Below are 250,360 nucleotides of genomic sequence, written 5' to 3' on the forward strand. Positions count from 1 at the left end.
CCCCCACTTGTCCTTTCTCAGCCTCCTCTAGACACTTGTCCCCTCCTTTAGCTGTCACCGGCAAGCTGAATAAGACTGGATATTTTGGAAGGGGAGCTGCAGCTGGCTGGGGGAGGAGGGTGGCACTGAGAGAAGCAGAAGAAGAGGGAGCTGCGGGCAGCCATGGAACGAGAGGGAGAGAGAGGTTCCCAACATCCTTCCTCCCCGACTTTGCCGGCTTGGGAGCTGGCAGGATCTTACACTGATCCCTCTCTGTACCGCATTTTCCTCTCTCTCAGTAATAACACAATACCTTGCTTTACAATTTACCACGTTCTCTTACAGACCTCCAGGTATCTGCATGGTGCACTCCCTCTCCTCCGAGTCTGCTCAGATGCCTCCTCCTCGATGAGTCCTACCCTGACCACCATTGAAAAGGGCAGCCCCTCTCCCAGCATGCTCTCTCTTCCCCATACTGCTGTTTTTTCCCCAACGCACTTGTCACCCTCTAATGTACAACACAATTTATTTATACGTATTACTTACATGTCCTCTCCTCACTGAACTGTAAACACCACAAGAGTAGAGATTTGTTTTGTTCAGATACATCCACCATGCCTAGCACAGTACCTGGCACACAGCAGAACTCAACAAATATTTGTGTGTTGAATGAATGAATGAATGAATGATCTTATTGGATCCTCACACACTCCTGTAGAGTTGGTCAGTATTATTATTCCCTTTTTCTTTATTGCGGTAAAATATACATAACTTACAATGTACCATCTTAACTGTTTTAGGTGTACAGTTGAGTGGCATTTAAGTACCTTCACAGTGTTGTGCAGCCGTCACCACCATCCATCTCCAGAGCTTTTTTATCTTCCCAAACTGAAACTCTGTGCCCATTAAACAATAACTTCTTATTCCCCCCTCCCTCCAGCCCCTGGCAACCACCATCCTACTTTCTGTTTCTATGAATTTGACTACTCTAGGTAGCTCACACAAGTGGAATCATACAATACTTGTCCTTTTATGTCTGGATTATTTTATTTAACATTATATCTTCAAGGTTGATCCATGGAATGTATCAATAGTATTATTCCCATTTTACAGATATGATTATTCCCACTTTACAGAGGCTGTGGTTCGGGGAACTAAGTGAGAGCACCCAAAAAGCAGACTTGGCATGGGGTTGACAGGATTGGCTGGCTTTTATAATTCCCAGGAGAAATCAGTACTAATCCATGTGCCTAGGCCTATAAGGCAATTGAAGAGTAATTTCCTCTGTGTTGTTATTTCCTTTGGGAATATTTTTACTCTTATTTCCATTTCCCACTCTTCCCCTCTCAGCGATTCCTTCGAACATTTCCACACCACCCAGGCCCAGTTTTTTTCTCTCCAGAGCACTTTAACTCCTGTTCTTTTGGGTCAAACTGGCCCTGTCTAGAAATGCTCCTGCTTGGGTTTCATCTGAGTGCACTCAGCCTTGCTTGAATCTCTGTTTACACCTCTCACCCCTCCACCCACCCTGGGGCAGTTATGAGCCTGTTTCCTTCCAAAGCAATTAGTGCAAGGAGGCCAGCCGACTGGGTGTTAATGCCATTTCATTAAGTGGGAGCAATCCTAATGATAATAAAATGGCACATTTAACATTCAAACATTGAACAGGGTTTCTAAGCGAGTGTGTCTCTCTCTTCCTTTCTAGTAGAACAGCTCCATCTTCATAAAGACCTGACAATACACCTTAATGAGAGACTGGGGAGCTGAGCATCTTTATAGAGCCAGAGAGAGGATGAGAACCAAACAAAGAATCCAGAGAAAGAGGGTGCGGTGCATTGAGGGGATAAAGACCCCACGGAGTCCTGGGGTAATGGATTCTGTGGTGCTAATTTAGACAGTTAAAGTCTATAAGAAATAAGGTCACATGGAAAATAAAGCCCACCACAGGCTTTCATGCAGTGCAGTCATTTACTTATCTGTTTGTTCAACACATTTTTTGCAACAAACATTTACTGTGCACTCAAGATGAGCCAAATTTTACAGGAGTTTGTGATAGAGGGTGGCTCTAGTTTTATGAACAGGAATGCCAAGGGCCTTAGTGGTCTACAGGAATGCCAAGGGCCCCAGGCAGCTTTGGTCAAATCTATCCCAAATTCATCAAATGCCCCCCGTGAAGAGAATTTTAACAACTGCTTTGGTCTCCTGAGCCAGTCCTTATGCCCCCTCCTTATTGAGACATCCAGCTTCAAGGTCCTTGCTACTCTGTGATTATAGAATATCTGATTGAACTTCTGAAGCAAAAGAAGTGTGGGATTGGGGAGCTGGCTAGGGAAAGAAGATAAATTCAATCAGCTGGTGTTTATGGGGAACTGAAGAGGGGCAAGAAAAAAGGATAACATCTCACAGACACTTCCTTCCTCTGAGAAGTCTTTCCCAGAAGAGGGCTTTCTTCCCAGCTCCTGTGCACAGAAGGGAAGCAGCTGGCCAGTCAGATGCGGGCTTTGCCCAGGCAGGGGAAGCGGCTGATTCGAAAAGGTGTCAAGTCATAGGATGGCATTAATTTCATGCTTAATTCATACAGGATCTTCCCCACAACAGGGGACAGCTTAAACCCATGCCCTAGGGGAAGGAGAACAGGTGGTCAGGCATCCTCAGAGACAGGTACTGGACTCCCTGGACGTCCCCTACACAGTCCCCAGATAGAGCTAACCTCCCCATTGGTCGCATCCCAAAGCTGGAAGTTGCCTCCCACCATGAGAACCCTTTCTTCTCTGATAGCCCCTCTCAACCCCCTTATACACTCAAGGTCTATGCTTTGGCCCTTCTCTGTTCAACTAAAAGCATGAAAAACACCATTTTGCCTGGCACTGAGGTAGGTCATCTTTTTTTTTTTTTTTTTGCGGTACGCAGGCCTCTCACTGTTGTGGTCTCTCCCGTTGCGGAGCACAGGCTCCGGACGCGCAGGCTCAGTGGCCATGGCTCACGGGCCCAGCTGCTCCGCAGCATGTGGCATCTTCCCGGACCGGGGCACAAACCCGTGTCCCCTGCATCGGCAGGCGGACTCTCAACCACTGCGCCACCAGGGAAGCCCTAGGTAGGTCATCTTTAAGGCACCCCGTCTTCCCTCGCTCAGGCTCACCAGAGAATCCAGCACCAATGACAATGTTGTCGTACTTTGGGTGTCGATCAAGAATGAAGTGCTCATCAGGGGTGTTCTAGAAAGAAACAATCACACCTGTGTCCTTTGAGGATAGAGGGAGGAAGAAGAACTGCAGGCTCAGAAGGGAGGAGACTCAGCTGGATTTCTTTCCAGAAAGAATAGGAATGGGGCACAGGAATGCTTTCTGCATGCCAATCCCCTAGGGTACGCCAGTCTTTCTCATTTGTCCGTCTGTCTCTTCTCGTGTAGGGCTATGAACACAGCAGGTGCTCAGTTAACGCGTGTAAACTAACTTTAGCGAAGATGCCTCAGGCCCTGGTGACATCTGTCTCTTCTCTTTGTCCCTAAGGCCTGCTCAACTAGAACATCTTGCCAAAAACTCTTTTAGAGCTCTTCTGGGAAACATAGTGAAGGACTGCCAGACGTATGCCTGGTTTCCTAATGAAAAAGAATACGAATAACCTCTAGTGGGCCCTCTCTGGTGGAGGGGAACTGACCCGCAGAAATGAGCTCATTTGTTTCAAGTCACATACTGTGTCAGGGGTCAGGTAGAGTCCAGCCTGAGCAGCACAAGGCCAGTCTGTCTCATTCCCCTGTTCTCCAGGGCTGCGAGAGAGCCTGGCCCAGTTGCCCACACCCTTACCGTGTACATGCAGTGCTCCATAATAGCAGGCTCAGGCTCTAAGTTAGGTAAGTGATCTCTGACAAAGCAGCTCAGGATGTGGACGTCTTGGATGTCTGAGAAAGCTGCAGGGCAGTCCCGCTCCTCAGGATCTGCATTGTTGCCGTGGTGATAGCAGACCTGGCTCCCAATCAGAGCAGTGTGAGCTGGGATGGCCGGCCTCCTGCACACCACCCCCAACCCAGGGGGCAGGTTGTACACAGAATGCACCCCATCCATCATCCCAGCCTTCCCCAGTCCTGACAGATGCTGTTTGTTGCCACATGAGTTTGCCTAGCTGTCCATTCCCCCGCCAACCCTATGTTTGCAAAGGAAGGGCTCCAGGACAGCCAGGGGTCTTGTGTTGCGCATAGTGAATAGTGAAATCCGTTCCTGCTCCTGCCCACTGGGATCCGAGGGAGTCTGGTGAGAGGAAAGTTAGAATAGCTGCCCCAAATCTGCCTGGGCCCCTACTAGCCTTCTCTTGGCCTCTCCGCTCACCTTCATCATCCCTGGGTACTCTCCGGAGGGCAATCCATAGATGTGGTAAGGAGCCAGGCTGAAGCCCAGGAAGCATGGAAAGGCCTGGGACACACCATAGCTTCCGGGAACCTTCTCTCGCCAGTAACACACGTTGATCCGCAGGGTCTTGGAGCAGGAAGAAGAAGTGGGAAATGAAGGGGGAAAGCATTTCTGGGGTCCCGCAGCCCTTTAATGTAAGCCCAGATGCCCTGATTAACTCACCCATCTTTGTTTCACTCAATTCTCATGTCATTTACATGTTACATTATGTTATGAAGCATAAAAATTGCTGAATCTGTCTCTTCCCCTATTCTTAATCTTCTCCCAAAACTGCATCCAGCCTACTTCTCTCTCTCTCCAGGAGTTAATAATACCTCATGTTTATTGAGTGCTTACTATAGGCCAGGCCATCTCCTAAGGTTATATATATATATATATATATTTTTTTTTTTTTTTTTTTTAATTCTCCAACAGCCCTAGTCCCCATTTTACAGGTTATAAAATTGAGGCTAAGTGAGGTGAAGGTGAATGAATTTGCCCACAGTCATCCACTAGCAAGTGGCAGATGGAAGACTCAAGTCCATCTGGGTCCAAGGCTTCTTTTCTTAAGCACCAACTCTCAGGCTTCCAGCTCCCCTTACCTGGAGAGGCAGCTCAATGCCCAGGGGACGGAAGAGCCGGTTGGTCCAAGGACCTGCTGTGATGATCAAGCTCTTGGCTTGGTAGCTCCTGGAAGTGGTTTTCACTACGACCAGTAGCCCTGGTTTTATCTCTATCACCTTCTCTCCATCATGCACTATGCCTCCTAGCTGTCGAATTGCATCCTGAAAGGGCAGGAGCAGGAAAGGGCGAATCAGTTATGTATGTGGTTCACCCTGGTGGACAAAGAATCCTTCATGGAGTGCAGAAAAGAGAGGGCAGAATCTAGACCTCCTCTCCCATATTGTCGAGGCCTAGCAGGGTATATAAAACTGCCCAGTCCAAAAAGTCAAGACTAAAGCTGGCAGGGCAAAGGCTGTCATCCAACTGGGGGTCAGGGGATGGCTGATGGGGACCCAGGATGCCCAGAGCAGGAGCTGCAGTGCCCCTAATGCTGCACAATATCACCTGAAGGGCTCTGAGCGCCTTGTCAGCATAGAGAACTCCTCCAGACTTGTCCAAGAGCCCCACTTCTCCCCTGGCCAACCGAATATTGGGGAAACGTTGCTTCAGTTCCTCAGATGGAAGACACTGGTGTTCCACTCCCTGCCTAGACAGAGTAGCCTGGATTATCTTTAATTCTGCATTCTCCTTCATTCCCAGCAGCAGTAGTCCAGTCTGCCTATAAAAAAAAAAAAAAAAAAAAAAAAAAAAGACACCTGAGTGAGAGTCTGCGTCCGGGCCCTGGGCCTTCTCTGTCATTTTTCAGCAAGGGGCCCAGATCAGGCATCAAGGGGAGTCCTGGCCTCACATTCAAAAAACAGGCAAAGACATCTCCATTCTGTTGTAACAGTCCAGTATTGTTGCGCTGGTTGCTAGCCCATCCCCAAGTCTGCCCTTAGCTCTCACTATTGGTTTGCTTATCCCTCCATCTTCCCTCATCAGGATCCATCCTGCCCTTGAGGTCAGAGATCCTAAGTCCTCTTTTATCTCCACACCTAGAAAGTGGTAAATGTTCAATGAACTTGATAAGGTTTATTCCCTTTCCTCCAGTCCCCTGACCCCACTCACTGTTTTGAACTCAATTCTTTATCCCCTTTCCCCTCCCCAACACCCTGCTGTTTCTTTCCCCTGTTCCCTTTTCTTGTCATATAATGTTTTGTCTCTTCTTGTGCATCTATCTCTCAGTTCCTTCTCAGAGGCTGCCTGTTTTGTGGAAAGGGTCCTAAGTTGGGAGCTCTGGCCCTGGTTCCAGTCCCGGCATCCCCTCTGTGACCTTGGTCTGATTGCTCCCTGATCCAACCCCAGATTCCTCCTCTGTAACGCATGACTGTTGGACTATTGGTGGTTCCACACCAGGGGAGTTGTGGAAATGGCATGGATCATTTTTTTGCTTGTCACAATGCCTGGGGGTTGCCACTCACATTTGGTGGGCAGGGACCAGGGATGCTAAACCTGCAATGCTCAGGAAGATCCCACCCAAATGCCAGTAGTGCCCTCATGCAGAAACCCCAGTAGGTGAGATGGCCTCTTAGGACTCCAGCAATTAATTCAGTGATTCAGTGATCTTGTTTCTCCCTATACTTCCCTCTGTGTTTCTTCCTCCATAAGAGAATGAGAGCTGTTTCTCTTTAACGCTTTCCATCTCTCTGTCACAAGAGATCAGAGCTCCCTTTTTGGGGGAACTGATCAAAACAATAGAAGGGTCACTTTGGCCCTTGGGACCATTCCTGTAGTCCCTCTCGGTTTCAGCAGCCACAGTGACAAGCATCAGCCTGACACATCCCCCAGGTACTGTATATAAAGCTCGTAATAGCCTGTAATGGAGTCTCATGGATATTACATGCTTCCAAATCCCACATTATCTGGTTGGGGGGATTAAAGAGGAGATTGGGAGGGGGTAGGGACACAGCGGGCCCTGGGGCCAGTGTCGGTACACAGAGCCACGCAGCATGCCCAATCCATTTGCCGTGGCCCCCGCCTACCCAGCATTCACCACTGGTGAGAAAACAGTGAGCTCAGCAGAGGAAAGATGCTGTAGAAATCCCCACCAGCCAGCAGACCGTCTTTTTCCTGTGGCCCCAAAAGAACTTCAGATTGGTTCTCAGTTAATGAAAACTTGCCTAGTAAACTCCTTGGTCAACAGGATAATTAAGTCACCCAAGCTTACGTTCTTGAGCCCTTTGTACCTGATGAGGTTGTAGCTGTGTAGAATTCTGGGAAAGACCTCACCTTAGCAGTCACAATGTCAGATCCCTGGCCCGGAAATTCCAGAGCAGCATATTCTAACCTCTGCCTGCAATATACTAGCCTTGGTCTCTCACGTACTCTGAGATTTAGTTACTTTCCCTTCCTTCCCTTCCTTTCTCCCTTCCTCCCTTCCGTCCTTCCTTCTTTCCTTGAAATAAGAACTCCTCTTTCAGGAATGTACTATATGGAGGAAATGAACTCACGCCAAAGCAACGGGCAAATCTGTTGAATTATGAAATGCTGAGTGATGTTCTAATTCCCAAGCCGTCCTGCAGTGGATGAAGCGGGAGCTCCCTATCCCTAGGAGTAATCAGCAAGCTGATTCTGCTGGTGAATGTAATTGTGCCAATTGTAATCATTTTGCTCCAGCTCTCTGCCCCTGTGGCATTTATTTCTCAGCCCAGATATTGATCTAACAGTGGGAAATTTTCCATCTGAATTTGTGATGCTGGGCCCTCCCCTAGTCCAGAGGTGTGTTTGGGAAATACTCATTTTCCGTGGATCACAGCTGAGCTATTTGGCCTGAGGGAAGCCATGCACTGCCAGAGAAATGCCTTGGATTGGAGAGAGACTTTTGACCATTATGAGCAAATCGGAAATAAATGTAAAACACTGCCTGGAAATGCAAAGGCCTGTCATTATGGGAAATAGGTGAGAGGCTCCTGTGAGAGATGCTTAGAGAATTGGAAAGCAGTCAATCAAAACCGGGATGGGAGAACGGGCCTTTTTCCCCCCAGTATGAAGATAGATGACTTCCATGCACAGATTGAAAATCATTTAAGTACTTATTTTCTTAATGGCTTTTCCTAGATCCCAATAAACAGTCTGCTCATTCTGCATCAATTTCTCACCCCTATGCTCTGGGCTTCCCTTTCCTCTTTTTCTGCTCAGATCCAGGCTACGAAGTTTGGGGAGGAGGAGGGTGAGAAGGGACAAGGGCATTGCAGGAAAAAAAAAAAATGACCAGGAAATGAGCGGTCAGGGCTGGTCTAGAAAGACGGCACCGTGTAGTGAAGCTGGGATGCTGGGGATCCCTGGAAAGAATGCAGCTCCCAAATCCCAGAACACCATCAGAGCATTTGGTACTAACTGTGCCTTCCTCCCAACCCTAGCTGGATCCAGCCCTAGGAAGAGATAATCGAAGATTCCTCCCAAGGGCCTTGTTGACTTCTCTATGGCCCAACTAAAGCCTCAGGCATGATGTAGGGAGTTGGTGATGAGGGATTTCCACCAGTTACTATAGCAGGACAGGAGGCAGGATGGAGTGGGGAGGAGTTGGGAGGGGCAGACAGCTCTCCCTGCATCTGCCATCTCCCATCCCAAGCTCCAGCTTTCCCCGCTCTGGGTTAAAAGTGCCAGGAAAGCCAGCTCTGAGAGTCACCTTGGGGAAGGGACTCCAACAGGGACTTGGTAATGGCTGCTGTCTTTGTTGGTTTTGGAGGAGCTCTTGGCATCTCACCTTCTGCTCAGTGGGCCGAGGTGGAATTGGTTAACAAAGACTGCTCCAGGGAGGGGATGTGGCTGACAAGCCAGACACTTCGCAGACACAGGAAGCAGCAGCTGCGCAGGGGGCCACCAGGTTCTGGCAGCAGCTGTACTGCCTACGGCTGTGATCTTGTCTGATATTGTCAGCTAAGCAGGAGCAGCCCGGGTCAGGAGCTAGATAGTAGGACTCAAAGGGAGAAGGTGGGGCAGGAAAGAGATGGGCCACCGAGCTGGGATTTGCTCTTGGTATCAGCATCCTGGCTGTACACATCACAAAAGATTCAGACCTTGTGATCTGACACATGTGTCATCGTCTGTTCCCAGAATATATGCAAATATCCTGAGCCACCCATATTTAGTATGCCACTGTCACAGGAAGCAGCAGAACAGAATGAAGAGAATTGGACAACCACCTTATCAACTCTTGAAGGTTTTTTTTTTAAATCATCATCAAATATCATTAAGTAAATATGTTCATATCTATCAGTTCAATTATGATATTGTGCTGGTTCTTCCAGAAGAACCTAGGAGAATAAGAATCACACAGCTGATGAATCATTTAGAAAATCAGAATTAGGAACAAAAGCTAAAGGAACTGGAATAGGAAGTATCTGTTCTGTGTCTCTACTAAGTAAAAGAACCAAATAAATTAGTGTGCCTGAGTAAATTAGGTTGGCAATAAGAAAGGACTTGCTAATAACAACAACAACAACAATAATAATGCCTAGCACTATATAGAACTTCAAAGATTTTTCAAAGAACATTCACTTTATTCTTCATTTTCCATAATTGGGGCTGTGAAGCACAGGGAGTCTTTTAAGAGGAGCTATGATATGTCCCAGTCTTTAAATGCATGTTAGCAGCCTTCTGACCTGGGATGATTTAGGCATGGACTTGTTTGGAGACAGGGGATGGACAAGGTAACCAGTTTGTGGTATTTCCTAAATCAGGAGCCAGCAAGCGATGACCCAGGGGCCAAATCACCTGTTTTTGTCTGTCCCACAAGCCAAGATGTTTTTTACACTTTTAAATGGTTGATAAAAAGCAAAAGAAGAATATTTCTTTTTTTAAATATTTATTTGTTTATTTGTTTGTTTATTTTTGGCTGCATCAGGACTTAGTTGTGGCACGTGGGATCTTTCATTGTGGCGCACGGGCTTCTCTCTAGTTGTGGCATGCAGGCTCCAGAGCACGTGGGCTCTGTAGTTGCGGCAAACGGGCTCTCTAGTTGTGGCATGCGGGCTTAGTTGCCCCGCAGCAAGTGGGATCTTAGTTCCCTGACCAGGGATCGAACCCACGTCCCCTGCATTGGAAGGCAGATTCTTAACCACTGGACCACCAGGGAAGTCCCAAAGAATATTTCATGACATGAAATTTATCTGAAATTTGTGTCCATAAATAAAGTTTTATTGGAACCCAGCCATGCCCATTTGTTTACATATTATCTGTGGGGGCTTTCACAATGGCACAGTTGAGTTGCTGGCAGAGTTGAATCGTAGCAATAGAGACCATATGGCCTGCAAAGCCTGTAAAACTATGTGGCCATTCACAGAAAAAGTTTGCCAAACCCTGTTCTAGACTGAAAGTTGAGTAATTCTGTGACTTGCACTACAGGTTAAGACCCTGACTACTCAGTAGCAACCCTCTCATGAGTTTGTGGGGAGAATTAAATGAGTTAACATGGATCAAGTACTTTTAGAACAGCCTTAGTTTCTCATTCTAAGCACTAAAACACGCAGTGATAATGATAATGATGATGATGATTTGTCAGGTACTATTGCAAGCCCTTTACAAACTTTATCCTCACAACAGACACAGGAAATAGATATTATTACCCCCACTTTACAGATGAGAAAACTGAGTCTCACAGAGGTTAGACAGCTTGCTCCAAACCACACAGCTAAATATGTCAGAGCAAGATGATATCTAGAGCCAGGCCTGCCTGGTTCCAAAGCCCTTCCAAATTCCTGTCCTCCTGCCAAAGAGAAGGATTGTGAGATTATGAGATTCTCCTATCCAAGGGTCCCTTTCCCTCTCTCCAGCAGCCCTTCCCCTCGATGTCCATGGTTGCTGCATCCCATCTGTCTCCTTCTGCCTTTCTTCCCCCCTTGCTCAATGGAGATAGGATACAGCTGACCCAGAATAAGTGGAAGGAACTGCCGTTTATTCAAAAGTGCTAGACATAGTGCCAAGTATTTCGCAAGAGTCTCGTTTAATCCTCACAAAGCCCTGTGAGAAAAATGAGGCGCAGAGAGGTACAGAAACTTTTCCAAGGTCACACAGCTGGTAAGTCAAATTCAAGCCTGTCTGACTCCCGAATTGTCTCCCCTCTGCAAGATTCCAGACACTTTCCAAACATCTTTTGGTTGCCTGCTTGTCTGCTGGGATGAACTGTGCCCTCTAAGGCCTCAGCAGTTCTTTTAACACAAGATACTTAGCAGTATTCACAGATGGCTGACAGAGAGAGGTCCCTTTGCCAGGCCACGCCTCAGCAAGACGTGCTCCTTTATTTGGGTGCTGGGTGTATTAGCTGCCTCTGGAATAAATCTGTAATTAGCTGCCCTAGCTGTATTTGCATAATGGATTTCACTTTGTTCTTAAGTTAATGGTGTTTTTGCAACAGAACAGTAACCTCTTGGTTCCTGGCCATTAAAATAACTGCCACCCTGTAGGGTAGAGCAGTGGTTTTGTAGGAAGTTCAGTTAAGAGCCACAGAGAAGGCGGGAGGGGTGGTAGCATGGTTGGTAAAAGTTCTCTTTGCCTCCTGGGTTGTCTGCCTTCTTCCTCATGAATATTTGAAAGGCCAGTGAGGGGGGGTCTTAAGGGTCAGAGAAGGCCATGCAGCCAACAGAGAAATAGCTGCAGGCTCACTCCCTGGTCAGCAATGCAGCCTGAGGAGCATCCCCATTTGCTCCTATGGGAGGAGGTATTCAGAGAATGAAATGGATTTATAAGGGTTGTTCTGGGGGAGAGGACCCAGCGTGAAAGTTTGTGATACTAGTAGGAATACAAAGAATCAAGCAGAAGCCTTCTCCTCTATTTCAATCCCTGCCCTGAGAGGGTCTCTGACGGTTCCACGGAGATGTAGATAGAAACTCCAGCTCTGAGCATCTGCCCAGTGTCTTTCCAGCAGTTTTCCCCAAACAACCTCTGCAAGCCTTGGACACATGGTCTAACCCCAGCCCTGGAACTCAGAGACTGGCAAGAGCCAGCTGGACCTGTCGGGTGACCATGATGACAGCAAGCAGAATGCTTCCACGTGTCTGGCACTTCCGGAGACCCCGTGTCTCTCCGTTGCATGCCAAGTATTCCTGGCACCGCCCTCTTGCATAGTAAAAGCACCCCCAGGTGCTGAGCCCCACGATTCAAGGAATTCTCCCCCACCAACCCAACCTGTATAATTGGGTTCCCGCCTCATGCTCCAGCTGGGCCCATATCTGGTAACACTCAGCCATCATCTGGGTGTAGAAGTCTTCAGGGTACGCCCTTCGGATTATCCGGCTCTGCCCATGGGAACTTCCTCGGGAGTGCGGGAGGAAGAACTGGAGAAGGAGGACAAGAGACAACTGCAGCTGTCAACCCTCCCCTTTCGGAGCCCACTCATCATGTGCTGTCAACAAGGAACATTTATTCTTCAAATATTTCCATACAGTCTCCCTTTGTGGCCAAGTTACTGACTTGGCTTCAGGATAGAATTTCTTCCGTAGCTCTAACTCAGGCATCCTTTTTGCTAACATCATTCACATCCCGAAGTCCCTCTGTGAGTTAGTCTTCAGTCATCCTGCTGCAACCTTGCCCCACTTAGACTCATGGAGAAGTAGAAAGAACCTTTGAGATCATTCTAGTCTAGGCTCCTCATTTTTATGCACAAGAAAACTGATGCTGACTCTTTCTCTGTAGCTTCAGGTTGCTCAGGACAAGAGAACCATGTTGAGATTTAGCAAAAGATGGAGTGTTTCCTGAAAGTTTGGACCAGGAATCCCTCAGGCTTTGAGAAAACTGATAGAGAAATGAAAAAGGTTTCTAACCAATCCAGCTCATTACCAAGAAGAATAAACCAAAACCAGCCTGGATAGATTTAGGCAGAATGGGGGGGTAGAAACCTTTGGAAGGTGGGCTGGGTGCACCTGCCCCGGGAAGGCTGTGGATATACAGGGCCCAGCCATATGTACAGTGGCCAGTAGACTGCACTTCATGGGGTCACTTTTCTATAAGGAAAAAAAAATACCTAAGTCTTATTTCTTGTGTATCAAACAAGGAGGCTGCTATTATCCAGAGGTGGCAGAAAAAACAGAAGCCTCTGCTGGGTTCCAGGGTGAGAGGCCAGAAATATGCAGGGAAGAATCTTACCTCCTAGACTGACAAATCAGCCTTTGCCTCTAGGCAAGTTATCTCTATTTAAGGTTACCCAAAGCAGAACTGATTACTTTCCTGGGCCAGGGCAACCATTTTGACACAGAAGAGACTGGGTGGGAAGAAAGAAGAAAATGGGGTCTGGGGCGCTTCTTGGTCAAGAGCAGGATCTGGGAGGCAGCAAAAGGAGGAAATGTGCCTAGAAACCCTAAGTGGGTCTTAGGGAGGGTGGAACTTTCTTTGCATTGTCATGAAACACACCAGGCAGCTAAGCTACAAATTGCATAGAATTTGTGAAGATCAGGCCCTTTGGCCTTCACCCCACAGAAAACCCTCTTGGGGGAGGAGAAAGGGACAGTCCCTGAGGTCAGGAGTGCAGAGGGGACACGATACCTGCTCCAGCAGGAGGACCCTCTTCCTGTGTTTGGCCAGGTGATACGCAGTGAAGCAGCCCTGGATGCCTGCCCCGATCACAATGGCGTCATAGAGATCTTTCTGAGCAGCCATCCTGCCCACTGAGTTAGCCCTACAGCTTCAGAGACCACATACAAAGGAGAAGGCAAGCGGAGACGGGCTCCAGCCTGAAGGAGGAGGAGTAAAGCAAAGTCCAACCTGGCCAGCATTCCCACAATTCCCTGGGCCCTGTCCTTCTCCCTACTCCTCCCAACCCCCCAAACCTGGCACAGGGCTGAGCCCCCGCCTCCCCTGCAGAGCAGAGCTGGGTAGTCTGATTTGTGAGGTTTAGCCCGGCTCAGCTGCCAGCCTCACCCTTGCATCCCTCTAGCTTTCTATTCTTGGCTCAATTATTGTCATGCAAATGGGTCCTTCCTATGCCACCTTCCTGTCTCATTATGATCTTTGTCTCAGGCCTTCGGCCCTGGAATTTCAATGCCTCCTAGACCAAGCTGGGCACCCGGAATGCTGCCTCCCCCTGCTGGCCTCCCTCTCTCCAGCCTCATTGCCTTTGGAGATTCTAGAGGGTCCAGCTCAAAACTTGGCACAATGACCCGGGTAAGGCCCACCTCCCTGGTGGGTGGTGAGGTCAGGGTGGGAGGGGTACATGCAGGGGCCAATTAGGAGGGCAGGTTTGTGATTATGAAATTATTCTCAGTATGTCTTACGTTTGTCTTTTAAAAAGGAGAAGGAGGGGGGCTTCCCTGGTGGCGCAGTGGTTGAGAGTCCGCCTGCCGATGCAGAGGACACGGGTTCGTGCCCCGGTCCGGGAAGATCCCACATGCCGCGGAGCGGCTGGGCCCGTGAGCCGTGGCCGCTGAGCCTGCGCGTCCGGAGCCTGTGCTCCGCAACGGGAGAGGCCACAACAGTGAGAGGCCCGCGTACCGCAAAAAAAAAAAATAATAATAATAATAATAATGGAGAAGGAGAAATGATCCTGAACAAATAGAAAGGACAGAGTGAGAGGAGGAGCCTTCTCCTGAGGCACAGAAGGGGCCCAGGCATCTGCCTAGGGTGTGCGGGCCCCTGGAGCGAGGGCTCCCTCTGTGCAGGGCAGCGTGCTAAATGAGTACTCTTGCATGCATGTGGGACAGAGCTGGGATTTGTAAGGCCTAATTTTTTTTTAAATTAATTTATTTTTACTTTTATTTATTTTTGGCTGCGTCAGGTCTTTGTTGCTGCGCGCGGACCTTCTCTAGTTGCGGCAAGCGGGGGCTACTCTTCGTTGCAGTGCACTGGCTTCTCATTGCCGTGGCTTCTCTTGTTGCAGAGCATGGGCTCTTGGCGTGCGGGCTTCAGTAGTTGTGGCATACGGGCTCAGTAGGTGTGGCTCGCAGGCTCTAGAGCACAGGCTCAGTAGTTGTGGCGCAGGCGCTTAGTTGCTCTGCGGCATGTGGGATCTTCCCGGACCAGGGCTCAAACCCGTGTCTCCTGCATTGGCAGGCGGATTCTTAACCTCTGTGCCACCAGGGAAGCCCAGGCCTAATTCCTATACAATTTGTGGGGGGGCCTCTGTAAGGAAGGGAAAAGAGGGACTTCCCTGGTGGTGCAGTGGATAAGACTTTGTGCTCCCAATGCAGGGGGCCCAGGTTCGATCCCTGGTCAGGGAACTAGATCTCACAAGCTGCAACTAAGGAGTCCATGTGCTGCAACTAAGGAGCCGGTGAACTGCAACTAAAGAGCCCTGGAGCTGCAAGTGAGGAGCCTTCGGCCGCAACTAAGACCTCGTGGAACGAAAGAAAGAAAGAAAGAAAGAAAGAAAGAAAGAAAGAAAAAAAGGAAAAGAAAAATTGTGAACACAAAATTAGGTGCTAGGATTTGGAAGAGATTGTGCAATTAAGGAGCCCTGTGGTTGAAGTTTCATTAGCTTCCCGATAAATCAACCTCTGCATGCATTATCTAGTTTCATCCTCACAGTTCTAGGTGTAAATATTTTTATCCCCACTTTTGGCACATTAAAGATGGCTCCCAATTCTTCGTCACTCTTCCCATCACAGGCTCTGTGACTGCTTGACCTATAGAATATGGTGGAAGTGACACTGGGACACTTTCTGGCCCAAGCCTTAAAAGCAGCTTCCTCTTCTTGTCTTGGAACACCCACCCTTGGACCCCTGAGCCTCCATGTTAGTCCAACCACCTGTTGGAGAGACCACGTGGGGAGGCCCTGAGACTACATGGAGAGCCAGACATAAGAGTGAAGCAATCTTGGACCCTCCAGCCCAGCCCAGCCACCAGCTAAATACCACTGAGTGACCCAATTGATGCCACGTGGAGCAGGAGACTCATCCAGCCAAGACCCATCTGAACTCCTGACCTACAAAATCATGAGATAGAATAAAACAGTTGTTGTTTTTAGCCGCTAAGATTTGAAGTAGTTTTTTATGCAGCCATGACTGAAACACCACTTTACAGCCAAAGACATGAAGGCTTACGGAGGTTATAACTTGCCGAAAGCCACGCACCTGGTAAACATAGGCACTGAGGTGTGAACCTCGGTTTGCCTATTCCAAAACCTGTTCCCTTAACCACCGTGCTATACCAAGGAGTAGTCAGACTTGTAATGATGATTCTGATTTGAGTATTTTGCTGTTTCTCTCATGGCCATACTGTGAGTGGGAGAAAATAATAGATCAGGACATCCATGTGACCATAGGAAGATGCTTAGCCCTAGCAAAGAATCCTCCAGAATGGCCTTGGCAACTAGCTGTTCTTTCAGCCCAGGCTTCCTTTTCTAGGAAGATAGGGGCCCAGAGAGGGGGTACAATACGATTGGCATTTCTTTTTCTTCTGAAAAAAATTTCTCTAGGATCCAGAAGTCACCTCAACTCTCCCCAATCCCTGACCCACATGGGACAAGATAGCATCCACCTCACGATGGGACAGCTTCCTTACGGTAAAAAGTGGCAGACATAACTGAGAAAAATGGACTATTTAAGTATGTAACGGCTTGATATAAATATATAAGGTCAGCCTTCGGATTTCTCTTGATAAGATGTCAGAGGAGATGAACAGTTTACACAAAGGAGAAGCAGGCAATAAATCCTCACGTGGAAATGTACCCAGTCTCACTAGCAACGAAAGAAATGGGAATTAAATAACTTCAAGGTACAGTTACGTGCCTATGAAATGAGCAAAAATAAATAAAAATGATAAAATCTGTCAGTACAGTGGGGACGGAGAGAGAGTAAGGTGGCAACTCAGATTGTCTGGGCTTTCTGGAGAGCTCCGGGGCGGTAAAATGGTTCAAACCTTCTGACCTAGAAATTCGACTTGGGGAACTATATCCCAAGGAAATATCCAAGTGAAGAAAAAGGCATTTGTATGAAGACATTCCTAGTTGCACTTTTATAATATAAAAAAATGGGAAACAACCCAGCCACAGGGGAGAGCTGAACAAACTCTGGCCCGTCGACACAATGGAATGAATACTAGGTAGGATTCAAAATGACAGGTGTGAGGACAGAGGACTCCGCAGACCTGTGTATATGAAATCATACTGAGGAAGAGAAGCAGAACACAAATAGACACACACGGATCACAACCACGAGTTACGTGTGTGTGTATCAAAGATCAAAAGAGAATTTGGCAAGGTGATTGAGCTTAATGCTCATTAATTCCCGTATTCTATAAAAATTGCACTTCCATTCATAATTTGTAAAAGGATAAGGAGAAATCCCCTGAGGAAGCAGATGCTTCATATCTTCCCGGTCACCGGTTCCGGGGCCTGGGGAAGTTCTCTTTTTGTTCTAATCTCAGTTTTCCCCGGCTGTCCCCCCACCCCACCCCACCCCATCCCCCGACATTTCTTATTGTTCGTCCTCCAGGGAAGCTACAAAGCAGTTCTGTATCCCACATCTCCTTTGTTTAATTTAATATAACTTCAGAAATAAAATAACAATTCCATTTCCCCATCCCTACTTCACAAGCCTGCCCTGGATTCCTGGACTCAAGCATTCTGCTTCTTGTTAAGAATTTCAAACGACTCCTCTGAAAGCAGACACTGGCCATAGTCCAACCTTCAAGTGAAAAGCAAACTGGCTTCTGAAGGCTGCCCCTCTCTCTCAGCGTTGCCCATCCTTGTGGCCATCCTGATAGGGGCAGGTAGAGAGAAACGATCCCCTCAAATTCCCTGTTAACACCCATTCTGGATCGGAAGACCATTAAAGGGAGAGCCAGCAGCCCTACACCGCTGCCATGTGTCAGCAATTGCCGCTGTGTCCTGGGGCAGAGCTGCGGAGGATGTAAGGCTGAGCTGCTCATCTGATGGTTTGATTGACACTTTGCAGACAGGGGTGGGAGAGCCGAGCCAGGGAAGCAGCAAGCTGTACAGCTCAGAAATAATGAGAGGACCCGAATCGTGAGAGAGAGAGAGAGAGAGAGAGAGAGAGAGAGGAGAGCACGGAATAAATAAGAGAGACCTGGGAGTTGAATGACTAGGGAGAGGCTTCTGTTCTCTTTCCTCTGCACCTCTTTGCCAAGGAGCTGGAGCCTGGGGCAAGGAGACAGGCAGGCCGACCAGGAAGTGGCCCCTCCAGACCCATCCTGCCAGCTGCTGAGGGTGTTTGGGGCAGAATGTGCAGAGGATGCCAGCATGAGAAAACCAAGAGGAGCAAAGCTGGATCTGTACGTGGTCTCCGTACACATTTCGGACCTATTGCATGTCTCAGCTTTCATCCCTCTCCTCCATCCCCACTCCCTTTGCCCCAGGTTGTCCATCTGCCTTCCTTCACCTAGATTCTTGCATTAACCTCATAAGCAGTCTCTCCACCCCGTCCTTGCCCCTCTTAATCTATCCTTCCGTGTTACTGCCAGAATCCTCTCTCTAAACAGCAAATCTGAACAGGTCACTCCCCTGCTGAAAATTCTTTAATAGTTGCCTATTTCCCATTAGGATAAAATCGCAACTTCTTAGCTCGGCACACAAGGCAGTAAGCGTTCTGGCCTCTGTCTGCTCCTGCGGTTCTACCGCGGGTCCCTTCTCACTGTGCACTTTAGGCCCTGGCAAGGCTGAGCTGAGAGAGGTTCCAGCGTTCCCTGTGATGATCTCAAATCCCTCACACACCCGCAGGCTGACTTGGATGACCTCTCTCCTATAGCCCCTTCCTACCCTGTCTTCATCTCCATGAGAACAACGAGCAGAGAATACTGTATTGATACGTGTCTGCATGTCTGCCTTCACCCTAAGCTCCTTAAGGAGAAGGGCCTTCTTTTGATTGTCATTTTTATAGGTAATACAGACATAAGGAACAGCAATGAAAAGGTTCAAAAGAAAACACTACAAAAAGGAATTCCCCTTCCCACCCTATCCTCAGCCATTTCCTTCTCCTCACCCCATGCAATACTGTCACTGTTTTCTTTTGTGCTTCCAGAGATGTTCTATGGGTATACAAACATACTTATATGGTATACTCCTTTTTTTTTTTAATCTCAGAAGTAACATACTATACAGCACCTTGCTATTTCCATTTCCTATATCTTGGCTTCCACCTGAGTCATCCGGGGCTGGCACATTCTTCCTGATGGCTGCATCGTATTCCCTGGTGTGGAGGAGGCATATGGGACAGACAATCACCCACACGTGTTTGCTGAAGAGACAATGGGTTTCTCTGGCTGTCACGGACACCTTAGACATGTGGCTCTCTAGCCTGCTGGTATTAGGTGTTCAGGGAGGTGAGAGGTCTGTTCTGGACTCGCCCAGCAAGTCTATCAAAGGCTGGCAGGGTCTTCTGTGAGTTGCTGAGGACAGTACCCTCCTTCAAGCCAGGAGGTAGGGGGTGGAATCCCCAGAGACCCTGACTTCTGCTTCCTGCCGTGCCTTTGTTTTGTGTTTGTTAAATGGCAAATATTAGGGTCAACTCTGCCCCCTCAAGATACAAGAGTTCGACTACTAAGCAGTCTCCAGGGGAGGGAGGAAATAAGAAAAGTCCTGGAAATTGGGCTGAAACCTCTGAGAAAATATTAAATCATCATTTAGCCTGAGCACTGGGATCTACCTATGAAAGGATGCTCTCAGACCTCCCTGGGATGAGAGGAAATTCAATAAAAATGAGGGAGAAGAGGTTTTCATTGTCTTAAGGGAAAATATCCCTGAAGATGAACAATGGAATCTTCTTAATCTTGTCTTGAGGGCTTTCTACCCCAGCTCTATACAAATATGTGTGCATATTTGCACACTCATCTGACTGTGGTGCTCTAAGATATACCCAGGTGTTCATTAAGTAGCTGTATTTACATGTATGTGTATCTGAGTGGGTATATTTCCACCACTAGGCTTTTGTTTGTTTTTTATAAAATATTTATTTATTTGGCTGCATCGGGTCTTTGTTGCGCCATGCAGGACCTAGTTCCCTGACCAGGGATCAAACCCGGGCCCCCTGCATTGGGATCGTGGAGTCTTAGCCACTGAACCACCAGGGAAGTCCCCTCCACCACTGGGCTTTTGGAGAAAGTCCCATTAAAGCTCAGCAGGCATTGAGGGAAATGGCAAATCAAAGAATGTTGAGAATTGGTGTCCCAGTTCTGCTCCTAGGAGGTGAGGGTGTGTCTGGAATGGAGACTGCATATGAATCCTCTGTCAGGAATCTCCCCTTCCTCTCTCTTCCACATCTTTCTTATGCTTCATAGCCTGGATATCAGGAAACTCTGGGGTGGGGAGTTGCAGGGAGGAGTGAGAATTGGGGGCAGGAAAAGAAAAGTAGCTTTTGCATGAATTGGGCTGCCTTGACAGGTGACAAATAGCAACTAAAATTCGGTAGTGTGCAGAAAGATTAACTCCAGGGGTTCAGCTCTCTGGTATTCTCCAGTTTTCAGGAAGATATTGTCTTCCCCGCTCCCACCTCTGCACATGTTGCTGTTTGTTAGGGAAGGCAGATGGATATGGGAGTTCAGGTCCTCCCCACAATATACTGCCAGACGCAGGGTCATAGCGGCAGAGAATCAGAGGGAAGCCTGAGGGAAAGGAGGGAAGGGAAGGGAAGCAGAATTCTAGACAGCAACTTCTAAGTCGTCTCCAATTCCCATTTTCTGCCTGTGACCTCCAGGCTGCCCTCCAAGCCAGTCTAGCCCATCTCCTGAGCATTAATGCCTGCAACATTCATCTCGTACTCTGCTTTCTCACTGGTTCTTATTCTTCTGTTCTTATTTGTTTCTGCCTTGGGCCCCCTTTCTTCCCTTGAGATCAAGAGAGAAGGAGAGGGCTTCCCTGGTGGCGCAGTGGTTGAGAGTCCGCCTGCCGACGCAGGGGATACGGGTTCGTGCCCCGGTCTGGGAGGATCCCGCGTGCCGCGGAGCGGCTGGGCCCGTGAGCCATGGCCGATGGGCCTGCCCGTCCGGAGCCTGTGCTCTGCAACGGGAGAGGCCGCGGCGGTGAGAGGCCCGCGTACTGCAAAAAAAAAAAAAAAAAAAAGAGAAGGAGAGGTTTGAGGGAAGGCCTTTGTGGATGGATGGTATGATACCAGGGCCTGGTTGGAGGCAGTGGAAGAGGGAGAAAGGCCTAAAGGAGCCAGGGAATCTTAGGTATCAAAGCCACAGGGCTCTGCTTCTTGGTGGGAGGCTTTATGGAGGTTTAGCCTGCTTGGGCTGGGAAGGAAACTCAGCTGTACCACTCCCTCCTTTCTCATCTGGCTGCTGATTTAAACAGGACTTTCATGCTTGGGATTTACTGGCCTCTTAAATCTGTGGACTAGTGTCTTTTATCAGTTCTGGAAACTGCTCAGCCATGATCTCTTCTCAAATATTTGCCTCTGCCCTATTGGTTCTTTCCTCTCTTTCTGGGATGGTAATTAAACACGTATCAGCCCTCTACCCACTGTGTCTCTTATCTTCCCTATTCCCTCCTCCCTTTTTTTCTCTCTGTGCTGCATTCTGGGCAACTTCTCACTATTACCTTTTACTTTGCTACTTCTCTGTTCCACTGCATTTAAGATGCTTTTAAATTATTGAGTTGTGGGACTTCCCTGGTGGTCCAGTTGTTAAGACTCCACACTCCCAATGCAGGGGGCCCAGGTTCGATCCCTGGCTAGCAAACTTGATCCCCCTTGCTGCAACTAAGAGTTCACATGCTGCAGCTGAAGATCCCGCAGCTAAGACCCAGCACAGCCAAATAAATAAATAAATATTTTCTTTTAAAAATTAAAAAAATAAATTAATGGGTTGCGTTTCAATTGCAGTTCCTATGGGTTTTTTCTTTTTTAGAATTTCTATTTTTTTAAAATTCGTTTTGTCACCTTACACAATTTCTTATTCCCTGTAAATATTTTCAGGCTTGTCTTTTATTTCTTTGACCACAGGAAGCATTATTTATAGTCTACATTTTTTGTTGTTGTTGTTGTTGTTTGGCCATGCTGCGTGTCTTGCAGGATCTTAGTTCCCTGACCAGGGACTGAACCCAGTCCCCCCGCAGTGAAACCTCGGCTCCTAACCACTAGACTGCCAGGGAATTCGCTCTAGTCTACATCTGATCATTCTAATTGTGAAGTCTCTGCTGTTTGGGTTTTTTTTTTTTAACATTTATTTATTTGACTCCACTGGGTCTTAGTTGTGGCACGTGGGATCTTCACTGTGGCATGCAAACTCTTAGTTGCAGCATGTGGGATCCAGTTCCCTGACCAGGGATGGAACCCGGGCCCCCTGCAGAGCCTTAGCCACTGGACCACCAGGGAAGTCCCCCTCAGCTGTTTCTCATTTGTCTCTTGTTTCTATGATTCTCACTCATGGAGCCTTATTTTCTTGTAGGCTCCACTCTCTTCAACCAAGTTCTGGTGACTGCACTTGAACAAATTATTATTTATTATATATTGTTCCAAATAAATAGGAATAATTTGAGTATGAAGGAGCCTTTCTCTAGAGAAGAGTGTGCTTACTTTTGCCAGGCATCAGGGGCACCACCAGTCCTGAGCTATCTAAACAAGTTGTGGATCTTAGGTTCCCTGGATCACCCAGGCAGTGTGAACCTGGGCTGGAGTACTTCAGTCCACCCTTACCCTGATAATGTAGCCATTTGGGGTCTCCGTGTATTGAAAAAAGCATCTTCTATTACTCTCCACCATGTGAAGGCACTGAGCTTGGAATTCTAACCCCCTCCCTCTTCCAGGTGATTAAAATGAATGTTCAGATTTGCTAGGACAGCTGGGCTCTTTCCGGGAAAAGTGGTTTCTATGCTCTGGTTTTCTCTTCCATATTGGCCCATTAATTCCTTACTATTTTATCAACTCTTTGGGGCTTTTAAGGTGTTTTTGATATTTTATCTAGCACTTTTAGTTGCTTTTACTGGTATAGTTGTTCCAAATAACTCAGCCTGCCATAACCAGGCTTCCAACCTCAGCTGCAGTCAGATTACTAGTACCCAAAATACATCATCCCTTCAGCATGTCCTCCATTGACACTCCCCTGTCCCCTTCCTCCTCAGATAACGAGTGAAAAAAAAAAAAAAGGCAATTGTCAACAAAAATGACCACCTTCCTCAGAGGACAACAGAGTGGGAATCTCATGATAGCCACCATGAGAGTCAGATTTAGGGGTGGACCAGCCAGCCTTGGCTGAAGGGCCAGTATACATGGGACACTAAAGCATTATCATGATTGGAATAAGAAGGGAATTTTGCTGACCAGATGCCTTTTAGAAAATCACTCTATTTGTATACAAGGAAAACTATTTTGATAAGATGCAAGTGTAGACCCCACCCCATCACCCAGGTTAACTGCCTTCACCTGAGAGTGGGTCCTACTCACTTCACAGTTTTTGTTTTAAATAATGGGGCATGTAACTGCCCACCAGAGCTGCCTTGTTCAGAACAATGAAGAAACACAGTCCTCTGTTCAACCTTCCTCTTTGCAGCACCTAATCCCTTTACATAAAGTGCTGAACAAATATTTAAAGAAAATCAGTTTTCTCTCTATAAGGATAGCAAGAAACTTGCAACACTAGTTGCCTCTGGGGAATGAAGCTGAGTGGAATCTTGTTATATAGGAAAAGGCTTAGAAGAAAACACTGTACAGATAATTGCTGTCCTGAGGGGGCTCAGGGACAGATGGACATAGCATCCTGCCTGCACCTAAGCTCCCAACCACAGGCAGGGTTTGGCTTTGGTAGGATCAAAATCCACAGAAGGGCCAGAAAGCAGGTGAAAGATGGTGTGCAACACCTGGAAATGCAGGAAATATAAAGGGAGTGGGACTTGGGGACCCACTCTGGGTCTCATCTCACTGAGCAGGGTCTCGTACAGAACCTTGAAATGATCCATGATGAGTTCCCAGTGACATGGAGAGTATTAAGCAACTGTTCCTGCTTCCTGCCTCCCTGCCTCATCCTTGGAGCCTCATCTCTCAGTCTCTCTGTCTCTCTCCCTCTGTCTCCCTCCCTCCACCTATCATATTTGTCCACCTTTATTTTCTTGATATTTGGAGGGGCAGAAGAAGGAAAGGCTTAGAAAATACATTGGGAAGAGTCCAGCTGGGTTTGGAACAGACTATCAGCCCCTTGCCCAGAATTCTTAAAGGAAAAGAGAAAGCCGAGGTTCATGGAATAGGCTGAGAGAGGTCTGCCTGGAAACCATCCAGAAAGCTCTCTGGACACCCTGGGGGGTCTGGACAACCCTGGTTCTTATCATTGCTCCTTAATAACCCTTCGCTACGTTGCATCAGGGCCCTCACTTTATAGACATCTCACTGAATCTTCACAACAGCCCTGGGAGGTGGGCAGGGCAGGCATTTTTACCCCTGTTTTGCAGATGAGGAAACTGATAGCTGGTAAGTGACAGAGCCAACATTCCAACCCCCAGCCAGGATTTCAAGCCCCAAGCCTTTCTCTACATCCAGAGACAGGCCCAATGGTCTTGCTCCAGAGCATCCTGGGTGCTGGGCTCAGCGCTTATATGGAGAATGGGCAAGAATGTGGTTCATTCAATGTTGCAAACCATAACATTCCCCACCCCATCCTCTGCAAAGAAAGAGAAGGAGCATGACCCCCAATGGGAAGAAATTCTATTTTTATTTTATTTTTTTTTTTTTGCTTTATCACAAATTTAATCAGTTATATGTATACATATGTTCCCATATCCCCTCCCTTTTGCGTCTCCCTCCCACCCTCCCTATCCCACCCCTCCAGGCGGTCACAAAGCACCGAGCTGATCTCCCTGTGCTATGCGGCTGGGAAGAAATTCTAAAGCAGCCCCCGGGGACCTATGGAGAAGCTGTTTGATTTATTCTAGTCCCTACTGGTTTTCTGTGCCACATTTATAAACGTCAACACTGGAAATGAAGTTCCCACTGCCTCGGGAGCTGCTGGTTGTTGCTGTTGCTCACCAAGGGTTCAGATGAAGTGCTTCCCCCTCCTCTTAATTGATAGAGAGCTGAGAATAAAAGAAAAATAAAAGCCCCCTGGAGCACTGATGGGAGGAGGCAGCTTCTCAGAAAGATAAAGAGTGGTCTTGAAAAGGCTGATATTGGTGGAGCAGAGAGGGTGTGTGTGTGTGTCTGTGTGTTTGTGTGTGTAAGGAAAAGATCCAGCTTTGTTTTGTTTTGTTTTGTTTTTTGCGGTACGTGGGCCTCTCACTGTTGTGGCCTCTCCTGTTGCGGAGCACAGGCTCCGGACGCACAGGTTCAGCGGCCATGTATCACGGGCCCAGCCGCTCCGCGGCATGTGGGATCTTCCCGGACCGGGGCACGAACCCGCGTCCCCTGCTTCGGCAGGCGGACTCCCAACCACTGCGCCACCAGAGAAGCCCAAAGATCCAGTTTTTAAGGCCACGTGGAAAACAAATACGTTCTATTTATGTAGAGAGAAGGAAAATAGCGGTTCATTTCAGGAGCTCTGACGCAAGATGAGGGAAGGAAAAGATATCCGTGAGGCTGTCTTTGTAACCTCTGGGCTTCTACTCTCCCTAAGCAGAATCTGCTATCTTCTGGGGTTGGGAAAGGGACAGAGAGGCTAGCAGAGACTTAGAGCAAGGGGGTCCTGGAGGAAAGTGGAAAGAAATGAAAGGTAAATGTTCCCAAAGGACCACACAGATACAAGGCATTGACATTATTAACACAACCAGTGGCTGAGATTGGAGATGCCCTGCTGGAACTAACATGGACACTATACAATAATACCTTCCCTTGCTGGTCTCCTAAATCTGTGATGCCCTCTGATCTTTGAGATATGCTGGTTGGGACCAATGCCAACAGCCCTGACCAAGCGCCTGAGAAATGAAGCTGCTAACCAGGGATGGCCTCAGTGGTTCCCAAATCAACAAGCCATTTCAAAGTTGCTTTTAATTTGATTTTTTTGTACATGTATTTTTTAAAGTACTAAACCAAATATTTCCAAATGACCATTGTTCTCTTCAAAGTCTCCCCCTTGAGAGCTTGCGTTGTTAATCCAGTGGCACTCTGTGTGCGGCCCAAATCATCTTGGAGGGCGATGTGTGAAATACTTTCAGGGCCAGTTTATAACCTGGGGCAATAAAATGTCATGTTACTTTATAGGGGGTTCCTTCTTTTCCCTTAACTTGATTTATCAGATCTGTTTCCTGGTAACTTTTGCCCCTTTCCAAGTACCAAATCCTCTGCCAAGCTGCTTTCTCAGAGTGGTCTGGAATGGTCCTTGGAGGACAAGATTGTTCTGTTATTAGCAAAAGAGAGAAACAGACAAAAAGAAGAAGAATTGTTATGTTAATGTGATGGGACTCTGGGTGGGTTTCCTCTTTTCACTTTCCTCATGTGGATAGAAATGTTTGTTTGTTTGTTTTTAGCGTGGAATAAACAAAATGTGGTATATTCATGCAATGGAACAGTATTCAGCCTTAAAAAGGAATGAAATTCTAACACATGCTGCAACATGGATGAACCTTAAAGACATTAAGCTAAGTGAAATAAGCCAGTCACAAAAGGACAAATACTGTATGATACCACTTACATGAGGTACCCAGAGCAGTCAAGTTCATAGAGACAGAAAGTAGAATGGTGGGTGCCAGCAGTTGAGGGAGGAGGGAATGGAACTTACTGTTTAATGTGTACAGAGTTCCCCATGGGATTATGAAAATGTTCTGGACGGTGGTGATGGTTGCACAACTATGTAAATGTACTTAATGCCACTGAACTGTATACTTGAAATGGTTAAAATGGTAAATTTAAAAATAAAAATAGGGGGCTTCCCTGGTGGCGCAGTGGTTGAGAGTCTGTCTGCCGATGCAGGGGACACGGGTTCGTGCCCCGGTCCAGGAAGATCCCACATGCCGCGGAGCGGCTAGGCCCGTGAGCCATGGCCACTGAGCCTGCACGTCTGGAGCCTGTGCTCCGCAACGGGAGAGGCCACAACAGTGAGAGGCCCGTGTACCTCAAAAAAAAAAAAAAAAAAAAAAAAAAGAGAGAAAAATAAAAATAGGGAATTCCCTGGCGGTCCAGTGGTTAGGACTTGGCGCTTTCACTGCCACAGGCCCAGGTTTGATCCCTGGTCCGGGAACTAAGATCCCACAAGCTGCATGATGTGGCCAAAAAATAAAATAAATAAAATGGTAAATTTTATGTTATGTGAATTTTAACACACAAAGAAGTGTGGATAACAAAATCAAATCTACTCTCAAAAGATGAAGACTTGACATCAATAGTATTCAGAAGAATTTGCTACAGGGTGAGCCAAGGTCCAAAGAGAAAGGCCCCAAATATTCTTTGCTCTGGAGCAAAACTGGAGCGCTGGGGTCAGGCTGGTGCTGGGCTCAGGCTTCTGCCTCTGGGACAGCTCTGGGAAGGGGCCACCTCCTCCAGGTGTTCTCTCATGTCCCATAACATCATCCACCTCCCACGGTTGCTGTAACACCTCTCCCAGTCCTGGAACATTCCACAGCCTGGGCCTCCCTGACCTGGCCTGCTGGGGTTGGTCTGCTCCCCTGGCAGTGTGAACATGGCTACAGCAAGTCCTGGCTCTGCTGGCCAGGAGGCTGCTGAGGTGGCTTTTTAATCCTCCAGCCGTGCCGTCCTCGTGGTTGCTTTTATTAGGAAATGTAATGAAAAAGACTATATGAAGGCCCTGCCAGAGGAAAAAAAAAAAGCTGGTAAGATTCTGCGCCAAGTGTGGCGAGAAAAGAAAAGGGGGAAAAAGCACATTAGGAGTCAGATAATGAGATAAATGAAAGACCGCAGGGAAGATCATTTTTGCAGACTTGCAGGATGGTTGTAAAATTTTTAATTTGCTGAATTCTCCTTTTTCGTTGTCTCTGACTCTCCCCATCTCTGCCTTTCACTGTTTCTAAGCTCTGAATCTTGTCTCTGTCTTTCTCTCTTTGCCTCTCCCTTTCTCTCTTGGTTTTCCTCCCTCTGTTTCAGCTCTTGCTTTTCAGGTGTGTGTGTGTGTGTGTGTGTGTGTGTCTGTGTGTGTGGTGTGTGTGTGTGTGTGTGTGTGTGTGTGTCCTTTCACTGTGGCCAGACCCTGCCTCTCAGAACTTGGGTCAGATGATGGTACCTTGGGCAGCGAGGCCCCGCCCAGTCAGAAGTAGCAAGAGGACAAAAAATCCCCCCCAACCCCGCTCCCCCACACACACACCTGCCTTCCAGGGAGCTGCTGTGATCCTGCTGAAGGGAAAGAAAGAGGGAGGCATCAAGGGAAGAAGGAGGGAGGAAATGGGACTGTGAGGAAGGACAGGAGATCACAGACCAGGGAAGCAGGGAGGAAGAAAAAGCCCCCGCTGCTCCCGCAAATCAATTCTCAGCAATGCCCGCCCTTCCGTCTGTGCTCTGAGCTGCTGAGCAGAATGCCACCTCCGTGGGATGCCAGGCCTGAACAGAAGGGTTCTGGGACACTGGGCAGGCACACTGGGCAGGCACACAGGCCAGGCTGCTAGGGACCACTGGGCCTGCCTGGCCCTGATGGGAGAGGCTCCGCTTTACCAGAATCACCCTCTCACCCCCTGTAAGGCTGTAAGGATGTCCTCTCCAAAATCTAGTTTCGGTACTGGCTCTGGCGGACTTCTTCCTCCTGTTCCACACTTCTACAACGGGAGGGGTTGAGGGTGGACACAATGAATAGCTTCCGCACAGGGAGGGGGGTGCCTGTGCAAGTACAGGAATGAATGGTTCAGAATGGAAGACACATTGTTAGTTATTAGGAAAATCCCTCTCCATCCTCCGTGCCTTGTTCCTTCCCCGGTGGAGACTACCTGCTCTGTTTCCCTCCCAGGGAAGCCATCTCTCTCTGTGCTCCACCTCCTGCCAAAGTGTGCTGCTGGTTACCTAGGGGATGGGCATTTCCCGTACCAGCTACAGCAGAGGTGAAAGAGCCATGAACATCAGCAAGGTCCATGGGTATGAGAGGACCTGTTAGAAATCTGGCAAAAGACCTGCTGAAATCTAATTCGTGTCTACAGAACTCTGGAATCACAGGGAGCCCTCCAAGAACCTGGGGAGTGTGACAGTGGGGCCCCAAGCCAGGCTGGGCACAGGAAGGGGGCTGGGAAATAAGGTAAATTGGGACAGAGACAGGCAGTCCCAAGAGGGAAGATGGAATAAGTTCCAGATCAGTTGGGAGAGTTGCAATTTGACTGTGGAGTAAAATAAGCTGGGAATAAGGGCAAATACACCTAGTTAGTGCTTCCTACACTCCAGGCTCTGAGAACCTGGGAATATTTACTTCTTTAATCCTCACCACAATCCTATGAGGGTGGTACTGTTGTTAACATCTCCATTTTACACATGAAGAAACTGAGGCACAGTGAGAGGTGAAGAGGAGGAAAAAGGATTCCAATCTCCAGAGTCTGTGCTTTCTTTTTTTTTTTTTTTTTTTTGTTTTCCAGAGTCGGTGCTCTTAACCACTTCTCTCTGCTCCTCCAGAACAGGAGACAGGTTTGGCAAAGTATCAGAGACTAGTTGAGAGGGAGAATAGCACTGTGGTAATGAACGTGAACTTCTGGGCCAGATAGCCTGACACTGACTAGCAGTATGACCTTGGATAAAATCCTTAGAATTTAAGGTCACCCCTCAGAGTGAACTGAGAAGTGCCTGAAGGCTTATAGGTTTAAACACTGGCACAGCACCTGGCCCCGGAGCTCAGTCAGTGGCAGTTTTTAACATCGTTAGTCTGCTCCTCCCATGAGAGGAAGGGAGCATCTTCCGTGCTCGGCAGCTGGCAAGCCTCAACTTCTCACCCCTGGGAAACATTTCCAGAAATGAAAACGGGCCCTTCCAAGGATCAACTTCATAGGGGCACACAGTGCTGCAAACAGGCCCAACACCCAGAGCACAGCCCCTGTCCTCAGACGCCCCCTGCCCCTGCTCTGACCAAGTGACCCCAGCAGTTCCCAGGCCACGGGAGCACCCCCCAGTCTCGTGGCTCATTGAATTGTTTCAGGGAGTGGCTGTCACCGCCACCGCCATCATCCTCTTTCCCCGTCTCCTTCCCTCCCCCAGCCCCTGCTGCTCGCTTGATGGAGAAAGCACAAATTAGGCAGAAAGGAAAATGTTGACAGTTCCCAGCCCTCCCTTGCTGGGGATAAAGAGAAATACGTTAACGGTTGAAGCTTTAGGCGGATCAAACACAGTTCGTGAGATGCTTCAAATGTATTATTCATCTCACCAATGAGATGCAGTCTTGGGCTTTCTCTTTTCGCCCCATCACGAGGAAACCTCAGCTACCGTGGAGATACTGGGCTCCAGAGAGGAGGGGCGCTTTCAGAATGCCATCTTTTCAATATTAATTCAACAAGTCCATCTCGTGTCCCTCTGGTTCTTCCCAAAGACTTCCAAATGGGATGGGTCAACTTGCCAGAGAATCTAAGGGAACAAAGGCTATAGGTGAGACCCACAAGAATTGGGCAGCAACAGGCACGTAGAATCAAAGAGAAGACTGACTGTGACATTTAGAGTAGGCAGGAGTTGGAAGGTCCTGCACGTGCCGCATGAACTTGAGGGTTGTAACTCTCAAGGGCTCAAGAGCTCTAAGAGGAGTCATCTCAGCTGTGCCTTTAGCTCTGAGACCCTCCCAGATAGTGGGGCTACACTCAGCCTATGGTTGGACGCCTGGAGGGAGGATCTGGATCCAGACTCAGGTGCTTGATGCACAACCGTTAGGCCTTGTGACTAGGACTAGCTGAGGCCCCTGCCCTCCTGGCCTGAGGGTTTGGCACTCATTCCTTGCTCCTTCCCCTTTTCACTTTGGCCACTGAGGTCCCCTCGGGGCTCCTGCCAGCATCCCAGGGGTCTGAGGCACCAGCGCAGGCTTCTCAAACCACACACTGCCCCCTTCTTGAACGTCACCCAGAGAAGAACCTGTGCCTGCCTCCCCTGGCTTTGCCCCACTATCTCACAAACCTTACACTTGTGCTGTGCCGAACAAATCGGAAGTGTGGGTGGGGAGCGGGCACTGCTGGTGGAATGGGAGATTGAAACACCCTATAAGGAAATTTGACATGATGGATCAAAAAGCCCTTAAAGTGTACATTCCCTTTAGCAATTCCATTTCTAAGAAACTGCCCCAAGGAAACATTGGATGAGTGTGCAAAGATGTACAAAATGTCCACCCCAGCTTTGTTGATAATGGCAAAACCAGCAAACATCTTCAAACCACAATAAGAGAGGATTGGTTATGGGACTTCCCTGGTGGCGCAGTGGTTAGGAATCCACCTGCCAATGCAGGGCACAAGGGTTTGATCCCTGGTCTGGGAGGATCCCACATGCCGCGGAGCAACTAGGCCTGTGTGCCATGGCTACTGAGCCTGAGCTCTGGAGCCCACGAGCCACAACTACTGAGCCCATGTGCCACAACTACTGAAGCTCACGAGCCTAGAGCCCATGCTCCACAGCAAGAGAAGCCCGTGCACTGTAACAAAGGGTAGCCCCCGCTTGCTGCAACTAGAGAAAGCCCACGTGCAGCAACGAAGACCCAACACAGCCAAAAATAAATAAATAAGCAAATAAAAAAAAAGAAAGAAAGGATTGGTTGAATAGTTGCCTTCGGATGCAGTCATTTAAAATCAGATTCTGGAATATTGGGGGGAAGTAATGTACAAATATATTTGCATTCTAAATTTCATATAATAAATACACAGCAAAGTTCCCCCTTTACCCTAACCCGGTCCAGTTCCTCTCCTCAAGATACCAATTATCAATTTAGCACATATCCTCTCAGACCTTTATTTATTTATTTACTTTTTTGCGGTACACGGGCCTCTCACTGTTGTGGCCTCCAGACGCGCAGGCTCAGCGGCCATGGCTCCCGGGCCCAGCCACTCCGCGGCATGTGGGATCTCCCCCGACTGGGGCACGATCCTGTGTCCCCTGCATCGGCAGGTGGACTCTCAACCACTGCGCCACCAGAGAAGCCCCAGACCTTTATTTTTGAAGAATCAATATTTAATGTAAACAAGTAATAAACTCAGATTATGCACGTTTGTTAACTAGAGATGTGTGTCAGTGCAAAGAGAAAAGACTCACTGATTATACACCAAAACGTTAACAGTATTCAGCTCTGAATAGTGGGATTGTATATGATTTTTATTTCCTTCTGCAGGAATAATTGTATTTTCTACATGAACAGAAAAGGGAAACAATGGCATTTTTCAATATAGTAAAACACAAGGAATGGATAACGTTGGCTGCCTCTGAGGAATGAGAGAGACAGTTCACCACATACCGTTTTATGCCTTTTGAATTTTGCACCTTGGGCACGAATTACCTATTTGAAAAATGAATAAAATTCTTTAAAATTTAATATGGCAATAAAATAAAATGAGGGGCAGGTGGAGAAGACCTCTGAAGGGTGGCACGCCCTGGTATTCTGGGAATCTGCAAAATTCCTCAAGCTGTAGTTATACAACAGTTTCTGAATCTGTTCAGGATTCACCCGAGTTGTGCTCGACTCTTTCTGTCTCACCAGGCAAGGAATTAGGGCCTGTAACCTAAGAAATGAGGTAGGGTCTACAATAAACCAGGCTGCCAGCCAGAAATAACTCTGCAATAATTTACAGTACAGCAACAATAACGGCTTCCTTGAGCCCGTTTTCATACTTTTTCAAAGTACTTTTCATCTCCCTTTGGTTCTCCAAATTTTCCTTGAGGGGACTTGCTGCTGGCAGGTTCCTGGGCAGGAAAGGGTGGAGCTGAAGGCCTTGTCTAAAGGGCCATTGTTTGCAGTCTGCCCCAAAGATGCACAATTCCCAGGACTGGGTGTTGGGTCTCAGACAACTGTGCTCTCTCCTTTCCAGATCATCTCATTCATTAGCACCCAGCCTGTCACCTGTATATGAGCCTCAGGTTCCTAACTTGTAATATGAGTGTAATCAGCCTCACCCCTCAGACTGAGATGTGGGTGATGGTTGATAGACTGTGGGGCAGAGTGCTGCCCAGTCAGAACAGAGGGTCCCCAAAGCTGAAGCGGCTTCCAGGAAGCCCCCTGGGTTGGGGGGCAGGGAGGATCTAGACAGCCCCTCACGTCCTGCCCCTCAACGTGCCCGCCCTGCCCAGAGACCTAGGCCCAAGGGTGAACCCCCGCCTTCATGCTGCTCAGCACAGGGGTGCCCACCGGTGATCCCGTCTCACCTAATAAATTCCTGTCAGAGAAGCAGTCAGGGCCTGGGAAATACATAATTATATTTAACATTTTGTAATAACAACAATTAACCAGTAAATAATGTCCTTTAAACTGCAAACGCTGGAGTAAATTAATTCTTCTAATGAGCTGTCAGGCACGGAAGAAAAAAAGTCCCCATTTCCTTTGGAGCCACGAGGCTGCCGTGTGAGCAGCTAGGGAAGCTCACCTCGGCTCCGGGAGCTCATTACCGGGAAGCAGGCGGCGCGGATTTCCCGGGGAAGCAGCCGGCCTCGCCTGCTCCCAAGTGGGCGCTCCCCCGCCCCTTGCGCACCCAGCGCACCAGGCCGGCCGCATCCGCACCGCGCACCGCCAGGTGCCGGCTGCAAAGGAGCAGCGCGGAGAGCATTTCCATGAAAGAACCGCACCCCCTTTCCCCTGTCTGGGCAGCCTCAGCCTCGAGGTGGCCCGGGCCAGGAGCCGAGGACTGAGCTGGGGAGAGAAATCAGGGCGCATCCTTAGTCCTTGCTGCGTGACCTTGGAGAGCTTTCCTGCCCTCTCTGGGCGGGGAAGTCATAAATGGAAATGTGAAGCTAATCAAACCAGATGTGATTACTTCTGAGCTCCCGAGAAGCCTGTGACCATAAAAAGGCACCTAAGAGTAAGGCAGCTCTTTATGTACTGAATCAGAGTAATCTCCAAGATATATTGTCAGGTGACAAAAGCAAGGCACAGAACAGTGTGCGGGGCTATGCTACATCTCGTGTATTAAAAATGGGAATAAAGAAAGAGAATATGTGTCCCTATGTGCTTGTATATGTGTGGATAGGAAATGCAGAACACTGCCTGCCCCTGGGGAGGGGAACAGGGAGATTGGGGTGGGACGGAGGATTTTCAATGAACCAGCTTATTTTTTGTACCTTTATTTTTTGAACCATGTGCAGGTATTGCATGTTCAAAATACAGAGTCACACACATCAGAGGTCACCTTGTCTCTCAGTAGCTTTCAGGAGGTGGGAGCCACGTGGGGCAGCTGAATTGAGACCCCGGCTGAAACCCCTCCAGAGACAGTGCTGCCTCTCTGATAACCTCTCCTGGAGACAAGCTCATGAGTCCGGAAGTGCTTCCAGGATCTATTCCCATTCCCTCCTGCTTTCTTTGGAGTTTCTCTCTTCATGCGCAGTATTTGGTGGGCGAAAGGCCTGATAGATGCAAAATGGGGACGGGGTGGGGGAGGAGCAGCCACAGTACAGAGAAGAGGGAGTGCAGGCAATCCCAGCCCTCTGGAGCATATAGGCCTGTGTTTGAATCCGCATCTGTCACTCCCTAGCTGTGTGGTATTGTATGTCACTCTCCATTGCTAGGCTTCAGAGTCCAGGCATCCCTGCCTCCCTCATGGAAGACTAAGATGCTGGGCCTGATGAACAGGCATCCACCCCCCCACAAGATTCAGCTCACGCCCTTTGCTCCCCAGGACAGACAGAAGACCCCCTTCACAATCCAGGGCCATCTGGCCCCCAGACCCAAGCCTCCCCAGCTGCAATGCCCAATCCCAACCCCCAAAGGAGGTAGATATATGGCCTCCCTATGGTTGGTGTAGCTTTGCCCACTTAGCACCTAAATTGTTCTAAATCCAAACAGGCTCAAGGTAGCTGGTGGCTTAGAGATAGTGTTGGAGGCAGAAAATCAGCCAGGCTCAGGGCTCAGTCACAGCCCCTGGGGGACTACTATGGGGCTGGGGGTGAGGGAAGAGGTGGAGCAGCAACGCTCCCAGCCCCCATCGCTATCTGACCAACTCCCTTTTTATCTGTTTGTATCCTTACCTTCCCCATTACCTGTCTCCTGATTTTATTTTATTTTATTTTTAAATTTAGTTATTTTTTATTTTATTTCTCTTTGGCTGCGTTGGGTCTTTGTTGCTGTGCACAGGTTTTTTTCTCTAGTTACGGAGAGCAGGGGCTACTCTTCGTTGCGGTGCGCGGGCTTCTCATTGTGGTGGCTTCTCTTGTCGCGGAGCAAGGGCTCTCGGCGCTCAGGCTTCAGTAGTCGTGGCTTGCGGGCCCTAGAGCACAGGCTCAGTAGTTGCACGGGCTTAGTTGCTCTGCAGCATGTGGGATCTTCCCGGAGCAGGGCTCAAACCAGTGTCCCCTGCATTGGCAGGCCGATTCTTAACCACTGCGCCACCAGGGAAGCCCCTATCTCCTGATTTTAAAGAGTTTCTTAGCTAAAATATATTTTAAAGGCCCTGACCTTGGCCATTCAGAACTGGGCACCCAAGGCATGGAGTTCCAGAAAGAGGAGGCACAAGAGAAGGGGAAAGGGACCCAATACATGTTGAGCACCTGCTGCATGCTGGGCACTCCTAGGTATTCCACCCGCAGTGTTTCATGTTAATCCTCGCAACCTGTGATTTGGGTAATAGTATCTCCACCGTAGAGACTGGATAAGAGAAGTTCCAAGAGGTTAAGAGACTTGCCCAGGGTATTGGACTATAGTGATTGGGCTAGAATTTGAACCCAGATCAGCTGACTCCAAAGTCACATCTCCCAACACCCTGCTGCCTGTCCCAGGCCCCATGCCTCACCACCTAGATAGACTAACACGGTTGGGGAGAGGAGGGGAGTAAAAGCTGAGGTGCAGGAAGCTGGCCAGCTGGCCTCCTGACTCATCTCCTCAACACCTTCAGCTCAGTACCTGCAGCATCAGGTGAAAGTTCAGGGAATAATTGCTGATCGTGAGAATTCTGGCGAGGCTCCCTTCCCTGGCAGGCTGGGGGAAGAGGAATGGCTTCATTTAACCAGACGGGATTCAGGCAGGGGGCGAATGAGGGGATCTCTGATGGTATGTTTAGGACAGAGTGCTGGCTAAGGCTTAGGGAAGGGGGTCTAATTTTAGACCTGGGTTCAAATCCAGGCTCCATCGCTTACAAGCTCTCTGACCCAGAGCAAGTTACTTAACCTCTTTGAGTTTTGTTTTTTTCTTCTACAAAATGTGGAAATTGTTTCCTCTCTTTGGGCTATTGTGCAGGTTAAGAAGATGAGGGGTGTAAAGTTCTAAGCTTACTCCCTAGGCATAAAGTAAGCACCCAATAAATGGCTGTGTCTGTACGGGTGAGCTTTTTGGCTGCCCCGCTAGACAAACTCCATCTCCAAGACCAAGAAGGGCAGTTATCCTAGTGCCTGAAATAGGCAGACAACCTCTGTGATTCCCAATTTGGGAGGCAGCCCAGAAAGGCCTCCAGGCTTGGTTTTTGCAAGGGGCAGCGGAAAATCGGAGCTGAAGCCAGCAAAATGAGGTTCCCCGCCGCAGGTCTGAGTCAGCTCCTCCTGGGTCTCGGGGTTCAAGAGCCTTCCACAAGGTCACACAGCCTCCCAGTCACCCTGTCCTCCATACGACTGCCCCCTTGGCCTGAGCTCTCCAAGGACCCTGGACACCTGTGTGCATGAAACACCAGCTGGGAAAGAGGAGTGCTTCGGTGAGCAGAGGAAGCTGGTCTCGGCCACAGGGAAATTAAAACCAGCTTGCCCAGCGCTGAGTTACCATGTCGCCTGAAATCAGATCGATTTCTTGGGCTTGTTGTGACGACAGTGTTGCAATTGATTCGTCTAGATGGCAAGGAGTTTATCTATTTGGAGCTGTCTGTCATTGATCTGCATAAGCTTCTAAAATAGCCCAAATACCTGGTGAGGGCGAGGTCGCCACCAACTCTGGTTCAATATTAATTATAATAATGAACAGGCATGAGGAGGGTTGGTTCATTGCTTGCCCTGCAGGGCTGGCCTCTGTGAAGTTTGGTGTTTAATATTCATTGTGGGTCAACCTGTACAAAGAGCTGGTGGACACTCCTAAACTGAGGGAAGTTTGCATGGGTGTTGATGCTGTTCTCTGCTTCCATGGGACAGAGAAGGCACTGGTGCTGCTGAAACAGGCAAGATTTAGGTTAGATCTCAAGAAGGACTTACTAATGACCGAAAGTGGATGGATAGAGCATTTCATTCACTTATTAGCCTGGACAAGTTATTTCTGAGTCTCTTTCCTCCTCTGTAAATTGGGGATTATAATACTTAACTTCTCAGAGCTGCTGCTACTGCTATTCTTGGCCAAAAAAATAAGACAAAACAAAACTCAAGGCCTCTTCTGGGCTGTCTGCTGGTTCAGGGAGAAGCAAACGGTCCTACTTTGGGTAACAAAGCACCTGCCCTTCTCAGCCTTGACTGAGTGAACATTTGGTCAGTAGAGTTATTATTATAATAATTATTAATTCTGTGATATTTACTGAGCACCTGCTACACGCCTGGCCCTGAGGAAGAACTAGGAAGGAAGCCATGATTGCTTTGAGGAGACCTGGGTTACTATGGGAAGCAGGACATCCCACTTGCTGGAGGCTCTCAGGGGTTAGGGAGAGCCCGCTCTCTGGGAGACAGCTTGGAAGGCAGGCAGATGGACATAAGGACCTCATGGAGTGGGCGCAGGTCCCAGGCAGGGTTACCCAGCAGAAGACAACTCTGCTAAAAATCAGTCCACAAGAGCCCCTCCAGAATAACATTCTTCCAGGAAGAAGAGGATCCTGCCCTCAAAGGAACTAGCAGAAATGTGATTAGACTTCGTGGTTCTGGTCTGCAAGAAGCAAAGAATAAACAGCTGACTCCCACTGCCCCTGAAGACACCAGCTGAAACTGCAGCAAGAAACATGGAGGTCAAATCAACATAAGTACTTCCTGGCTGAGGTTTGGAAACCGGTGAAGGAGACCCTGGATGGAGAGACTCCCGTGTCTGTCTGGGAGCCTGGCCCACTGCCTTCCTTGTGACATTCCTGCCTCTGTTCCTACAAAGCTCTCCTCTTTCCTCCAGCTCGGTAGCTGGTGGAGACCCCCATGGCCAGCCTTAAGAGAAACATCAGAAGAAAGTTAATAGCGAAACGCTCTGGCGGATCTAATTGATTTTTTTCCTATTGGTTCCCTAATATAGGCAACACTGTTCCTGCCGCTTTTTTGGGCTGGAGATTATGTCATGAATAAAGAGATTTGCTCCCTGTATCCATGTGCTTATCTTTAATAAGTTAAGAACTCGACATGCTTTAGGAGGACTTGAAATAAGCAAAGGATCTGGTGGTGACGGCTTCAGCTGTGGCAGTGGCAACCGCAGCTTTATTTCAGCAGAGGGGGAGGGAGATGGCTGAGGCGGGTGGTGGGAGAATTTGCATTCTTTGGGCTGCACTGGGCCCAGGCTCAGCCGGAAGAAGAGAAGGATGGGAGGGAGAGCTGGGGGAGGAAATTCGTGGTGGCAGATGTGGCAAAATGGCTGGACAGGGCCCATGAGACTGGGGGTAACATGGGAGTTAAGAGTTCAGGTTCTAGAGCCAGGTAGCCTGGGTTTAAATCCCAGCCCCATCGTTGCTTACTAGCTGTGTGACCTTGAGCATGTTACTTAGCCTTTCTGTTTCCTCATTTTACAAATGGTTAATAGCATCTACCTTAAAAGTTGCTGTGAGGATCAATGACATGCAGAATGTTTAGAGCAGAGCCTGGCAAGGGGTATGTGCAGACTGCATGTTAGCCAGAACATGATAGACATCATCTAACTCAGTTCACCTGAACTGCTGCTGAGCCTCTGCCATGCGCCAGGCCTTGGCGTGGGCTTCACAGATGAGTGAGACACAGCCCAGCCCTCATTTCATGGAGCCCAGCTGGGGACCCAGCCCCTGTGACTGGCATGAACTGGGCAGCAGTCCTGAGTGTCCACACCAAGGGAATCCAAACAGGAAGTGGTGACCCCTTCCTGGGGAGGCTGCCATCCTATGTCTCTGTCTTGAGGCTCACTCGCTCTCTAGTTCCAGACATCCCACAGATTTACTAGCATTCCCTTCAAGCTGACACTGAACAGAAACTGCAGCATGTTCAGAAACAGCTCTACTCAAGACTGAGTACAATCACCACCAGCCACTGTGCACTTAATGAGTGCCAGGCTTTCTCTCTCCTTGTCTCATTTAGTCCCAAGCACCCCTATGAGGACAATACTATCACTAGTTCCCATTTTATAGTTAAGGAAACTGAGGCACAAAAAGGTAAGGTGATTTGCTTGAAAGCATACAGCTGGTAAGGACTGGGATTTGAACCCAGATCCACTGACTTCCCTTGCTCTAAACACTGCCCTCTATTCCTCACGCTTCACTTATAGTCACAAGCATTAATGAAGCACATATAATATGCAAAACCCTAGGCTAAGGGCTGAGGGGATAGAAAAATATGAGCGTTTATTGAGCACCTACTATGTGCCAAGCACTCCTACAGGTTATCTCACTGAATATTTCTCTGAAAGGCAAGTAGCATCATCTTCCTTCATTTTTTTAAAAAAATATTTATTTATTTGGCTGTTCCGGGTCTTAGTTGCGGCATATGGGATCTTCATTGTAGCACGTGGGATCTTTAGTTGCGGCATGTGGGGTCTTCAGTTGCAGCATGTGAACTCTTAGTTGCGGCATGTGGGATCTAGTTCCCCGACCAGGGATCAAACCCGGGCTCCCTGCATTGGGAGCATGGAGTCTTAGCCACTGGACCACCAGGGAAGTCCCTTATCTTCCTTATGTAAAGAAGTAGAAACCCAGAGAGGCTCAGAGACTTGCCCAAGGCAAGCAAAAGGCTGGGATGATTTGAACCCAGACCTGACTTTGAAGCCTGGGCACCGTTCAGGATGCCCCCCAGCCTCTTGATGAGCCGTCTTCCTTTCCAGAAGGCCTTGTTCTTGCAAACCACTAACATGATCTCGGAGCAGCCAGCAGGCCTACCCAGCCCTACCCAAGAATTACCAGCAACTTCCTTTCCCCCACTCACTCAGAAGATGGAGGGCAGGCCCAACAGTGTTAAGCGAATCAGTTGCTTATCCTGTAAGTGAGGAAACAGAGCTCCTTAGCACCTTCACATCCTCACTCCTTCCCTGATAAGGGAATCAAGGCTCCAACACGGGCCAGGTCTTGGCCAGCCCCTCTGGGCCAGTGGGGCTGAGACCAGAATCACGCCTACCTCCACTTCCCAGTGGTACATGGGGCCACCTCAGTGATCCCAGGATGCTAGTCACCGTGTCCCATCAATTTCTACAGCTCATCTGAGTGGGATTAGGTGAAGTTCTCCCTTCGCAGGCAATTTCAGAGGGGCTGATTGTCAGTGTAGAAGTTTTCAGTGAGGGGCAAAGTCAAGAAGCTGTTTTTACCCCCCTACAGATGGGCTAGAAGTGGAATCCTCCTCCCTCCCATAGGTCTTGGGTGGCCTTGTGCTTTCCCAGTGGGAGCTGGTTTCCCTCTCAAGCCCGCATTTTGCCCGCTCCCTCTCTCTTCCAGGCCACTGTCTGGCCCTGCAGATTCTGTTGCTTTAAAGATTGGTGACCTCACAATTGGTTGCCATAGAGACCATTGTGATGTCACAAGCAGAGAACAAGTAGTTCAACGAGGAGTGAAGGGTGGGAGTGCATGGCTGGAATTAAGGGGTATTTGGGATTTCTGTCCTATTTTCATGCCCAGAAATGGTAGTGTCTGGAACTGGATTCTGATATCTGAGGGAGACCTGACCAATTTTCCCTGTGTTCGCCTGGGACTGAGATGCCTAAGAACCCAAAAGAAGGGCCAGTGAAAAGGGACATCAGAAACACTCCCCACCTTGGGGCACTCAAAGGAATGAGATAGATGCCAGGAGGAACTGTGTGACTGGATCTCCCTGGAGAGGATGATGTTGCTTTGCCTTAGGAAGCTTGAACCATGGGAGACACTTAGCCTCTAGGGCTTTCATTGCCCTGTTGAAGCACCTTGTACAAAAGGACATGCTGTGTTTCACTGTATTGAGACTCTATCTCCCCTCCCTGGACTGGGAGCTCTGCCTTTCCAACAGGCCACTAAGGTTCTGCCACAATAAATGTTCCCTCATGCAGTAAACAACCGAGTGAGAGGGTGATGAATGAACTGGATAGGAGGTTGGTGGAAGGCAGAATGAATGCATGGACAGATGAATGCCTGGACAGATGGGCAGATGGGGAGCCTAGAGGTCATGTGCAGCCCCCTGAGCTTTGGAGATCTACACCTGCCTGCCTCTCTAGCTGCATCCCACCCCACACTTCTTTTTCTCTATGATCCAGCCACACTAACCGTCTCTTAGTCCTACCTACCACAGGACTTTGCACATGCTGTTCCCTCTGCATGGAACATACTTCCCATCCCTATTAAATCGAATAACTCATACTTGTCCTTTGAATTTGTTTTCAGTCACTACCTCCTCACGGAAGCCTTCGCTGACTAGGTGAGGTCCCCAGTGTGGGCCTCCACAGCCCTGTGAACCTCTCCTGAGCATCTGCTACATTGTAGCTTTGCATTTAATCAGGTGGTTCTGTGCAAGATATCCCATTCTAGACAGTGAGCTCTGAGCAGGCTGGGGCAGTGTCTGTTTTCACTCACCTTTTTATCCCCATCACTTAGCACAGTGGATACTTAATATTTGTCTAAAGAATAAGTTGATAAGTAACCAGCCCTGCCCTGCCTGTTCCAAGTGGCCCACCATCCAGGGACTGCACCAGAGGAGAACATCTGGGCATAGACCTCCTGGAGGTGAGACCAGGGCAGCGGTCAGAGGTCCACTGAACCTGAGATCCCTCCCACACCTGCTCCTGCAAAGGCCCACTGGCATCTATAGCTTTCTGCTCTGCCTTGGTATTCTGTATATCTTGGCTGGACCTACTAACTAGCTACAAATCACTTAGCCTCCCAGAGCCTCAGTTTTCTCATCTGTACAGTGGGGACAATAATAGTACCTACTTCATAGGGTTGCTGTGAGGATATAAATTCCCCAGCTCAAAGCCCAGTAATAGTAAATAATAAATGGTGCTGTTATTTTTAGAGGTGAAGTACAGCCCACTGGATTCAGGGCTAACTTCTAAAAAAATGGGGAATATACCAAATTTTCATAAATCTGCTTTAAATGCATGTGGCAATCTTTTTGAAGAGGGAATACTTAAAGCCCTTCTGTAAAATATGAACCAGCTATGAGCCCGTCCTTTATGTAATTCCAAAGCTTCATGCCTGGGTTTGCTTAAAGGGGAAAACTCAATTATCCTCTCACATTATTCAAAGCAATCCCCTAATCTTACCTCAGGCATTAAAAAAAAAGGGCGGGAGGTATTCTTCTACCCCCAGCCATGGCATGACCCAGGGTAAGTACTGTCAGCGGCACGGGCATGAGGTCAAGAAAATGGTTCATGCCTCCCCAATCCTGTCCTAGTCCCCGGAGGTAGGTGGAGCTGGCCTTGGGATTCTGTTGTGTAGAAGGGCTCTCCCTGAAAAAAGGAGACCAGCTTTTGGTCAGTTGGTACCTCCTCCTTGCTTGTCCTATGCATAAATACTCTCTGTCTACTACTGACTGGGATTCCAGGTCAGGCCAACCCAGGTAAGAAGCAGGTGGGGCACTCTAGCTGGCTCCACATAGGAAAGAACTAAGATGGCTTTGAGGGGCATCCCAGGCAGCCTGGAAACTTTGTTCCTTCCTCCCCCACCCCCAGCTCACAGTAGCCCCCTGAGGCCCACCGGACAGGAGCAGCCCACACAGTGCATCTGGGGCCTCCTCCCCCTTTCTGGGGAGCTCACCGCCCCCACCCCACCTGTGACCAACTCCCTCATCACATGGTCGTCATCCTGGTACCAGGTCTCCAGCCTGAGCCACACCACTGTAAACCCAATGCCTCTGGTCAGATGTATTTAATGTAAGTTCAAGCACTAGAAATACGGAGTTCAGAGCGTTTTATTTCTAGAGCCCTCTATATTTCTCTGGGATTATCACCTGTCTTTGTTCCCTTCCTTTCTGGGTTATTATCTTTGGACCCTTTCCAAGCCAAGCCACCTTGATTGCTTGGGGAGAAGAAGGCTGCCAGCATACTCCCAAGGTTTCTCTGGGTCTGGTGAGGGCAACCTTGGGGGACCCTTTCTTCTTCCTTCTGCATAACTCTGCAGGTGGCCGCACTGCCCAGGCAGCCTTGGCTTTTAGGAGTTGACTTCACCAAGAGACTCTCCAAGTGCCAGGGAACATTGAGGGGTGGTGGAAGTGGAGGCCTCATCCCCCAAGTTAGGGAGGGCTCTGCTCTGGGTGAGCCTCAGGGTACAGAGGGGAGGGAGAAAGCCAGCTGTTCTCTTTTCTACATGGTGCCAACCTAGCCTGACACCAAATTAATAGCATTCAAATGAGATGCAAAGCATTATGCAAATCTAGAAGAGAAGGCCGCTCTCACCGAGGGCCTTTCGGCTGTTGGAAGACCAGCACCTTGAGCCCTTTCCCAGAGGACCCCACAGGCTCCCTTCAATTTCAACCCTCAGCACTTCAGCACCAGCTGGTGTGAAGAATCCGACGAGACTAGAGTGACCATGTCAAGGTCCTCTGATCCAAGGGCCCACTCTGGTCTCACCTCCCAGGCACTTGGGTCCTCTTCCTTCTGAAATGATGCAAAGGCAGCCACAGAAGGTGATATAACCTCCCTCTGGATGCCAGAATTCAGGTTCCCCACTCATTAACAGTGTATACAAAGTAGATAGGGGGAGGGTTTGCATCTATTTAACTGTCCATTAAAATGGTCTCACACCCATCACCTCTGCACAGGCCCAGGCTTCCAAATCGCCAACCCCTGCTGCCTGCAAGCACCATGTGGTCCCTGTGCCTGGTAATTGCTGTGGTGTTTGTTGAGCTGTATTTGCATTTGATTGTCATTTAACTGTCCATCTTTCTCCTTCTATCAAACCGGGGATTAGGCTTCTGCAATTGATTATTCATTTTATTTTCAACCCTTTGGTGGGTTTTTAGAGTTTCCTTTATTGGTGCCACAAACTTGAATCCTGGGACTTCAATCATATGGAGGGGGAAGGCCTCCTCCCACCATCCCAGGGCTCCTACGTGAAAATAATGTAGCCAACATCATGGGTCTTAAGTCCTTTCCCCAGTCTCTCTGTTTCAGCACCTGCCTCATTTCTGCCCAACCAGTGGCATTAAACATTTATGGAGCTGTGGAGGATCAAAGGCTTTGGCTGGGGGTGGTGGGCTGGCTGGAGGCCTCGATCTGGAGATGGAAAGCAGCTCACATCAAACCCCCTTCTGCTGCTGTCTCTACCCATCCTGGGCTCTTGCAGAAGCTGATCTGGTCCTGCTCCTTGAGTGGGAGCAAATACTCAGGAGTTAGGACCCCATTTATGAGGGCAGAGCCCTCCTTCTGCCCCTAAATTCAAAAGGTTGACTTTGGGTACTCCAGGAAGCCTGGCTGGAGCTGTGGCATCCCAGACTGCTCCAGTTGCTGCAGGGTCTCCGAGCCCCCTCTGGGGAGTGGTTTGAGGTGAACAGGCAGCAGTGTGCCCCTGGGAGTCTCTGGAGTGAGGTGGTAGCCCCTTCTCCTGCTTCCCTGAAACCCCAAAAACCCCTTGGCTCCATGGAAGATGTAGCTCTGGTTTGAAAGCTGTCTTGGAGGAGACTAATTTTCTTCTCCTTTCACTCAGAAAGCAAGTGTCATCCAGGCAGAGACTTCAAAATAAGTCACCAATGTGCCTGTGATCCTGCAAATTGATGGGCTGTTTGGAAGTGGGGACGTGAGGCTGGTTTCTCCAGGGGTGTGTGTGGATGTCTGGCACTCTCTGGGCAGAAGCTATGAGGGTCCCTGAGGTTGGAAAGCCCCTTCCTCCCTCTCTCTGGCTCTCAGTCCTAATGCAGCCATTGTAACTCAGATCCCTTCCCCTACCTTCTGAGTCAGCAGTGAACCCCTCAGTTCCTATCACTAGCCATGGTGCTTGAAAACCCACCTTAATAATTCTGGACTCCCTCGTTTGGGTGCAGATATCTTTGTGATGGGGTAACCCCTTCCACGTAGTCACTAAGGATGTCCTGTGGCTCAGACGAACACAAAGCCTGGCCCCAGCCTGCTCCAACCCTTCCTCCTACATCCCTGCAGAGACTCCCTGCTCCACCAGAACCAGTCTTCTCCCTGACCCCACACCATCTTGCAATTTCCACACTTTGCATTTGCACAAGTCACTCCCTCCACTTTGGATGCCCTCCTTCTTCCTCCCCACTGACTGAAACCTAAAGCATAATTAAGACTGATTTCAGGGAATTCCCTGGTTGTCCAGTGGTTAGGACTTAGCGCTTCCACTAAGTAGGCACGGTTTCAATCCCTTCCTGGTCGGGGGAACTAAGTTCCCACAAGCTGCATGGTGTGGCCAAAAAACAAACAAAAAAAGACTGATTTCAGTCAACCCATCTGCTGTGTGAAACTTTCAATGACCTCCCCTCCTCCTCAAAAGCAATCGTCCCCTCTCCATTATCTCACGGCACTAATTTGGCACCAATGACCTGCCTTGGGCATGCCGTTATTTATTCACAAATATTTATTAAGCATCTACTATGTGTGGGGCACTGGGCTAGGTTGAGATTTGAAGACACAGACATGTTCTGAACCTTCACAGAGTTGACAGCTAGTAGAGAAGACAAGCAAGCAATTACATAGACAAGGAAGCCCAAGATCCTCTGACGGTAAAGAGCCAGGTGGAGGACACAGAATGAAGAGGAGAAATGAGACCAGTAAAGGGAGCCTTGCAAGTCTCCCCAGGCTGCCACTTTCAAATGTGTATATGACTTGAGTGCACTATAAACCTGTAGCATAGAGCTGAATGTTCCCTAAGGCATCTTATTGTCCTTAATTTGTGGGTGATGCTGAGATCTGGGGAGAACGGGCCCCTTGAAGGGCATGAGACAAGGTGTTGACAGAAACTCTACTACTTCCCAATTTGGTCCAGGGTCTGCCTCAACCTAACTGGGAACCCATAGCACAGAGGCCACGTTGACTGTCTTCAGGAGGGAGGCACAGCCCAGGTACATATTCTTCCCATGATGCAGTACAAACCCTTCCTCTGAGCTCAGGGCAGAGTGATGCATTCTGGGGTTTGTAGTCTTTATTGGACCCCCTCCTGAATGCCCAGGTTAGTTCAGGCGGTAGAAACCATGATGTGACATGTTCCTGAGCTTCTCCTTCTTGTGAGTAGTGCCCACCTCATCAAGAAGCCCAGCTGCCACCAGCCTCCAAATCCCCATGAATCATCCTGGCACACAAGGTTCATCCCCGGGTCATGATTCACCCTCCTCTGCCCAAGCCGCTTAGTTCAGAGGAGCCCAGGAATCAAGGAGGAGCTCAGGAATACCTTCAAGGAGGAAAGGAAGAATCTCAGGCCATTTGCCAGTATTTCCTCAAACTCCCCTCATCCACAAAACCTTCTACCTCCCTCCTCTGTTGGCAACCCTCTCCCTCCATCCCTTCTGCATCTTCTTTCCTGGCTTCCTCTCCCTACCTCTGATTCTTTTGTCAAGTCCCTTCCCTTCTGCCGTCCTTCTGCTACTGCCCTCTTTTTTCTCAGCTTCTTGAAACAACGGTCTAGAACTCCTCTCCCAGTGACTCCCTCAGGTAATTCTACATGCCACCTGCCTGCTGCCTGGGATTCTTTACAGCAGCGATCAAGGTAGCTCCCCAGAGCCCACAGTAAGAGGATCTAGAGAGAATCTGATAAGCAGAGCTGGAGGATTGTGGAGGTGGTAAGGACAAAAAGACTCTGAGGAATGAGCAGAAGTCTTGCCACTTGCTTCTAGAATGAGATCAGGAAGAGCAGTGGACAATGACTGGGGTCTGGAAGCTTTGGAGAGGAGCCAAGTTCATGTGAAAAGAACTAAACAGAAAGCTATCCTTCTCCCTGGGGGCCACAGGAAGTTCAGCCCTCCTCTTCCTCTACAGGGAGTAATAACATCAGTCACAGGGTCATGTCCCATTTGTCCATTGAGGCTCTTCAAGTGAGCTCATCCTTGGAGCCAGAAAAATCTCTGGATCTAAACATCTGCCTCAGGGATGTGACTGCCCTCTTTGCTGCCCCATGACTCACTGGGGCTCCTCAGCCCAAGCAGAGTCCTAGAAGCTTGTTCTTCTATGTCCTTGAATGGTACAGCCTCCCTGGCTACTCCCCTGGGCCTCCTTCAAGTCTCTATCTAAAATAGCCCTGGGGAAATGCCGTCTCACACACACCCCATGCCTGTCCCATTTTCTCCACCAGTTCCAGGAACCTGGGCAGGGATAGGTGTGAAGGGTCTGCTCTCACTGGCTAGCGTTGTGGCTTCTCTGGTCCTGTAGGGGGGCCAAGGCAGGGTACTGGAGATCCAGGGCTGCATGGGGACTCAGGATATTACCTTCAGCTTCCCACAGTTTGACCAGGTTGGCTCCTGCCAAGTGTAGAATGTCTTCCCAGGACACGAGTGCCACTGGCTTTTAACTATAATATCAGAATAATTAAGTTTTTCTGTGAGCACAGTTTGCTGCTGCTGCTGCAGCTGCCTGGAGCCCTGGCATTTATTGAACACAAAGTAATAAATTATTGTCCTTTGTACGCTCAAAAGCCATCTTCATTATAGGCCCAGGACGAAGCTGCCACAAGGGCACGCGGGCCTCGCCAGCGGCCTCACTCGCGGACGTCTTCCCAGGTCACCCTTGGCGCCTTCAGGTGCCAGGATGGGGTGGGGAGAGATGGTGAGAGGGTTGCTCTCTCACGGAGAATCGGGTTAGAACCCCACGTCCTCAGCAGGCTGCTAATGGGGGAGAGGGCAGCAGGCTTGGCTGGGCGTGGGCAGCGCGGAAGGGCGGGGGCCGTGTGCCCACATTAGCAGGGAAGTCCTTCCCTTGAGCTGGCGGCGGCGCGGGAGCCTGTGCTCCCGCCGCCGGGTCTCTGCGCCTTTGCTTGAGACTTTACGGTAAGCCGCTCCTCCCGCGCCCCCGCCCCCAGCCCCGCGCGGCGATCCCCGGCGCCGACGCCAGGCGCTGGCCGTGGTGCTGATTCTGTCAGGCGCCGGCGGCGGCTGCGGCCACGCTCCCTCTCCCCGGCAGGACCCGCACCCAAGCCCCGCCGAGCTCCCAGCCCTCCCATCGCGGCCCCGACCTGGGGCGCGGCCGCTACCGGCACCATGCGCCCGGCAGACCTGCTGCTCCTGCCCTCGCTGCTGGCGCTCCTGGCTCACGGTAAGGGACCCCGGCGTCCGGCGGCAGGACTGGACAGGGGCAGGGTCCCGGGGGTGGGAAGAGAGGACCATCCCCGCGCTAAACTCCGCGCATCTGGCTGCCCAGCCCAGGCACCGCGCTCCGCCGGCTGCGCTGACCCCCGCGCCGGCCGAGCCGGGCGGGGCACGGGCTCCGCGGGCGGGAAGCTGCCGCTGCTCCCGCCATTCGCACCCGGCCGAGACCTCGCCTTTAATCATCTCTCTGGATCTAATGGGATTTTTCAGCTGCAATTCATCACGCCACCCACTCCCCGCATACACTCTCGCGTTCACCCGCTCGCTACCTCTCCACACTCCAGGCGCCTGGGAGCGCTGGGGCGCGTGCCGGGGGGGCAGAGCACAGGGCGCTGAGTCGGGACGGTCCCGTTGGCGGCCCAGGGTCCCGCCTCCGTTGTCGCCCGCCAAACTTCGTTCGACTTTGCCACCCGTTCCGAGGCCTCTCACTGCGGAGGGACGGGGCCGGATGGCAGCCGGACCCGGATTTGGGACTTCGCTCACGTCTCTCCGCCTTGGCGCTGCCACGCCGGAGTCGGGATTCAGAGTACAATTCCAGGGAGAAACTCGGGGGTTCCGGGCACCCCTATCCGGCTCCTCACTCTGCCCTGGGCTGCAACAGCTGAGGACCTGAGATAGAGACTCTGTCCTCCCCGGAGTCCTTTCCTTGCACCCTCCATTCTTGCACACGCCCGGAGCTCTTCCTACCTCCCTGCCTGCCGTCCTGCTCGGCCCCTCCCCACCCCATGGCTGCAGACTCTTCGCAGGAGGACTGGTACCTCACCCTGCGGTCCGCGGTCCCCCGCTTGCAGTCAGATATCCAACTTCATCGGTCCCGGGTCGAGAGAAGCTTGGCCATGGAGTGTGCAGAGAGGGAATGTTAGGGAGAGGATGGGGGTTCTGTGCCTCGGGGAAGGAAGGTTTCCAACTCTCGGCGGGACCTGCCCTGGCTCAAACAAACGCTCTCAAAACTATGGACACCCACGTCTTTCTTCCACTGCAGCCAGTGGCTGGTGTGATCACCGAAACCTTGCTTGGCATTGGGACCCGCCATCCCTAGGAGTATGGTTCGTAGGGCATGATGTGGAGGGGGGAGAAGGTGGGAGTTTCTAACCTCTTCGCTCCATCTTTCCAGGCCTCGTTGGAGCTCAGGGCGGTGGGGCCGGGGCCAGGTTGGGCCCCTGGGCCACGGTTTTCTTCACTCTGCGTCCCCAGAGACGTGGAAGCCCCTCTCTGAGCCTCTGGCTCCAGTCACATGCAGCCAGGTGTGCTCACTCTGCTCCCTGGCTGCCCAGGCCGGGTTCTTTTGTGGCTCCAGGAACTCAGTGCCATGTGTTCCCGCTGCGGAAGAGGGAAAGAGTCCTGAACGCCCTACGGGGCCAGGGCAGGGAGAGGGAGGAGAAGAAGCTCGCATCCTGGCCCAGCTGTCCGAAAATGTCCCTGGGAGTTCGGGACATTTCTTGTGATTGAGCCATGTCCTTGTGCTGGACAGCTTCCCTTGGGGTGCAGGGCCTGTGTGTGCCTCCTGGCCTGTGGTCTGAAACCTCCTGTGTGGGTGTGGGGGTCTGTGTGTGAATGTAATCAGGGCCCAGAGTGTCCAGAGTAGTGGGTCCAAGTGTGTCTGGGCTTCAGAAGGTCTGGATGTTGCATGAGGGCTCAGCAGTGAGTGGTGTGAGGAGTGTGTAAGGCCGCTAGTGTGCGGTGCAGCCTCTGCCAGAAAGCTCCCTGCAGGGCTGGAGTGAGACTGCGGGTCTCCAGGAGGATGGCTGGTGTGGCTGGGAGTCCGGGGAGCCTCGCTAGACTTGTGGGTGTGAGCGCTGAGAAGAATCTGTTCACTCTGTGGCAGAGAGTCTGTGTGTGTGCAGCCAGTGCCCCTCCCTGACCATCCGGACCTCCCCAATGCCCACGAGACCTCTCCCCCAAGGGGTATGTGGGATAGGGGTCTGCCTGCTTGGAAAGATCTTTATTTTCACTCCCCAAGGGAGAAGAGGAAGGAGCCTGGCAATGCCAGGCCTGAGGAAAGAAGGCCTGGCCTGGCCAGCCCTGGCACACCCCTTCCTCCCAGCGGGGCTGCAAGGTCCTAGTCGTTTGGGTACTGAGTGGTCTCACTGTCAGGCAATGCATTTGGCCATCTCAGGGCTCCTGGGGGCTTCAGCAATGAGAAGGCAGGCCCGGAGCAGTAAAGACCTCGGCCTGTGAGCCTTTGTGGCTGGGTGGTGCATCCCTCCACCTCGTGGCCTCGAGAGGGGAGCCTCAGCTTTCCTCACATTTAGGCAGAGAGACACAGGCTTGGATGCAGCCGGAAGCGGCCCAGAAGTGGCAGGAGGCGGGATAGGTGGAGACCTCAGGGGCAGGGCGAGATCGTGCTGGGCCAGGCTCAACCCCATGGGTTCAGTCCCCTATTCCCTCTGCAGCTGCGGGGGAACGATCGGCCTGAGGCTTGAGGGGCACCATGAGCCACCGGTGGTCCTCTCAACCCACAGTTGGTACCCAGCGATCCTGCCACAAGGGGAGAGGAAAGCGGTTTGGGAGGGGCGGTGTATGCTTGAGCCTGCTGTGTCAGTCTAATGATTTTTAATGAGCAATTACCTTTAGTCATTCTCCTAATTTCTGAATATCAATAAAGTTAATTAAACTCTGCATGTGTGAATGTGGCCTGGGGAGATTGTGAAGGTGGAAGCAGCAGAAACTGGGGTGGGGTTTGGGTCTCCAGAGGTAGAGGCTGCCTCCACTGGCTGTGTGACCTTGGACCTGATGCTCCCCCTCTCTGAACTCTGATGGAGTATGTGGTGGGAAGAGTGAGGGAGGGGACAGCAAGTAGGGGTTGCTCTCTGTGCCAAGAACTGGGGGACGGTGTCTGGGAGGCAAGAAGAGGAGGAAGGCTTGGCCTCCAGGAGCCCTAGTGCTGAAAGAGTTAACAAACCAGGGCTGCCTTAACATAAAATGGTAATTGCCGTTTCCTGCAGACTCTGTGGTAGGTGCTGGAGTCTGACAGAATATTCCTGAGTCTGGGGGCTACAGCCAAAACTAGCACCAAGCCCTTCTCCCTGTTGCCCAGCCTGGCACTTTGGGGAGTGCTGGGGACAAGCCTCAGTGGGAGACAGTCTAGATTGCACTCAGAGCCCCAGAGGTTGACATGGCGGGCAGGAGGCTCCCCTGGCTTTCTGAGGAGGCTGGAGGACCCAGAAACTGCCACGGACTGGAGGGGAAGTCTGGTTGGCTTTTTGCCCCTCACGGGCCTAAGCTCATCAGGCTAGGCAGGCCCTGGCAGCGGTCCCAGCCTCCTCAGCAGGGTGGCAGCTTAAAATGCCTTGGAGACACCATGGGGCGCTAATGGGGATTGAGGAGACACAGGGGCTGGGTTTAATTAGAAACTGGGCTTAATTAGAGCTTCTGTGCCCCTCCCACCATGGCTGCCTGAATGGTGGGGGGCATGTCAACAAACCTCCTTCCTTAGCCCCTCCCTCCACCCAGCCCTAGGTGCCCAAGCGTGCCAGCCTCCTCCCACCCTCCTTGTCCCCACCTCTCCAAGCCTCTTCAGGCCCCGTTTGCCAGGCTGGGCTCAGTTCAGGGATGCTGCGCCCCGACCTGGGCAGAGCTGTCAGAGCTGGGTACCCCAACCCCCAAATAAGAAAGAGGGTGTGGAAAAGGGCGTATAGGTAAGGATTACTGTAGTGAAGCAACCTCTCACTTCAGATGGTTAAGAGCCTCAGGCTACCTGTCTGTCCTCAGGCATGTCTCTGTCCTCTGTGGGTCTCCACCTCCTGGAGCGTTCAATTTAAGGGTGCACCAACCTGGTGGTTGCCAAGCCTGGAAGCACATTAGGGCCACCAAAGGCTGTCAAGTCATGCAGATTTCTGGGTCCCCAGCTTACTGGCCTCCTCTCAAGGAGGAAGAGCCACGCTGTGTATGTTAGAGGCTTGGGGGCGGGGGGTTGGTGTTGAGGAGACAATGCTACTAGCCCTAGTCAGCAGCTGGGCGGTGGGGAGCAGGCGCTAGGAAGTCTCCAAGGCCCCTTTCACACTAATTCGGGCGGGAAGCCAATTTACCCAGCCAGGCCAATCAGTTCCCCAAACTATCCATGTTTTCAACAGCTTCTGGTCTCTTGCTGTTCCTCCTGCCTGAAATTCTTTTCCCCTCCTGGGCCAACCTGGCTCACTCCATCTCATGCTTCAGGTCCCAGCTTAGTTGGCCCTTCATGCACTTCTTCTGCACATATTTATAGGGCATCTACTATATGGTTTCTCAGGGGAAGCCTCACCTGACCTCCAGCCTGGTTCAGGGGATTCTTCCGTGCTCCCACCATCCCCTGGCTTTCCCCCATCAGGTTACCCATCTTGTTGGGTCGCGAGCACCTGATTGCCTGATGCTTCTTTCCAAGAGCAAGACGGAACTCAAAAACAAGGGTACCAAATCTGTTTTGCTCAGCCCCTCCATTTCAGGGCAGTTCTAGAATTCCTCTCTGGAAGAAGTTTAGGGTCAGCTGCCTGTTTAGAAAGGAGAGCTGGGTGCATGGCAGCTGGGACTGTGTCTTGAAGCTGAGTTTGCGTAGCAAGCACACTATTTTTACATAGATTGTATGTTAGGATTTTTTCCCTTTCCTAACGGTTGGCCAATTATCCCAACGGTAAATTATAGCCTTTACTTAGTTTTTCCCTTCCACAAATTAAGCTGTCACGCTGTCAGCCTGAGGTGGCTTGGGGGTGGGGTGCTGATGGCCATTCTGAGAGGGCTAAAGCCTCTCTCCTGCTGCCCTAGTGCCACCACTGCTCGGGTCCCCAGTGGCACAGAGCCTAGCACATGGCATGCATTAAATACACGTTGAATAAATTCATGAGCTGTGCAGGTAGGCAGCGGCAGAGTTAAGCCCAGAGCCTAGGCTTCTTGACTCACTCCCACAGCATGTACCCACCACTTCTGCTGGCTGGGAGGAGGTGCCCTGCATGAACTTAAGGACTGAGACAAGGGAGGGGTAGCCCCAGGTCTTCTGTCTTTATCACCTCCTCATCCATCTCAGCTTCAGACACCCTCACAGAGCTTGGAAGGACCAATATGAAACCTTGGGAGCAGCTCTGAGCCTGTCTTGCCCGCGAATGAAAAGGTGGGGGTAGAGGAGTCATCCAGGACCCCCACAGTTCATGTCCAGGAACCTTCCACAGCTCCGAAAAAGTGGCCCCTGCGGTGTATCCACCCCCTGGGGTACATTCATTCATCATTTCACAAACATGTTATTGAGGTATGAGGCCTGGCTCAGAACCCTCAGGGGCCAAGTCTTTCATTTTTAAGCCTTTTCTATTTTAATACAAGAGACTAGTTATCCCCACTTTAGAGATAGGAACACTGAGCTTCAGAGAGATTAAGTCACTTACCCTGGGTTTAAAGCCAATAAGTAATAAGACTACTCCAAAGTGCCTTCCCATTTTGCAAAACCTGGCTGCAGCCAGCACTGTGTCTACTCCCCCACCCTAAGGCAAAGCTTCAGTACAAGCAGATGGGAACCCAGAAGAGTATCAATATCCTAATAATAATAATAATAATAGCAGCAACAATAATAGCAAACATTTATCAGATACCAGCTATGTGCCAGGCACTGTACTGCTTTATATACAGTAGCTCATTTAGTCCTCATATCATCTCTATGAGATAGAAGCTATTATCTGCATTTTATAGAATGCCAAGTTCAAGCCCATGTTGTCAGACAGACCCAAGACATAAATGGCTCCTAACTTTCTTCTAGCATGTGTCTAATGATGACAGTGGTTTATCTTCCTGATGTCTACCCTCAGTCCTTACTGATGTAGATTAGGGACATTTTATCTTGCTCAGTCCTTAGGGGCAGAGGAATAAAACATCTTTTCTGACACTTGGAGGCCAGTAGCACGGGGCTGGGAGTCAAGTGAACCCTGGAGTCTTGGCCCAGAGGCCAGTGACCTTGGGTAACTCTTATTCTCCCATCTTTTAGGAGCCTTGGTGAATAAGAATACGAGTCACTCCTCTCCTGCATCTGGGCTGCCCCACCTACCCCCACCCCTACCCCCACCCCCACTGAGGCCCAGCCCCCAGGGGGGAAGGCTCAAGCTTGCCTGAAGCTCAGATCTTGGACAGGACCGGGAACCAAGCCTGCCTCCACCTGCCTACCTGCCACCCAGCTGCCCGCACTGGGAGGGGAGGATCGATGCCGCAGCACAGGCAGTGCTGTTGGCCATTGATTGTTGAGATTTCTCAGGCGGGCTCTGGAGTAAACAAACCTGCTGCTTCTCCAACAACAATCCAGGGTCTCAGGCTGCACAGTCTGCAGCCTTGCTGGCAGACAGGCTGGTGGAAAGGGGCGGGGGTGAGGGGTGCTGGCTGGGCTCAGCAGGGACAAGGGGCTCTGCCAGGAGATGAGAAGGAACTGAGTGTGTGGGAAGGTGGGCAACGGAGAGACTGGGCGAGGGTGCTAGGGTGAACCCTAGACCCTGTGCATGCCTTGTTCAGTCCAACCTCTACATTTTTGCTCAGCCATTTTTCCATACCTGGAATGCTATCCCTGGGTCCTTCTGTTTATTTCGGTTCGACTACCCCCTCTTTTCCTGATCATCCAGCCCAGAGGGCTCTCTCTCTTCTCTCAACGCTACCACCCATCAGGAACTTAGCCCATCCATCCATCCTTCATCCACCCATCCCTTTTCCATTCAACAACCCTCTATTCAGCACCTATCAGGTGCTTTAATAGGCAGAAATGCAACATAATCCCTGCCCTTAGGGAGCTCATTTTGGAGGGGGAGCTGCCTTCTTAATAAACTCAGCTGTGACTGCCTCCCCAGCTAGACCACAGACCCTCTGATTTTAATTAAATGCGATACAAACAAGATGCTAAACAGCATCCAACCACTCACCTTCAAAAGGACAAGATATTCCTGGCCGGGGACTGCTCTGAGCCTCAGTTTCTCATCTGTAGCAAGAGAGTTCATCTCTGGGGTCTTTGAGGGCCCAGTGAGCCTCTGGGATCCCTAGGCCAGGCCTTGCTTGGTGCCCCCCATCACAACTCTCTCCATCTTTGCTGGGTCTGAGTGTCTCTCTAACCCCCCAAGAAGGCAGAGCAGGTGCAGGTCCCCTCCTGCCACCAAACCACATGTGCTGGAGAATCCAAGCTGTGGGTCTCTCCCCTCCCCCAGTGCAGTCCCCAGGGGCCCAGCCGGAATCCTGCACCCATCAACCTCAGCATCTCCCTCGGTCCCCCACTCCTCCCCTCCCCATGGGCTCCTCTCTCTACCCTCAGGACTCTCCTTCCAGCTGGTCATGTGCTGTGGGCAGAACTGCAGGGCCCCTGTGAAAAGTGCCTGAACCACAGAGCAACCCCCAACAGATGCTCATTTGCATGCCGTTTTACCCCCTTTGCATTCTCGCTCCTTATAAAAGGCACAGAAGCAGACCCTGCCCCTCCCACTCTCAGCCCCTATCCCTCCCCCATTCCCACCCCCATAGCTTCTCCCTCTCTCCCTCCCAGCCCAGCAGCTGAGCACCAGCTCCTTTGTGCCCCAGGCAGCCACCTGCTGAGTGTCTGGCCTGGGTCCCACCAGCCAGCAGGTGCCTAGGGAGCCCCAAAGCCTGTGAGGGGGGGATATCATGCAGTCTGGAGAGCCAAGTTGTGCCTCCGGGAGGAGGGGGCAGCCCCAAAGGAAGAACATGATTGGAAGAATGCTGGTCAGGGCACCAGGACTCCCAGGGTTTAAACCTGATACTGGCTCTTACTGGCTGGGTGACCTTGGGCAAATCATGTCACCTTCCTGTGCCTCAGTTTCCTTGGGAATTCATGGCATCTGTCCCACCTCTTTCAAAAAACAGCATCCAAATCAAAGAAAATCAGAAGGGGTGGTGACAGGGAAGAAACTGGAAGCCCTGCTTAAGAGGAGGGTCCTTGTGTGGCCAGAGCTGCCCAGCACCAGGAGGGGCTGGTTTTCAGGTCACCACTGGAAGGGCTGGATCAGAAGCCGGAGGAGCCCAGGGCTGGACTCCCAAGGCAGGGGCGGGCAGTGAGGGCCAGCTGGCCCAGGTCTGACTAGGAAGCTGAGACTAGCAGTGCAGAGGGATGAAGGCTGGGATTAGAGTGCTTCTAAGGGCTTTCACCCTGCCTTGCTGCTCTGATGGACATTCTTAGATATCATTTATATCCAGCAAGGGGATGTGCTAGTGATTGGAAACATCTGGTCTGGCAGCTGGCAGCCTCCCTCTTGTTGTGAGGTCCTATTTTCTGGCTGGTTAGAGGAAATGGGGGAGAGGGAGTCACCTTCTTCTGAGGACAGAAGAGCCCCTGGCGTCTCCAGGCAAAGGTGTAAAGGTGGGACCAAACAAGGCATACCTGAGAGAGGTCATTGGTGCATTTGCTTATCCAGCCTCCCCTGGTCCACCTTCCTTCACCTCCCACTCCATTCCTTCCACCTCCTGACAGAGCCCTAGCCTTGCTCTTCTGGGTCCGGCCGTCTCCCTCTCATCCCCCCACCCTGCCTGCCAGCCCAGGCTAGGAAGAAGCCTGCTGCTCAGGCTGGGGTGGTGCCCTCAGCCTAGTCTCTGTTGCACCTGTATCCCTGATGCTACCTCTGGCGCTCCCTGGTCCTTCCCTGCCCTGGGCCTCGAGCAGGGGAGACTGGCAGGGACACAGAGGGAGGTCTTAGCCTTCTCTACGCAAGGTGTACACACACCCCGTCTGGCAGGGTCCTTGGAAGTCAGAGCAAGGTTGAGTCAAGAGAGAAGACTGAGGGATTGGGGGCTGCACAGCTGGGTCCATCTGGTGTTCCCGGGGGGTCTGGGGGAGAAGAAGCCCCAGATCTGCAGGTAGCCATGTCTGGATACATTTCTGCCTGGCTTGTCCATCTACCCCTGGGTGTGTGCGTCCATACGTCCCTGCATTTCTGTACCCTCTGTCCCTATACCCTGGGACTGTGGCCCTGGGTGTAGGCACAGCAGGTCCCAGCTCAGTCTGGTCTCTCCCCTCCCCAGTCTTGGGCTCCACCGACCCCTCAAGGAGACTCGAGCTGCTGCTGCTATTTTTAGCTGCTCTGCACCCCTCCCCTCCCCCACTCAGGCTTGCCGGGGAAGTGGGGAGAACAAGCTGAGCCTCGGAAGCCTCACAGGCTCGGGTGCTGGGCTGGTAAGGCCCTTTCCCCTCAGTGCCACAGGCCATAGAAACAAGGGGAGTCTGGGATTGTCCACAGGTGCAGGGCCCATGCCCTGGGGCAGCTTAGGCCCCATGCCACCTGCCTGGGGCTAGGAGAAGGCCCCAGGCTCCCCTCCCCCTGCGCCCTCCAAACCTCTAAAGGCAGATCCCAGGCCTCCAGTGATTCTTCCGCAGGCCATTTGGAAGTAAGGCAGGACCTCCTGCATCTCCCCCATAGAAGCTGGAGAGACAGAATGGAGTTCAAAGTGTGAGGAAGACAGGGGAGGGAGTATACCTGGATGAGGCTACCCACACACACACAGGGACTTCAGGTACTGGAGATGAGGTGTATGGGGTCCAGTGACATTCAGAAGGAAAGTGGCAAGTCAACAGAGCACAGTCCCCTGCCCTGCCAGGCCCCCTCCACTTTCACCACTGCCCACTGTGAGGCTCCATCAACCCCTGCAGTTGGGCACTGATAGTAGAGGGGCTGTGACTCTCCACCCCACCCGCCCAAAGAACCTAAAAAGCCAGGAACTAAGTACTATATGAAAAACCAGACAGGCCCAGAGAGGACAAGAGAAGCCCAAGGTCACACAGCCTGTCCATGGCACAGCTACCTCCATGCTGGAGACAGGGCTCTGACAAGGCCTCACCAGTCTCCTCAGCTTTCACAGCTAAGGACAGACACTCTAGTGACCTCCAGGGGAGAGAGAGCCCACCTCAGCATTAAGGATCAGGGCAGCTGGGGGTCTAGGCGCAGCCAAATCCCTCAATCCATCTCTTCCCAGATGTAGCTGACACAAGTAGCCACAGGGCAAAGGTCACAAGGTCACTTTGGCCCTGGTATGTAGAGTGAGCCTCTTCCTCTGACCAAAGGCCACAGAATCTTGGGGCTACCGGGCCGGCCATTCAGCTCAGAGGTGAACACGGCACTGGGAGTAATGCCAGCTTTTGAACTGCAGGGGGGATTGGGTGGGGGGAGCAACAGCCCAAAGATGCTGGTCTAGGGCCCAGGTTGGTACGCGTTCTTGGACCCTGGTACCTCGCTGGGCTCAGTGGCTAGGAGGGACTCTCCTCAGCAGGTACCTGGAATTGGGCAGGGGGCAGAGGATGGAGGGGATGGCCATTCCTCCCTAGATCAACCCCTGTCCCCCAGCTTCACCACTGGGCTGGGCTGAGCCGGCCCTGGTACCAGCTCCAGGGAGAAGGCCTTCACAGCCTTCCTCAGCCCAGCTGACATTTCCAAGGTTTTCCATTCAGAGAAATATGATCCCTGCTGCTGCTGAGGTGGCGGTGCTGGGGGAGGGCTGACCTGAGCACCCAGCTCAGGGCCACGTCCCTCCTCTGCCCTGGCCACACTCCTGCCAGCTGGCCTTATCACGAGGAGTTAGCAGAATGGTTAGTTACCAGCTGGTGAGGGAGGTAAGGCCAAAGAGGGCCCAGGTTGTTCCTCTCCTTCCAGCCTGCCCCAGGGGTGGGCGTCAGTCCTGCTGCCCCCACGTCCAAGGCCAGCCCCTTTCTCTCTCCCAACGCCCCACTCCAGGCCCCCAGCTCCTGTGCCACCTGTCCAGCACCAGGAACTGCGGGCAGGCAGGGCTAGGGGTCCCAGGGCCAGCAGGCAGGCAGGTGCAGGGAACTCAGGGCCGCAGGGGAAGGTGGAGAACACAGCAGGCGACGCTGTAGCAGAGCCTCATTAATCACCTCTCCAGCCCCAGCTCTGAAGTGGCGAGACCATATTAGATTTTAAATTGGAAAGCAGAGAACGTGGCAGTTAGCTGGGCGCTCCCTCTACCCTGGGCCCCTGGCCACAGCCTCACAGGAGGGAAGGGGCCGTGGGGAGAAGAGGGCAGCGGCCCAGAGCCCTGTCCCCTCTCTCCCCACACACCCAGAGCGTGAGGGGCTGTCCAGGCCACATGGCCCTGGGAAGGGTCAGGTCAGGGTCCAAGAAGGGCGCAGGGTGAGAAGGAGGCAGCACAGCAGCCGCCTTGGGGAGAAGTGCATCCCTTCTGGGAGGTTGGGCCTTTCCAGGCTTGAGGACCGTGAATCCAGGTTCCAGGGTGTGGCGTCCATGGTCGAGAACAAAGGGTAATGACTTCTGGCCCTTGTGTGTTTGGAACTACACACATACACACACACACACACACACACACGCAGGCGCATGCACACGCTCATGTATACACACGGGCCCACGTATTCACAGGCCCACGCATGCTCACACGAAGCAGCAACTCTGCAGTAGAAACTTGAGCCCAGGCTGTGGAACAGGCGAACCCAGTTCAAACCCCTTATCTGCCACTTTCCTCCTGTATGAACTAGGATGATTCACTTGGCCTCTCGGCCTCAGTTCCTTCACATACAAAGTGTAAAATATTGATTCCAGGCATAAAAGGTGCTGCTCTGGGTGGACGACAGCTCCCTAGGAAGTCCTGCCTGACCCATGGAGGGTGCTCAGTAAATATGAGGCCCTCCCCTGATCCCAAGACCAGGCAGCTACTCTGGGGCTGCCCAGGAGCCCTGGGGTGGTGGCCAAGCCAGGCTTCCTGCCCTTGTGGGCCTGACGGGGCAGAGAGGCAGGGGCAGGTGAGCCAAGCACAGCAGGCATCGTCGTGGAGCCTTCACACACCCTGGCCCCATCCTGGGCCAAATCGCCAGAGGCCAAGCATTCCTGGCTGCCCTCCATCCATAACGTCCTCCTATACTGGCTCTGCCTGAGCTCCCCACATTGCCCACTGAACACCCCACCCCTCCGAACATCAGTGCTCAGCCCAGGTTGGGAAGAAAACATCGTGGGTGGGTGGCACCAATCCTCCCTGAGGAGTGAGTGGCTGACAGGCCCAGCTCTCCTGAGGCCTTTATGAAAAACCTAAAGAAGTCCCAGGGCTCCTTGTCACCTCTCCCTGCCCAACCCCAGGCCCCAGTTTTCCCGGGCCCAAAGGAAGGGAGTAGACACTGTCAGCCCATCTTTTTTTTTTTTTTTTTTTAAATAAATTTATTTATTTATTTACTTACTTATTTTTGGCTGTGTTGGGTCTTCGCTGCTGCACTCGGGCTTTCTCTAGTTGTGGCAAGCGGAAGCTATGCTTTGTTGCAGTGCGCAGCTTCTCATTGCAGTGGTTCCTCTTTGTTGCGGAGCCTGGGCCCTAGAGCGTGCGGGCTTCAGTACTTGTGGCACATGGGCTCAGTAGTTGTGGCACATGGGCTCAGTAGTTGTGGCTCATGGGCTTAGTTGCTCCGCGGCATGTGGGATCTTCCCATACCAGGGCTCGAACCCGTGTCCCCTGCATTGGCAGGCGGATTCTTTTTTTTTTTTTTTTTTTTTTTTCCTGCTGTACGCAGGCCTCTCAGTGCCGCGGCCCCTCCCGCTGCAGAGCACAGGCTCCGGACGCGCATGCTCAGCGGCCATGGCTCACGGGCCCAGCCGCTCCGCGGCATGTGAGATCTTCCCAGACCGGGGCACAAACCCGTGTCCCCTGCATCGGCAGGTGGACTCTCAACCACTGCGCCACCAGGGAAGCCCCGGCAGGCGGATTCTTAACCACTGCGCCACCAGGAAAGTACCCTGTCAGCCCATCTTAATCTTCTCCAGGACCCGCTCCCACTCTAGGCTCTTCCCTTCTGAGCGCTGAGTACTTCTGGGTCTAGAGGGCAGGTTTTGGAGCTGCGCTTTCCATCATGGTAGCCACCAACTACATGTGGCGATTTAAATGTAAATTCATGAACATGAAATCAAATTTACAATTCGGTGTCTTGGTCTCACCAGCCACATTTCAAGGGCTTACTAGCCACGTGTGGCTACCGACTACCATGACAGACATGCAGACATAAAACATTTCCATCATCACGAAACGTTCTGTGAGACAGCACTGCACTAGGGCTGCACGGCCTCTGCGTTTGAATCTGACGCATCCAAACTGGTAACTTGGGATCTGCCCTTCCCTGGGCCCCAGTTTCTTCACCTACGAAAGTTCATATCTCAGCGTTATTGTGGGGAGATAAATGAGTTAATTCTGGTAAAAGCACCTTAGAATGGTGCTAGGTGTATGGTAAATTCTCAGTTAACAGTGGCGTTCAGTATATTTTTCACAGAGCCCTTTGTGGCTCACCAGATCCTGGAATGTGATACTTTTTCCATTTTACTGATGGGGAACTGAAAGTTCGGGATGGGGAAGTGATTTGTGCAGAGGGACCTATTAGCCTGTTAGGGGCGGGACCAGGACAGGTGGGCTGACTCCTGGGTGTTGCCTGCTCTACCCCCATACTCCCTCCATTGGCAAGAAGACCCCAACGCTGGAGATGCCGAAGCCCAGGGTTACCCACCCACCCCCAGCCTAGTACAATGGCGGGGGGGGGGGGGGTAGCTGTTCCTGGCAGCCCAGGAAGCAGCATGCTCTCTGTCGCTGGAGGCATGCCCACAGATGGCAGACAGCCCCAAAAGTATTGGAGGGTTCACTCTTCAGAACAGTTGGGCCACATGCTCTTTGAGCCCCAAAATCTTGAGTTCTAGCCCTGCCCCAAGTTTACTGTGTGACCTGGGAAACCTCTCTGGATTCTGTTTCTTCCTGTGTAAGTGAGGGAGGGATGAGATGCGCACAGAGGTTACAAGGGCTCAGATTCTGGGGACCAGCCACTTCCTTGCCTGGGTCCCAGCCAAGAGGAGGTGCCCCCATTCGCCTTTGTACTCCAGATTTGACCGAACTGCCAGGAGTTGGCCAAGAGAGGGTAGTAAGAGGGTGAGATGGGGGGCGGTCAGTGTCAGGGGAAGAGAGGGTAGTCTGGGGTCGCAGGGCCCACCAGCTTGTGCCGACAGACACTCTTCATCAGTTGCCAGCTGGGGCTGTGCTGGGGCACTGCCAAGGGTTGGCTGCCCATCTTCTCCCTGCAGGACACACCTCTGCCAGCCCCTGCCCTCCCCTGCCCACTCCTCCTGGCCAAGGGCCAAGCACTTTGGGGAGCAGGGAGCCTTCCAGGTGTGCAGACAGGCAGAATCCTGGCTTGGAGACTGTGTCCCCTGAGCCCACCTTCAATGTACCTGGCACCAGGGGTCAGCATTTGTGGGCAGAGATGCAGGAAGAGAGATGCCTTGTGCTAGATCCTTGGCCATGGACAAAGCTGTACGTGTGCTGAGGGCCTACCAAAAAGTGCCCCCAGGAGATCAGAGGAGAGAGCTATTGTCACCCACTGGGCCAGGCAGGGATGGCTCCCTCAATCCCAGGTGGGGATTGGAGCTGGATCTGGCAGGATGAGGAAAGTTTAAAGAGACAAAGTAGTGAGCAGTAGGGAAGAAGGGGGAAGGCACCTGTTCTGGCAGAGAAGTTCCCTTTGAGTGTATCTGCCGCACTCAAACCACTGCCCACCCTAACCACTGGCCCTCCAAGACAGCACCAGGAGTCCTTCCCCATCACCCCAAGCTGCAGGGCTCCCAGCAAGAGTGCTCTAGGATAGTGACGGCCAGGCTGGTGGGGAGATAGTCAAGAGGTACAGCTGAGGGCCAGTGGGAGCAGTAGACTGAGCTGAGCTATGGAGCTGCTGAGCTCTGGGTTCTAGTCCCAGGCTTGCCACGCATTGGCTGTGCAACCTTGTACAACTTACTTAACCATTCTGGGCCTCAGTGTCTCTGTCTCTTGGGAGGATAACTGATTACATGTGAAACTGCTGAGTGCATGCTTAGCACATGAGCACTGAGTAATGGTAGCTGCCCGGCTGCAAACCACAGGAGGCAGAAAGTGTCCATTCTGCCTCTGCCATACCTTTTGGGTGATCGTGAAGAAGCCACACCCCCACTCTAGGCTTCAGTTTCCCCATCTGTCGTATAGGGCTTATATTGCCTTTTCTGTTAATACAAGTAGTCGACAGCATCAAACCTACCTCAGACACAGGGATACTGTGGGGTAATTATTTCAGTAGTAGAACATGGAATCAGGCCTCAGGGGCCCTATGTGGCCCTGCCAGCCTCCAGCTGGGGACCCTCACTTCAGGAGGTAGGCCTGGGCCCAGTGGAACCGTCGCTGTGGAGACCAGGCTCTGGCTCTGGGGGGCCCAGGTGCTCTTATTCCAGGGGCCTCTCTTCCCTCCCTCGGGGTCTGGGATAAAGGGGGTCCACAGGGGCCAGGCCCTCACTAATTCCCTATTAAAACTTGAAAGGGGCCAGAGAGCCTCCAGAATAAACTCATTAGCTTTTATGGGATAATAAATGGATCCCATTAAATACTCATTCTCCCTATGCTGGGCCAGCTTAACCTCCAGAACCCTGAGGGGTAGCTCCCTGCCCACTGTATCCCCCAGGTTCCCCCTGTACCCACCTGCAGTCATGCTCCCCTCAGCTGAAAGCTGGTGCTGCCACAAGTTGGGGATCAAGCCTGACCTTTCTGAGAACTGTGGGGTCCCCTTCCTGTGCCAGCCGCTAAGGCCAGCAGGTCCCCCTGCCCTTGCAGAGGACGGGGTGGGGCTGGCCGTTGGGAGAGTGGGCCTGTCTCTAGATGGCCCTCACCAAACCCAGGAGGTCCCCACTCCACAGATGGAGAAGCAAAGGCTCGAGTGGGCAGCCCCCTGCCCAATCACACCGCTAGTGAGACATAGATTGGGGATTGGAACCTGAGGTTTTTCTTTCTGTGTGGAGCAGAAAGATCTGCAGACACAATAGCACTAAACAGACAACCTGGTGCAGCATTTGCCCCAGGCAGGGACCACCACCCTCCGCCATTGTCTCCCCACAGACCAATTCCGACTCCTCAGCCCACAGGGGCGGTGACCCTTGGCAACGTCCTGGGCCTCACTGAGCCTCAGTTTCCCCATCTATCAGACAGGGACAGAACACCTACCCAGCTGGATGCTATGAAGAAGAGTCCCCAGTCGTTATGGCTTTCCCTAAACAGGAGCTAGCACCGTGCCCCATCTAGATCCCAGTCTGTGCAGGTGGAGCACGCGGCCCCCTGTCTCCACCCTCAACCAGCTGGGCCCAGGGGAGGAGCGGGCAGGGCAGGCGGCTTTCCCTGGGAGGCCCCGGCGGGGGCTAAGGGGAGGGGGCTTCCAATCCCAAGAGGGGCCACAGGGGGGCAGCGCGGGCCGGGAGGCGGAGCGGGAGAGAATCCACCGGGGAGGCATCCTGAATGGCTCATTAGTGCCGATGAAAGCCTTTTTTCATTTCGTCTAAATACTTTAAACAGGGCTCCCTCCGATGTCTATTTGCATAGCTTGAGAGTTAATGCGGGGGGAGGGCCCAGGAGGCGGCGGCGGGGCCCACCAGGGCTGGGGGCTGCCGGGAAGCTCCGTGGCGGGAACGGCGACGGGGTGGTGTGGGAGCCGAGGGGTGTTTCCCAGTCCCAGCCCACCTGGAGGACGCAGCCCCCGGCCCCGCGGGAAGAGAGGAGGGAGCAGCAGCCCAGGGTGTGCATTCCTGCGTTCCGGAACCGGCACCGGCACCGGGCAGGTGGGGATCATGGGGGGCTGTTTTGCTGTGGGCCACTATCCCCCACATACATACCAGCCTCGGAGGCGGCTGCCCTTTGCGCGGCGCGATGCAGTATTATCCTCGTGGTACAGCTGAGAACGCTGACATGCTCGAGGTCACACACACCTGCCACACAACAGGGGACATGGTCGTCCAGAAAGGAGAGGCCTCACCCGGGCCAGCTTCTCCCAACCCTAAAGGCCTGCTCAGTGCTGCCCTGGCAGGGGGCTGCCCCCCTCGGAGTGTGGCCTCTCCCTCTGTAGTCCCCGCCACCAAAAAAACCCAAAACAACAAACAAACAAAAAACCCCTGCTATTTAGAACAAAAAGATTCTCACAGAACCTCTCCAAGATGCCCGTTTTACAGCTGAGGACACAAAGGACACAGATTTGACTTGCCCGGGCTCACTTGACTTTTACGTGGCAGAGCTGACATTTACACCCCAGTGTATGTGTGACTTGGCATGCCCGCCCTGCGGAGCAGTGTCCTCGGCTTCTGGTTTGAGTCCCAGACTCAGGTGTGCTTTGGACACAGAATGGGGGCTCCCTGGGTCCCAACCAGAAGGCTTCCTGAGGGCCCAGCTCAGCTCAGCCTCAGCTCAGGTCCCAGAGGCCAGAAACTCTGGCCTCAGCTCCACTTCTAACCTGCAAAAGACCTTGGACAAGTCCATTCCTCTCTCTGGGCCTTAGTTTCCTCAACTGGCTAGAGGACTCTCTGCTGGGTAGCCCCAGTCCCCTCCTCCTGTGAGGCAAGCTAGTGTCCTGGAAAGACTAGGGCTTTGTGAACCAGATCACCATAGGTTCAAGTCCCAGCTCCACCTTTGTGTGACTGGACAAGTCCTCACCTTCCCTCGCTAGGCTTCAGGTTCTTTTTCTATAATGTGGGAATAAGATACCCACCTCACAGACTCGTAGTGTCAGTTAAATAATCCAAGATCCGGGAACGGCCCAACTCAGTGTCTGGCACACATTAAGGTGCCTGATGAGACTGGGCATTTGGGTCCCTGACACCTCCTGCTGCTTCCCCTGCATCACACTCCCCCTTTGTCAGTCTCTACACCTTTGGACTCAGTCAGCCCAGGCAGAGAGAACCCCAGGAACCTGGGGAGGGGGCTCACAGGGCCTCAGGATTCCATCGGAATCATCCAGGGTGTCTGGAGATGCCCTTTCCCTGGAAATGGCTTGTCTCCCAGAGATTATCTTACCCTCTCTGATAGTGGGTAGCACCCTCCGGGACCACGTGGCAGCTGATTGCAGAGTCAATTTGCTCGTTTGATATGCTATCTCGATCCCACTTAACCAAGTGCTCAGTCCCCCCCGACAACACAATCGGTGCCATCGACGGTGACGGGAGGTGCCCGTTAGCTCTGCTCCATTGCCCAGCACCCACCTGGCAGCCAGCGGGAGGAGCTGTGCCCGCTACGGTCCCTTCCTGAGACAGAGGCGCTCCCTCTCCCACTGAAGACTTCCGCAGGTGCCTACCCTGGGAGCCTCGGCTACATCTCTTCTTGGGCAACCCTGGAAGGCGACACTGGAACCCTAAGGCTCCAGTCTATGTGATGAGAAAGGCTCTTCTTCCTTGTCATATGCTATGATCACTCTCAGGTAACCTGGCAAAGACCGTGTGATATCTGGGAGCTGGGCAAAGAGAATAGCCCCATCCTGGCATGTCAGAGGCACTCCCTGGACTGACTTAGATGAAACACACGGGACACTGCCAGACCACCTGCTCCAGGGGGTATGGGTCTGGCTGGGCATCTAGTTTGGACACCGTGTTGTCAGTGTCTGGTACAGAATGCCAAGGCACAGATGGACTCCTTTAGTGAACATCTCAGGAGATAGGGGTTGGGCCTCGTTCCTTAGGGCTTTGGGGCCCCAAGGCCCCTCTGACCCAGAGCAGTGGAGAGCCCTCTGACCTGCACCCACCTCCCTCACCCCAATTTCCTCCCTCCTCCCAATTGTCTGACACATCAGAGCCACCACGGTCTCCTGAACAGAATGTAGACCATCTGCCGCTTCCTCACGCCTGCCAATCCATGGAGTGGGTGTGAGCCTGTGGAATGACAGCCCCACCATCGGACGTGCAGAGGAACCAACCTCCTCCTTGCAAACTCTGTTATCTCACCCTGGCTGTGTTTCCCTTCAAATCTTCATGCAGCCATTTTGAGAGCTGTTAAAATCAGAATATCTTCCCAGCCTTCTCCAAACTGGCAAAATTCTATGTGAAGTGAATCTGGAGCCAGCATCCATTGACCTTTTTCTGGCAGTCAAGGATCTGGGGAGCCTAGTGGGCCACAGGCAGAATATGCATCATCTCTTCAGCTATGTGGTTAAATAAGTCAATACAATCAATAGCATAGCAACCTCAGACCAGTAACAGCAAATAAGTTTCTTCTTCCATAGCCTATCTAATCAATTGGTAGTGGCTGCCTGGATAACTGTGTTAAGAAGGATTCTGAAGCACCATATGGCCTCAGCAAGAAATAACCAAAATTGGTTAATAATGTCTACCATGGATTGGGGGGGGAGGGGCTTGTAGCATGCAGATGACCCTACTTTAGATCCTGCCCTAGATGGCCCCTGGCTTGTGTCAAAAGAAAGATAAAGAGCATTCAGAGAGGCACAGCAAATGGGAAAGGGAAGTAATATTATCTCAGTTAATCCTATAAAAGAAACCCCATTTTACAGATGAGAAAAATAAGGTTCGGAGAGTTTAAGTTATTTGCCCAAGGTCACACAGTCCCATGGTGGTGGATTTGAAGCTACATCTGCCTTACTCCAGAGTTTAGCTTTTGTAGAAGGACAAAAAAGAGAGAGAGAGAGACAAAAGAAATGATTTTCTGAAAATTGAGAGAAATAGGGCATAATGGGACCCCAACAAAAATGTCGTCATGTGTCTGTGAGGGAATCTAAAATAAAATCCCAAATATATGAAGCATTTCCTGAGACTAATGACCAGGTTCATTGAGAACAGAAAGTGAACTTGAATGCAATGTCCTGTAACCTCAGGCAGAAAAGTCACACTGGTGGGGGATGGCACTCTTGCTAAGGGTGTCATCTGCGGTCTTCAATTGACTGGTCGTTGACTTTGAGCAAGTCATTTCCTTTCTTTGACCTTGTTTCGTCATTGGTAAAATAAGGCCTTTGAGCTACGTTAGGGATGAGAAATATTTGTTCGTCATGTTGGTCTGAGGCATCGGGCATGGCTGCCTAGAGTGCTGTGTTGAGAAGGATTCTGAGGCCGAATCTGAGAACAGCCAGGAAATAGTGCAATGATAGATTAGTAATGTCCACCTCTGGTGTTGGAGGAGAAGGGCTATCTCATGTGCCATCCTTAAAGTATGTGATATCACCTCACTTCCAGCTCTAATATTCTATAGCTCCATGATTTTCAACCACGAGGACACTCCCCAAGGCTCTATGTCAAAAGAGAGGTGGATCTCCTACTGCCTGGACTAGGTGTGATGCTGCTCACTGTGGGGCAGGAGGAGAACCTCTGATCATCTGTTACTATTTCAGGACTTTCCTCGGAGGCCCCTACAGTGGGGGAAGAGCAGGCCCCAGGCATGGAGGAGACGGATGGGGAGCTGACAGTGAACCCCACACCTGAGCAGCCAGAACGAGGCATCCACTTCGTCACAACGGCCCCTACCCTGAAGCTGCTTAACCACCACCCCCTGCTCGAGGAATTCCTACAAGAGGGGTTGGAGGAGGGGGAGGCAGAGCTGAGGCCAGCACAGCCCTTCCGGCCTGACCCCCCTACACCATACACCCCGAGTCCCCTTCCCCGTCTGTCCAAGCAGGACAGCCGCCCCGTCTTCACCAGCCCCACTCCAGCCATGGTGGCAGCACCTACTCAGCCCCAGTCCAGGGAAGGACCCTGGAGCCTGGAGTCAGAGCCCCCTGCACTTCACATCACAGCTCCCCTACCTCCAGGGCCCAGTATGGCAATGCCCACCCCAGGCCCAGCAGAGAGGCCCAATACTGCACCCCCTAGCAGGGCATGGACTCCGACCCGAGAAGGTCCTGGAGACATAGGCAGGCCCTGGGCTCCAGAGGCCATGTCGCAGACCACAGGGCTTGGGATTGAGGGGACCATCACCACCTCTACGGCTTCAGGGGATGAGGAGGAGACCACCACCACCAGCACCATCATCACCACCACTGTCACCACAGTCCAGCCACCAGGTCAGCTACCTGATGGCTTGCAGATCTAGAGATGGGAATGGGGGAGCTGAGGGGCCCCTGAATTCCTCCCTCTCTGTCACTGTGCTGGCCTGCCTTGCCCTTGGGAACCAGACAGACCCAGGTTCAAATCCTGATCGGAAGCAACTACAGCAGACCTTAGAAATTTTATCTCACCTCCCTGAGCCTCATCTGTAAAACGGCAATAAGAAGACCTACCTTACTGAGCCACTGCCAAGAACTGAGATAAGATTGCACACAGTAGGTGGTCAAGAGAAAGTGGCCCCCTGCTTTTAACAGGGTAATAGACCTCCCAAGTTGTGAGCTTCACCACACACACACACACACACACACACACACACACACACACACGCACACACAAACACACACAGGTCAGCCGTAGTTGGATCCACTTTGCCAGAGCTGGGTTTAGCCTTATGTCTCCTCCTGCCTCCCAGGCCCTTGTAGCTGGAATTTCTCAGGCCCAGAGGGCTCTCTGGACTCCCCCACAGCCCCCAGCTCACCCCTTGATGTCGGCCTGGACTGTTTCTACTACATCTCCGTCTATCCTGGCTACGGTGTGGAAATCAAGGTGAGTGACCTGGATTCGGCAGGGACAGGACTGGGGCTAGTGTGTTATCTTTCCGGAAAGGTGCTGGCCCTGGGGGCGGAGGGGGTTGGGTAGAGATGTGCAGGGTCAGCAGTTGGACAGGGACCTAGGGCCAGGGCTGGGCAGTGGGCCTAAAACATGGTTGGATTCTGCCCTGCGCCTCAGGGAGTGAAGAGGTTCCTGCTCCCGCGCAGCGATGCCTAGGCTGAGAGGGGCTGCTGGAGAAGCACGTGTGCCTATCCTCTTCCCCCAAGGGTTTAATCAGGAGCTCAGGAGAGCCTGAGGAGGGGCTCTAGCCTCGATGGACACGGGATTGGGTGAGCGTCTGAATCCATGCATCTGAGTCGAAAGAACTCAGGGTGGCCTTGTTGGACCTGTGAGAGCCGTGGAGCCTCACTCACTCATATATTCACTCGCTCGTGTATTCACTTCCTCTTTCCCTTCAGCAAATACTCCCTGAGTAGCTCCTCTGGGCCAGGCCCTGTGCTGGCTCCTGGGATGCAGAGGTGGGAAGACGGACATGGCCGCAGCATCAAAGGTGACCAGCTGCTGGGAGAGCCAGACCTAGTGCCCAGCCCCCTACCCCCTACCTTCCTGGGCCATCTCATCCCTCCCTTGGCATTAAGGCTCCCTCTTAATCCCCAAACCTGAGCCTGCAGGTCCTCATGGCTGTTCCACAGGCTCCACCACCTCCACAGGCCCCAAACCCAGCTCTTCCTTTTTGTTCCCCCAAACCTGCTTGCCACCCGACTCCTGTCCTCAGAGACTGAGCCCAACCAGTCAGAAACCTAGAGCAGGGCCACCACGGTGCATTGTAGATGGAATCCCTGGAGCTGTGTGACCAGAGGCACCTTGGCCCTTCCCTCTCCCTGTTCCACCAGCTCCCTGATGCCCAAGTTGTCACCATGACACTCCCCCAGACTCAGATCTACCTGCTGCTCCCCCTCTATCCCAGCCCCCACATGGTCCAGCCTCTGTCATCCCTCCCCTGATGCTGTAGTGGATGCCTCACTGGTCACTCCACTCACGCTTGCCCCCATTACCATCCTCCACCCACACTGCCATCATTTTTCTCAAATGAAATCGATCCTACCTGCCACGTCTCCCCCAAGGGCCTCTAAATCAAGGCCGGCCCCTCTGGGCCCATCTCTAGCCACTTCTTCCCTTGTTCTCTACTCCTGCTTTGCACTAAACAGCTTGCAGCTAAGGGAATGGGTCAAGCGCGCTTTCCCCACAAGCCCCAGTTTCACCTACTGGTCCCTTTGCATGGAAGAGTCATCCTCCTATCCCCTCCCCTAGGACTCAACCCTGGCATCACTTTTTCTGGGAATTCTCTCCTGATCCCCAAAGCCTGGGGCATCCCCCATCCTCGCTCATCACGCTGTCTCCTATGGGTCTGTTTATAGCTGTCATCTCCCCAGCTAGACTGTAAGCTCCTTGAGGGGTGCCTTGGTGTACACGGCCCAGACTGGGTTCTCCATGAGCTGACTGAATGCATGGACGAATGAATGGAGGTGGGGAGGAGAGGCATTCGGCCCAGTTGAGGGAATCAGGGAGGGGGCGGAGGAGGAGTCCAGGGAAGAGGACAGCTCTGCCTATCCCCCCTTCCCGGCCTGCTCCCCACGCATCCCAAAGCCCCTGGATCTGGGCCTAAAGCCAGCTCATCTGTCCTGGGGCAGCACCCTCAGCCCTGCCCCCTGGGGATGTCAGGTCCAGGTCTCTGAGCCGGGCCCTGCCGAGGGGGACGTTCTCCCAGCACTGGTGGGCCCCTCCCCTTCTTTCTGTAACTGTTTGCTCCTGTGCTGTCAAGCCCTGTGCCCCTCGCTCCGGTCTGACTGGGAGGGTAATTAGGAACAGCCACCCCCCCTCAAGCCATTAGCGCTCAGTGCCGCTTAATTAAGGTAATTAATGTAAAATCATCACCTAATGAGTGGTGGCACTGGCTGTGGCTCACCAGGTGGAAGGCGCCAGCTGCAGGTGTGGGGAAGGGGGTGGGAGGGGGCCGATGCCAGGCTGGCTGCCCCTGTGCAGGCCTGGGCTGGTTCTACCCCCAAGCCTACCATCCCCACGGACGCCCACTAGGCCAGGCCGGGCGGGCCCCGTCCTGGTTCTCTCCACAATGAGGCAAGATGCTGCCTCTGCCTGCCCTGGCCCTGGCCCAGGCACAAGCCCCACCCTGGATACCCACCCTCTCACGGAAGCCCCCGGAAGCTCCGGAAGCCCCGTGTCTGTTGTCTGGTTCTGCCACATTTTTTTCATCAAATGCAAAAGCCGTTACCAGGCAACCTTGAGAGGAAGACCTGCCACGGCCCTGGATTGCTGTCAGGAAACGGAGCAGGCAGATGCTGGCCCCGCCCTCTACCGTACGGCCACTGGGCAGAGTCCTTGGGGACCCTGTTGGCCCTGATGGCCTGAGAGCACCTGAGGCCATGGCAGGGAGGGCTGGGTGGGGAGGGACGGAATCATCAGGGCTGAAGCAGGATTTAAGGTTCTTCCACGGCCAGTTCCAGCAACCTCTGCTCCTATCTAAGCCTCCTGGCCACACCACACAGGCCACTTGGGGACCTGAAGAATTAATGACACTGCAGACCAATACCCAATGGGTAGTTGAAAACCTGAGGCCATGAAGGAAAGGGAATTGCCCAAGGTCACTCCATTAATCATTAACTAATGTTTTGTTTTTTAAATTTATTTATTTTTTTATTTATGTTTGGCCGCATTGGGTCTTCGTAGCTGCGCGCAGGCTTTCTCTAGTTGCGGCGAGCAGAGACTACTCTTTGTTGCAGTGCACGAGCTTCTCATTGTGGTGGCTTCTCTTATTGTGAAGCATAGGCTCTAGGTGCACAGGCTTCAGTAATTGTGGCTCACGGGCTCCAGAGCACAGGCTCAGTAGTTGTGGCACACGGGCTTAGTTGCTCCGCGGCATGTGGGATCCGCCCAGACCAGGGCTCGAACCTGTGTACCCTGCATTGGCAAGCAGATTCTTAACCACTGCGCCACCAAGGAAGGCCTAACTAATGTTTTTTGATGAGTGAATTTGTTCCACAAGTACAGATTGAGCAATTCCTATGTGCCAGGCTCTGTACTGGGTGCTGGAGACATGGATCTTCACAGTTAGTGAGGGAGACAGAAATCATAAATGATGACCAAAAAAAAAAAAAAAAATGATGACCACAGAATGCGCAGTGCTGTTGGGGATAGGAGTGGGAAGCACAGAGGACCGTAGGAATTCCAGGATAGGGCACACTCCACCATGGGGGGGCCAGGGGGAGTCAGAGAAGGCTCCCCGGAGGTGATGATACCTGCTCTGAAGCCTGAAGGATGAGAGGCCAGCAGCCAAGCCTTGGCTGGAAAGCAGCAGGTAAGGCACACTGGCCCTTGAAGCCTGCCCAGGCAGTTTTGAACAGGTGACTTTATTGCCTAGGAGCAGGAGGTGGGCTTAATGGCTTCTGGATTGCACTCCTGCCAGAGGCTAGGCCTGAGTGCAGTGCCCTCCCGCCCAGGGCTGGCAGTTGGGCCAGGCCACGCTGTGCACTGGGGGTAAGACAGATGAGACAGCTGGAATGCCCAGGAGGCTGCCCACTGCTCCTTCAGGCTTGGGGAAGGCTTGTGGCTTCTTCCCATCATGGGTAAGCCCCTGCCTACCCTTCCATGAATTCACAGGGATGGCTCAGGGTTGGTGGAAGGGATGGAATCCAGGCAAGGGGGACTGGAGGAACCATGGGAGGAGAGGAACTTTTTTTGTTTTTTGTTTTGGCCGTACCACGCGGCATGTGGGATCCTAGTTCCCCAACCAGGGATCGAACCTGAGTCCCCTGCATTGGAAGTGCAGAGTCTTAACCAATGGACCACCACAGAAGTCCGGAACATCTTAAAGACCCACAAATCACACTCCTATGCAGGTCAGCCTGACACCATGCTGAGCCCCTGCCATGTGACCACAGCTCTGGCTAAAGGCTGGGCCCTTGGGCAAGACCCTCTCAATTCCCTCTTTGTGAGGAACAGCCTCAGGGGTTCCAGAATCCCTAAGAGCCCATCTCTTCATGGCTTAGACCACAGCCCCTCCTAACCTGCTTCATCCCTGGCCTCCACCTCCCTTCAGGATGCTGCAGCTATCTGTGCCTTCTGGGGCTGAGGGTCTGGGCTGCCTGTAGGAAGAAGGCCAGGGCCAGCCCTCTATGATGGGAAGAGGCTTGCCTATTTCAGCTGGGGATTGGGCACTGGGCTAGGCTCTTTTTAGAGAGATCCAGAGAAGACCCTTCAGGATGGGTGGGCACGAGCCCCATGGCCCATGAGGGTCCCATTTCCTCTCCAGGCAGCCAGCTCCCCTGAGAGCTCCAGGCCTTTCTGGGCCTGGCTCATGTCTCTCACTGTGCTTGGCATTCTAAGAGCCTTCCCGCTGCCATCCCCATCTTGGTTTGGCCGCTCTCTGTACCATCTGGAGCCTGGACACAGCCGCCCACAGTCCCTGCCCTAGTGCCCCAGATGGCCCCATTGGAACACTGCTCTCCCATGCCAGGCCAGCTGCCAGTTTGATAACCGGAACACCCTACCCTTCTAGGCCAGGTCAGGGCCAGGCCTGATATGGACGCAGGAGTAGGGTGGTGGGTCAGGGGGGGTGAGATTTCTCAGCAACCTCCTCTTTCTTGGCTCCTAGAAGGCTTATCTGAAGCGGGGGTCACAAGGGAGCAAACAGGTCTAGCCCCATGGATTTAGGCCCCTCTTCCCCTCCCTAAAGCAGACCTTACCCCATAAGTGTTTGTAGACAAGCATCAGAACTAAGACAAGAGCATAGAAGCTGTCACATAGAGCACAGAAACTGAAAGTGGGGTTCCAGTCCTGGTTCTGCAGCCCATCTCTCAGTCACTGGGCTAAGCCCCTGGCCTTCTCTGGGCCTGTTTCCCTTTCTCTTAAAAGAGGTTGAACCAGATGATGCAAAAGGCTCCTCCCAGCCAGTCCCTCTGAGTATGGCTCCTTTTCTGGGTGGGAAGCTCCATCATAGCTCAGAATGGCAGTGGCATCTCAGGCCCTGGACCCTGTTTCCTGCTTCCTAGCAGCTCAGAATCTGCGCTAGGGAGAGGGTGGCTCCCAGGTACAGTGCCTCCCAGGCAGAGCCCTGGCAGACCTGAGGTGAGGTGGGTCCACAGCCTGGGTGGGGCCCAGGTCTCTCCAAAAAAGGGAAAGAGGACTGTTCATGCTGCGCCCACTCTGTGCTGAGCCCCGTACAGGCGGGATCTAACTTAACCGTTATAACCCCATGAGGTGGGTGTGATTATCCCATTTCACAGATGACACTGGCGTTCAGAGATGTCATGTGACTTGCCCAAGGACCTATCAACTAGTCGATGATGGAGCTGGGAGTTGATCCCAGGACTCAAGAGTCCCTGTTCTTCCCCTGGCCCAGAAGATTGGCCTGTTCCAGAAAGAGAGTTCAGTTGGGAACAGTTGGAGAACTCCATCCCCAACCCCTTTTCTCAGCCCAGCCCTGCCTGCTCCTCTAGGAACCCCATCTGGAATTCTCCCAGTTTCAGGGGAGAGGCCTGGGATGCTTGCATGAAGACAAAGCACTGGACCAGGAATCAGGAGTCCTGGCCTGGAGTCCTGGCTTTGCCTTGGATTTCCAGTGTGACCCAAAGAGGAGCTCTCAACTTCCCTGATTACGAGGTTCCCTTCTCTATAGACTGGAGGTAAACACATCCTGCCCTGCCTCCCTTATTGAGGTTTTGCGAGATCTGTGAGGATAATGGGTGTGAAAGAGCTTTGAAAACTGTAAAGGATCTCATGGGAAGAATTGTGATTCTACTACTGTTGGAGTAAGGGAGCACATGTATGTGTGGGCATGTGTGCCAGGTCATGTGTTTGAGGGAGTTGTGCGCATGCAGTGGGTTTATGTCAGAGTACACACACAGGTGTTGGTGATCAGGAGAGTGCAGTGGAACAGGGGCCTTGGTCAGCTTCTGGGAGTGGGACTCAGGTACTGGGGGAGGGGCTTACACACAAGTCATCCCTGAGCTCGTGGCCTGTGCAGGGTTGTACTAAGATGATTGTGTGCAAGGACTTGTGGCACCATCCTGTCTATGAGTCGCACCATTAGAGCATGTCCTAGAGACCGACTGGCAGCTTCCATGGGGACAGACAGGCCAGTCAAGGCTGATGGTCTGGGGTTGGCAGAGGGCAACCTGAATCCTCCCCACCTCCCATCCAGGAAGGAGTCAGCCCCCTCAAAGCAGCCATATTTCCTTCCTTGAACTGACCCCTGGTCTGCTGGAAGCTGGGCAGCGTTAGACAGCCCAGAGTCCTGTGGGAATTGTCCTCGGCTCCCTCTGCTTCTGTCTTCCCCGGCCTGATCCCCAGCTCCCCTCTTGTCACTGGCTAGGCGTGTGGGAAGACAGCCCTCGTGAGCAGAGCTGACATTTCAATCTGTCTCCTGAGCCCTTCAGATGCCTGCAAATTACATCAAGACTTCATCACCCCCCTTGTCTAACACCCAGCCCTGTCTGGCCCCTGTCAGGCCTGGCCCTCAAACAAGTGACAAATTACATCTGGCCACTGTGGCAGGCCTGCAAGTGGGTGCTTGAAACCCAAGGGACCAGCGCTGCATAGGCAGCCATTGTGAGAATAGAGTACCTTCTGGACAAGAGCCCCAAGTAATCAGGCCCACTCCATTGCATGCTCTCATGGCAACCCCTGCCACCAGACCAGCTTTGAGGGGCCCATGCCTTCCCCAGATCAGAGGGGGACGGAGGTCTCAGCTCCCAGTTTTCTCAGCTTTACGGGCTTCTGGGGGAAAGATGGCTCAACATCTTGAAAAAAGCCCAGTGTGGCCAAAAACCACCTCCCTGCTAAACCTGGCGGACCTGGGACCCAGGAATAAAAATGTCTAGAAATCTGTCTGCAGGTCTCACCCCCATGAGGTTAGGAGGGAGGGAGCTGCCTTTGCCTCCAGCAAGGCCAGGCTCTGCTACTTAACACCTGTGTGACCTTAGCCTCTCCCAGCCTCTGTATACTTAAGGGGATTTTACCACCCACTTTACAGAATTCTGGTGAGGATGAAATACCTGTAAATAGTACAAGGCTTGACACATTGTAGGTGCTCTGTGAATGGTAATTGTTGTTATTGCTGTCCACTGTTGCTGGCTAAAAAGCAGGGTCAGGAGCTGGAAGATAGGGGTTAAAGGGTGTTTATGGGAACTAGGAAAAATGCTAACCTCATGTCTACTTCTCTGCCCTCACTTCATTAGTAATTTCCCTGCAGTGATGTCCTCCCTTCCTCCTCCTCCTCCCAGGCTGGCCCTGCCCCCTTAAGGCGCTCTCAGCCCCACCTGCTCCACGTGCTCTCCCTGAGCCTGCAACCCCTCCACTCCCCCCTAGAGGATTCCTGCTGCATGCATTCAGTCCCACTTAAGGCAGAATTACATGCTGCCTGGCATCTCTCGATAATTACAGATTCCACGTGTGTGAGTCTTGTTTGCCCAACTCTAGAATCACAGAATCTCCAAGTTTGAGGGGACCTCATCCAGCCTCCGCCTGCTGCAGGAATTCCCTGAGGAATGTCTCTGGCAGATGGTCCGGCAGCCTCCACCCAAATGTGCCCTGGAGGGGAGCTCCTCATGGAGAGGCTGCACATCTGCCCCAGCACCTTGCCTTGAGCTTTCTCTTCAGCCCCAAAGATTCCCTAGGCCTTTTCTCCCAGGCAGGGGAGTCTGCAGGGCACATATGCTCTCAGCACCCACAGTCTGAGGGGCCCAGAGGCTAGCGCAGCTGTGTCCTTGGACCTGGCTGGGCTCAGCATCCTCTGTGCTTCTCAGTTTACAGAAATCTGCAAGGAATGTACCTCTAGCGACCCGCACATTCACCCTTTCCACACATCTTTATTGCAACTGGCCAGTGAAGAGGGCATTGTGACCCAAAATGCTACCTTTAGGCTTTATAAGAGAGACAGACGGTAGAGGGGCCTGAAGTAAAGGAACTGACTGGCCTGGCTTGGGAGGCAGAGGATGGTGGCCCTGAGACCTGAAAGAATGAGCAGCTTCAGCAGGAGAGGAAAAACGGAAGGCGTTCCCTGGGCTGGATCCTGCATATGCAAATGCCCGGAGGAGGGGAGTGAGGCATGGCCTGTGGCTGCAGTGAAAATAAGAGGCTGGCATAGCTGCTGAGGCCCACTGTGAGCTGGGAAGTTTGGACCTCTTCCTGTGGACAATCTGAAGTCACCAACAGGCTTTGGGTAGGAGAGAGACATGGTCCAATCTGAGACAGCCGGGGCCAGGGAGATGAGTTGGGGATGGGAGGGGTGAAGGCCAGGTGAGGAACAATGGGTAGGGGGGAGGGTGGTAGGTAATCAGAGCCAAGATAGAGACAAAGGGATGGAGAGGAGGAGTCAACTGAAATATTTGGGAGATAAGATTAGGAAGGATTTGGTGGCTCACTGGATGCCACTTAACTAGCCCAGGAGGATAATCTGTGAAGGTCCTGCCTCAGAGCAACATAGTAAGGACCTTGGAAACCATGTAGATCAATGCTTCGGAATCACCTTGTTAAAATGCAAAGGATGAGGACTTCCCTGGTGGCGCAGTGGTTTAGAACCCGCCTACCGATGCAGGGGACACGGGTTCGAGCCCTGGCTGGGAAGATCCCACATGCCTTGAAGCAACTAAGCCCGTGTGCCATAGCTACTGAGCCTGCACTCTAGAGCCCGTGCTCCGCGCAACAAGAGAAGCCCCCGCTCGCCGCAACTAGAGAAAGTCTGCGAGCAGCACCGAAGACCCGACACAGCCAAAAATTATTTAATTAATTTTAAAAAGAGAGAAAGAAAGAAAATCAGAGATATAAAAAAAAAAAATGCAAAGGATGATTTAGTAGATCTTAGGTGGGGTCTGAGCTTCTGCATTTCTAACAAGCTCCCCGGTGGTGCTGATGCTGCTGGCCCAGGGACCACATTCTGAGTAGCAAAGATTCACACTAGGCATTTTATATGATGGAGAAAATGAAGCTCAAATAGTCGGCATACTTGTCCAAGATCACATGGTTAGGATTAGGTCCCAGACCTCTGGGCTCCCAATCCAGTGCTCCTTTACCAGGCCACACTAACACTTCCCCTCTGGGCAGAGTCTGTTGCTGTCCAATCCTTGTTTGACTGAATGAAGGCATGGAGCCCAGAGGATGCTCCAGGGATTGAAGGTCTAAGGGCGTTGGGGTGGTGGCAGAGGGACCTGTGACAGCCAGAGGAAAGGACTGGAAAAAGAGGCCCAGAGAAGAGAGAACTGAAGGGTGGCTGGCACGTGGAGGGGCGTGGCATAAGGCCAGGCTGAGCAGTCAGCAGAGGCCAAGTTGGGCAGGGCCTCGAGGGCCACAGCAAGGAGTCTGGACTAGATACTGTGGCCTTTGTGGGCTCACTGGAGAGCCACGGATGATTTAAATAAGGAAGCACCATGAGCAGCAACATATCAGGGCTATCCACTGGCTGCAGTTCAGAGAATATCGAGGTGGAGGGAGAAGTGGGTTAAGCCCTGCAGGCAGGGAGGCTGGCAGGAGGCTGCTGCGAGGGTCTAGGTGAGCAATAACAGCGAGGACGGGGGAAGTAGCAGCGGGGATGAAGAGCAGTGAACAGAGTTGGGGGCCAGTTGACAGGAGGGAATGACGGATTTGATGTGGGTTATAAGGGAGGAGGAGAGATGCCAGTTTCTAACTTGGGCCTGCAGATGGATGGTAAGGTCATTCCCTGAGCTGGGGAGCCAGGGGAGCTGCCAGCTGGGAGAAGGGGATGCTCAGTTTGAGGCAAGCTGGGTGTGAGAGGACAACAGAGGCTGTTCAGGGGAAGCTGATGTTTCAGAGCCCACCTTGCTGGCCAGGCCCTCGGCGGACACCATCTAGTTCAACACACCAACTGCACCCCCACCTTACCGATGAGAAAGCTGAGCCTAGAGCTATGAAGGGACAGGAACCATTTGGTGTAGCTGGAAAGCTTTGGAAACAGACATGTTTACAAATCCCACTTGTGCTAATCTCTACGTGACCCTGGATAATTTACTTGATATCTCTGAACTTCAGGTCCCATTTCACAGGGTTACTAGCAAGGTAAAATGAGCTCTTCCTGCACTGAAGTGCCTAGCTCAGGGCCGGGGGCTCCAGTGCCTAAGGGGCACTGAGGATTGGCCATGCCCCTGGCCTGCGGAAGCCTGAGGGCAGCAGGGCTCAATCAGCAAAAGGAAGCCTGACTCTTCTGCTTTGCTCTGTTTATTCTATGGACAGGTCCAGAACATCAGCCTCCGAGAAGGGGAGACAGTAACTGTGGAGGGCCTCGGGGGGCCTGACCCCTTGCCCCTGGCCAACCAGTCTTTCCTGATGAGGGGCCACGTCATCCGCAGCCCCACCCACCAAGCGGCCCTGAGGTTCCAGAGCCTCCCACCACCCGCTGGGCCTGGCACCTTCCACTTCTACTACCAAGGTAGGCCTGGGTAGCTGAGGAAAATACCAGCCTAGACTGGCTGCCCTCCTGGGGATCTCTGGTGCTGTTACAGCCTGGGGAAAACATGGAGAGACTGGTAACATACAACTCAGTTGCCCAGGGAAGCTCTGTACAACTGGAGGTGAGTATTGCCCATCTGATACCTCCAGGACCTTCCCTCCTCCACCTACCACCCTGCAGAGAACTGGTCTCAAAGGGGGACTGAATCAGGCAGCCCCAGGTGTGTCCATTGCCACTCATTCATTCATTCATTCAGTAAACTTTTCCTAGGCATCTGCTCCTTGCGAGGCCTGTGCTAGAGACTGGCACTATTAAGATCCAGCCAAGTCCTTGCCCTCAAGGAGTTCAGAATCTCCTCAGGAGGCAGACACCTAACAGGCAGTAACAACAGAAGGCCTCTCCCCAAATGCAAGGGGGTCGAGGTCAAAGGGGCTTGATAGTGACCATCTAAAGGTCCTTAGCCACCAACCTGGCCTTCCTGAACTGCCTCACCCACCCTGGACCTGGCCATGTCCCAGTCAGCTCAGAACACCGCTGGAAATAGGAGAGTGGCATGACGTAATAGGAAAATCACAGACTCAGGATATGGGCAGATCTGTGTCTGAATCTCCTTCCCACTGGCTATTGACCTTGGACAAGTCATTTGACCTCTCTAACCCTCCTTTTCCTCTGTTGTAAAATGAGTCCAAAACACCTACTCCACAAAGTCTTGGTAGGGATGAAACAAAATGGTGCATGTCAAGGGCTTAGCACACATCCAGGAAGAAACCGGAACTATGTTAAAGAGCTAGTAGGATGGGAAAGGGAGGAAAAGGGGTTTGGGACCCTATTCCTCTCCCATCAGTATCCCTCCTGGCCCCTTCTTCCCCAAAGTCTTCTTGATCCCTTGCACAGCTGTGACAAGGTAACCAGTTCAGACTAATGGGGAAATAATTGACATGAACAATTGGCTTGCATTGACAGGGACCACTTCCGTGGTCCTGCCGGGAGCCACAGTCACTCCTCTGGGGATGGGGATGCTTGGACCTCTCCCCTAAGGAGTACTCACCCCTTCCTGGCCTCTCCACCTAAACTGGGGGAGCAATCTGGTGTGGCAACAGGGAGCCTGGTGGCCATCAGGGGCTGGCCAGGGGCTTGTCAGAGGCAAGGGGCCAGCTGAGGCAAGGGTGAGCGTCTAGGCAGCCCGACCAGCCTCCCTAACGGCTCATCAATCCTCCCTAGCAGTGGGCATAATTTCACACCACGGTAACCTCTCTTGCTGCAAATTCCTTTGCACAAACCCCCAGACCTTCTCTCTGTTGCGCCAGACAAAGGCGGCTGAAAAGCAGCGAGGTGGAGGCCTGGCGAGGGGTGCAGACCCCAAGGAGGGGCTGGGAAAGCTGGCCCAGTCCTGCCTCTTTCTCAGTTCCCAGAAGCCCTCCCTCCTCGCCCAGTTTTTGTCAATGATCAGCTCTTTCCTTAATGAGTGTAATTCCCCTAATTATAGGCTGTAATTAGCCCTGATCCCAGAGATGGGAACAGGAGCGTGTGCTCATACGCGCGTCTCCCTGGGCTGGAGAAAGAGGGTGCCAGAAGAGGGGGTGAGGGGCCCTGTACCCACACCCCTGTCAGAGCTATCCAAGATAATGTTGGAGATCATAAGGTTGGGCCCTCATCTGCAGAACCAAGTTCCAACTCCCCTCCCACAACCTCAGGCAGGGTGAGGAAGTAGAAGGCCCTGCCAGGCATCCCCCTCCACCCTCCTGAATATTCCTGGCACTGGACTTGGCCCCAGAAACAGATGCCAGGGAGAAAATAGCTCAACAGATTTCAGTGATGCAGGCTCCCCGGGAACAGTTGTCATGGCAACAGGAGGAAGCTCATCTTGGGAAGCGGCACTTTACCCACCATGGAGTCTGGGGGCTTCATTGTCCGCCCCCAGCCTCCTGCTCTCACCTCATCCCAGCCCAATTTCCTAATCTGTGAAATGGGGGACCTCCCTTCCCAGAACTGTGATAAGAACTCATGGGGAAGATGGAAGTACAAGTGCTGAGCATGACATCTGGCTCATGACCTAGACTGCCCTCAGTGTCACTCCCCCCTCCATTCTGGGTAGAGTGTCCCATCCCATCCCATCCCAGCCTGGGGTTTCTCCCCAGATCATTGTGAGTGGCCGCCCTGAACAACCACCCAGGACAGCCTTCGTTATTACTCTCAGGTTTCTCTGACTCCTGAGCCCAGGTTTCTACTTCATGTGGGAAAGCAGGTGGGAAAGAGGAGATATAAAGCAGTGGGCTCTAAAGCCAGGAGTTTCAAGCACCCACTCTACCACTTAGTGGCTGTGTGGTCAGGGCAAGTCCCTCAGTCTCTCCGAACCTTAGTTTTCCTCACCTGAAGGTGAGTTAATAACCCCTAACTTCCTCCTAAGCATGTGGTAGACATCAAGTAAGAAGAGTGTGAAGGCACTTTAGAAGCTGGAAGGTGCATGCAGATGTGAGGTGCTTTTATGAATCAAAATTACAAGCAATAACAGGAAGCTGGTGTGTGCAGTATTTGTTCTGTGCCAGACACTGCACATATATCCTCTCACTTAACCTCTCATGCAACAACATTGGACGCAGACTCCAAATGGGTGGGTAAACAAGGAAACTGAGGCACAGAGAAATTACGTAACTTGCCCAAAGTGGCACAGCAAGTAGGGGAGCCTGTATTCAAACCCAGGCAGTCTGACCTCAGAGCCCACCTCCTAAGCACTGCCCCATACTGACTACCAATCACAAGCAATCACTCACTGGCCATTCTTTTAAGAACTCTGTGAGAGAGGGATGAGTAGGAATCATCTCCCCCTTTCACAGACCTAGTAACTAAGAGCAGGACAGGTGAAAATCACAAAACTTGTGTGTGGACCCTCGTCTGCCCAGAGGCAGCCCTTTCTTATACTCATACAAAGGCACACGGAGGCTTGTAGAGTCCCTGCCTGGACCTTTCTTCCTATCCACCTAGTACCATCAGTAAGGGTGGGCCTCCTCCACTCCAAGACCCAGGAGTGGTCATCAGTCTAGACGGTCCTCATCTCTCCCACCACCTCCGAGGGTTTGCAGACTATAGCTCAGACTCTTCACTCAGCCTCTCTCCTTGACCACCTCTCAGACCCAAGCCCTGACCCCTATTTTTAGCTAAGGCCCCAGCTTGGCTCTGGATTGGGATTGGCCGGGTTTTTTTAATAGGATTTGCTGCCACCATTCGGTCATACTTGGTATGACAGTTCTAAAAGTTACCAAGTTTCCCAGGGCAACTTGTCCCTCCCACAACTTCCTTGAAGGCGTGTCCTGCCTTGCCACCCTCGACCCATCCTGTTTTTAAAAAGTCCACAGGCCTTGCCATCAAGCCTTTTAGCATTTCTCAGTGAATACTGGGAAAGCTTTTACTGTCTCTGACTTAAGTGTTTCCTGCTGTAATTCATATTTGTCCCCTATAGGAAACATAATATCAGTACTTTACATCAGTATAGGCTTTTCTCTATTTCAAGTTCTTTCACATCTACAAGTCATTCAATAAACATTTCTTGGTTCCAGGGATACCAAGCTGAACAAAATACTACCTCATTTATTCTCACAATATCCTCGTAAGTGGGCTGGCATTTTGAACCTCATTTAACAAATGAGGAAACTAGGACACAGAAAGGCGAAGTAACTTGTCTACGGTGTCAGAAAGCTTGGACCAGAACCCAAGGCTCCAACTTCCACCTCTGTGCTTGCTCCAGTAACCAGCCCAGGCTGCTGGAAATAATCACTGGCACCTTCTGGGGAGGGGATCAGAGTCTCTTCTGGAATTCCTGATGCTTCCTCTGACACCTCAAGGCAGGCTGGGGCAGGCCCTTTTGCCCTGGCTATGACTCAGCCCACTCAACACACACACACCCTCACATCACCCATTCTCTCTCTGCAGCCTATCTCCTGAGCTGCCACTTTCCCCGACGTCCAGCTTATGGAGCTGTGACTGTCACCAGCCTCCACCCAGGAGGTAGTGCCCGCTTCCACTGTGCCACTGGCTACCAGCTGAAGGGTGCCAGGCTCCTTACCTGTCTCAACGCCACCCAGCCCTTATGGGATTCTCAGGAGCCTGTCTGCATTGGTGAGTAGCCCCAGGGGACTCAGTGCTGAACAGGGGAGTGAGGTGGGGGGCTCATTCCTGCTCTCTGTTGCTGTCTGGCACCTTCATTTGCTCTCCATAAGGAAGCCAGAAAATGGCCACACACATCAGTAGCATTCACCCAAGCTGCACTTATTGAGCACTTACTGTATGGAGACACCACAGGTATACAGAGCAGAATTAAACAGGGACTGTGCCTTCAAGGAGCCCACAGTTCCAGGAAATGGGAGTGAAAGAAAGTACATGGGTCACCAACTTCCAGAGCAGGAAGTTAAAAGTACTAACGAAGAGGGAATACCCTGGCGGTCCAGTGGTTAGGACTCAGTGCTTTCACTGCTGTGGGCCCACGTTCGATCCCTGGTGTCAGGGAACTAAGATCCAGCAAGCTGCACAGTCAAAAAAAAAAAAACAAAAAAGTACCAGTGAAGTGACAGAGTGACCTGGGATAGGGGGAAGCAGTCATTCTTAGCTGGGCACTTAGGAGGCTTCCTAGGTGAAGTAAGCATTGAAGGTTTGACATTTCTTTTTTTTTTTTTTTTTAATGAGTGTTGAGTTGTATTAACTATTCATACAGCTGTTATTTAGATGATCATATGATTTTTCCTTTGATCTGTTGATGTGGTAAATTATAGTAACTGATTTTTAAATTTTATTTATTTATTTATTTTTGGCTGCGTTGGGTCTTCGTTGATGCATGTGGGCTTTCTCTAGTTGCGGCGAGCGGGGGCTACTCTTTGTTGCGGTGCGCGGGCTTCTCATTGCTGTGGCTTCTTGTTGCAGAGCACGGGCTCTAGGCATGCGGGCTTCGGTAGTTGTGGCACGTGGGCTCAGTAGTTGTGGCGCACGGGCTTAGTTGCTCCGCGGCATGTGGGATCTTCCCAGACCAGGGCTTGAACCCGTGACCCCTGCATTGGCATGCGGATTCTTAACCACTGCGCCACCAGGGAAGTCCCTGGACATTTCAGTGGAGGGGACAATGTGGGCAGTGACACAGAGGTGAGAAGGTGAGGGAGCATTTAGGGACACACAAAACAGCCAGGTTTGGCTGAGGCCTGAGACATGTGGAGGGGGCAGTGGGAGGGCCTTGAATGTCAGGCCAAGACACTGGGTGGGGAGCTGTTGAAGTTTTGTGAGATGAGGAGGGAGGGGCTCAGAACTATTCCTCAGGAGAGACAGCCGGGTGGTGTCTGGAGGCTAGGCAGCCAGCCGGGCAAGAGGGTTTGAACTTAGACAATGACTTTGGGAATGAAGAGGAGGGAAGTGTTTCCAGAGTCACTGATGAGGGAATGGGGGGAAGGAGGAGACTCCCAGGTTCTGGCCCTGGGTGATCAGGGAGTCTGAGATTGCTGCCAGTGGAGTGGGGCTTGTTGGCAGAAGGGAGATGGAATGTTTAGTTTGCAGCGTGAAAGGCAGCTTGGGTTTTTGATACGTATTTCATTCTATAAACTCTTTCTAGGTGCCAGGCATAAGCAGAGGTGAATAAGCCAGACACGGGCTCTGCCCTCAAGGAGCTCTCTGTCTGGTGGGAAGACTGGAAAGCAGCTCAGGAAGTTCAGTGCAGATGGAGCTGTGATGGGGGGAACTCAGGGCACAGTGGGGAGATCCAAGGGAGGGAGAGTGTCTCCAAAATGAGGAAGGAGACAAGGAAAGCTTCCCAAGGAGAAGGCAGGGAAGGATGACAAGCATGTTAGGACTCAGGGAAGTGGAGTGGATTCCTGGAACAGCACCTGCAAAGATGCGGAGGCATGAAGCAGCACACTGTCGTCAGGACATGGTGAGGTGCACCTGAAGAAGAGGGTGTACGGGGAAGGGCTGAAGCTGAATCAAGAGAGAGTGGTTTATAAAGGGCTTGCACACCCTCTTGAGCCTGGACTTTATCCTGAGGGTAATAGGGAGCCACTGAGGAATTTAAGTGAAGGATGGGGCGTGATCCGACTTGAAGGGCAGGTCCATTCTGAGCCCAAGCAGAAAGGCGGGTCTGCCCCCTCTGCAAAGAAGCAGAGAAGAAACTCACCACAACTCCTTCCCCGGGAGCTTTATTAGGTTAAAATATTCTGCCGTCTTGAACACTTGGAGGCAAAGGCACTTGGTCTTGGCCATGGCAGCCTGGTCTCTGACAGCTGGCAGGGTCCAGAGCTGCATGTCCAGGAGAGGAAAGCACTGCCTGAAACCAGCCACACTCCTGTTGCCTGAGACCCCTCCTCTGGCCCCATTTAACTGCCAGGAGCCTGTGGCCAAGTAACTCAGCAGCCTTCAATGATGGGGATGGGAGAGCTGCTAAGCCTCTGCTTAGGAAGAGAGGACAGTCTCAGGCCAGAGGGACCAGTGCTGGAAAGGCCCTAAGGGGTCAGCCCAGAAATGACAGTGGTAGTGATGCTGTTTCAGACAGCGTTCAAGACCATCACCTGGCTAGCAATGCCTGCTAAGGGCACAAGATTTGGAGGTGGATGGCATGCATACCAGGTGTTTGTCATCCCTGATCTAGTCCTACTCTTTTTTTTTTTTTTTTTTTTGAGGTACGCGGGCCTCTCACTGTCGTGGCCTCTCCCATTGCGGAGCACAGGCTCCGGACGCGCAGGCTCAGCGGCCATGGGTCACGGGCCTAGACGCTCCGCGGCATGTGGGATCTTCCCGGACCGGGGCACAAACCCGTGTCCCCTGCATCGGCAGGTGGACTCTCAACCACTGCGCCACCAGGGAAGCCCCCTACTCTCCTTTTTAATATCCATTCACTCATTTTATTCAACAAACATTGAATACCAACTCTGTGCCTGGCCTGAAAAGACTTGGCCCCTGCCCAGGGGGGCCTAGGTAAGGGACATATCCAATAATAACTGGTTTAAGAAAGTGGCATGAAGTAGAGACAGCAGATATACCCAAGAAGGTTGGATATACCCTGCAGCAGACATACCCTGGTAAGAGGTATTAATAAAGTTCACCTGGGCAGGGGAAATCAGGGACGGCCTCCCAGAGGAGTCAGCAGAGAGGGTAAGTGACTTACCCAGGGCCACATGGCTAGGCAATGGAAGATCTACCTTAGTCAAGGGAGTTGCACATGAAGAATAACAAGTGTGAAAGGTTAGGAGGTCGGCTGCCTGGAGCTGCAGGGTCACAGGGGCAAAGGATTGACCTTCAGGGCCATGAAAGCAAGCTCCCTGCTGCCCCGTGCAGAAGGTACAGAGCTGGGATGGGCAGAGAGGCTTGTTAGGCTGTCTAGGATCCCACAGGCCAGCCCAGCCCACCGTCCCACCCCTGTCTCCCAGCTTCCTGCGGTGGAGTGATCCGCAATGCCACCACGGGCCGTATCGTCTCTCCCGGCTTCCCGGGCAACTACAGCATCAACCTCACCTGCCACTGGCTGCTTGAGGCTCCTGAGGGCCAACGGCTGCACCTGCACTTTGAGAAGGTTTCCCTGGCAGAGGATGACGACAGGTGAGGGGGTATCCTGGTGGGATAGCAGTGCCTGGCCTGGTAATACCCTGCTGGAGGGATGGTACCCAAGCCTGGGGCCTCACCCAACTCAACTCAGCGACCAGCCACGCAGCTGCCGCTCTCCTGGCCCAGGCTCATCATCCGCAATGGGGACAATGTGGAGGCCCCGCCCGTGTATGATTCCTACGAGGTGGAGTACCTGCCCATTGAGGGCCTGCTCAGCTCCGGCCGACACTTCTTTGTGGAGCTCAGTACTGACAGCAGTGGTGCGGCTGCAGGCATGGCCCTGCGCTATGAGGGTGAGCCTGCTGGGACCTAACTGGGGGTGGGGGTCTTGAGCCTGGGGTCTCTTCTCGCACGCTCCCCCTCTGCCTCCATTCCATCGTCGCGCCTTCCAACTCAGCCCTTGCTCACCTGCCACCCAGGTCCCCTCCCCCTACCCCTCTCCTGAAGTCCAGGATTCTACTCCATCTTTTCAGGAGACCTCTGCCTGGACCCAGGACCTCTGGTCCAAGGGAATGAATTCTCTAGAGTTTGAAGAACAAAAATGGCCCCAACCCTTAGGGAAGGAGAATTGCTACAAGAGACATTCTAGCACCACTCATGCATGCATGTGTTCGTTATTCAAAAAACATTTATTGAGCACCCTCTGTGTACTAAGCACAAACTAGGCACTGGGAATACAATGGTAATCAAGATGGCCTCCTGAGCACAATTGGGACGGATGCTCTGGGCTGTCCCTGCCCTCTGCTCCAAACCTCAGACATACATCTGCAGTCAGGAGGAGAAAGGCCTTGGGGAGGGAAGTAGGCGGATAACTGCCCCCTGTGTTTGCTCCAGTCGAGGCTGAGCTGGGCTGGGCCCTGTGGTTTGCAGCCTTCCAGCAAGGCCATTGCTATGAGCCCTTTGTCAAATACGGCAACTTCAGCAGCAGTGCACCCTCCTACCCTGTGGGTACCACCGTGGAGTTCAGCTGCGACCCTGGCTACACCCTGGAGCAGGGCTCCATCATCATTGAGTGCGTTGACCCTCATGACCCCCAGTGGAATGAGACAGAGCCCGCCTGCCGAGGTCAGTAGGCGCCAGGAGATGGGCCTGCCAGAGCAGGGAGCAGGGTGGGCACCAGGGGGCCAGCCACAGGGCCTGGGACCACAGGGGCCCTCTGACACGTGTGATTCAAGCTTCCCCCTGAGGAGGAGGTGGGGGGCTCCGAGCAGTGGGTAGGCACTCCTGTGGGCCGGTGGCAGCTCCAGGACGTGGCACTGGGGGGAACGCGGAGGGGATGCGCCGCCTCTGCCTTCCAGCTGTGTGCAGTGGGGAGATCACAGACTCGGCCGGCGTGGTGCTCTCCCCCAACTGGCCAGAGCCCTACGGCCGTGGGCAGGACTGCATCTGGGGCGTGCACGTGGAGGAAGACAAGCGCATCATGCTGGACGTCCGAGTGTGAGTGCCCACTGGGCTCGGCCAAACTACCTCCTGAGCTCTGGGGACATCTCTCACCCAGCCCGTCCTGGGGTCCCCGGGCCCACCCTCCCTGACAGTCCTCCTCCACAGGCTGCGCATAGGCCCTGGTGACGTGCTTACCTTCTACGATGGGGATGACCTGACAGCCCGGGTCCTGGGCCAGTACTCTGGGCCCCATGGCCACTTCAAGCTCTTTACCTCCATGGCCGACGTCACCATACAGTTCCAGTCGGACCCCGGGGCCTCAGTGCTGGGCTACCAGCAGGGCTTTGTCATCCACTTCTTTGGTGAGCTTGCCCCTGCCCACCCTGCTGCCTGGGGGAAAAGGGATGCCAGGATGCAGACCCCGACCCATGGCAAGTCAGAGAGTCCAGGGCAATGAGGAGCCTGAGCGCTCTTATCTGATGAGGGAAAGCTGGGAATCTCCAGGTATCACCTTCAGGAAGCTAATCTTGTGCTCCATCTTCCCTGAGGGCCCGGTGAGAGGAAGCAATTCTCCGTTGCCGCAAGAGGGATTGGGGTAGACAGCAGGAAGAACTTCATAACAGAAATAGGGAACTGAGGAAAGGTGTTCGTTTCTACCTTTCTAACAATCTTTGACAGAAATGACAATTTTCCCCACCCTACCCAATCCCTGAGGAATTGGCCAACATGCTTCTGGAAGTAAGGCCAAAGCTTAGGTGACAACCCTGGAATCTAGCAGACAGAATAATGCCAGGGACAGGCAAGGAGGGGCCCTTGAGCAGGAAGGCATGAATCGCTGAGCCTGCCTAGGCCAGGCTAGGCCCAGGACAAACTGGCAGGAGCCGGAGTGCCCTCAGGGTCAGGGAGGCTAGCACAGTCCCTTTGGTGCTGCTGACGGCCTGCATCTTGCTGCCCCCAGAGGTGCCCCGTAATGACACGTGTCCGGAGCTGCCTGAGATCCCCAATGGCTGGAAGAGCCCGTCGCAGCCTGAGCTGGTACACGGCACTGTCGTCACTTACCAGTGCTATCCTGGCTACCAGGTGGTGGGATCCAGTGTCCTCATGTGCCAGTGGGACCTAACCTGGAGTGAGGACCTGCCCTCCTGCCAGAGGGGTGAGTGTACCTGTTCCCCATATTCTCCCCAGCACAACCTACAAGCTTCTCTCCTGGATTCTGACCCAGACTCAAGCCATTATTAGCTGGTATTCATAGCCTCAATTTCCTAATCTGTGAAATGGGATAATACTTTCTCATAGGGTCATCCGCCAAGTACTCCAAGTATTTTGTTCCTGGTATATGGCCAATCAGTATTTGTTGACTCTGATGGATGGGAAGGGGCAAATGAGGAGATACACCAGCAAAATGGTAGGGCAAATAAATAGGGGTGGAGCCATATGCCATGAAGATGTTGGCTGACTTGGAACAAAGCCAGCATGGACTGGCTTTTGCTGAGTTCTACTTGGGCTACTTCCCCCCATCACCCCGCACCCATAGTGACTTCCTGCCATGACCCTGGGGATGTGGAGCACAGCCGACGCCTCATATCTAGCCCCAAGTTTCCCGTGGGGGCCACCGTGCAGTACATCTGTGACCAGGGTTTTGTGCTGACGGGTAGTGCCATCCTCACTTGCCATGACCGCCAAGCCAGCAGCCCCAAGTGGAGCGACCGGGCCCCCAAATGTCTCCGTAAGTCTCAAATGAGGAGGAGGGGACGATGCTGCCTCTGGAGGCTAGGGGCCTGGCACCCTCACTGGGCTCTGCCTGCTTTGCAGTGGAACATCTCAAGCCGTGCCATGGCCTCGGCGCCCCCGAGAATGGTGCCCGCAGTCCTGAGAAGCAGCTGCACCCAGCGGGGGCTACTATCCACTTCTCATGTGCCCCTGGCTACGTGCTGAAGGGCCAGGCCAGCATTAAGTGTGTGCCCGGACACCCCTCACATTGGAGTGACCCCCCACCCATCTGTAGGGCTGGTGAGTGCCCTGCCACCCCCAGAACCTCTGCCTGGCCCGTAGGGCTGCTCTGGCAAAGATGTCAAGTGCTGAGAACCAGAACCCCCTGCCCATGCCCCCTTCATGTTATTCTTGGTCTCCCCAGTCTCTGCCAGATCCTTCTGACCTGGTGACACCAAGACAAATTCTGGGATGGGCTCTCCTCGGACAAATCCTTCCCATGATCAGCCCACTCCCTACCTTAGTGGTTTGGTTCTTTGGGCTCATCCACTGCCCTTGGCCCTCCCCTCTTGTTCCAGCCTCTCTGGATGGCTTCTACAGCGGCCGCAGCCTGGATGGTGAGCCCCCAACCTTGAGGGCCAGGGAAATAATCTCCCTGCCCCTAGTTCTCACAGCTTCCAGGCCATGGGTTCTCTGAGGAGGGAGGGCAGAGAAAGAGAGAGGTCTGGGACTAGCAGGGCAAAAAGCTCCTTCCCTGCCCCCAGCCAGCTAGAGGGAGCTGGTGGCTGGATGCCCCTGGGCAGAGGTGAGGGGATGTGGGACCCAGGCCTCTGCCCCAATCCCATCCTCTGTGCTTTCAGTTGCCAAGGCGCCTGCTGCCTCCAGCACCCTGGATGCTGCTCACATTGCAGCTGCCATCTTCTTGCCGCTGGTGGCAATGGCGCTCTTGGTGGGAGGTGTGTACCTCTACTTCTCCAGGTGAGTCTGGCTTCCCTTCCTGCCCTGCACCCTTGACTCACTCCTGCCCAGCACTCCCGACTCACAGGCTTCTCTGCCACACAGGCTCCAGGGGAAAAGCCCCCTGCAGCTGCCCCGAACACGACCGCGCCCTTATGACCGCATCACCGTGGAGTCAGCATTTGACAATCCGACTTACGAGACTGGAGTAAGTACCCAGGCCAGGCTTAACACCCTAATCAGGACCCAATCCTATGCTCCCTTGGGCAGGTACCCCTGAGGGTCCTGCCAAGCCCTCTCTCTCTTTCCCTTTCCCTTTCCCTTGGGAAGGTGGATTATGGACTGGCCAACCTTTTACAAGTTTCCAACTCCCAGCAGTCTCTTTCCTTTGCAGGAGACGAGAGAATATGAAGTCTCCATCTAGGTGGGGCAGCCTGGGGAAGCCGGCTCAGCCCTGCGTCACAGCCCAGCAGCAGAGCTCCCAGCTTCCTGCTGTCCCTCCACCTCCTGTACATACCACCTGGGAAGAGATGCCACCAATCCCTCGAGAAGTTGTGCTCTTCCCGCCTGCAATGCCTGCCAGGGCCTATTTTCTTGGTACCACTGCCCACTTAGGGCCCTTCTTTGGGTCCAAGTCAGGGGCATCTGCCTCTAGGCAGAACACAGCTGGGGCACAGGCATCAAGAACCAGCATTCTCCTGACTCTCTTTCGTGCCCTGGACCTCCAGCCTGGAATTCACAGGCAGAGCGGGAGCACCTCTCTCCACGTGACCACCATCCAGCCCTGGCATGTAGCACCCTGCAGCAGGGTTAACTTGACAGTGGCGGAAACTGTGCCAGGGTGCTCCTCACAGGGCCATCACCAGTGGCCAAAACTGCTCTCAACAGTGACCTCTGGGTAGTCCTGACATGCTGACATCAGCCCCCTCTGGGGGGGGGGGGTCTCTAGTCTTTCTCTAAGGCCCTGGGAATGGTCAGTTCTGCCTTCCGTCCCTTGCTGGGGGAGGCAATAATTCTAAGAGATCCTAAGGGGTTTAGGGACTCTACCCCAAGCTCAGGTTGGGCTTCCCTAGGCCACACCACTCATGCTCCACACCAAAGCAGGACACCCCACTGCTCCCCTGGCAGCCCTGCACCCTGAAGAGAGGGAGACCTTCCCCTGATGTCAGTCTGGCTGTTAAAAACATCCTCTTTCCCACTAGCCCCTCCTCCAACCCCAGCCCCCTGTCAGGCTTCCCTCCTGGCCACTGCGTTTTGGGATAAGGGGAGTGGGCAGGCATATTCTGGAGAGCAGCAGAGGTCCAAGGGTCCAGGAATCTGGCCTAGAACAGGGGGTCAGAGCGTCCCAGGGAGAGGCCCAGAAGCTAGCTGCAGGCCACTTTGTACATGTAATGTATTATACGGCGTCTGGGCTCCAGCCAGAGAACAATCTTCTATTTCTGTTGTTTCCTTATTAAAAAAATGGTGTTTTTGAAAAAAACCAAGCAATGGCCTGGTGGATGGTACTTTCTTGGAGGGAAGGAAGGTGGGAGATAAATGGGATGTGGACTTTAGGACCAGAAGGCATGCTGGACCTACCAACTGATCATCTCCAGATTTTATCAAAAACCAGTCATGGGAATTCCCTGATGGTCCAGTGGTTGGGACACAGCACTTTCAATGTGGTGGCCTGGGTTCAATCCCTGGTCAGGGAACTAAGATCCCGCAAGCTGTGCGGCGCAGCCAAAAAAAATACAACAACAACAACAGAAAAAACACAGTCACGTGCCAGTGCTTCAGGGACTACTGTCCCAACAAGGTCAGTGCAACAGATGGCATGTGAAATGAGAGGTCCCAATTGCTGGTGCCACAGGGGTATGGGAGCCCAGGAACTCAAATGCTCATCAATCCCAATGCTTCATTTCCTCCTCTTTGCTAGGTCCAGAACTGCAGGCTGGCACATTCCCAAGCCTGTCCTCTAAGCCACTGTATTGCTGAAAAAGCCCAGGAAGCCTGACGCCTCTCTTCTTTCGCTTCCTTCCAGCTAGCAAGGCTTAGGAAATTGGAATAGGAATCAGAGGCTGAACCCCTGAACATGAGGCTCTAGTCTGCCTTGTCCTCAGAGAACATCCAGACTGTCAGGCGCAGAGGCAATGCAGCGTAGGGGCCTGGCTCCTATTTTGACAGAAGCTGTATCCATGGACTCCACAAAGAGGTGACTGAAGCGGATGTGCTTAAGTTTGCCATGTTTGGTCCCTCCCAGCCTCTATGCCCCTTCCCCATGGCCCCCAGCACCTCCTGAGATGTGCTTAGCCAGCCTTGGTCCCCATCATACATCCATGCTTAGAGGTATGCTCTGCATGGCTGCTCTCCAGAGTAAGAGCAAGAGGGAGGCAACAGGGAGTTAAGGGCACTCAGAAGCCAGATGACACAAAATCTCTGATGGAAATAGTAGCAGCAACCAGAACTTCTACAGTCATCCAGCGGGGAGGTCTTGACCACTCATGGCTGCCCACGTCCTGGTTCTACCACAAGTCACCTTGAAGGATGGAGAGGCTCCAGTCTATGCAGAATGCAGTGCCTAAATCAGCCACAAGAGGTCACTTCCGAAGGCATCTGTAACCCACCTGCTCTCCCTCAATCCCCCTGGAACAGCCAGGGCTGGAGCTCTCCAAGGTGGCACCAACTACTGGCCCCACTGCGCTGACCTCATCCTCCAAGTTCTGAGAGGAAGGTTTGTGGAGTGATTAGTTCCCCTGGCACTTGTCAACAGAGCCAAGTATTATTTCCCTCTTTAGCCCGTTAATGCCTATGTCTGTTCTCAACAGCAATGATGGTGTTGATCAAAGCAAAGCCTGGCTCTTTGGCCATGTGCCAATGGCTTACTTTTCTGCCCCATAATACCTTCAGGCTGACACAGCAACACAGCTGGGCCCTGAGCAGTAGGAAGGACGCCAGTGGGAGAGGGCACGTGATGTATCCATTTCTGAGGGTCTGTGGCATGAAATACAGCCTAAGAAGAGGTGAGGTCCGGCCACTTCCATACTTCTAGCTCAGCCCTCCTCTCTCTGAGGGCCACATCTCTGGCCCGTAGCCACTAAGATTTCTTGTTTGCTGAGGCTGGTAGCGGGCAGAGAGGGCCGATCTACATGATATACTCCCCTGCTTGATCAATAAGGCCCAGGACTTTATTGTTCTTCCCAGGCAACAACAGGATCATTAGGAAAGTCAGAAAAACGGAAACCTAAGACCACACACCGACATCCCCACCCTATCCAATCATCCTCCTTACTATCCCCAAAAAAGCAGCAACTCCTCACAGGCAGTGAGACAGTATCCTAGCCTGGGAATCAAGAAAGCTGTTTCATTCCTAGGTCTGCCATAAATTCACTATGTGAACGAGGCAAATCACTGCTCTCCTTTGTGCATCTGGAAGTGAGGAGATTAACAGAGATGGTTTTTAAGCCCTTTCCAGTTTTAGGCTTCTGAGAATGCTAAGTACACCTTAACATCAAAAGTGAGCCAGGACACAGCTACCTGGTAACAACGCCAACTAAACGCCTGGTGTCAGGCACAATGATGCCACTCCCTTCTCCACCGCTTCATCTACAGTCAGGCAGAGATAACTGGCAGTCTCTGAAGATGGTACCAAGGGCAGGGGCGGGCGCCGTGGAGACCGTGAAGCCCCGCCCAGAATTCGAGGTGAGGCCTTTCAGACTACAAATCCCAGCATGCAGCACGGCAGCTCTGAAAAGTATCTCTTTCCGGCAGGCAAATCACTCTTGCCCGAGTCCGTGCTACCGTCCACTGCATCGCATGCACACGGAACTACGGCCCCCATAACCCACCAGCGCCATCGCGAGTCTTGCTCCCAGGATGCAATGCGCTCCCGTTCGCCCTTTGGACCCTTTGCGCATTGCAAACTGGGAGTTGAAGTCCACTGTAGGCAGGTAGCTGGGCGTTGTCAGCATTACAAACTCTTCGCTTTTGGCTTCCTCTTGGAAAGCAATTCTCAGGGACAGTGATCAAGAGAGGGTAGTAACGGGCAGGTTGACCTCTCCTTTCATCACCATGAAAGGCAGGAATGCTCAGGCTCAAATTTACTGCTGGGAGCGGGAGGGAAGAGGGAACAGGAGCCATCCAACCCGACACCAAAAGCATCGTTTTCCGTCGCGATGGCTTTTCTTTTCTCTTTACCAATATGGCGCCTGGTCCAGCCACACCTGACGCTGGAACCAAAGAGTCCAGTACAACACCCCTAGGAGTATTTGCTGTCACCGACAGCCTACCAGCTTTAGCCAGCACCACGCTTTGCTCCTTTCTGTTCATGCCCGAGGGCTCCAAGGACATGGTGGTTTATATCCCACTACCAAAATGGCGAAAGGAGAAGCATTCTTGTTAGGGCCTGCAGGGGACAATACGCCTGCGCGGAGCCGGCTGTGTTGCTGTGGGGCGGGAGGGGAGCATCCTCAACACGCCTGCGCGGGAACAGAGTAGTCTTGGTCTATACTCAAACACCAATGGATGAAGAATCCCCATGTTCCTGCGGCTGCGCTATGACCCTTAGGAGCTCTCCCAGGCGTCTGCGCGAGACCTCAAGTCCCGCCCTTTTCTCTCAGTACGCTGGCGCAGGGCAGAAAGGCGGGGCTTCGGCGCTCCAGATGAATGCCAGCGCGGCTGCGCGCTGGGGGGTACCCCCTCACTGCGGCTGCGCGGGAGCCCGGCCGCCGGCTGTCACTGCGGTTGCGCGCGGCGAGCGGCGATCCCGGGGCGCCTGCGCGGGTGGCTTTGCGGGCGCTCGCGGTAAGTTTGCGCCAAGTGCGCGGCAGCCGGGACGCAGACGGCGGCGGCGGCGAGAGGCGGAGCCCGGGGACCACCCCCCATCACCCTCCCCGCAGTCACCTCACGTACCACAACCTCACCTAACCTCTCACCCCCACTCCGATCCCCCCAACCCCGGGATGGCAGCGCCCGCCAGCTTTCCCGGCCGGACCAGCGGTCGCCAGCACCGGCTTTAGCCTGTGGGACTAGGCCCCGCCGAGGCCTGACTCCCGGAGCCGGGACCCACCGTGCAGCCAGACGCCGGGCCGGGGCTGAGGGGCCGCTCCCCCCTCACGGCCCGTGGGGAGGACGCTGCCGTCCCGGGGACTGGGGGCCGGGGGGTGGGGGGGTGCCAGGGCGAGGAAGTCGGGACCCGTGTTTGGAAAAAAGAAGGGGGGCCGGGGTCAGGAGCACCCCCTCCCCCCGTTTCCCCCCTCCCCCCGGGGTTGGGGGGGCCGGAGCCGAGAGCGCCCAGCCCGGGAGGTGGATGAATGTGGGAGAAAATGGAGACCAAGACGATCGTGTACGACTTGGACACGTCGGGGGGGCTGATGGAGGTAAGAGTGGCCCTCCTCATCCCCTTCCCCCAGCGCCGGGAGGGAACCTCCGCCCTCCGCCCCACAAAGCCGGCCCTGAGCTCGCAGCGCAAGAGGGCCGGGGGAGGGGGGGGCTCTTCCTCACCCAGACTCTCCCTCCCATCTTTGCAACTCGGGGGGCTACGCTCAACCGCCGAGGACGTTTGCAGCAGTTTCACCTACCCGCCGCCCTCGATTCGCTCTCCCGAGGCGCCAACCCACTCCATCTCGTTGCACCGGCGGGCCTCCCCACCCCCTTCTTGTCGGCCCCTTTGTGCTTCCCCCAGCACGTCCGGGTACTGGGCTTCAGGCCTCTCCCGAGCCTGGCTTTGGAGTCCCCCACTGTCCATACAAGGAAGTGGCGAGAAGGGAACCGCGCACCCTCTCCCCATCCCCCTACTCTGATCCTCCCCATTTGGAAGAAGCCGTTCTCGTTGTTGTGCTGCAGGAACGCGGTTAGGTTGGGCTCCCCCTGGTTCCGGGGGCTGAGAGGTTCTGGGAGCAGGCTGGATGGGAGGAAGAAGGACAAAAGGGGGGAGAGGGGTGGGTGACGGAGAAGCCGCGCCGGGGGGGCGACGGACCGCCCGGGACCTCCGAGTGTGCACACACGCCATTTGTATGTGTGTGCAGCAAATCCAAGCTCTGCTGGCTCCCCCCAAGACGGACGAGGCAGAAAAGCGGAGTCGGAAGCCTGAGAAGGAGCCCCGGCGAAGCGGCAGGGCCACCAACCACGACAGCTGCGATAGCTGCAAAGAAGGTGGGGATCTCCTGTGCTGTGACCACTGCCCGGCCGCCTTCCATCTCCAGTGCTGGTAAGGTCTGGGGACCCCTCCGGAGCCCCTTGGCGGACCCTTCTCGGAACATTCCTTCACCCGGCCTACCCGTGGCTGCCGAAATAACGGGCGCTTGCAGCCGCTAGCTTTCTGCAGCCGCTGGGGCCAGCGCCTCCCCGCCCCCAGGTGCTGCCCGGATCCGGCCGTTTTGGGGTGGAGGAGCAGCTGTGGGTCCGGACCCCGAGGTGGGGGTTGGGAGGGGTGAGGAGAGCCCCATCTGGGATTGGAAGTCGCTGAGGAGCCGGGACGGAGCCGGTGGGGCACGGCCGACGGTGGCGGGGAGGAAGGGGAGGAGCTCCGGGCCCTGCGCCGCTCGCCTCCCCGCGCGTCTGCCGCCCTCGGGCTGCTGCCTGGCTGGGCTGTCCTCGCAGTGGGTGCGCGGAGCCCTCGGCGGCCGGAGCTGCCCTGGTCCAGACCCGCGGGACCCGGCGCCCGGGCGCTCCCGGCTGTGGAAGAAATCATGGAGGGTGTCTCTCGAGTCCGCCTCTTCTCTCTGCCTCTCTGTTTACAATATGGCGACCTGCCTTTAAATTATATTTTTATTCTCAGCGCCATTTTGGCTGCATATATGATTTGCAAACGTCTCCCGGGGAACGGTGGGGGTTGCCTCGGGGTCCCTTCTGCGGAAGCTCCTCGGGGGCCGGGGCTGGGATCTTGCCGCTTTAGTCCCCTTTCTCTGCCGCCGCTTGCCCCCTGTTGCCTGTCGGAGCTGCCTCCCTCTTCCCTCCCCTCCCCGCGCTGCCGCCTCTTGGGAAATCGGGCCGGGTTAGACAATTAAAATTGCCATTGGGCGCCGATTTCACTTCTCCGCTCGGGATCGGCGAACCCTTCGCTGCAGAATTCTTTGCTGCCGGGGTTAGGATTGTGTGTGGTGGCTCCGCGAGGGCATTTTTAAGGACCTGAGCAAAAAAGCTGTGCGCTTCCCCCCACCCCGCCCCAACCCCGCGACGCTTACTGAACGCGAGGGGAGGGGAGAGACCGAAGAGGGAGGGAGGGAGCAGGGTTGGTCGCCCGCTGCTTGATCCTCCTCTGCAGCTCAGCCCAGAACAATCCGGCCAAGAAGAGTTTAAACTCCAGGTTCTGCCTGGAGAAATCACCTCTGCCCTCCACAAAAATACCACATCTGCGCCGGGACCCCGATTGCATCTTGTTCTGATGGGTCTTGTTCTGTTCAGCAACAGTTGACTGAGGCAGACGTTTATGAGAGGAGATGGCTGGAGAGAGCGGGAAGGAGAGGGGCTGTTCTGTTTGTTCCCACCCGTTTTTGATGTTGCCTTTTTTAGCCCTCTGTTTTAAAAAAAAAAAAAAAAAAAAAAAAAAGTGAGGTTTTCCTTAAGCTCTCTACACAGTTCCATTCACATTCCGTTTCTCGGTTGGTGGAATAGTGCCCACTGTATATTTGTACTAATTGCAGGTTTTAGAACACTTATTAGACAGATGACTGATACTGGGCAAATTAAGTCTGTGGTCAGAAGTTTTGTAGGAAGCTCCCATTATCATTCCCAAGATTCCTTTGCCCAGGAGAGCACCCCATCTTGGTTTGTAATGTTGCAGGGACAAAAATGATTATCCTGGAGGAAGCTTTACCAATGGCTTTAAAATTTTTATTGTGAAGTGACTAATACCAGCAGTAAGGTTCTGTGGTTTTTAACCTTTGCTTCCTGTTGGTATAAGGTGTAATCCACCTGGAAAAAAAAATCTCCTGTCAAGTTTCCTGTGCTGTTCTTGAGCACAGAAGAGATTTGTACCTGGATGTGTTGTGTTGCTTACCAGTTATTCCGTCTTGCTTATGCTTTTTTTATTGTGCTTGTTTGATACATACTGACTGAATTGTAGACTTCTTGATTTAAAATGTGGGTTAATGTTTTACCTGTAGAATGAAGTTACCGTTAACCAAGAATGGTGATTCCCATACTGAGTGAGAATTTTGTAAGCTCTTTATTATTGTTTGTTTAATAAAGCTGAAATTGTTTATTAGAAACTTCAGGCATAGAAAAAGTGTGCTGTTTTGCCTGAGATTGGGCTTTCAAACTATAAAACCTAACCCCTGAATCTTTGAATTTGATGAGTTCAAGTCTTGTCAAATTGTAACAATTAACAGTTCTACTTTAGCTGGTAGGAGAGAGGGAGGGGTTTCTAGCTGTTAGTGAGATTCAGACCGCATTTCATTGACTACTTTTTTTTTTAAGACCGTGAATGGGAACTGGTAATCAGAGCTTTGCGAATCCTAGTAAATGAGGCAGAGCTTGTTTCACATCTCCAGTTCCCCCTTTGAAGATGCCAGTACTGAATGTACCATTGACTTATCTGAGTAGTTATATAAATCACAAAACGTTGCAGATATTGGTACAAAGGCAGGAACCCTTCTTTCAAGTGAGGCTCACCCCACTTTCCTGCCTCCTACCCCACACTCTTTCTACCCCAAGTGAAGTATTTCATTAACCATCTCAACCCGAGTAGTTAGGTCAAGCACTTAATGGTGTCAGAAAATTTTGATTCCTGGGTGTACTCATGGTAATTTGTCCCGTTATTGTTTATTTGTGTCATGTGGGAGTGAGGTTAGGAGGTGTGACTATATTTTCTCTTGCTTCCCTTTTTAACTGACTAAGACTGGATTATTTAGGTAAGCATAGTGATGATAATTTTCCTTATGTACAGAATGTTCAAAAGTGAAGATGGCGTTTTGCAAACCTGTAGGTCATAATTGCAGTGCTGCTGTGGGTCTCCATTCAAAATTCTGTGAGACAAGTCCTCTTTCAGCCTCTGGTGACCTTGCCAGCTTGCCTCCCAGTGAAGAGCATCTAGTAAAATAAAATGCTCCCGAAGTGATTCTAGGCAAGCTTTACCTCCCGGGCTTAGTGACATGGCCAGAACCACAGGGGATTTTTCCTAAGATAATCTACTGGAGGAAATGACTGGTCACATAAGCTGTATTAATTGTCTTGTCTTATCTCAGGGACCAGGGCTCTGTATGAGGAACAGTCCTTTCTTCCCAGTTAGACTGGGAGCCCTATTTCTGGTTTTTCTCTGATGATCCTCTGGATGAGGGAATGAATTGTCCTGTGCTCAGTACCATGAACTCACTGAAGAACTAAACTTGAGGAGCTGATGTCTTCATATTTGTTTAAGTGATAGTATAATCATTTTATCCAAGTTTAACTGGTTTATCAATTATTCAGAGTGGAGTTAGGGGTTACTAAACCTGCTCCTAGAGAATTAGGAAGAGATGTTTTTAAGTGTTCCCTGGGGAACCTGACCTTTATCATAATTGTCGTGCCATAAGTTGAGCTTTCCGAAAATAACTGATCTCCATGGACTGGTCTCTAAAAATTGGCCTTAAAAAAAAAAAAAATTAGACTAACTGGTGGAGCTCTGGTTGCCAGCGACCCATCTTTCCGTTTGAGATGGATAGGATTGTTCTCACTGATAAAGTGAATACCACAGGCATCGGTAATGAGGCTGACTGGAACCTGGATGGTTTCCTCTGATTGCATTTTGCTCCAAACAGTCTGAGGGACCAGAACGGTCTGGTTGAGAAGTGCATCTACCTCAGCAGACCTCAGCATGGTCGCTTCCCGTCAGACAGATCTCTGTAGCATTTGCCTCCGCATGTTATATTTGGAATTGTTGGCCGGCTTTCCTCTCTCTGGTGTTGGCAGCATGATCCAAAATGAGGTTTTCGAAGAATGAGAGTAAAAAGGTCTCTGTGCACAGGCAAAACTAAGCTCAGCTTGGAGTTTTGCATATTTAATTTTCAGTGAGTCATAACAAGAAAGGTTTCACACACACAGTAGAAAACTGCCTTGCAGAAAATCTATACTGTTTGAACTTTTAAGGAGGTGATTTTTCTGATTTTGCTCTGTTTATTAGCTCGTCATTAGAATAGTATCAGGCAAGTGGTGAATTAAAATATATTTGTTTTAACATTATCTCATACATCTTTTGTTTCTGACATTCCAAGTGCTTGGAAGCCTGGCACTGAAGAACTGGAGGTGACAGCATCTGGACTCCCTCCCTTCTCTCTGCCCCTCAATAGTAAAATAACTCAACAATAAACAAACCGAATTTGGTTTTGTGTGTATTTTATTTATTTTTGCATTTGCTGTGTTGTGTTGGAATCTGGGTGTGTAGTATTGTTTTTAAATGGTCCACTCAAACAGGAAGGGTCTAGTAACATTTAACTTTAACTCAATTTCACATGCATGCTTCATCAAATTAATGTGGGGTTCCGGGGCCAGTTTTTATGAAATGAGTGCTTTAGTTCAAAGATAAGGGATAATCGCTGTTTAAAAATATAAGACTAATACTTGGTATGAGTTGTTTACTCACAAAATGTTTGTGACCCAGATGGCTTTGGTTGAGAAAGGAAGCGTCAGAAATATTAAAACCAGAAAGAGAGGTAATACTTCGCAGAGGTAACAGTTTTTGTGTAATTTAAGGCAAGTACTTAGTGGTACTGTTGTAGGAAATTTTTCATTTTGGGCTTGTCCCAAAATTAATTACCATACTCAGTGAAAGGTAGGATGCAGTTATAGTCTCATCAATCTCCTGCTGTTCCTTAAGGCTCTCAAAGTACTTTACAGATGGGCTCCACTAGTACATTAGGGCTGTTTGGGGCCTTGGTAAATGAGTTGTGTGTTTTTTTACATGTTTAAATGTGCAAAAGCCATATTTAGGTACAGCCTTCATTTTAATCTGGAGATGAGATTCATGTTGGTCTTTTTAAAATTCTTAATCAAGTGTGTTTCCAAGAGAATTTTTTTAAAGCCAAATCATAAAGACAAATAAATTACCTGATTTGAACTGAAAAGGAATTCAAATTGTCTCTACTGTGTGTTGAATGAAACACTGTTTTTTATTAAGCTCTGAGTGAAAGTACAAGTGTTACTCAAAAGGGCTCAGTGAGTTTTCCAGGTGCATCCTTCTAGGATTTGTTGGTGCTTCATTCCTTTTTATGGCTGAATACTATTCTGTGTATGGCTATACCATATTTTTGTAGTCCATTCATCAGTTGATGGGTATTTGGGTTGTTTCTTCTTTCTGCTGTTGTGAATAATCATGCTGTGAATACTTGTGTGCAAGTTTTTGTGTGGATATCTGCTTTCATTTCTCTTAGGTATATACCCAGGAGTGAAATCACTGGGTCATATGGTAACTCTTACATTTAACCTATGAAGAACTGCCAGACTATTTTCCAAAGTGGCTGCATCATTTTACATTCCCACCAGCAGTGTATGAGCATTCCAGTTTCCCCACATCCTTTCCAATACTTGCTATTACCTGTCCTCTTGGTTAAAGCCATCCTATGGCTATGAAGTGCTATCTCATTGTAGTTTTGATTTGCACTTGCCTGGTGGCTAACGATACTGAACATCTTTTCATGTGCTTCTTGGCCATTTGTGTATTTTCTTGGAGAAATGTCTATTCAGATCCTTTGTCCAATTTTTATCAGCTTATTTGGTTTTTTATTTTTTATTTTTCGGTACGCGGGCCTCTCACTGTTGTGGCCTCTCCCGTTGTGGAGCACAGGCTCCGGACGCGCAGGCTCAGCGGCCATGGCTCACGGACCCAGCCACTCCGCGGCACGTGGGATCCCCCCGGACCAGGGCACGAACCCGTGTCCCCTGCATCGGCAGGCGGACTCTCAACCACTGCGCCACCAGGGAAGCCCTGGTTTTTTATTATTGAGTTGTAAAAGTTCTTTATATATTCTAGATGCAAGTCCCTTGTCAGATAGATGATTTGCAAGTCTTTTCTCCCATTCTGTGGGTTGTCTTTTCACTTCCCCTATCTTTTTATTTTTTAATTTTTAGTCTTACCTAGAAAAAGATGGTTGATTTAAGCACACTCGAATGTCTATGCCTATATTGTCTATGTAATGACAGTAAGTAAAGGATTTCTTCTGTGAACTCAGTCAAGATGATGTGTCTCAGTGGAGGGAACCGAATTTGGTGTGTTGATGATTTGGTATGTTGCTATTTCAGCTTTTCTGGGTGACCCCTCTTAGCAAAGAAGTTACCCTAGAGGAAGTATAAAAAAATCCACCACCTGCCCTAAGGCAGGATGCCCACCTGGCTCCCACCAGCCACAACAGAAAATTTCTGTGTATATGCACTTCTCATACTTAGAGGCCCCTGGTTCCTGGTTTAAGGAGGAAGATTTTAATCACCTCAGTTTGATTGGTAACTGCTTGGGGTGGAAATAACTACGGATCAGTTAATGAGCTTTTGATCCTGGTGAACAAGAACAAAAAGTTGTTCGAACAGTGCAGTGAACTCACCTATTTATACGTGTCTTTATGTAAGCCCAGATAGCAGTAAATAGGGAGGTGGCATGCAGAGAATATTTGCTTGAAGGTTTTATATAGCTTATAATAAGAAACCGTGTGCTTTGGTGCTCCCTAGAAATGCAGGTGTCCTGCTTCTTAACAGAAATGGGTATATTTTTTCTTCTACAAGTGATATGACGATAGAAAATAGATGAAGCTGAATGTTGTTTGCTTTGAGTTATGAGTAGAGTACTGAAATCCATCTCTGAACTTTCTTGTCCCACCCCCAGCGCATACACAACAGTTCCTTGGGTGTGTAGTTAAGCAGACCAATCTGGTGGAAAATTCTGGTTGAGGTTATGATGGCATTTACTATGATAATGCAGCACAGGCTCCTGGAAATGCATTCTTGTTTTCTGGGGTTTTTTTGTTTGTTTGTTTTTGTTTTTTATCTTTGGCTGCGCTGGGTGTTCGTTGCGGCGCGCAGGCTCTTCGTTGTGGGCTCAGTAGTTGCAGCCTGAGGGCTTAGTTGCACGTGGCATGTGGGATCCCAGTTCCCTGACCAGGGATTGAACCCATGTCCCCTGCACTGGAAGACGGATTCTTAACCACTGAACCACCAAGGAAGTCCCTGGATTTTTGTTTTAAGGTGCCAGAGTCTTAAGTCACCAGAGCAGGAAAAAAAAGTTTGTTTTCCCACCTCCACTGTGCTCTTCCTTTGACTTAAAGTCCCCAGGGAGTACAACATGGCCAGCTGCATTGCCATTCAATGAGTGACACTTATAAGAGCACCTCTGCATAATGCTAGCCTCCCAAGAGACAGGACAGGAGTACAGCTGTCCCCCTGCCAGTTTCCTGAAAGAGGAGGACATTGTATTCAGTGCAAGTCCTAGACCAAATTTCAGAAAGGCACTTTGGTGTTGCAGATTTGTCACCATGCCCAGGACGCATGCACAGGTCGCTAGCTGACTGCTTTTCCCATGACTCAACAACAGTTGAGAAGAATAAGAAGGTGACTCTTTTTTCTGCCTGCCACTTACAGATATCAAAATCCTCATCCTTTAAGCCTTTAATTATTTCTAAATCTAGTCTCAGCAAATAAGAATAAAGAAGAAGTTTTGTGTGGGAGGCAAAAGACACTGAGGGGTATAATGGGCACTGACAAAAGAAGAAACCATTGATTGGACCCATCAGTAAAAAGGAACTTGGCTGTTACATACAGCTGTTGCTGAATTCACAATAAGCAAATTCCAAGTACACCTTGCAGATTGATGAAATTTTCTAAGTAAAGAAAAACTTGACTCGCTCATTCAAAGAACTACTCCTTTCTCTTTTGCAATCCTGTACTAAATGCTCATTAAACTACTTGAAAGCCAGAGATTGACCCATTTCCTCTGCTCATTGTTGCATAATTTTTAGTGGTATTACAAATGAGAGACGTGCAAAGATAAACACCGGTTGGGGAACAGAAATGATGTCTGGGTTCTTCGAAGTGGATGGTACCTTTGTTAACACAAACACACGGTGACTATTCCTTTCTCCCTAATTACATTTGCTTTTCTGTATGTTAGTAGCTTTGGTGTTTAATCTTTGCCCTTCTCCTGTTTTCTGACAAATTGTACAGGGTATCTCCCAGGAAATGTTTCCCGGTCTTGAAAGGACAAAAGACTTAGTAATAGCAGGGCGGGGGAGGCAGGTGGCGGGGACTCAGTGCCTGAACCTAGCGTTAGTCTTTCCCACTGATTTGGGCTCTGCATGAGGCTCTTTTTGAAATAAGCTCAAGTGAGCAGGAGAGGACTCTCTGTGGGGTTTGAGTTTAACTGTAGCCCAAAGACATCACTTTACCTCCAGGCCAGGCAGGGGTGGGGGTACCTCTCAGAATTACTAGCAAGGTTGAATTCTAGGGTGGAAACCTGTTTGTGGCAGCACAAGCACATTTATAGTCTTTTATCCAGCTGTGATCCTCAGAGGGTTGTTGGATATTGTTTCTTCCTGTCTGCATTTGTACAAAGAACAGAGCAGAGAAGCTAATGAAGTGCACGAAACTTCGAGTGAGTTTAGAAAAGTCTCTGCATTACAAAACTGGGCAATGTGGAGCTACTCCTGTTCTTTCCACCAGCCATGGGCTCCTGTGATGAGCTGTGAGCTTTTTAATTCCCATGTTCACTGAACCCTCAGGTAGAGTTCTACTGATTCTTTTTTTTTTTTTTTGGCTGCTTTGGGTCTTCCTTGCTGTGCACGGGCTTTCTCTAGTTGCGACGAGCAGGGGCTACTCTTCGTTGTGGTGCGCAGGCTTCTCATTGCAGTGGCTTCTCTTGCTGCAGACCACGGGATCTAGGTGCACGGGCTTCAGTAGTTGCAACACGTGGGCTCAGTAGTTGTGGCTCATGGGCACACGGGCTTAGTTGCTCTGCGGCATGTGGGATCTTCCCGGATCAGGGCTCGAACCCGTGTCCCCTGCATTGGCAGGCGGATTCTTAACCGCTGCGCCACCAGGGAAGCCCCTCTACTGCTTCTTGGTTTTAACAAAGCTCTGGAAACATTAGAGGGAAACTCTGTGGTGAACTTTTTCCATTAACAATCATCAATTATTGGTCAAAATACATTGAAAATTATACTACATAAATCTCATTAAATGTGTCTAAACCTGTAACTTTTCATAGTTCTATACACGGGTTGGCTATATTTAACTTTCCTTGATCTTGCTTGCCATTTTTTTGAAAGAGCATCTTAAATGTAGGGAGAACTATGTCACTAATTTTGACCTTTATTGAGAAACATGGTTTTGCTTTATCCCTCCTTGGTAGTCCTCTTGGTTTTGCCTGGTGTAGATGACACTTAGCCATTCTAACTCAAAGCAATTCCGACGCCTGATTCCACGATATCAGACATCTTTGACTTCAGGCTGCAGTTTGTGGTGTTGTAGGAAGCTGTATAGTAAGAAAAGTGTCTGCAGGTTATTTAAGTTACAGGAAAGAGCTCATGTGCAAGGCTTGTATGCTTGCTGTATACAAGCTTTCCACAAATCTTACCATTTGTGTGCACCCATTCAGGCCCTTAGGGTGATTGTTCTTTGGTTAGGGACCATCTGAGAGAAAAGTGGGCCGAAGGGAAAAATCATGGCACTCTGTCTCTGACAAGTATGTTCAACTCCTAAATAGGTCACCAGGGGTATAACTGGAAGGCTTCAGAAGCCCAAGTCTGCACTTAGCTGTGGCATCAAACCACGACAGCACAGTTTGACAGTGTGCCCAGGAGATTACTTCAGTCATGCAGGGTGGGGAGCTTTGAGGTTTCTGAGTAAAATTGGGGGAGGGGCAAGGGTAAGGGTAAAAGAAGAGGGGAATAAGTCCTGTGCTGTTTTGGCCCAAATAGTAACATTATTCTTTATTTTTTTTAAATTTTTGTTTGCGTTGGGTCTTCATTGCTGCACATGGGCTTTCTCTAGTTGCAGCGAGCGGGGGCTGCTCTTCCTTGCGGTGTGCGGGCTTCTCATTGCGGTGGCTTCTCTTGTTGCGGAGCACGGGCTCTAGGCGCGCGGGCTTCAGTAGTTGTGGCACACGGGCTTAGTTGCTCCGCGGCATGTGGGATCTTCCTGGGCCAGGAACCCGTGCCCCCTGCACTGGCAGGCGGATTCTTTTTTTCTTTTTTCTTTTTTTTAAATTTAATTTATTTATTTTTGGCTGCGTTGGGTCTTCGTTGCTGTACACAGGCTTTCTCTAGTTTCAGCAAGGGGGGCTACTCTTGGTTGCAGTGCACAGGCTTCTCATTGCGGTGGCTTCTCTTGTTGCAGAGCATGGGCTCCAGGCGCTCAGGCTTCAGTAGTTGTGGCACGCGGGCTCAGTAGCTGTGGCGCACGGGCTTAGTTGCTCTGCGACATGTAGGATCCTCCCGGACCAGGGCTTGAACCCGTGTCCCATGCATTGGCAGGCAGATTCTCAACCACTGTGTGGCAGGAGGATTCTTAACCACTGCGCCACCAGGGAAGTCCCAGTAACATTATTCTTCCTCCTTCATTTTATTTTAGAAGACCCTGTCAGAGGAGAGTAAATGAAGCAGAAATCCTCCTTAGGGAAAAGCCGCTGAGCCTTGGGTAGAAACCTGCTCTCTGCATTTAGTTGGATTTCAAATAGATATTCTCCCTAAGATGTTATTGTTTTTAGTTTTCCCAGCCTTTATAGAATTTTAGGTCCAATATCTGTAAGATGTGAACTGGTCCAGATTCCCTGAGCTGTGCCTACAAGAAGAGTGTAGCCTATTTCCTTATTCTTGATAGTCCCACTAAAATTTGACCACGGAACAGTACCCAGTTTTCCATACCTTTGAGACTCTTATGGAATACACAATTAAAATTGTTTGTTCTTTCCAATGGAATATTATTAGAAAGTGGAGTATTAGAAAGTGACTGTTGGGGACGTATGTATACGTATAGCTGATTCACTTTGTTATACAGCAGAAACTAACACAACGTTGTAGAGCAATTATACTCCAATAAAGATGTTAAAAAAAATTTTTTTTTAAATAAATAAATAAATAAAATCCTTTGTTGCCAAAAAAAAAAAAAAAGAAAGTGACTGTTGAGGCCAGAATATTGACTCTTTTCTAAAATAGGTGGTCTCCAGCATCCATCATAAGGTGAATGAATGAAGCCCATTTTTTAAATGTTTGCAGCCAGCTCATTTTCCATTGTAGAGAAGCCAGGATTGCAAGAATAGGCAAACCAGTGGTAGATCAGGTCCTGTGGCACCGGGCTTGGCTTGTAGAGAAGTTAGCAGAGGCAAACACCTGTTATAACTGTTGGTGTTCTCCCCTCCCTCCTTCTTTCCCTGCACTTCTTATAACCCTCTTCTCCAGGTGTCCTTCACTGGGAGGATGCCCCAAGCCAGCTCTACATAGGAGGCAATAAAATTTGGGGGCCCAGTCAGCTAGTTTGAAAGGATTATATGCCTGTGGAAGTGACGCAACTAGCTAAGTTTCTCAATAGGGCATTTGTAATGGCCTGGCACTTCATTGGCCTCCTTGTTAACACAGCTACTAAGGCTCTGCATGAAAGAACCAGCAGCCCTTGTACTTTTTATGTACATTAGCATTAGCTGTATTTGAGTCAGTAGCTGGGATAAAGGAGAGTAAGAAATTAAGGTTCAGGGACCCCCATGAACTTTCTCTCTGCTTTCATCTCTCCAGTATCCTTCAATATGACCCTCTTCTCTTCCTTTGAAAGGTAGGCCATCCGTGAAGGGAAAAGCTGATGCCCACACAAGTGTCCAGAGAAAGCTTACTATTTCTGCTGACATTTAAATTTCATTAAATTTTGTTCCCTCAAAACACAGACCATTAAATTTGGGAATTATTAATATAGCTTTTAATTTAAGTTTTAAAAGATATTGTTAAATTAAACTTTACCCATCACCTCTTAGCTTTTCCAGGACAGACGCTGATTTCAATTTATAAAAGGCTTGTTTTCTGTGCTGATAGATGCCTTTATAGATCAAGATGGCTGCTAGGAGGCTGGGACATGGTTGTGGTCCTGTCAGCGATCACCCTCGCTCCCCTTTTGACTGGTACCAACACATTTCCTGAGCGGGCCGAGAGCAGCATGGCCAGTCTGAGAGAGAGGAGGCTTGTTCTGAGCATGTATTGTCTTCTGCAGTTGATCTTACACGATGCCGTGAAATATAGATGCAGGATTTTTATGTGGTAGTGGACCTCACATGGATGGATGAGACCCATGAACTGTGAAATTAAAAATCAAAACTGCTCAGTGCCGTTGTTTGCTTGCTGAATACCCCACCACCACCAAAAAGAGGGGGCGGGGAGGGACATACAGATGATGCGGGGTGGCGGGCAGCAGGATCTTTCTTAGTCTGATATTTTATTTCAACTGAAATGACTGTTTATGTAGCTAGAGAGCTTCTGATTCTTGGAGAATGACGGGTTCTGACAGGAGGGACCCTAACCAGGGTCATTTGACTGACCTCTTTTAGAAGAGAACCTGAGTGGAAGGCTGTTGTTGGTATACTGTGTGCAGACATGCTGTTTGCACAGTGTTCCTGTTAAGTGTTTGTGTTAAATAGAATATTTTTGTCAGTCCAGGAAGAGAAAATGGAGTGTGTTCTTTCTTAAGTATTTTTCATCCACTTGCTTCCTCTTGTCCTAAGACGTACACCAAAGCTTATGATTTGGTTAAGTGATATTTTCATGTCTCTCCGGCTGCCTTTGGCTCAAGTTTTAAAATGTCAATGTTGCTTGGCTGGATGAACAGTTGCAAGCCATACATCAGTAACAACATATTAAAAAAAAAAAGTCCAGAGCCCAACACCATTTTTATCTGCATGTTGTAATGTAAAAAATAGGTCTCTGAAATAAAAGGCGGTCTTTTCTGCTTCTGTCTCCCTTCACCTCTCCCCTCCTCCCTTTGTTCTTTTGTTCCCCTCCCCCTCTCTCTTCCAGTTCCATATTGAAAAACTGCTTGTGCTGGGTGGATAATTAACACAGAGCTATGGAGCAACAGGTCCCACTGGTGGCGACTAAATCTGAAGTGAATGTTAATGTCGTGCAGGTTCACATATATTAATAGGCGAGGGAGATGAGTGAGGTTAGACTCCGATCAACCACACTGGTATATGACTTGAAATAGATCCTCTTAATTAGAGAGCCAAGAACCATGACAACTACCAATATCTTCCACCTGCAGTGGTGAGCTGCAGCCTCATTAGTGAATGAAAGAGGCATTCTAAATTAAGACTAGGCTCTGTCCTTGGGCTGTGAGTTGGGATCATCTGGCTCTGGGCTTTGAATCTTTGACACGGAGAGGTCTGTCAGTGCAGGCATTACAGTTAGCTGAGGGGTGTATGTTTGTGGTTTTCTCTTCGATGACTCCAGAAATAGACCAATCTAGACACCCTCTTCAGCAACAGAAATGCATCATTTGGATTTGTTTATGGAAGTTCAGATGCTAGAGTCCCGCTGCAGAGGTTGGCTTTAGTAGTTTTAGTTGGAAAAAATTCATGTCTTTGTCCAGCTTTTTAATTGGTTTGTGTGCAGATATTACTGTTAACAGTTTATAGGCCCTCTCAGCCCTCACAGAGAGCCACACCAAACTCTGAGACGCATATTCTTCAGTTGTACAATCTCTGAAGATTTAGAGCTCTGTTGTTATGAGTTATTTTATAGCTAACAGTGTCTTCAAGATCAGGTAGCGGTTAAAATAAATAACAAGTTGGAGAGCAGTGAACAGTCACTTTCTGGCCAGGAATTGCAGGCCAGGGCTTTGTAACAAACGATCTGGAAGGAAACATCCATAGCCGTGAAGATGGGAAGATATTCTGCATGAGCGCCGTGCTCACAGGGCACTCTCTTCTCTGCCGTGGAGAAGGGTGCCTGTCTCGCAGCACCGCAGGCCATATTCTTTTGAAATCAGAAAATAAAATAAAGGCCCTTGGCCTGTTGGCTAAAGAGCTACCAGTTTTCCAAGACAAGCCAGCTCACATACAGAAAATGACTCTTCCAGGGCTCACCTTCCTTCCCAGGACGTAGACAGTTCTCAGAAGGAATCTAAAGGTTCAGATAATATTGTGTGCTAGGTGGACTTTAGTCTCTGTTCCCAGGGAAATGTCTCCACTCCCAGAACCCTCCTTTCATCAGGTAGGTTTTCAAAATACAGAAATATACCTTCTTCTAAAACTATAGTCTCCTCGTGAACACCTCAAGATCCTTAACTTCACCATCTTTAAAGGATCACTGGCTTAATTACCATTTGCTGAATAGCAGTTGAGATGTGGAAAGAGTAGGGGAAAGGCCACCGTCACCTTCAGGTACCAAAAGACCAAAGTTCTGAGGCTCTGTGTTGAGTCTGGCATCCATGAGCTGTTGAGTTTCATATAGGTCTGTATGGCAAGAATCAGAATCAGTTTGTAGTGGATTATATGTAGTCTCATTACCAACTGTCCTTTTCACATTATGATCCCTGAGAGCAAGGACCATTTCTGAAATATCACCACTTAGCACATTGCCTAGCATAACATAGTGTCCAGTAAATGCTTGAGTGGGTGAATGACTCTGGTCCTCTCTCCCTAAAGGCCATGTTTCTTGATGGGTTAGATCATAACTTGTTTGCTTTGTGTCCTTCCTCTAGCATGGTACCTCCAGTGTGGCATTGGTTAGTAAGCAGTGGGAACTCAATAAATATTGACTAAAGGAGAGGGGAATGCTCAACCCTGTGGTTGAGGAAGATACTGTTGTGGATATTCCACCGTGTTCCCTAGAAATAAGAGAACTACCTAGAAATCAGATTGGGCTCAAGATTTGGAAGAACCAGGAAGCTGATTTTGGTTCTAATTCTGCTTTCTGACTCCATGGCTTTCGATAAGTCCGTTTAGAGATACCTGTATGATGGGAGCAAGAATTAATTTTCACAGTATGATGGTGAAGATCAAGTAAGAGCATCTGTGAATACACTTTGTGAACTGTAATAGACTAGTTGTAAAATGAGTTATCACTCTGCTATTTCTAAGCTTTAGCGATTAGGAAGCATACTGATGCCTTTACAAGCAGCACTGGCTCATTACAGTGTTTTCATGGTTTTTACTGCTGAGCAGCAGAAACTGATCATTTCAGCACTACCTGACTTTTAACTTTTAATGATTTCCTTTTGTAGAGGATGGCTCTCAGTACCCTGTCTTCATTGATATATGGGGATGAGAGGGAGCTGGAACAGAGCCATGTTTTTCTTGACAGGCATATCATGATTTAAAGATTCTGGCATGCATATAATTGTTTTGAAGTTCATACTTAACTTATGAGAACATGGCGGGGAAGGAGCTTTAAGATGGGTGGGTGAGGTGGGGAAGTCCTCACGATGTGTATGTGAGTACCCCGAGGCTGCACAATCTCCTTTCTCCCTGGAATCCTTTCTCTGTTGACAGTATTTCTCATATGGAACAAAATTAGTCTGTTTGCAGAACAACATCTTCCAGAACTAGTTCCTGAGCTTATTACCCCAATGGCAGCCTGTCTTTCCTTGAGTCATTTCATGAATCCTTTTCCTCTAGATGTTTGAGTTGAAAAACTGCCTTCTAATTTTTGGCTGTGTTGGGCCTTCGTTGCTGTGTGGGTTTTCTCTAGTTGTGGCAGGCGGGGGGCTCCTCTTCCTTGCGGTGCGCAGGCTTCTCATTGCAGGCTTCTTGTTGCAGAGCATGGGCTCTAGGTGCGCGGGCTTCAGTAGTTGTGACACGCGGGCTCAGTAGTTGTGGCGCACGGGCTTAGTTGCTCCGTGGCCTGTGGGATCTTCCCGGACCAGGGCTCGAACCCACGTCCCCGGCATTGGCAGGTGGATTCTTAGCCACTGTGCCACCAGGGAACTCTCCCCATATTTTCACATTTATTTCAAGATGCATGTTCTGTCTCTAAGAAAGCAGCAAAATCCCAACAAGGCCTCACTCTTTTAAATGTTCTGTGTCCTGTGTTCATCCTGGAGACAACACTCTGACTTTCCTGCACAGCTCCCTAAACTCACAGCCTGAACTTTAGGGCAGACAAGAGGAGCCTGTGGCCATAATCTACAATTCTGAGAAATGTTTGTTCTTCAACGTGGTATCTCTGAAAGTGATCCTTTAGAAACCAACCAGGAGCTACTTTTGAGAGCCTCTTAATACAGATTTTGAGCATTTTACCCCTGTGTTAAGAAAGAGAAATGATGAGGACACGGGGAGGGGGAAGGCTAAGCTGGGACAAAGTGAGAGAGTGGCATGGACATATATATACACTACCAAACGTAAAATAGATAGCTAGTGGGAAGCAGCCTCATAGCACAGGGAGATCAGCTCAGTGCTTTGTGACCACCTAGGGGGGTGGGATAGGGAGGGTGGGAGGGAGGGAGATGCAAGAGGGAAGAGATATGGGGATATATGTATATGTATAGCTGATTCACTTTGTTATAAAGCAGAAACTAACACACCATTGTAAAGCAATTATACTCCAATAAAGTGTTAAAAAAAAAAAAGAAAGAGAAATGAGAAATCAAATTGTTTAAAGAGGGTTTAAGTAGGTTACGGTATGAAGTTCAAGCTTGCAAGTATGGACTTTGATGTCTTCTTATTGAAAACATAAGTAATTTCATGTGTGATTTAACCACCAAAACAAGTGTCTGCACATCCACATTGCCTTGCCTCATGACTTGGGCAGAGGGGGTTACATTCACTTCTTAGAAGCCCATTCTTTTAGTGTTCCCCAGTTCTTTAAAGCTTTATTGAGTACCTACTGTGTGCCAGGCATAATGCAGAGTGTAGAGATACAGAGGTAAATGAGGCAGAGAAGGAGATTCGGGTACATAAATATTTCACTGTAGTACGGCACAGAAGTGCTATAGGGAATCAGGGGCTGTCAGAGGAGTCTTCCCGGAGATAGTGCCTGACTTGAGCTCCAAAAGATAAGGCGTTCACCAGGTGAAGGAGTGGGGGGAGGCTCAGCTTTTGTGGTTGTGGGTAGCAGAGAATGAGAATGAGCAGAGAAAGGGTTGAGAAACAGTGTGGACTGTGTAGGGAGCCACCAGACTGATGGAGCTGGGGAAGGGACAGGGTTCTGGCCTGCAGTACTGAGGAGCTTGAACTTTGTCCTGATGGGGTAAGGGCAATATTGAAGGGCTTTTTAATAAGGAGACTGATGTGATCAGAATTGTGGCAGAATTATTCTGCCAGCAGGGTTGGAAATAGATTGAGGAAGGCAGGAAGGGTGGCCAGGGGGCCATTCACATCTTGGTAAAAGATCTAAGCCACTGCCACCTTGCCTCACCCTTCTGTGCTTTACATGTTTGGTGTAGGGTATCTTGGTACAAAACACAAAGTCAGTAGGCAGATGAAATGATGAAAAACAGAATGAGAAATGGCAGCCTTTTCAGGATTAGTTTTAATATGACGGCTGCTGAAGCATAGCAGAGTCTGCAGGCCTTTGCAAATTACATGCATGCATTTCATTTGTTTGGATATGGCCTATGCAGAAATATATTGGAGAGACCTAGGGAAGACTTTACAGGTGACATTCACTTGTGGTCCTCCAGGGCTTGAAGACCTGTCCCAGTAGGCCAATGTGCCTCCAGTTTTATGCTTCCTGGTAAGGATCCTCCTGAGATTCCACCAAGGAAACAGAGGATAGGAAGCAATGAGCTGTGAGGGCTTGGTGGACATCCTGACATGTATGCTCAGGGCTCCAGGGATGCATTGGCAAAGTAGGAGCTAGGAAAATTTGTCAAGCCAAGTGCTGTTTTAGGTAGAAACGGTAAAGCAGCCTAGCATTAAGGCCTGGGACTTAAGGGAGAGTCCTTATATATTCATAGTCCATATATGTATATATAAAAAAATAATTTTTTTTAGCATTTCTCAAGTATTTTGAAAAAAAAATTTCCTCCATACCATTCCAAGTAGGTGACTCCCAGGAACCAAATGTAGGCATTTCTTAAGCATAGATGTAGCCTTATTCTGTATAGCAGTGGTTTTCAAACTTTGGTATTGAGCAGAATCACCAGGAGAACTTGTTAAACATGAATTGCTGAGCCCCACTCCCAGAATTTCTAATTCAGTAGGCCTGGAGTGGGGTCTCAGAATTTGCATTTCTTCTTTTTTTTTTTTTTAATTGAAATATAGTTAATTTACAATGTGTTAGTTTCAAGTGTACAGCAAAGTGATTCAGTTATACATGTGGATACACACACACACACACATATTCTTTTTCAGATTCTTTTCCATTATAGGTTATTACAAGATGTTGAGTATAGTTCCCTGGGCTATACAGTAGGTCCTTGTTGTTTACCTGTTTTATATATAGTACTGTGTATATTTTAATCCCAGACTCCTAATTTATCTTCCCCTACCCCTCATCCCCCTATGCTATGCCCTTTAGTAACCATAAATTGGTCTTCTATGTCTGTTAAGTCTTTTTCTATCTTTTAAGTGAGTTCATTTGTATCATTTTTTTTAGATTCCACATGTAAGTGATATAGGATATTTGTCTTTCTCTGTCTGACTTACTTCACTTAGCTGCAAATGGCATTATTTCATTCTTTTTTATGGCTGAGTAATATTCCATTGTATATATATATCACATTTTCTTTATCCATTCACCTGTCGATGAACATTTAGGTTGCTTCCATGTCTTGGCTATTGTAGATGGTGCTGCTGTGAACATTGGGGAGCATATATCTTATCGAACAGAATTTGCATTTCTATTAAGTTCTCAGATGATGCTGATGCTGCTGGTCTGGGGACCACACTTTGAGAACTACTGCTTTATAGACATTATAAATGTGACCCTCCTAAGAATTTAATAAAATTCCATATGGTTCTTGGTGTCACCTTAATGGAAATCAGTGATCTGGAGGAGCAGTGAGGCCAGCCCTACACAGCTGTAATGTTGATTCAGTGTTGAGTTACTGAGTGACTACTGTGTGTACAACCTCTATATTATAAAAATACAAAGAGGGAAGAGATCCCGTCCTTGTCTTGGTTCCTCTAATAAAAGAAGTAAGAGAATTGTCACACAAGGGAGAGCTGAAGACGGATGTCTGAGTAATCTGGGAAGAGCACATGGAGGAGCTGTGTGCTCAGTTATCTATTGCTGAATAACAAACTACCCCAAAACTCAGTGGCTTAAAATAGACGCTAGTTATTGTCTCTCACAAATCTGCATGTTGACTAGGCTCAGCTGGGTGGTTTTTCTGTACACATTGTTATCTGGACTGCAGTTATTTGGAGGCTCAACTGAGCTGGCATGAACCAGGATGACTCAGTCACATAGCAGTAGTTTGTGCTAGCTGTTGGCTTGGAGTTAACTGGAGTGCCTCAAGTCTCCTCCATGTGACCTCTCAGCATGAGAGCAGGGCTCTGAGATGAAACATTGCAAGCATGTAAAAATGGAATCTGCAGGTCTCTTCAGACCCAGCCATGGAAGTTACAGCATTGTCACCTCTGCTGCATTCTGTTGGTCAAAACAACTCACAAGAGGGAATTCCCTGGCGGTCCAGTGGTTAGGACTCCACAGTTTCACTGCTGAGGGCGCAGGTTCAATCCCTGGTCAGGGAACTAGGATCCCATTGGCCACTAGCTGTGGCAAAAAAAAAAAAAAAAAAAGTCACAAGACAAGCTCAATTCAAGAGGAAGGAAATGGACTACTTCTGGGTGGAAGAAGTAGCAAAAAAATTGTAGGCATCTTTAATCTACCATAGGCTGATTAAAGCAGGCCTTACAGGATGACTAGGGTTTTGGTAGGCATAGCTTTCAAGGGGAAGAGTTCTAGAGGAAGAAATAGCAAGTCTTCAGTTTAACTAGGAGAAAAAGAACCCGAAAGGGGCCTGGGAAGATGGAAGGAGACCATTTTACAGAGGGCTTTGAACAGCAGATGGAAGATCTTGGACTTAAACTGGCAGGCTTTAAAAAGATGGTGGAGGACCTCTCTCTCAGTGATTTTATTAGCATGGTGCAGAGTTTGGGAGTGACTCTTCAAGGCTCCAAACTAGTTCATTATATCTTTCCCTGTAAGCCCAGTGTTAACAGCTTTGGATTTGGCTTCTCTTTCTAAGATATGGGAAGGGATGCTTACTCCTTAGGTTATTGTAAATGATGCCAAGTAAGCATTTTGAAGGGTAAGAGAACCCAAGCAGTGCTGCAGGAGTGGCCAGAATAGGAGTTGAGGGACACGCAGCTTTGTGTCAGACCTAGTTAGGCTTTTCCCTGCTGCATTAAAGGGTTAGTTACTTAGTCTTGCCCTTGTCTTTTCCCCACAGTAACCCTCCACTGAGCGAAGAGATGTTGCCTCCTGGGGAGTGGATGTGTCACCGGTGCACTGTTCGCCGAAAGGTAATAATGCTGCTTTCTGAAGGCTTTGCTCAGGATGCCAGATCTAGAGCACTGATATTCTAGAGCTAAGACGGCTTGGCCCTGAAGGCATTTTTGTCCCTTCTTCTTGTCTCTTCCAGCCCTGGAATCACCCTCACACTCCCCATGGTGACTGTTTAGAATCCAGTAGGGCCTAAAATCCAAACATGGGCTGCTGAAATGGGCAGAAAAGGTGTGTTAATTTACTGAGCCATGTTCATTCACTAGTGACAGGAGTAGTCTGATCTCCTTGTAGACCTCCTGATAAGTGGCCTGAATGTGGCCGCCATATCCAGGGGCTGAAAGAGGCTGAAGAGGAAGGCGCTTCTCCAGCTTGATAGAAAAAGGATTCCCCTCACCCCAAGGCAAATAAGTTGCTGGTATCCAGAAGCTTGGCCAGGTGTGTGGGGTGGAGAGGGCTTGGACCCACTTGTACCCCAGGTTGCCTAACCTTTCTTTAGCTCCCCTTCCCTCAGCTTTGATAATTCAGTACTGGCTTCGAGAACATAATTTTCTACTTTGAGAACTTCTGTGGGGTACGAAAGCTAAATGCTCCCTTATCAAAAAAGGAAGTAGGTGTGCTTCCACCCAGATTATGAGAGACCCAATCCTCAAATTATAGGCTGTGGATTCGAATCTGACTGTGAATTGTAAACCACTCCCTACCCTCCACCCCACACTAATTATACACCAAGCAACTTTCCTTTGTTATGACGTCACCTCTTTTCCTGGCCCCTCAACATGATGTCACAGTGAATGATTACTTCCTTGGTTACAGAAACAGGATGAGATGATTCAGAGATTGTGGTTTATGTGCGTCACAGTCTTCAGCCTTTAAGAAGAAGGTAAACAATTAGGCAGACCTTATTCTTCAATGTGTGCATAGGGTTCTTATTAAAGCAAGCCAAGGCCAAGTCAACCACCTAACCACAGCTGTAGTTTAATATCTCTTGAAGTCCACAAACCAGGGTGTCCTCCAGCTTGTCCTCCTCCCAAGATCTCTACCTGTGTGTCCCCAGCTAGATTAGAGTGGGGCCAGTTAGAGGCACCTGCCAGCCAGGAGGCCTTTCAGAAACTTGCCACTCAAAGAAGCTGGACTTGAAAGGGTTGGGAACAGCTGTGGTGGAAGAGATGAAGCCAGGAAGAGAGGGTGAAGAAGAAGAACTAACATTGTTTTAGTGCTCATCATAGCTGGGTTTTTACATGTGTTATCTCATTTAGCCCATACAGCCAACTATGGGTACTGGTGGTATATTCTCCTTTTTTTTTTTTTCCTCTCCCTTTTTAAAAGGAAGAAACTGAGGTTCACAATTGTAGAACTTACCCAAGTACTCAAAGGAATGGACACAGCCAAGATTTGAACCAAATTCTGTTTCGCTCCAAAGCCCTATTACTTCTTCATCAATTTTCTGGAAACAGAGCTACTTTCTGGGGATTATATTATAGTATGCCTTTTTCTACAGAGTGTGCTTTTCCTGAAATGCCACTCTGACCTGCTCTCAGATGGACCTCTATGCCTACCAGTGCCAAAACTGCCTTTTGCACCATCACCTCTACAGCCCTCTGGCCTCCTGCAGTTACAGTGAAGTGGATTGAAATGATACATCCTGTGGGCCTCATCAACCTCTGATGTTCAGGTCTTATTCCTAGTGGAGGCTAGATCTTCCCCCAACTCAGAGCCATCCCTTTCATATATGTGATGCTCTTTATCTCTACCGTATCCCTGAGAGGAGGAGAAGAAAAGTCTTACTAGTCTCACTTTACACATAGAGAAATTCCTGCCCTCCGGCCTGAGTCACCTAAGGTCATAGGGAATCAGTGGCAGAACTGAGACAAGATCCCAGGTCTCCTGACTGGAGACCAGTGCTAAACCTTCATTTGACCACTCTATTTGGAGCCCTGGAGGAAAATGTATTATCAGTCACTCAGTCCTACTCTGTACACTTAATCTTTTTCCATGTCCCCACCTTTCCATTCAAAAAGTGTCACTGTCAGAGTTCTAGTTAAACTTGAGACATTGAAAGCCACCATTCTTGGATGCCATGATTGCTGGATCACTGCCCTCCACACACCACCCTTCCACCTTGTGGTGTGGCTGCCTTGCAAGTTAGCACCCAACCTCCCTAGACAGGGAGCTCTGCTTGCCTGTTTTACTTTTTACCTTTGCTTCTGCAGGTTTTTCCGTATTTTGAGCAAAGTTCTTAAAACCATTCAGGGCACTCCGAGGCAAACAACAGTGCTCTCCTTGACTCTCTACGTTATTCTCACTGTCCTCACTTAGTCTAAGTTTATTCTCACTGAATTAACGTTTTATCCCTTTACCGCCCCCCCGCCACCTCGTGTACAGATACTGTGTATCATATGATGTGTGGTTTGTAAAATTGTTTCTAACTTTTGTACTTTTTGGTGATTCCCTGCTGCAGTGGTTTTGCCAGCTTTAGTTTAGTTCAGCTATAGTTTTGTCAACTTTAACAGACCAGTGTTCCAAGTCCCCATCCAGGTGGATGAGTCTCTGATATTAGAGACTTCCGTAATTTTGGTTAGTGGTCTAGCAGGACTTTGTAGCATCCATCTCTTTCTATTTTGTGTCACTTTGTATGATGGGCCCACCTGTTTATTTGCACAGAAACGAGAGCAGAAAAAGGAGCTGGGCCACGTCAATGGACTGGTGGACAAATCTGGGAAACGGACTACATCCCCCAGCAGCGACACTGACTTGTTGGACAGATCAGCTAGCAAAACTGAACTCAAGGCCATTGCCCACGCCCGGATCCTAGAAAGGAGAGCCAGCCGGCCTGGCACGCCCACATCCAATGCCAGCACAGAGACCCCCACCTCTGAGCAGAATGATGTCGACGAGGACATCATCGACGTGGATGAGGAGCCAGTGGCAGCAGAGCCGGACTACGTGCAGCCCCAGCTAAGGCGCCCCTTTGAGCTGCTGATTGCTGCCGCCATGGAGCGGAACCCCACCCAATTTCAGTTGCCCAATGAACTGACTTGTACCACTGCACTACCAGGTTAGCCAGACTGTCATATCCTCTCCCCTACCCTGGCTTCCCCAAAGGACACTTGTCCAACCAAAGGGCTGTGCAGCCTGTGAGGTCACTGTCCCTGTAGCCACTGTCTCAGGTTCCTGTTCTTGGTTCGAGATCTTTGCAGGTTTACAATGCTTACTCAGTTTTCTGTTTTCCACCCTTCCCAGTATCACTTTAAAAAACAAAAAAGGTAATACATACACATAGTTCAAAAATCAAAAAAAAAAAAAAAGGGTTACAATGAAAAATTTCACACCCATCCCTGTCTGCCATTTGCCTAGTTTCTACATTCCTACCCCTTACAGATAACCACTGTTTGGTTCTTATGTATCTCCTAGAATTTCTTTATATAGATGTACCATAATTTATTTAACCAATTTCCTATAAATGGAAATTCTGGTTGTGCTTCAGGTGTCACCACAGATACTGTTTCAACAAATAATTTTGTAAATACGTCATTGTATACATGTGAGTGTATACATGTGAGTGTATCGGTAGGATAAGTAGGATAAATTACTAATACTAGAATTGCTGGGTCAAAACTATGCATTTATATTGTTTTTAAACTATGCACTTGTAGTTTGATGGATATTATAAATTGCCCTCCATTCCCTTTTTTTTAAAAATCAACTCATGGCTTCTACTTGATACCACAAAGCATCTAGATCTTATTTTCTTCCCAGAGAAAGTGAAATTGGCAGGCTTAAGAAACCTGCTGGTCAGTAGGATGCATACAGACTCAAAGCTTTTCTACTTTCTATAAAAATGCAGTAAAATTATACTCTTTTCCTCAGCCGCCTTCACAGAACAGTCTTTATTGACCATTTGACCTGGGCATTTCTATTTCTTAAGTCACCAATATCTAACCTAGGTTTCTGACCACTTCTTGTCTGCAAAACATTTAGATGTGTTTCTGCCATAGAGCAAGTGACTTGTGATCTTAGTTCTGACTTATATCTCCCTTTTCCTCCTTTCTCATTCTTTTTCTCACTTGAAACCAGCCCAGGGGGCTTCAGAAAGAGATGCATGTCCAGGCCATGACACATGCTTTTACTAAGACCTGTTCCTCGCACTTACTGTTGTTTCCATATCCCAAACTAGGAACTCTCCATCAGGGAAAATTCAACACCACCAATTTCTCTTCTAGGTTCTAGCAAGAGGAGAAGAAAGGAGGAAACCACAGGGAAAAACGTTAAGAAGACACAGCATGAGTTAGATCACAATGGTCTTGTTCCCTTACCAGTCAAAGTCTGTTTCACGTGTAACAGGTATTTTTCTTCCATAGCAAGAGGCTCTTCCTCATATTTAGCAAATGTTTTTCTCTCTTCTATTGTCTCTTCCAAACCATGTGTGTTAAATATAGATAACCCATATTCTGATGGTATGAGTACAGAGAGACTGAGTGACTAATTGACCAGAGCCTTGAATGTTGTAACAAAGAATTCTTGAAGAATCACGGTGCAGAAGTACTGTAAACCGTGTTTATAGAGGCTAGAACGAGAGGAGTTGGACTTAAAATGAAGCATGAGATATTTAGACTGGCTAGCAGGAAGAACTGTGGCCAGCAGAGACACACATCCCTGGAAAAGGCAAATGATTTTTAAAGCACTAAAGATGAATTTTAAAGTAGTACAAATATCCATACTAGCTGGTATGCATCAGACTGGATGACTTCCAAAAGCCTCTAGTCTGCCCCAGTTGTAGCTTCCCTGGGACGCTGGTTCCCTTCAAATAGGATCTCCTCAGTGACAGGAACCAGCTGCTTCAGTTACTGAAGCTGGACTTGGATGTGTTAGAAGGGCAGGATAGCAGGAGAAAATAGCTATCAAAAAGAAATGTTCCACAGCAAAAGCTATAGGGAACCAGATAGTAAAGCAGCAGAACTCTGAGCCACGCCCAAACTGTGTCTCCAGAATAGCTTAAGGACTCACTGAGTATCGTAGTTACAAATCATAATTGGCATTAGCTTACGTGCCCTCCCTTGATCTATGCTTACACGAATACATTACAAAATCATTTTTCCAGCACAACTCTCTAGTTGTCAGTTTTGCTGAGTGCTTCATGTGGAAGAGAAATCTTTTCCTCTTGGAGTATCAGGCTCTGGAAAGGCTGCTGGTGTTTTTTTTGTTTGTTTTTAAACTGAGGTAGTTGCTTTCTTTTAAGGAGTAGAAAGATCAGAGCAGGGTTGGCTGTCTTCCCCCAGTGGGTGCCAAGCATTGATCATTCCTGCTGTGACAACCACTTTAGCTCTACGCCAAAAAAATTCACTTCTCTACATTCCTCTTAGAAGAGAGGATAATGAGGAGCCTGGTGGTAGCCCCCAACTTCATCCATCTTCCTAATGGCGAATGTAACGGGATTATTGGGGAGGAGGGTGTGGGAGCACATTGTTAGGATTAAGGAAGGCCAGCTGTTCCACGGTGCAGAGTTGGTTTGAATTCTCCCACCTTGCCATAAAAATGGCCTGTATCTCTTTTTTGCAGGAGTTGTCGCGTGGCCCCTCTTATCCAGTGTGACTATTGCCCCCTCCTGTTCCACATGGACTGCCTCGAGCCACCGCTCACTGCCATGCCCCTGGGCAGATGGATGTGTCCGAATCACATCGAACATGTGGTGGTAAGCACAGCAGTGTCCTTCAGTCCTCTGTGGGCACAGCTGGGGCATGGACTGATTCAGTGGGAAGCCTAGTGTAGTCAGCTTTGTACCAGAGTTCACTTTGGTCTCTCAGACACGGGTTTCTGCAAACCATCCTGCTCAGTTCTGATTACTCTGACATGCCTCAGCTGTGCATTTAGCCTTTTCCCACAATGCCTTGTTTCAGTCGCACGGACAGACTTAACCCACTAGCGCTTGGCTGTTCGTGAATAATTTCCTCTGTAATGAATTAAGCAGTTGGTTTTACAGCCCTAAAAGGGGGAGTGCATTAGACCCAACCTTATGCAAATAAATGCTCTTCCATTCTTCTTGCTCCTTGTTTTTAGAGGGAACAAACTAAGAAAATTCTAAAATATTTATTCTCGTAGCACTGGCAGTTAACTACCCAGTAACTTTGGAGAACTGAAGAATTGACACAGATAACGGTATTCCAGACAGTCAACCACTTATTGAACACCTTATGTGTCCTACACACCAAATGAGGCTCTTGCCCTTCTCTTCTTTCTTTACAAAGACCTTGTCATGGCCCATAATGGGTGTTCAGTAAGTAAGTTGTTGAATGAATGAATGAATGGTATGAGGGTGCTATTATCTTATCTCCCAGGAGGTTTGGTTACATTTTCCAGACTGCTTCCTGAGGCTAGAATAGAACTGTAATTTGCTATCTCCAAAAGAGGTTTAGGACATTTCCTGATAGGCACGGTCACTCAGAAGGTTGAATGGGAGAGGGCCTCAGGCAGAGCAGCTCCCTTATAAGAGCAGCCTTTCCAAATTAAAGGGTAATTGCTTAAGGCATTGTCCATCAGATGATGATAACCATGGGATGACTGCTTGCCTTCAGCGTGATGGTGTGCTGTCCACTTTGCACCGAGAGGAACTTCAGTTATAGACTTGAACGTAGGGAGAAAAGGTTTGTTTGGCCCTCTTCATTTGACTAATGCCACTCAGAAAAGTTTACGTAGGAGGAAGCCTCTCTGCGAGGCTCAGTGGTCTTGTTTTGCCTCTTGCTGAACCAGAAAAAACCAACCATGAGCAGTCAACCCAAATATGAATCTGTAAGAGCAGCTTTCCAGCAGATGAGAAATTATTAATTGGGTGACTTTTTATTAGCCACTTAGGGGTTTTTCCTAATGTACTAGGTAGGAAGCTGCCACATAGATCTTTTTTTTTTTTTTTTAACATTTATTTATTTGGCTGCATCGGGTCTTAGTTGTGGCAGGCTGGCTCTAGAGTGCACAGGCTTAGTTGCCCCGTGGCATGTGGGATCTTAGTTCCCCCACCAGGGATGGAACCCGCGTCCCCTACATTGGAAGGCGGGTTCTTAACCACTGGACCACCAAGGAAGTCCCCTTTTCTTTTAGTTAATGTGTAGGGGACCAGATGTAGAAGAGGAAAAGAGGCATCGTTTCTTTATGCCTTCTCTATGCAGCTGCACAAACTTTTCTTCCCTCCTTATGGCCTCTGAGAGCAGTCCAAGGTTTTCTGCCTGCTGTAGAGCAAGGCTCTGGTATCCAGATGGGTTCACTAATGTTCCCTAGTACCGTGGAGGAGGAGGAGGGCAGGAGACACAGTATTCTGGTGCTGATCTCACCTGTCAGCCAAGCTCCCATACAGGAAACAGTCTTGCTTCTGGTGGGAGAAAATCCCTTGCTAGGAGGGGAGTCTGGAGTGCTCTAGGGCCAAGGCCTGCATCTCCTCTGAACCCTATATGCTGGATAGACGACTGTCAGAGGCTGAATTTGGAAGGGCACTTCTTGGCTAATTCCCTATTCTTGTACCCCTCAAGCCTCCCCAGGGAGTAGGAACTAGGCTGGACTGGGCAGGGTTAAGGGAGAACGTCTCAGCCATGTTCCCTGGCCCTCTGACGGGAGTGTTGACATACCAGCACCTGACAGAAGGAGCCCATTTGGCCCAGGGCTTCCTCTTTTTTAAAAGTAGAGACTAGAGTTAATTGGGAGGGGGATGCATTCTGAACTTCACTGCAGGAGTGTGTCTGCTCTGTCCCTAGCTGAACCAGAAGAACATGACGCTGAGCAATCGGTGCCAGGTGTTTGACCGTTTCCAGGACACCATTTCACAGCACGTTGTCAAAGTGGACTTCCTGAACCGAATCCACAAGAAGCACCCTCCTAACCGCCGCGTGCTCCAGTCGGTCAAAAGAAGAAGCTTGAAGGTGAGTCACAACCTGGTGCAGGCAGGATGGTGGTCTCCGATTGCCTTCCTGGGGTAGACAGAGGATCATGGTCCCAGTTTTACAGATGGGGAGACTGAAGCCCCTGAGATCTGTCTGTGGTGTCTTAGCAAGTAATGAATGTGAGCATCATTTTAATACTTGGGGATGGTGGTCAGGAAACCCCCAAGTGGGCCTTCAGACTCGGCCAGGTTTCTAGTTCTCCTGAGGATAAGTGCCCTTCGAGCCCCTCCCACCAAACTCAGGTGTGCTCTGCTTTTCCTGCTCCTTGCCCGGCATTCATTCCGTCCGTTTCTGTTAGATGGCCCCTTTCCCACAGCTGTTGGGTTAGGGGAAGGCGGGGGTGATTAAGCAGAAGGCCTTATGGAAGGTGAGGAACCATCCATTTTCCTGGGCTGCTGTTAATGTATCACCAATACTCAAAAAACTGTGACACTGGTACAACCTCACATTTGTGTGCATTTGACAGCTGCTAAAAGTGTGTCCACAGAGATGGACAGGAGTATTTCCTTCATTGAAAAGCATTTGGTAGTATTGAGGCTCTCATAAACCGTTCGGTCTCATGCATTTAACCTAGAGAGCGCAGCACTATATACCTGAATGTGAACTTGATTTTTCTCTTTTGAAATAATCCTGCAGACAGCCCATGCACCAGTGGAAAACAGCAATTCTCAAATATGGCCACTTGGTGGCAGCCACACTTTAAAATCACTCCTCACACTTCCATTGGGTGTCAGCGCTAGCAAGATGTTAACTGTTGAAAATTGTATAACAAACTCTTAACTGTGGAAGTATTTATGCGTCAGTAGAAACACCAGTTTTCCAAAGTTAAATTAAGGTATTTGCAGTTGAGGGTAGGGTATATTGGAGGTGACGTGCCTCATACCTTGGTTAAACATCTAAGAGTAATCTCAGCTGTGTGGTTCACCATGTGGATTGGGAAGAAAGCCTGGCTGCTGAAGTGAACAGGCCAGGAGGCCTTGATAAAATCCTGTTGTTTTATGATGCCCCCTCCCCCTTTTTAAATGTTTCCTTACTCTCGAGGAAAATCCGAGGGTATGAGTTACCTGAAAAGCATTTTGTTCTTAGACAGTTGGAGAGTGAAATGAAGACTGTAGTACCCGAGGACAGTGGCAGGGAACCGCTCCAGCTCTGTTCTGGAACACTGGCCTTCATCCTTGACGTATAGCAGTGCAGGCAAGATCACCTGAGAGCTTCATATCTTCTCTTTGTTATGGGTTCCCCTTCCCCCTAACCCTTCTCTTCCCGAGGGCCAACCTTAGGCGAGCCTACTGCCCCATTCCTCCACTCCCGATTCCTGGATGACCTCAGACAAGCCCGTAGCACCAGCCACCACTGTTAGTGGTGATGACTCTCAATTCCATGTTCCGTGCCTTTCTCGTCATACCTAGATTCGTATCTGCCTGCCCATCCCACAGACACCTCAGTCTCAGCCTGCCCAAGACCAAAAGTCTCCTGCCTCCAAATCTGCTCTTCCTCTTGTATCTCCTGTTTCAGTCAATGACAGTGATCTCTACACAGTCCCTCAAACCAAAGTTCAGCTCTTCTTCCCTTATCCTCTGTAAGGACTTGGTCACCAAATCTGTTGGTTCTCACATGTTTTCCAAGTCCACCTCCCCTACTTTTAGTTCCCCTTTGTCTGCCTGGAAGTTTGTCCTCAACTTCCAAGTCTCAGCTCAAATACCGCCTTCCTATGAAATCTTCCCTAATCCAAGCTCCTGCCCCCCAGACAGCAATAAGCGCCCTCTGGTTTTTATAGCTCCTTAGACATGCCTGTCTTCTAGGACCCATTTACATTGTATTGTAATGTTTCTGTGCTTATCTCCCCACTAGACTGTGAGCTCCTTGGGGGCAAGGCTTAAGTTTTGTTCATCTCTGGATCTCTAGGACTTGGCATAGTGCCCAGACTCAGGAGGCGCTCAATAAATGTTGATTGAATGTATGAATGACTCTCTGCTTGTATGGCTCTTTCATTCATACGTGGTGTGATTCAGAGTGTGTCTTCTGTCTTTTTGCAACAAATAGGTCTTCAATTGTTTTGTGAGTCATGAATGAATGGATGAAGAAAACTGACATTGATTGAATGCTTATCACGAGATGGGCCTCACGCTGAGCATTTCCACTGTGAATGTGACCTTATTTAACTTTTTATCTCTCAGATACTGCTCACTCATCTCTCAAATTTGATACTGATCAATAAGAGCCTAGAGCACCAATTTGAAGCCCTGCCCAGTGGCCATCCTGTACTTTTTAGGCCCGAGCAGAAGGCAGCATGCCGGAAGGCCTAGTTTCTGCAGCCCTTGGACCTTGATGAAGAAAAGTGGGAGATATGGCTGCTTTTTCCAGTTCTGTGCCTTCTCAGGCTAGTGTGTGTGTATGTGTGTGTGTGTGTGTGTGTGTGTGTGTGTGTGTCAGAGTCAAAGAGATGGAGGTACAGAGCAGTAGCAGCGCACTGGGCCTCCTCGTCCTTGGTGGACACCGTAATGGATGATTTCCCCTTGGGCATCAGCACCACAAACGGAAGAGCATGGCCAGGGCAGAATCCACTGGGCCTGTTGGCACTATCACCCTCTCCTTCCTTCTATCTATCTATCCTGAACAGGTTCCCGATGCTATCAAATCTCAGTACCAGTTTCCACCCCCTCTCATTGCACCCGCGGCCATTCGGGACGGGGAGCTGATCTGCAATGGGATCCCTGAGGAATCACAGACGCACCTTTTGAACTCTGAGCACTTAGCCACCCAGGCAGAGCAGCAAGAGGTGAGTGAAGGCAGGGCCGGGATTCCAAGTCCAATCTTCCTTCCACCTCGCCGCAGCTGTTAATTGGAAGTCATTCTCATCTCCATCTTCTGCAGCCCCACCCTCCCCATCCCTGAGCCCCCCACCACCACCCCGCCCCCTGAGTTGAATGTTCCAGAGAGAACCTCTGGCTCAGATCCTGAGGCAAGTAAGAGAACTACACAGTCACCTGGTCTGCTTCTCTCCATCAGTCCCCCGGTGTGCTGTGAGACGGGCAAATCTGTCTTGTAGAAACAGATCAGTAGACCTATAGAGAAGTTAGGTGACAGTGCTGGACACACAGCAGGTGCTTGGGTGCTTGCTCAATATTGGTGACAAGGTGAGCCTTAGGGGCAGAGTCAGAACGGGAATCCCAAGCTCTGCTGACCAGGGTGTTGCCTGCCGAGTATACCAGCAAGCCTTGCTTGGGAATGGAAATGGAACCCTCTCAGGAGTCAAGCACACCCTCTCTGGGCATTCGCGATGGGACCTCGGAAACAGTGCTTGTCAGCTCTGCTGTAGCCCTGGCCGCTGTGGCAGGAAGGACCAGCGCCTCCCAGGCCTCTCACCCTCCTCTCCTCTCCTCTCCTTCCGTTGCAGTGGCTCTGTAGTGTTGTTGCGCTCCAGTGCAGCATATTGAAACATTTATCTGCTAAGCAGATGCCTTCGCATTGGGACTCTGAGCAGACAGAGAAGGCTGATATTAAGCCTGTTATTGTGACTGACAGCTCAATCACCAACTCCCTGCAAACAGCTGACAAGGCACCTACACCTTCCCACTACCCCTTGTCCTGCCCCTCAGGGCTTAGCACCCAGAATTCCCTGAGCTGCTCTCCACCCCACCGGCCCCCAACCCTAGAGGACATCAGCTGCAGTTCTTGTGCGGAAAAATCCAAGAAAGCCCCCTGTGGGACTGCCAACGGGCCAGTGAACACAGAGGTGAAAGCCAATGGCCCACACCTCTACAGCAGCCCCACTGATTCCACGGACCCCCGGCGACTTCCAGGCGCCAACACCCCCCTACCAGGCCTCTCACACCGGCAAGGCTGGCCTCGGCCCCTCACGCCACCAGCGGCTGGGGGGCTTCAGAACCACACCGTCGGCATCATTGTGAAGACAGAGAATGCCACTGGCCCCAGCTCTTGCCCCCAGAGGAGTTTGGTTCCTGTCCCAAGCCTACCCCCTTCCGTTCCCAGCTCTTGTGCCAGCATCGAGAACACCAGCACTTTGCAAAGAAAGACTGTCCAATCACAGATAGGACCTCCGTTGACAGATTCAAGGCCACTGGGCTCACCCCCAAATGCCACCCGGGTGCTCACTCCCCCCCAAGCAGCAGGAGATGGTATCTTGGCCACAGGAGCCAACCAACGATTCTGCTCACCAGCGCCATCGTCAGGTGAGTGCTGCTCAGCCTTTCATGCTCTTCCTGACAAATAAGACTTAAGATTCAAAAAACACTTGTATCCCTGTAAATATGTCAGAGGACTCTGATGTCCGTACTATTTGTCCTCCCCCTGTTTCTATGATAGAAGAGAAAGTACATGTTAACTTGTCCCTATTTTGTAGGCGGGACTGCTTAGGCTCTGAAAGTGATTTCCTTAAGGTAACCTACCAAGTCAGTGCAGGATTCGAACTGTGGCCTGGGTCTTCTCACTCCACCGTCCCACACCTTCCAGGCTTAGTCTTCTGCCTGCTTTGTTCCTTCACCTTAGAGGAAAGCAGCATGCTCTCTGGAGCCACTGTGGTCATCCTGAGGTTCTGGGTGATAGCTTCAGTGTTTCATGATCCACACCGGAAACTAGATCCACACCTGATCCAGGTTCTCAGAGAGAGCCCATTTGAAGGAATTTCCATGTCAGGGAGTGCAGATGCCCGCAGATGTTGGTCTGGCCCAAAAGCTTGCCCTCGGGCCACATTCCAAAAGGCAGTCCCTTAATCCATACTTGGCCTGGTGTAGACCTGCTCTTTCAGCTGTCCCCAGTCAGCATTCAGGACCTCAAGGTTGCTGACCCCAGCATCTGAACCAGGTTTCAGATGCTGCTGGAACCCCCTGTGGTCTCTCCCGTCTGAACTGAAGCTGGCCTCCTAGTCAGCTGGGAGTCTCGGTAACCAGGTGACTGTGACTTCTCTGCATGGGGGCCCCTGGTCCCAGGATGGCCCCTACTCTCAGGCTCTTTTCCTGTTCTGTTTATCTCTTAATACCAACCTGGATAGATTTTGCACCCCGTGAGTCCAACTTGAGTACGCAGGAATTGCAGAGGCAGGCACCACTTACTTGAATGAGCAGAGACAGCAGGGAGGTAGTCGTGGCCCAGCGAATGCAGCTATCCCTCCACGTTCCCCAGAGCAGTAGATTTCACTTGTTCTCGGTGCTCTGGAGACTCCTGCGTGCCCGGGTGCATTGTCGTTCCATCTGCCCTTCCTCACCACACGTTTTTAGCTCTAGGAGTTCCAGAGCCTATGGGGTGAGAATCAAGAAGGGAACATCACCTTGGGTCCGAAATCCAGACCTGTCTCAGCAGTGGGGGATTGGACCGGTGGGTTTCCCTCAGGCGACGTAAGTAACAGTCTTCCTGCTCCGTCCCCAGATGGCAAGGTCAGCCCCGGCACGTTATCCATAGGAAGCGCTTTAACCGTACCCTCTTTCCCAGCCAACTCTACTGCCATGGTGGACCTCACCAACTCACTTCGAGCATTTATGGATGTCAATGGAGGTGAGTGAGTGAACTGCTGCTCTGCCACCAGCGGCTGTGGTGAAGGTGCTGCCCCTGTGCAGCATTCAGCTCATTGAAAAGGGGACAGAAGGGATGCCTGATCTCAGAGGGCTGGGAGGTGGGTGGGGGAGTGGGGTGGGAAAGAAAGCCCCTTCTCCTGTTTCTGCCTTACATACGTGCATATACACATAGTCAGAGGCGAAGGGAGAGCAAAGCCAAGCTGAACCAGTGAGAAGAGAAGAAAATCACTTTAGGCAGATCATCTGGACTTGAAGAATAAAACCAGGAGGAGCCTTGCTCCCAAAGGAGGGATCTCATCTGTGAAGAATCCCCAGAGTCAGGGAGAACTGGGGCAGGTCTTGATCTCTGTGAACAGGGTGGGTGGAAAATCCAAGCCTCAATGTCAGGCATCTGGGCCCTCCCCCACAGGCAGGCCAGTGGTTTGTCTTGCTCCACTTTCTAGGACACACGTACCTAACATTAAGCTACCCCACCGCAGGAGGCGTCTGCACAGGCTGCGTTGGCGTCTGTCTCTCGCTGCAGATGGCTAGTGAGGTGCTCAGCTCCAGATCCTTGTACCACTTGGTACTCTGTGTTGTTTAAGAGGATCGCTTGGCTGGATTTGAGGAATGCTGACATAGTTGCTCTGTGATGCTCACCTACTTCCGCATTCCATTTCCTCCTCAGCAGCTTTTTAATCTTTCTCTTTGGTTAATAGAAATCGAGATAAATATGCTGGACGAGAAGCTGGTCAAGTTTCTGGCCTTGCAGAGAATACATCAGCTTTTCCCCTCCCGGGTCCAAGCTTCACCGGGCAGTGTCGGGGCACATCCGCTGGCTTCTGGAGGGCACCACACAGAAGGTGCGCATGTCCATATCTGCCACCACACCACACCGTTAGATCTACCCTCAGTGTGTGTGAACAGCCATCTCCTCCCCATGGAGAATCTCAGCTTTCAGTATCTCAGTCCTCCATGTATGCCTTTACTGGGCTTAATAAAACACGGTGGTTTCTTTTCTCAGAAAGCAGAAACAAGATGGCAACCACAGCTTTCAGGTCAGACTCGGGCAAGTCTGCCGTAACTCTTTCATACGCGTCCTCTTTGAGACACAGAAAGCAGCTATGAGTGCCTTTGGGTATTTGTGGTGTGCTTTCTGCTCAATTGCTCTCAAATATTTGAGTTAGAAGAGTTTCCCAAAAGGTTAACTCTGCTTAGGATAGCCCTTTGAGCATTAGCCATTAAAAGCCTTGCTGCTTAGAAGGTGGTCCCCAAACCAGTAGCATCAGCATCACCTAAGAGCTTGTTAGAAATGCAGAGCTCAGGCCCCACCTCAGACCTATGGAATCAGAATCTGCATTTTAACAAGAACCCTAGTGATTCATATTCAAAATTAGAAAAGCATTGGTCTGTGCCTTCTGTTTTTTTTTTTTTGCACAGCCTCCCTATAGTATCAGTTGGTATATCCTTGATAAACCAACAAGCAGCCCAGGTGCTTCAAGTACTATCATCCTTGAATTATATGGTCATCTTCAAAGATGGTCCTTCTTATTACCCATGTGGGAAATGCTGTAAGTGGGGAGAGAAAGCCTCACCCTGAAGCAGCCTAGTGTCAGATGTGAGTTTAGAAAGATGACTCATCCAGTGGGATTATTTTCTTCAGGCCATCGCCAAAGGTCCAGGTTCTGTTGATTTACGTTTGGGCCCCAGGTTCTGTTTCTGAATGGTCACATCCCTGTGTTTGCCTTGTAGTGCCGAGAAGGGAAGTACAGGCCCGAGCTGTGTTCTACCCTCTCTTAGGGTTGGGAGGAGCTGTGAACATGTGCTATCGAACCCTCTACATCGGGACAGGTAAGCCAGCTGGGAGAGGTGCTGAATCTGTTCGGCCCTAAAGATTGATACTCTTACCCACAGAGGCTAGAAAGGGAGGGAAGCCCTCTCCAGGGCTGACGGGTTTAACCCAGCAGACGTCTGGACAAGAGGGACTAAGAAAGGAGACCATCAACTGCTTGTCTTCCCTGCTTCAGGCCCTTTTGCCTTGTGCCCAGTGTGGCATCAGGAGGGCTGAACGTCAGCTCTGACTGCCACCCAGTGAGGCATTTTAAACACTGCAGGAAATACCTGAGGAGAGGGCAGATGCTTTGTCCCTGGAGATCTTTGAAAAAGTGATGGGGCTCACACATATCTAACACTTACTTGGTTAGCCCTACATCTTGTGCAGAGGGACAGATGAGCCCTTAGCCTGGAACTTTCCATTTCTTTCAGATGATACGGTTTATGGGCCCTGCACCCCATCTTGTGCTCTCCTAGAAATACCCCATCCTCTTCAGTAGCTCACTGCTCTCCTCTGGGCAACAGCACGTGTTCTAAAGCAGATGAGCTGGCGGGGACAGCTGTTCTTTAACTGGGGATTAGAAGAGACATCAGTTTTTGTGCAAAACTACAAGGAGAGGGCCCTGAGCTACCTACCCCTTGACCTCCCGCCCGGAAGTTCCCTGGCCCCTCACCTCCCCCACACATACCCCTGACCGTCTGTTCTCTGCCTTCCTTTTCCTCGCCTCCTGCCACCTCGCAGGAGCTGACATGGACGTGTGCCTTACAAACTATGGTCACTGTAACTACGTGTCTGGGAAACACGCCTGCATCTTCTACGATGAGGTGAGGGTGGGGCGGCGGTGGGAGAGAGGTCTTCCAACCTGAGCCCCGTCCCAGGCACTGGGGTTTGTTCAGTGCCCTGGGGTGAGGGAAAGGGGGTTGGGGGTCCCCTCCTTTTCTTCCCTCCCCGTCATTCCTGGAGGAGAGTCTTGGTGTGAAGGGGCGCCTACACGGCTAACCGCTCCCCAGGAGCGGGGCTCCCATCTCTCCTGAGGTTGGTCCATAGGCCCAGCGCGGGGCGGAGCGCCCTGAAGCAGGGGAGGGGGCCGTGATAGAAGGAAGCCAGCCCTCTGGGCGTGTCCCTGTGAGTTTCATCATCATCATCACGTGCCAGTGAATATCATTTCACCAGGAGCCCGTGCTAAGGAGGCCGACTATTGCGGGGGCGGGGGGCGGGTTAGGAAGGGAACTTCCTTGAAGAGGTGAGTCTTGCGCCCCATTCGAAAGGGACAGGGAAGGGGGGCATGATTGGGGAAGAAAGAGGGAGCTCCCCAGGTAGAGCAGCACAGCCTTCTCCATGTGTCCTCTCTCCCCTTAGCCCCAGGCCCCACGCAGCAGACCACACATCTTATCTTCCCTCCTCCTCCTCAGAATACCAAACATTATGAGCTGTTAAACTACAGTGAGCACGGGACAACGGTGGACAATGTGCTGTACTCATGTGACTTCTCTGAGAAGACCCCGCCAACCCCCCCAAGCAGTATTGTTGCCAAAGTGCAGAGTGTCATCAGTAAGTTGGAGCCAAGGCCTGTGGCCACAGAACCGGCCACTTTTGGACACGTTCTCTAATGCCTCAGTCAGGGTGGCCATGGCTTGCTGCCGTGACCTGCTGTCTCTTGCCTTCCTGGTCCCGTTGGCCAGGTTCTCCTTGCTCATGGGCCCGGGAAAGGCCACAGAGAAGCATGTGCTGTGCAGCCCCACGTGTGTACACACCTACCCGGGGACTTCAGACTCCACCAGTCCTCTCTGAGTGCCCCTCACCCCGAGTCGCGCAGCATTTAGAGGGGGGAGGTACAGGGGCCCAACCCTGGCAGACAGCCCCGGTGGGTTGGCTGCTCACTGTTCCTCTCCTGTGACCTTCCCCCTTTTTCCCAGGGCGCCGCCGGCACCAGAAACAGGATGAAGAGCCAAGTGAGGAGGCAGCCATGATGAGCTCCCAGGCCCAGGGGCCGCAGCGGAGACCCTGCAACTGCAAAGCCAGCAGCTCAAGCTTGATTGGGGGCAGTGGGGCCGGCTGGGAGGGCACGGCCTTACTGCACCACGGCAGCTACATCAAGCTGGGGTGCCTGCAGTTTGTCTTCAGCATCACTGAGTTTGCGACCAAACAGCCCAAAGGCGATGCCGGCCTGCTACAGGATGGGGTCTTGGCCGAGAAGCTCTCTCTCAAGCCCCACCAGGGCCCTGTGCTGCGCTCCAACTCCGTTCCCTAGGACTGGCGGCCACCCGTCACCCGCCCTTCCACCCAACCCAAGACTCCTGCAATGCAAAAATGTACACAAACCAAGCCCGGGGTTTTTTCTATACTCCACCAGAAACCCTTCGACTACAATCTTTGCATGAAATGAAGAAAACCTTTTGACTGTTTTTTAAAAATCCTTTTTCTTTTCTCAAGTTCTAGGGGGCATTTGCACATATATTTGTACTCAACATTTCATGGGAAAGCGGCAGACCGAGCTGAGGAACAGCGTGGGCAGGGAGGGGAAGGCCAGTGGTCTGGACACCTCCTCCGACACAAAGCCGTTCCCCACCCACCTCCTGCTCCCTCCCGCTCGCCCGCCGTTGTAAAATAATCAGAAACTTGTTCTATTTTGTGGCAGTGACAATAGTTTTATATTAAAAGAAAAAAATACAGTTTTCATACAGCAAAATCTATACAATATCATTGTTTTATTTAATATAAAGATCGCTACCCACCCTCCTTCCATGGTTCCCACCCTCCAGGTTATTTTCCCTTTCTGCAGCGGTTGCACTACAGGTAGCTACTGTGTATTATGGACAAATGAGAAATTAATTCTTTTTCTGGCTGTCCATCTATTTTATTTCAAATAAGGAAAAGTGTATTTGGATTTTGTGTAAATACATCTAGTGATGACATTTTTTCAATGTTTTTTAAAACTGTACAGTACTACATGTGGTAGAGCGTTTTCTTCAAATTGTCTATTGTAGCAAAAGCGTTTTTGTCGTAAACCTGTTCTGTCTCCTTTTTTTGTTCTCCTGCCACTTCTCTCCTCTTCCTTCCACCCCGACAACTAGTACCGATGTACATAGTAATTGTAATGTTTTAGACTTTACAGAAACTTTCCTGTATTCTGTATATAAAAAAACAAAAATACTTCAAATTATGTTTTCTGCCTGTCTGTCCTACCTGTCATCACCCTTAGAGGGGACCCTCCCTGACGCCCTGGTCCCACAGTCTCATTGAACAAGCCTCACTCCCAGATGCTTAGTCCCCAAGGGAAGTCAGGAGAGGGGAGGCGCTGGAGAAAAGTGCACCTAAGGCGGGAGGGAGAAATGGGAGGGGACGGGTGCAGCTGTGAAGGGGGGCTGTTCTGTGGCTTTGTGGGTGACTTGAGGGAGTTCAGAGGGCTTGATCATTTGACACAATCAGATTCTGCAAGAATCCAAGAGTGTGCAGATCCCTGCTCCTGGCTCCAAAAGCAAGACATTAAAATAGAAGATGGCATGAGACCTCTGCATTCTGGTCTAGAAGCTTTAACCCAACGAGTTGGGGCTGCCTTTGGTTCCAGTTGTTTGCTATTATATTTTATCCACCTATTCTGGGGGAAGTCATAACACCTGGTTTTGTTTTTTTCCGCCCGGAGCCCTTAGCTGGGCCTGGAGGAATTCATTAATATATTCAAGTATCACTCGAGTTCCTCCAGTTCCGGCCTTTGCCAGGCCTTGGGTCTTGGTCTAGGTCACTTGGCTGTGAGCAATCACCAGGGCAGATGTGGCCCCTGCCTCTTGGAGCTTAGAATCTAGTGCGGAGTTTGTTGATTCAAATGTCTGAAGAACATGAAAAAGGAGAAATCCAATCTCTAGACTCAGGCGTGCCACAAGTAACGTGACTTGCGATCACAACTGTACAACTGCAGTTCCTCATCAGAAGATGATTCTACCCATTACCTTAATTCTAAGGCCCCCAAGCACCCTCTTTTTCTTCCTCCTCGTACACTTACCTAAGAAACTTTATCTGAGAAGTTTTTCCTGAAGACCATCTCCTACTCCTTAAAGGACACGTCTGTGTGTATGCCAGCACTGTTAGAGTGGGTGGTACCTGTTCGCATATCAGGATTTTGCCTTGGCAGGGGTGGAGAGTGCATACATTTATTTCATTAATATTCCATCCCTAGCCTCATCCCACAGTATCGACACTTGAACACTGAATCCACAGTGCAGCTAAATAGGAAACTTCCCCCTGGAATGTGAGGTCTGACCCTGGCTTCCACCTACTTGTCTAGCTTTGTCTCCGCCACTCTCCTACCCCTACCCTAATGGGCCACTTGAACTCCTTAAGGACAGAAACATTGTTCCGCTCGGTATTTCCAAGGCTAACTGCACTGCCTGCCGGGCATGCCATAAGTGCCAAACAATGGGTGCTAAATTGTACTAGATTTTTTTTCTTCTTTCTCCTGGCAAGTCACCCGGCCAGGAATACCCTTACCCATGCCTCCCTAGCTGTCCCCACCCACTTTGCCATCATAATCACTTCCATTCAGTGATGGAGCTTCTTTACCTATTTCTACCACCTGTGAGAATTTCAGCGACAAATTGCCTCCTGAAGATCAGATAACAGATTTTACACTCTCTTCCTGCTTCCCTTCAGAAATGGAGGGGTGGGGGAGGCAGAGAGATAGGCAGCTAATGAATGAGTGACTCCTGACAGCCCTTAACTGATGGTGCCGCCCTGAACACACTGTGCCACCTCTCTGGCCTCTTTGGGAAGAATCCCAGAAGCTGAGGGCTGAATATGAGGATTAGGAATTGACGGACTTGTTCACCGAGAGCAGAGCATTCATGTACCCACTCCTCTCCAGAAGGGAAGGATTGCTATTTACTGACACCCAGAGGGCTCTCACATCTGCTTAGCCCCTCCTGGTCCAGAGCCCAGCACAAAGTACAGGTACACACGAAGACGTTCACTCAAGCACCCACTGACAGACTACAGATGCATGCACACACCTGGAGGGTCTTGAGGCCCACAAATTCACACATCTACAAGGTGCTCACATGGGCACACACACACAGGATCCAGAGGCACGCACACAACCTAAAGGGCGATCCCAGGATCCATGGGCACATTACACACCAAAAAGTCATTCACGCCCTCCCTAGGGATTCATGTACATACGTAGAGGGCGCTCCCAGGGCCCAAGCGCACACAGGCACCTGGGTTTTCGCACCAGCACACACCCAGAGGACGCAGACGCACGCCTAGGGGGCGCTCCCAGGGCCCACGCGCACACGCACGCACACACAACCCCTGCCCTGCCTCCCGCCCGCGTCTACCTCCGCCTCCGCCTCCGCCTCCCGGAGGCCGAAGAGCGCCTGTCGCCCTTCCAGGCCCGTGCGGGGCGATCCCGCAGCCTCCAGGCGGCGATCCAGGGAGGCTCGAGGCCTGAGCGGGAGCCCGGAGGCGCGGCCGGCATGGAAGCGCTGCTGCTGAGCGTGGGGTTGCTGCTGGGCGCCTACGTGCTAGTCTATTACAACCTGGTGAAGGGGCCGCCGTGCCGCGGCATCGCCAGCCTGCGGGGCCGCACGGCCGTGGTCACGGGTGAGTGCCGGCTGGAGGGCAGGGGGCGGGGAGGCTGGGACGGCGGGGGCGGGGGCCCGCGGGCTCAGCTCGGCTCCCGCCCTCCCTCCACAGGCGCCAACAGCGGCATCGGGAAGATGACGGCGCTGGAGCTGGCGCGTCGGGGAGCGCGCGTGGTTCTAGCCTGCCGGAGCCGGGAGCGCGGGGAGGCGGCCGCCTACGACCTCCGCCAGGTGAGGGCGGGCGGGGCCAGGCGGGACCGTGAACAGAGGACAGTCACACCTGGGACACAGGGGTGAGCAGAGCAGCTCGGGGCGGGTTTGGAGGAAACGCAGCCCCTGAAAGGAGAGTGCGGCTCGGTTCGCCAAGTGCAGAAGAGGGGGTGCACAGGTCTCCTGGTCACACAGCAAAAGGGCACCAGACCTGAAGGAATTAATTGCTATTCTAAGACATTTAAGGACCGGTAGAAGTTACATTAATGAAAGAGTCGGAAAGGGAACAGCAGAGGGAACAGCATATGCAAAGGCCCTGAGGCAAATTAATTGGTCTGCTTTAAGAAACCTATTAAAAGGTTTAATGAGGCTGGAGCACAGAGTATGAGGAAAAGAGGCAAAATGACGGCGCTGAACACTCTGGGCCAGGGCCAGGTTCTGAGGGCCCTTACTGACCCTACTGAGATCCGATTTTATAGAACGGGCAGTGGAGATCCAGTGAAGGGTCTTCCACAGGGTCTGGACTGTCCGAATAGCCTTTTGGAATGAACCCCATGGTGGCTATGTGGCGTCTAGTTTGGAGGGGGTAAGAGTGGGTTGGAGGACACCAGTGAGAAGTCTGTTGTAGATTTTAGGGTAAACAATAATGGGCAGAGGGTATGATAATATTAATAATAATAGCAAGTGCCTATGCACGAGTGCGTGCCAGGCACTGTTCTAAAGATTTTACATATATATTAACTAATTTCATCCTCACAATAACTCTGAGACAGGTACTATTATTATTATTCCCACTTTACAGAGAACTAAGGCTCAGAAAGATTAAGCATCTTGCCCAAGGTCTCACTCTAGTAATCGGCAAAGTCAAGATTTGCATCCAGTGTTCACACACTTATCCACTACATTCTAACGCCTAGGGGCAGATCTTAGTAGCAGTAGGAGTTGAACTCTCAGAATTTGGTGCCTGGGGAGAGGGAAGAAGAGAAGGGTGCATATGACAGACCAGCCCTTGCCACTCCACAGGAGAGTGGGAACAATGAGGTCATCTTCATGGCCTTGGACTTGGCCAGTCTGGCCTCCGTGAGGGCCTTTGCCACTGCCTTCCTGAGCTCTGAGCCACGGCTGGACATCCTCATCCACAATGCCGGTGAGGGGCAGCAGGCCCTGCAGGGGGGCGGTGGGTGGCCAGGGGGCAGCCGACCCCTCCAGCTAGGCTTTACCAGGGGACGTGTGGGAAGGATGCCCCCTACCACCATCTCACACGGGGGACACCGAGGCCTCCAGGAATCCCTCTGGAGCAGTTGCTCACACCTAGCCCCTGCCCCAGGGATCAGTTCCTGTGGCCGAACCCGGGAGCCCTTTAACCTGCTGTTGCGAGTGAACCACATCGGCCCCTTCCTGCTGACACACCTGCTGCTGCCCCGGCTGAAGACATGCGCCCCCAGCCGCGTGGTGGTGGTATCCTCAGCCGCCCACCGTCGAGGCCGCCTCGATTTCACACGCCTGGACTGCCCAGTGGTGGGCTGGCGGCAGGAGCTGCGGGCATATGCCGACAGTAAGCTGGCCAACGTATTGTTTGCCAGGGAGCTTGCCACTCAGCTTGAGGGCACTGGCATCACCTGCTATGCAGCCCACCCAGGTGAGACTTGGCTCTCTGGCTGCTCTGCTTTGTTTTGATTCCCCCTCCCCCATCCTCGCCCCCATCCCCGCCCCCATCCCATGCTCCCCCAACCTCTCACTGAGCCACAGAATCTCAGGGTAGGAAGGAAGTCTGGTCCAAGGAGAGAACTGTTCCTTGCTGATCTTGAAGCTAGGCTCTCCTTGTCTGGGTTTTTCCTCTCACACCACAAACTTGGATGCTGACTGCTAGGTAGGGTATGGCAATGAATAAGGCCTAGGTTCTCACCCCAAGGAGCCATCCACATGACTGAACTGACTATAACATGATGATAATGATGATGTTAGCTAATAATTACTCATTCATTCAGGGAGCATTTACTGAGTACCTACTATGTTCCAGGCATTAATCTCAATGCCGGGGATGTAGCAGTGAACAAAACGAAGACCTTATCCTTGTAGAGTTTACATTCTGCTTTAGAGAAGGGGGAGACAGCTAATAAATAAATAAATACAGTGACAGGTGGTGATAAAGTGCTACGGGGAAAGATAAAACAGGGTAAGGGGACTAAGAAATGACAGGGTTGGCACAAGAAAAAGAAAAAAAGAAATGTCAGGGAGTGCTATTTTTATCTATGGCAGTCAAGGAAGATGTATCTGAAAAGGTGACATTTGAGTAGAGGCCTGAAGGAGATGAGAGAATGAGGCATGAGGCTTTCTGAGGAGAAGAGTTAAAGAACAGAGTAAATAGCAAGTGAAAGGGCCCTGAGGCAGAAGTGCCTGGTGTGCTTGAGAAAGAACAGGAAGCCTGGTGTGGTTGGAACAGAGTGAGAGGGGAGAGAGTGGCAAGAGATGAGGAATAGAGATGGGCTGGGTCATCCAGGGTCTGCGGGTCCACTGTAAGCATTTTGTCTTACAGTCTGAGTGATTTTACTGATGACTAAGACCCATCCCTGCCTTTAGGGAACAGGTTCCAGGATAACAAGATTTGCCCCACCCATATTACCATACTGCGTAGGAGATAATCATTGCCTAAGGCTCCTTAGTAACTATAATAGTGACAATAATCATTATAGATAACCATTACGACACTCCATGTCTCTAAGGTCCGAAACAGTGTCTGGTCTACTACAGGTGTTAATAAATGTTTGCTGATTAAACAAAGGAATAGGAAAAAAGATGAGCTAGTAGAAAAGGTGGAGAGAGACAGAATTGTTCCAGGCTGGGGACACAGCATGAGCAAAGTCTGGAAGATGAGGATATGTAAGGAGTTTGGATGGCGAAGAGGAGCTTGCTGTTAGAAACGAGGTCACCTTGTCGGGGCGCTAAATACTACCTGGTAAATACTACCTTGGTTTCCCTGGAACTGGACTCTGTTCCCCACTCCCTTGTAGCCCTGTTCTTGCTGCTCTTACCCTGGGCCCTCACTCACCGTCCTCCCTGCTCCTGCCTTCCTTTCCTCCTGTCCACAGGGCCGGTGAACTCGGAGCTGTTCCTGCGCCACGTTCCTGGATGGCTCCGCCCACTTTTGCGCCCAGTGGCTTGGCTGGTGCTGCGGGCACCACGAGGGGGTGCCCAGACACCCCTGTACTGCGCTCTGCAGGAGGGCATTGAGCCCCTCAGTGGGAGATACTTTGCCAACTGCCATGTGGAGGAGGTGCCCCCAGCTGCAAGAGACGACCGGGCAGCTCACCGGCTATGGGAGGCCAGCAAAAGGCTAGCCGGGCTTGGGCCTGGCGAGGGTGCCGAATCTGATGAAGATCCCCAGCCTGAGGACCCATCTTCTCCGAGCAGCCCCCACCCTGAGGAGCCCACGGCTTCTGAACTCTACCCCAGCCCTCAGAGTTCACCAGACTTGTCTAAGGTCATGCGCCGAATTCTGGTTAAAGCTGAACCTGAGCTCCAAACCTCCTAACCCCCAGGCCGGAAAGCTTTCCAGGGCACTTGGTGGGCCTTGAAAACCTTAGCTGTGTGCCAGGCCACGCACTGGGCATTGAGAGGGTTGCCATTTTTACCTCCATGGTTACCTTCTGGGGCTTCAAGCTACATCCTAGACAGCTCGTTTCCCGATGGAAGGAAATAAAGGGTGATGATTTCTTCCTGAGAGTGACCGTAACCCCAGACTGAGAGGTGGGGCGTAGTGTGCCAGATGCGGCTTCTCAGGAATTTGAATTTCGTATTTTCCAGGCCCTACCCTCAGGAATGCTGATCAGCCCTGGATGAGGGCCTGGGAATTTGTAATCTGATGCACTGCCAACATTGAGAATTACTCAGCTGGGCCCTTTTCGACCGTGTAGCTAGGTAGTTACATTACCCCCTTTTTCCAGAGGCGGGATTAGGCAGCCAGGTAAGGGACTCGCCCAAGGTCTCCCAGCTCGTAAGAGCAGGGGCTGAAATTGGAGCCCCGGCGGGCTGACTCCAGGGCCGGCCGCTGTAAGGTGGGTGCTGGGAGGTGAGAAAGGGCAGGGCGGTTGTTATCGAGGCGCCCGGCGGGAGTGGAGGGACGCCTTTGAGGGCTGGGCCCCGCGATGGCGACCCCGTGCCATAAAGCGTGTTGACCGCCGCGGCTTGAGCTCTGGTTGCTTCCCTCGACACGCCGGCCCCGCCTTCCGCCGCCACACTTCCGGCGGGGCCGCGGCCGCGGAGGGGCGCGGGCGGGCGGCCGCTGGGGGTGGCGGGATAGGCTGGGCGCGGCCGGCGGTGCGGGCGGGCGCGGGGTGCGGGCCGGCTGCTGCTGTCCAGGTCTCTGCGGCCCCCGAGGGCCCTCCGTCCCGCCGGCGCCATGGGCAATTGCCACACGGTGGGACCCAACGAGGCGCTGGTGGTTTCAGGTGAGCGGGCAGCGAGGGAGGTGGGTCTGGGACGCCCAGGGCCTGGAGGGTGTTTGGGGCGGGGGCCGGGCTGGGGAGCGAACGGGGAGGGGCCAGGCCGGGGAAGGGCTCCGGGGGTGGGGCCTGAGCCTACGGCGCTCCGGGCCGCACCTGAGACCCCTTCCAGGAGGGACCCCCAGTACTCCCATTTGCCGTGCTCTGCGCCCTAGGGCACGGGCCAGGGTCTCCCCCGCCCTGAATGTTTAACCGTGTTTATTCCCTCCTTTCTCTGCTTCCTCCCCTGGCAGGGTCTCCCCTGTGGCCTAGGGGATCCCGAACTGAAACCTTGGGGTTCCGGGAACAGTCTGGCCGATGCCAGCGCCCGGGATGGGGGTTGGGTCGCAGGTGCACGTCTGGGGAGGGACCCTAGACATGAATCCTTGGGCTCTGGGCACAGACCCGTTAATTCCCAGCAGGCTGGGTTTGCTGGGGTTAACTGGCACTGCCCGCCCCAGGGTGGCGGGTGCGGCCTCTACAGAAACCTGTCTCTGTGTTGCTCTGGTTGCAAAATGCTGCAGACTCCAGAATTTCTGTGAGCTTAGGTGGGGCTGGGGGACTGCAGTATTGGGGAGGGGAGAGATATCTTGCCTTAAGGCTGCTATTTAAATTGTATATTTGGGTATCTCGGGAAGTGGCAGAAGCCTTTCAAGCCACCAATTCGTGCAGCCCCTGGCGCGGGTGCTGGGGGGAGGCTGTGTTTCCTGACAGCTTGGAGGCCTGTAGCCGCAGGAATCCCTCATATCTTCCCACTGTCAGTGTGACTTCTCCGCCTGTGCAGAGTTGTTAGGGCCGGCTGCAGAATGAACAGGAGAGGGTGGGCTGGGCCAGGGCTTGTAGCTGCCCACCTTTGAGAGGTGTGATGAATCCATTGGGAACTTTCACCCCAGAACATGGCCTCTGGCTCAGTTTGGATCTCAAAATCCATCTCTCCCCTGGGACGGGAAATCCCCAGTCTCCCTAACTAGCACCTTACTCCAGTGGGGGAACTAAGGTCCTTCACTTCCCTAGGAATTCCCTGGCGGTCCAGTGGTTATGACTCCATCCTTCCACTGCAGGGGGCCCGAGTTCAATCCCTGGTTGGGGAACTAAGATCTTTCACTTCCCTGAAAACCAGAAAAGATAGCCTTGGGGTCACCAGGGAGACCCCCAGAGAGCACTGAGGCCAAACCTGCTCCTCGATAAGAACTGGGCCAGTCTCCCAGCCACCACTCCTAAGGAAGGTTTTTAGAAACCCAAATCTGCATCGCACTTGGTTTTTCTTGTGGAATTTCTCTCTAGAATCCTAGACTCTGGGCTGAGGAGACAAAAGGTCCAGTCCCGTCTTTGTGGAGATCCTTGAGACTGAGGGGCAAGAGGAACCCCTGAGATGGGCTGCTCTGTGCCTTCCAGTTGCCAGGAACCTGGTCCTCTGGCCAGAGGCCAAGGCAGTGCTAGCTTCGAAGCTGTTTTAGGGGTGCGGAGAGGAGGCCATGCTGAGAATTAAGAGAACTGGAGTCAAGGGAAGGTGGAAGAGGAGAGAGAGAGAATGCCTGGCATAATATTACCTTGGGCTTTGAGATGATCCAGCTGAGCTGTGGCTCTCTCTAGCACGTGGACTCCCAGCCCTGTGCTCCCCCCCGCCCCATTACTTGGGCCTGCATCTAAGTCCAGGGACATCTCACACAGCCTAGTTTCAGAAGGAGGATGTTGATATATTTCATGATCATCTTTTTCACTTGAAAAGTCTGGAGGCTCTTCTTCTTGTGTAACCCCCCTCCATTCTGTAATGTAAATTTTTTCCTCTGTTTCTGCTTTTGGGAGTTTAAAAGGGGAATCCAAATACCATACACCTTTTTCTCCTCTGCAGTAGGTCAGAAGTTCTTAACCTGGAGTTTGTGGATAGAATTTAGAGGTCTTTGCATTTGGATGAGGGGAGAATAGTACATTTTTATTCACACTAACCTAAACTGACATTTAGCGTTTCTTATGATTATTAATGTCAGCAACAATCCGTGATAGTATTAGCAGATACTTTCCTACCATACTGCCTTTGTTGCAGGTACCGTAAAAACCATTCATGCTCATCACTACTTTGAAATTAAGCCAGTTATTAAAATATCTACCACGAGATCTTATTATTTAATGTATTACACAGAGCACATATTACTATATCACACATTTGGTTGTTTTAACATTTTGATAATTTTAATTTGTTTCTTCTATATCTTATTTTATGCATTTATGAACATTTGGCCATTACCAGACTACTAAGGGGGATTTCGACCGAAGAAACCCCCCTTGTATGGGAGCTCCCTGGTGGTCTACTGGTTAGGGTTCGGCGCTTTCACTGCTATGGCCCGGGTTCAGTCCCTGGTCAGGGAACTGAAATCCCACAAGTCGCGCAGCACCGCCAAAAAAAGAAGAATCCTGCTTGTAGAGTTGTAGATGGTATTCTTGACTAGTAGGAAGAAAAGAGTGGAAGAGGGGGCAGGAAGGGAAAGGAGTGCTCCTGAGAGGGCGGACTGGCGCCTGTGTCTGGGGAGGGCTAAGAGTAGGACGGGGGTCATCATGGGATATTTTGTGATTTTTCAGCTTGGTTGAGGACAGAGCAAAGGAAAGCAGATTGAGTTAGAAAAAGTGAGCTAACGTTAGAAACTTCCAGGTCTGGAGACAGTGAGAACTGGGGAGGTCAAGGAGGGGCCACCTAAGCGTCCTCTTTTGGGAGTGGTGCTCAGTGTAACCAGGAAGCTGGGGGGAGGAAGATGACTTCCAGGGGAGGAGGCTGCTGGGGGCGGGACAGCCTGGCAGTCCCAGCTTCCTGTTGTTGCTACCCCTGGGAACCTGGCCATGTTGCCCTTGGCCGAGGCCCAGCTTGACCTGTGGCGGCCTGCTCCCAAGGTCAGAGAATGTGTTAAAGGTAAAGGGCGGACAGCCACCCTGGGCTCCCCCACCCCCATCCCGCCCCGCACCACTACCACCACCCCTCCCCCAGCACACTGAGAAGTCCCCGGGGGGACAAGGAACGAGGAAGTGATGGCTACTCTAGAAGTTATCCCCCCACATGAACCCCTAGGTCTGGCCTGGGACACTGCAGGAGGCTACCACAGCAAGGAAGCTGTGCCCCAGCCCCGACCAGGCCAGAAGAAGTGGAACAAGCTGTGGTTTTGGACCCTCTTCCAATTTCACTGGATCCCGAGATGGTTTGGGTTTCAAATTGACTGCTTGTCCTTAACGGCTTCCCTTACCCCATCCCCAGGGCAGAGAAGCCTGCAGCGGCTTACCTTGAGCAGCAGCCCTGAGAGCGCGTATCTCCAGAGACCTAAGACCTCTTCCTGCCCCTGTGCACGCTGAGGGGCTGCTCCTGGTCCCTGGGCCTCTGGCTCGGCTGCTTGCACCCTGTGCATAGAGCAGACCAGGAAACGGGGCTGGCCGCTCAGTGGGCAGTGCCAGACACCGGCTCTCTGACTTGGCAGGCCCGACGCTCTTGTGGGGTCGTTCCTTTGCCTCCGCCTCTTTAAAACTTGTCTCTGGTTCGTGGTTCTCTCTATTGTCTCTGCTCGGTTGTCGGCCTGACCGCCCACCCAAACCCAGGCTCTACACCTGCAGTGTCCGATACGGTAGCCACAAGCCACAGGTGGCCACTTAAATGTAAGTTAATTAAATTAAAATTCAGTTCCTTGGTTATACCAGCCACATTTCAAGTGCTCAGTAACAAATGTCCCTAGTAGGTGCTTTGTTGCCCAGCACAGCTGGGGAGCATTTCTACTCTCGAAGGAAGTTCTCTTGGACAAGACTACTCTAGCAGTTATCCCCCCACGTGAACCCCTAGGTCTGGCCTGGGTCACTGCAAGAGGCTGCTTCTACCCAGCCTCCCTGGCCCACTGTCTTCCTCCCAGTGCAAAGTGGTGTGTACACACACACACACACACACACACACACACACACACACACACACCCTCCTTGGCCTGATACCTAAGACACCCCATGATCTGCCCTCTGCCCCTCCACCCTGCCTTGTCCCCTCCCAAGGGGCCTGATGGGACAAGAATTTCAAGAATTGATTTTTCTCGTGTCCGTATAGAGAGCTGCCGTACGCGTCCACGGCATGAATCGGGTCGTGGCCAGGTTCAACATGCTATTTAGTTGATACACAGTTTTTCCAGGAATCACTTCCTTTTTAGGCCTTTTCCCTTTGTCTTTTCCAATTGGAACCATGAGTTGGGTTCTGTTATGAGGCCTTGCCTTCCCCATCCTCTCCCACAAGAAGAATGAATTCACTCTGAACCCCTGGGAGTAGAGAACCAGCCTCACTGTTGGACATGAGCAAGGCCCCAACCTTGGCTCAGAGACTCTCTTCCATTAGCCTCCCACCCACATTCCCTCTGTGACTGCACTCACTCTGATAACAGGCAAATCGCATAGTACGACCATCATCCCAGGAAAAGGTCCCTCCTCCTAGTCTCACCTCTTTTAAGATAGGAATTTTATCTTCATCTCTGTTTCCCTAGCATGAAACAATATTTGTTTGCTGAATGGATGGTTGAATCAAAGATGGAAGCTTTTCCATTCACTCCTGCCCACTGACCTCTCATCTGTTCTCTGAAAGCACTTACATTCTTAACTACTCATTGGCTACCCTCCTTCCTATGCAAACTGCCTGTCTACCAAACTAGAGCCCAAGGCCCTTAAGGGCGTACCTTCCATTTATTTGTAACCTCAGCACCTGGCACCCAGCAGTGGGAGTTGTCAAGTGTCAGAGCAGGCGAAGGCCCAGAGCTGCTGTTGGCGGCATGGAGGGTAGACAGACCCAAGAACTGACTGACCAGCAGTGGTTTGCTTTGCTCTCCAGGGGGCTGTTGCGGTTCTGACTATAAACAGTATGTGTTTGGCGGCTGGGCCTGGGCCTGGTGGTGTATCTCCGACACTCAGAGGTAAGGGCCTGGGGGCCAGCAAACCGGGCATCCTGGTGGGCAAGGGAGAAAAGGGTTTCCATCCTTACCCCCTTCACCCCACAGGTCAGCTAGAGCGTCTGCCACTTGCCGCCTTCCACTCTGGGGGGCGGGGCCTCCTAAGAAGCAGATGAAGTGGGTTACACAGGGGTGCAGGAGGTCTGTCTGTGGGCACCTCCTCCTTGGTGGGTGTGCTTTTTTCCATTGAGGGCATCACTTCTGTCCCAGAGAGTTCAAGCAGAATGCTAATGCCCGGATTCTAGCTCAGAGTTATTCACGAAGCCTTAATTACACACCTGTTTGGAGTGGGTCTAAGAAGGGAAGAAAGGCTGAAGGGACCCCTTACACAAACCCTCACCTGTGCAGGCCCTGGGACAATGCAGGCAGGGGCTAAATGGCAGAGAATGGATATACAGTCTGAAGGGGCTCTGACAGCAGCGTGTTAAAGACAAGGGGTAGGGATCTAAGGAATTGGCTCTGGGGCGGGGCCAGACGGCTCTGGACCTCCTAAATCAGTCTGGAGAGACTTACTCGGGGAAGGGAGGTTTCAGCTCCCCAGAGGGCCCACCGTCAGGCTCTACCTGCTGGCTTTCCCAGAGCCTGCCGCAGGGCTGGACTTGGCCTGGGCTTCTCCTGCCCCCTCACTGCCCACCCAGGAGGAGATGAGGCCCGGCCACCTCTCCACCAGCACCCCTTCCTGACTATGGGAGATCAGGGGAGGGGCCCAGATTCTTCCAGGCCGGGACCCAGGCAACACAGGCAGCAGAGCTGCGAAAGCGCAGGCGTGTTGGCGGCGGTGGGGCTCATCTGAAGGGGAAGTAGCAGAGATTTCAGTGAAATCCCCGTCCTGGATCCCAGCCCCACCAGTCAGCGGAGAGACGCCCCATGGCTACACTGAGCTGCTAGTGCTTGGGGCTCCAGGGAGTCTGAGGGTGTTGGCTAGTGTCAGGGGCATGGGAAGCACGTCACCACTTTTAAACTTCACTGATTTCTCACTAACCCCCTCCACTGTTCCATCTCTCCCCGCACTTGGCCCTGCCTGAGCTGAGGGATCCTGGGGGACTCTTCTGGCCCAAGGCCAAAAGTGTCAGAGAGTAATCAGTACTGGTCACAGCTTCCTCTCAGGCGGATCCTAAGCACTCCTGAGGGGGCCAGTTGGCCTGTCAGAAGCCGTGAGGTGCCCTCCCCAGAGACACTGTCACCCCACCCCACCCGCCATGCAGTCCTGGGACGACAGAGACACCTCAACGTACAGCCATGCCGAGAGAGTTTGCCATTTGCCCAGAGACCTGTCCTGCCCGGGCATCCACTGCTGGGGCAACACCCAGCAGCCCTTTCTCCACATCCGTGGTCCCCCCTCCGTCTTCTTGCTCCAGGGAGCACAGCCCCAAGACAGGGGGGCCAGGCTCCTCTGACAGCAGGCTTGGAAGTGAGGGGTGGGGGCCCTTGTCCTCATCCTAGGAAACTGATCTCCCACATCCAGGCTCAGCGTCCTCCCTCTGGTCCCACTTGCTGGGTAGTCTGAGCCTGCAGCCCCTCCCCTTCCTGGGCCCTGTTTGGGGCAGCCCCTTCCCCAGCCCCTAGCCTTCTTGGGGGACATCTCCACAAGCTGGGGCCTTTATTTCCCTAGGCTGGCAGGAGCCTCTCAGGTCAGAGTAGAGGTTTCTAGCCCAGCCTCCCTTTTGGGGTACTTTTCCACAGCCATCCTACGTGCCACCCCCCTTGGTGTCAGCCATTCTTCTCCAGACTCAGGGAAGTTCCTCCTGCTGCACTTTGCTGCCACGTCCTGTCCTATCCTGAGGCCCTGATGTGGGCAGCTCTCTCTCCCTTGCCCGAGTGATTCCTCCACCTCTGGCATCTGAGCTGCAGCCTCCCTCTTTCACTCCCTTCCTCCCTCCCTCCTCCCTCTTTCCTGTCTCCCTCTCTCCTCCTTCCCCAAAAGAGAGCTTGGTGGGTTCCTGTCTGAGCTGGGTCTAGAGTCCTCTCAGACCCAAGCGTGCTATTTTTAGGGGCTTGAGTGAAGGCAACCTTTGCACATCTGCATGGCTGGAGCCCCCAGGGCTGGCACCGCGAGAGTAGAGTCGGGGGATCCACATTGCCTACTGCTTCCCGTCCCCGCAGTCCACCTGCTTCTGCTCCGTCACCTCAGCCTCCCTCCTCCCTTCCTCTGGTGTAAGGAACCTTCCGTGCTGTCCACAGCCTGGCCTCCGCCTGGACCGGCACCCTGCACACACACTCACACACGCTGCCCTAGGAAGGCCCAGCTAGGGTGGGCCAGGTAGCTTTGAAGCGCTTGGTTTCCTTTGCCATGACTCTGTGCCGTGCCCAGCTCTGGAAATTCCAGTGAATGACTCCGTTGTCTCCCAGTTGTTCTTCCTGTGAATATCCTGGCAGGGGCGCACTTTCTCCCCCAGTCTTCCTTGACACACCCTTCCCCCCAGACCAGAAAATCCAAAAATCTGGTGGGGGGGTGCTTTTCTGGCCCTAAATTGCCTTCTTAGTGATACGAAGCACAGGCCTTGAGGGTTTGCGCCCCGAGCAGGATTCAGTATTTTCTGTGGCTCATTAATCCCCAGAGTGGCCTCCCCCGCCGATTCTGGAAACACAGGTTAGCCTGTGTCCGGAGGGTGGAGCTGAGGCTGCCCGCCAGATTGTGCCAGGAATCTCCTGGGAAAGTGAGGTGGTGGGTAACCCAGGTGCCCTATGCACAGGCCTCCCAACCTCAGGTCACGGGCCCAGCGCATCGGCAGACTTTCCCTCCAGCCCAGCAGCTCCTCACTTGGAAGGGTATGGGGGCTAGAGAAGAGACCCAGAGGCCTCAGGCCAGCAAGGGGGTGTCTCTGTCCCCCTACGGCCCTAGGCTGAGCTGGCAGCGGGGCGGGAGCTGAAGTGCTAAGAGCAACCCCGCCCCACCCCCCAGGCGTCAGGCTCTGGGTGCTTGTCTGGTAACCACTGTGTGTGTTTGCTGTGTCCCCTCCTACCCCTTCCTGTCCCTACCTCTCCCCACCCCCTGGCTGCTCCTCAGACTGTCTCTGGAGGTTATGACCATCCTGTGTCGCTGTGAGAATATTGAGACGTCGGAGGGGGTCCCGCTATTCGTAACAGGGGTTGCACAGGTAATAACCCACCTGCTTCCCTCCTCTGTGTCTAACCTTCTCTCTTCCTGCCCTGCGGGGCCTGGCAGGCAGGCGCCGGACGGACTCGCTTCTGAGAGTGCGCCTCTCTCCCCTCTGCTCCCACCTCTGCTGCTCTGGGTGGCAGGATGGACCCCTATAGATCCCCAACTCCCTTGCCCTCGCTCACTGGGGCTGCTGGGGGGGAAAAGGCGAGGGCTTCTGGAAGCTCTGCCCAAATCCGCCAGTGGGGGTCCTTGGATGACAAGCCTAAATTGGGAGTAAGTGGAGGCAGGAGACACAGGCCCTTTCGTGACAGAGCTGGGCTGTCTGGGCGGGGAGGGTTCCGTCCTAACGACTCCTACAGGAGTCCTAGTCCTCCAGGCACCACGGAGCCCCTTGCCGGCCCCTTCTCCAGGCTGACACCTCAGTGTCAAGCCCTAGTCCTCCTCCCTGCAGGGCCAGAAGATGGGTCCCATGGGGAGTTCTGTTCACCCCGCCACTTGGCGCCCTCCAATGTCCTGCCCCTAATTTGTGTCGAGGGACCTTTGAGCAGATCTCTTGTCACCGGGCTTCAGCTTCCCCATCCGTGAAATGGGGAGAATTATGCCCTCCCTGTGCCTTGTAGGAATATTGGAAAGGCGAGTAGAACAGCATGAGGGCGCTTTGGGGTTTTCAGGGAAGAAGTGCTAGAGGGACCCCATCTGTACCATGAATGCGATCTCACTTGGAAAAGCAAGTGACCTGCTGTCTCCTCACTGCCACGCAGCCGTAGCTACGAAACCCTTTCTTGAGCAAGGGCGTTTAGCAACTCCAAGTGCTTTCTTCATGACATGCAAGCTCCCATCTTCATTGCTTCATTCACCAGCTCCCTGTTGAGCACCTTGTCAGCTCCAGGCACTGAGGAGGCAGCGATGAACATCAGAAAACCCCTGGCTTCTCAGAGCCTGCACGCTGGCAGGTCCCCAGGCTGGAAGAGACCTACATGTCACCTTACCCATCCCCTTCCCTCTCATGAAATTGTCTTCCAGCTTCTCAGGCAAAACCCCTGCACCAGCACACCCTTCCTCACCCATCGTGTTACCCCGAATGGGGAAGGGGACTGTCCCCATCACACCCACCCCTTGTAGCCACCGGAGGGCAGGCTTCAGGGCAGAGGCCTGAGAAGAAGCTCAGAGCACCTTGTGTGGAATGAGTAGGGGCCAGGCCTCTCTCGACCCGCTTCTAGAGCAGCCTCATCTCCCTCCAAACCCACGTTCTACTTGAAACAGCTGCAAATGCCCAGGTCCCTTTTCAGCTGGGTTCTGTGGACCGTTGAGGACTCAGGTTGTCTGGGCAGAACAGCCCTTTGTAGGATTAGTGCTCCTTGGCCAGGAAGCTCTAGTGGGACCCCAGCCCTTTCCCCCACTGGCCCACCTGGCCCCAACCCCAGAGGGTGGGCTTCAAGTCCTAGCCTGTTGCCAGGTAGAGGGTCCAGGCAGGGCTTCCCTCGCAGGGGGGCAGACTCCCAGCGTGCCAGGCTACAAGGCAGAGCTTTCTCAGCAGCCTCCTGGGGCATCCCAGGGTGTGAGCAGACCCAGGGAAAAGTGAGGGCCCCTCCCTGGGGGATGTTCAGATGGCATCCCTGGACGGCCCGCACAGCACAGCCTAGAGGACCAGCACTTACGTGCTGTCCCAGGACACACACACAACTACACCTAGACTCTGCCCACCCCGCCCTCCCCCAGCCCAGACCACCCACAGCCAATTCTCCTCTGCTTCCCTTTCCCACTCTTCCAGCCAGGCTGACCTGAGCAGAGGACACGTGGGCACGTGGGTGGCACGCTCCACTCCTTCCTGTGAACCATCTGCACCCCACCCCACCCCCGCCTGCTTTCCCACCCATCTCCTCCTCACATGCTCCCAGCTCTGACCCCTTGGAGAGTCCTCCCCCGCAGCAGGACCCCTGGCCCATCCCAGCCGGAGCAGTGAGGTGTCGCACTGTTTCCCCGCACCCCAGGCCCTGGGCCCCCAGACCCATGCCCCTGTTTTGCGTTTCTTGGCAGGATTTCCCTAGAGATTATGACGTTGCAGCCCCGCTGCGAGGACGTAGAGACGGCCGAGGGGGTAGCTTTAACTGTGACGGGTGTCGCCCAGGTATAGTAACTCAGCAGCCCTGCGCATGTCCGTTGAGCTGCCTCGTCCCCGTGCTGGGGTTTGGGGGGGAGGAGGAGAGGACGGCAGCCAGGGGCAGTCTCCCTCCAGCGCCCCTGCCCCCGCGCCCCCCTGCCAAGAGTGTCATCGCCACTGGAACACGCTCGGCCTCTTGGCCGCCCAGCAGCACTAACAGACACCCCTTCTCTCCCCAGCGGGCCCGCGGAGGACAGAAGCTGTGCTGAGAACTCCTGTCTCACTAACCCCGCCCCGTTCTTTGCAGGTGTCAGAAGTGCCAAGCCCCAGAATCCAAGCCTTCCCTGTTCCCTGGGGAGGGGGCTGCAGGGTGGGGACCGGAGGGCGAGGCCACGTGAGGCAGGGGAGCTCTGGAGTCGGAGGCCGCGTTATCTTCCCAGCTCACTGCCTGGCCAAGGGGCTTCCTGCTCTCCAGAAGTCCACACAGGGCAGGTTCAACCATGTTCTAGGCCTCTGGTGAGGGGGTTGTCGGCTTAGTGCCTTGGGAAAGAAAGGCAGGAGGATGCCCACCCTCGGTGGCGGACCCCGGACCTGTCTCCTGCCCTGTCCCGGCTCTCTTTCCTAGTCTGTCTGTCTGTCTGTCTGTGCCCCTATTGCTCATTCTCCTTTTTGCAGAGACCTGCAGGCTGAGGGGCAGAGAGTGGCCTGGAGGGGTAGTGGGGAAGCCCCATACGCCCAGGAGAGAGGCCATGGCAGGGCCTGGGGCTGCCAGTGAAGATGAAGTTTCTCAGTAGGAGCTCCTCGTGTCTTCTCCCCACTGGAGGCCTCAGACAGACTCCACCCCCTCCCAGCCCCTAGGCCTCCAGGTCCTGAAAAGGAGGGGAGGGGTACCATCACCATCCTCCTGGGTCTGGGGCCTCCGTCCGCCTCCCTCCAGCCTGGCTCAGGCGCCTCTGTGACCACCGGCAGGTGAAGATCATGACCGAGAAGGAGCTCCTGGCCGTGGCCTGCGAGCAGTTCCTGGGCAAGAGCGTGCAGGACATCAAGAACGTAGTCCTGCAGACCCTGGAGGGGCACCTGCGCTCCATCCTCGGTGAGGCCCTGCCCTGCCCAGCCCGGGGGCCCCTCTGCTGCCCTCAAGGCGCCTCACAGTGTCCCCGGGCCATGGCCAGGGAGGGGACAGGGCGGGCAGGGGGTTCTGTCAGTCCCACTGAGAGGCTTCTAGCTGAAAAGCTGATATGTTTTCCGTCAAGTATTTCCTTTCAAAACATGAGGTGAGTTGAGTGAAGAGGAGGGCATTGAAGTAGGGGGTGAGCGGCTGCCAGTCTGGTCAGGCACCTGGTGCTGCTTGGGATACTTTTCCTCATCCTGCCTGGACCCTGCAGGAGGAGGCTCAGTGTTAGACGCTGTTAAGAAGAAACCGAGGAAGACCCAGCTCTGACCGCGTGACCTCTGCATACACTCAGACCTCCACCCGCATGCCTCCTCCCTTTCCCAGCTGGCTGGGCCCCTGGGGAGCCAGCCCATGATCCTTCTGCCCTCAGGGACCCTGACAGTGGAGCAGATTTATCAGGACCGGGACCAGTTTGCCAAGCTGGTGCGGGAGGTGGCAGCCCCCGACGTCGGCCGCATGGGCATCGAGATCCTCAGCTTCACCATCAAGGTGCAGTGTGATGGGAAGGCTGTGGCCTCTGCGTCCATCCGGGAGTGGGGAGCTTGGCCAGAGGGGAACCTTTATGCCTCTTGACTGTTCCCAGGGATGACTCCCCCTTCCCTCCCCAGGACGTGTATGACAAAGTGGACTATCTGAGCTCCCTGGGCAAGACGCAGACTGCTGTGGTGCAGAGAGATGCCGACATCGGAGTGGCCGAGGCTGAGAGGGATGCAGGCATCCGGGTATGTGGGCTTTCCTTCCCAGCCCCAGGGACAGGGAGCTCAGGGGTGGTGGGACCACGGTTGCTCAGGGGACCCTAAGCACCTGTCCCTCCTGCTCCCAGGAAGCCGAGTGCAAGAAGGAGATGCTGGACGTGAAGTTCATGGCAGACACCAAGATCGCCGACTCCAAGCGAGCCTTCGAGCTGCAAAAGTCAGCCTTCAGTGAGGAGGTCAACATCAAGGTGAGAAGCCGTAGGCCATCCCGGGTTGGGGCTCAGGGCCCAGGACTTGGCAGCCAGCCTCTGACATGCTGACCACACTCCCGCCACAGACGGCTGAGGCCCAGCTGGCTTACGAGCTACAAGGGGCCCGTGAGCAGCAGAAGATCCGGCAGGAAGAGATTGAGATAGAGGTCGTGCAGCGCAAGAAGCAGATTGCAGTGGAGGCGCAGGAGATCCTGCGCACAGACAAGGAGCTCATAGCCACAGTGCGCTGCCCCGCCGAGGCCGAGGCCCACCGCATACAGCAGATCGCCGAGGGCGAGAAGTAGGTGCCACTGGTGCCCGGGCTGGGGGATTAGTCCAGCTCCTCTGCCACCCATGCACTCCCTCCACTCCTGACCGAGCTTGGGGGCCCCTTCTCCCCCACTGTGAAGTAGGGGCGACCCGCCTCCTCCGTGGGATTGTCGTTAGGAAGACTGAATTAGATGTAGGAGGTTTAAGGGCCTGGTGTGGTGCTTGGCATAGAGGGCACCTCTGCTTGGTCCCCTCTCTCATTTGCATCTGGGAGCCAGTGCCCTCTCCTTGGCCAGAGCCAGAAGGCCAGGGCACCCCCCCCCCATGGGTCCCCCACCCCTGACACCTGCCAAAGCAGAGGCTCGAGGTTTGTTGGCCCCCAGGCAAGGCTGGAGGCGCTGCTGGCACTTCCCACTGATCCTTCCCACCTGGGCTCGCCCAGGGTGAAGCAGGTCCTCTTGGCACAGGCAGAGGCTGAGAAGATCCGCAGAATCGGGGAGGCGGAGGCAGCCGTCATCGAGGCGATGGGCAAGGCAGAGGCTGAGCGGATGAAACTCAAGGCTGAGGCCTACCAGAAATATGGGGACGCAGCCAAGATGGCCTTGGTGCTGGAGGCCCTGCCCCGGGTGAGGCTCCCACCCCAGGCTGGGACTGGCTGGGCAAGTGCTGGACTTCTCTGGGCCTTGTCAGTAACACAGCGACAGGCTGGCTGGGAGGGTTAAATTGGGGAGTACTCAGCAGTGGGGAGAGAACCCCACAACAGGCATAGGCTCATCCCTAACCCACTGGACCATCTGACCATGAATTGCAAATGAAGCCCACCCAGGCTACACCGGGATTGGGTGAGGTAGAGACGGGAGGGAGAGATGCTGGACAGGGCAGGTGGATGGAGTCTGAGGACCAACCAGCTCTCCTCCCCCCGCGCCCCCCCGCCTCCTAGATTGCGGCCAAAATCTCCGCCCCACTGACCAAAGTCGATGAGATTGTGGTCCTCAGTGGGGACAACAGCAAGGTGACCTCAGAGGTGAACCGACTGCTGGCCGAGCTGCCTGCCTCTGTGCATGCCCTCACGGGCGTGGACCTGTCTAAGGTGGGTGTCTAGCCATCTGCGGTGGGTTGCTGGGCAGCCCAGTGGACTGGCCCAGGCGGAGCGGTCGGTTGGGGGCCCCGGAACCAAGGCCTCATGGCATCTCCCATCCTTGCAGATACCACTGATCAAGAAGGCCACCGGTGCACAGGTGTGAGGTCCCGAAGGCTCACACGTTCAGCAGCCACCGCCCCCTCTTCAGCACCCGTTTTAGTACCACAGGGACAACGGGAACGTTACTGACTCTGGTGCCTTATTTTGTAGGGACCAGGAGTGCTGCGTGTTCAGGCCTCTGGCTGTCTTCCCTTCTCCCCTGTCCTCCTGTCCTCTACCCCACACCCTCAGTTTCACTGCCACATTTGTCTGGTTTGTCTGTTCCGCCCTTAGCTCCCTGTACGTTTCTTCCTTTGTCTGTCTGTCTTTTTCTCTCCCCTCTCCTCCCGTCTTCTACACACGTCATGTAGTTTAAGCTGAAGATGTTGAGTACAGTCACTGTCTGTCTGCTGGGCGGCGGCCCTGCTGCTCCTCAGAATCCTGGTGCCTTGAAGTTTTCTGTGCAGCTGTCCATCCCCCTGTGGCCCCAGCCAGAGCTTCAGCATGGGTGCAGGGATTCTGGGTAGGACGGCCACCCTGCCCTCTCCTGGCCTGGTCCCTGCCCCCAGGCAGCCCCCAGCCTCGCACACTCTGGCCCTTCTCGGCCCAGGTTATCTGTGGCTGCAGGCCCAGGGCCAGCGCCATTCACTAACCCTGTGCCCAGCCCCAGGCCTGCTCTCATACCTTACCTCTTTCTCCCCCGCCCAGGGGCACGGAGGGAAGGCCTCCTGTGTAGAGCAGCTCCCTCAGTTTACTACTGCCTTAGGAGGCCCCTGCTTGTGCTCAGGGAAGTCCCCTTCATGGACATGTCCCTACTAGGTGGAGTGGGGCTTGGTCCCAACTCTGCTAAGCCCTTCTGGGATCAGGATCTAGCCCTTCTGGAGACTAGAAAGTGTAGAGACCCTCTTCCTACTAGGGCTCTACTGTCCTGGGTGTCGGGCTGGGCCCTTTCAGTAGGCAAAGCTATGCCACCCTATACAGAATCCAGTGCTGTAGACTGGCCAGACTCCACACCCCTTGTGCCAGCTTTCTTCCTGGCCAGAGTGATTAGGTTCCAGCCATGGGGAAGCAGCCCAGTCCTCTGTGTCCTTGCTCCAGTGGAGGCAGAGGAGCCCAGGACCCAAGCATCCTGGCAGGGGTGCTGTGGGGTGTCCTGTGGTTCCAGTCCCCCACCCCTTGCCCTGCCCCAGCCTGTGTAGCTGTTCCTGCATGTGGATGCTGCATGTGTGGTCTGGGGCTTGGATGCTGCACTGCCCCGCTGCCTGTCCCTTCTGGTAAAATAAAGATCTGGTTATGCCCACACCCTGTATTGGGTCTTTTGTGAGGGGAGAGACCGGGAAGCAAGAACCAACCAGGTCCCCCACCCCTACACCCCTTCAACCTGAAAGCTGCACTTTGCCTGTTCTTCCCCACCCTAGCCACTGGGGGGCACCAGCACCCAGGCCATGCCCCCTTAGCATTCTAGAGCAGGGCCGCCATCGCCCAGGTGCTGAAGCCAGACCTGAGTCCCGACCTGAGTCCACTGCAGACAGAAGACGGAAGGGGCTGCCAGGTTCACTGCACCTCTGCCCATCCTGAGCCCCACTCGGTAATGGAGACTGTGTCTCAAGAGCGTGAACGCTGGAGTCAGACTGCTTGGGTTTAAATTTTAGTTCTGTTGTTCATCACCTGTGTAATCTTGGGCAGGTAGCTTCATCTTCCTGGGCTTCAGTATTTGTATTCATTTTACAAATTTAATGCTTCCTATATGCCAAGAATTGTCCTAGATGCAGGGGAGACTGCAGTGAATAAAACCAATCCCTAGCTTTAGAGCTTACATTCAGGTGGGGAGAACAAAGTAAGAAAAATTAAATATATAGTATGTTAGATAATGGTATGTGCTGAGGAGGAAAATAAACAGGGAAAGGAATAGGAAGTTCGGGAGGGTGTTGAAACTTTAGTGTGAGGAAGGCCTCATTGAGAAGGTAGCACTGAGGAAAGCAAAGGAGTGAGTCATGCAGATATCAGAGAAGAGCTTTCTGTCCAGAGCCTCTGACATGGAAGTGTGTCTGGCATGACTGAAAAACCAGCAAGGAGGTCAGTGTGTTTGGAAGTGAGTGAATGAATGAGCAGTGGGGCGAGTGGTGGGAGATGAGGTCAGGATGGAAACCTGTTTCTGGTTCACGTAGAATCTTAATGGGGCCTATTTTTGCCTTTGCTCCGAGATGGGAAACCACTGAAGGGCTTCGAAAGAGAAGTGATGTGATCTGACACATGTAAAAAGATCATTCTAGGCACTGAGACAATCCAAGGGAGACAGGAAAATCTTTTCCAGAAATGGTGGAACAACTGAGTCTAAATGAGAAAAAAATTGGGACTTCCCTGGTGGTCCAGTGATTAAGTCTCCGAGCTTCCAAAGCAGGGGGCAAGGATTCGATCCCTGGTTGGGGAACTAAGATCCCACATGCTGTGCAGCAAAGATACATAAATAAATGAGAAAAATATTGAGTCACAATTCCTACCTCATTCCATATATTGATACAAAAACTAGTTTGAGATGGATCATAGATCTAATGTAAAAAATCAAACCATAAAGCTTATAAAACAAGAGGGAAATGTTTCTGTGACCTTCGCACAGGCAAGATTTCTTAGGACAAAAACGAAAAAAAAAAGCACTAACGATAAAAAAATAAATTGGACCATCAAAATAAGGCTCCGTTCATCAAAAGAAACAAAATGAGAAGGCAAGCATAGTCAGAAAAAACATTTACAGTATGCCTTTCTAACAAAGGGCTTGCATCTCATTTAAAAAGAGCTCCCAGGGACTTCCCTGGCAGTCCAGTGGCTAGGACTCTGCGATTCCAGTGTCGTGGGCCCAGGTTCGGTCCCTAGTCAGGGAACTAAGATCCCACAAGCTGCTGGTGTGGCAATAAATAACTAACTAAATAAAAAGAGCTCCCACAAATCAATAATAGAAAGACAGCACAATACGAACGTCACTCTGAATGCTCTGCTGAAAATAGAATGGAGAGGGACAGTTGCTTCTTACCTGTATTGCAATAATACAGGTGAAATATGATGGTGACTTGGACCAATGGGGGCTGGTGAGAAGCACTCAGATTCTGGATCTATTTTGAATTAACCAGAGTTGCTGACATTGGGTATAAGAGAAAAAGGGGGGAAAGAAAATGCCCTCAGTAAGCCATGTTCATGAATGTAAAGACAGTATTACAGGGACTTACCTGGTGGTCCAGCACTTCCACTGCAGGGGGCACGGGTTTGATCTCTGGTCGGGGAACTAAGATCCTGCATACTGCACAGTGCGGCCAAAAAAAAAAAAAAAACAGATTCAGTATTGCAAAGATATAATTTCTCCCAAATTGGTCTATAGGTTCAATATAATACCAATCAAGATCCCAAGAGATTTTTAATTGACAGACTAATTCTGAAGTTATGGGGAAATGCCAAAGGACCAAGAATAAGCAAGACAAGCTTGAAAAAGAGTAAAGTCAGAAGATTCGAACTATCAGATGTCAAGACTTTTAAAGTTTTAGTAATCAAGACAGTGTGATACTGGCACTTAGTAGACCAATGGAATAGAACAGAAAGTCCAGAAAAAGACCCACACTTGTTTTATGACAAAAGTGGCAATGCAGAACTGTGGGGAAAAGACAGTCTTTTCAATAAACGATACTGGATATCTGGGGGGGTGGGGAATGGTTCTTGACCTTGAACCTCACACTGTACATGAAATCAGTTCCAGATGGGTTGTAGATCTAAATGTGAAAAGTAAAACTGTAAAACATATAGAAAATAACAGAATATCTTCATGACCTTAGGGTAATCAAAAAAGTTTTTTAAACAAGTCAAAACTCAATAACTGTAAGAGAGGAAATTCCCTGGCTGTCCAGTGGTTAGGACTTGGCATTTTCACTGCAGTGGCCTGGGTTCAATCCCTGGTCAGGGAACTAAGATCCCGCAAGTCTCGAGGTGTGGCCAAAAATAATAAAAATAATCAAGAATATCTGTTTATCAAAAGATATACTAATCTCCAGGGAATTATACTGAGCAAAAAAGATCAGTACCAAAATGTTACATACTACATATATGATTCCAATTATATAACTTTTATATTTAATTGTGGTAAAGTACACATAACATAAAATTTACCATCTTAACCAATTTGAAGCCTACATTTCAGTGGTATTAAGTACATTTATATTATTATGTAACCATCACCACCATCCATCTCCCAGAACTCTTTGTATTTTGTAAAACTGAAATTCTATACCCATTCAGTAATAACTCCCCATTCCTCCTTGTCCCCGGCCCCTGGCAACCATCGACCTACTTTCTGTTTCTATGAATTTCACTACTATACATACCTCACATAAGTGAAACCATAAAATATTTGCCTTTTTGTGACTGGCTCCTTTCACTTAGTATAACATCCTCAACCCTGAATAACATCCCATTGTATATATACACCACATTTTGCTTATCCATTCATCTGTTAATGGACACTTGGATTGCTTCCATGTTTTAGCTATTGCTTTTGTTTTGTTTTGTTTTGTTTTTTTCCCCCCCCCGACCAGGGACTGAACCTGGGCCCTCAGCAGTGAAAGCTCCGAGTCCTAACCACTGGACCACCAGGGAATCCCTATTTCTAATTTTTTGAGGAACTATATATTTTTCCACAGCAGCTGCACGATTTTATATACCCGCCACCTACCAACAGTGTACAAGTGTTCCAATTTCTCCACATTCTCACCAACACTTGTTCTTTTCTTTCTTTCTCCCTTTCTTTCTTTCTCTCTCTCTCTCTCTCTTTTTTTTTTTTTTTTTTGGTAGTAGCCATCCTAATGGGTGTGAGGTATATATAACATTTTTGAAATGACAAAAATTTAGAAATGGAGAACAGATTAGCGGCTGCAGCGGTAGGAACAGGTGTGGGTGTGGTTATAAACATTAGGGATCCTTGTACTAGAACTGTCCAGTAGCTTTATCGTGGTGGATACATGTACATACACAAGTGATGAAACTGTGTAGAACTTAATACACTTACATAAGTGAGCACAAGCCAAACAGGAAATCTGAATAAAATTGGTAAATTATGTCAATGTCAACATCCTGTGATATTTGGCTGTGGTTATGATATTACTCTGCAGTTTTGCAAAACGTCACCAGTGGAGAAACTGGGCAAAGTGTGGAAGGGACCTCTCCATATTATTACTGACAACTGCATGTGAATCTACAATCGTCTCAATAAAAATTTCAATTAATAAGCACACACACACACTCACACACAAGGACCCATTGAGAATATGAGAAGGCAAGCCTCAGAATAATGGGAAAAGATATTTATAATACATATATCTGGGCGAAAAAAGTAGCACTCAGAATATACTTTGCAAATCAAGAAGGAAAAAGACAGATAACCCAACAGAAAAAGAGAAATGATGGCTCAAGCACTACACAGAATGGCCAATAGATGCACGAAAACATGTATGGCAAAGATAGTGGCAAAGACAGTGGCAACAATATTTTCCAGGGACTTCCCTAGTGGCGCAGTGGTTGAGAATCCGCCTGCCGGTGCAGGGGACACGGGTTCGAGCCCTGGTCTAGGAAGATCCCACATGCCGCGGAGCAACTGAGCCCGTGTGCCACAACTGCTGAGCCTTCGCTCTAGAGCCCATGAGCCACAACTACTGAGCCCACATGCCTAGAGCCCAACACAGCCAAAAATAAATAAATAAATAAATAAATAAATTTATAAAAAAAAAAAACAAAAAAAAACACAATATTTTCCATTCTACATGTTCCCTCTTACAGTGTGACTTTGACAGTCCTTCCAATTAGAGGTGGAGACTATGCCCCCTTTCCCTTGAAACTGAGTGGACTTTTGTGACTATTTAGGTCAATAGAATACGGCAGAAGTGATATTATATGACTTCCAAGGCTAGCTCATAAAAGACAATGCATCTTCCACTTTATTTGATGGAATATTCTGTCTTTAAGTCTTCAGCCACTGTGTAAGCAGTCTGACTGTGCTGTGAGGAAGCCCAAGCAGGCAGACCACATGGATAGGCCCTGAGCTACATGAAGAGAGAGGGATGCCCGGCCAGCTCCCAGCTCTCCCAGCCCCCATCTGACTTCATCTGCATGAGAAACCCCAAGCCAGTTCTGCCCAGCAGACTTCCTGAAATCCTGACTTCCATAACTGTGCAAAGTAGGAAAAGGACTGTTGTTTAAGCTTCTAAGTTTGGGGATGATTTGCTACACAGCAATGGATAATGGGAATAGCATGCATAACTTCATTAGTCATCAGGGAAGTCCAAATTCTGACCAGAACAGATATCACTGCACATCCACCAGAATGACTAAAATGGAAAAGAGTAACAATACCAAGTGTAGGGGAGGATGTGGAGCAACTGGAAATTTCACACATGGCTGGAAGAAATGTCAATACAACCACTTTGAAAACCTGTTTGACGGAATATAGTACCTACACCTGAACGTAAGCATGCCCTTTGACCCAACCATTCCACGCCCAGCAGAAATACACACACATGTATGTACAAGAATAATGGGAGTTCCCTGGTGGCCTAGTGGTTGGGATTCCGGGCTTTCACCGCCATGGCTCGTGGCAACGTGGCACAAAAAGGAATATTCATGGCAGCGTTATGAATAACGGCCCCCAAACTCAAACAATCCAAATGTTTACTAATGGTAGAATGAATAAAGTGTAGTGTTTTCACGAAATTGAATACTGTGCAGTAATGGAAATAAACCAATTACTGATCCATACAACAACTTGAATGAGTCTTGCAAACATAATGTTGAGCTAAAATGATACATAGTACATCATTCCATTAAACAACATCCAAAAAAGCAGGCAAAGCTAATCTATGGCATTAGAAGGCAGGATAGAAGTCACCTTTGGAGAGAAAGAGGTGGGTAACAGAGAGAGGATGCACCTGGGAAGGTGGTGTTTCTTGACCTGGGTGGTTGTTACTTGGGTGTGTTCACTTTGTGATAATTCACTTATGAGTTTGGTGGGGGTTTTTTCTTTTTTCTTTCTTTTCTTTTTTTTTGGCACCACGCAGCTTGCAGGATCTTAGTTCCCCGACCAGGGATCAAACCCAGGCCCCTTGCAGTGGAAGCTCAGAGTCCTAACTACGGGACCACCAGGGAATTCCCCATTTTTGGAAAAAAAAAAAATATATATATATATATATATACACACACATATATTGTGCTTCGGTAAAAAGTTAATTCAAGAATAAATTGTCGGGCTTCCCTGGTGGCGCAGTGGTTAAGAATCCTCCTGCCAATGCAGGGGACACGGGTTCGAGCCCTGGCCCTGGAACATCCCACATGCCACAGAGCAATTAAGCCCGTGCGCCATAACTACTGAGTCCGCGCTCTAGAGCCCACTAGCCACGACTACTGAAGCCCGTGTGCCTAGAGCCCTTGCTCTGCAACAAGAGAAGCCATGACAGTGAGAAGCCCACACACCACAACAAAGAGTAGACCCCACTCGCCGCAACTAAAGCCCACGAACAGCAACGAAGACCTAACACAGCCAAAAATAAAAACAAATAAATAAATTTTAAAAAGCGAAAAAAGAATAAATTGTCTTAGCGGGTGTATATATATTCCAAACTTATCAAATTGTGCATTTTTACTATGTGCAGTTTATGGTCAATCATACCTCAATAAAGTATTTTTAAAAGTTGAAAAAAAAAGAATAAATTGCCTCCAAGGCTTTTTGGCTGATCTGGAAGAATGGAGCTGCTATTTGCTGAAATGGGAAAAACAGTTGAAGGAGCAGATTTGAGGTGGGATCAGGGACCTCGGTTTTGGACATGTTAAGTCTAAGGTGCCTATTAGAGAAATTTGCCAACTAGGAGGCTCACTTTACAAGTTAGTTTTGGGGAGAAGTCTGGCCTGGACACATGGATTAGGGAGTCACCAGTGTGTAGACAGTATTTAAAGCCATGGGACAAGATGAGATCAATGAAGGAATGAGTGCAGGTGTAAAGAGAAGAGGTTCAAGGATTGAGCCTGGGGCCGTCTATAGTGAGGGTTATCATAAGGACTAAATGACATAGCTCATGTTTGCATCAAACATGGCACTTCATGAGCACTTAGCATGTAGGAGCTGGTATGATTTGCTTGGTAGCTGGCTAATAAAGCCCTCTTGCAGGCATTTCTTTTTTTTTTTTTAACATCTTTATTGGAGTATAATTGCTTTACAATGGTGTGTTAGTTTCTGCTTTATAACAAAGTGAATCAGCTATACATATACATATAGGCATTTCTTTTCTTTTTTTCAGATTTTAATTTTATTTTCCAACTGATTACTAAAATGATGTGTATGTTGAACTCATTTAATCCTTGAGCCAACCCTGTGAAAAGAGCTACTGCCCTCCATTTATGAAATAACTGAGGCTCACGGAAGTGGAGAAACTTGCCCGAGGTCACACAGGGTCTGAGCCAGAACCAGGACTGCAAGCCAGATGCCCAGACTCTGAGGCTCCTGCTCTTTTCACTACTTCCTGTTGACTTTCAGGAAATGGAGGCCTGGGTGGCCGCACTAGGACCTAAGTAGGATATGGTCCTGGTTCGCCTTAGCGTCAGGGACAGTGGCTAGCCAGAGGAGACGACCAGAGGGGCCTGGGAAAAGGCAAGCGTCTTGCTTAAAGAGGCTTGAAGGATGCTGGAGGCGGGGAAGGAGCAATGATCTGGAGGGAGGCTGAGGCATCAGCACCTGTGTTACAGCCAATGGACTCCGAGAGTGGGGAGAACAAGGTCTCGTTCCCTGAGCCTGGAACCAGCCTCAGGAAGGGCTGAGGGCCCAGCACAGAGCGGGTTAAGCACCCTGGAACCTTTGCCTGGGGTGGGGGTGGAGGCAGAGGACTGTCTGGAGGAGCCTCTTCTGGCCTGATAATCCAGGCTGCCTATCTCTTTCACAGCAGCTGTGAAGCAGACAGGTTGTCCTGGCAGGGAGGGAGGGAGGGAGGTAAAGCCCAGCTGATGGCGGGAAGGATTTGAGGAGGGAGGGACACCCAGCCTCCCTGGAGATCCTTTCCCACCTAACAGCTAGCTACCTTCAGGACTGTGCCAGGAGATGGGAGCGGGCATGGCCCGAGTCTGGACATGGGGGCTCCCACTGACCAAGAGAACAGGAACTGGGAGCTGATAAACAGATCTAGGGAGGTGTGGGTTGGAAAGTTTCTATTTCTGCCTCAATATGAGCCTGGGCAGGTGTGCACTCCCACGCACACCTGGCAGGTATTTGAGTGAGCATGCCCCCCCCCCCCCCCGGGAGGATGAGTAGGAAAAGCCCATGGCAAAGCCAGAAGGGAAGGAGCCTGGCATTTGCTGAGCTCCTGTTACATATGAGCCAGTCCCTAGGTTAGAAACTGTCACTTCTACTGTCTCATTTCATCTGTACCGCAATCATGAAAAAGATGGCATTTTAAGCCCATTTTACTGATAAGGAAGCCGAGGCTCCAAGAGCAGGGCAGGGCTCAGGCCCACTCGGCAAGCTGTGATAGAGCCCAGGCTCTGACAGATCCAAAGCCATGCTTTTCCCTTCTGGCTCTGAGTCCATCCTGGGCCGGTGGTCTGGAAAAAAAGCAAGAACTCTAAGGCATGACTCCTGAACTGTACAGGCTGAGGCTCTGGTTCAAGCCTCAGATGGCCTGGCCTGTGACTCCAGGGCATGTGAGCTCCATACGAGGGCCTGGCTCGTGAGCCGCAGGAGGTCAGAGAATGGAGAGGATTGTTGCTGGGTTGGAGTTGGCCAAGAGCAGGTGTGGAAGAGGCTTAAAAAGGGGTGAGACAGGTGGGAGTCTCTGAGGAAGCAGAAGCGAGGAGGGGATCCCGACTCCACTCGGGAGCTTCCCACATACTTTCACTGAGTCTTCCCAAGGTCAGCCCCATTTTAGAGATGAGGAGACCAAGGCTCAGAGAGATGAAGCAAGCAATGTGGTCAGAATCACATCACTGGTAGGTGGCAAAGCTCAGGTCTGATTCCGTTGCCTCTGAAACTTTATAAGGCCCCACAGAGACACACACAAAATCAACCTCAATCATAGCAGCTTTGTGCACAGAGCTTGGGATCTGGAGTTTAGAGAGTAGAGTTGTAGCCTTGCCTCTTCTCCTGATTACTGTGTGACCCAGGGTCATGAGTTTCCTCCCAGAGCTTCAGTTTCTGTTATAAAATTGGCATGCAGTCATCTTCGGGAAACTGATAGACGTTGGCAAAGCCCCCAGAGAAGCCATTGCTATGACCCGCAGCACCTGAGTTCATTGCTCAAATCGTGCACTTGCTCATGGGGCCAACAGGAATAGAGCGTGGAAGGGGATGTGTTGAGAACGTGAGTACACGCTGGTCACTGTCTGCAAGGCATCTGTTCAGTGTAAGGCTTTCTCTGAGCATCTCCCAGGATAAGGCCCATGAAGGGTGCTGGGGCCATAGAGAAGAATCAGACAAGGTGCCTGCTCATGGAGCCATTGGGGACAAATGAGGGAACAGATGAATTCTCACCGTGTGATAAGGAGAACAGAGCAGGTCCAAGCCTAGACACAAGGGCAAGTGTCAGGGAGGGTTAGGAGAGGCTTCACAGGCCAGTCATGATGAAACCAAGCTGGGAGAAAAGGCGATCGCCAGCAGTAATCTCCGACAAAGCCCCAGGTCACAAGCCCCAATCTACCACATGGAGAGTAAGGATTAGATCAGTTTTCCAGCCTTTCTTTCTCACACCTGTTAAGCTCCTAGAACCACACCAGGCTCTTGCTTTGAGTCCCCTGAATCTAAAGCAAAACAGGAGAGCAAGAACTTCCCAGAACTTCTTAAAGTCCTTGGTTCCAAGATGAGTTTTGCTGCTAAATGTGCTGTGAGTGAGACATTGAAAGACCATATTTTTCGGCCTGCTTTTATCTTTGTACAAAACTGCCAACTTCGTGAAACTTAGTAAAACAACCAAGAGAAAATTAAGAGTAATTTTACTAGCTGAGCCCAATTTTTTTGATGTGTATCTCCGTGTGTTGTAGGTCTATGCAGGCATCATACATGTGTGTTGTGTATGTGTATCTGTGCGTGACTGTGTGTGTATGTCTATGTACCTGTGGGTACCTGCTGCTGCCTTCCTATTCCTCATAGGGTCATGGGTTCCCTGATTCTGAGAGGTGGAGGGAACCCTGAGGCTTTGGATGATACCCTCCCCTCCTCTGGGCCTCAGTTTCCTCTCTTATATAAAGGAGGGACTTGAACTTCATGATTTTGAAGGAATCTTGCAGATCTTACTGTCCTTAATTTTATCACTCAGCATATGGTTTAAGGACTTCATCCAAAGAAGGACAAAATAAGAGTCAAATGTTTAAAGCTGCAGTGGCAGGGACTGGAATCAGACTTTGGAAGGATAAGGTCCCAGACAGGCCCACCCCAGTCTCAGGAGAGCCATGAAGCTCCTAGTCTGAAGCAAAAGCTGTGAGCATATAAGGCTTCTCCCAAGGACTGGGATTGTGTCCCCCAACCCCAGGCTGGCTGCCAGGCAAGGGGCAGAGTCTTGCCCCTTGTGACCTTGTGACCATGTGACCTGCAGAAAGGGAGAAGTACGCCCAACTTAACTCCCCTCAGGGTTCTAAGGAGGGAGAAGGATGGAAAAGCAGCCATCCAGGAGACCGCCCTCAGCATGAAGTGTCCTCAGGTTCTACTGTGGCCCCTGCAAGCTCCTGATAAGCAAAAGGGCCCCTGCCCTGATAGCCCCAAGTCTGCTAATCAGGGTCCGCAGACTACCCCGCCCAGGCTCAGACTCTCCTTCAGCCCACACCCTGATCGCAGGCCCCTCCACCCAACTTGAGGCCACAGTCACAAGATCTCTGGCTGGTGGAGATATCTCTCCTCTACCTCCAGGACCCCTGAGTGCTGTCCATGCTCACCCCTGGACTTGGCCCCCAGGGTCTAAGTGGAAACCTAGCCAGCGAGTGGCATGAATTTGGCCCTAGTGCCTGAAGGCTTTACTCTGGGAAGGGAGCCTGGACTATCTGTGGGGTCACAGGACAGGAAAGGGGGTCGCAGGGAGGCAGGAGTAGACAAGGATAATTCCTCACTGGGTTGGAGCACCTGGGTCTATAAAGGCTTCTCACCCACATTTCTCACTTAATTCTTACAACTTGGTAAGATACGTATTATCACCAAAGCTCAGAACAGTGGCATTTGCCCCCAGTCACACAGCAAGAGAGTGAAACAGGAAAGGAGAGAAGGAAACTGACATTGGTTCGTGCACGCTGGGCTCTGATCTGGGTGTTTGACATGAGTGCTCCCATAATCCTTGTAACCACCGCTTGAGGTAGGTTGGACAGCGCCCATTTTGCATTTGAGGAGACTGAAGCAGAGAGCACTTGGCCCAGAGGCACAGAGCTGGATGCAATGGAGTCGGGACTGTCACTCCAGGCCTGTTACCTCTAAACCTGGGCTTTCTCTATGGCCTCCAGCTGCTTTCAAGAGTATTTTATGAATTTTCAGATGTTCATCAACAGGTCTCGGGACTACCCTGGTGGCGCAGTGGTTAAGAATCCGCCTGCTGGGCTTACCTGGTGGCGCAGTGGTTGAGAATCCGCCTGCCGATACAGGGGATACAGGTTCGTGCCCCGGTCCGGGAAGATCCCACATGCCGCGGAGGGGCTAGGCCGGTGAGCCATGGCCACTGAGCCTGCGCGTCCGGAGCCGGTGCTCCGCAACGGGAGAGGCCACAACAGTGAGAGGCCCGCATACCGCAAAAAAAAAAAAAAAAAAAAGAATCCGCCTGCCAATGCAGGGGACACGGGTTCAAACCCTGGTCCGGGAAGATCCCACGTGCCGCAGAGCAACTAAGCCTGTGTGTCACAACTGCTTAGCCTGTGCTCTAGAACCCGTGTGCCTAGAGCCCGGGCTCCGCAACAAGAGAAGCCACTGCGATGAGAAGCCCGCACACTGCAACGAAGAGTAGCCCCCGCTCGCCACACTAGAGAAAGCCCACGCGCAGCAACGAAGACCCAATGCAGCCAAAAATAAATAAACTAATTAAAAAGAAGCAACAGGCCTCACCTGTGGCCTTCAACAGCGAGCCCCTGTGGGAGGCGGTTGAGATAGGCATTAATTTGTTTAACCCCTTCTGTGGGCCAGCACTAGCACTGTGCTAAGTGCTTTACCAGCAGCTCATCACCCAGCTCTCACAGCTCTGCGAACTGGGGACTGTTATTACTCCTGTTTACAAAGGCGAACAGGGATGGCCCAAGAAAATGACTTGCCTGAGAGAGCCACAGCTTTGTCAGTCTGCCTCCCCAGGTCAAAGTCTCTCCCCTCCCCCACATGACATCAGTCATCCGACGTGAACGCTTGTTTAGTCACTACTCTGTGGTAGAGATACATTGGTGAATAAACCAGGCCCTCGTGATTATTTGCTTAATATGAATAATCACACAAATAAACGAGCCCATAACAGGGGGATTTAACTAGCCAGGACAAACTTCTCTGCAGAAGAGACATTTAGAGATCTGAAGAGGGAATAAGAGTTAAGTAGACAAGAGAGGAGGGAAGATCATGCCAAACAGAGTCAGAGCATGTGCCAAGCCTCTGTGACAGCAGGAGGTAAAACACCTCCAAGGAACCGAAAGAAGTTTGGGTCTCTCCCCTCACTCCCCATCCTGGCCTCATCTGCCCCTGCAGAGGCGGGTGTAACTGCTTCCCAGCAAACACACCAGATGGTCTAGGAGAGGGGAAGGGGAGGGACCAGAGAAGCAGACGTGTCCCCAGAACGGGGGTCCAGGGAGCAGTGGCCCTGCTTTGAGGAGTCTCTACTCCAAGTCTCACCTTTCCCAGAGGCAGAGAACCTAATACTGCCGGGCTCTCACTCTGGGGGCCTTGAGCTCTGACGAACAGCCCCTACCCTTTCCTAAGCTGGCTCCCACGTGAGCTTGGGACTCAGCCAGCCACCCTCAAATGTTCCGGCAGAGGACCCCTCCCCCTAGAGGACCTTGCCCTGGCAGAGGTGGGCAAAGGGTCCGGCCTCCTTGGGTTCAGCATAAACATAGACAGGGGCCGGGGGTCTGAAATTTAGGTCAGAGCTTGCCCCAAGATCCAGCTGTCAGGACCCTCCCTGCCTTATAGAGATTCAAACATTCCCATCACCGGAAACAACCACCACCAACTCCCCAGGGCTCTGACCAGCAATTAAGCCCTGCAGGATGGCTGGGGTGAGGCTGTTTTTTCTTCAGCCAGGCCCAGGCCCAGGCCCAGCAGGCTTAGCAAGGTCCATAAAAGAGTATGTGACAAAGGGCCTAATGGAGAAGGGCCAGTGACCTTCAGTCCAAGGAGTCTAGCAGGGAAAGGGTTAAGAGGCAGGGCCTTCCAGAACCCGGGAAAGTGCCCCACCCAAGGGGAGGGGCCAGCTGGTGGATTAAAAGGGAGCAGCTTGCGTGGAGAGGCAGGAGGGACAGGGTTTCTCTACTTCCAAAGGCCTTAGTCTGCAGTTCCAGCCCCAGGTAAGTGGTCCTCCTCTGGGTCTGCTTGTTGGTATGACCAGAGGAGATCTTCTGCTGCATTATGTGATCTCTGGCTTGTTAAACTCGGGCACTGGGTCCCTAAGGACATCTCAACAGACCCTAGCTCTGAAGGGCTCTTTGCATCAGTCCCCTTCAGGCTGCCCTTGACCACAGAACCAAGGAGATGCCAGCTAGAGAGTGGGGAGCTGTGTCCATCCCTGACCTGTCCTGCTGTGCCCCCAGTGCCTGGCTCTCTCTGCCACGGTGGTCTCCAAGCCATGCTCCCTGTGCCTCCTGCAGGGCCCTGGCTGGGATATCATCATATACTGTAAGTTTGTGATGAGACACTACAGTATAGATGATGTACTAGTCCGGGTACTCCCAGCTCTGGAGGCTGATGAGGAGGCCAGGGGTGGCTGCAAGCCCACCGTGCTCACTGCTCAGCCTATCACAGCCTGCCGACCGCCAGGGCACTTGGGGGTGGCGAGGAAACCGTTACCATTACTGAGTTTAGTAATGGTAACGGTTCTCTTGCTGCACCCAGAAAACGTGCCAAGAAGATTGCTCGGGACCCTGGAGCAGCCTACTGAAGGGAGGGAGACTCCAGCTCAGACAACGGGGTAGGGGTGGAGGGAATGGGTATGTTTTCTCTTTCCTGTTCTAAAGAAATAAAGATGAGACCCAGAATGCTGCTTGTCTTTTAACTTTATTAGCATCCAAGATTGGAGAGGGGGGTGGTGGGAGGGATCAAGGACTTGAGGAGCAGTGGGAGGCACTATCTCACTCAGGACACGTGGGTCCTTACACAGCTGCAAGGTGTACGAACTGAGGGGAGAGGGGAAAGATCTCCCTGCTAACAACTCAGGAAGAAACTCTGGGCCCAATGCCAGGTGGCAGCAGTGCTCCCACACCAAAGGGCCAGCTTCTAAGACCTAAGTAGCTACAGGCCCAGGCAGAGGAACTACATGGGAACCAGGCTAAGGTAGATTCCTTCCTCCAGCAGGAGGCATGGCCGGGCAGGGGCTGTGCAGACTCGGACAGCCACCAGCGGTCAGCCAGCCAGTCACTGTCCAGGCCCGGCTCCAGGCCCTGCAGGCCCCAGGTAGGGGCAGTTCTGGTCAGTGGCTGCCGCCAGCAGCTTGGGCGGGGATGCCTTGGGAAAGATATCAGAGGGTGGTCACTTCAGGAGTTTCACAGACAGGCGGAGCTGAACTTCACAGAGGAAGATGTTCATGAGGTCGCGGCCCACCTCCTGTGCCATCTGGGAGATCAGGTGCCCCTTTGGACCGATCAGGATCCTCTGAGGGTGGGGTAAAAGACAGGGACGTGAGCCTGCTCTCAGAGCTCCCAAGCAGTCAGGGAAGAACCCCTGCCTAACAGAGTATCGGTCCCTCCTCCAAGCCTGGCCCTGCTTACCATGTGAGATTCTTTGGGCACCAGAAGCTTCTGCTCAATCATCAGCTTCCCGTTTGGCCCTTCCTCCCACATTACCGTCTTCTGCACAGGGAGACATCATGACTGGTCAGGCAGGCCCCGACCCACGCCCTCTTTGGGACCCAGCTGTCTGCTCCGGGTGTGTGCCTGATGGAGAGCCCCATGACCCCGAACTGTGCCTGCACCTGCTGCACGTTGTAGGGCACCTCCTGGGGCAGGTACTCCAGGAGTTTCTCTCGGATCATGTTGGCGCAGATCTCCTCAGGCGTCTGGCTGGTGAGGACTCCACTGTGGAACTCCCAGGGCCCTGGCCGGGCCTGTGCCAGGAGGTATTGCTATGGGCACAGAGGGAGTAGGTAGGCATCTCAGTCCCAAGCAGGACTTTCCTCTCACTCTCACTTCCAGGAGGAGGAACTCTGAGGCTTGTCTTCACATGGTGGAAACCAAGGGCCAGGCTATGGTCAAGGCTAACTGACCTTTAGTGTTTTCACATCCTCCTGGCTTAGGGCTGACAACATGAAGATCTCCTGGAAGTGGGGCCAGCCAATCTGCTGAGGGTCTCCCATGGACAGTGTGTTTGGGCCCTTAGCTGCTGGGCTGGAGCAATGGTTGCCCGGCTGTGAGCGGACAGCCTGCCTCGTTTTGAGCTTCTTGCCGTCGACCACACCTTCAGTGAGGGCTGCTGTAAGCTCCAGGAGAACTGACTTCTGCTTCAGGCAATCAACCTGGGGGTGGCGGACGGGCAGAGGACTGTGGTCAGTGAGACGGGGCCCTTGAAGTAGACCCCTTCCTCAGGTAGGGGGTGCTCACCTTGTTCATGACAAGGACGCTGGGGACTTGGGAGAACTGGGTCAAGCACTGGAGCACCTGGGGACTGAGCTGGTTCCGAGTCCACTTGTCCGAGACATCCACAAGAACCACAACTGGGAGTTGGCAGTGTAGAGAGGACAAGGTTACGACCACTCTTTCCCTCCAACCCCCAAAACTTCCAGGGTATGGGATCTGGCCAACCCCCATCCCCCCAAACTGTCAGCAATGAGAGGCCATGACCATGTAAACTGGGCTTCAGATTCCCATCCTGAGCCTAACCCAGATCAGCAGATGCCATGCTCTTCCAGGGATCTTCCAACAAAGAGAGCTCCAGATGGTGCCTAAGGGACAGACAGACATAGATCAGGAAGGGTCTTGGGAGTGATGCCCTCCTGAGGAGGGATGGGGTGTGATAAGGGGGTTTTCCAGCCCCTATGATGGAATCTCCCCACTCCCTCTTCAACACCTTTCCCCCCTACAACTCCCTGTTTCCCCAGCTATTACCTTTTCTGTTTAGCAGGGCTGATGAGGCCAGGTGTGTCAAGTAGAACCTAAAATCAGGAAAGAGAGATGCCCAGACCCCCCGACCCCAGGAGGAAAGATTATGGCTGGGTAGTGAAAGGTCACCCACCCTTGATGTCAGGAGCCTGCCCCCACTTCTTGGCCAAGCTGACTTCAAATTTTTACCCTCCAGCCTTGCTTTAATTCTAGACAGAATCCAGGAGAAAGAGAACAACTGTGAATATTTGGAAGATTAGGAAGCAGTAAAGAGGCAGTGAGACCTTTCTGACTAGATGCCAAAGGGGGAAGGTAGAGAGAGAACTGCATAGGCCTAAAGGAAGAGGAGCCCCCTTCCCTCAGAGAAGTGAGCCTAAGCATCATTTTCTTCAGGTCTAACAGTAAGGGAGACCCTCTTAGCTTCAACCTCTGTCCTGTTTGCTGGACATCCATCGCAAGTACCCACCACCTGGGTCTCTTTCTCTGTGATGACCCCCAGAGCTTGGCTGCGAGTCGTATGCACCTTCTGGGAGACAGGGAACACCTGCCAGGAACAAAAGTCCCAAGTGAGGTCCCAGATCCCTCCAGAACAATCCACGAAGGCACAGTAAGAAGTGAGAAATGAAAGCGTGGGGGGTGTCAAGGATGCAGCATACTTTTCGGCCCAGCAGCTGGTTGGAGAGGGTTGACTTTCCTGCATTCGGGGCACCCAGGAGGACCACTCGTAGGACTCGGGGGTTCTCAGGCATGTCCGGGCGATGGACCAAGAGGAGATCCTGCTCATCTGTGTGTGGGAATGGAGGGGAGTGAGAGGTAGTACAACCTGGGTCCCCTGTCAGGTACTTGGTCCTACCCATCCACAAAGGGAATATGGACACAAGATTAGTGCATCAGGTTGAAGCCGAGACCTAGCTTTGAGATTCAGTTTGTCCATTACTTTGTTTATATGCCTTTATCAAGTTCTCTAACCTCTCTAATCCCCTTAGTTTTCTCATATGTAAAACAGAAATGATATTGATGGTAACTACTTACTGTATAACCTTCTTCTGACAGTTGGCAATTGTGTAAAACCACTCAGCACAATGCCTGGCACTTAATACTCAATAACCTTGTGGAATCGTATTGTGTAGTTGTGCCCAGTAAATGTATGTACATGTGTGAAAGTATCTCTATACCAGATAAAGCCAGAAATCCCTCCAGCTCTATCTCACCCTACTAAGGGTACAATGAAGGCTCTGCAAGCTTTCTCAGTCTTTCTGTAATTGCTCCTTGTGACACTGCATCGTAATTACCAGTTTCTGTGTTCAGCCTTTAGTCTATGCTACTTGAAGGATAGAGGGTGCTATTTCCAGGTGTACAGTTGACCCTTGAGCAACATGGGTTTGAACTGTACTGGTCCACTTATACGCAGGTTTTTTTGTTTTTTTATTCTTCACTAAATGTGTACTATGCGATGTGCAGTTGGTTGAATCCTCAGATGGGAATCGTGGATACGGTGGAGCTGCATATACGGAGGGCCCACAATAAATTATATGAGGATTTTCGATTGCGTGGGTTCTGCACCCCTAACACCTTTGCCCCGAGTTGTTCAAGGGCCAACTGTAACTCAGTGTCTTGATAAGTAGATGGGTCAAGTGTGCTCCCCATGTTAGGACAGAGAGCCACAACTCTTCCATGCCTGTGGCCCTTCAATCTCCTGCTCTATGGTTGTGACCAGATCGGTTCCCTCTGGCTCGAAAACTCTTAGCACCTAGTATCTCTTTCCTATGAGATCCTTCACTGCTCGCTTCTATCTCTCGGGGCCTCAAGATCGTTTTCTGTAATACAGAGCCAAAGACGATATCCCCAGAGACTGAGGGATTTCCCCGACACGGGACTTTCAGTGCTAAAACCGTGACAGTCCCAGACAAATCTATCTGGGCTCTTTACCTCTGTGCATGGACACGGCGGGGACGCGAACATTCAACGAGCTGTCTGGCTGAGAGAGTCCGAGGAAGCAGTCCAGGGCTGAGTTCTGGCCATTAGGGCGAGAAGCCGAGGCCAGGCGGGGACCAGAGAAGGCCGGGCCCGAGACACAGGAGACGCACCTCTGCTGACTGCCCAAGAGCGAGGGGATCCGGGTCACCCATTCCCTCGCGGCGTCGGGACCCGGCGGCCAAACTCCTAACACGGTTCGAAGGAGCACAGTCCCTCGCCTGCCATGGGTAGCCATCGCAACCGCAAGGCACTCCGGGAACTCCCAGGAACGCACCTATGATTGGACAGTGCTGCGGAGAGGCGAGCGAGCGGGAGAGAGCTAGATCGGCCCAAACAGAGCGGAGGAACATGGGACATTGGAGGTTGGCTGGGGTTGGACCGGCTCTGGAGACTGCCCGAGGCTAAGGAACGGGGAAAAAGTGTATTTAGAGTTTGTGTGAGCTTGAAGATCGTTTTGGATTCCCATACGTATCGTGTTTTCTTCTTCTCCTGCCAAAGTTTTGTAGAAGGCCCTTCTAGCCCTGCCTCACGAAAGACTACATCTCCCACGAGGCCAAGCGGCAAAATCGTTCTCTTAGCGCCTGACCTCACTCACTAAGCGGGAGAAACTCGCGCAACGAAGGAGGGATGGTCCGGCGCGTGGGGCCGTGTACTGCTCCCCCTGAGGGTCTTTTTAGTCCTTTCCAGCCTCAGGCTTGCAGGATCCCCTCCCAGTGCCCCTCTGGCTTGGCCTAGCGTCGGCAGCGGCCTCCGGCAGTCTGTACCTTTACTTTATGGGAGCCTCCTGTAAGGAGGGGTCGGTGTTCCCGATGAGCAGCAGACCCGGATTTCCCTCCTGTAAGACTCGGCTACTATCTCCTCTCTGAGGCCATTCCTTTCTGGAGAAAAACCAGAGGGTCTGCAAAGGGAGAAGAAGCGGCTTAGTCACCTAGGATCTCCCGGACTGCCTTAGCGGCCTGAGGAACCTGATATACCTTGGCCGATCTGTGGCCTTAAGCCCTCTCTTCATCCTTTGAAGCCTCGGCCAGACTTTTGGAATTGAGGGATAAATGTCGCGGGTTTGGAGGTGCTGAGGATACAGCAATGAACAAAGCGGACAGAAATCTCCAGCACGGGACTTGTATCCTGGGGGCCGTGCGTGTGTGTGTGCGTGTGTGTGTGTGTATGTGTGTATGAGAGAGAGAGAGAGAGATACCTAAGTGACCTGTGACCTGACAGGAATAGTTTCAGTAGGATGGTCTGGGTGAAAGCCTAAATGGAGTGGGCTTAAGAGAGAATGAGGGGAAAGAAACTGAGGGCGGCCAGAATATATGTACAACTCTTCCCAGAGGAGCAGCGCAAAAGAGAATGGTAACACAAGATGAGGAGAGAGGGATGGAGTTAAGAGAGGGTTTCCTTTTTCTTTTTTTTACGATGGGAGGTTTTTGTTTGCTCATGGTAGAGACCTAGTAGAGAGGAAGAAATGGATGATATAGGACAGAGAGGGGAGAATTGTTGGAGGATGGTAAGAACCAACTGGCCAGGCTGCTGTTGTCGGAGTGGATGCTGAGCGTGCAGAGAAGCTCTTAGTGACATGGGTTGACAGAGCCTTGGGCAGCCAGATGCACTGATGGTTTGCAAATGGTGTCAGGTTCCAGCTTTCAGGCTGCCTGCTCTGTTAGTAGAAGAAACAACCTTTTTGGAACATGATATTCTGGATGTTCTTTGGGCATATGGGTGTCCAAAGAAAAAGATGCTACTAAATATGAGACAGCCAACAATCAGAAAAATACAAATCTTCCTTCATGGACAGTTAGGTGAAATACCATTTCAACTGCAATTTAGGTGAAGGGAAAGTTCAGGTTAAACAGTAGTTGAAGAGCTTAATTGCATAAATGCATCACCCAAAGAACACATATTAAGTACTACAGTGGTGGTAACAGATAGCAGTGAAAGAATCCCAGGGATGACACAAAAACTTAGGGGAAATGAGTCAAAGTGTCTTGTTAATTCTCTTCTTTCCCAGAGATTTTCTCTCAAAGCATATTGTGGGGGGAATTTTGTATTTTGTGAGGTTAGGAGAGACTAATCAAATGAATCTGACTACCTGGGTTCATATCTCAGCTTGCCACTTATTAGCTGTGTGAGTTTGGACAAGTTATTTAAACTCTCCACGTGTCAGTTTCCTCATCTGTAAAATGCAGATGATAATAAACATTCATCTAATATCATATGTTCATTTGAATCTAGGGTTTAGAACAATGTAGGCTCTTAATAAATGTTCCTATCTTAAGGCTGTTTTACCCCCTCAGAAACATTGTTCCATGAATTATCCTTTTTCTTTTTTAAAAAATAAATTTATTTATTTAATTTATTTATTTTTTGGCTGCCTTGGGTCTTCGTTGCTGTGCGCGGGCTTTCTCTAGTTGCGGCGAATGGGGGCCGCTCTTTGTTGCGGTGCGTGGGCTTCTCATTGCAGTGGTTTCTCCTGTTGCGGAGCACGGGCTCTAGGCGCGCGGGCTTCAGTAGTTGTGGCACGCAGGCTCAGTAGTTGTGGCTCACGGACTATAGAGCATAGGCTCAGTAGTTGTGGCGCACAGGCTTAGTTACTCCACGGCATGTGGGATCTTCCTGGACCAGGGCTCGAACCCATGTCCCCTGCATTGGCAGGCAGATTCTTTTCTTTTTTTTAAATTTATTTATTTTATTTATTTTTGGCTGTGTTGGGTCTTCGCTGTTGCACGCAGGCTTTCTCTAGTTGCGGTGAGCAGGGTCTATTCTTCCTTGCAGTGCGTGGTCTTCTCATTGCGGGATTCTTGTTGCAGAGCACGGGCTCTAGGTGCACGGGCTTCAGTAGTTGTGGCACGCGGGCTCAGTAGTTGTGGCACATGAGTTTAGTTACTCCACGGCATGTGGGATCTTCCTGGACCAGGGCTCGAACCCGTGTCCCCTGCATTGGCAGGCGGATTCTTAACCACTGCGCCACCATAGAAGTCCCTGCTATTATTATTATATGTCCTCTACTAGACTGTAAGTTGTGAGAGGACAAATAATATATATATTTTATATGTATGTCACTACTGTGTCTCCTGCATCTAGAGCAGTGTCTGGCACATAGTGGGCACATAGTGTCTGGCACATTGTTCAGTGACTGAATAAATTACATCTTTCTTTGGATCGGCGGTCCCTTGGTGGTGTCAACATGTGAAGCAGTTCCAGATATTATATCTTCTTACATACAGTTTTTGTGGGAAAGAGCAACAGATCTTCCCAGAAGGAACTCCTTGTGCATTTTTGGCTCTGACTGGGTTACATGCCCATCCATGAAACAGTCATTGTAACTTAGGGAATGTTATGTGTTGATTAACTTGGGGTCTAGGCTATTTGCTCATCCACATGGTCTGAAATTGGAGTAGGGGTGACTCTCTGAATGAGTATCATTGGATATAGTGAGTGAATGCTTGGCAGGAAAAAAAAAATCACAATTTTGCCCTTGGTAAGATATTCAAATAGGGAAATAGCTCAGGAGACTATTATGGTTCAAATATAAGAAAATATGCTGTCATCACATAGATTCCAGCAGGCCTTCTCAGGGGCTGCGTGTGGTGGTGGGGTTAGGAAGTCACAGTTCCCAGAAGCTTCAGGGGCAGCTATGGCCTTCTTTTTAGTCATCCATTCATCAGAACGTAGTGTCGATATTAATTCTTGCTCCTTTCTGGTTCTGCCATTCCCCTGTGGTACCAAATGTGCTCTCGTTCCAAAGGATAATACTTTTGCAAGTAATGACAACCCTTCTAAGCCTGGAGCTAGCCTCTGGAGGGCCCCACCTACAGGATGTCCTGTTTACTGCCCACCACCCTGTTCTGTCAGCTGTTGTAGTTTACTCTATGTATGTCCAGATGGAACTCCCTAGCTGGGAGGCTATTCATACATGAAGCCTGAACCTTTGAGTAGATTTGCTTTTCTAGGGACAGGATTATGTCAATTTATACACTTTCTCTACAGCAACATATGTATATATGTAAAAGCCTATGTATGTAAAAGTCACAAGCATCTGAGGAGAAAAAAGAATTCTTAGTTTCCTAGGTGCTGCAGGGAGTAACCCTTAGTTTCTTAGGGACCTGAGAATTCCATTATATGCATTTGTATATATCTTCCTGCCTCCTTTTCCAGAAGAATGTGAGCAGGCTCTATTACCTCCAGCATGTCTGTGACACTCCATTTACAGCCCTTTCAACCTTTACTCTAGGGCCTATTTTTGCTTTTTTCCAAAATGAGGAAGACCCTTAATATTAGATGAGGAGTTCAAATATTCATAGCAGATCCAGGCATCCAACAGTAGCTTTTGCTTTCCCTAGAAGTAAAGCGAACTTAAGACCCTTCACAAAAGAATGGAACTTCTTCTCTTTCTCTCTCTCTCTCTCTGTCTCTCTGGACTTACATTATATCTTGGTCTCTATCCCTCCAGACTCTGAATTGTAGACAGGAGATTGGGCTGGAGGTAGGCTGGAAGAGTCACGGTGATAAGGAGAGTTTTGTCCTGTACCTCCTCTTCCCTTTGACTGCAGTGCATCGCCCGCAGCTTTCAAGTTTGCATTGTTGAGGTGAATTCCCTGGTGGTCCAGTGGTTAGGACTCCATGCTTTCACTACCTAGGGCCAGGGTTCCATCCCTGGTTAAGATCCCACAAGACAACAGACGCTGCCCCCCCCACCCCCGACACAAAAAAGTTTGTATTGTTGAATTCCTGGGACTGAATTGAGCCTAGTTTCTTGTTGGGTTATGCTAAGGCAGCAGTCTAGGTAGGGGTCTAGGGGTGATAGCTGGGCCTCCTTGGGCTAAAGGCCTGGTTTTTGTTTACCAATTTGCAAAAGAGCCAGGCTCCACAGCGAGAGTTGTAAAGTAGGGGACTATTAACCTGCAAGTCCCTCGATGGCACATACGAGATGCCTAGAGCGTTTTCGTCCCATAAACAGTAAGTGCTTGATAAACAGACTGAACAGTGCATTCTAGGTGCAGTCACCTTCTTGACAAGGTCCCCAGGGCTTCTGAGCACCTACTGGCCAGTAGTGTATTCAGGGTTGTCAAAGTTGACTCTTGCACAATTACCCCTCAGTGCATTCTAGATGTGATCGTATTCTTGAAAGAAACCTAAATTTATCAGTAGTCACGTCAGAGCATTCAGGCCTTTAAGTGCAAGTGGGATCCAGAATCCTGGAAGTGCTATGAAGTCTACGGCCCCTATGGGCACCGCGTTTAGAAACCTACGCTACCTTCCAGAAGCCTCAGACCCCGGGGCAGCCGCCTCTAAGCTTAAGTCCTCGAAGCCAGCAGCCATATCCATCCGAGACCCGGGGGTCCAGGGCATCAGGCACTGAGGCAGACACCCCCGGTGCGGGCTGCGCAGGCGCGGGAGGCCCGAGAGGGCCCCGGCGCTCCAGGCTGCGCAGGCGCAGGAGCGGCTGCCGGCGAGTCTTCACGGCGGCGGCGGCGGCGGCGGCGACGGTGGCGGCGGCGATTGAGGAGCCGGGGCGTGGAGCAGCAGTGGCGGCGGCGGGCGGCAACGGAGCAGCCATGAGGGCCGGGCCCAGTCACCGACAGTGAGTGGTGGTGGAAGCGGGGTGGGCGACGGGAGGGAAGTGGGTAACCTGCTGGAGGGATACTCCGACTTGGTGGGGGGGCTCTGCCTGTCGGAGGCGAAGGGGCGTGGGGGAGGGACAGTTTGAGATGATGATGCGGGGATTTGGGGCAGGGGTGGTCAGATGGCCCGGCGTCAGTGCTGGACAGCTTGGGGAGGGAACGGGGTGCGCGCTGCAGAGTGAAGGAGCCCGCCGCAGGGGCAGTGTCCCGCGCTCCTCCGTTTGTCATCGTCCCTTCCCCCGGGAGCTTTCGGTCGCCTCTCCCTTTCTGCTTCTTTCAGAGAATCGTCTCGGGGGATGGGGGTGCGTGGAGGATGAAAGCCCTGCTGGGACTGAAGAAGACGGCTCTGGTCCAGGCAGGGAAGAGCCGGTCGCCCGGAGTAATAGGCTGCTCTGGGTAGAGGGTGGGGGGTCGTTTAAAGCTGGGAGGGGTCTAAGGAAAAGAGCTAGGGGCTTAGAGTCCGGCAGTTTCGAACCCACGTCCACCGCTGTTTAAAGCTGAAAGGTAACCTTGGGCAGGTCCCACTTAACCTTTCTGAACCTCTGGAAGATGTAATGGGTTTCAACGGACTATTGCAAGCATCATGTATGTGATTGAGATCGTTTATAAAAATTGTAAATTGTGAGTACTGTGCCGAGGTTGCTATATCACCAACAGTATCACTGGATTTTAGATCTTACCGTTATTAATGGAACGACTGGTTTCTTTGTCAAGGCGAAACATATTGTTTGTAAAACCTCAATAGGCACAGATGTGTTTTCTTCAGCAGCACAGCAGATCATGTGCAGAAATACCAGTTTCTTCTGTGATGTGACAGATTAACCATCAGACTTGTGTAGGAAAAATACCATACTCTCAGGCATTTTTACAAATGGTATGTAGCTCCTTACTCAAGAGGGAGGCAATAGAGAATGGAAGGCCAATCTGTTAAATGCTTTCTGAACACAGCCCGTTTAGGTTTGTTCCCTTGTAACCACAGTTGGTACTAACGTGCTTTATGATGAATTGAAGAAACTAGTTTGAGACAAACTGGGAGGGGTGCACAGTGAGGGATGTGCAAATACAATTTGTTATCTTTTAATTGTAAAAAAAGTTTATCGTTGCAAGAGTCTCTGGTTGCCCCAAGGCCCTGTCTCTATTTTGGAGGTTAGATAGCATATAGCAACTTTTCATCTCCACTTTTTGTTACCCTGCCTGTGGAACCTCCAGGGTGGAGTGCCTCTCAAAGAAAGACAGAAGCGGCTGTGCAGGAGCCCAAGAGGTGGCTGGTTTGTTTCTGAGGGGCTGAAGGAGCGCTCCTGAGGCTTTGTTGTTGTTCTTGCTGTTTAGGGTGGACAAAGCAGAGGACAGAGTTAAACTGTGTACTTACAGAGAGGGAAAATGGCTTTCTAGTCGCAGCTTTTGAAAGAGATGAAACTCCTTTCAAAAGGACAGAAAGAGACGATGCTTCAGCTTTGCTGGCTCTGAGGATGCAGAGCTTGAAATGGTGAGGTCTTTTGGAAATTAGTGAGTGATTTGTCTTTCATCTGACCAAAGGTAGAGAGTAGCTGTATTAGGTCCTTGAAGGTTCACAGATAAGGAGAATGAATAATTTTATAGGAATAGGGAAATGCACCTTAGTTGTCTTTAACTTCTCCATCTGGTAAAACGTGTTTTACTTCTTTCCTGGAAATACACAGTGATATATTATTTTTAACTTTTTGTTTTAGTTCCTTGGCTGTCCCAATAAAATCTCTGTCCATAACACAGAGGTAAGTTTTTTATTCTTATTTAGAGGATAGTCTAAAAAAGAAAGCATTTGTTACTGTTGTCATAGGTCATTTACAGGCTACAAATTTATTCTGTCTTTCACCACCACATGGAAGATGAAGTAGAGGTATAAAATGTTAGAACTAACCTAACCATCTTATTTTTAATAGTTGGACATTTATTTTTAATTTTGCTAATGCATTTTCCCCTCTATTGGAAATTTCCATCAGTTCAAACAAGTCCATAAATGCTATCCTTATTACGTTAAAATGGTAGAGGTTTGTTCAGCTGTGATGAGAATTTCCTGTCCTCTCCTTCTGTTCTCTTTCCTATTTGTGGTTCCTTTTATGTAGTAGATTACTGTTACAGAATGAAGAGTCTTCCCCTGAGGGAAAGAAAGAGGATGGCCAGTGCCTTGATTGCCTTGTTGTGTGAGCAGTCCGTCTAAAGTGGGGATGTAAGGACTTCCCCTGAATCCCTGACATAGCAAGAGCTAAAATAAAAGGAATAAGGTTTACCAGTTCATTTTTATTCTAATAAAATGAATCATTTTTCTTTAAAAAAAAAAAAAAAAGCAAAAAGCATCTCATGCCTCGGGGGAACCTTTTTATGTTTTTATTTTTTTAAAAATTAATTAACGGGCTTCCCTGGTGGCGCAGTGGTTGAGAGTCCGCCTGCCGATGCAGGGGAAACGGGTTCGTGCCCCGGTCTGGGAAGATCCCACATGCCGCGGAGCGGCTGGGCCCGTGAGCCATGGCCGCTGGGCCTGTGCGTCCGGAGCCTGTGCTCCGCAACGGGAGAGGCCACAACAGTGAGAGGCCCACATACCACAAAAAAAAAAAAAAAAAAAAAAAAAATTAATTAACTACTTAATGTATTTTGGCTGCGTTGGGTCTTCGTTGCTGCTCGTCGTGGTCTTTCTCCAGTTGGGGCAAGCGGGGGCTACTCTTCGTTGCGGTGCGTGGGCTTCTCATTGCAGGGGCTTCTCTTGTTGCGGAGCACGGGCTCTAGGCGCACGGGCTTCAGTAGTTGTGGCACGCGGGCTCAGTAGTTGTGGCTCGCAGGCTCTACAGCCGCAGGCTCAGTAATTGTGGCGCGTGGGCTTAGTTGCTCCGTGGCATGTGGATCTTCCCAGACCAGGGCTCGAACCTGTGTCCCCTGCATTGGCAGGCGGATTCTTAACCACTGCGCCACCAGGGAGGCCCCTCGGCGGAACCTTTTTAAAGCAGTCTGTATAAAAACAAAATTTTGGTGTTTTTACCTCCCTCTCTTTTTTCACTGAGAATATTTGCTTGCAAACAGAATCTTTGTTTCTTCAGAGCCTTTGTGATCTTGCCACCCATTCCTTAGCTGAAGTCACTTTTGTGATATTTTTATAGCCACTTAACAATAGAGCACAAAGGGGTTTTTTTTTTTTTTTGGTTTGTCATTTGTTTTGGTTCTTGATAGAGTGCTAACAACTTTAAAGGAATACTATATGAGAAAATGTTAAAAAGGAAAAGTAGAGTGGATTTATTTATTTATTTGTTTATTTATTTATTTATTTGAAGTATAGTTGATTTACAATGTTGTGAGGAGAGTGGATTTAACTTAGTGAATTTGTAAGTTGGTTCTGATGTTTGGAGGGTAAAGGATTCAAGAATGGACTTGTGGTTCAGAGTAGCCTGCTGAGGACCAGGGTTTGCTTACCAGTGTTTATTTATTTAGCACAGTTGTTGGCATAGAGTAATTGCTGATTAAATACTTGCTGAAGGGAAAAATAATAACAATATGAATCATAATCAGCAAACATGGGTTCAAATCTTCTGCAACTTTGTGTATCTTTGAATAAGCTTACCCTTGTGTCTTTACCTGTTTCCTCATATATAAAGCAAAGATAATAGTTGTACTTACTTCATAGGGTTGTTGTGAGGGTTAAATGTGGTAATACATGTAAACTGTTTAGAATGGTACCTGATACTTAGTAAATGCTAAATGAATGCTAATTATTACTAGTGTTTGTTGGATACACACTCTCTTTGTGCCCAAATCACTGGTCAAAGATGATTATGACATAGCCCTTGCCCTCTGGGAGTTCACAGTCTAGTGAAGGAAACAGAAGTATACAAAGTAATTGTATAGAATGCAATATCTGTTTCATCAAATCTGTGGTGCTAATGATTGTAAGGCTCACAGTTATTTTGCATACCACTAAGAAAGAAGAAATGCTGCTAATGAGACTGGCATGCCATCAGTTGTAAGGTGTATCCTGTTTTCAGAGAAATGTGACGGAAAAAAGGGTGTCTTAGAATTGATGGAGAGACTTCCCTGGGGTCCAGTGGTGAAGACTCCATGCTTCCACTGCAGGGGATGATGGTACGGTCCCTGGTCGGGGAACTAAGATCCTGCATGCCACATGGCCAAAAGAAAAAAAAAAAAGAATTGATGGAGTATAGTAAGTGGTTCTCTACTAGAGAAAGGTACAGCTTGTTATGAGAGTTGATGGAAGGGCTGGGTTCAGATATCGTCAGTAAAGGCCTCTGCTGCATTGAACGTGCATGATAGGCCCTCACAGATGGACATGGAAGATAGGGCATTCCAGACAGACAGTAAAGTCTGAAAATGGGAAGGGAGAGGGCATTATTGATGTGTACCACCATATCAGGACAAGCAGGAGGAGGAAATGAGCTAAGGCTTTGGCAGAGTAACGTTGTATAATGCAGCAGAGCAGGACAGGAAGCTTGGAACATTTTCAGAAGAGACATGAGCCTAATTCTTGGATTTAAACTCCTAAAATATCACAACTCTAAAAAGATGATTCTAATACAATAAATTGGGAATTGAGAGTATGGGTGAGAAGCGAAGTGGCCAAGGGAAGGGCTGAAGCTTTACAGCTGACTAGAGAGGGGATAAGTGTGAAGTCTCTGTACTCTTGGTGTGAGGTGAATGCTTTCTCAGCAGAGAAGTGTTTAATATCTATTTCTGTCTTTTCACTGCCTATCAAGGTCTTGATTGTGTCCCTTTTAGAGCTTTGTAACTCAGAGTGAAAAGGAATACAACTTGAGAGGAAAAATGCTAAATTTTCTTTATTAAAGATGCATTTAATACAAGGAGGGTAATAAGTTATCAGATTTCATAGCTCAGTTATAAAATGGTGGTTTGGTACAGTGCTGGATTGTACAGTTTCATGGGAAAATATAGGTCATTTAAGGAGTGACTTAAAAGACTCAGAAGAAAAGAAAAAAAAAAGACTCAGTTATTAATTTTCTGGTAACTAACCCTGAAGCTAGTAGGGAAAACTATGAAAAACGAAAAATAGCATAAGCATGAATTTCTGTAGTGTCTTTTCTTTTCACCGGTAAGCCAAAACTTGACTCTCTCTCTCTTTTTTTTTTTAAGTATTTATTTATTTATTTGGTTGTGCCGGGTCTTAGTTGCAGCAGGCAGGCTCCTTAGTTACAGCTCACCAGCTCCTTAGTTATGGCACATGGGCTCCTTATTTGTGACATGCATGTGGGATCTAGTTCCCTGACCAGGGATCGAACCCGGGCCCCCTGCATTGGGAGCGTGGAGTCTTAACCTCTGTGCCACCAGGGAAATCCCCAAAACTGGACTCTCTTAAGCTTTTTGGACTCTGGTCTCATTGAAAAATTTTGGGGTTGATCCTCAGCAGTCAAATTCAGCAAACACTGAAGTGCCTACTGTGTGTTAGGCGTTATGCTAGGCACTGAGAATTAAAATGTGAATGACATGATCCTCGTTTTTAAGGTGCTCACATTTTTTTTTTTTAATTTTTTGGCCACGCTGCTCGGCATGTGGGATCTTGGTTCTCCCACCAGGGATTGAACCTGTGCCCCCTGCGTTGGAAGCGTGGAGTCTTAACTAACCACTGGACCACCAGGGAAGTCCATTAGGGTGCTCACTTTTTTTAAAAAATATTTATTTATTTATTTATTTTTGGCTGCGTCGGGTCTTCGTTGCTATGCTGGCTTTCTCTAGTTGCAGCGAGCGGGGGCTACTCTTCATTGCGGTGCGCGGGCTTCTCACTGCGCTGACTTCTCTTGTTGCAGAGCATGGGCTCTAGGCGCGCGGGCTTCAGTAGTTGTGGCTCCCAGGCTCTAGAGAGCAGGCTCAGTAGTTGTGGCTCACGGGCTTAGTTGCTCCGCAGTATGTGGGATCTTCCCAGATCAGGGCTCGAACCTGGATCCCCTGCCTTGGCAGGCGGATTCTTAACCACTGCGCCACCAGGGAAGTCCCCTAGGGTGCTCACATTTTAATTGGAGGCTGACAAATATGTAATTATGAACCAATACAGTATGTGCTGTCATAGAGATCTGCACTAAGAGCCATGGGAGCACTGGTTCTGCCTGGTGGTGGGAAAGGAAGGTTGGAAAAGGCTTCCTGGAGGAAGAATCAATTGAGTCTTGAGGATTGAATACAATTTGGCTGCTTCAACAGAAAAGGATTGGAGAAGATAGTGTTTAAAGTGCAAAGAACAGGGCTTCCCTGGTGGCGCAGTGGTTGAGAGTCCGCCTGCCGATGCAGGGGACACGGGTTCGTACCCCGATCCGGGAAGATCCCACATGCCGCGGAGAGGCTAGGCCCGTGAGCCATGGCCACTGAGCCTGCGCGTCCGGAGCCTGTGCTCCGCAACGGGAGAGGCCACAACAGTGAGAGGCCCGCATACCACAAAATGAATAAATAAATAAATAAAATAAAAATAAAAAAATAGAATTAAAAAAAAAAAAGTGCAAAGAACAACTTGCACAAGGGTATAAGAGTATGGACCCTCAGGCTAGTGGTTTAATGTGCGTAGATCATGGGGTATGAGGTAGAAGTGGAAGGACGTGAGATGAAAGATGGGTTGGGGCCCAATTGTGGATGGCCTTGGTGAGGGGTCTGAATTTTATTTTGTAGGTGCTATGGAAGAGTTCAGATCACTATTTAAGAAAAGTAACGCTGATGGATCAACAGCAAGGTCCTATATCCTGTGATAAACCATAATGGTAAAGAATATGAAAAAGAATGTATATGTACAACTGAATCACTTTGCTGTATAGCAGAAATTAACACAACATTGTAAATCTACTATACTTCAATATAATAAATTAAAAAAAAAGAAAAGTAACACTGTTGACAGTGTGGAAGTTAGATTTTAAAAGGAGAAATTGGCTGCAGGGAGACAGTTCGTTATGAGACTGGTGTGATGGTTGCTTGAGAGATATTGAAGATCTCAATTACAGTGGTAGTGATGGAATTGTAGACAGATTAAAGAGCTTTTTAGGAGACTGACTAGAAGGATCTTATTGACTTTATGTTGGGGAGTGTGTAAGGGAGAAGGAGTTGTCGAAGATGGATTTGAAATTCCTTGCTTGGGCGACTAAGTGGATGGTGATGTCATTAAACAAGATAGGGAATACAGGAATAAGAGGGTGTTACATTTGAGGGAAAATGAGTTTGATTTTGGTATGTTAGGTTTGAGGTGTCTGGGAAATCCAGGAGCAAATGTCCAATAGGCTTCTGGATATTTGGGTCTAGAGTTCGGCAGAGAGGTTTAGAATGGAGATGCAGATCTAGAAATCATTAGGGTGTAATAGTTAAAGGCAGCATGATGACCCTGTGAGTCTAAGTTCCAGTTGCTTAATATGTTGTTCATTCACATCATCTGGAGGGATTGGCTTAATGGAGATGTGGCACTCAGTACTTTCTCAACAGTAGTTCATACTTATTTTTACATTTTTTAATGTGTTACATACTTGGCTTAAATTAGCAGCTTTTAGGTTGCAAGCAAGAATAAAACACAAAACTTCTCATCTTAGTGGAAAGAATGGTATTACTCTTAATTAAATAAGGATACCATTCCTGCTTAAAAGCATATATGTTTGTAAATTTTTCAGTGAAAGGAAATTAGTGTGCACATCAGCTGTACATTTTCTTTTCCTATTCTCAGTGGTTTACCAGACTTAGAAAACTGCCTTTTCTTTCTTTCTTTTTTCTTTCTTTCTCTCCTTCCTTCCTTCCTTCTTTTATTTTTGGCTGTGTTGGGTCTTTGTTGTGGCACATGGGCTCCTCTCTAGTTGTGGCGTGTGGGCTCTGTAGTTGCGGCACATGGGCTCTCTAGTTGTGTCGCGCAGGTTCAGTTGCCCCGCAGCATGTGGGATCTTGGTTCCCCGACCAGGGATCCAACCCACGTCCCCTGCATTGGAAGGCAGATTCTTAACCACTGGACCACCAGGGAAATCCTGAAAACTGCGTTTTCTAACATCAGTTCCATTATAGATATGGGGGGGAAAAAAGGAATCTGTTCCACTGAGTACCTCAGATTAGAAGCTAGGTGATTTTTTTTTGGCTGCGTTGGGTTTTCGTTGCTGTGCGCGGGCTTTCTCTAGTTTTGACCAGCGGGGCTACTCTTCGTTGCGGTGCACGGGCTTCTCACTGCAGTGGCTTCTCTTGTTGCGGAGCACAGGCTCTAGGCGTGCGGGCTTCAGTAGTTGTGGCTCGCAGGCTCTAGAACACAGACTCAGTAGTTGTGGCGCACGGGCTTAGTTGCTCCACAGCATGTGGGATCTTCCCGGCCTAGGGCTCGAACCCGTGTCCCCTGCATTGGCAGGTGGATTCTTAACCACTGTGCCACCAAGGAAGTCCCAAGCTAGGTGATTTTTATGAACCAAAACCTCAGAAGATTTGATTTGAAGACCACAGGATAATTTTGAATCAGTGATACCAGGTTAGTTCAGAGTTGGGATTGGGAACTCAAGTCAACTAACTCTGTGCAGTCTTCCTCTACCACACAGCTTTCCACCATTTATATAATAACTGAAAACACTGAAATAAATATGCCTGATGGTAAGTGAAAGATATACATGCTGTTGTTGCTTTCTGGAAGGACAATTTGGTGTAATTTAGGTGCTTTTTTTTTAGTTCATGATTTTGAAATATAAGCAAAGGCATGTTTTATGAAAGGAAGGAATTTGCAGAGTGTTTAAAAGTTGTTGGTAGGGCCTCCCTGGTGGCGCGGTGGTTGAGAGTCCGCCTGCCGATGCAGGGGATGCGGGTTCGTGCCCCGGTCTGGGAGGATCCCATATGCCGCGGAGCGGCTGGGCCCGTGAGCCATGGCTGCTGGGCCTGCACGTCCGGAGCCTGTGCTCCGCGGCGGGAGAGGCCACAACAGTGAGAGGCCCGCGTACCACAAAAAAAAAAAAAAAAAAAAAAAAAAAAAAAAAAAAAAAAGTTGTTGGTATATTTTAGCTAAGCATTTTTAATATTGACATTGAACAGGATGTCTGGCTTTGACTGGAGAATCAAATGCTGGGAATCACAGACATCCCTAGGGTCTTGACTTGGTTCAAGGCTTAGCTTCCCATACTTTTCTTTTTCTCCCTTTCCTTGGGGATTTAATGTTAAAAAGAAAATCTGTAGATATGTTATCTTTTTACCCCTTTATTATGGAAAATTTCAAATATATGCAAGAGTAGACAGAACAGTATAATGAACCCCTATCACTCTGTTATAATAATTGTCAACTCATGCCTGCCTTGTTTCATCTATGTACCCCCTACCCACTAACCCACCTACATTATTTTTTTAAAATCCAGGATATCATAATTTCATGAATAAATATTTCAGTATATATCTCTAAAAGATAAGGACTAAAAGAAATCCCACAAAAAATTAACAATTTATTTCTTAATAGCATCAGTTATCCAGTTAGTTTTCACATTTCCCCAATTATCTCAATAATTTTTCAACTGTTTGTTTGGAACAGTATCCAAATAGGTCCATACAGAATGATTTCATATGTCTACTGTTTTTCGTTTAACCTATAGGTTTGCCCTCCATTTCTTCATGTATTCATTGAAGATCTCTCCTTTTTTTAAAAAAAATTTATTTATTTATTTTTGGCTGTGTTGGGTCTTCGTTGCTGCACGTGGGCTTTCTCTAGTTGGGGAGAGCAGGGCTACTCTTCGTTGCAGTGTGTGGGCTTCTCATTGAAGTGGCTTATCTTGTTGCAGAGCACAGGCTCTAGGAGCTTCAGTAGTTGTGGCACGCTGGCTTAGTTGCTCCATGGCATGTGAGATCTTCCTGGACCAGCGCTCGAACCTGTGTCTGCTGCGTTGGCAGGCAGGTTCTTAACCACTGCGCCACCAGGGAAGCCCCAAGATCTCTCCTTTTTAGCAGCGGTTATCCCCTTTTACTCTTTTGGAGGTTTCCTTTTACAATATGTCTACAAGGTAGGACATTCTCTTTTCAGTTTCTTCCTGTCATTCAAAGCAGTTGGTCATTCACAACAAAGATTAATGCATTGCCTGCTCTGTGCTAGGAGCTAAGAATGAATTAGCTAGTGTAGCTAGTTCTGCCCACCCAGTTTATGTCCTGATGGGAGAAACAAAGTTAGCTATCAGTTATAGAATATAACGTGTTAAGAGGGATGTAGAGAACCCCAGCGTGCAATGGAAACATGTTAACTCTTAACCCATATTTGGGGGATCAAGAAAGGCATGTGGATGGATGAAAGAATGTTCAATGTAACACCTGAAGGATGACTTGGAGTTAGGATTACTGGCAGCAGAGGGACTGTTGTTTGTAAAGTATAGTAGTAAGTTTAACATTTTAATTTTCACTATTTGAAATAAATAGCATGTTTCTTAGGAAAATTGTGTTTTCAACTTTATTGTACCAAATAATATTAATAAATATCTTTATACAAAGCATTTTTCTTCCCTTTTGCACAACTGCAAGGAAATCTCAAAACAGCTGTGCAAGTGAAAAATCAGAACCTTGAAAAATAAGCCTAGAATTTCCAACCCTTACAATGCCCCCATCGTTTGTTTGTTTGTTTATTTATTTATTTATGGCTGTGTTGAGTCTTCGTTGCTGCACGTGGGCTTTCTCTAGTTGTGGTGAGTGGGGGCTACTCTTCATTGTGATGCGAGGGCTTCTCATTGCGGTGGCTTCTCTTGTTGCGGAGCACAGGCTCTAGGTGCGTGGGCTTCAGTAGTTGTGGCTTGCGGGCTCCGTAATTGTGGCTTGCAGGCTCAGTAGTTGTGGCGCACGGGCTTAGTTGCTCTGCAGCATATGGGATCCTACCAGACCAGGGCTCGAACCCGTGTACCCTGCATTGGCAGGTGGATTCTCAACCACTGGGCCACCAGGGAAGCCCGTACCCCCATCGTCTTTCTTAAGGTTAACCTAGGCAGCCAATTTCCATCTCTAAGTAGACACTTTTGGGGAAGCTTAAAAAATCCTTGACAAGTTGATTCTAAAATTTATATGGGACCAAAATAGCCAAAACAATTTTGAAAAAGGTTAACAAATTTGGAAGACTCATACTACCTGATTTCAAGACTTACTGAAGAACTACGGTAACCAAGACAGTGTGGTATTGGCAAAAGGATAGATATATAGATCAATGAACAGAATAGAGAAATAGACCCACACTATTAAATAGGGCTGTTTGATTTTTGACGGAGGTGCAAAGGCAAGTCAACAGAGAAAGGATAGTTTTCTCAACCGCTAGTCATTGGAACAACTAGATATCTATACGCAAAAAAAGAAAAAAGAACCTCAACCCACACTTCACACCTTATGTAAAAATTAACTCAAGATCAATCACAGACCTAAATGTAAAATGGAAAACTATAAAATATTTAGAATGAAACAGGAGAAAATCCTTGTTACCTTGAGTTAGGCAAAGAGTTCTTAGATACAGTACCAAAAGCAAGATCCATAAAAGAAAAAATTGGTAAATTGGGCTTCATCAAAATTTAAAACTTTTACTCTGCAAAAGCCAAGACACAGACTGGGGGAAAGTATTTGCAAGTCACATATCAAGATAGGAACTGTATATAGAATGTATAAAGAGCTCAAAACTCATCAAGAAGAAAAGCAAATGACACCATTAAAAAAATGGGTGAGAGATTTGAATGACTTCAGCAGAGAAGATATATGGATGGCAAAGAAGCTTATGAAAATGTGCTCAACATCTTAGTCATTAGAAAAATGCAAATTAAAATCATAATGAGATGTGCCATTAGAATGACTAAAAAACAACAAAAGAAAACTGTCTGGATTATGGACTGATGAGGATGTGGAACAATTGGAACTTTGAAAAACACTGTGGTGGTTTCTTATAAAGTAAAACATACACTTAACCATATGACCCAGGTGTTTACCCAAATGAAATGACAACCTCTGACATAAAAACCTGTATGTGAATATTTATAGCAGCTTTATTGGTAATCATCCAAAACTGGAAACAACCTGAATGTCCCTCAACTTTGGAATGGAAAAACCAACTGTGATATATCCATACAATGGAATACTACTCAGCAACAAAAAGGAACTATTCATATATGCAATAACATGAATGAATCTCATGTGCATCATGGTAAGTGAAAGAAGCCACCATACTCAAAAGGCTACTCTCTACAGCCAGGACCTACTGTATAGTACAGGGAACTATATTCAATATCTTATAATAAACTATAATGGAAAATAATCTGAAAGAGAATGTATATATGTGTGTGTGTGTATATATATATGTGATATATATATATCATATATATATAACTGAATCACTTTGTTGTACACCTGAAACTAGCACAACTTTGTAAATCAACTATACTTCAATTAAAAAAAATACTCACTACATGATTGAATTTATATGACATTCTGGAAAACTCAAAACTATAGGGACAATGGAGAACAGATCAGTGATTGCCTTGGGTTAAGGGTAGGTGAAGTGTTTGACTACAAAGGGGTAGCATGAGGATATTTTGGTGAGGTGATAGAACTGTTCTGTACCTTGTTTGTGGTTATAGTTATATGAATTTATGAGAACTCAGAACTGAACACTACAAAATGAATTTTACTGTGTAAATTATTTATTTGTTTGTTTGTTTGTTTGTTTATGGCTGCACTGGGTCTTCATTGCTGTGCACGGGCTTTCTCAGGATCTACTCTTCGTTGTGGTGTGTGGGCTTCTCATTGCGGTGGCTTCTCTTGTTGCCCAGCGCGGGCTCTAGGCACACAGGCTTCAGTAGTTGTGGCATGTGGGCTCAGTAGTTGTGGTTCGCGGGCTCTAGAGCGCAGGCTCAGTAGTTGTGGTGCACGGGCTTAGTTGCTCCATAGCATGTGGGATCTTCCCGGACCAGGGCTCGAACCCGTGTCCCCTGCATTGGCAGGCGGATTCTTAACCACTGTGCCACCAGGGAAGTCCCTGTGTAAAATTTTTCAGAAAGAAATTCTGAGGTTAGAAGACTTTAAAGAAGATTTTAAAGAAGTCTTTAAAGACATTAAAGAATTCCAGAAGTATAACTTCTTAAATATTTGAATTTTTTAACTTAATTTCTTTTTTGAATATATTTTAAATAATTTAAAAGATACATAATGAGAGGACTTCCCTCGTGGTCCAGTGGGTAAGACCCGGTGCTCCCAGTGCGGGGGGCCTGGGTTCGATAGCTGGTCAGGGAACTATATCCCGCATGCCGCAACGAAGATCCCGTATGCCACAACAAAGACCTGGAGCAGCCAAAATGAAGACCTGGTGCACCCCTCTGCTGGGCATCCATCCTCTTCCCTTTGCTACTGCTTTTTTGTTGAGAGATAATTTGAACTATTTGCTAGTGTTTCTGGATCATGTCTCTACTCTGCCCTTTTTTTTCCACAAACACTCTGGTTTTCCATCAGATCTCAAATTTCTAAGTAAGGACTTTTATTTAGATAAAATAAGATCTTTCCTCTTAGTAGGGGATTGTTGGGTATCCAATTAGGCTTCTATATCTCACCTAGATATTTGCCTGTTCTTGGTAAATCATTAATTTCTAGTCCTTTGTTACTCTCTCCCCCACCTTTCTCTCAGAGGCTATCAAGTGGAAATTATCTTTACTTCTTTCTTCCACACCTATAGGGTTTACTATATTCATGTTGGCCTTTCCTTTCTTCACTATACTGTTAATGCTCTGGGACCTTGTATCACTGTTTCTCTTTCAGCCGAATCTTTAGTCCTTCTGTCGTTATTTTTTCTTTTCACAGGTGGTGTAATTCACTGCACACACAAACAAATTCTCCAGATGTCTAGGTTTAACTCAAATCTCTCTGTTTCTCTCTCTTTCCCTCTCGCCTGCACCATCCCTCTTTCCCTCCTAGAATCCAGGCCTATATTTCCAAAACCCACCTAGGCATTGCATAGGCATCACAGAATTCATTGTCTTCCCCACAAAATCTAAACATTCTAGATTTCCTGCCTAGTTGAATGGTATTAACAGCCACACAGTTGCCTAAATCAAAAACTTTGGACTTGACCTTGTTTCTTCCTTCTCCTTCATCACTCATATCTGGTTGATACCTAGGTCTGATTTTAACCTTCAAGGTCTCCTAAACCTGCCGTTTCCTTTCCAGCCATATTGCTGAAGTCTTGGATTAGACCGTTTTCATTTCTCACTCGGACCGTTGCAGTAACCTCCTAACTGGTCTGTATGCCTCAGGTCTTATCATCCTTCACTTGATCCACCACACTGCCACAAGAGTGATCTTCCTAAGTTCTAAGACTACTTATGCGCTTTCCCTTTCAAACCCTTCATTACCCACAGTGCCTGATACATAGCACATGCGTGATTCCATCTTCCTTCCTCCTTTCCTCATTATGTTTTTGCTCAGGCTGTTTTCTTTCCCTCCAAGGACACTTCCAAAACAGGCAGACAGACATAACCAATAATCTAGTGAATCTCCTGATTAATCTTTAGGATTTAGCTCATAGCTCATTTCTTCTGCGAAGTCTTCCTAGTTTCCAAGTCAGAATTAATCACTCCTGCTCTGGGCTGCTCTGATATTTTAGTATCCTGTTAGCATTACACTTATTATTCTAATGTTTTGTTTCCTCAACTGGATTGTGAGCTCTTTGTGGGTAGGGGTTATGTCTTTTTTACCCTTTTAAGTTCAGCAGCACCTAACAACTAAGCCTGCCAAATTTATTGAGTTTCTAGTATGTGTTGGGAACTAACAATTCTCTGGTAAACAAAGTCCCTGTTCTTATGGAGCTGATGTTCTAGTGAGGGTAAACAGACAACAAACAACTTTAAAAAAATCAGTTGCAGAGCATTAAAATAGAATGATGTATTAGAGGATGAATGGATAGCTACTTTAGATTGGGAGAATAGGGAATATCTCTCTTGAGGGTATGGCATTTAAGATCCAGGAGGATACAAGGATTAGCAGATCAAACATTCCAGTGCAAAACTAAGGAGGAATGAACTCCGTATGTTGGAGGAACAGGAATAAGACCAATGTGGCTTGAATATGGTGGGTGAGAGGGAGAGTGATGCAAGAAGAGGACAGAGGCCATATGATGTTGAGATTTGAAAGCTAGGGTAGTGTGCTTCCTCTGGAGGCTTTTAAGCAGGGATATGATGTGAATTGATTTGTAATTTTAGAAAGATACTCTGGTTACTGTGTATAAATGGTGATTATATTTATTGAGATGGGTAAGACTGTGGCAGAACATATTTATCAAGAATTCTGTTTTGGTCATGTCGAGTTCGAGCTGCTTGTTCGACAGCCAACTGGAGCTGTAAGATAGTTGGGTAGAAAAGCCTGGCATTCCAGGGGGAAGTCTGGGCTGGAATTGTAGACTTGGAGATCATCAACATGTAGACAGAAGTTGAAATCATGGAATTCTGTCAGGAGGTCACCTAGAATGGTTTGTGTCTAGAGAAGAGAGGTCTGACAGAGCAGGAGTAGCCAGTGAGGTAGGAGGAAAACCAGGAAAAATGATGGTATGGAAGGCAAGTAAAGAACATGTAAAGAAGGGAGTGGACCACTGTATTGCATTGCTGTCTCAGATGAGAGCAGAGAAGTACCTGTGGGGTTTGGCAACCTAGAGATTATTGGTGATCTTGAGTAGAGCTACTCATTGGACTGGTGGAGATAAATGTCTGATTGTAGTGGTTGGAGGGAGCAAGTGAGATGAAAAGCATTTCATTTTCGTATGATGACAGCGAGGTTTTGGAAGCCTATTTCTAAAAAACTTCCTGTGTCATTGTCACTAAATTCCTACCTATTTGTATTCCAACGTGGTTATATATTTTTGTCAAAGCATTATAATCTTAATGTTTTTGTACCATCATTTTAGGTAGATTCCTGTTCTCTCAAAACCTAGCTTAGGGGCTTCCCTGGTGGCGCAGTGGTTAAGAATCCGCCTGCCAATGCAGGGGACACAGGTTCGAGCCCTGGTCTGGGAGGATCCCACATGCCGCGGAGCAACTAGGCCCGTGCACCACAACTACTGAGCCTGCTCTCTGGAGCCCGCGAGCTACAACTCCTGAGCCCGCATGCCACAACTACTGAAGCCCGGGCGCCTAGAGCCCGTGCTCCGCAACAAGAGAGGCCGCCACAATGAGAGGCCCACGCACTGCAATGAAGAGTAGCCCCCGCTTGCCACAACTAGGGAAGGCCCGCACACAGCAACAAAGACCTAATGCAGCCAAAAATAAATTTGTTTAAAAAAACAACAACCAAAAAACCCCCTAGTTTAACTAGGGTTATGAACAATACTTATACACTGGTGAGTGAATGAGACTGTATTTAAGGATCAGGTCCCTGGTCTTGGAAAAGCAGACTGGCTTGACCTTGGCTTTATGATACGTCAATTTTCGCAGCTGTCAAATGAGGATAACAGGACCAGTTTAGCTCAGTGGGTGGTTGTGAGGCATGACTACTAATGAAAATAATTGTAAAACACTTTTGCAAGTTAAAGTGTGATATAAATGCTAAATAATAGTTCTTTATTGGGATGTTGTGAAAATTAGCAATATGCTGTCTCTTAGAGCCCTTAAGTTCCTTTTGAGAAAGGTGATATATATATATATATATATATTTTTTTTTAAATAAATTTATTTATTTTATTTTTGGCTGCGTTGGGTCTTCATTGCTGCGCGCAGGCTTTCTCAAGTTGCGGCGAGTGGGGGCTACTCTTCGTTGCGGTGCGTGGGCTTCTCATTGCAGGGGCTTCTCTTGTTGCGGAGCACCAGCTCTAGGCGTGCGGGCTTCAGTAGTTGTGGAGAGCTGGCTTCAGTAGTTGTGGCTCGCGGGCTCTAGAGTTCAGGCTCAGTAGTTGTGGCACACGGGCTTAGTTGCTCCGCGGCATGTGGGATCTTCCCAGACCAGGGCTCGAACCTGTGTCCTCTACATTGGCAGGTGGATTCTTAACCACTGCACCACTAGGGAAGTCCCAGTGATATATTTTTATAAATACTATTTGCAGAAAAAAATAGCTCAGGATTTGGGAAAAGATTGCTATCCTAATTTCTGGAGTGTAACAATTATGGAACCATAATGAGACAACTTTTTATTAAAGAGAATATTTCCTAAAGGTTTATTATAATATCACTTTAGAGGTTTCTTATCACAAGGGTTTTACCATCTTGGCTTTTTGGTTCAAGTGAGGGTGTGAGTGCCACCCTATGGCAGTTAAAATTCTGACTGTTTAAAGGACTGGTGGTGGTGATTTATTATCTATATTTAAAGTGTCACAGCCAATCAATAGAACCACTCAAAAAAAGCATTGAAAAAGCATTTTAATTTATTTTAGGCAACACCATATAGACATTTTAATGCAGGCTTAGGTGATGTTTGCAGTTAGGCTTTAAAGAGAGAGACAGTGCCATTTCAGGCAAAACTAGCCTCCTTGTTCCACACCTGAGTCTAAATATAGAATTGGTGGCATCATTACCTATAATGTACTTAGAAAATGCCTGAAATTTGAATCTGATGAACTAAATTTTTCTCAGCCTCTAAAGTAGCATTAACAATAGAGTAAAACTGGGATGTGGTTCTTTTGATGTTTAAAACCGATAAGGGAAATGGTTAAGCAATAGTCTGCTGACGTGCTCAGAACTTTACCCTGCTGACAGCTCAGTTGGGATCTTGTGTATTATTTTTTTCAGTGGAGACCTGTGTATTGCTAATTTTAGAACAGAGTGACATGAAGTTCTTAGCTTTACATAGGTTGGAATTGAACCTTTTTTCTGGAATTTCAGTTCCACAATCCATTACCTCTTTGTATCAAGGACAAGTGAAAGGTTTTGGTTTCTTTTCCTCTTTGATGGGAAGACTGTACTTGTTTTTGCCTCACCCAGGCATTATTCGCTTTATTTTTGCGTTTGGTGACTGGAATGGGGGTGCCTGAATGGTCTGCTTCTACAGCAAAGACAGTGGAGTAAGCTTTCTTTCTTGGAGATGCTTTACATTTGTGGTTGTATTTAGGCTTTCTGTTATTTGCTGCCATCATCTGTCTTGCTCATTGTAGACTCAGGGATTGGCTTCAAGTTCATAGGTAAAGGTTCATCTTAAATTCTTACTTTAGTTCCTTTGGGTTTGATTTGCAGTTGACCTGTATCCATTCTACTTGTTTCTTGTTTCTTTTCCAGAGTAGATATTTCACAAAGCTTCTATCATATATTTTTAGGAATGTATATTTTTTCCAGCTTTATTAAGGTATAATTGATAAAATTGTAAGATATTAAAGTGTACAACAGGATGATTTGAGGCACCCTTATCTTTTGTTATTGTTCTTCTTTTTATTCTGGAGGCTTGCAGTTGGCAGTACTATCAAGCCAAAATACCTTTGGGACTGTATGGAGAAGGCACTTTCCACTACTTCCTAACAATATGGAATATATGTAATACTTGATCTTACGTATTTCTTCTGTGACTACTAACTAGTTCATGCCCTTTGAAAATTTCCCCTTCGGTTGTTTCTTTTTCTTATTGACTTGTAAAAATTCTTCGTATTTTGTGGCCAATTTGTTGCAAATATTCTTTAAGGCTATGTATAAATGAGAAAGCAGGCTATTGCATCAAATGCTTATCCAAGATGATATTTGGTTAAAATGTTTGCCTTGGTTATTTGAGCAATGGTAAGCTTCTTTTGTCTCTTTCCTTCCAAAAATGCATAGAAAAGCTCCTTCTGTCTGAAGTAAAGTGTTGGCTCTGTGTTGGTTATAATTTGCTTTTTCTGGCTGGCAGAGCCTTCTTTTTGTTTTCTGTCTTCTGACAGATTATAGGATTGTGGGGAAACAGCGTCCAGGGCTTTTTCAGGAACTGTGCCATTTTATCTACAGGAGAAGCCATTGGCTTTGGCACTAGAAGGGAATTGGCTCTTCATTTAAAGATGCCAAATCATGCTTGATTCACAAGTTTGCTGTCTCATTTTGTGTACGTGTGTGAAACTTTTTCAGGATGTTGGCTTTTACTTTTTCTACCATGTGCTACTCCATCAGTATGAGAAATTAACAACTTGTTCCTTCTCTCCAACTCTCCACCCCCAACACACACAATCCAAACATCCCAAACCATAGCAAAAGATGCAACAGTCATTTTGAGGATTAGGGCAAAATACACCACACGAATGTTTCCATTGCCCTTTTGGTGACTTTGAGTTTTAATTCTGCTTTATCAGTTAAAGTCTTCATCTTTCCTATGTAAGCTTGAATTATTTAGGTGGGGAAATGATTTGCCAACCAAGATGTCCCTTTACAGAGGCTTTTCAAAGGCATCGGTGGAAGTGAATTGTCAGAGTACTCTATTTCCTAACTTGGGAAACTTAACTTGCATAAGAGAGAGCACATTTAGGAAACTTCCACTTATTTATTTATCCTTGACATGCTCTTTGCAGGGGGGTGTAGTGTAATTTATCCTGATCTCAAATGAGAATTTTTTTTTTTTTTTTTTTTTTGTGGTACGCGGGCCTCTCACTGTTGTGGCCTCTCCCGTTGCGGAGCACAGACTCCGGACGCGCAGGCTCAGCGGCCATGGCCCACGGGCCCAGCCACTCCGCGGCATGTGGGATCTTCCCGGACGAGGGCACGAACCCGCGTCCCCTGCATCAGCAGGCGGACTCTCAACCACTGCGCCACCAGGGAAGCCCTAAAGATACCTTCTAAGTGAAGCTATTTCCATTTAGATTAAGGTGGGAAAGTTGTAAATAGGAGAATAAGCCAGTGTTGATAAGCTGGTTTGTCTAGTATGAATTTTTATATGCACACATGTTTTTTTCTCCCTCTGCCAAACCGTCCTGCCCCAAACCCACAGTCTTGCAAAAGTTGGGGTTTGGTTCTCATGTGCATTCTTTGTTGTAGTTTGCCTTTTTTTTTTTTTTTTTTTTGCGGTACGCAGGCCTCTCACTGTTGTGGCCTCTCCCGTTGCGGAGCACAGGCTCCGGACGCGCAGGCTCAGCGGCCATGGCTCACGGGCCTAGGCGCTCCGCGGCATGTGAGATCTTCCCGGACCGGGGCATGAACCCATGTCCCCTGCATCAGCAGGCGGACTCTCAACCACTGCGCCACCAGGGAAGCCCTAGTTTGCCTTTTTTTTCCAAACTGGTGTCTCCCTTCACTAGACTAAGCACCTTAAAGACAGAGTTTGTAGCTTATTCATCTTTTTGTCTCTGGGGTCTAATGAAGTTCCTGGTATGTAGGAATGCAGTAAATACGTGGTGATGTGAGTGAATGAATGAATGAATTGAATTCCCAAAGATACAGTGAATGGATTTTATACTTCCCTCTGGTGTCTGAAAGAGAAAGTGCAGCCAGTTAAAAAAAGGTTAAAAGAATACCTTGCTACATTGAAATAATAGTCAAGGCATTGCCTTTTTTCTTTTTTTCCCCCAAGTTTTCACACTTGTTTTTTCAGACCTGTTGTTCTCTTTAAGTCTAGTGAATAATACATTTCCTCATCAAAGTCTGTGTTCTGTCTCTTGGGTGTTTGAATTTTGTAAAATGTCACTAGTGGGTCTTTTTTGGGAAAATGCCTTTTTATTTTATTTATTTATTTATTTACTTATTTTTTAACACTAAAGTTTTATTTTTTTTCTTTGCCATTATGCTTTATTACAGGATATTGGATATAGTTCCCTGTGCTATACAGTAGGACCTTGTGGTTTATCCAATCTATATATAATAGTTTTTATCTGCTAATACCAAACTCCCAATCCCTCCCTTCCCCACCCCTCCCCCACCCCCCTCCCCCTTGGTAACCACAAGTTTGTTCTCTATGTCTGTGAGTCTGTTTCTGTTTTGTAAATAAGTTCATTTGTGCATATTTTAGATTCCACATATAAGTCACATCATGTGGTATTTGTCGCTTTTGTTTTTTTAATTTTTATTGGAGTACAGTTGCTTTACAATGTTTTGTTAGTTTCTGCTGTACAGCAAAGTGAATCAGTTATATGTATATCCCCTCTTTTTTGGATTTCCTTCCCGTTTAGGTCACCACAGAGCATTGAGTAGAGTTCCCTGTGCTATAAAGTAGGTTCTCATTAGTTATCTATTTTATACATAGTATCAGTATATGTCAATCCCAGTCTCTGAATTCATCCTCCCCCTGCTTCTGATTTATTTCACTTGGTATGTATGATAATCTCTAGGTCCATCTTCATTGCTGCAAATGGCATTATTTCATTTTTTTCTGGCTGAGTAGCATTCCATTGTTTATATATACCACATCTTCTTTATCCATTTATCTGTTGATGGACATTTAGGTTGCTTCCATGTCTTCGCTATTGCAAATAGTGCTGCTATGAACATGGGGGGTGGGGTGCAGGTATCTTTTCAAATTATTGTCTGGATATATGTGCAGGAGTGGGATTTCTGGATCATATGGCAACTCTATTTTTAGTTTTCTGAGGAACCTCCATACTGTTCTCAATAGTGGTTGCACCAATTTACATTCCCACCAACAGTGTAGGAGGGTTCCCTTTTCTCCACACCCTCTCCAGCATTTGTTATTTGTAGACTTTTTTTTTTTTTTTGTGGTACGCGGGCCTCTCACTGTTGTGGCCTCTCCCGTTGCGGAGCACAGGCTCCAGACGCGCGCAGGCTCAGCGGCCATGGCTCACGGGCCCAGCCGCTCTGCGGCATGTGAGATCTTCCCGGACCGGGGCACGAACCTGTGTCCCCTGCATCGGCAGGCAGACTCTCAACCACAGCGCCACCAGGGAAGCCCTATTTGTAGACTTTTTAATGATGACCATTCTGACTGGTGTGAGGTGGTACCTCGTAGTTTTGATTTGGAAAATGCCTTTTTAATAGTGTTTAGCTTAGGTTCAGAATAGATCATTGTTATTGTTTTATTTTTGTTATCTGGTTCTGCTGAAAACTGTATATTTATTTTGATTTGAGTAAATTAAGCATCAAAGGCACCTTTTTTGGGTTTTTTTGCTTGTTAAAAATGTCATTTGGGAAATTTGCAGAATAGAGTACTCAAGAAATATTGAAGTGCAAACAGTGATCAGACTAGATAGATGGATGTTACCTAAACTAGTTTTCAATCCAACCCATTGATCTTTTCCTTCTGTTTCTGAGAGATGGTATGTTTGTTTCGTGTTTTAATATCTTTTGCTGATTATGAATGTAAGGCATGTTCAACACAGAAAGTTTAAAAATTACAAAAATAATAATTTGTAATTCTACTCAGCTAATCTATTAAAATTACAAAATTAATGCATGTTTTTTATCTTTTAAAAGATTGAGTAAAACAAATATAAAAATTTTTTCTCCTTCATTCCTCCGTACCCCTCTTTTCCTCCTCTCAGTGGTTACTACTGTTGACAGATTGGTGTATATACTTCCAGATATTTTCTTGGACCTACAGACATATATATAATATTCATATGTGCTTTAAAAATAGGTGTGTTTCTCTTATAATACAATCTGAAACTTGATGTTTTAAAACTTTTTATTGAGATAAAATATATGTATAGGAAAGTGCACGTTAAGTGTACAGCTCAGTGAATTTTCACAAATTGAACATACTTACGTAACTAGTTCTCAGATCAAGAAACATTACGGGCCCTCTTGAATCCCCTCCTGGCAATTTGTCCATGATATTGTTGAAGCACAGAGTGGATAAGTCCTTGGTCAGTAGTGGCAGACTTAAAATTTGGTTATATGTTCTGTCTTGAAAATGAATGAAGTTATTAATAATTTCAACTTTGGTGGCTGTTATGAGAACTTGGGTCATTTCGTGATTTGGACGATTCTTTTGCTGTAGTGTTTACTGGTCTAAATATTTATAGAGAACTTTACTATGTATGACTTACTGTGCAAAACTGGGAAAGGAGAAGATACAAAGACAAGTGTAATATAAGCTTTGACTTACAGTCTAAATTAGGAAGACAAATCACATATTAGACAACAGAACAGTTAGGTACTAAATTGTGTAGTAGTGATTCAGAAAAGGAATCATTGCTGACGACATTAAAGAAGGCTCCACAAGGGAGGTGGAATTTGAGCTGAGCCTTGAAGAATGGGTAGGATTTAAATGGAATGGTCATAACAGTACAAGTCATGGCAAGAAAGTAGAAATGGAAGATACACAGACAGCAAGCAGATCGGTCTGTCTGCTATGGGGGTAAACTGCTGAGGAAAGGTGGAGAGTAAGTTTGATAACATAGGATAGTACCAGATTGTGGAACATACAATAGCCATAGAGTGGAAGCTTGGTTGGATGGCATAGGCACCAGAGGGCCACAGTAGAGCTTAGTGGATAGGAGTATTAGACTTGGAGCCAGGAATACTCAACTTCTAAACTTGGCTTTTCCATTTATCACCTTTGTAACCTAGAGCAGATTGTTCAGCCTCTCTGGACCTCAGTTTCTTTGTCTGTAAAAATAGGGGAAATATCTATTTCACAGGTTTACCATGATGATAAAATCATAATTATTTATTATGTATATTTTTTTAAAACTGAAGTATAGTTGACTTGCAATATTTCTCAGGTGTACAGAAAAGTGATTCATTTATATGTATATTTTTTCAGATTCTTTTCCATTATAACTTAATACAATATATTGAATATAGTTCTCTGTGATATACAGTAAGTCCTTGTTATTTATTTTATGTGTGTGTGTGTATATATATATATATATATATATATATTTTTTTTTTTTTCCCCCTTGACACAGGGGCTTGCACCTAGTAAATGTGCAATAAATTGAACTGTTTCTGTAGTTCTTAAGGAGAAGAGCAAATGGATGTGAAAGCAGTGCTATGTGGAATTAGGGAGGTAGAAAGAAGTTATAGTTTCCCCCACAGACGTAGTAAGGGTCTCTGTTAGGGTAGTGGTAATAAGATAGAGTACATTTGGGGGGCATGAAAAGAAATTGGACTTGAGTTCCTCTTTAGGAGGAAGTGTTTTGGGCTTCCCCTGTGATCTTGTGTTGAACAGTTGTAATTCCTCTCTGTTTTCTTGGACTGTGTAGATGAAGATAAATTTGATTTTTTAATTTTATTTTAGGTATTCAAAATACCCTCAGTTCCTCATTTATATTTTAGAAGAGGATATTAGAAGTTTTGTCTGAATTATCTAATTGTCAAGAACATTTGTGATAATGGTGAGACTGGCATGTTTATTTGTTTGTTTTTGATGTCTTGGCAAATTAATGGGCTTATGAGTGATATTGGAAGGATTTTTTTTTGGCCGCGCAGTGCGGCTTGTGGGATTTTAGTTTTCTGACCAGGGATTGAACCCAGGCCCTTGGCAATGAGAGAGCGTGGAGTCCTAACCACTGGACCGCCAGGGAATTCCCTAAATCTTAGTTTCTATTTAATCCTTAAAGAGAGAAAAATTGCCTTTTTCAAGAAGGCTAGAATTTGAAGGAAAGTACTGACACAGCTGTTTACCTTAGTCATCAAGAGTAGCTTTTAGGGCTTCACTGGTGGCGCAGTGGTTGAGAGTCCGCCTGCCGATGCAGGGGACGCGGGTTCGTGCCCCGGTCCGGGAAGATCCCACATGCCGGGAGCGCCTAGGCCTGTGAGCCATGGCTGCTGAGCCTGCGCGTCGAGAGCCTGTGCTCCGCAATGGGAGAGGCCACAACAGTGAGAGGCTCACGTACCGCAAAAAAAAAAAAAAAAAAAAAATAAGAGTAGCTTTTAGGTCAGCTATTTAAAATAGTTTCTTGAAGTACTGTTTAGTTATTTTAATATGGAAAATGCCAGAGAATTGCTAAATGATATGGAGAGTTGTAACTGCTTTTGTGCTTTTGAGGATTTTTGTTTAGGTCAGATGTATTTGGAAAGGGAATGGACTCGTTAGCTAATTTGAGAGACTTTTGTGGGCAGTATTTAAAATAAAATTTTCACGTTTGCTTCTTTTTATCTGGAACCTAGTCTGTGAGACAGCAATGAAGTTCCTCCATAAATCTATTTAAGCCCAAGCCTTTTAATTTGGGTTAGAAAAAAGAGCTGGCTTTTAAATGGGCATGTCACACAATTCCTTTTCCATCTTCCCAGAACACTGAGGTTATATATATATATATGAAATGCTTTGGGCTCCACATAAGAAAAGGCTACTTAATTTTAAAGTGTTTTGTTGTTGTTTTTTAAAAAACAACAGCACTTGGGAACTAAGTGGGATTGTAGTGTGAGGTAGACACTTAACATTAGTTGCAAGAACTTTGTGGAAAAAAGTGACAGTGTAGGTAATAACTTGCCTTCCCCATCCCCACTTTGTTTTTCTTAAGTGAACCCCTACTACTGCTTCACCACTATACCTAAGAAAATATTCGACAGTCTTTAGCATATTGCATCCCAGCAGTGTTAGGCCCTTAACATTGACGTTAGTGATTGAAGTGTTGATGCAACCTGCCAGTTACGCGGAGGCCTGGCAGTTCCTGAGAGTGTTTTCTAATATTAGGTGTATGGCTTGAACAAGACTTAGATGTTTGTTTCCTAATTGTACTGAAACCTGCTAAGGGAGTGGTTAGCTTGGGTTTAATTGGATGTAGATAGCTTGTATCTGAGCTGGGTTGGATCCAACTGTGTGTGTGTCTTTGGTGTTTTGTTTGTTGCAGGTGATCTGATGTATTCCTTCTCCCAGCGCACCAACTTCCAGATAAATCTCTTCCCAGTATGCGCCCCCCTCCCCCCTTAATTTCTGCGTCACGGGAAGCAGGAGTTTCAGACAGGGTGGATTGATGTGTGCAGCTGATCTAATATGCAAACCTAAATCTATGCACTGTTATGAGAGAGTGCAGTTGATTAGTCTGAGAAAAGAAGGGCGAGGCAGAGAGGCCTGGGGAGCATCTTTCTACTCTCAGGTGTCTCCGGATGGCTATTGCTGTGGAAGTCTGATGCACTCTGGGAGGTACTGCCTGGATGGGGGTCACTCCTAGTATCCAGGCAGGGCGTAGGCGGGGGAGCAGGAGAAGGGGCGCCGCATCACCTGGCCCATCCGGGATGCCGGGCTGCAGGCTTCGGGGTGGGGGCCTGGAGAGATGGGGGCAGCTCTAACAAAGAGGAGCCGTGCCAGGGCCGGGGCCGCGGGTAGCTGGCCTATCCCGGGCGGCTGACCTCCCAGTGGGCCTCCCCAGTTGGCTGTTTGGTGAGTCGCTCCGCTGGCTCCCTGGCTCGCCATTGGCTGTGCGGACTGAAGGGGGCTCGAGAAGGGCCGGGATGGAGTTGAGGGGGCGGGGCTGGCTTCCGGCGGCGAAGGGGGAGCGAGCGAGCGGTAGCCGGCTGGGGGAGGGGGTGTCGGCGCGCCGCGGAGTGCTGCGCTCAGAGAGCCTGGCACCCGGAGCAGCCGCCTCCCCCTCCCCCTGCCAAGACAGCTAGAAACCCCTTCTCTTCCATCCTCCCGGGGCTCGGGCGAGGAGGGCTGAGCTGCCCCAGGCAGGCGGGGCGGAGCCCGGAGCCCCAGCGAGCGCTGCGGAGCGAACCTCACCTCCCTCCCTTCCAGGGCTCAAGGTGTGTGTGCTTTTTCTAACCAACCCCGACTTCAGCCGACTTAACCTTGTGAGAAAAGGGGAAATGGAATGGAAAGTAAGAGCTCCCCATCTAATCAGTTTATTTTGATTTTCTAATTCTACCCTTCATTCTTCTTTCCCTCCCTTCATCTCACCCGTGCAGCAGGGTAAGGAGATTCAGGACCCTCATCTCTTTTTACTGATGTGTCGATGTCGGTCGCGTAGTAAAATGAACAGAGGATAAAAAGAGGAGCCCTTTCTTGTGTGGCATCTGATGCAGTAAACCAAAAAAAAAAAAAAGCAGGTTAGGATAGGAGTGGGTTTTTGGAACTGTTCTGCATCCGTGTCCATTAAGACTGTCTTCACCATTTTCGTACTTGGGACTGCCTTAATCAGCAAAAACAATCTGAAAAGGAAGGAGGTGCTAGTGGAAAGAGGGATCAGCCCCCGTCAGATGGTGGTTAAAGGAAATCCTGATAGTTGTTAGCGATTAACTCTGCTAAAGTCTCTCCCCGAGTACAGTGTTACCGGCTTTGTGTAGCACTCAGCCCTGTTGGAGAAACCTAGCTAGAGCAATCAAACTTACCTTGCTGTTACTGAAACTTAAAAGTCTTATCTTTTTCTCCATCTGTATATTTCTCATTCATAGGCTCTCAGAGGGATTAGTTTCTGTCATCAAAAACCAAGCTTTAAACAAATCCAGATGAATTTTGTTTAATTCATTTATTTTTTAAAGCGCCACCCCATGAATTCGTGTGGCTGTATCATTACAATTTATATGTATGTCTTGAGTTCCTTTGCTTCTACAATGTATGGATCCCTTTTTTTCTGAACGACAGAGCTCATCTTCAGCCAAAATCAGGAACCTCTTTATAGGTTTTTAATTGAGAGGAAAGTTATCAATTGAAGATAGAAAACCCAAAATTTATGATAGAAACAAAGGAGGGTGTGTGTGTGTGTGTGTGTGTGTGTGTGTGTGTGTGTGTGTGTGTGTGTGTGTGTGTGTGTGTTGAGTGGCCGTGTTCATGGTAAACTTGTTTGGACCAGATTTATCTTAATGTTGATTAGCAAAGAGCTAGAATGCCAAAAGTGAGGAATATCAATTTTTTTGGCAGCACTTTGGTAAGTATTAATTGAAATGATTGAGAGTTCAGTCTTGTAATCCAGATTCAGTTTCCAGAAATTGTTCTAACTGGAGTTCAGTTTTGAAGATAGAATTGGTATGCTGGAGCTGTTTTACCATTTAAGTTAGATTAATATTTTTTCTTTGCATTGATTTATTTTATCTCTAATCAGTAAGGAGCAGTTTGGGGTAAAAGCAAGTATTATAAAGACTAGGGATGATGGGGTAGGAAACCATCTCAGTTGTGGAAACTTACTAGGGATCAGGAACTTAATATACTTTTTTTTTTTTAATCGCAAGTAGCCTTAACATAGAGTTGTGCAAAAAAAAGTAGATTCACAGTAAACCTTTGTTAGATTTTGGGTTTTTAGTTTATTACCCATTTATCCCTTAAGACTCCGTGAATCATGTTTAAATTGAAAAGCAAAGAGAATCCCCCAGATGTTGTCTTACCCAACTTGTTATTGAGAATGAACTGTTAAAAATCACTTTGAAGCTTTGACGGCTAGCTAGTGTATAAAACGAAGTGTACTTTGATGTCTGAACTATATAGTAAGCTGAGGGAATGAAAAAATCCACTTGGAGGCCATGTTAAAGCATATACCACTTCAACTTGCTTCTACCAAAAAACAAATTGTCCTCCTATTTGATATCTAGGTGTTTTTTTCTTTGTCTGCTTATGAGTGAGCAGTTAATACAGCTTTATAAAGTTACATTACACTTTGCTCACTTAATGTTTTTATATTTCTATTTTCTTGACAGATTTGTGTAATCTATATTTTGCACGGTGCAGTGATTTCCCCAAAGAATTTTTCCCAGGAGACAAAAGGCTATGTATAGGACTAATCATAGGTGTGTATCTATACTGATCTCCAATTATCATTTAAGGGGGATGGAAATTCAGATTTGGTCCTCTGCAAGGAAACAATTATATGAAGCCATGACTTTCCATAATCTCTTAGGTTGAGGGGACATGGTGCAGCTGAGGTTCAGTCCACTGATTTTCCTTTAGCAGTCTGTTTTTATCCATCCTGCTTATTTCTGTGAGTCACAGCTTAGAATGTGTTAAGAAAAAGGGCCCTATGTTCTCTCTAAAGGGAGACTCAAGCCCAATCCCCCATTCACATCAGAAGTATAAAATGGTCCCCTTGAGAAGGTGAAGGAAAAGATTGGACCCTTGGCGTTGTTTGATTCTCATGATAATCAGCTTGAGTGTTGTCAGGTTTGGAATTGGGAAAAGCTTGCTCAAGGTGAGAAAATATTAGAGGCAAAAAGACCTGGGAGACAATGAATGCATTCATATGGAGATGGGGCTGGTGGTAGTTTTTAGCTATTCAGCTCTGTCAGGCAGGTGTCTGAGACAATAATTTGTGTGTTTAAGCACAACCCCCTCCCCCAAAGTTTGACTCTTGGAAGCTGAATCTTTTGAGGAAGTTGTTTGCTGTCTGAATCCAGAGGGTAGAGGACTTGGTGGAGTCTGTTATCTGTTTATGGCTTAGATAAGGACATGGAATTGATTGCTGGTGAGTTACTGAACTCTTCCTAATGAATGGTTGCTAGGCAAAGTGCATCTCAATCAGTTTAATCCTCAATAGTTTACAGGTCTGCTCTTGGTGAGGGCCAGAGCTGTCTTTCTAATGATACTGCCCTTTAAGAATCCTGTTGGATGTGCATATATGTTGCTCAGTGGTTAAAAAAAACAAAAAACAAAAAACAAGACTAGAATAACTTGTGTGTTTCATTTCATCCATCTAAAATAACTTAGCTGTTGGTAACCTGGGTCAGCATTATCATTAACTTCTCTCCTGGATCAAGTGGTGGGATGAAGTTGCTCTCCAGTGTTAAGATACCACTATTCGATTATCTTTGAGTTTGTAACCAGTAAGGCAGTGAACTAATACATTCATTTTGGAAATAGGCCAGTGATAACACTGCACTTGGGCCTGGATGGATGGAAAAATAGGACAGAGTAAACAATTGAGGGCATAAATAATGAATCTTCCAACTGAGCCCTGGGAGAATGAAGGAGATTATCCTCAGAGCTGTGCAATCTGGCAGTGAAAGGGGAAGAGTCCACTGAATTAATTACCCTGACTTGTTTGATACTGCACTTATTATGGGATTGTTAGAGCCATTCAAAATAGAGTTGCCTTTTAGATATAAACTTTTAATCCATCTTTTTTTTTTTTTAAGCCAAACACCCAAATAACTCATCTGTTTTTTAGAATCCAAGCCTTTGCTCCCTCCCCCAACTTTGTTTTCTGTATTAGCATTTTATGAATACTGGACAGTCCTTTTGTTTGGTCACATCTTAGAATTTTGCCTAATTAGAGATTTCATCATCTGTAAATATATAGAGTAATAGAAGAGAGGACCTGAGCCTGGCTTAAAGGAATTATTTGGTACCTTGAGTACATATTATATTGTACCTTGAAATTAAATGTTGGGTTGTAGGGTATAATATATAACAACTCACAAAAGGTTAAGACAAGAATTCCTTCAGCCCAAGAATCATTTCCAGTATTAACATAAATATTTTTACTTTTGGATTAGTTTTCATCTAGTGAATTAAATAAGCACTCTCTTAGTGGTCTCAGCATTTCTCTGAGGTAGGGAAAACTAATGCCTCAAGAATGTCTAAATAACTTAGAAAGTGATTTGGTAGTGAAGCCAGACCCAGAGCCAAGGTCTCTGAATTCTTCCCTTCTCTGAATTTCTAATACATTTAATTCTTTTCTCCAAGAACTCCTTTCAGGGTCCCTATTTGAAATGATTGAAATTTTCCTATCTCTACCCTGAGAAGGGTGTTTTTATTTCTCTAGTTGTGAAGAGAATCCAAAGACCAAGATGCCATTATCAGTCAAGAGAAGGAGAAAGGTTCAAGATGAGGTGTTGGAGGAATAAAAGAGATGTAAAGGAAAGGCCAAATTGAAGTTTTATTAAATTTGGTGCCCATGGATCCAGGGCGGGGGTGGGGGTGTGGCTGATTAGATCAAATTTAGTCATAGACTGAGTTTGTTGCATTTAAGCCTAGCTGAAAAGGGCAGGAGGCATCTTTATCAACATACAGGCAGAACTCTAGTTAAGGGTTCCTTCCTGATCAGAGAATACAGTCAGTTCTTGATTATTCATGCAGAAGGGCAAACAGTCAAAGTATAGACAAGTAAAATCCAAAGATATTCCTAGGCCACATTTTTAAGCAATAGCTTTAACTTCCTCTGCTTTTTAACTGCGATTTTCCAACTGAACAAACTGATTAAAATTTTGTTTCTTTGTCTGGTCATTCAAGAGACAAGTAGGTGAGATTGCCACCAGCTTGGTTTACACTCAGTTTCTTTTTCTTTTTCTTTTTTTTTTTTGCGGTACGTGGGCCTCTCCTGTTGTGGAGCACAGGCTCCGCGGCCGTGACTCATGGGCCCAGCCGCTCCGCGGCATGTGGGATCTTCCCGGACCGGGGCACGAACCCGCATCCCCTGCATCGGCAGGCGGACTCTCAACCACTGCGCCACCAGGGAAGCCCTACACTCAGTTTCTTAATCATCAAAGGTAGTGTATAGCTCAAAACAGAACCTAGAAAAGTTCAGCTCAGTTTTGTATCCTTGAGACAGTTTGTTTTATTTACTATTTTAAGACTTGACTCTTCTTATAGGACCTAATTATACTGAGGTTCTATGGAAAACTGAGATTTTCCAGGTAAATCATAAATCTTGACACTGGCATGTTTTCTTTGTTGGTGTCTTCTTGCCCCACAGATATGTAAATCATTCCTCATATGTGGGCAAGCTGTAGATAGCCAAGCCAAAGAAGAACTATTACCAAAGTAAACCCCTTTTCTAACACTGGGCTCTGTGTACTCTAATGATGGGAGCTGTTGGCCGAAATGAAATCCATTTACCCATTAGATTGTGATCAAAGAAGTACTATAAATTACAAATTCAAAACTGAGTATTTCTTTAAGTGCTGTTTGGTGGGAAAATGTTACCTCTCTTTAGTGGAAGATCTACTGAATATTACAGCAGATTTTAAAGGCACTGTTTCATAACCACTCGCTAATTCTTGGCACTCAGCAAAGTGGTTTTGAGGATCAGTTGCTGATCTGAGTGAAAATCAGATTTTATGCCACTTGCAAAATTGAAGTGATTTACACAGCATCCCTGTTGCTTCAGAGGAGAATCATAAGCATTATTACTCCAACTTAATTTTTTTCTTTCCTTCCAAAAAAGCTAAAGTACTTCTGCCATTGGCATTTCATTTATCACTTACTATGTAAAGGATAGCACTTAATCTATTTTAAAAGGAAAAGGGTATCAAGACTATGAGAAGTTATATATCAATGGAAAAGTCACATTTCCTGGGTTCCTGAATGGGCCTTCTGAATCACCCAGCTATTCAGCTGGAAGTGGTTTTACTATTATGAAGACATTAATTTTGTAGCTGTGAAGGTACTGGTTTGGCTTTTGCTTATCTTATTCTCCCAGAACCTCTTTCATTCAACAGAAAGTGGGACCAGTGGATTAATGAAGAATCCATATCTTGGTTCTGACCTGTCATGCCAGGTGTTATTGTGAATTCACTAAAGTGGTTTACTGAGGGGCTTTCCTGGTGGGCAGTGGTTGAGAGTCCGCCTGCTGATGCAGGGGACACAGGTTCGTGCCCCGGTCCGGGAAGATCCCACATGCCGCGGAGCGGCTAGGCCCGTGAGCCATGGTCGCTGAGCCTGCGCGTTGGGGCCTGTGCTCCGCAACAGGAGAGGCCACAACAGTGAGAGGCCCGCGTACTGCAAAAAATAAATAAATAAAGTGCTTTACTGAGGATTTTAGTACTTAGGCTTCATTCAGTCCCTGTGAGGTATGGTAGGATTGGAGTGTGATACTGTGTTAGAACATTTCTCCAGAGAGATGAAAGGAACCTTTCCCTCTTAAGAAAAGTGCTTTGCCTATTTCCATATCCTGTGGCAAAATTAAGTTGGAACAAGTTGCTTTTTCAGCAAGCTATATTTTAATTTTTGCCTCTTTTCCAAGCTGAACAAATGTCCCAACTGAAAAGTGTCGTTCTTATCATTCATAGTATGTTCTGGAGAGATTGTTCCTTAGTGCACCTAGAAGTGAGAGGCTGATGCCACTTCAGTCTGCATGCCAATTCTGTAGCTCTCTAAAATTCTGTTTCTACCAGCTCCCTCCATCCCCCTATCTGTCCACAGCTGCTCATCTTTCAGCTCCCCACAACTAGAGAGATGCTCGTCTTTATTAAAGTCGGAGTTGCATCCAGCAGCAGTCTTTGTGTGTGTGCTGGTGGGCTTGCATTACTTTTTGCATTATTTCTGGAAGAGTATTTCAGCATTACAGAAACAAAATTTTCCTCTTCAAAACAAGTTGATCAATTGCTTTTTATTAAATGTGCAAGTACCTAAGAGTTAAACTTGAAATGAGGGGGGGGGGAAACTATTTTAGTTATAGTTTAATTGCTAAAAAAGGATCTCTTATGTAATTAAAAGCTGTACTGATGCCTTGCACTGAAACTAGCAGATAAAGCATGGAGAAAGTACAGTTTCTCAGTGAGGACCACACTCTGACTATGCTGTTTAAGGTTGCTGCCCCATCCAGTCCTCCTCATCTCCTTATACTGCTTCATTTGTTTTTTTCATAGCATTTATCACCTTCTAATAGTCTATGTCACTTACCTATTCATTAAGTTTATCTGACCCTCGCACTCTACCTCATGTACAAATGGAAACACCATGAAGACAGGAGTTTTTGTCTGTTTTGTTCATTGCTGAGTCCCTAGCTCCTGGAGCAATGCCTTGCTACATAGTAGGTACTCAATAAATATTGGTATTAATTAATTGGAGGAAGTACTCTTTAATAGAATAGATATCTGGGGATTAGAATTGGAGTGATGGGAAGAGAATATTATCTTCCTGGAGCTAGTACTAAATTAAGGATCAGATTACTTAACTACTTTAAGGGAAATAATATTTATGTGAAAAAACTCAAGTAATTGGGATTAATTATCCTAGATTAGAGAAATGACAGACATTTTATTTTATTTTATTATTATTATTATTATTTATTTTTTTTTTTTTTGCGGTATGTGGGCCTCTCACTGTTGTGGCCTCTCCTGTTGCGGAGCACAGGCTCCGGACGCACAGGCCCAGCGGCCATGGCTCACGGGCCCAGCCGCTCCGCGGCATGTGGGATCTTCCCAGACCGGGGCACGAACCCGTTTCCCCTGCATCGGCAGGCGGACTCTCAACCACTGCGCCACCAGGGAAGCCCTATTTTTTTATTTTTAATTATTATTTATATTTTTGGCTGCATTGGGTCTTTGTTGCTGTGTGCGGGCTTTTCTCTAGTTGTGGCAAGCGGGGGCTACTCTTCATTGCGGTGTGCGGGCTTCTCATTGGGTGCCTTCTCGTTGCAGAGCACGGGCTCTAGGTGCGCGGGCTTCAGTAGTTTTGGCACTTGGGCTCAGTAGTTGTGGCTCGTGGGCTCTAGAGTGCAGGCTCAGTCGTTGTGGTGCACGGGCTTAGTTGCTCCGCGGCATGTGGGATCTTCCCGGACCAGGGCTCGAACTCATGTCCCCTGCATTGGCAGGCGGATTCTTAACCACTGCACCACCAGGAAAGTCCATGACAGACATTTTATAATATGTAAATATGAAGGAACATTGTATAAAGATAGATGACTAGCTCTTATTCACCTACACGAGGGCAAAGGAATAGGCTGAAACTTCTGAACAACGAAAATAAGACATGCAGAAGAATTTACTGATTTTGAGAATAAACACTGGAACAGGTGACCAAAGAGGGATGGTTTCTCAGAATGGATTTTCAGCACCGGCACCATGTTGGCGGCAATGGTGAGAATGGAAAGAGCACAGAGCCAGGAGTCTGAAAATCTGGCTGAAGTCCAGGCACTTACTAGCTTTTCCTAATTTCTTTATCTGTGAAAATGGCACTAATGATACCTGCCCAGACTATCTCAGGGCATTTGAGAAAATTAAGTTAGAGAATCAATGTGAAAGCACTTTGAAAATTGTAAACCTCTCTACAAATGTAAGCAATTGTTAATGATTTTACAAAACCACCTCTGTAAGTGATTTAGAATCTTGGAATCTGGAAATTGGGTTTAGTGGTCGCCTAGTCCAAATTCTTAGCTACTGAAAATAAACTCTTTTCCGTCATTCTTAATGAAGGGGTCATTGCTTTTGCTTTAGTGTTTCTAGTGCTGTGCCACTGTTGAATAAGCTCAAATTATTGTTTATGTTCACTGAAAATTGCCTTTCTTCAGACTTTACTAACCTATTTTTGATCTCTGGAGCTCAGAGATAAAGCTGCTCCCTCCTTTGTATGACAGCCCTCTTATGACACCTTTATTTGAGATCTTCGTCATCTCTCACCTCGAAATCACTATAGCCACTTAAATGACTTCTGCCATCTCCCATTTGTCTTTCACACTTCCAACAGGTTTATTTAAAATAGACATCTGATCATGTTACTGTCCTTAAAACCTGTTCCTATCTCCCCATGGCTTCAGGATAAAGTCTGACATTAGCTAATAATAGTTATAACTACCATCATTGAGCCTAGGCACTGTACTAAGCACTTTATAAATATAATCTCATTTAATCATCACAATTAGTCTATAAGATGTCAGGGCTACTTTTCTGCTGATTTATTTATTTTTTATTTTATTTTATTTTATTTTTTGGGGCTGCGTTGGGTCTTCGTTGCTGTGTGCGGGCTTCTCATTATGGTGTCTTCTCTTGTTGCAGAGCACAGGCTCTAGGCGTGCGGGCTTCAGTAGTTGTGGTGCGTGGGCTTAGTTGCTCCACAGCATGTGGGATCTTCCCGGAGCAGGGCTCGAACCTGTGTCCCCTGCATTGGCAGGCGGATTCTTAACCACTGCGCCACCAGGGAAGCCCCTGCCGATTTATTTATTTATTTATTTATTTATTTATTTATTTTTGTATGTATGTATGTATGTGTGAATGTATGAATGAATGTATGTATGTATTTTGCGGTACGCGGGCCTGTCACTGCTGTGGCCTCTACCGCCGTGGAGCACAGGCTCCGGACGCGCAGGCTCAGCGGCCATGGCCCACGGGCCCAGCCGCTCCGCGGCATGTGGGATCTTCCCGGACCGGGGCATGAACCCGTGTCCCCTGCACTGGCAGGCGGACTCCCAGCCACTGTGCCACCAGGGGAGCCCTAAAAATTTTTTTTTAATTATTTTGTTTTACTTTTTTTTTTTTTTAAATAAATTTGTTTATTTATTTATTTTTGGCTGTGTTGGGTCTTCATTTCTGTGCCAGGGCTTTCTCTAGTTGGGGCAAGCGGGGTCCACTCTTCTTCGCGGTGCGCGGGCCTCTCACTGTCACGGCCTCTCGTTGCGGAGCACAGGCTCCAGACTGCGCAGGCTCAGTAGTTGTGGCTTGCGGGCCTAGTTGCTCTGCAGCATGTGGGATCTTCCCCGACCAGGGCTCAAACCCGTGTCCCCTGCATTAGCAGGCAGATTCTCAACCATTGTGCCACCAGGGAAGCCCCCTGATTTATTTTTAATCTGCTATTCTGTCCCTCTAGTATAAAATATAAGGCTCTTCATAATTTAACACATCAGGCTCATCTCCAGGTTTAGCCCATACACCCGACACTCTCCTCTCCATACCAGACCACTTGTGGTTCCCCAAACAAGCCAGTTAGTTTTACAACTGCATGCCTTTCATTATGCTAGTTTTCTCTGTGTAGAGTGGCCTACCTGTCTCAGTCTGGTAAATTCTTGCTCAGCCTTCAATGACCCATATTGTTTTCTCCCATCTTTCTCATTGTTTTCTGGAAGTATTTTTTCATTATTTGGGTTTTCAAACAACTCTGTTTTCCTTCCTTCCTTCCGTCCTTCCTTTCCTGAGGTTTATTTATTTATTTATTATTTTAAGAATATTTATTATTTATTTGGCTGTGCTGTTGGGTCTTCGTTGTGGCATGCAGGATCTTCAGTTGCGGCATGTGAACTCTTAGTTGCAGCACGTGGCATCTAGTTCCCTGACCAAGGATCAAACCTGGGCCCCCTGCATTGGGAGCATGGAGTCTTAGCCACTGAACCACCTGGGGTTAATTGATAAACAATATGATTAGTTTCATGTGTACAACATAATGATTTGATATTTGTATATATTATGAAATGATCACATTAATCACATACCTCATCAAGATTTTGTCTGCCATATCTGTATTCCTAATATATAGTACTACTACTACCATAGTGCCTAGTGTATCATAGGTGCCCAGTGAATGAATGAATGAATGATGTTCCTACTAAGTGTCCTCTTTTTCAGGTTAAACTCCTTTTTCACTTTACTATCCATATTACAGTTTCTAGATCCTTCTCTTTTTTACATACTGGATGAGATATTCTTAGGCTTTTCCATATTTCATATCAGAAAATGTTGTATTTTGATGACTAGAGGAAGTAAACTGCAACCTTCCAAAATAACTTTTTTGAAAAGTATACCAAATGGACAGTTGGTCCAGCTGCTTCCTTGGGGATGGTTCTGATTGCATTAGTAATTTCTCTAGCCACCTCCTTGCTGGGATAGAGCCCAGACCACCTAAGAAAAAATAAGCAGAGGTAGCACTTTGTACTGTTTTTCTCTTTTACCTGCTGTCACCTCAGGAGGTTACTGCCTCCTGCCCACTTTACAGGTCACTGTAGATATAAAGACCACAATTTTCCCCTTTTGTAAGAGTGGCTACCTAAGATGCCATAATACCCTTAGGAGTCTCAGTCTCTTGGGCTGTAGACAGAATTGAAAAGCAGAGAGTCTGATACTAATTCCAGGGGAAAGGGCACAGTTCTTGTCCAGAATTGAAGGCAGATGAGTCAGGCAGCAGGAATCTATCAACTCCAAAGTCAATTCAGAAGCGATTTAATCTTTGCTATTGAAGCAGATCTGCAATGCCATTTGCCTGTCTAAAAATGAGATTACCCAGGATTCTCTTACCAGAAGATAAATTATTTGTGTAACAGTAGCTCCCAGCCTTGCATAATGTCTCTTCTTACTACCACATGCTAGTGGCACAGGGCACGTCTCGTGTATAGTACTAAGGTGTGGAGATCAGGCCACATTGCTTTACTTAGGGTGTCCGGGGAAAGTTAACAGTTCTCAGCAACTCTCAGCCTTAATGGGCCTGGTTATTGTTAAAATTCATCTTTATCCAAGGAAGTGTTGGTTAATGATTTTTCTCTTGGCCCAACATGCCTGGGCATTAGCTGGAATTGCTGAGTGATTTGCAGTGGGGAAGCCATGAGAGCAATTTCTTGTTTGTCCACAGATTATCATTAGCAGTTTTGTTTGCAGATTGAAGGAGCAGGAGAAGTGGGCTCTTCTCCAGTTGCACTTCCCGATGACTAGGGCGTTAGTTCAGTTGTGTCCAATTAACTTTCATTGCAGACAGTGGTGATAATTACTTGCGAGTCAGTTTTTTGGCTGCCGTTATCCTAAGGCTGAAGTATGAACTTGATGGATTTTAATAACCAGAGTGACAGTTTCACTCCCTCACTCCACTGCAGTTACTTTTTTTTCCAGACTTCTTTTAGATAAGAGGTCAAAGCATTGTAAAAATCCATTTCAGAATTAAAACATATTGTCCTTCTTTTGAAGAGCAGTGTAGGATCATACTTTAAAAGAATCTGTTAGGAGCAGCCTTAATGGCTTTTTATATTCTGACATCATACCCTTGAGTTCATTGCTGCTTATCATGGGAGAATAGACTGAGATGGAACTAAATGTCATTCACAGGAGCATGTGCTTATTGTAAGATTATAGTAATTAGCAAGGTGCAGTTCAGTCCTCTGCTTGCACTAAAAGTGCAAAAGAAAACTTTTGGGCACTAAAGTCAGTATGGGGACTTCCCTGGTGGCACAGTGGTTAAGAATTCCCCTGCCAATGCAGGTGACACGGGTTTGATCCCTGGTCCAGGAAGATCCCACGTGCCACGGAGCAGCCAAGCCTGTGTGCCACAACTACTGAGCCTGCTCTCTAGAGCCCATGAGCCACAACTACTGAGCCCGTGTGCTGCAACTGTTGAAGCCTGTGCACCTAGAGCCCGTGCTGCGCAACAAGAGCAGCCACCGCAGGGTGAAGCCTGAGCACCGCAACGAAGAGTAGCCCCCGCTTGCCTCAACTAGAGAAGCCCGCACACAGCAATGAAGACCCAGCACAGCCAAAAAAAAAAAATAGTAATAATAATAAATAAAAAATTAAAAAAAATAAAGTCAGTATGACACTGAGGACACGTTTCTTTAGCTCTGTAGGAATTTTAGTTTGTGATTTTTAAAAAAGTTGCATGTCTTTGGAAACAATCCTTGCTGGGTAGAGAAAGAGGGAAGAAACAAAAGGAAATAGTTTGTCTTTCTCTAAAGATGATGAAGTTCCTTTGCTGTTTCCCCTTACTGTTGTTGTTTGATGGTTACCCTGAATTGGCTTGTAAGCAAAATTTTCTCTCTTCAACACGAAAAGAGTGTAGCTGATTCCAGCTAGAGCTGTTCCTTGATCTCTAGGTGACTTGCTGCTGCTTTCATTCTGGATGTTGTTGCTCACCTTAGTGTCCTTTGTTGCTAGGCTCTCTTCCCAAGGGCCCATCGGTCTCCTTAGATATTTTCATGGATGTGGCTGCATAAAAATTTTGTTGAGTATAAGTTGCCAAAGGGTATGGCCATGCATTTTAAGAGTCTGCTTTTGTTAGTGTTTGTTTAAAGTAAGGGAAGGGGAATTGCTTGGCGGTCCAGTGGTTAGGACTTGGAGTTTTTATTGTCGTGGGCCCGGGTTCAATCCCTGGTCCCTGGTCCGGGACCTAAGATTCTACAAGCCGCGTGGCACAGCCAAAGGAGGGGAGCGGGGAGAAAGTTCATGGCTGCTTGGAGACAGGCTATAATATAGTTGTTCCTCTTCCAAAACTTCCATGATCACCCTAAATAGGAAAGAAGAGGAAAGGATGAGTGATAAACATCATCTTTGTACTACTTCAAAGCTCTTCATTGATTGTTACTGAAAACCTTTCTGCTGTAGAATAACCAAGACTCTGCCTGCCAGCTGCTGCTGGTGTGAAAGTAGAGAAGCTAGTTATAGTTGCTACATTTCAGGAAGTCCGGAGATAAAGCTTATGATGTCATCTGAAACTTTTTGTATAGTGGGAGCAAAGGGTGTCAAAACCCTGCTACAGTCCAGAAGATATAACAAGGCTTTCCCTTGGAGCAGGTTATATGTGTTTAGAAGGAAAGGCCTTGAAAAACTCTTACTAAAACATGAACTTGATGGAGATGTTAGTGAATGTCAGGCCTAAAGAAAGGAGGGTCATTAATAGTGCCTCCTTCAGGATAAGACATTGCTTTTGGAACCTTTCTAAAGGTGAAATTTTCCATCTTTAGGGTAAGAGAGTTGTATGAATGCCACTTAGTGGAAGCATTGCCAGAACAGAGTGGAGGTTGGGAGAGAATTTGAAGTGCAGGCACAGGAGAAAATGTGATTCAGATAAGTGTTGAAAAGAAATTAGAAGTTGATGAGGCAGAAAGATACAGGAAACCTATTCCAGAAGGCAAGAACCCCAGTGTCGGCACTCACCAATTCAAAGATGTCACCTGCGTTGAGATAAAATGAGAATGGTTTCTAACAGACCACTCTTTTCAACTCTTCTTTATGATCTCCACACCCCCCCTCTTCAGATTTCAACACTGCTATCTTGTTTTTTTTTTGTTTGTTTTAACAATTTTAGTAAAATATTTGGAAACAAGGACTTCCCTGGTGACGCAGTGGTTCGAATCCGCCTGCCGATGCAGGGGACATCGGTTTGATCCCTGGTCCGGGAAGATCCCACATGTCGCAGAGCAACTAAGCCTGTGTGCCGAAACTACTGAGCCTGTGCTCTAGAGACCACGAGCCACAACTACTGAGCCCTTGTGCCACAACTACTGAAGTCCGCACGCCTAGAGCCCGTGCTCCACAGCAAGAGAAGCCACCGCAATGAGAAGCCCGCACACCGCAACGAAGAGTAGCCCCCGCTCGCCACAACTATAGAAAAGCCGCATGCAGCAGTGAAGACCCAGCACAGCCAAAAAAAAAAAAAAGATTGGAAACAATCTCAAATTTATAGAAAAGTTGCAAGTACAGTACAGAGAATATTTTTCTTCCTTAAATCATTTGAGAATAAGTTGCTGACTTGATGCATCATCATCCCTGAATACTTTGGTGTTTATCTTCTACAAACAAGAACATTCTCCAACATCATCACAATTCAGCCATCAAAATCAGGAAGTTAACAATGACACATTGCCATCAAATAATTCTCAGACCCCCCTCAAATGTTGCTAGCTGTACCAGTAATGTTCTTTATTACAAAAAGGGTCCAGTTGAGGATCATACCTTGCATTTATTTCTTATGTCTTCTTGGTCTCCTTCAATTTGGAACAGTTTCTTAGGCCTTCTTTGATGTTCACGACCTTGACACTACTGACAGTTATTTTGTAGAAAGTCCTCAATTTAGGGTTGTCTAATGGTTCCTCGTGTTTAACTTAGGTTATATGTCTTTAACAGGAATATCACAGGAGTGATGCTGTGTTCTTCACTGCATAATTTCAAGAAGTGCAGAATTTTTATTTGTCGCGTTACTGGGAATGTTTGATCACTTGGTTAAGGTGGTGCCTGCTAGGCATTTCCAGTGTAAAGTTACTCTTTTCCCTTTGTAATTACTAAGTATTTTGGGAGAAGACAATTTGAAACCATGCAAATATCCTTTTCCTCTTAAGCCTTTCAGTTTACTAGTTTATTTACATTAGTATGGACTCATGATTTCCTATTTTATTCAACTTATTACATTTTATTAAATTCAGTTTGTTATCTTTATTTACTTTGATGTTCAAATTATCCCAGATTTTGCCAGTAATCAGGGAAAAAAATACATAACTATATGTTTAACCTTAAAGATGCCCAAATGATTTGCTGTCCTTTTATTTCAAAGGTTTGGCTGACACTAACCCAAACTAGCATCTTTTGAACAGTGGTAGAAAAAAAAGTTGCTAGTTATTTTATTCCTAGTATATGCCTCCTTCACTCAGTGTATCCATTCTCTGTTCCCTCTAATTTCTACTGTGTAAACTTATCTTTCTGGAGTTTCCCTCACCAGCTGAGCATCCTGTAGCTTCTGTGTTCTTTGACATGTCACCATTATTCTTTGAGCACTTCCTTTCCTACACAGTAGTATGTACCAGCCTCATCTAGTACTTTCTCTGCCTCAGCCATTTCTCCAAGGAGCCTTTGTTCCTGTTAGTGGAGGATTTAGTATTTAGAAGCCAAGATCTGAGCAGACCCTGTTGGGGCTCATTGTTATTGAATGGGAAGTAGTCGCTGCGTCCAGCCCCTCTGGGGATGTCCTCACGCCACTTGGGTTCGGGCTCCCGACATCAGGGCTCCCCACCCTCGACTTTGTGGATACCCTCCTCACTCTGTACTCTGTTTGGGTACCTTCTCTTTCTAGTCCAGTTGAAACAGAGGGAACTGGGTGAAAGTTGGTTAGGACACTTAGTTGGTGAGGGAGACCCCAGAGTGAGAAGTTGACGGAGTTGAAATTAGGACAGTGAATAGGTACACTGACAAAAGGACACGTGTACCAGGAATAGAAGAGCTGTGAACTTGTTTTCTGCCACGGTCTATAAAATGTTAATTTGTGTAGTGTTAGCCATTTCTTTGAGGTATCCTTGAGATAAAGGAAGACAGATCATTTAGACATCTGTAAGATAAAACGTGTATTTATATACTTTTTCCTGATTCACTCAGTGCTAAAGTAATCTTGAGTTAAATTGCTTTGTTTGGGTGGCACTTAATATCTTGTATAAGACACAGATTTGACCAGTTAGAACCAGTCACACACTGACATATAACAATGATGAATGACTATGGAATTTCTCAGGGCCAGTCTGCTGATGGATTGATCTGTGAGTGAGCTGTAGTACTTTGAGTCCTTGGAAAATTTAAAACTACTTTGTTAGTTTTTGTTTTGTTTCCTAAGACAGTTCCTGAAATGAGGAAGCCTCCTAAAGCTAAGTTCAGAATCTTATTTCTGTGGTTGTTTACTCTAGCTATCAAAGTATTCTTCCAGCAGGGACAGGGACTGTCTCTCTGTTCTCTCTTCTTCCTGTGGATATAGCCAGTATTCTGAATTTCATTATCCAGTTGTGGTAGTTTGCAGGGTGTGGGAGGAGGTGTTGCTCCTCTTCCTCAGTAAGCTTTCAGTTCCTGGGTCCTTTTGAGGTTTAGCAGCCTCTCCTGCTTTCAGAAACACCGTTAGCTTCAGAAGCCTGGTAATTCCTTGGATATGTGGAGTGTGAGCCATAAAGCTTCAAGTGATAGTGAGTCTTAGTGAAATGGCAAGGCAAGATCTTTTGATTTTCACTAAGGCTATAGAAACCCTCCCCCAAAGTTGTTATACATCAGAATTCCTCATGGTCTTCTACTCAGGCTGGGGCAGAAGGAAGGGCCTAAATGAACACAATGTATTAGTGTATCAATCATGCCTTGCCCTGTTACCTTAAAATCTGCCTATTGCCAAACTAACCCTAATAATACTAATACAGTGAAGGGCGATGTGTTTACTGTAAGCATAACTTCATTCCCTACCTGCGCTGAATTTACTAGCCTTACTGAAACTCTACACTAGAAATCTAAGGCACATAAGCTCAAGGTATGGTGTACAGAGAACTAGTTCTAAGAAGGTAACAGACCAAATGAATATATGGTGGATATAGTAGATGCATAGCCGTGGAAAAGTGTGAGCTCCTTTTCACCCCCCCAAATTTAGAACATCTTAAAGAGCAGAGGGATGCTTCCTGTCCGAGACCTTGGTGGGCTGTATGATGCCCAGCTTCCGTCATAGTATGCGTGTCCAAAGTGGAAACTGACTTAGAAAAAGTATGAGTTGAGAGTACGTTCAGAGTTAGTCAAGGTTTACTTCTCACATTCAGGAAAGAGCATGAGAATAGGAAGGGAAGAGTTTTCTGTACGAGGATTGAGAATGAGAGATAACTGTGTCTGATCATTACTTGTAGTATTCTCTGATGCAGTTTTCCTCAGTGTGAATGATAGAGCTTTCCCCTGGGGAAGAAAGTCTGACCACTCGAACCTAAAGCGTTTCTTTGCCTTTATGTAGTCACTTTCCCAATGCAGTCTTACCTTGGTTATGGTTGCTGCCCCGCCCCTTTTTTTTAAAAGGAATTTTCACTAAAAGCTGATTCCAAAGTGTTAGGCTTGCCAAAGAGTTACAGAGTATAATAGTATAATAGAGTTACAGAGCGAAGTGCTGCTGTGGGACAGGTAGTTCCATAGGAAAGTCGATAATTACACTTAAAAAACAAAACCATGGCTTAGAATTGTATGTTTTTGTTGTATATAATAGTGTAGGAAGAGGTCTATGATAGGTACTTAATAAATATTGACTTGAGAGGCAGCCGTGGTATAGTGCAGTGTTTTTCGAACATCTTCATCTGTGCCCACAATAAACACTGCATCCCAATAAATACATAATTTAAATAGCTGGAATAGAGTCATGAAACAATAAGCATTCTTACTGTTACTTTGTGATTTTTTTTTTTTAAAGGCTGGTCACAGCCTACAGATTAGAAAATACTTGTCTAATGGAATGAGCCACAAGTCTAGGAGTTATGACAGAGACTCTATATGAGGTCCACTATCCCAGTTACATATCCCTAGACAAGTTACCTAATCTTTCTAAACCTGCTAATCTATGGAAAGGGAATGATACTTATTCCATATAGATTAAAAGGTTGTTTTAAATTTCAAATGAAATAGTGTATGCAAACGTGTTTCAGAGTATAAAGAACTATAAAATGTAAGGTGGTGGCTTAGTTGTGTTGGCAAAATAAAAAGTGACCTGGGGGCTTCCCTGGTGGCGCAGTGGTTGAGAGTCCGCCTGCCGATGCAGGGGACATGGGTTCGTGCCCCGGTCTGGGAGGATCCCACATGCCGCGGAGCGGCTTGGCCCATGAGCCATGGCCATTGAGCCTGCGTGTCCGGAGCCTGTGCTCCGCAACGGGAGAGGCCACAACAGTGAGAGGCCCACATACCGCAAAAAAAAAAAAAAAAAAAAGTGACCTGGATTTTGATAGATTAAGAAAGTGATAAGAGCCAACATTTGAATAATGTTCAGGCACCGGTGTCCTAAGCACTTGAGTATATTAAACTCATTTAATTCTTACAACAATCCCATGAACTAGGTCCATTTTACAGATGAAGTTGTTTCTTTCCCAAGGTCACATAGCTGGTAAGCAGCAGAGCCAAGAGTCAAACTCAGTCTTGTCTCTTAACCACTTTGATGTTGTGCCTCTTGTTAATCCAGATTTCTTCAGGTGATTTGAGCTGCACTTGACACTTATCTATATGTGAATTTTCCCCTTTTGAAAACTTATGAGAAAATGACTGCCCTTGCCACCCAGTTTTTTCCTAAGTTACTTCCTTGGCTCTGTTCGTTTTATATTCAAGAAATGAAAGCTAACTAGAATGTTATCCTGAACTAGATAGTCCAGGAATGAGAATTTATCCCCACAAAGTGCTGTAATGCATTTAATGGTCAAATACAAATGACTTCATAATTTTTATGTATATATAATAAATTTTACAAAATTATTACACCATATATATATATATATACTTTTTTAACCCAGCATTTATCTTATAAGCATTTTTTTGTCCTTAGATATTTTTTAACAATATATATTTTTTAATTTGGGAGGCTCATACTAATTTTATTAGATGAATAGCCCATAATTTATATAACGATTTCCTTACTTTTGGACATTTAGATTGTTGGAGTTTTTGCACAATTATGAACCATACTACAGTGAAGAGAGTTGTATGGAAATCTTTGTTTACATTTCTGATTATTTCCTTAAGTTAGACTTTAGAAGTGTAGTTACCATATCAAGAGTATGAATATTTTTAAAACTTCATATTTATTTCTAGAAAGAATGTGTCAATTTAACAACTCACTTTAGTGACTCTTCACTGTATCCTTGACTCAGTGTGTTCTAGATTTTTTTTCAAACATGTTTGTCAATTTTTAATCAAAAAATAAAATGTCATTCTATCTAATTTACATTTCTTTAAATATTAGATAGTTGCACCATTTCTTTATATGTTTAGTACTTGCTTATATTTCTCCAACGACTTTGGTGGGAGTTGTGTCTTCAGTCCACGCACATGCATTCAGATGTTGCTGTGGATCCTGTCTCCTTTCACTGCTTTCATTCATAACTCTTCAACACCTCTTCAAAATTTCATTAAAACCATTCTCTGCAGTTTTGACAAACTACTCTCTTAGGCAGTATAAATCAGTGTTACTCATTACATAGCAAAAATGTGGGTTTATAAATGTCTGTTGAAATTTCTAAACCCAGCAGTGAACTTTGGATGAGGCACTTTAGACCCAGAAAAGGAAGACACCTTGGCACTGGGGTGAGGAAACAGAAACACACACAGATCCAAACACTCTCATCTAGATTTGTTTTAGAATAATACCTTGTAGGGACTTCTCTGGTGGTGCAGTGGTTAAGAATCCGCCTGCCAATGCAGGGGACACAGGTTCGAGCCCTGGTCTGGGAAGATCCACATGCCGCGGAGCAACTAAGCCCATGCGCCACAACTACTGAGCCTGCACTCTAGAGCCCACAAGCCACAACTACTGAGCCCGCGTGCCGCAACTGCTGAAGCCCGCGCGCCTAGAGCCGTGCTCCGAAACAAGAGAAGCCACTGCAATGAGAAACCCTCGCTCACCACAACTAGAGAAAGCCTGTGCACAGCAATGAACACCTGATGCAGCCAAAAATTTAAAAATAAATAAATAAATTTATTTAGTAAAAAAAAAAAAAAAATGTCTTATAGTTACGTATTCAGAATGGAGCAGGCTTATAAAAAAGAGTGAAATAATGCCATTTGCAGCAACATGGATGAACCTAGAGATTATCATGCTAAGTGAAGTTAAGTCAGAAAGAGAAAGACAAGGGGAGTTCCCTAGTGGCCTAGTGGTTAGGATTCTGGGCTTTCACTGCCGTGGCCTGGGTTTGATCCCTAGTTGGGGAACTGAGATCCGGCAAGCCATGTAGCTTGGGCAAAAAAAAAGAAAAGAAAAGAAAGAAAGACAAATACCATACGATATCACTTATATGTGGAATCTAAAATATGACACAAATGAACTTACCTATGAAACAGAGACAGACTCACAGACATAGAGAACAGACTTGTGGTTGCCAAGGTGGGGTGTGGGGGAGGGATGGACTAGGAGTTTGGGATTAGCAGATGCAAACTATTATTAAATATAGACTGGATACACAACAAGTTTCTACTGAAAAGAATATGAAAGAGAATGTATATATATGTATAACTGAATCACTTTGCTGTACAGCAGAAATTAACACAACGTTGGAAATCAACTTCAGTAAAACACATTTAAAAAAAAAATGAAGCAGGCTTTCTAAATGACCTTAAGTCTCTTAAATTTCTGTCACCCTTCAAACTTGAAAGCCAGACTCTAGACTGAGTTAGGGGGCCTACTCTGGCGAGGTGATTGTGAGGCAAGGGAGTCACTAGAGAATGCGGCCTCTGTGCAGGTGAGGGGAGGAGAAAGGGCGTCAGTAAGCAACTCGTTTAGATGTTCTTTAAACACATGCTTGCCAAAGTTTTTTAACAGCCTGCTAAATTCTTCAAATTCTTTTTCCATGTTGTGTCTTTGATCTATAAAATTACAGAAGCTATACTGAGGAACTGCCTTTTTCATTTTAACCAGAATGAATACCTGTCTATGATCTGACTTGTTTTGGGCTCAGTCAAGGCCTATTAAAGGACTTTTTAGACACCCTGAGTCTTAAAATTGCACCCAACTTTGATATCTTTCCTACAGATTTCCTTTTTTTTTAAATGATTTAGCTCTGATGCCTCAGTTTCCCCATCTGGGTGTGAGATCCGTGCTTCTCTGGCAGCTTTTCATGGACTCATGTGCGATGTGGGCTTTGAAGATTAAAAACTGCCACATAATTATAGGTTATTTGTTAAATTATATTTAATCTGAGTAATAATCAGAAACTTTCTGATTTGATACAAGTTTCTACAGGAAATTGTAAAAGGTAAAAATCCAATATTTGTGTATTATCTCAAGGAAGCGGTTTCTTCTGGTTTCTTGTTATTCTTATTGTCTTGCTGGGCACAGTCCCAGGTACTTATGAGTAAAATTCTACCCAGCTTGAGAGCTCTGCTTGTGGTTATGGATGTGGTTAAATACAAAGGTCAGTCTACCTTTCTAAAATTGTTCAGCTTAAGTTATAGTGATACAGCCCTGATAGGAAACTGAAGGCTATTACATACGATAATGAAAAACTGCAAATTCTGATTTAGTGGCTTGCAATGAACACAACCTGCATTTCACATTTTTAGGAACACTGATTTCTACCTAATGGGGATGAAAGTACAGAAGCCAAAGGATACTTTTTTTTCTTTCTTTCTTTTTTTTACTTTTTGGCCTTGCCGCACGGCATCTGGGATCTTAATTCCCAGACCAGGGATCGAACTTGGCCCCCTTCAGTGGAAGCATGGAGTCTTAATCGCTGGACTACCAGGGAAGTCCCAAAGGATACTTTTCAATACAATGCAAACGTAGTACCTGGGCTTTTTTTTTTTTTTAAGTACCTAGGCAGTTTTTGTCTCCTGTCCTCTCTCTCGCTCTCAGTAAAGGCACCTGTGCACACACGGGCACGGACACTTTTTGGCACTTGTATTATCCATGTGTTTCAAGGACCTAAATTCAGATAAATTCCAGAGCGTGGGATTAAAGTATATTGCTATTCTTCTGGAATGTGAGCCAGTAACCTTTATTAAACATCTGTTACATGAATAATCTCATTCCTGACCCTGTTACTTGGAAGGATAAATAAAAGACAGTCTTTGGAAGCTCACACTCGAGTTGAAAGGTTAGAATGTCCGGGCAAATACTTTCCTAGGACCTGAATAACAAATTCAGGAGAAAGCACTGGGTCATAGATGAAATAAATAGTAAGAGGATCTAGGAAAGAGTATTCATGCTAAAGAAAGCACTGGCAGAGAAAGCACCTTTAGGGACCAGGGCGGGGTGGGAAACAGCATCGGAACAGGACCTGTTGTGATGGGTCTAAAGGGTAGTTAGAAATAATGTTTCCAGGGCTTCCCTGGTGGTGCAGTGGTTGAGAATCCGCCTGCCAATTCAGGGGACACGGGTTCAAGCCCTGGTCCGGGAAGATCCCACATGCCGCAGAGCAACTAAGCCCGTGCGCCGAAACTACTGAGCCTGTGCTCTAGAGCCCGCGTGCCACAACTACTGAAGCCTGCGCGCCTAGAGTCCGTGCTCTGCAACAAAAGAAACCACTGCAATGAGAAGCCACTGCAACGAAGAGTAGCCCCCGCTCACCACAACTAGAGAAAAGCCCGTGCGCAGCAATGAAGACCCAACACAGCCATAAATAAATAAATAAATAAATAAATAAAAATTTAAAAAATAATAAATAAATTTTTTAAAAAAGAAATAATGTTTCCAAACCCCTTGAGCCTCTGTGTTCAGCTATGTGGAGATGGTTTGCAGCAGGGATAGTTCTGGGCTTTCAACAAAGTTAGTCCAGAGTGAACATCCATCTTTCTCTCCTGCTCTTTGTCCCAGCCCAGAGTTGTGAGGTTACAATTACAAGTGACTTTAAGTCCCCTATTGAGTCAAAGATAGAGAAGAAAGATGCCTTTGAGCAATGACTGAATGTTACTCAGATTGAGTAAATAGTGAAAAGTACAAGGTAGTTGGAAGTTCACAGTTACCTGGACTGACAAAAATTACCGGTTGAATAGATTATTTCATTGACACAGACCATAAGATGACTGATTCTGCAGAGTCTGATTTGATAAACATGTAATTTTTGCCATCCTTGACCCTGTTTATTTTCCCCAGAGCAGTATTTCCGTTAGGTTTTAACCTAATTTCTTGGACCCCAGGAGTAAGAATGGGGAAGAGTAGGATAAAACTTCTACCCCCACTATTGAAAAGTAGTCATTTTAGATAAGCCTTTTACCTCATGGATGAGAAGGCTTATTAATCAGAGATAGTGATGACTCTTTTAATTAATGCAGTTTCTCAGTGTTAATCATATTCTCTTAAAATGGTGTGCTTAGGATTTTCACTGTTGGGTGTATTTTATAAAGTGGAGTCAAATAACATGGGGCATAACATTTTCTTTTTTTTACTTGGTATTTCAGAGATGCTGCTCTCAATTTCATTTTTTAATTAAAGTCCATAAATGGTAGGTTTAAAATTTTGAACCACAGCATGAATCAGAAATTGGGCTAGTCAACCTTTTTCTTGCGGCGGCGGTGGGGGGGTCTTTTTGAAGGTGGGGTTGAAGGCAGGGAAGGAAAAGGAAAGCAGGAGAGAGACTTGGCAAAGAAGGGTACTGGGAGGCACTAGGGTGTGAGTGGGAGACTGTGCTGGGAAGTGATTACTCTAGATCGCTTCACCCCCAGCTCCCAAGTGAAAATGCCTTTGCTAGCATTTTATTTTCTCTCCCTTCCTTTTCTCACTAAAAAAAAATATGAAGAGGAGTCTTCCTTTTCCTCCTTTTCTACCCTTCAGTGGCCGTAAGCATAAACAGGGACAAACAGTACAGACAGCGGAGGTTTTCCTACCGGCACAAACCTGTCCTAAGGCAGAGATGGTCCTTTATCAGATGCCACCCAGGAAAGCAGAGAGTGTAACATCACAACTCTTAATAAAACCTCTGTCAGTCTTAGTGGGGGGCATGGATGAAAGTCCTTTTGAGTTTTCTCAGTGGGGCCAGGGTTTTTTTGTTCTTTAATTAGAGGTAGTCTGGGAGAAGCTAGCACTTGTGCAAATGCCCCAGCAGAGTCTGGACACCTTAGTTCTGTGCTCATGGTAATACCATCGTCCCCCTGCTTAGGCAGCAGACCAGCTGGTGGTGGGAAAGCTGTCTGAGAGCTCCCAGAGAGGCTCTGCCAAGGAGATCTTTTTTCTTTCTCTGTGGCGTCTGCAGCTCATTTGGTCTGAGCACCAGGTTACTACTTGATTCTGTTCCGTCGTCTGGACTTGAATTTTGAGGCCCTTTCAGAGAAGGTAGAGCTCATGTTGATTTCTGGGTCTAATTGTGCTTCTGGAAATATCAGCTGTAAATTGTATTGGAATTTAGCGTTTAAGAAAAAGCCAGATGGTAATCAAAATGTGTGGGTGGTTTGAAGTTTTTAAATAAAAGGCTTGTGCTCAGCTGTCAAGCCTCCAGAGGAGTGCTTTATACTATGCATCCCTGCTTTCTAGAATGGGTTGTGGAAGGAAGTTGCTTCCTTCCTGTTTCATCATACCCTTTGTGACCTTGCCACATTCTCTGCCTTCCCTGCCTTGGCAGAATCTGATTCTTGACTTCAGTAAAACTGCTCAGGGGGCTTGAAAATTAAGGATGGCAGAACTCTTAAAGAAAGGTGCACAAACTAAGAGCTGTACTCTTAGCAGCCCAGTTAATGCCAGTAAGAGCTCAAGAGTAGTCTAGACTTGCTGGGTGATTCTGGTTGGGAACATAATCATAGAGGGTCCCATGCTCTGGTGTCTTTCTTATTCATTTACTTCTTCCTGCACAAACTAAAAACTGACTTTCTGGAGTCTTTACAGAAGTCACCTCTTATTTTTGTTCCTTTGTTTGCTGTCAGTAAATCCATTAATGCCTTTTGCCACAGTTTAGCTGACTTAATTCTCTCTTGTTCTGCCTCTTGAAATCCAGAGTTGTGGCTTGAAGGGCAGTATGTTACAGTCAACTCTTAGGATCCACAACCTCCACTCGTCTCTTCTTGGTTGCAAGGCATCAAGATTTACTAGGTATATCAGAGATTACAATGATCATTCATAGATTGGTTCCTTCCAGAAAGTACAGGGAGAGAGTGTGTCTGCAAGAGAGCTGAATGAATGTGTTTTTTGTACCCCCATCGTCACAGTATCTCCGCTTTCCAGGTGAATTACAAAGCCTGGAGGTGGGGGTGTGCTGGCTCGTAGAGTCAGCAAGACGGGCAGGGGAGATTAGAGGATGAGGTCGGAGAGGTAACGATCACGTGACAGATCATGGCAGGCCTCGTGGGCCGCGTTAGGATTTTGTATTTTATTCTAAGTGAGATGGCAAGTCATTGGAGATTGTTGAGCTGATATGATTTCCAGTTAAAAAAAATAAATTACTTTGGCTGCTATGTGGAGAGTAGATTGGGTGATGGGTCAAGGGTGGAACAGAGAGACCATTTGGAAGGCTACTGTAGTAATACAGGCTAGAGATGATGAGATGACAAGTGAATTTATTGCCTACTTCCAAGAAAGGTTGGGAGACCTAATTAAGAAAACATCACTAGGACTTCCCTGGTGGCGCAGTGGTTGAGAGTCCGCCTGCCGATGCAGGGGACACGGATTCGTGCCCCGATCCGGGAAGATCCCACATGCCGCGGAGCGGCTGGGCCTGTGAGCCATGGCTGCTGAGCCTGCGCGTCCGAAGCCTGTGCTCCGCAACGGGAGAGGCCACAACAGTGAGAGGCCCGCGTATCGCAAAAAAAAAAAAAAAAAAAAAAAAAGAATCTGCCTGCCAACATAGGGGACACGGGTTCGAGCCCTGGTCCAGGAAGATTCCACATGCCGCAGAGGAACTAAGCCTGTACGCCACAACTACTGAGCCTGCTCTCTAGAGCCCGCAAGCCACAACTACTGAAGCCTGCGCTCCTGGGGCCCGTGCTCCACAACAAGAGAAGCCACTGCAATGAGAAGCCTGCACACTGCAACGAAGAGTAGCCCCCGCTCGCCGCAACAAAGACCCAGTGCAGGCAGACATACATACATACATACCTAAATAAATAAATAAATAAGAAAACATTACTAAAGCCCCTCACACAGTCCATTTCACAGTATTAGGCTCCAGTATTTGTTAATTCTCTTCCTTTCCTTGGAGTTTGCCCTCAGCTATATTAGGACCATAGGGGAGAGGTTATTAAATAGAGATCAGCATTCACAAGGGAAGGGATGTGAGCAGTACCTCAGTCATTTGACCCTAACAGAAGACTTTTTATTTCTTGAGGCACTGCAGTTGGCACACTGTGTTCATACTGTCATCCCACCCACCAGAGACCTGAAAAGACTGAATCCGTGCCAGAACTCTGGGGCAGCTCCATTCTCATTGAGGCATTCACTCTTCAGTTCTTTCTGCACTTGCTATCTTAGACACAGTTTGAGTAGCCTCTTTTACAAAGTATCTTTTCAGCTACCTGGCCTTTCCAGCTGGAGCTCTCTGATACTCATCGTGACAAGGTAGTTTCACATACTTGAGAGGGCCCTCTAAGGGAAAGAAAGAGGTTTTGTGGTCTTTGTTTAACATTTGAGCTTTCCCCCATTCCTCTTTTGTTGTGATCTAAAGCCTTAATATGCTACCTTGATTTCCGGGGTTTGCAGTATGGGAAAGGAATTTAATGTGTTTTAGTACATTATAGTTGTTTGGGAAAAAGCTTGGTCCTTGGTACACAGGGAGCTTAAATTGTTGACAAGGCTTCCTTCCCTACAGAAGGCTACTTCAGTGTCTGCTTGCTTTGGCTATATACGTCTTGTTGGAAGACTTCACTGATGAAACCATGCCATCTTGATACAATGTCAGGATTGCCTGCCCAAAGAGGGCTGCTGGCAGCCTACCACCTCCTTGATTTACCCGGGGAGCAAAGCAATTTTTTTCTTTTTTTGGGTTCTGGAGGTCTAATTGTGTGAAAGGCAATAACAAGGTGAATCCCTAGAAACATACAAACAGTTTGCTTTAATAGTAGTTAATTTGTCTCTTAGGATGCTTTGTTCCTTCCTCTTTTTAAAAGTAAGTTCAGGTGAAATCCCCTGGCGGTCCAGTAGTTAGGACTCCGCCCTTTCACTGCTGAGGACTCAGGTTCACTCCCTGGTCAGGGAACTAAGATCCTGCAAGCCATAGGGTGCGGCCAAAAACAAAAACAAAGTAAGTTCAGATTACTGGGGTCATAAGTTGGACTTTGGGTGCCTTTGCAACTCATATACTGTACTGTCTCTGGAAATGTCTGACTGCCCCAGCTGCCGGCCAAGGCTGAGAATAGACTGAGCTGGGCCCTATGAGGGCGAGCTCTCTTCAGGAACGTTGTTCTGTTTTCAGGGAGAAATCATCTTTTCCTTCACCTCAGTTAGACTGTGCCCTAGCCTTTCTGCTCCTGCCTCAGCTGGGGCACAGATGAAAGCCAGATGCCATTTATCTGGCAGCCACACGGGCTTATCCAAAAGCAGTACGGAGAGGCAGTCTACGGGAAATGCAAATGCCAGACGAGTGCATCTACAGCTTGTGAACATAAAGACCTTCAGTTGTTTGTGTGGATAGGTATTTTCTAGTTTTTATTTTCCCCACCCAAGTATCTGTGCTGACTGAAATATTTGAGCCATAGTAATAGTTGAGAGCAAATTGTGCTACAGATAAAGACATAGATATATTTTCAACCAACATGCTACTAATTAAATTGTTTATCTGTCTAAACCTGGACCACTGTTGCTCATATCCGATGTCCCTGGTATCTTCCTTGAGTGAGTTGCCTTGTGTTCCATGACCTTGTTTTTTTGTCATTACAGTGTGAGTGACTGCCCCATGTTGTGTTGATGCCGGTCTGCCATGCTAGCCTGTCTACCAGGGCCAGGTGACCTGTCCTTTCAGCTTCTTTCTCACACGCAGATGAACACTGGACTTCAGAAATGTAAGTAATCTGGATCCCAGGGAAGGATGTGATCCTTTATTTTTTCCCTACATTTGAGCTATACCAGAAGCACATTTGGGGTACACTGACCATGAATTTTGGTACCTCCAAGATATTCTTCAGCACAGACAGCAAGAAAGCAGCTGCAAAACTTGTCAACAATATGAGACACTTCTCTGATCAGAGAGATCCTCTTTTTTTAAAATTAATTAATTTAGTTAGTCTGTTTATTTGGCTGGGTTGGGTCTTCATTGCAGCACACAGGATCTTAGTTGCGACGCGCGGGCTCAGTAGTTGCAGCGCGCGGGCTCCAGAGCACGCAGGCTTAGTTGCCTTGCGGCATGTGGAATCTTAGTTCCCCCAACCAGGGATCAAACCTGTGTCCCCTGCATTGGAAGGCGGATTCTTAACCACTGGACCACTGGGGAAGTCCTGAGAAATCCTCTTAAATACTAGAATTCCCCAGTGTGTATCATCTTAATTTTAATTGTTGTTGATAGCTATCTGTTAAGCAATAAGGCTATAAGGAGTTTTACAGGATATATATATCAAAGAAGTGTTTCAGTTTGAACCCCCATGAGGAATTGAATGAAAACTCACAGTCCAGATTACTTACTGTATCTCTGAAACAAACTGTATCCACTGTTCTGTTGTTTTGAGCTCTCTGAGCACTCTCTGCCATGGAAATAGACAGTTCCCTTTGGCTTTGCTGTCTGCCTTCTGAGCTGTGGCCCTCAGTTCACAGCAAGTAAAGAAGCTTTTGCCTCCAGAATGGATAGGAAGGTAGCTTGCTCAGTCTCTCTGGGCGTGTGTCTGTTAATATACTTGCTATAAGATGGAGTTTTTGAGAACTGTTAGATTCCTGTCTTACATTGGCTGGAATTGGGGCTTTATACTTTGTATTTTCCCAGATTCCTACCTTCTATCCCTGTACTACATCATGTGCAAGGAAAAGAGTCTATTCCTGGCTTATTACCATGTACGGCATCTTCAAGTGTAAAAATGGCCCTAAATTTGGAATAGACTTTCAGAGCAAAAAGGGAAAATCAATGAGGCATCTAGGCTTACCCTTTAATAGAAAAGGAGCTTCAGCACCTTACCTGAATCTTTTATGACAGAGGTTGGCAAAATTTTTCTGTCAAATAGCAAATATTTTAGGCTTTGTGGATCATCCCATATGGTCCCTGTTACATGTACTCACCTCTGCTGTCGTAGGGCACAGGCAACCGTAGACAGTATGTAAACAAACGAGTGTGGCTATGCTCCAGTAAAACTTTCTACAAAAGCACAGCAGCTGGGTTTTGGCTTGCAGGCTGTAGTTTGCCGCCCCCTGCTCTGTGAGATCATCTTCAGAAGTTAAAAATGGTCTGGCCTCTTGACTTCCTTTCTTTGAGGGAGAGTAAGACTCAGAGCCTGGCTAGTTCTAGAATTTGGCGAGTGAATCCAACTTGCGTAACGACAAAGCTGAAGGTGACAGTCTTCCTTCTGCAGCTGCTTGACACAATAGGCCAGCTCTGCTGTCCCAGCTCTTCCCCGGCTTTTCTCTTACTCAATGATAATTGGGTGAGAAAGTTGTCTGGGCTCCTTGGCCACCCAAATCTGCATGCTCACTGCATTGTGACTGGTTCCAGACTTCCAGGCACACGACTGGGGAGGGAATGTGCTCGGAAGCACGCAATAAGGTAACAAAGAGCAGCTCACTGTTCTAGGTCCCTTAGCATACGCTGACAGCTTCACCCAGAGACGCGCTATCAAGGGCTGGACCATTTGGGAAGAAAGGCAAATTGGCAGCTTTATCTTAGTTGCTGACTTTGGACCTTCATGCCCTTCTCCCCAAAGCAGTCCCCAAGTAGCCTCTGCCAACCACTGTCCCAAATCTCTGTTCAAGAATTGAGGTATCCTTTTTCCCTGGTTTCAGGCTTCCCTGTCCGTTTAGGGGACAGTGTATTTGAATCCCTTTGACCCTCTTGTTGCTCTCCTTAACTACACCTAAACTTTTGCAGAGGAGAAAACCCAGTGGTGTTTTTAAGCCCACTTAACTTTCTTCTTTCCTCTCCCAAAATGTGTAAGAAAAAAAAATCCTGGGACTTTCCTGGCCATCTGTGCTTCCAACTGCAGGGGGCGTGGGTTCGATCCCTGGTTGGGGAACTAAGATCCTGCAGGCCACACAGTGCGGCCAAAAATTTAAAAAAGAAGAAAATCCTGTGTTGTGACTTAGCTCTTCGCATTAAGCATTTACCATTAAGGTGAGATAAGCTGTCTTATAAGCTGTCTCCTTTGGAAACCAGCAGCCAAGGAGCTGCTCAGAGCCCAGGCCTATCAGCTGTAGAGACCTTAAAACCAGTTTTGTAACTGCTATTCAGCCTTTCCCTGCCCCCATCCTAGGGAGGGTCTTAAAAGTTGCTCAAAACACAGAACTCTGCATCTGGTGAGGGGATGGGGTACTGATATTTATAGCTTAATATACGTTTTTTTTTTTAATTGTTAACATCTTTATTGGGGTATAATTGCTTTACAGTGGTGTGTTAGTTTCTGCTGTATAACAAGGTGAATCAGCTATATGTATACATATCCCCATATCCCCTCCCTCTTGCGTCTCCCTCCCACCCTCCCTATCCCACCCCTCTAGGTGGTCACAAAGCACCGAGCTGATCTCCCTGTGCTATGCAGCTGCTTCCCACTAGCTATCTATTTTATGTTCGGTAGTGTATATATGTCCATGCCACTCTCTCACTTTGTCCCAGCTTACCCTTCCCCCTCCCCATATCCTCAAGTCCATTCTCTATGTTTACATCTTTATTCCTGTCCTGCCCCTAGGTTCATCAGAACCTTTTTTTTTTTTTTTTTTTAAGATTCCATATATATGTGTTAGCATACGGTACTAGTTTTTCTCTTTCTGACTGACTTCACTCTGTATGACAGACTCTAGGTCCATCCACCTTACTACAAATAACTCAGTTTCATTTCTTTTTCTGGCTGAGTAATATTCCATTGTATATATGTGCCACATCTTCTTTATCCATTCACCTGTTGGTGGACATTTAGGTTGCTTCCGTGTCCTGGCTGTTGTAAATAGTGCTGCAATGAACATTGTGGTACATGACTCTTTTTGAATTATGGTTTTCTCAGGGTATATGCCCAGTAGTGGGATTGCTGGGTCCTATGGTAGTTCTATTCTTAGTTTTTTAAGGAACCTCCATACTGTTCTCCATAGTGGCTGAATCAATTTACATTCCCACCAACAGTGCAAGAGTGTGTAGCTTAATATACTTTATATTGTAAGAGTCAGCTCAAGGCAGGGGAGATGGGTCTGGGGTCAGGAGAGGGCATACGTGGCTTCTTGGCCCAGCACTGTCAGTCACCTGGCTAATCACTTTTCCTCAGGCTTGAGCTGCCTTATGTACAGAATCACAGGATTGTTCCCTTCAAATGCCAACATTTTCTCTTCTCCCCTTCCTCTTCTACATCTATAGGAGGATGTGATGCATTTTCCAACCTAGAAGTATAATTTGCCATAGTTCAGGCTGGATTAAAGGACATCTTGCCTCTGGGTGGGTCCTGCACTTGGTAGAAGACCACAGTTGTGGTTAGGTGGATGCCCTCCTAGAACTTTTCTCGATTGTTATTCCATAATGTCACTTGCTTTGAGAGACCTCAGCCATTTTGGAACTCTGTACTTGCAAAGTCTATTTTCTTCTGACCCATCTTCTCCCAATTCCCCAGAAAATGTGTTTTTGAACATTTTTTTCTTCATTAACCCCAAGCCTCCGCTCCTATTTTTCCAGCTCACAGTCAGGTATATAGATAGGGTGGCCTGGTAAATATTTCTGGGTAGAGTGGTTGAAATGACCAAAGATCCCTGGTCGTCAGATCATCTTTTAGACAGTTACTGTGACCTCTTTCATTGTAGTTTTGGGGCCTAGGGCAAGTATCGCAATTAATTTTTCACTACTTCTCTGTATGCTTATCTGCCCCCTAGTGGAAAGACCTGGAAATGGTGAATTGGCCCAGTGACTGGATAAACTACAGAGAAATATCAGAAACATTAGCTAACATTTGTTGAGTGCTTACCATATGCCAGGCACTATCTTGAATATTTGTATGTATGTTCTCATTCATTCCCCAGTAATTCCATATGGGAGACTCTCTTACCTTTCTTTTCAGGATGAGAGTGTTTGTCAATGTCACGTTACTATTCAGTGACTGGGCTAGAACTCACACTTGGGTCAGACTCCAAAGCCTGTATTTGACACACACTGCCTGTGTCTCTCCACAGGTTAGAGGTTCCTGCTGCAATAAGCCACCCATGTCTTTTGATCTACAAAAGAGAAGGATAAACAGGGAGGTCCTTGCAGGGAAGCCTGGATTCAGGGAGATCCCCCCAGTTCCGGGAATAGACAACAGCGCTTTCTCTACTACATGTAATGCTCAGACTCAAGTCCAGGAGGTACTGCAGTTAGGGCTTCCATGGTCAGGTTACTTTGTCCCGTCTGTGGGCAGACTCAGCCAAACCTGCTATCCTTGAATAATAACTATTGACAGTCATAGTTCCTGTTCACAGAGCATTTCCCATTCATTGGATCTCTTGATCTTAGTAATTCTGTGAGGTAGGACAGCAGGTATCATCCCTGTTTATAAATGAGGAATGACTGAGAGAGAGACTGAGTAGTCAGATAATAAAGCCAGTGCTCGAATCTGGATCTCTTTTTTTCTAACCACAGAGTCTCTGTTCTCTACACTGCCTTATGTCTCAATTAATGACACCATTGGTACCAGATATTTAAATAAGTTGCTTACAAAGTTGTAGTATCTGTGTTAGCTGTGCATTTAGAGGAAGATGATGCAGAAGAAAGAAAGTCTTCAGGGTGCCTCTGTGGGGACTGAGATAAAGTACTGAGGAAAACTTGGCTCTTTTTTAAGGGTTGGGCTGAAATCTGGTACATGAGGTGGGTGGTGTTGGATTCCCAGAATGTGGCCTCTTTCTTGTCCAGTATGCTCATCTCATCCTTGAGATTCTTCCTTAACATACTGTAGCCTGTGTCCACCCTTCCCGCCCCTCACCTCACCTCATCACCACTGTCAGCATCAGTGGAGGCAGGACAGAGAGAACTAATCGGTGTAGTGTCCCACTCCATACTTCTGACTGAGGCCAAGCCATCAATACCTCTGCCTCTGCTAGAAAAAACCAGCCTTGGAGTTGATATTGACTTGGAGCAAAGGAGCTCTATTATTCAGCAAGCCGCTGTACCAGTCTCTCTTCCCTGACCTTCAGAGAGAGAAGCCCATCAGCATGGAGGAAAGCTCTTCCAACATGGAGGAGCGGACCTTCCTTTCCTGCCCGAACTGAAACCCAGCAGCTTCAGACTCCCATTATTCAGCCGAGTCCCAGTTGTTCAGTCAGACAAGTACACTTACCAAGCACTTACTACACGTTTGCTCTGGGTAAGGAAGACACTGAGCTAGGAATGTCACGTTTTTGATCAGTCACACAAGAGTACAGTGGCTGATCAGGGCAGCTTCTAATGGAATTCTGGTGCCTTGAGTTTAGGAAGATCTGTCAGTGATCCCAGACTTTTTTGCTGTCTTCTTGTCCAGGAGAATGTAAAACCGGTCAGAAAACGGCCCCACTTTGTGGAGTCTGAAGCCTATTAAGGGTCAGTGGCTTATAAGAAGCCGCAGAACTCTGTTCTCCAGGCTTTGACCTCCTTGCCAGCTAGTGCTGCCTAGTGGATGGGAGACTTCCAGGCCTCTCTGCCTCCCTCTGCTTCCAGCCTTCAGTTGTCACTGTCACATTCATCCTTCTAAATCAGTCCTTCAAATCAGCCATCTTACAAACATTTCGTTTATGAATGGAGCAACTATTCTGTACTCAGTAAATAAAGCAGAGCCTTAAATATGTGGGAGTGCCTACTAAGTTCAAGGCGTTGTGCCTGTGTTTGAAAGCACAAACCTTTTCCTTTCTGCACCCTTTTTGCTAAGTTCTACCTCGTTGAGCATGGGTCCGGATCTCTCTGCCTCTTCTGGACTTGAGCTTGCTTTTCTTGCTTCCAAGAGCAGCAGTTTCTAAGCAGTTGCTGCCAGCCAACCAGCAGTGTCACCTAACGCAGGCAGCTGTGCCCTTTTCCTGCTAGCACACTCACTAGACTACTTCTGTTCCAGTTGATGCCCAGAGACATGACTTTGAATGGGGTCTCCTCTGGGCCAAGCCAGCTGAGGCCACAAGCCAGGCATTTGGCCAGCTCAGTCCTTGGTCTGCCCTGGCCGCCCCCTAGAAGGGGAGGAAGTAGGGAGGGAACCAGCTAGCTGAGCCAAGGCTCCCAGCCAGTCCCCTTTTTTTTTCTGCTCTGGGCAGTCTGTGTACTTACTCAGCAAGCCTTTATTAAGCACCTTCTGTGTATACTCAGGGGAGACCCTCCCCAGAGAGAGGGAGAAGGGAGCAGAGACCCCTTGCCAGCAGCCTGGCATCCTTAAAGAGCTCTTGTTCTCAGACCTTTTCCTTTTTGATGGAAGCACGACATCGGCTGGAGCCCCCTGACGGGAGGCAACTGGAGATGGGAACAAAGAGACCATTAGCATTAATGCGGCCCATTGAGCGGCGTTTCCGCAGTCTCCAAAGAAGGCAGGTTTTTCCTCTTTCATTTTGGAAAGTGACAGCTCACAAGGGCAGAATACAGACTATTTTTGGCTCTCAGGACTTAAAGGTTCTCTGAATCCTTTCTCCTCAGTTCCCTCCCTGCTGCCCTGTCATTATTGTCACCCCCACAGGAAATAAATAAAGCCTTTTGATCTTCACCCAGTCAGGCTTAGAGTAAGCTGTAAACAAAAGTGAACTTGTGACTTGGGGATGGGGAAGGGGTGTTGGCAGCTTCCTCCTCTGCCCCTGAAAAAGCAGCATCCTGTCTGCTGCGCCAGGATGCCCACCCAGTCGGCACGGTGCCCCAGCTGCCAAGGCAGAGAGAAAGTTGATGCCTCACTGGCAACTGCAGACTGTAGAGGAGTCGTTCTGGGTACCCTCTTCCTCAGGGTGTCATGGGACAGGGACTGTGTGGCCCTGACAAACAGCTCTGCTTAGAACCTTCAACCCCCAGGCCAGGATGGGCTGGTAGGAACTTGGAGAGAATTCCATGTGAGAATTGGCCAAGTTCTGGCTCTCTAAGATACGAGACTTCTGCAAGTTGCTCTGCTATTCTGATCTTTAGTGACCTCACTTGTAAAGTGGGAATACCATGATAGTACCTGCCTCCTAAAGCAGTAGCAAAGATTCGTTGAGATAGCCTGTCACTCAGCACAAGACCCGGTCCATTAGAAGTACTCACTAAATGTGAGCAGTGCTTGTTCTTGTGGGGTCTGAGGCTGGGTCTCAGTGGAAGACTAGAGATGACAGCCTAGTTCGCCCTGCCCCCCAGGCCCTCAAATGGGGAATCTAGAAGGGCTGGTGGGCTTGGCACTGACGAGCTCCGTCTCCTTCTTTGCTCTCCTTCCCCTTCTCTCTCTAGGGGACACTACACAGAAAATGAGAACCGCTCACTGTCCTACCCCAGCCGAATTGGACGCGTATGCTAAGAAGGTCGCAAACAACCCACTGACTATAAAAATCTTCCCCAACAGTGTGAAGGTTCCCCAGCGGAAACACGTTCGTCGTACTGTGAACGGCCTCGACACATCAGCCCAGCGCTACAGCCCCTACCCGACTCAGGCTGCCACCAAGGCAGGCCTGCTTGCCATTGTCAAAGTGCCAGCCAAAAGCATACTCAAGGACTTTGACGGCACCCGAGCCCGGTTGCTCCCTGAGGCCATCATGAACCCCCCAGTGGCGCCCTATGCTACTGTGGCACCCAGCACTTTAGCCCACCCCCAGGCCCAGGCTCTGGCCCGCCAGCAGGCCCTGCAGCACGCACAGACCCTGGCCCATGCCCCTCCCCAGACGCTGCAGCACCCTCAGGGTATCCCGCCACCCCCGGCGCTGTCCCACCCTCAGAGCCTCCAGCAGCCTCAGGGCCTGGGCCCCCCTCAGCCTATGGCCCCAACCCAGGGCTTGGTCCACCCTCAGGCCCTGTCTCACCAGGGTCTCCAGCACCTCCCCACTCCCTTGCTGCACGGAGGCCGGAAGATGCCAGACTCAGACGCCCCCCCGAATGTGACCGTGTCTACCTCAACTATCCCCCTTTCCATGGCGGCCACCCTGCAGCACAGCCAGCCCCCGGACCTGAGCAGCATCGTGCACCAGATCAGCCAGTTTTGCCAGACGAGGGCAGGCATCAGCACTACCTCAGTGTGTGAGGGCCAGATCGCCAACCCCAGCCCCATTAGCCGCAGTCTGCTCATCAATGCAAGCACTCGGGTGTCGACCCACGGCGTCCCCACACCAATGCCTTCATGTGTGGTCAATCCCATGGAGCACACCCACACGGCCGCAGCCGCATTGCCCGCTGCAGGCCCTGTCAACCTGCCCACGGGCATCTCTCGAGCCCCCACTGGCTACCCTAGCGACCTCAAGCCAGTCGCCTGGAACCAGCACCAGCTGGCCCACCTACAGCAGATGTGCAGTGAGGCCGGCGGGACGCCGGCCCCTGGCCTGACAGGCAAGCACGCGGCAGGACGCGAGTTGGCGGGGCCTGGCTTCGTGGGCAAGGCCCCCGCCTACCCGCAGGAACTCTGCATGGCGCAGGCCTTCCATCTGAAGCCACCCCTGGAGAAGCCAACCCCGTCCCCACCAGTCAACGGCCTGGCAGCCCCACTGGCCTACCCTAATGGTCACTACTTCCAGCCCCTGTGGAACAACATCCTGCCCACTCCCAATAGCGACAGCTCGGGGTCTCAGGACCTCGCCATGCCGTTCCACAGTGGGCAGCCTGCGGGCGCACCCCTCGACTGTGCGGCGGCGGCAGCTGGGGCCCACTACCGGGCAGGGACCGGGGGCGGTCCGGTGGCAAGCCAGAACAGCCTGGTGCAGACAGTGGATTACCTAAGCGGGGATTTCCCGCAGGCCTGCTTCCGAGACCAGAGCCTGGCCATGCTGAGCAAGGCCCACCGAGCCCCTGGCAGCCGAGCCCCTGATCCCACAGATAGTCGAAATCTTCATATTCAGCACCCTGGGTATAGATAGGTAGCCCTGGTGCCCTCCACAAGCTACACATCATACGTCACCCTCCTAGGTTTAGTCTTACTTTTGAGTAATTGGATAGTTTCAAAGTTTCAGTGCTCCAACGTGATCATTCTTAGATGTCTAAGAGAGGGAGTTTAGTGGGATCTAATTGAGGACAGAGGGGGATCCTCTTTGCTCTCATCTCCCCCTCTACCAGCCCCAGCAACTTTTGGGTTTATGTTGGGACCTCATCCCAACTTCAGGCTTTTCTCTCCAATGCCTGCCTAACAGTGCAGTTTTTCCCCCCACCCGCCCCTGGCCATTTCCCACCAGCCTCCTTTTGTCTGTTCCTGCACCTCTCACTGTTTCTCTTTGGACTGAGGCGTGGGCTAAGGGAAGGGCCCCTTAGGTCAGGTAGCTGTCGGTGCCCAGCCACCTAAGCTAGGTCTCTCCCTGTCTGTCTCTCTGGGACTAAGAAGCCAGACCTCCCAAGTGCTCTGAAAGCCAATTCCTTGTTTACCCAAAGACCTCAAATCAAAACTGACCCAGTCTGCATCTCCTCCCAGCCCTTCTCCTTTCCTCAAGGCTTTGTTTTACATCTGCATTGATCCCAAAGCCACTGCACTTGTCCTTGCCACACTCCTCAAGGGCATCCTGCACGCACGTGGCCATAGCCTTGAGACCGAGGGGAAAAAAACCTGTGTTTGGATTGATACCTTGGTTCCTGACTCCCTTTCCCTGCCTAGAGAAATGCCGAGACCATCCAGCGTACCCAATTGGGACCTTCCTTTCTCGCTGCTGTCTCTCTCCTAAGTCATCTGCTGCCCTCATCCCCCACCCCCACCCCCAAAAAAATGCAAAACAAAACAAAAAAGTCTTTCTTGAGGGATTAGGTAGTAGGTATGGGATGATCACATTGGAGTTTGGAATTAAAAACACTGAAAAAAAAAAGTGCATTTGGTTCTCTCTACACTGGCTAAGAATATTGCTCTACGCTGTAAGTTTTAAACGTCCTGTTTCTGTATGAATGTAGTGTGGGTTTGAGTAGCAATGTGTGTGAGCGGCCCCACAGGTGCATTCACTGTCTAATCACCTTTCGCAGCCCCTCAGTTTAACGAAGAAGAAAACACAAAGCCTTAAGCTCTTTGAATTCTCCTTTACCAAATGAGCATGGTTCTGAGAGCTGGAGAGGGGCCTCCCTTGGAAGCAGCCCCTTCTGCCCCTGGCCCTTTCTTCACCCACTCCATGCTCCAGGTCTCATTCCCAGGTGACAATTAGTTGGCTAGAAATTTAAAACTTTTCTGTAACTTTAAACTTAGATTATGTTTTGTTGTAATGTTTTGCACCCTTCTGTTAAAGATGCATAGTTGGGCTTTTTTTTTTTTTTAACCAAATAAGCCCTACCCTTTCCTCTTGTCTCTGGGGAATGTGAGCTGATGTTCTTATTTAAGATTTGGGGTTTTGTTTACTATACTATCCACTGTTCTTTAGCCAGAAATTCTCTAGTGATCTGAAGCAATGTGACTGAAGACCAGTTTTTAAAATTGTGTGTTGGCAAGTTGCCTTATATTTAAAAAGAGAAAAAAAAGGAAAAAAATGCCTGATTGTGTTATGCTAAATGATAGCAACATGAAGTCCTAACTCATTGTTCCCAATGGTTTTTTCCTGCCGTCTGTGAACACTGGCACCTCCCTGTCCTGAGCCCCCAGGAGCACCTGCAGCTTCTGGTGCGATGCCTTCTCCCTGTGTGTTGGCCACCATCTCACCCAGGGGCCCCTTCCAGTTCTCGCTTCTCTGAGTTAAATTCTCTGAATGAACACCATTGTCTCCCCTTATCCCTTGCTTGATCTCCAAACCAGATATTTTTGCTGTAATTTTTTCCAATGCCTCTCCCCAAAAGGTGAGCTGCCATTTTAGGAAATTGGACCAGACACCAACTTGGGGGCTTAAAATCAAACCTCAAACCCATCTCTTCCTGTGTAGGGGTGCAAGCCTCTGAAGCTCTCCCTCCCACCCCTAGTCTGCATGGAAAATGTACTGTGGCCCCCCTGTCCCCCATCTACCCTCGCCTTTGGCGTGAGATGTTTCCTAGTTCACCCTGAGCCCCTATCCCCCTCTGCCAGCCAACCCCCAACCAGCAATAAGGGTCCAAGCCAGGGCCTCCTATCCACACCCCCTGCCTCCATTCCACACTGCCCCTAGAAGATACCCGGATCCCCACGCCGCCCACATACTGTAGCATTCATTCTCCATCTCCCTCATCTTCTCACCTGTGGTGGTTTATGGGTGTGATGGGGTTTTTAAGATTATTATAAACCAGTAAAAAGAAAAAACTCACCTTTGATCTTGTCCTATTCGTTTAATGCTGTCAGTGTTTGAGATGATCTTTCTTAACGGTTTTTAGTATGTCTTATTAAGGGAAGTAATTTCTCATTTTAAGGGGACCCCTATAGTATTTGCTCCCGTCAGAAGCCCTCCCACTCCATTACCCCAGACCGGGTGTGTTCAGTCAGCCCCTGGAGGGCACCTGGCTAACTGGCCCTCTCCCTAGGCAGGGCTGCAGGGGGCTTGGTGGGATTTGGTTAAGTATGGTTCGCTGCCCCTCACTGGAGGTCCAGTTCAATGTAATGCCACTTTCACTCCAAGGACTATCCGTCACTGAAAAACGGGGACCTGGTTTGCTAATAAGCCAGCTTAAGACTAAACGACCCTTCCCCCCACCCCACAACCTTCTCCCACCTCGAACAGTTTGGAAGCTGAGGACCTCTGGCAGGTGGAAGTAATAGGTGGTGTGATCTGTAGCATGAGAAGTGGCCCTCTTGGTGGTTTGAATCTTCAGGGTTGAGTACTGATGGGAGAACTTTCTTCCGTCTGCAGGGGAAAAAAATCCAAGAGCTATTGACGTCCCCTCCTCCCTCTCCACTTCCTGCTGCATTTGGGTCTGGGCTAAGATGTGATGGAGGGAAGGAAGGATCCCACAGGTTGTGGGACTCAGTGAGGGTGGAATCAGATGGTTAGGTGGCTCGAGTTGAAAGCACCCTCCTGAGCATGCCCTTTTCTGTGGGGTGCCCTTTTGTGAAGGTGCTTTGCCTCCTTTACTCCTCATCCCATCCCTGTGAAGGAAAGCCCTCTCCTGCCTGTGTCAAATGAGACCTGCAGTCAGCCTAGGGTCACAGGGCTAGACAGAGCAGATGGCCGAGTTGAGCCCAGCTCACGCTCTGAGGCAAAATCTGGCCTGGGTTCCACAAGCAATTATGACTGCCTGCAAAGGCACTGAATGAGGGCTAGGCCTGGGTATGTGGTCACTCGCAATATCCACTGCAGGCAACTGAAGGCGGCAGCAGCCGCCTTTGTGAACCTACCGCCTGGAATGGTGCAGTGGTACAGTGCTGCCAGCAGAGGGAGCCCAAGCTTGATCCAGGGGGTTCTGGCTTCTCTTGGAAGGCTTCTGCAGAAGAGTGGTTCTACCTGTTGCTGTGTGAAGCCCGTGCTTAGGTGAAGGCATTTCCCCTGCTAGAGCCCATGGTCTTCTCTACCAGCTTCCAGACTTCACAGTACCACGACAGTTTAGATGAAAGAGCCATCTTTACTTTCTCAGCAAGGCAGCCAGGGCTTCATCTCTCCCCAGATCAGTGAATTTGACCTTTTGAAGGCTAAGTTGGTTAGTTCCCCGGGCTGGCTGTCTCAGGCTCAGGCCTTTCCTATCACCTTCTGATAAGGGCTCTTTTCACCTGAGTCTCTAGGAAAGTAGAAAAGGCAGGCTACAGCCCTTGAACCTTCTCCATACTAAACAATACTTCCCATACACTGGGCCCCTTCTCAGGGCCAAACAAGAGTAAGGCACTTTATGCTAATGAGTTAATCTTTACGAATCTAGCAGGATTACTTTAATTTTACCAGTGAGAGTAAGGATGCCCCATGTAGCTAAGTAACTTGTCAAAAAAGCAAGCACAGCAAGGATCCAAAACCAAATCTACTGCCAAAATTAAAGGAAGCTAATCTTCTAGTGACTGCTGGAGCTTAAAACGATCCAGTGACGGGGGGAAAAAAAAATCCAGGCCCTGCCCCAAACTAGCTGAAAGATCACTGAAGTCAATTCACTCCTCTGTTGCTATTTCACCAGTCAAATGTGGATAATCATAGGTACCCATTGAGGCCTGTATGAAAAGTAAGTATGGATGAGAAAATTTGAAGCCCCCTGTGCACAGTTTAGGAGTCCCTGGGTGTGGGCAGGGCTTTGGAGTTAGACTAACATTCATAAAGCACTCACAGACACCCCTCAGTATCCACAGGGAATTGGTTTAAGAATCGCCAGCAGGGCCTCCCTGGTGGCGCAGTGGTTGAGAGTCCGCCTGCCGATGCAGGGGATACGGGTTCGTGCCCCGGTCTGGGAGGATCCCATATGCCGCGGAGCGGCTGGGCCCGTGAGCCATGGCTGCTGAGCCTGCGCATCCGGAGCCTGTGCTCCGCAACGGGAGAGGCCACAACAGTGAGAGGCCCGCGTACCACAAAAAAAAAAAAAAAAAAAAAAAGAATCGCCAGCAGATACAGAAACTCACCAAGTCCCTGATATAAAATAGCATAGGATTTGCAAGTAACCTATACACATCCTCTGGTATACTTTAAACTCTAGATTACTTATAATACCTAATACAATGTAATACTATGTAGATTTGCCCATGAGTGGCCAAAAACTTTTGCTTTTTGTAACTTTCTGGAACTTTTCCCAAATATTTCCAATTCACTGTTGATTGAATTCGAGGATGTGGAACCCACAGATACAAAGGACCGACTATTTTTACTGGGAACATGCATTGTCTTCACCACAGCCCACTAAGATAGGTCCTTTTATTAAAAGCTATTTCACTTGACTGTTGTATTAAAT

General features: G+C 49.0%; 7 protein-coding genes and 1 long non-coding RNA gene across 12 annotated transcripts; 6 read left to right on the forward strand and 2 right to left on the reverse strand.

The window, feature by feature from the left end:
* Positions 1–2,467: 2,467 nt before the first annotated feature.
* On the reverse strand, positions 2,468–13,556 carry PIPOX (pipecolic acid and sarcosine oxidase; the record flags this gene model as incomplete). Its single annotated transcript, XM_079725582.1, has 8 exons — positions 2,468–2,598; positions 3,119–3,194; positions 3,783–3,941; positions 4,302–4,448; positions 4,964–5,146; positions 5,430–5,643; positions 12,090–12,238; positions 13,443–13,556. The coding sequence occupies 8 exons, from the start codon at positions 13,554–13,556 to the stop codon at positions 2,468–2,470; spliced, it is 1,173 nt and encodes a 390-aa protein (XP_079581708.1).
* Positions 13,557–47,995: 34,439 nt separating this feature from the next.
* On the forward strand, positions 47,996–91,970 carry SEZ6 (seizure related 6 homolog; the record flags this gene model as incomplete). 4 transcript variants are annotated; one of them, XM_079726292.1, is made up of 17 exons in its annotated part: positions 47,996–48,050; positions 68,187–68,855; positions 69,311–69,444; positions 79,711–79,906; positions 83,855–84,040; positions 87,322–87,490; positions 87,623–87,789; positions 88,367–88,561; positions 88,795–88,933; positions 89,045–89,241; positions 89,838–90,032; positions 90,414–90,605; positions 90,692–90,889; positions 91,168–91,206; positions 91,450–91,567; positions 91,652–91,754; positions 91,941–91,970. In XM_079726292.1, the coding sequence occupies 17 exons, from the start codon at positions 47,996–47,998 to the stop codon at positions 91,968–91,970; spliced, it is 2,982 nt and encodes a 993-aa protein (XP_079582418.1). The 4 variants fall into 4 exon arrangements, with proteins under 4 accessions (XP_079582418.1, XP_079582416.1, XP_079582417.1 ...); XM_079726290.1 differs by having other exon boundaries at positions 91,877–91,957; XM_079726291.1 differs by having other exon boundaries at positions 91,925–91,957.
* A 4,790-nt stretch (positions 91,971–96,760) lies between these two features.
* On the forward strand, positions 96,761–135,366 carry PHF12 (PHD finger protein 12; the record flags this gene model as incomplete). The annotated part of the gene is made up of 15 exons (XM_079725681.1): positions 96,761–96,903; positions 97,552–97,733; positions 117,794–117,866; positions 120,511–120,904; positions 122,070–122,190; positions 123,406–123,538; positions 125,586–125,750; positions 128,392–128,550; positions 129,169–129,964; positions 131,157–131,282; positions 132,001–132,144; positions 133,034–133,132; positions 133,857–133,939; positions 134,528–134,666; positions 135,032–135,366. Exons 1-15 carry the CDS (start codon positions 96,838–96,840, stop codon positions 135,364–135,366), a joined length of 3,015 nt encoding a protein of 1,004 aa, XP_079581807.1. The 5' UTR covers positions 96,761–96,837.
* Positions 98,188–101,799, forward strand: LOC307068046. Its single transcript, XR_013811430.1, has 3 exons — positions 98,188–98,232; positions 99,631–99,683; positions 101,716–101,799. It is a non-coding gene; the product is annotated as an uncharacterized lncRNA (long non-coding RNA).
* A 3,217-nt stretch (positions 135,367–138,583) lies between the features above and the next one.
* On the forward strand, positions 138,584–142,624 carry DHRS13 (dehydrogenase/reductase 13; the record flags this gene model as incomplete). Its single annotated transcript, XM_079726045.1, has 5 exons — positions 138,584–138,710; positions 138,804–138,922; positions 139,925–140,048; positions 140,229–140,540; positions 141,991–142,624. 5 exons carry the CDS (start codon positions 138,584–138,586, stop codon positions 142,431–142,433), a joined length of 1,125 nt encoding a protein of 374 aa, XP_079582171.1. The 3' UTR covers positions 142,434–142,624.
* Positions 142,625–143,230: 606 nt separating this feature from the next.
* FLOT2 (flotillin 2) lies at positions 143,231–157,172 on the forward strand (the record flags this gene model as incomplete). Of its 2 annotated transcripts, none has more annotated exons than XM_079726196.1 (11): positions 143,231–143,349; positions 148,217–148,298; positions 151,342–151,432; positions 154,508–154,631; positions 155,083–155,201; positions 155,321–155,434; positions 155,536–155,655; positions 155,745–155,959; positions 156,371–156,554; positions 156,869–157,018; positions 157,134–157,172. In XM_079726196.1, the coding sequence occupies exons 1-11, from the start codon at positions 143,301–143,303 to the stop codon at positions 157,170–157,172; spliced, it is 1,287 nt and encodes a 428-aa protein (XP_079582322.1). In that variant the 5' UTR covers positions 143,231–143,300. The 2 variants fall into 2 exon arrangements, with proteins under 2 accessions (XP_079582322.1, XP_079582321.1); XM_079726195.1 differs by lacking the exon at positions 151,342–151,432 and adding an exon at positions 153,475–153,565.
* A 15,144-nt stretch (positions 157,173–172,316) lies between these two features.
* ERAL1 (Era like 12S mitochondrial rRNA chaperone 1) lies at positions 172,317–176,576 on the reverse strand (the record flags this gene model as incomplete). The annotated part of the gene is made up of 10 exons (XM_079726099.1): positions 172,317–172,922; positions 173,039–173,119; positions 173,242–173,391; positions 173,533–173,781; positions 173,867–173,979; positions 174,146–174,207; positions 174,371–174,417; positions 174,831–174,908; positions 175,021–175,148; positions 176,294–176,576. The coding sequence occupies 10 exons, from the start codon at positions 176,574–176,576 to the stop codon at positions 172,800–172,802; spliced, it is 1,314 nt and encodes a 437-aa protein (XP_079582225.1). The 3' UTR covers positions 172,317–172,799.
* A 59,732-nt stretch (positions 176,577–236,308) lies between these two features.
* On the forward strand, positions 236,309–245,496 carry FAM222B (family with sequence similarity 222 member B; the record flags this gene model as incomplete). The annotated part of the gene is made up of 2 exons (XM_079726100.1): positions 236,309–236,390; positions 243,887–245,496. The coding sequence occupies 2 exons, from the start codon at positions 236,309–236,311 to the stop codon at positions 245,494–245,496; spliced, it is 1,692 nt and encodes a 563-aa protein (XP_079582226.1).
* Between the last annotated feature and the right edge of the window lie 4,864 nt (positions 245,497–250,360).

The sequence above is a fragment of the Hyperoodon ampullatus genome (assembly GCF_949752795.1).
Source record: "Hyperoodon ampullatus genome assembly, chromosome: 19".
Classification (NCBI taxonomy): domain Eukaryota; kingdom Metazoa; phylum Chordata; class Mammalia; order Artiodactyla; family Ziphiidae; genus Hyperoodon; species Hyperoodon ampullatus.